Source organism: Eublepharis macularius, chromosome 7, assembly GCF_028583425.1.
Source record: "Eublepharis macularius isolate TG4126 chromosome 7, MPM_Emac_v1.0, whole genome shotgun sequence".
In the NCBI taxonomy this organism is placed as follows: Eukaryota; Metazoa; Chordata; class Lepidosauria; order Squamata; family Eublepharidae; genus Eublepharis; species Eublepharis macularius.
Genome location: NC_072796.1, coordinates 116,346,417 through 116,634,774, shown reverse-complemented (window position 1 = coordinate 116,634,774; position 288,358 = coordinate 116,346,417). Strand labels below are relative to the sequence as shown.

At 42.9% G+C, this 288,358-nt stretch overlaps 1 protein-coding gene across 1 annotated transcript; it reads left to right on the top strand.

The window, feature by feature from the left end:
- The first annotated feature begins 80,996 nt into the window (after positions 1-80,996).
- ANGPT1 (angiopoietin 1) lies at positions 80,997-273,831 on the top strand. The gene is made up of 9 exons (XM_054985901.1): positions 80,997-81,296; positions 169,530-169,685; positions 176,711-176,832; positions 189,383-189,615; positions 212,207-212,334; positions 220,130-220,231; positions 237,169-237,335; positions 257,545-257,675; positions 272,894-273,831. The coding sequence occupies exons 1-9, from the start codon at positions 80,997-80,999 to the stop codon at positions 273,052-273,054; spliced, it is 1,500 nt and encodes a 499-aa protein (XP_054841876.1). The 3' UTR covers positions 273,055-273,831.
- The last annotated feature ends 14,527 nt before the right edge of the window (positions 273,832-288,358 follow it).

Genomic DNA, 288,358 nt, shown 5'->3' with positions numbered 1-288,358 from the left:
TGAAATGGAACTGGAAGCAAAAGATCAGAGATGCAGCAAAGCAGTATTAAACCATTTCAGAAATTCCATCACATAGTAATTTTTTGAATGGCAAGAATTGCTCTCCAGGCAGCCTTATGTTTAAACCAAGAAAGTAGATTACATGGATCACCTTGGAAATACATATGAATTACTGCCCAGGTGATGGGCTTCCTTCCAGCAACGTCTCTCTTGCCTTGTGTTTCAGAGGTCAATTGTGTTTGCACAAACAGTTCATAGTTCTTAGTTCAAATCAGTAACCACAGCTCTAACCATAGAGAAAAAAATAAGTCCTTGTTTAAAAAGAGCAATGACTTTTCTTCTTTAGTGTACCAGGGGAGGACAGCAATAAACTGTGCTTGGAACTTTACCAAATGGGAGGTTGCCAACAAGGCATTCACATCTACTCCCTGATAGTGTTGCCAATTGTGGCAGATGTTATGGCAAACCCACTAATGGAGCAGGTGTTAACACATGCTTTATCCCATTATGTCTAATCCCAGAGTGTTTCCAGGCAAATTTCTACTTGCACTAACTCAGGAGTGGCTTCCTACTTGTAAATTTTGTATGTGGAATAATTTCTGAAGTAGTCAAGGCAGGTTCAGTACTATTACACTGGTATTGCGCCAGCTGCATTGGTTACCAGTAGAGTACCGAATCAAATTCAAGGTTTTGGTATTAACCTATAAAGCCCTATGCGGACTGGGACCTGCATATCTTCGGGACTGCCTCTTTCCAGTGCATTCTCATCCATCAGATTTCACCTTTTCAGAGGTTAATTTGTTTTTTAACATGAAAACACACTCCAAAAGTCACTAAGAAACCATTTATCAGCCTTCAGAGATGAACAACCTAACAACAACAACATTTGATTTATATACCACCATTCTGGACAACTTAACGCCCACTCAGAGCAGTTTACAAAGTACGTTATTATTATCCTCATGACAATCACCCTGTGAGGTGGGTGGGGCTGAGAGAGCTCCGAGAAGTTGTGACTGACCCAAGGTCACTCAGCTGGCTTCAAGTGGAGGAGTGGAGAATCAAACTCGGTTCTCCAGATTAGAGTCCTGCTGCTCTAATAGATACTCTAACTCTTAGACTCTTCAAGTCTAACCCATACAAAATAATGTTTTGATCACAGTAATTGGGACCATTAACAGTGACTTTTATCCTATGCTTATCTTTCTTCTACCCCCCCCCCCACTCCCCAATCAAGGGGGTCCTACTGAATATATTGGGGCCAAGGTCAAACACAGTTGCCATGATGCCATGAAATCCTGAGCTTTATCAGAAGTCCTTAGGATGGATGTGGAAGTCTATTGGGTTTGAAATGTACAATAAACTTGGTGGGATGATTCATCTCCTACATGGTACTGTCATAAATAAATGGTACTCTCTCCCATCACACTAAATGGATTATTCATGCCAGTCAAGTGAAACTTATTCTATGAGATTAGAAGAATAGTAAATTGAAAACAGTTACAATCAATCACATCTCTTCTAAAAACATAAGATTAAAACTATGAAATGTTTTATTTGGATCACAGTCATTAAAACAAAACTCTGAACACGATTGATCTTTATCATAAAAACACAAATCACATTATATTTTAATTTTTTATTTTTCTTTATTAATGATTTATTTACAAAATGTATACTCTGCCTTTGTGCCCTCCTAACGACCACCAAGGCAGCTAGCAAATTTAAAAATACATAATAAAACCACATCTTAAAAACCATTAAAATAACAAAAATACATAATTAAAACAAAACCAGAGGAAAAATACACATACAAAGATAAAAACAGTAATTAAAACATTGGACAGGAAAGAAGAATCACTGAGGGAACACCAAACCAAACCAAAGTCTTCACCTGCTGGTGGAAGATGGCAACAGAAGGGGACAGACAAGTCTCCCTGTGAAGAGAGTTCCAGAGTGTTGGTGCCACAACCGAGAAGGCCCGGTCCTGGGTTGCTGCCTGCCTAATCTCAGAAGGTATGGGCACTGAAGCAGGCCCTCAGAAGATGAGCACAGTGGCTAGGTAGTTTCATAAGGGAGTAGGTGGTGGTTTGTGTATATTGGTCCCAAACTGTATAGGGCTTTAAATGTCAGCACCAGCACCTTGGTTTGTGCCCAGAAACAGATTGTTAGCCAGTATAGATGGGCAAAGACAGGAGTGATATGGTCCCTACAACTCAACACAGTCAAAATACTGGCTGCAGCATTTTGCACCAATTGAAGTTTCTGAATACTTTTCAAGGGCATCCCCATGTAACAACAACAACAACAACAACAACAACAACAACAACAACAACAACAACAACAACAACAACAACAACAACAACAACAACAACAACAACAACAACAACAACATTTGATTTATATACCACCCTTCAGGACAACTTAACACCCACTCAGAGTGGTTTACAAAGTATGGCATTATTATCCCCACAACAAAACACCCTGTGAGGTGGGTGGGGCTGAGAGAGCTCCCAAGAACTGTGACTAGCCCAAGGTCACCCAACTGGCTTCAAGTGGAAGAGTGGGGAATCAAACCCGGCTCTCCAGATTAGAGTCCCGTGCTCTTAACAACTACACCAAACTGGCTCTCTCTCAGTGGCTGTCTCTCAACGTACAGTGCATTGAGGTAATCTAATCTACATGTAACCAGGGCATGTACCACAGTGGCCAGATCTTTTCTGTCCAGAAAAGGCTGCAGCTGCCTAACCAGTTGAAGCTAGTAAAAGGCAGTCTTAGCCACAGCTGCACATCCAGCCATATACCCCAGTCCAAGAGAACCCTCAAACTATAGACCTGTTCCTTCAAGGGGTATGCAACCCCATGCAGAATGGGTGATACTTTAAATCCTGGGTCAGACTTTCAGCTCACCAGTTGCACCTCCATCTTGTCAGGATTAAGCTTCATTTTCTTTGCACACATCCACTCCAAAGAAACCTCCAAGCACAAGTTTTTGCCTCGATTTTTTCAAGGTAACTTATAATATTGTTCTACCCACAACAATAACTCTTTGAAGTAGGTTAGATTGAGAGAGAAACTGCCCAAGGTCAGCCAGCCAGCTTCCATGGCAGAGTGAGGATCTGAACTGGTAGAACCATTTATAATACGGTGTTAAAGTCAGAGTTGATACTGACCACTGCACTATTTGCTAGCTCATGCTGTATAACTATATACAGCTATATCAAGTATTACTGCATTATAATGAGATTATGCCTTGCATTATCTGTTATAATTTATTCATTGCTGTATCCCGCCCTGATCCTGCTTGCTGGGAGGCCAGACTATAAATGTAATCAATGAAATCAATCATTAGACTACTATAGATGATGGGTGGCTCACTACTGCCAATTGCAATTACATATCAGGAATAGAGATTGGCAAGAATCAGAAAAAAACCAAACTATGTGGTTCGTGGTTTATCAAATTTCACAAACCATGAACTTTCATGAACCTGCCCCTGGTTTGCGAACTGGTTCGTTTGGTTCGTGAAAAGTCACATCCAGGTCAGAAAATCGTCACTTCTGAGTCAGCAGAAGGTCTGCAGGAAGTCCATCTGCTGTGGCCTAGGAAACTGATTGATCGGCACCAGGCTGTCTGCAGTGACGAACCAAAAAATGAATCAAACAAACTAGCCTAAAGTTTGTGGCGGTTCGTCAGAAATGGGGTCTGATGAACCGCTGGTTCATGAACCACAAACCGGCCTGGTTCATCATGAATTTTGGTTCGTATTTTGGTTTTGTGCCTTTCTCTAATCAGGAAGACTGTACACTTGGACTATGTGTTTACATTGATAACAGTGAGTATCCAAGAGATCAAGCAGAGATCTTTCCCAGCTCTGCTCCCTGGCTTTGCTGGACAATGAACCTGGGATCTTCTGCATGCAAAACAAAAGCTTCCAGGAAACTAAAGCCCTTTTGTCAACTCATCTGTACAAGAAAAAGTGCAAAACCTGTTTCTTAAGCCATCACTGTCCAAAATGGGTGTGCATTTGCTATCTCACTTGTATTGAAAAGGGTGAAGTGCTTTGCTACCCCCCCCCCCCCGATCATTTTCAGCTCAAGCATTTTGACAGCCAAAAAGAGCCATTTGTATTCAGAAAAGAAAGGTATACACACATTAGTTCCTGTTTGGGTGTATGAATTAGGTATTGTTACTTGGACAGAAATATGTCTGTAACAACCACTTTGAGCGACATGCTGATAGGAAAGCTGATTCATATGTATATGACATGTTGCTTTAGGACTGGTGTGACTGTATGAAACATCGTGTCTCAATCAAACGTGGCACCATGGCACTGATTTCTGCATTAAAATGTGCACTTAATTAGTTTGTTGATTCGTTAGAATGTCTGCACAATGTCAACACACTGTGAATTATTATTTGCCTCTTCTTCTACAGCCAATGTTCCTTCCTTGTGAAATGCTGAACAAATAGGATTCATGCTATACAGAAGTTCACGGTCACATAAATCCACTGTCCATAGTGGAATTCCAGTGATGGGGGGGGGGGATGGATGCTGCACCTACGCATAAATGCCAGACCTGATAATACATGTGGAAGATTACTACATTTTATGAGATTAAGAAATGAACAAATGTCTTTGTGGTTTATAAACCTTGATTGCTATTTCTCATTGTTCAGTAGTTTTCAATTATATAAGCCTTAGTTAAAACAATCCTATAACATTTTTTTTGAGGACAAGCATGTGGTTTCTGTGCGCTATGGGAAACTAGCACCAATGAATGCTGTTGCCACTTCACCCTCTCAAAATGTTATGGAGCAATCCAGTGTTGATGTCTGGAGCAGGGCAAATTAATTCAGTTGTCTGCTGCTGTAGAGGGTGTGGCTATAGCTCAATGGCAGAAGATCTGTATTGTGTGCACAAACTCCCAGGTTCAGCTCCTGGAACTTCTAATTTTTTTAAAAAAATATAATAGTTAGTGATATGGAAGATTTCTCCGAGACCCCGCACAGCCACTGGTAGTCAGATTAGATCGGGGGTCCCCAGTGTGGTGCCTGTGGGCACTGCAACACCCACAAACATCTTTTCAGGTGCCCAACAAATGTTTTTAAAAGTAGGCAGGGCCAGGTAGGGCTTTACCCAGCAGGGCTTCTGATGGACCACAGGGTATCTGAATGTCCGTACAGATGAAAAAGCATCCTGAAATCCTGAAGAGTTGCTATTATAGTTATACATAACCTCACTCCCTGACATTTTGTGGTGGGCTCTGTTTCCTCCGGCAGCTATTTATGGTTGGCTCCACCTCCTGTAGAAGCCATTTTGTCGTTGGCTCCACCTCCTGAGGCAGCCATTTTGTGGCTGCACTCACTACACTGTGTCAGTGTTCCAAAAGTGTCTGCAGGCTTAAAAAGTTGAGAATCCCTGCATTAAATAATACTGTCCTTGATTAACCAATTATCTGATTCAGCAGAAGGCAGCCTCATGTGTTCAATTCAGGCTGCTTCCACACACATTGCATAATCCACTTTCAACACTCTTTAGTGAACATTTGAAACTGATTTTCCATATGTGGAACAAAAAATCCACTTCTAAAGGATTACGAAAGTGCATTGAAAGTGCATTATTCAACATGTGTGGGAATGGCCTCATTCTAAATGTATCCATTGGATTTGGTCCAGACTAAAATTTCCAATGGCAGAATGGGACTTTCCTGCCTCCTCCTCCTGCCTGCAGCCCACTGATATCTACAAAATGCTGCTCCTGGGGGCTGGCAGCATTTTGTAGATATCTGCTTTCCCCCCCTTGCCATTCTCCCCAACAGCCCTTTCCTCATTTAAAACTTTATTTTGGCTGTGGAGTGAACCAATAATAGGGCTGTCAGCTCAGGCTTGTGAAATTCCTGTTGATTTGTGGTTGGAGCCTGGGAAAGGTGAAGTTTAGGGAGGGGAGGGAGTTCCATGAGGATGTGATGCCATAAAGGCCTCCTTCCAAAGCTGCCATGTCCTCCATGGGAGTTAATCTATGTCATTTGGAGATCAGTTGTAATTCCAGGAGAATGCCAGGTCTCATCTGGAGGTTGGCAGCCTCAGCAGTATGCTGCATAGCCTCAGCAGTGAGGTGGGGGAGAGGTCCAGTGGTCTGTGTGAGAATGCACATGCCTGAAAGCTGATAGTGCTGCACTGTGCTGTGTTGGGAATGAGTGCAGCAACACAGATCATGGGAAGCCAAACTGATCATCAAAAAATTGGCTCTCTGATCATGACTGGCAATCAGGATGTGATCCGAACCAGCTGATGTTTGAGCATCCTTAACATAGAGCAGCTGACACCACTGGAAATTCAGTGTATGGGAGAGTTCTGTACATGCATTAGATTTCTTGCCTTGAAGGAATTCCGGGATCTAAAATATCCGCCCATATCTTTTCCCTCAGTCAGACCCAGCATGACAACATTTCCACTTCATAAAATGACTAAAGAACCTCAACTGCACTTTCCTTTGTTCACAAGAGATTTGTCTGTGCTTAACGTAAAGTTTCTTGATTTGATTGTTCAACAGTCGAGACCACATCTGTTTTAATTCTTATGTTGTCATATGCTTCAGAGACATGGAAAATGATGAAAAGAGAAGAAAAGAAAATTGAGTGTTTTTGTATGGAAAATCTTAAGAAAAATGTATGGACCATGTCAAAACAGTGGCACGTGACTGAAGAACCGGAAAGAATGAACAATGTCAAAAGGTGCACAAAAAGGCAGATCTTATAACAAAGATTATATCACAGAGACCTTTCCTAGTGGCCCTCACATGAAGTCCTCAGGAGGATGACAGGCCACCAATGAGTCTGCACTCTGCAGCTCAGCTATATACATTTAGAAGCAGAGTTTGTGTGAGCTGGTTCGTTCACATGGGAGTTATAGATCCATGTAATGTTGTAACACTCTTTGGAACAGCGACAGTGGTACAAATCATGGCCAGTGTACAGCCCTGTGTCGCTGAGGGTGGCTAGAGGGAAATGCATGATTGAGCAGGGAAACAAGAAGGAATAGGGGATATACAAGCAGCGGGATTTCCATTGCTCAGACTGAGCCAAACAAAATCCAGCCACTCTGCAGTGTCAGAAGAGACTCTAGGGTGGTATCTGCAATAAGCATCTTCTGGCTATCTTCAGTAGTGGTGCTACAGGAACACAATGGAGATCAGGTCAACAGTTTACCCCACCTAAAATCTGCTGCAGAGTAAGGAGCTTCAGGCCTGATTGGAGTAACCTGGTGCCTTACCCTGACCAATAGAAACACCAGTTCATACAAATACTACCTCTGTGGACACATAGGCACCACCTAGGTGCCTCTATGTCAATGTTGATGCCAATATGGGGTAGTGGTTAGAGTGTTGGACTAGGAGCTGGGATATCCAGGTTTCAATCCCAAGGAAGCTCACTGGATGACCATGGGCCACTTACACGTTCCCAGTCTAATGTACCTCACAGGGTTTTTGTGAGGATCAAATGGAAGCAGGGCTTTTTTTTCAGCTGGAATGCGGTGGAATGGAGTTCCAGAAACTCTTGAAAATGGTCACATGGATGGTGGCAAGCTAAACTCCCCTCTGTCTGGAGATCAGGGGGCGGGGACACCAGCCATGTGACCATTTTCTCCGAGGGCAACCCACTGAGTTCCACCACCTCTTTTCCCAGAAAAAAAAGCCCTGTAAATAAGTAAATAAATTACGTGGAACTGGTCCCAAGATTTTATTTATTTTATTTTGAAAATTTTACTTCATTTGTATCCTCCCTTTTCCCCCAACAGGGACCCAAAATGGCTGGTTATTGCTTTTTTAAAGGAATTGGAGGCTCAGAAGGCAGGTGGCCTGGCTTAAGATCCATTTAGAAGATAATCTAAAAGCTGCTGGCCCATTTAAGATAGTAGCTGAAAAGTGAAGAGAATGGTTAATGCAGCTCTAGAAAGCCTTTAGAACCGGCAATAATAATAATGTCAGTCTGAGCATCCGCCTAAGGAAACCACATCTCAATTGCCCAATTTCCACCCCTCTGTTCTCTATTAATATTCTATGCCTCATATCCATATCCAATGTGGCTCATACATAGCTTTTCATCACTGTCACTTTTGTTTTTCATCCTTGTGAAAGGTATCACTTTACCTATTTTCTCTGTGGGACATTCTCATCGATCAACACAGAAACCATTCTCTGTATGAAATGTTTATTACTGTTGTCATATAGTATGTGTGTGCCCAATTCCTGGTAGAACGCCATGCTTTCTTTTCCATGGCATGCTGGTTCTACTCATTCCTTTTGACTTTATTGTTTATATGGACAAAATATGTGCCTGCTTTTCTTTTTCTTTTCAAATAGCACAGTTTGGCAGGCAGGCATTTTTTCCCTATGTACATGTGCTATTGCAGGTGTTCCACTGGACAACACAAGCCAATTCACACAACCAGCAGTGTGTTCCCAGATGTGTGCAGGAGCATTCCTTATTCAAGTTGACAGTATTGCAAATCAGTTGTATAATTACTCTGTCACTCACACACCTGGCCCATCGGCATGTGTGCATATAAGTATGGAAGCCCCTTTGCATGCTGAGAAAGGAACTCAGAGGAGGAGCATTAGAAAGGATGCGCAGAATGCTAGCTAACCTGGAACGTATCATTTCTGAATGCTGCCCATGTAAGCAGACAAAGCTGGGAAAAACCATTTTAAATGAAAGCGTATTCTAGATGTTCCCATTTATTTAGTATATTTTTCTTCCACTCACCCTTCTAGAACTCAGGGCAGCATATGTGGCTCTCTTTCCAGTTTGGTGTAGTGGTTAAGAGCGTGGGACTCTAATCTGGAAAGCCGGGTTTGATTCCCCACTGCTCCACTTGAAGCCAGCTGGGTGACCTTGGGCTAGTCACAGTTCTCTGGAGATCTCTCAGCCCCACCCACCTCGCAGGGTGTTTTGTTGTGGGGATAATAATGGCATACTTTGTAAACCGCTCTGAGTGGGGATTAAGTTGTCCTGAAGGGAGGTGTATAAATCAAATGTTGTTATTGTTGTTATACTCACAATATCTTAAGAAATAACAACATTGACTTCTCCCCAGCCTTCCCCATAAGATTTCTCTGTATGATTTTCCGTCACGTATCTATCTGACAAAGTGGGCTCTGACCCACAAAAGTTCATATGGAAATAAATGTTATTTTTTAAGGTACCACTGGACTTCTGTTTTACTTTGCTACAACAGAATAAGCTGGCTATCCCATTGCAACAACAGTTGCTCAGCAAGCTGCATGAGAGAATAAGGGACTGGATCCAAACAGCTTGTCCCCTGGTGATAAAAGAGCAGGGGGGGGGGGACTCTTCTTTGTGAACCAGTTTTTTACAAAGCGTTTTTACAAAGCACACATGAAAGTCCTTCTGGACTTTGCAAGCAGTAAATTTGCACAATGATTTCTTCCTTGTGGAATTTTGATTTGTGCAATAAGAGGAATTGTTTTGTGGACAACACAAAAGTAATCAAACCTATTAAAATGGGGAAGTCTGTTTTGCATTGTGTGTGTGTATTATGTGCCTGTCAGGCTCTGCGCTGGGGGTGTTGGAGCCTGGGGTGGGGGGGCTCGCCCTCTATGTTGGCCTAGGCATTGAACCTGGCTGGGGGTAGACCTCAGAACTGGTGGGAGGAGGGGGCTTTACGGCATCCTTGCACCCTTTCTCCCTTTGCTGGTCTAGCTTGCCTCTGTCCTTCTTTCTACCTTGTCTTGCTCTCTGTCTCTCTCTCTCTCTTTCACTTGCTCCTGCTCGCACAGCTACTCCTCTCCGGCCCAACTGCTAGGTTCATCTTTTATAGGGTCTTCCTGTCACCCCTTCATTCATGCTTTGTCCTCTCTGGGGCTCCCTTGGGGCCTCCCCCTGCCCTCAGCCCCTCCCTGGCTCCCTAAGTAGGGTTGCCAGCTCCAAGTTGGGAAATTCCTGGAGATCTGGGGTGTGAAACCTGGAGAAACCTGGAGAAAGTGGGGTTTGGAGAGGGAAAGGACCTTGGCATGGTATAATTCCATAGAGCCCACCACCAAAAGTAGCTGTTTTCTCCAGGTGAACTGATCTCTGTGGCCTGGAGACTAGTTGTAATTCCGGGAGATCTCCAGCGACTACCTGGGGGCTGGCAACCCTATCCCTAAGGCTGCCCTGCAAGATGGAGCTGGCTGGCCCCCACCAGCCTGTGTAGTGTTGCTGCCATGTCAGTGTCTCCCCGGCCAGCTCTGTCCCTGCAGCCTGGCCCAGGATGGCTACGGCTGCCTCAGCAGGGCTTCCTGGCCTCTGGGCGGGCCTCGTTGCCATTCCTTGACCCCTCTTCAGGCTGCACTGCCTTAGTGGGTCATGCTGCCATTCTGGTGGCTGCCCCCATTGAGCCACGCCACCATGTCGGGCTGGTAAGGTGAGTCCGGGGAGAAGGCACTAAGCAATCAATTCCTTAGGCAGTGTAGGGGCGCCTGAAGACCTTCTGCTGCCCTTGAGACACATCAGTCTTACCCTGAAAATCTTGATAGGCAGCTCTGGCTGCCAACCAGAGAGCTCCCATTATTCTCTATGTGAGTGTTTAGCAGGGGTCATTTCGTAGAAAAAGAGCTGCAGGAACTCATTAGCATAACTCATTAGCATAACTCGTTAGCATATTCCACGCCCCTTGACCAAGCCAAAATGGCCGGGATTCGGCTGCTGCCAGAGGGGGGAGTGTTCTCTCACCTGGCAGTGGCCTGATCAGGGCAGTTTTGGCCCCAATCCAGGCTGAAAGGGGCCCCAAATAGCTCAAATGGCCATTTTGGGCCTGTTTGGGCCTAGATCAGGGCTGAAACAGCCCAGACCAAGTCAATGCCATAAAGGGGAGGGTTCCCTCACCTGACACCGACCTGATCCCAGCTGTTCCACCCCCAATCCCAGTGCAAAAGGGGGTCAAAATGGCCATTTTGGGCCTGGATTGGGGCTGAAATGGGTGGAACCAGTTTGGTGCTGGGTGGGGAAGGCTTCCCTTGCCTGGAACTGTCCCGATCCAGATGGTTTCGGCCCTGATCCAGGCAGAAACGGGCCCCAAATGGCCGAAAATGGCCCGTTTTGGCCCTGATTGGGGCCTGAAATCTGTCAATTCCCCCTCCTGGTGCCGACCTGATCTGGACAGTTTGGACCCCAATCCGGGCGCAAATGGGCCCCAAATGGTCCAAAACTGCCTTTTTGGCCCGTTTCAGCCCAGATTTGGCCTAAATGGTTGGGACCAGGTTGGTGTTGGGTGGGGGAGGCTTCCTCCTCCCAGCACCAACCAGATCTGGATGGTTTGGGCCCTGAAATGGGCCAAAATGGTCAAAACTGCCATTTTTGTCCCGTTTACGCCTGGATTGGGGCCTAAATGGTTCAAAATTTTTCAAAGTCAGGTGGGTGGGTCCACCTGACTGTTGGGGGAACTACTGGAATGGCATTCCGATGCGTTTCCCCTCCAAATGAGCCCTGGCATTTAGTATATAAGCAGGGCTGATGCAAGAGGTTCTGGCGCCCACGGCGGCGTGCGCGCGCGCTCTGCGTGCGTGCACGCCATGGACTGCGTGATGACATCATCGCAGACATCATCACATGCCACAGGGGGGCTGGGCAGCTCGCGGAGCGCCGAGCACAGAAGCTGCAAGCTGCTGCTGGGCAGCACGTGGAGGCTGCTCCGTGTGCCGCCCCAGCAACAGCTCACGGCTTCTGCGCCAATCTGGGGCAGAGGAGCGCACAGCGGAGCTGGCGTGGCTGGCTGCAGCAGTTGCTGCAGCCAGCCAGCCAGCTCCATGCCGCCGCTGCCACCGCCACGCACCTCAGCTGGGCGCACAAGCCGCGAGCCGCTGCTGGGGTGGCACCTGGAGGCTGCACCCGGCTGGGGTGTGTGGCGGCGGCGGCAGCACGGAGCTGGCTGGCTGGCTGCAGCAGTAGCTGCAGCCCAGTCATGCCAGCTTCGCTGTGCGTGCCTCTGCCCCGACACCCCCTCCAGCGCCCCTCCAATGCCCGCGCGCCCAAGACCACCGCCTACCTGGCCTCCATGGGCGCGCTGGCCCTGTATATAAGACACAGTGTGGAGCCGCGGTTTCACTTTCCAGCTGGTTATTGGCTCAGAGGAACTGCTTGTTGTGGGAGTTTTTTTTCAGATTGTGCCGAAGGGAGGCTTGGGGCTTGTGTTGTAGCAAGCCTCTGTGTGGAAGCAAGCTTATTGGGTTTCTTCGACTGAGGGCTCATTATTGTTTCTACTTTTTGGGAGGCTGTTTTTATTTTAGCCAGTGATTTCCTTTTCCAATATATGACCTTTTGCCAAGCCAAAAATATGAAAATATACTTTGGTTGAGTTGTTTTTATTTTTATGACAACTTGGCTGCTCAAACCGCATCATTTCTTTTACTTCTATTAAAATTCCTCATTATTTTGTTATAAAGCATAAAAAAATAGAACGCTTATTCTAACTAGTAACTAACAATGCAATCCTATGCAACAGTTACACCAGTCTAACCTCATTGATTTTAATGGGTAACTGAGTTAACTCTGTTATAGATTTGCAATGTTAATAGTGTCATCCTAAGCAGAATTACACTGTTCTGAGTCCATTAAAACCAATTGGCTTAGTAAAGTATAACTCTGTTTAGGATGACACTGTACATACACTAATAGACATGGGCATGGACCTGGTTCATGGACCGGTTCATTGGTCCATGGTCTATAACTTCTGGGGGCCCTAGCACCACCCTCTTTGCACTCAGAGATGCCAAACTTGCAGCGTCTTTTCAGCAGGCTCTCCTCCAGCCACACTCCAAGTTTAACCAAGATTGCATTTCAGATGGCTGAGTTACAGACCCCCAAAGCAGCTACCACCAGGAAACTTCCATTACAAAAAATGAAACTTCAAATGCCAATTGACTTGCATTGGGTTGCAGCAATTGGCAGAGTCCTATGGTAGCCCAACACCACACAACCAAATAAGAATTGAAAGGAGGAAAAATGAGACAGAAGAATGAGCCCTCAAGGAGACCAATAAGCTTGCACCTAGAGCTTGATTGTAGCTCTGAGATTGGGTTGGGGCACAGCCCTAGGCTAGCCCACCACCACCACAAGCAAATAAGAATTGAAAGGAAAAAAAGGAGAAACAAGAGTGAGCCCTCAGCCAAGAAAACTGGTGGTTGGTGAGGCGAGTATGTGAAGGAAATGAAGAAATGCTGCCAATTCTGACAGTGACAACATAAAGGGCTGGTGGATATGTTGACAAAGCAGCAAGGCACCTTTCAAAGACGCTTGAAAGAGAATCTAAGAATCCAGATTGCTTGAAATCTGAAATGAGGAGGATAATACAATGATCTCAGTTAAAATGAGCAAGTAAGCATTGCGGTCTTGAGCAAAGTATCACTCTTGGAGTTAATGGGTTAACACAAGGTCACCATGCTTAGGATAGCCCTGCTGTGGTGACCCAAGGGTTAATGTCCTCCTTTGCCAGAGATATACCAGACTTGGGTAGGGTTAAATCGTTATTAAACTTGGTTCTTACCAGAAGACCATGTCTCATCTCTGTTCCAAATATTCAGGGTAAACAAAGCCCAGCTAACAACATAAGGCGATGATAGCTTACAACACCTGTGAAGCAGTCAAAATATTACCAAGCACCTTACAATAATATACAATCCTAGAATGCCCACAAAAGGGAGCCAAATATTCCATGCACTCACACACATTGTGAAAAGTACTCCACTTAGGAGAGGGAGGGGGAAATAAGAGACCAAAGAGTTAGATGGGGGACTCAACTATGCAAACACTGGTGGTTTGGAGCTTGTCAGTGCACACATTTTGAGACAGATTGTAACCCAAGTTATAGGACAAGTGGCTTGACTTTAGAACAAATGATTCTGTTCTTTTTAATCTTGGGAAGAGGGGAAGGGGCAAGGTTGGCTGTCAAGCTGGTTGGCTGAAGGGTAGACCAAAGGGTCATTCCAGCTACTGGGGTTATTTCTAAAAAAGGAGACAAAGGGAAGGCTTCCAAGCAGGGACAGTCTGTGTTTCAGTCAGTCTTAGTCTAAGCAGTGACATGTGGTTTTGGTGAATGATGCTAATATTCTAAATTATTAGGACAATCTGACCTATTTAATCAGAAACACAAATGTGGGTGCAGTTCTTTCTTTGGCAGCATGCTAATGTGGCAAGAGCCACAGCACTGAGGGACTTAAAGGTCTGAATGCCTGATACTGGGCAATGCTTGGCTTTTCTCTGAAATGACAACTTTACATAGTAAGTGTAAAGAGATGACACATGGTCCCTCTCACTGGCTCTCCTGTCTTTGTTGTGGTTATGGGACAAAACTCATTCACTGGTCCATGCAAAGAGAAGAAGAGAAGTTAGTGTGACAACAAGATGGATGGCAAGGAAAGAGAAAAACAAATCAATATGGAGGCTTTTGTATTTTAGCTGACTTCAGTTAAGCAGAACACAGTTTGATGGGCCCCTGAGATGGTTAGTGCCTGGCTGTCACCACTTCTGTTGTAGATTGTGACTGTGCTGCTTGGGTTGCTACTGATTTTATTGGGGGTGTAGCACTGAAGCTAAGCAGAGTTGGCCTTGGTTAGTAATTGGATGGGAGATCTCCAACAAAGGCCAGGGTTGCAGAGGCAGGCAATGGCAAACCACCTCTGTTGGTCTCTTGCCATGAAAACCCCACCAGGGGTCTCCATAAGTCAGCTATGACTTGAGTGCACTCTCTATCATCACCACTGAGGCGATGGGGGGAGAAGAAGGAGGGAAAGCTGAGTGGGAGAGCTCTGAGGTAAAGACTCCCTGGACTGACTGCTCTCCTATTACCTCTGTACTCTGTTATCCCTGGCCTCTGGCCTCTGCTTTCCTTCTGTTAAACCTCAACAGCCACAATATCCAGAAAAAAAAGAAAAAAAGAAAAAAGGCAGAGTTGACACAAGCTTTTATTAACTGGATGGTAGCGTGTAGCTTTGTGTTCCCTAAACATCTTGTAGTCGTGATCATAATAATGTGGTACTTGATAGTGAGGTGATTAGAAACCCCTTTCCCACAGCTATTTTGATTGGACAGACAGCACACAGTTGGAATAGAACAACCAAAGCTTTATTTACAGGAAATAAGTTATAGAAACAGTTAGAGTGTGGAATGAACAATAAGCCCAAACGTACAAATGGCTTGTAACTTTACTCCACAGAGGTTATGCTTTTTCACCACTGGGAGATTACTAGTTGAACCTGAGCCTAAGTTGACACATATACAAACAAAAGCTGAAGGAAGAAAATAATTCCTTTTCCCTCCAGATTGGGCTCCTCAGCAAATAATAACTGCTGACAGGCTTCTACTCAGGTTCCAAGCTTCTCTATTAACTTTTAAAGAACCTGGCCCCAGAACCACTACAAAACAGTTAGATTTTGGTGGGCTCTTCAAAAGGGTGCTTGTTTACTTCATTAAAATAAGAATCCTACACTGACCCCCCCCCCCCAATCCTAACTGAACCTCAAAGAAAATCCTGACTCCTCCTCCCATCTAGTGGGGCTTCAGGGGCTCTGATTGGCTAACCATTCTCCAGGGCTTGCTTGATGCAGAATCCTCCGGACTGGATCAGAGCCCTGGAGATTGGCAGAACGTTGGTGCTGATCGCCAGAGCCCCATACTCTGTCATTTTGAAGGCACTCGGTTAGTCTTTCCAGGTATCAAACAAAAAGGTATGTTTATGGGTCGTGTATAGGGTTTTAGATGTTCATAAAAAGGCCAATATGGGGTTGGCAATAGACCTCAAAAATGTGCAGTTGAAGCTGTTCATGTCATGGAGATAAATAACATCACCTGGTAAATAGCATAGTATTAAGCCTCTATTAAAGGGACAGGGAATTTTTCTCAAGGCCTATTGATAACCCTTATGCTTCTTCCCCCAGTTCTTATCCAGAGCTTTGAGACATCCATCTCAGTTGTATACTTGCTTCTGACATGAATATATGCATATAGGTCTATTAGTTCTACATGTATGTTACCTACTCTGAGCCTTCAGGGGGAAGAGTGAGTTTTTAAAAATTCCATGTAACTGTTAGTAATATGAAAATCCCCCACAGTTGCAAGACTGGGACTGGCAATTATGGGTGAAAGAAAAGGAGAAAAATAACTGGAAAGTTTTTTTTCGGAGAATTGCCACAAATTGCCGCATAATGATCAGGCTCAAACCATAATATTACCTCTGTCACACACACAACCGCCTTCCCCAACTCTCCTTCCATTATCCCTACATGATGTCTCTTGTTAATCTGTCTCTGACTCCCATTCCCATTGGTTGTCTTCCATAGCTGGGGTAGGGAGAGAGGTAGGAACAAAAGGAAATCAGCCCCTCTTCTCTATCTCTTGCCACCAGAGACTAGACTGCAGCTATATCTGTTTTACTGGGACAAATAACTTTCTCAGGGAAAGTTACATGCAGAAAACTACGTTTCCCAGAAATCTTGTGCCAGGAATACTAATACTGCAACATGCTATGAATGGAGTGGATATAAGAGAGAATGGAGGTGAGATAGCAGTGAAGAAGATAGCACTCAGATAGCAGTAAAGGAGCATTCAAGCTCCCTGGACATTTCATAAGAATCTTAGCAGAAATTTCTAAGGGAAACTCCAACGAGAGGCTGCTGAATTAGAATTCATATACAAATCTGCTATGATTCGATTTGAATTCAATAAGGATTTATAATGCCTAGCCGTTCAACTTGGCTAGCCATTCATCAACATCTTCTACACCCACTCTGAGTGGATCATTTACTATTTTGACCGGATTGTGTTTTCATCTGTGCTCCTAATATGTGATATGACACACCTTGCCTTGGGAAACTAAACTTTCTTGTTGCTCTTCATAGTCCCCCCCCCCCACATGCTGTTCTGGCGCTTATAGCTTTGGGTATAAATCTCCCTGCCAACTGAATATAGCACTTCATGCATCAGATGAAGTAGGCTCTGGCTCATGAAAGCCACTATAAACGTGAGTCTTTATTGTGCCACAGGAATCTTTGTTATTTCGCAGCTTAATAGGTAGAAAAAGAACAAGGCAGAATGCAAGACAGCTATAGGCTGCAGTCTCTACCAGCAGTTAGGTAAGGGAGCATTTGGGAGAGAAAAGCTCTTTTCTTGCTTGGATTAAAAAACAAGCTATAGATGGATTCAGTGCAAGGGTGAGCATTACAAGTTCCTCAGTCTAAAAACAACAAATATCTGCAGCATCACTAATAAACATGTTTCTGAATTCCACATACCCAAGGTGTCCCTAATAACGTTAGGAGTCCATGTAGTCTTCTGAGAAGCATGGTTTGGAAGGCTGGCTCCCCCTGCTGGGGGCAGGAGTGTTTTGAGTGATTCCAGCTGTCGCTATTCATGCAGTGAGCTGGATTCTTGAGACCCTGCTCTAATCGGCCGTTCCTTCTGCAGGTTGCCAAATTGGCAGCGTTGCTTTGCTGTTCTCTGAGCTCCAGCTATTTAGCTGAAGATGTGCCATGTCAGAATTTCAAATTAACACAAAGAATGCTTGCCAAGTAGATTACAAATGCAAATATTGGTTATGGTGGAGGGCTGAGGAATATTCGGATTGGGTGTATTAAGACTCAACTGGCAGTGCTTATAAGCACTGATGTAGCTTAGGTGGTCGTCTTCATCTTCTCAGCTAACATTTTTAAAGTAAGAAAAGAACAGAAATGCTTGTTGATGAGTTGGCTATGGAACTAGGATAAGCCTGCACAAATTGAATACATGAAGCTGCTGTTCTGAGTCAGATCATTGGTCTATCAAGTTCAGTATTTTCTACAATGGCTGGCATCACCTCTCCTGGGGCTCAGGCAGAGACCTTTTACATCACCTCCCACTCGATCCTTTTAACTGAAATGTCAAGGGTTGAACCTGGAATTTTCTGCATGCAAGCAAATCCTCTACTGCTGAGCCACGGCCCCTCTGTATTGCTAGCAAAACTGAACACAGCTCATCAGCCATAGATGGCCTGTTATGGCCTTGACAATGTGGCAGGACTCTAATCTGGAGAACTAGGTTTGATTCCCCAGTCCCTTGAAAGCAGCTGGGTGACCTTGGGTCAGCCACAGCTTCTTGGAGTTCTATCAGTCCCACCCACTTCATAGGGTGATTGTTGTGAGGATAATAATAATACACCTTGTAAACCACTCTGAGTGGGCGTTAAGTTGTCCTGAAAGATAGTATATAAATTGAATGTTGTTGTTGTTATTGTCATTGTTATACCATGTTGGCTGATTCCCAGGTCTGCAAAACCAGGGGTTGTAACATGCACTTGGTATGATACAAAGGGTAAGTGAAGGGTACATTTTTCCTAGTGTCCACAGAGAATGATAGAGTTAATGCCATACTATGTTCTAGAGTAGAAATGGGCACAAATATGAACCAAAATTCATGACGAACCAGGCTGGTTTGTGGTTTGTGAACCAGTGGTTTGTTAGATCCCATTTCTGATGAACCGCCATGAACTTTTGATCAGTTACTTTCCTAGGCAACAGGGGATGGACTTCCTGCAGACCTTCTGCTGACCCAGAAGTGGTGATTTCCTGGCCCAGATATGACATTTTCATAGACTAAAATGAACCAATTCGTGAACTGGGGCAGGTTCATGAAAGTTCGTAGTTCATGAAACGTGACGAACCATGGACTGCATGATTCTTTTTTTCGTGCTCATCTCTATTCTAGAGTAAATTGCTGCTAAAACCAAGATGGTACATACCTGTTAGTGAGAGTTCAAAATGTAAAATGGTGGTAGCAGCAACAAAGATAGCTGAAAACAAAACCAAAAGAAGATCAGTGATGTCAGCAGCACCTGGAAAATATCCCTTCCACTGTTATACAATGGCAACGTTGTTGATAAGTAGGCATATTAGATGGAAGGAATGTGCTGGAGAGGTGTAGTGGTTATACCATTGATCAACTACAAAGAGGGAAACCCAGGTTCAAATCCTTGCTTTGCCATGAAGTTCACAGGGACCTTGGGGCAGTCTACTTCACAAGGTTGTTGTCAAAATAAAATGGAGGAGGGGAGAACCAAGTACACTGCTCTGAGGTATTTCACTTCTTTATATCTGTTTTTATATTATTTTGCTAACAACTTTGATTCTGAGTGTTTGGCTGGTTTTATAGATTCATTTGTGTCACTTACACTTACATTTGTTGTATGATTTTTAGATGCTATTTATTCCTCGTTTATATTTTTTTATGTATTGTCCATAGGGGTAGGGGCTACTATAGAAAAAGCATAGGCTCTAATAGATAACAACAACAACAACAACAACAACAACAACAACAACAACAACAACAACAACAACAACAACTGCACTTATATACCGCTCTTCTAGACAGATTAGTGCCTCACCTAGAGCAGTGAACAATTTAATTTATTATTATCCCCACAATACAGCTGGGGAGCTGGGGCTGAGAGGAGTAGCTTACTCAAGGCCACCTACTGAGCTCATGGCAGTAGTGGGATTTGAACCAGTAGAGTGCTGATTCGCAGCCGAACCACTTAAAACATTGTGCTACAGCTGCCAGGTGGGCTACCATAAGTGGGCAGAACAAACAGTAGGTGGCAGTTTTAAGACTGTTGCTGGTGTATGGGGACCTATTAGGAGAGATGGTCCATTAAAAGTATGTCTGTAAGAGGTTCCAAATATCATAACCCCAACTTTGAATGAATTAAAGAGCTACCCCAAATCACTTCTGAGTTTTTCTCAGAAGTGATGAATGACTGAGCTGATGTCCCTGCCCCAATCCTCCCGCCAGTTGTTAGGCTCAGTCTGGCAACCCCCATAGCAGCCCATTATCATCACAGAAGGCAATCCTTCTAGAATTGCTTGACAGGAAACATATCTAGGAAAAAATATGGCTCCAAATAATTTGCCCAGCTTTTTTTAAAAAATCAGTCACTTTCTCAACTGAATTCAACACATTCTACTTTCAATTCACAAAGCAGTTTCCACTCAGTTACCTGGCTATCCCCCCCACCTCAAGATATTAAAGAAAAACATTTCAACAATGATCGGACTTTGAGTAGTAGTTTTATTGAAAACCACAGCTATTTGTGAATTTCCTGTGTGGTTAGATGACTGATTATTCAATTTTCAAATAAAGGAAACAAAAATCTTTAAACATATAGACTGTCTGAGATATATTGACCATGATAATCTTAAAAATAAATAGGGAACAAAAAGGTAAATATAAACCAAGTTATTTTTAATATTTCACAGTGTGTATGTGTGTGTGTTTAATTTGTTGAGAGTAACATCTAATGTCGTCTTTGAGAAATTCTCCCTCATTTTTTTCTCAGTAGTACACCCTACTGGATTTTATTATTTAGTTTAAAGAAAATGTCGGGAATGACATGATGGCAGTTGATAAGCAAAATGATGAATTTAAAACTTAGAGTGGTTCACACTACAGGGGAAGACAAATCTTGGATCCACTTCTCACTCCCCCAGCCTGGCTGTAAACCAGCTGCAAGACAAAATGGTTCATTGAATTGAGATATTGCGCAGCAATGGGTAAACCTAGCAGCTATAACTAGTTCTTATGACAGAATGGAGATATATCAAATAGAGACAAATGAAAAGTCTAGGGTGGTGAGAACTTTCCACATGTTTTTAAGGCAAACATACAATTTGGGGACAGTCAAGATTCTGTGGGGTTACCATCCCACTCAAGAAGTAAGCTGAACAGCTTTGTGGCTACTCAGTGACTGTGCTTGCTAGCTGTTGGTTCCTTATGATTTGTGCCTTACTTTGGTGCCTTCATGGTAAAGGGTGCCAGTGTTTCCCATGGGTCACTGTTGGATCATATTGTTAAGTGTACCGATCATTCTGTTGCCCCCCTCTTGCACATGCATGAAATACTGCTGATCCAAATAAACCGGCAGACGTTAAAGTTGATAAGATGGACTCAGACAAATATCAAATGGTAAGACATTTTTCAAAACACAGTGCTGGTAAATCATTAGGACTAACTGGCCTGTCCACTCTTTATTTAAGCAAAGGGCTATGAAGCAGAACACAGCGATGACAGATTGGGGATGGGGACTGTCACTCCCCTTGAGTTGTGTGAGAATTCACACGGGTGAATTGTTGCTATTTGTAATGAGGTGGCCAGAACTGAATTTAATATTCCAGACATAGTCTCTGAAGAGCTGTGTATCTGCTACTTCTTGCTGAATCTCAGCCAAAACGTGGTGTGGTGTTCGTTCATTTCCCTGTCCACAGGTGCGCCCTTGGCCTGCAGTTCACTTATAATTCAACATATTTATTTTTTATTTATATTTATTTCAGATTTCTATCCCGCTCTCCCCGCGAGCAGGCTCAGGGCGGATAGCAACATATTAAAACACAATAAAAATTCATCTACATTAAAACATCATTAAAACAGCAGTGTATTTCTATTAATACACATTTAAAACAGGATGGTGGACAGACTTCACTGGGAGGGTTAAGATTTTATACACCCCTTTTTTCAGGCTGGTGGAGGCACAGCCTCAGCCATATGCCTCATGGAACAACTCTGTCTTGCAGGCCCAGTGGAAGGATAGTAGGTCCTGCTGGGCCCTGATCTCAGCAGACAGAGCATTCTACCAGGTGGGAGCCAGGACCGAAAAGGCCCTGGCTCTAGTCGAGGGTGGCTCAGCAGGCCTCCCTGGGGCTAGGGACCACCAACAGCTGTTTGTCCCCTGATCAGAGTGTCCTCCGGGGAATATATGGGGAGAGACGGTCCCATAGATACGCTGGTCCCAGTCCGCACAGGGCCTTATAGGTCAATACCGGAACCTTGAATCTGATCTGGTACTCCACTGGCAACCAAAAGTTGACTTGATCGTTGAACCAAAATAGAGGCATCACATCCTGATAAAACAATCTTCCCCTATGAAACACAGTCCTTACTTTTGTCTGCAAAATGAGATGGAAATCTTCCATTCACAGTGAGGGCAGGAATCCTCCTCTGATTTGGCTTTGTAATGTCATCTGAATCCCAAATCTGATTGGTCCATAGAAGACAATGATATCATACTTGTAACATGAACAGGGATTGGTTAAATCACATAGACAGCAACCCAGTGACACTAGCAGTAAAAAAGAGTGGTTGTACTAAAAGAATTTTGGATTGTATGTTGGAGAATACTGCACATACCCCCAACTCTCCTTTTTGGTATAAAAAAATTAACCCACAAAAAATTAACATTTCCCATTTTTTCACTGTATCTTAAAAGGTTGTAAGATTTACTGCCTTGATACCTTACAGTCTTAAAGCTGAAATAAAATGTGGCACTTTTTGATTATCGGGGAAGCTGGTTTCTATCTCATCATGTAGCAACTTATTTCATGTATCTTAGGCTTTATCTAATGTATAGCAAGAGCATCCTGAACTTGAAAGGGAGTTGTGGACTGCCTCTTTGTCAAAAGCAGATATAGGAACGGATTGAAGAACCACATGGCCCTGAGCAGAACCATGAGGCTTTGGCAAATGTAGTGACAATAAATATACACTATCCTTTCTGCAAGACTTTAATTTTATTTTGCTTTCACTCAAGGCAAGATGTGCTGCTTAAAAAAAGAAAGAAAAGAACGCAAACCCCCCCGTGTTTTTGAGACAGCATCCCAATATCTACTAAATATGAAAGGGGATGTAGATGAGGATACAGAATTTAAGGCAAGAGCTCTTTGGGGGAATGTGCAACATAATGAGAAAGGAGAAGGTGGGACGAATCTAACAACTTCCTTCTGCCAAGTGAGGAGTCTTGCTCCAGAGGAAGTAGGCTGGCTTTGACAGAGGAAGCCAACCCAGTGCCTTTCAGCAGGGGCAAAGTGTGTTTCTTCTGAACAATGAAAGCCAACCTCCATGTATCTGATAGTTTGCGAACATTGTGACCAAGCCACTGCCACCATGTAAGTGGGTCTGTTCTCAAAAAAAGTTCTATGGCAAAGCTCAGATAGTTCTGACGACTCTGAGAGCCAAGCGACAAGAGACGAATTACATGAGAATGAACATGTGAAGGGAGTCGGAATGTTAGCTGGGAAGCTGAGTTTTAAGATAGATCGGAAGGCTTTGTCAATTTCCCCTCTCTACAGAGCCAGCAAATATCCTCCTCAGAGGATATGTCCCCTTCTCTCCCCTCTCCACCCTCTTCTTCTGTATTTGACCAGTTTGTATCATGCATCTGACGAAGAGAACTTGATTCTCGAAAGCTTATACTACAATAAAATTGGTTAGTCTTAAAGGTGCTACTGGACTCTTTTTGATTTTGCTACTACAGACTAACACGGCTAACTCCTCTGGATTCTCCTCAGAGGGTTTGTTTATTTCCTCTTTGCCTCTTAGAAGGGGAGGTGAAACTGACAGAGCCTTCTGGAAGCAAAGAGGAAGTTAACAAACCCTCTGAGCAGCCATCTCCATGACCCTGTAAAGAGGGGAAATTGACAAATTGATCTCTTTTAAAACTCAGCTTCCTAGCTAACATTGCGACTCCCTTCACATGCTCTTCCTTGTGTAATTCTTCTCTTGTAGCTTGGCTCTCACAGTGGATTGGTAAGGCAAGGACCTGTATCTAGTGGCAGGAACCTATTGACAACCCTGAGTTCACCCCTGGCCTTAAATTTATTAAGGAAGCTAACTTGATGCTGATGATTTCTAATGTTGATCACCTAATGGAAAATGAGGGAAAGGACCTCTTATCCTCCTGCACAACTCTTCCACCTACAGAACAAAAAGCCAAAAAGACAAACAGAACTAAAGGAAACTTTCTGTCACGGGCCGGGCTCGCCCAAGCTGGTAGTCCCAAGGCTAAGCCCTCACATGAAAGCCCAGGGGGCATCCAAGGTACAAAAGTCAAGTCCAGTCCATGGTCAGAGCATGAGGTAAATGCCAGGAGTGAGTCCAGAGTCCAAAAGCCAGGTCAGGTCCAGTCCAAGGTCAGTTACCAATAGCGTCAGATCCAAAGGCAGGCATGAGCAAGGTACACAGAGCAATTGCAGGTAATTTGACACTTTGCTTCCACACCTGACAGTTCCCTCAGCTCAGCTTTTATAGGAAGGCGTGGATTGCAGCCAGCTGCTGGGGCTCCATCCCACTGCTACTCATCATCACTCTCCAGCAGCTGGCATCGGTTCAGGAGATGAGCATTGCGCTGCCTCTCCTGCAGCTCCAGCCTCTACCTTTGTCTGCGGTGTTCTTTAGGCATGGGCGAACCTGGTGGGGGTGGAAGCCCCTGGCTGGGCTTCCCCTGTGGTGCTGGCAGTCCCTGACTGAGCTTCCCCTGTGGAAGTCCCTGGCTGAGCTTCCCCTGTGGTGCTGGGGCTGGAGAGTACTGGTGGCTCTGTCTCAGCTGCTGGCTGTAAGTGCCGATTAGCCAGCAGCAGCAGCTCCTGATTACTGGCCTCTGCTGAGTCAGGGCCGGCTACATGGAGCTCCTCTCCTCCTAAGGAGTCCTCGCTCTCACTGAGCCCAGACTGGGGCATGACACTTTCTGATCATTAGGAACCAAACAGGAACAGTCACCCTTGACTATGAATAACTTAACTAATGCCCTCTTAAGTCTGATAACTCAATCAACAGAAAAATATATCTGAATCAAACTTTAAATGCAAACTTTTGCATTTATATATCTGAATCAAACTTTTAAATGATATTCTGTATCATGGTAAATGAGACTAAACCAGTTTGTCTTGTTTCCCCAGAACCACCAAGCTCAGTACCAAATACTAAATTTGCCCAGCAGCCAATTGACATGTAGGTGGGTAACTAAAACCTATGATTGGGGGGTGGGTTGTGGTAATTCCAGTGGATGTCAGCTGTTTCAAGACAATAGTCGACCTATCAGAAGCTCAGCTTTCCATTAGAGTTCTGTTTTAAGTCATCCCTGGCAAAGCTAGTGAAACCTCAAGGACACGTACAACTTAAGTGGGACAAAATCTGACAAGTAATCACAGTCTCAAAGGAGGCTAGCAAATATTGCTGCCATTTACTTCCATAGAATCAGTTGGTCTCATTTTATATCAATAGCTTTACATTTCATCCATGTGTTTTAACTTGAAGGTCACAAAGTTAGCTTCCAGAAAACAAAGATACAAAAGTGAGGGAGGAGGGAACTATTATGCCATTTTTTGTTTCTTTTTGGTTTTGTACATATCTGTTGTGAAGGCTTTTATCATATGTACTTTCCCTATGTCACTGATATCTTTTATAGTATTATTGTTTTATTGCATTATCATTTATGGAGAACTAGTGTGGTGTAATAGAGTGTTGGAGTCTGGCCAGTGTGGTGCAATAGACTGTTGGACTATGGCAATGGCAAAGCACCTCTGCTTCTCACATGCTTCATATTCATCATTTATACTACTGATTCTTGAGACAAGAGAAAAGGCAGTGTACATATCTTTTAATAAATAATAAATTAGTTTGGTCAAGAAAATATAATAAGGAAAAGTCAAGCTTTTTAATCAAAACCAGAGATTTTATGAAAAATCTATAACTTTTATTTTAAAATATGTTAGCTTTTAAAAAAAACACAATGGCACCTATGGTTATTAGAAAGCACTTAAAATAGTCAGTATAGTAAATCATCCTGTCTTACTGATCAACCTTTCATTGATACAAAATAATTGTTACTCAACCAACAATCAGAGATTAGAGAATCACTAAGAAGTAGAGATGGGCAGAAAATGAACCACGGAACATAATTCCGTTCAGAACGGCTGGTTCGTTTTTAAAGGAACATGTTCCGAGCAACCACATTTTAAAGGAACAAACGAACTTTCCTACCGTTCCGTTTTACTGGTTTTAGCAGCAACACACATTCATTCCATCACCCAGGCAATGGTGGCAGTCTTCTGGTTGCCCCCAATCTGAGGCCTCCCCGTTTGATTGGCAGCTGTCCTTGGCAAGTAGAGAGCTCCCATGTCTGGCCAATCCAGCCAGGGAAAGGCGGGGAGGGTTAGGATCTCTAAGGCAACTGAGGAGATGGGTCTTCAGCAGCCATGGTAACATCAATCTCTTCCTCCAAAACCATGCTAGGCACCTTTTTCTCCCAACTAGAGTGCTCCTGTGTTGTTCTAAACTTGGCTTTTTCTATAAATATGGAAAGCCATGTGACCTGGTTTCATTTTTCTCCTGAGTGGGTTGTAGAGAGCTTGCTGGCTGCCTGGCTGTTTTGCTAGGAGAGGATCTGTGGCCACTTCTTGCTTCTTGGGAAGGCACTAAAAATCTTCTTTTCTCTTTCTTCCTTTTCTTACTGGGGACTGGGGGAGGTTCTTGGAAAAGGGTGCTTTCCCCCCTTTCTTCCTCCACCCCATTCCAATGCTAGCTTTTCACTAGCCTAGTCCTAGGCCTTTGAGTGGGACTGGGTTCTTGCTTTTCTAAGTGAGTTTTATTTGCTTTTTCTCTGTTTCTCCCCCTCTGCTTTTTTGAGCTCCAATTTTCTGGTTTGGTTTCTGGGGATTTGTGGCCCCCCTTCCCCAAGGAGCCCTTCTTTTATTTCCTTTCTTTCTTTCTCTGCTTTTTGGAGGGTCTGTCTTCTGTTTTGTGTGCCCCCCCTCCAAGGAGCCTCACTTTTCTGTAGGCTGGCTCTCTGTGTGTGTGCACTTGTGTGCACTTGTTTAGTGTAGTGCAGTTTTCCTCTTTTCTCCACACTCCTCCAGTGCCCTTTATTTTTATTTGGAGTGCCTCTACAGCCTGCACCACTGACTGGGTGGTGTTTTGGGGGGCTTGCACCTCTGGTGAGCTAACTCACACCCGCACAGGGCTGTTTGCTCTCTGTGTGGACTTGTGTGGTGCAGTGAAGTCTGCCCTCTTTTCTGCACACTCCTCCAGTGCCCTTCACTTTTATTTGGAGCGCCTCTCCAGCCAGTGCCACTGGGCTCGTGCCTCTGGTGTGCAGATTCACATCTGCACAGGGTTGCTCAAACATCTCTGCTGTGCACACCATCAGCGCATGCACTGTTTCATTTTATTTTGAGCCCCTTTCCAGCTGGGGACAGTGTCTGGTGGAGTTGGTTTTGGGGGCTGCCTGCTGACTCACAACTGCACGGATAGCTTTCCTGTCTGCAGGCTCCCCACTTGCATGCTTCTTAAGCTCATCTTTGTGTGCACCCACACCATCAGCGCTCAGTGGCCACTCTGTTTTTTTAAATTTTGAGCCTGCATGCAGCTGGGGAAAGTGACTGGGTGGAGATGGTTTGGGGGCTCAACACACCCAATTTCTGTGTCAAGGATGCTTCTTCCCACCTCACTCCCTCACTGTCAAGTTTGTCCTCCATTTCCCCCTGTAGTTCCTCTCAGTTTTGGCTTCTGTTTTACTGCACCACAATGAAGCATTCCTTGTTAGGCATGATGCCACGCAGCAGCCAGACCCCCCGCCCCAAGTTGGGAGGTGGCCGGCTGCCTCCCAACACCCACTTACAAGGAGGGGGTGGTCGCCTACATGACCCACTCACCAGCTGTGCGGTCACCCATAGGGCCGTGCAGGTGGGCACAAGGCGGCAGCAGAACCCCGAACTTGAACCGGTTCGGGAATAGGGTGTGGTTTGGAAGTTCGTGGTTCGAGTTCCATCAAAATGAGCGAACCTTGAACCAAGCGGTTCAGGTTTTTTTCCTGTTCCGTGACCATCTCTACTAGGATGTCGTCTTATCAAGGATCAGTGGGATCATGTCCACAAAGAGCATATGTATACAATAGATTTAAACATATTCAATAATTATCCTGTTGGCCAGGAGAACAATTGACAAACTGAGCTCTAGGGAAGGGGGATACTTTTTTCTTGAAGGGAATGATGAGTCTGTGTAAAACACTTCCTTGTCCATATAACCCCTCCAGAGTGTTCTTAGATATAAAATATTCTATATCATGGTGAAATGAACACTGTTTCAAGAAAAGGAGGCAAAATTATCTTTGTGTAGGTAACAAATGTATAAAGCAGCAACGCTTTAACCCTTTAACTTCCAAGTATGTTATGCATCACCCTGACTTCCAGCAATATGCTCCCTATTTGCTAGTATGGACATTGATGCACTTAATTTTAGAGTCTGGAGTTAATGGTCTTATGGAGAGGGCTTCCTTTAAATGCTAATGTATATTTCTAATGCAAAGCGACAACTTGCTTTTAAAGACACCTGACTGAGCCAGAGCCCAGGTCTTCCACTTCAAAGTCTGGCCCTGATAGCATCACTGAACATGAATTCCCTTGATAGAACATAAGAAGAACCCTATTGAATGAGATTCAAGCTCCACCTATTTTAGCATCATTCTTCACACAGTGGCCAAACAGTTGCCCTGGAAAGTCATCAAATTAGACTCAGATTCAACACCTATGGTTGCCTTCTACCATAGGTATTCAGAGATTTCTGGTTATGAAAATTCCTTAGGTCACCATGGCTAGTAGCCATCAATGGACTTATACTCCATGGATGTGTCTAACTCCCTTCTAAAGCCTGGGCCTGTAGCCATCACTACCTGTACTGGCACAGAATTCCAGTTTAATCACTCATTGTGTAATGGAGTTTTCATTTGTCTATCCTGCTTCTATTACTCATCAGCTTCATTGGGTGCTTCCAAGGTTTAGCATTATGGGAAAGGGAGGAAAAGTTCTCTCTATCTATTTTCTCTCCCCGCCCCACATAGTTTTGTAACTCTCCATCATATCTCCCACCCTTATCTGTCTTTTTTCTAAAATGAAAACTTAAATTGAAGCGGGGAGGGCAGCTTCAACCCCTTAACCATCTTGGTTGCCTTCCGCTGCACTTTTTCCAGCTCTGAAATATCCACTTTGAGATACAGTGAACAGAACTGTATGCAATCTTCTAAAAGAAGAAGGGCTGGATAAAATTGATAGATGGCTAGGTCTGGTTGTCTCTGGGAAACAACATGCTGGATTAGCTGGATCAGGGGTGTGATTCAACAGGTTCCCCCCCCCCCCCAATATAAATGTTTACATATGCTTCTTGCTGATGGATCAGAACATATATGGACCATTCATGACTATCACCTAGTTTACACATTAGTGTTTACACATTAGTTTTGCCCCCAAATGCTCAGTGTTAATAAAAAAAAAATTGTGTGAACAGGCTTGGTGGTCTAACAGTTAAAAGTTCAAAGACTTATCTCAGTCTAGTTATGCAATACAGCTTGTTCAGGGACTTTCAGTTGCTTTTGGTTTCTGTTGCTTTCTGTAATTCAAACTTTAGTAATGCATTTGAACGACTAGAACATTGAAATAGGAAGCTGCAAAAAAAACCCCACGTTGGTTGTATTGGATCCTCTAATGGGTTTAATTTTTTTTATGTGTTCCAAATGCCAAAGCACCCCATATAACACACAGCCAAAATTCTTTGCTTTTCAGTTTTTTTTGTAAACTTAAGTTTTAGCTGGGCTGTCATCCACTGCATGTTGTACGTCAGTTAACACTTGCTGAATAAGATCCGACAAAGAACACTTTGTGTAACTTCACAACAAGTCTATCTTTGCCAACACTTTGGAGCTATTTTCAGTTGGGAGGCTGGAATTATCTTGCTCCTTCTAGATTTGATAAACTAGAAAGGATATGGCTTAGCAACACCTGGATGTTAGGAGTTTGGGGAAGCCCGTTTCTGACTGGTCAGAGTCCAGTGAATTACTCTTTTTGATGCAGTGACCCATTTTGGCGTCAATGTACAACAGGCTTTGCTTTTTGATTCTATAATGGGTTCTGCAAGGCTGGTGAAACAAACAGGACTTGCATATGGGAAAGATTAAAGAAATGATTGAGACTACTGCAAATCTTGACAGCAGAAGGTATCCAACACAATGGTTATATATCGCCTTTGATATCATTGTATGCAAAACAGAAGAGGGAATAAAATGGGCAACACCTCCCAACTGGTTGCTACAACTTTATTGCATAAAGACCTTATGAATTAGGGCTTGGAAGACTGACTGGTGATGAGGCAGTTGTTGGCAGCCTTCCTGCTGCCAGAATGAAACACCCATGCTGCTGGATAGTCGTCTAATCCAAATGCCAAGTAACCTACAGAGGAAGGAGTGGCTTGTAGCCACAGGCAGTATGATTCAATCTGGCAATCTGTTACTCCTTCAACCTTGAGGTGAAGTTAATATGTTTTTCTGGATCATGGCTGCCTTGTGCTATGAGCCACTAATATGCTTTCCATGACCCCCCTGACCAGAAAATGTCAGGAATTACTACCCTGGAATGCATCTCTGATCACTAGAGCTTCTCTTTGGTTTCAGCCTCCCACCATCTCTTGCCAAAGGAAGCAGGAGGTGGCTGGGGGCAGACTGGACACTCATCTCTACATAAAGTTCTCTTTGACTGTGCCTCGAATGCTATGGTTCATTTTCCTGTCGATTTTGTTTTGGGTATTATGTTACAGTCCACCTTCCAAAACAGCCATTTTCTCCAGAGGAACAATCTCTATGACCTGGAGATTAATTGTCATTTTGGGAGTTCTCCAGCCACCGTCTGGAGGCTGGCAACCCTAATTTAACATTGTGTAGTCCTGTTGCATAATGGATGAGGTCTATAGCTTTAAATTCTGTAATAGCCTCCACAAGTAATGCATTTCTTTAACTAGCAGCCGTAACAATTATTGTTTGTCTTCATATGAAAGTTTTAAATGTACAATCGAAACCAGTTCAAACATGCAGCTCTAGCTTGAATACTTCCTAGCTCGCAAAAAAGACGATGGCTTGGAGCTGAACAGCTTTTCTTGGTAGAAGCAGACAGCCCATTTGACCTTCAAAAATTCTATGCCAGGAATCTGGTGGTTGGAGTGTTCTGACACTTCTTCTGCATGAACAGATACACATTCATGATTCTGCTCCTGCTCTTTCAGGGAGGTAGTCTACAATTCAGCTGCTATTATGTCTGATCTGATACTTTCTTGGGACATACCAAAGTGTTGGTCTCATTTCAAACATAGCTGCCCAAAGAGAATGCCAAGCAACCAAAGGCTATCCCTCCCTCTTGACTCCTCTTGCCTTTATCTAAACCCATACTTTCTGCAAAACACATCTTGCAGTTTTGCCAAGATGCCTTGCCAAAGTACAGAAACTCCTGCTACTCTTTATCTGACTCTGGTGGTACTCCATGTTCCTTTTCTTCATTTCTATCAGGTTTCCATATTACTCATTGGACAGAATAATCACAGAGCTTTCACTTTTCATTGTGATCCCTTTCCATGCTGTCTTCCTCCAATGGCCAGTTTTTGTGGTCTGAGGATGAGGGAAAATTCAGCATGATAATGCATTCTCTTAGCAGCCATGAGATAGGAGGGTAGGTACTCTTCCAGAACTGTAAATTAACTTGGAACATGGGTGGGATTGTCCAAATTCTGGCATAGGCTAGCCTCTTAAAGTATCTGCACTAATTGGGGTGCTAAAGATTTTATCAGTTGCAGCTAAGGTTTCCAGCTTCCAGGTGGTGGCTGAAGACCCCCTGGAATTTCAACTCATCTCCAGGTGACAAGGATAAGTTCCTCTAGAGAAAATGGCTGCCTTGGAAGGTGAACTCTATGGGATTATACCCTGCTGAGACGCCTCCCCTCCTGAAACCCTGCCCTCTACAGGTTCCACCTCAAATTCTCCAGGAATTTCCCTATGCAGAGCTGGCAACCCTAGTAGCTCAGCTATAAAAATTTAATTTTAAAGTATGTCTGTTGGTGAGTATGCATTCTAGTTGAAACATTTTTAAATGACTCGTAATAAATATGAAATTGATGATAAAACCATCTCTATTGTCATGCCTTGTATTCATACGGAGCAGCCACATTTGAACATACGGGTTATAGTTTTTGGTTGCCCCATCTCAAAAAATGATGTAATAGTGCTGGAGAAAGTGCAAAAAGGATTTACAAGAATAAATAATGGATTGGAGCACTTTCTCCGTGAGAAAAGGCTAAAGTGTTTGGGGTTTTTCATACAAGGAAATATAATAGAAGTAATAGAATTATGTATGTTTGAGTGGCAGTAGGTTCAGGCCAGAGAGAAGGAACAGTTTCTTCAAACAATGAAATTTATGAGCTTCACTCTCACAAAATATTTATTATTTATTTACAGCATTTATACCCAGAAGGGGACAAATGACTCTCCCAGGGGAGACAGTGCCAGTGTTTTGGCACTATGACTAGACATGGGAACGAACCAAAAAAATTTAACAAACCAGCGGTTCGTGGTTTGGTGCTGACGACAAACCCGAACTAACGAACCGCAATGAACTTTTCCCGTTACCAAACCAGTTCAAGGTTTGTGGGCATCAGAATGGCCCCTGTTGGACTTAGAGTGTTTGGCAGGCTCTCCTCCAGCCAGCACCCAAGTTTGGTCAAGATTGCAATAGAGATCTTGGAGTTATACCCTCTCCAATCCAAGACCCCCAGGAACCTCCCATTCGATACAATTAGAGCCACCAGTTGATGTTGGCCCAGTATACAAGGGGTTGGACATCAGAACTGCCTATCAGGGTTTGCAGGGATGAGATTGGAGTGTCCATGGCTACAGAACACACCCCTTCCCCCTCCCTCCCCCCGGGTGTCTTCTCCCATGTAACCAATTGTAACCAATTTGCAGCTCCATGGTTGGAAGGAAGACCTGCCGATCAAGGTAAGCTGGGCTTCAATTCAGGTTTCCAGGGCGAAAGAAGGAGTGCAGACAGAGTTCAGGCATTCTCCCAGCTTCGTTTCCAAGGGAATTGATTGATGGTGCCTGACTGTCTGGCTTCATGAACCGCGGGCGAAAGCAACAAACCGGGCTTCCAATGAATGTTGGTTCATTGGCCATGGACGCTCAAGAACCGCTGGTTCGTGAACAGATGATCAGGCGGTTTGTGGGTTTTTTTGGTTCATAATGCGGTTCGTGCCCATGTCTAATTATGACCTCTCTCAGGTTGCTACCTGCTTCATCTCAGAAGGCAGGGACACATGAAGCAGTGCTTTGGAAGATGATTATATCAGTTGGGTAGGTTTGTAAGGTAGCAGGTGGTCCTTCAGTTATGTTAGTCCCAGACCATATAGGACTTTAACGGTCAACACTAACACCTTGAATCATGTCCAGAAACAGAAATAGATATAGTTATAACCAGTTTCTTAGAAGGCTTTAAAAGGGAACTATAGAAATTCAAGGCGGATAAATCTATCAACTATCAAATCTTTCTATTAGTCACAATCGCTAAATGAACTTCTAGGTTCAAAGGTGGTAAGTTTCTGATTACCAGTGACCAGGAGGTACACAGAGGATGAGGATTGTCATGCCATGCTAGTGGACTTCCCAGAGCTATCTCCCCATATAGCTCTGCTTGGTTGATACTTGTTTTGATGGAAATTTGGTGTGATACCAAGTACCCTGGACTTCACTGCAGGGATGGGGAGAACTCATTGCAAGAATAACATTTACTTTCCTCACAGGTTTCATGGCCTTTTCACACACCCCTTCAATATTTTTCTCTGTAAGCATATATGCATCTGCTAACTGAAGATATACTTCATGTCTCTGATGAAGTGAGCTCTAATCCACAAAAGTTTATGCCACAATGTACTGCTCATTGTGAAGGTGCTCCAAGACTTTTTATAGTCTTTTTATAAACTCAGTAAAACTGAGTCCCAAGCATTTATCATTTGCTTTTGATGTCACTTGAGTGCCTTATTGAAAACTCCTTAGATCAGTGCCTTGCTTTTTAATTAATTTTTTAATTTTTATTTATTTATGTCATTAATAGTCCACCTTTCTCACTGAGACTCAAGGTAGATTACACAGTGTGGGATTACTACAGTCAATATCAGGAACATTTCCATAAACAATGCCATAGAGTAAATAGATACAATGTCACAAAGACATAGCATTAGTAGGAATTCAATATAACATAGTGGTGAGGTCTATTGTTCCTAACTCATTAACAGATCATCTGAGATCTCCTCCCTACAATATACTCCTCCTATTGGAGTAAAAAGCTTTTAAAATAACTTGGTTTTGCATAGCTTGCAGAAAGCCAGGAGAGTGGGGGCTCTCCTGACCTCCTAAGGTAGGCCATTCCATGGGGGGGGGGGCACCACAGAGAAAGCTGATGTATGGGCTGCTGTTGATTTTGCCAACGTACTGGATGGCACCTGCAGGAGACCCTGTTCGGAAGAGTAAAGCTGCCATGGAGGACCATAGGGAGGGGGCGGTCCATAGATATGCCAAATAGGGTTGCCAGTAGGGGTGTGCACCCGAAAAATATTCGGGTTCCGTTCCCTGCTTCGGGTTTACCCAGCATGATGGCCCCGATTCAGAAATACCAAAGCTTTCCGAATCAGACCTGATTCAGGTATTTTACCTGAATTGGATACCCGAAGCGCACACCCCTAGTTGCCAGTCCCCTGCTGGGGGTGGAGGATCACCGCTCCCACCCCACCCCAGCCCCCGCTTACCTGGTTGGCAGGGGAATGCACCTCCCAGCGTGTGCTCCCAGGCTGTGTGGCCCATTCCAATTCTGAATCAGGCCTGATTCAGCCCAAGTCAGGGCTGAATCAGTCCAGATTGGGACTGAATTGGCCTAGATTGGGGCCGAATCAGCCCAAATTGGGCCTCTGCAGAGCACAGCAGTGCTCCCATGCTCCACAGCAGCTTGATCCTGGCCAAATCAGCCCAAACTCGGGCCAAATTGGGCCGCTGCAGAACGCAGCAGTGCTCCTGTGCTCTGCAGCAGCCCAGTCCAGGCCAAATCTGCCCGATCAGGCCGGTTTGGCCCCATTTGGGGTCCTGCAGAGCACAGAAGTGGCTCACGGACCACACGATGATGTCTTTTCCTGGAAGTGATGTCATTGTGTATGCTGGTAGTGTGCGTGCAAAGCACCAGGGAATAGCAAGTAGGTGCCAGGCCTCTCACCTCCCACCCAGGGTGGTGGAGGGACCTGGCAACCCTAATGCCGGACCACAGCTGTGAGGTAAAACTGTTAGCCATGTACACTGATAGCACAATATAAATAATGAGTGTGGATGAATGAGAGAATAACTTATGCAGGATCTTAGATCACTGAGCATTTCAATCACCATGTAGATTCTTCTACGTAAACATTCTTGTAACAGAAACTATACATTTGAAAGGCATGGCTTAATGTATGTTCCCCATTGGCTGGCAATGTGTTAATTGTCACACTTAAAGTCAGGTTTTGGAGGTTAAAAGGGACAGATTCTCTGCCATCACAGTTTGTTCCTCACCTATTATGTCACCAATTTCTGTAGAGATAAAATCTTGCTTTAGTTGTGGAATTGGCTTGTGGTAACCACACCATCCATGAGCCTTGGTTTCCTAATCTCATTGTTCCTGCTCTTTACAATTGCGTCTGGAGACTTCATACTTGGTAACCAAGACTCATTTGTGGCTTGCTACATTACTAGATTTGAACAGTTTTCTTACTTAGTTTCCTTTTAACAAGCAGAGATAATTACAAATATGCGCTATATCAAGACTTGTAAATTCTCCGTTTACCTTCTAAGGAAAAAGAGCCTTGGACGAGAGCAAAAGATAAACAGCATGATTTCTTTATAGGGTAAAGAATGAAAGGGTAAAGACATAGAATGATGGAAAGAAGCTTCTAAACAGCAATTAGTCAGATAATTTTTTTTTTAGTTTGATTGGAACATGGAAGCACTATTATTCCTACAGGCAGAGTAATACAAAGCATATGCTGCCCCCTAATTAAAAACATAGACCATTAGAAAAAAATATATAAAAACACACAATAGATCTACAAGCCTTTAGCATTTTTTTCTTATGGCTCTTTAAAAAAAACAACCACAGCCATTTAAATCGTATAATGAGCGGGTGCTGAATAATGCACATTGGAGAAATATTATCATCAAATAATTTCTCTCCCATTTTCATATTAAAAGTGAATCCTTTCACCTTTCTGGTGGTTTTAATTTGCATCCTATCCAGTGGAAGGGCATGATCCAGTCAGGCTTAAGTACATTTAAGCCCACTGATAGGAACGGGAGAATTATACAAGTGTTTAACCTTCCATGGAAGTCAACAACAACACAACTGAGAGAGGGGACATAAGGGGCAAGATTCTGGGGGCTTAGATCACCCTTGGGGGTCCATGGTGCTGGGCAAGACATTTTATATCATGTTTGAATTAGTTCTGAGTAGTGAGAAGAGGACCTGTTGGGACTTCTCCTGGCCTGAATTCGAACCCAGGAACAGACTCCTCATCCAAAGATGACCAGGATGAGCCTGGGAGAAGATTGGGGGATCAAGGGACCCCTGGCTCCACCAGACCCCTCCAAATCCAGAACAGCAGAGATGGCCGGCCTATGAGGAGGCAGCTCAATTAGGATGAAGTACCAGGCTGGTGGAGTGGTCCTGCTGCTGAGCCATTGTCTAAGGTCCATACAGGTCTCAAACAAGCCCTACTGGGACAAAGGCCAGGGAAACGTGGAACTTCTTCCTCTTCAGGATATTTAAGCCCTTTGCTAAGCAGAGATGCTTGCTGGTTCAAACAGTTTGCACGGACAGTAAGATTCTGCTCTCCCTGTGAACCTGGAGTCACCTAAACCAGTTCTGAAGGCTAGACCCAGAGCCCTGATCCTGGTGTTTCTTTAGTCTGATTCAGGAGGACCCGGCTGCCAAACAGCCAGAACAGAATCATGGTCTGGAGGGGTGTGTGCATTTGTGGTGGCTCTTAGCAACCCTAAGCAACAATTCTGAATTTGTTTTGGAAGCTTCGTATAGACTGCAGAAGGAAAAAAAGGAGGAGCTTTGACAGGAACAAATATGCTCCCACACGGATAAGGCTGAAAACTTAGTTGGACTCAGCGGCGTTAACTTCTGATTAAATATACACAGGAAGGGGCTTCAGAAGATTCATTTCTGACCGTCTGGCTTTATTTATGGTACAAGTCACGTGTTAGATTTAGTTGAAGATAGAGATGCTCTTGTATGGAATGGTACTAAGGCAATGAGAAAATAGTGTTTTCATGCTGCTAGGGACCTGTACCCCTTTGTGTCTTGTTTCATAGCTATGATATCAAGGGGCTAACAGACCAGCTACAATTCTCCCACAGAGACCCAAGTTCCTCTTCTAATTCCCTCAAGTACTGATACCTACAGGACACAGACTGTTATCTACACTATATGCTATTTTATAATTAGGTTGATGATATTCTCAAATTGCAAAGGAAACATCTTCTCTCATTTTTAATGCATTGGATGGCCTCAGTTCCCATAGCCTTTAAAGATGATTAGATTCCCTTCATTTCTTTTTTTCCAGAATTTTGCTCTGTTCTGCTCTGCATTTAACTCCTCCTTTAATACTAGAACTCTTGGATACCCAATGACATTCATGGACAGTAAATTCTGAGGAGACATAAATAAGTACTTCACTCAAAGAAAGATCATTTTGTGGAATCCACAGTCAAAGAATGTGGCAATGACAAGGGATTAAATGAATTCATGATATGGCCATCAGTGAGTGTTAGCCATGGTAACAACAACATTCGATGTATATACTGCCCTTCAGGACAGCTTAACATCCACTCAGAGCAGTTTACAAAGTATGTTATTATTATCCCCACAACAATCACCCTGTGAGGTGAGTGGGTCTCTCAGATGCTAGACTTACACTTTAAGCACGACACCACACTGTCTTAAACCCAAACTTAAAATTAAAACAAATTTTTGCAGGGCACACTCCTATAGCTGGTGGGGTATTATTACATTTAGCAACCTGGTTCATTTGTGCCGCTGTGGAACTGGAACTCTGCATGGATATGATTTTTTTAATGTTCATCGCATCATATTTCAACCAGCTCAGCATGCCTTAGACATTGGGGTGCTGCATATCTCTCTCTTTCTGTGTTATTCTCTTCTTAAGTTAGCTGTTTCTCTTTGAGCTAAAGCACATGAGAAGATTTATACAAGGACGCTCAAGTGAAGGGAGATGCAATGTTGGCTGGGAAGCATAGTTTGAATTTCACCTCACTCTACAGAGCCAGCTAGATTGCTCCTCAGAGGGATTGTTAATTTCACCACTCTATAAAGCCCGCAAAGATCACTCTTCAGAGGGTTTGTTAATAATTAACAGAGCCTTCGGGGAAGCAAAGAAGAAATTAACGTCCTCATGTAATTTGTCTCGTGTGGTTTAGCTCTTTGTCTGAGGTGGGAACACCTCCTGACTCCTCCTCTGTCTCTGTCCCTTGGGAGATTCTTTCTTCATGCCCCAAGATCTTCCAAAGGGGGAAGATGTATTTTTCAGAGCTCCTGCCATAAAGGCCTCAACTACACACTGACATCCAACCTTGATGCCATGCAAGATGGCTGTGGTAATAGGGAAAGTGATTCTTTAGGCAAGGACTCTTTCTACTTACTCCAAGATATTGCTTTGAATGGAATCTATCTCAATAAACTGTAAGTCCAATCCTTTCTACAAATTAATTGCCTGAGGATTAATTACCGCATGTTGAGGTAAATGCATCTGACTGCGTAACTCCGCTAACAAATGAAATACAACTATTTCTAATAGATCCAACAGACTAGATTCAAAGGTTCTGGTGATCTGCTTAGTTAAGGGCAGGGTAGCATAAGCAACTACTATAAAGCTTGGGTTGATAAACACTGAGCAGTCAGAAGTTGACATACAGAATTTGTTATATTAGCTGATCCCAGAAATGGGGTCCCTTGTATTTGGAAGGAAGTCTGTCATCCCACAAACAATTCCTAGGAATAGTTGAAAGAGATTGTGTGTGGTTAAAAACAGGTGGGATTTTGGTAATTACAAATGGGATGCCATATAAATTTAGTGTTCTGCAAGATGTTTGCTACAAGATTATGGATAAAATCCATCTGGGCAGAGAGGTCAAGATATTTCTTCTTCCTTTAGTCCATTATCCAATAATAATATATAGCATATTTTTAGAGCCCATGGTATTCACATTGTTTCACATATATGAATGTGATAATTCTTACAATGGCCCTGTAAGGCAAGCCACTATAATTTATTTATTTAAAACATTTCTTTGCTGTTTTTTCATCCAATTCAGGGTCCTCAAGGCGATTAACATTAAAGCAATAAAACCAGATATTAAAACATAAAAACTTTTGAGACAATAAAACAAATAAAATATAATATAAATGTATACAAATATAAACACACAGAGAGAGTGGTGAGCTAATAAGAGTTAGTCAGGGAACACCAAGAAAAAGTCAGCTTGGTATAGTGATTAAGAGCACAGGACTCTAATCTGGAGAACTGGGTTTGATTCCCCACTCCCCCACTTGAAGCCAACTGAGTGACCTTGGGTCAGTCACAACTTCAAGGAGCTCTCTCAGCCCCACCCATCTCACACCATCTTTTGTTGAGGGGATAATAATAACATACTTTGTAGACCACTCTGAGTGGGTGTTAAGTTGTCCTGAAGGGCGGTACATAAATCGAATGTTGTTGTTATTTCACCAGCTGGTGGAAGATAGAGGGAGACAGATGAATCTCCCTGGGGTAGAAGTTCCAAAGTTTTGGTGCCATGACCAAGAAAGGCACTTATTCTGGTTGCCACCCATTCAGCCTCAGCTGATGGGGGCACCTGAAGCAGGGTCTCTGAAGATGACTGAGGTGGCTGGGTAGATTCAGATTAGCCTTATTTGGCTATTAGTAGATTGATTATGTGAGACAGAACTCTGGTTAAGGCCACCAGATGAGTTTCTGGTTAAAATGGAACTTAAATGAGCAGCCTTCCAGATCCAGTTCATTTTCTTAGCCAGCTATGTTCCATAAAGAACAGAATATTATTTCGGAATGTTGTCAAACTTTGTGTCTTCTCTGTTTGTTTGTTTTTAATTGAGTTTCTTTTATGGTTTATTGATGCTCAAAAAGAAATAGTGGTAACATAAGATCCCTAATTTATTTCATGAAAGTATGATCTTTTGACCTAGTCTATTTTTCCCTTACTGCAACAAGTTCCATGCCTGATCTTCAGCTTCCAGTTTGGCGGGGGACACATCAAACAGGGGCACATTAACTCTGCAAAGCTGTATCTGTTTTACACTAGTTTTGCTGCTTTTCCCTTAAAAAAAATTATAGCATTGTTTCTGATAAGGGTGCTGAGAATCTGTCAGCAATCCCTACCCTTATTCAGAAATACAGTTCCCAAGGTTCCCTGGGGACAGGGTATGACAATAAATTTTATTTAAATCTGTGAGACTTCAGCAATTGCCTCTAGAAGAGGCTGAGCTAAGGCCAAGTCACACTACTGTGCATTTCAGCTGGGATTCTGACGTCTTTTTTGACCCTGTGTTATTTTGACTTTTTAAATATAGTTTTATTTTGTTTCGCTGAAGTATAGACAACATGATGAGGTCCCCTGTAAGGATTTGTATACACCCTTCCTTGCTCCAAAAAAAATGCCTCAGATAATTGGCTGTCTGTGACTTTTGCCTCAAAGGCACATTGTAAAAATGTGTTGTTGTATGTGTTGTAAACACATATTGTAGATATATAAATAGGGGTGAAGACATGGCTCTGTGGAGAGCCAGTTTGGTGTAGTGGTTAAGAGTGACAGGACTCTTATCTGATTCTGGAGGAACAGGTTTGATTCTCCACTCCTCCACTAGGTGACCTTGGGTCAGTCATAGTTCTCTGAGAGCTCTCTCAGCCCCACCCACCTCACAGGGAGATTGAATTAAGAATAATAACAACACATTTTGTAAACAACTCTGAGTGGGCGTTAAGTTGTCCTGAAGGGCGGGATATAAATCAAATGTTATTAATGTTATTAGAGTATCTCTTTTTCATACAGCAAATCCCAGGTTCAATCGTCAGCTGATATTATTAGTTCATAGGTGATGTGAAAGACCTCTGCCTGAGGCACCAGAGAACTGCCTCAAGTTAGAGTAGACAATACTGACCTTGTCAGACCAATTGTCTTACTCATTAGGCCTGTATAGAGTGTATACTGGATTTTCTTTCTGTGTACATAATGTAATGCACATGTTACATTCAACACATGTACAGTTGAATGTATGACTTAATTTACTCATTTATCTAGGTACTGACCCCTGGTTTCAATTGTGAAGTTAACATGTATTGTTTTTTTCTTATTAACAGATGTATGCATGTACGTGAAGGGTGTATGTTCGTTTACTAAAACAGAAGGAGGGGAGAATGATGTTGCAATGCACTGGGTTCTTAATGGGGAGAAGAGCAGGGCATAAATATCTAAATAAACTGGAAAAATAATGATAGAAACACTTCCCAATTTACTTTTGCCATCGTATACTGCAATAAAAGAAAGAATTCCAACTTTTTGCCAGCCTTCCTGCCAAATTATAGCTATTTGCGTTTATTTTCTCACATCTCAAAAATTCTCTGACTGGCTGCCTCATGGAATGATGTGACTCTCATCAAGTTATTTTTTTTCAAAAATATATTTTTTTGAGAATACAATTATTTAACATTTAGAAATGAGTATCAGCAGAGCTTCGTTTTTCAAGACATTCAAATCAGCAACAGACTGATTTTAAAAATATCTGAAGGCGGGGGGAACCATCCCCCCTGCAATGAAACAGCGAAGAAAAATAACCTGCAATTCCAGATTTCACAAAGTCATATATGAATTGTCCTATGATTAATTTAACATGGGATGTCACCTCCAAAGGGCATGTAAACATTGCTTCTGATAAATGTGACTTGCAAAGATGACAATATCTAATTGAGTTATTGGCATGTTTATTGATACAAATATCAGGTGACTGTGTACTAATTGGCGGGCCCAAACTTTCCTAATCAAGTTGCTTCCCTAAGGGTGTGTAAAAACCCCATTTATCTCATTAGTAACCTTCACATTCTCAGATAACAGTGACTAGCAGAATGACATCTATAATAATACGCTGACAGCAGCAATACTCTGTTGATGCCATGGTTCCTCAACAGACTTCCAAGCACAAAAGAGCACAGCTGGTCTCTACCGTGGGTCACTTTTACAATTACCGGGCAATATCCAGGCCAAGGTAAACCTTTTTCAAGTCTCATAGATTTCAGTCAAGGGAAACAGATTCTCATCCACTAGAACCAAAATGCTCAACTTCCACTACTAGGAGGATATTTACCTATTTCTCAAGGTTGCTGACTATGAAGCTAGTCAAATGACTCATTAGCCCACCAAATGGCAGGAATGCTGCCATGACTTGGCTTTCCACTGTGAGCTTGACATTTTCAAACAGGCAAGCAGGTGCTGTGAAAGACATTTACCTCAGACCTTAGAGAGCTGTGCCAGTCTGAGTCAGCAATACAGACCATGATGGACCAAAGATCTGACACAGTATAAGTCAGCTCCATGTGTTCAAGTGAAGGAACTACAGAAGGAAGGGATTAGTCTCCTGCTGGCCCCCACGAACAATGAGCAATGAACATGTTCGTGACAGGATCATGTTCGTCAGTGTTCGTTGTTCATGGATGGCAACGAACAATGAACACCATGTTCATTTTTTTTCTGTTCGTGCCCATGTCTAGTTCGTATTGCTGTTCGTGCCCATGTCTACTCACAACCTGAGTTTAATCCTGGTGGAAGCTGGGTTCAGGTAGCTGGCTCAAGGTTGACTCAGCCTTCCATCCTTCCGAGGTCGGTAAAATGAGTACCCAGTTTCCTGAGAGTAAAGTGTAGATGACTGGGGAAGGCAATGGCAAACCACCCTCTAAAAAGTCTGCCAAGAAAATGTCATGATGTGACATCCCCCCATGGGTCAGTAATGACTCGGTGTTTGCACAGGGGACTACCTTTACCTAAATATATAATAACATATAATATACTTTACTGTTAGATATAATGACAGGCTTGGGAGCCTATAAGAAATCATGGGAAGGAAAAATCATGGCCACCAAAATATTCTTCTCCAGAAGTCTCTAAAATTTCAGGAGTTTAAGCAGGCTGATTTATTCCCCCCACCCTTTCCCTGTAACAGAAACTCAATCACTCTCTCTCAACAACTCTTCCTTTCTGGAGTAATTTCAGCACTTATTGGGATGCTTTTGAGAGTTTTTTTCCTTTGTTAATTTAGTGTCATATTTTCCCACCTATGTAGGGAGCCCTCAGAGCAGATATAGATTCTGACCTTTTTTATAGGTACCATCTTTGTGTGGCTACTATAATCCACACAGGGGCTAGCTTACTATTAGATATACCAATCTGAAACATTAAAAAACAATTTTCAGGTTCTCCAAACATCATCTTTCCCCTTAGTTTTCTAGGAATGGCTCTACTGCCCGTGCCAGTGAAGTGTTTCAGGAGGATAATGTGGGCAGGCTTATATGAAAACATCTGGAACCTATAAAATACTATATTTTGTTCTGTGTTCTTCCTGATTTCTTTCATTTGCAAGCATCAAATAGAATCTCCTACAGAAAGAAGGGGTCAAGAGGTTCTGGAAGGGGCATTGGTATCTTTTTATAGATTATGTGTATTTCTTGGCAGTGGCAGACAACAGAGTGTTTGCACATGTTGGTTAGGTCCTATGTTAGCTACAGGCCTATATTATTGTGGTCAATTAATCCATTTTGTTTAGGGAAGCTTTAATCAGTCCACAAGTTGTTGAATATAGATTTTTTAAAATTGGAGCTTTTTCGAGGACGTTTAATGATGCATGCACAATTGCATGCCTTGGCAAAGGTAATAAGATGAAAGTTATTTCCCCAAGTATATAATTTCTAATGTTTCCTCCAGAGAAACTGCTGTAATCTCAAAATACCAGCAGTCAGCAGAGCAACAATGGAGTCAACAACCAGAAGACTGAAACACTCAGGTTCCTTACGTGGTTTCTGAGTTGCTACATCGTAGATCTGACAAAGAGAACTGTGGTTCTCAAAAGCGTATGCTACAGTAAAGTTGGTTAGTCTTAAAGGTGGTTAGTCTTAAAGGTGCTACTGGACTCTTTACTATTTTTGTGACTACAGACTAACATGGCTAACTCCTCTGGATCTATATCACAGATGTTGAAAATGTAGATGTGCACTAGGTTGAGGGCGAGGAGCTAGCCAGCCACCCTACTCTTGGCTCAAAGTTGCATCCAGGAAAACAGCCCTAAAGAAATTGTACAACCCTTAGATTATGTTCTGAGGCAGCTTTCTCTCTAACCCACATCATAAACAACCCCTGCAAGAAACTGGCCTTCTATCAATCTGAAGCTTGTGGAATGAAAGGCATGAATTGACAGGTGGTACCAATGGCTGATTCTGCACACGTTGGATAATGCACTTTCAATGCACATTATCAATCATTTGAGGTGGATTTTTTGTTCCACATACAAAAAAATCTGTTCCAAATGATCTATAAAGAAGATTGGAAGTGCATTATCCAATGTGTGCAAAATCACTAAATGTCACATGAAGCAGTTTGCTCCACTTGCTGAAGTTCCATATTTGCTTTCATTTTTGTGTGTGCTGAATAGTCCCTCTCTTCAACGCCATGTGATTATGACTACATATCATTACAACCATGTAGTACAATTTCTTGTGGCGTGGGGAAGTACTCTTAATTACACTGCTATGCAATGTGTGAACCTGTCATAGTCTCATCACTGTGAGCCTCCAGGTTTGGCACGCTGAGGTCTGGTGACTTTATTTTTACATTAGACTGCTGTTATATAGCCCCACCTTCCTTAATTTAAACGGGAGATATTGGATGAGATTCATAGCCAGGTATGCATAGGTATTACCATAGTATTTCCAGAGTGTCAGCTGACTTCACATCTGGATATGATGTCGACATATCACACAATGTCACTTCCCCTCCATCCCCACTGTTTCTCCGGCCAGTCCAGGTGCAAGGGAGGGTGAGAGGGCTAGACTGCTAGGAGTGCATCTACCCAAAGTGGGCCAGTGGCCTGCACAGGTGTGTGTAAGCTTCAGGGGGAAACCATGAATGCACTGATGGCTTTTTTGACTCCAGTAATTCTCTTTGTCAAAGAGCCAAGCCTGTTCCATTTTTAAAAAGTAGCTTCTCTCTTTGGCAGTGAACCTTAAGGTAGCAAAAATAGAAACAAAACTTCAGCTGCACATACAGTTCTTTGTTGCATAAACATTATTCTCCTTTAAATGCTCGACAAAGTGAACATCAGATGGGGTTGATTTAAATCTGTACGAATCTCTTTTCTGACATGTCTGTTTGTACCAGGAAGTTGGCAACTGCATGTATCCCAATGTGTCATTGCCATGTTCTCTGATGTATACTGCATTAATCTGCATTTGCATATAGCTTTTGTACATGCAGTCTAGAACTCTGGTAAATCCAGTGGTCAGTTCGCATGCACCAAAGCTGTATATGCATGAAAAATGTGTGTTGTGCTCCGGTTTAAACAACTTGGGGACTTCATGATCCGGGTCCAGTAGCACCTTAAAGACCGACTAGCTTTCCAGGAGCATCTCACTCTCAATACACACAGTTGATGTTTGGAAAGGGAAGGGTTTCAGCTACAACTGTATATTGTATTTTTATATAGCTGGGCTGCACAACAGCAGGATTGGAGTCCAGTGGCACCTTAGAGACCAAGATTTTTAGCATATAAGCTTTTGAGAGTCAAAGCTGCCTTCTTCAGATACAGGGAGGAGCCTTTATATCCCAGCCAGGAACAAAGAAGGGAAACTGGATGTAAAGGTATGATGCATCTTGATTAGAGCAGAAATTAGTATCTGTAGTAAGATAAGACACTAACCTGGATAGCTGAGGCAGGCCTGATCTTGTCAGATCTCAGAAGCTAAGCAGGGTCTGCTTTGGTTAGTAATTGGATGGGGGACCTCCAAAGAAGATGAGGGTTGCAGAGGCAGGCAATGGCAAACCACCTCTGTTAAGTCTCTTGCCTTAAAACCCCCAGCAGAGGTTGCCATAACTCAGCTAAGACCTGATAGCATTTTCCAGCAACCCCAGTGAAATAAGAATCTTCTGTCTCTATTCAGTCCCAGGGGTTTCATTGTTCTGAATACAAACATATGATTCTTAGCTCACTATATGCATGCATCTGATGAAGAGAGTTGTGGTTCTTGAAAACTTATGCTATAATAAAGTTGGTTAGTCTTAAAGTTGCAACTGAAGTCTTTACTATTTTGCAACTACAGACGAACATGGCTAATTCCTCTGGATCTTAGCTCACCACAGATACTAATTTCTGCTCTAATCAAGTTACATTGTACTTTTATATCCGGGCTCCCTTCTTGCTCCTGACTAGAATATAAAAACTCAGGGATTGCCATTCCTCCCTGCATCTAAAGAATGAGCTCTGACTCTCAAAAGCTTACACCCTGAAAATCTTGTTGATCTCTAAGGTACCCTGGACTCAAATCCTGCTGTTCTACTGCAGACCAACACAGCTGCCTACCTGAAACTGGACTGCATAAGAAACCCAAGTGTGGGCACCAACTTGTAGGGAAAGCAATGGAGAAGTAAATCTTAGGCATATAAATTTAGGGATGTGCCAAATCTGTCAATTTCTGGCCCTTTTCATGTTCCTTAATATTAAAGGAGCTCTTTTTTTTGTCTCTCGTGTAGTTCTCCCCCCCCCCCAAATCCTCATTCAGCAATTTTGCCAAAATTTAGCCATCTGTTTAAGTGCTTTCCCAGTTGATTGCTATGCCTCTTGATGTGCAAATTGTACCAGTTTTGCATAATTAATGACTGAAATCTTTGTCGGAAAAGAAATGAGAAATACAAAGCTGATTGTAAAATCCTTCCAACCATTTTCCAAACCAGGGAATGTAGGCTGGAACTCTTATCTCCCTCCTAATTTACAACCCTTGACTAAACATTGGCTAGTCACTGTGAATTCTCAGCATTAATAAAAGCATGACCAGCAACCAGCAAGGGTTTAGAAATTAATGCTTCTTTTGAGTTATATGGTTTACAACTGTTCAAATAATTAAGAACAGTGAAGTCAACATTCTCACTCTCGAAAGCACCTCAGAAACCTTATCAATTCAGTTTACAGCATTGTTCTCCCTTTTTCTATTTTATCCTTACAACATCTCTGTGAGGTAGATTAGGTCAAGAGGGAGTGACTTGCCCAAAGTCACCCAGCAAATTTCTATGGTACCATGGGGTGTCAAACTGGATTCTTTCACATCCTTGTCTGATACTCTTACCACTACACCACCACAGTTTGGTGTAGTGGTTAAGAGCGCAGGACTCTAATCTGGAGAACTGGGTTTGATTCCCCGCTCCTCCACTTGAAACCGGATGGGTGACCCTGGGTCAGTCACAGCTTCTAGGAGCTCTCTCAGCCTCACAGGGTGTTTTTTTGTGGGGATAATAATAACATACTTTGTAAACCGCTCTGAATGGGCATTAAGTTGTCCTGAAGGGTGGTATATAAATTGAATGTTACTACTTCTACTACTACTACTACAATAAGGTAGCAAAGTTTGCAAAGGGCATTTTTTTGAGGACAGAATATCTGAAGTTGACTGTGAAAAGTTTTTTTCAGCCAGACATTTCCATCCAAATGACAGCATCCTATCTTCTATTTTGTTCCCCTTTCCTCCATGTTGCTCAGGGTGGCACACATGGTTCATCTTCATTTTATCCTCACAATAACCCAGCAAGATTTATGGCAGGTAGAGATTTGAATTCCAGTGAGGTAGTCATGTTACAATGCAATTGTACTGTTAGTCTATTGTAGCAAAATAAAGGAAAACTCCAGTAGCACCTTTACTCCGGTATGAGCTTTCATGAGACACAGCTCACTTCTTCAGATATAATAACAAGAAAGAAACTTGTTTACCTCATTACAGAAATAGAAAATCACTAACGGGGAGGGGGAAAGAAGAAGAAATGGAGCAGAGAGAGGCCTAGTATAATAAATCAGGTGAGATTCTTTATGTGGGGATCTGAAGGCTAGTCTCCCAGACCCTAATCTAACACTTAGCCACTACTCTCAGTGGCTATCCTGTAGCCCTAAGCTTCTAATTTACATCCATTGAGAAGACATCACCAGACTATATAAACCCATTAGCACAAGGAAAGAATGATCTGCCAACTACTTAAGGAAGCTACTTAATCCCCTAGCCCAGAAAAGAGGTATCAAGAATGAAGGCTTTTTTTTTCTATTGAGGCTTGTCCATAAATTGAACATGTTCAGCTGGTGCAGATTTATCTCTTATCTTAAAAGAATCCACTCAAACTACAGAAGTTGGGTTTCAATCTAACACATTTTGATTCTGCTCTACCTCCAAGGAACTCAGAGCAACAGGTATGATTCCATTATCTTCCATTTATCCTCACAACACTTCTGTGAGGTAGGTTTGAGAGAGTGACTGGCCCAGGTTCAGCCAGTAAGCTTCATGAGAGAATGGAGTCCTGGAGAAATATATCCTGTCTCTTTTTAATACAGGATTTTGAGGGGAAATGGGATGTTGAAGCTTTTCAGGACATGGAGATAAATAAATTTACCAACATCTCCTTAAGCCTATATGAAAGAGAAAGGACACTTTTTCCCCAGACTGGTTTGCACTCCTAGTGGGGCTTGAACCCAGATCTTCCCAGTTCTAGTTTAGCACTATAACCACATGATAATTCTTTTCCAGTGTTATGTATGGTCCCAAGCATTTCAACATCTTCTGCAGTATTGGAAGGAATACTGGAAAATTCTTTTGCTTCCAGGCAGGATTCACAATGTTGGTTCTCACTAGAGATGGGCACGAAATGGGGAAAAAAATGAACCCTGAGTTTTGTGGTTCATTGCATTCCACGAAACAAGAATCACGAACTTTCATGAAATTGTCCCATTTCGCGAAACAATTCTTTTTTTTTATTGTTTTTTTTATAAATTTTTTATTTTTCAAACTACAAAACACTACACAGCACTACACAAGACTATCACAAGGAAAGGGGAGAGGGAAGGGACAAAGGGAGATGGAAAAAGAAGAGGGGAGGGGAATGAACTACAAACACTAAACACTACACTTCAATGTTTTCCCTTCATACTGTCATAATACAAAAATAGCTCCATAGGATAATGATGGAGTGGTTAATCAAACAGAGAATAAACATTTCAAATTCTGATTAAACTTTCCTCCCCCTTCTAGGTCCCGGACGCAATTCTCTCTGTGCAACCGCTGTTGCGGTGCTCTCCTCCTCCTCCCCCCCCTCCGGCTTCTCCTTTTCTTCGTTCTCGGTGCAGCAGAATTCCGGGTTTTTATCCTCAAAATCCTTTAGTTGATCTTCTGATAGTATCTTATAGGCCTGATCTTTATATCTAAACCATATTCCTTCCGGGAATAACCATTTGTACTTTATTCCATGGTCCCTCAGAAGAGCTGCAAACTTTTTATACTTAAAACGCCTTTTCCGGACTAGAAATGGAACGTCCTTCAAAATCTTGACTTTCAAACCCATAAAGTCCAAATCCGCATTGTATGAGTTATATAGGATGGTGTCCCGAATCTTTTTAAATGAAAAGTCAATAATGATCTCACGAGGCAACTGTCGCTTTGTTGCATATTTTGAAGAAGCCCGACGGACCTCCAAAATGGCGCTTTTAACCTCTTCTTTAGTCGTCCTCGCGGGTATCGCCAATAGTTCCGAGACCACCTCCCACAGATCCTCATTTTCCTCCTCTTTCACGTTTTGGAAACGCAAAATTGTCTGCGTTCGTTCCATCTGTAGCCCGATCAGCTGGTTCTCAACCAACTTCAGCTCCTTTTTTGTAGCCTTCACAAGTGACGCACTTTCCAGAGCAGACTTCTCTGCCCCCCCCCGCTACTTCCTTAATGGTTTTCACTTCGCTTTCAATTAAGCCCACCCTTTGATCAGTTTCGTTCAGCTTGTCAACAAAGGGTTTTATGGCTTCCACCACCGCCCTGCGCACCAACTCTTCGAGCGACTCTCCCTTCAAGGTAGCCGAGATTGACTTACTGAGAGCGGGACTTTGCTTCTTTGCTGCCATTTGGGGGGGGGGGGGCGCCAACAAAATTCTGGAACTCACCGAAGGGGAAGAACGAGTCTTCTTCAGATCAACCTCTCCTTCACGAACGCTTGTAGAACAGAAGGGATTCGCTTGTTTACGGGCTTCCGCCTGTTTCTTTTATTTGCCGTTTCTCGTTGCCCGGCGGCATTCGAGGCGCCGCGCACGTCTGCCGGCCTCCATAGGGACAAACGGGCAATTCCCCCCCCCCCCCGCATTGATTTCGGGGAGTTCTTCCCGCAGCGTCCCGGACCCTGGCTCCCTCCCTGGGAGTCCTGGGGGCTAATCCTTGCGGATCAGCCGCCCGGTCAGGGTGCCCGGTCGTTTCCTCCCGGACCAGCCGAGAGGAGCGTCCGGCATGGCTGAGAAAACGAAACCGAATTCCCATTTCGCGAAACAATTCATTAGGTTTATTGTCGAAGGCTTTCATGGCCGGAGAACGTTAGTTGTTGAAGATTTTCTGGGCTGTATGGCCGTGGTCGTGGCATTGTAGTTCCTGATGTTTCGCCAGCAGCTGTGACTGGCATCTTCAGAGGTGTACCACCGAAGGACAGAGATCTCTTCGTGTCAATGTGTGGAGAAGATGCTAGCAGGTAATTTATATCTACTCAGGAAGGTGGGTTTGGGCTGAGTCATCCTGTAAGTTTCCCAGGGTATGAAATGCTAATGGGGGAAGCTTCACAGTATCCTGAAGGGGTTCTTTTGCATATGGATTGGTGGTTGATATGCTAATCTTATCTGCAGGGCTACTGTAAGATGTAGAGTATTTTGTTAGTGTGGTGTTTTTCTGGACTGGAAACCATGCCCTATTCATTCTTAAACTCTCTTCTTTCCTGTTGAAATTGTGCTTATGCTTATGAATTTCAATGGCTTCCCTGTGCAATCTGACAAAGTAGTTAGATGTGTTGTCCAGTATTTTAGTGTCCTGGAATAAGATACTGTGTCCTGTTTGAGTTAGGCTATGTTCAGCCACTGCTGATTTTTCAGGTTGGCCAAGTCTGCAGTGTCTTTCATGTTCTTTTATTCTTGTCTGGATGCTACGTTGTGTGCTCCCGATGTAAACTTGTCCACAGCTGCAGGGTATGTGGTATACTCCCACAGAGGTGAGAGGGTCTTTACTGTCCTTTGCTGATCGTAGCATCTGTTGTATTTTTCTGGTCAGTCTGAATACTGTTTGTAGGTTGTGCTTTTTCATACGTTTTCCCATCTGATCAGTGATTCCTTTGATATATGGCAAAAACACTTTGCCTGTGGGAGACTGTTTTTCCTTAGTTGTTTGATTTGTCCTTGGTTTAATTGTTCTGATTTCATTTCTGGAGTAGCCATTTGCTTGAAGTGCGTGGTTTAGATTATTAATTTCCTCGCTGAGAAAGTGCGGTTCACATATCCATCTTGTACAGTCTACTAATGTTTTTATTATGCCTCTTTTCTGTAGAAGGTGGTGATTGGAGTTTTTGTGTAAGTACTGATCCGTGTGAGTTGGTTTCCTGTAGACCTTGTTGAAAGTTTGCTTTGTAGATGACCAAGATATCTAGAAATGAGAGTTTACCCTTGATTTCTTTTTCCATGGTGAATTGTACATTCAGGTGGATATTGTTGAGGTGGTTTAAAAACTCCATCAATTCTTCCTCACCATGGCTGCAAATGATAAAGGTATCATCCATGAACCAGAACCAGACTGTAGGTTTGTGGAGTGCAGATTCTAAAGCTGTTTTTTCAAAATGTTCCATGTAGAAGTTTGCTATAACTGGGCTGAGAGGGCTTCCCATGGCCACCCCATCCATCTGTTCATAGAATTCAGTATCCCATTGGAAGTAACTGGTTGTCAAGACAATGGTGGAATAAGGCTGTTACATCCTCTGGAAAAATCTGATCAAAAATCTGATCCAGCCACCCTCCAAGTAGCTCTCTTCAGGGTCTCTTTGCTGACTTTCCCCTCCCATCCTCCTGGTCACCTGCTTTCTGCCGCTGCTGGAAGAAAAGTCAAGCAGAGCAGATCTGCTTGGGTTTTCCTCTCTTCAGGTTCTCTTTGCTGACTTGAAGGTGGAGAAGGTGGGAAGGCATGTCAGAACAGCAGGAGGACAGGAGGTAGAGAGTCCGTGAAGGGTTCCTGAAGCGGGCAAGCAGTGAGCAGTGGCAGAAGGAGCTGCTGAGGCTGCTGCCACCGCTACTCCACCATCCCATTCTTAAAAACGGAGAAGGGAAACAGAGAGGGGAAGGAGTCTTCAGCTACAGTTCCCAGGTAAACCTTTGTAGACCCGCATTGGTCAGCTCTCAGGTTGGCAGGGAGAGCTGCCTATCAAGGTTATACGGGCTAAAATTGGCGTTTCCATGGCAACAAAAGGTCTGCAGACATTCCAGGCCTGTGTTGCGTAGGGAATCAATGGATTGGTGCCAGCCTGTCTGGCATCACAAAGCATTCATGAATCAAACGAATCAGCCCGAAAAGCTGTGGATTTCATCAAAAAGTGGCCCCACAAAATGCATTTTCGCAATACATGAGTCGGCCCAATTCATCATGAAATTTGATTCATATTTCGATTCATGCCCATGTCTAGTTCTCACCTTTAAAGCCGTAAATGGCTCAGGGTCAGAGAACTTAAAGGAATGCCCATATTGTTCACACCACGAGTTGAGCTCTTCCTCACAAGCCTCTCTGAGCCCTCCCTCCCATTCAGAGGTGAGGTTCATGACAGCCAAAGGCAAAGCTTTTTCCAGTAGCAGCATCTTGCTTATGGAATGGTCTTTCTCTTGAGCAAAATTACTCACTCCATATCTGACACCCATGTTGCTCTGTTTTAGGCACCAGGCTAAAACATGTCTGTTTATCTATTCTTTTTATTAAGGAGTTTTAAACATCATTTTATAATGTGCTTTTAGTCTGAGAACTGTAATTTTAAGCTGCTCAGTGCTCTACATTTTTATACCCTGGCTGATTTTTTTTTTGTTATGTTCTGGATTTTAATTAATGTTTTATGTTTTTATTATGTTTTATACAGACTTAGGCAAATTCCCTGGAGAGACAGCATAAATGTTCCTAAATTAATAAACGAAGAAATTCTTCCAGGATGGCAGGTGCAACTTATCTGGGTGAACAATATGTTCAGCTATGTAGTTACTTTGAAAGGTGTTTAACTATCAGCAATTAGCAACTGGAGTCTATTTTCCTGTAACACCCTGACACTAAGGATAGTGTTTTTGATTATTCCCAGAAGCCTTGATAGTGGTCAAGGTTAAACAAGCAAGGGCTTCTGAAGAGATTAGACCAAACCAAATATTTACTCAATCAGATGGAGATAAATACATTTCACATCATTAAGAATTATATTGCAGTCAATCTTGCAATCCCTGAAAACAGTTCTTACAATTTGGGCCATGTATTATATTATAACATAGTATTTTTTTAAATAAAAGTATTTCCGAAAAATTCCAACAATGTGCCATTGAAGGAGCATGTGTACGACGCATTGAATCCAAATGGCACTACTTGTTCCACCTTTAATATTCCCTCCTGACTTCAATTACAGTGGCCAGTTGTCTTGTATAAAAATATCATGTCCCTTTAACAGAGGCTTCCTATATGGAAATGAACAGGTGAAGCTTTTCCTGACAAGGAGATAAAGAGCATTGCCTGGTAAATAAAATCCCATTAAGCCTCTATTAAAAGAATAGGACACTTTTTCTCCAGGCTAGCTGGCAACCATACTCTGCAACAGATATGCTGAGAAAGGTATTTGAGGGGCAGCCATTTCAGGTTCCAGTCAAAGAAATGCCATTAGAGAAGGCCATAGTTCTCAGACCTCTGTTCTCAGTTCTTAGATATATTCAAGATTAAATTGCAAAAAAGTGGAGCCTTTTAGTATTTTATATATATTTTTCCAGGATTTTTTTTTTCATTCTGTATAATTTTACTTGTGTGGAAACATTCATTTTAATGTAAGGGGGGGAAAGCTACAGCTCAATTGGAGATTAGTTTACAAGACAGTTTCAAAACTGCACATTTAATAAGGTTTGATCTTGCAGTACCACAAAAATGTGAAGCGGACAGAAACCACTTGCCACTAACATTCTAAAACACTCCCACCGGACTTCATGGCGCTGTTCTAGGGTAAGTGGATTGCACATTGTTGTAACCACTTCTCTCCATTCTCTTGTAAGAATGGAGCAGCTACTATATTCTGAGTTACAGACACTACGAAAGAAATTCAAGGTGGGGGAAAATAAGACAGGCAGGCAACATATTTCATGCTGGGATATTCCAAGGTATTCCTCAGCATGGTGCACAAATCAGCCTGAGCCTTCACTCACAGTCCACAGAGCTCCTTCAGTTTTCCAAGGTGTCAGCTTATGCTGAACAGGATTTATTCCAACTTTTCTTTAAATAGCAGTCCCCCCACCTCCACTTCACTAAGCCATATCTCAAACTGATTTTACATTTCCCCCAAGTTTCAAACAGAGGCTTACTACAAAGAGCTAAACCAGAAAGAGGAGACCTCTGGGCAAAACATGAGCCACAGATAAAGCTTTTCTCTGAGCTGTGATTTATATGACATCATGTTTAACACATATTCGATTCAGAGTGCTTTCCCAGGTCTCCTTGCATCACGAGTCCCCCAAACCTCCATGACATTGACCAAAAGGGTAGAAAATAAGAAACTATTAAGACCAATTATGGAATATGAACAGCATAAAACTATTCATAAAACAGACCTTGGACCAGAGCAGACCCCTAAAAAAGATGTAATGCCAAGACCCCTTATTAGAGCTTGCATAAAAAGATGTCTTTTGGTCTGATACCTAAAAGACAGTAAAGTAGATGCCAAGCAAGCCTCAAGGTAGAGTATATTCCACCACAGGAAATGCCCTGCCTCTAGTTGCCACCCACCTCACCTCTGAAAGCAGGCTCAGCCCACAGAGAGCAGAGCTTGTGAGGGAAGTAACTTGCAAGCTGAATACGGTATACACCTGATCAATAAGACAATACACAGTGCACAGCCTTCCATTTCATACACTGTGTGCATATTTTGAACCATGGCAACAGATTTTAGGGCAATTGCCTATTCATAATATATGTGTAACCAAAAGAACTTTTAAAGTTAACAACAACAACAACAACAACAGTGTGCTCATATACTGTCCTTCTGGATAGATTAGTGCTGCACTCAGAGCAGTGAATAAAATCAGTGTTATATTATCTCCACAATACAGCTGGGGAGCTGGGCTGAGAGGAGTGGCTTACCCAAGTCCACCCGCTGAGCCTATGGCAGTTGTGGGAATCAAACTAGCAGAATGTTGACATGGAGCCCAACCACTTAATCACTGTACTACAGCAATGGCCATTGTGAGTCAATGAATATACACAGAGACAAGAGCTTCGGGATAAAAGAGGTTTGCATAGGCTGCAATCTTTAGTACGAGAACAGCGGTGCTTTCAAGCATGTTTTCATTTATATCTGTGAAATAACAGAGGATATGTAACCCATAAAGTTCTGTCTGTGCTGTTTGAGCTATTCGCATTAGCCTGCCAATTTGCAGTCATGATGTGATGAATACACATGTGAAGATGATACAGGTATGGACCAATGAATGTCAACCTTTGCTTTAAAATGCCTTTGCTATTAGTTACTGCAAAGACACAAACAAAAAATTAGAGCAAAATAGTTTTTTTTTTTTAGAAACAGGTGGGTAGCTGTATTGGTCTGTAGTAGAACAACAAGATTTGAGTCCAGTAGCACCTTAAGGACCAACAAGCTTTCCAGGGTACAAGCTTTCAAGAGCCAAGCTCAGTTGGTCTGTTTTTGTTTTGTTTGTTTTTAGATGCAGCCCTTTGTTATCAAGTGCTTACAACAGATTTGAGTTTTATATTGTTACAAAACCATATGGCTACAAGACTGGGAAATTACAATAAGAAGATCTGAACTTATTTTTTTCTAATTGAAGTCAAGTTAAAATTTGAGTGCCCTGGTTTAACTGGATTATTGTTTTGTTGCAGCTGAGTTTAAGCTAGTTTTCTGAACTGAGTTGTTACAGCTGCTTTTATTGAATGGCTTACAGACCTGAAGGAAACTCTTCTCCACGTATCCAGACTTCAGAGAAAGCTCACGGTTATTCCTTCTTTTATATAAAAGAAAAATTATAACAATATGCCATGAAGAAAATATATGTTGTGAGATTACATTGGAGCTGTGCCTGAAATAAACCACAAATAAGACCATAAAGTTTTCAATTGATTTTCTGTCAGTTTTTGAAAATCTCCTCTTTGATTTATTGATTTATTTAGTAAAGGTATATGCCACATCTCTAGGAAACGTTTACAAAGTAAAGCTTGATAAAATTATAAAGCAAAATAATAATTGTTAAAAATGAACAAACTTTAAAAACCCTCCAGTGTAAAAACTAAGCAGCTTAAAAGCAAGAGCAGCAAAACTTAAGGCAGTTAACAGAAGGCATTCCGCCCAGTAAACAAAATAAACACGTTCAGAGGTTGGTTTGCATGTTGTACGTGCCTGCAAAATATGAGCATTGCCTTCATTCCAACAACGTGGCAACTGCACATTTTGGGAGGTTGCTGGCCTGGTTACATGAGGATGTATAATCTGAAATTGGTTCTTGTTAGCAGCATAAGATCGACATTTTGATTGAAATTGAAACCTTTCTTCCATATAGTGTAAAATTTCTTTCTGAACCTTATCAGAGCAGATAATCAATTGTCCTAATTACCACAGACTACAAAGTATAATTTAATGATTGCGCCAATGTAGAGATGTGCACGAACCATGCAGTTCGTGGTTAATCGCATTTCACGAACCACGAACCACAAACTTTCACGAACCTGCCCCGGTTCGCAAACCGGTTCATTTGGTTCATGAAAACGTCACATCCGGGTCAGCAAATTGTCACTTCTGGACCAGCAGAAGGCCACTTCCGGGCCAGCAGAAGGTCTGCAGAAAGTCCATCCCGTTACCTAGGAAATGATTGATTGGCGCCAGGCTGTCTGCAGTGACAAATGAAAAAATGAACCAAATGAACCAGCCTAAAGTTCATGGCAGTTCATCAGAAATGGGCTCTGATGAATTGCTGGTTCACGAACCATGAACCGGCCTGATTCATGCTGAATTTTGGTTCATATTTTGGTTCGTGCCCATCTCTATGCCAATGCAAGAGGATGGGAGAAAAGAGGATGAAAAAGAAGGAAAAACTGAGAGAGTTGAACAGGGCCAGTACCAAGGATCAACATAGTGGGTCATCTGCCAAATCCTGGCAGAAGGTCCAATACTATCTAAAGAAGCTCCACCCATTAGAAATCATGCAAGAGGCTTCTCTGTTATAAAAGCATCTAGGACAATTTCCCATTCTATGTTGGGGAGATCAGAGCATGATTCTTCTATACTTTTTGTGTGGTTGGGACTGATGGAGCATGAAAGATACATATGAAAGTGCATGTACATGAGGGGATGGGGTGCTTAGTGAAGGACCACGGGAGAACATTTTCTGCAGATCTCTTCCCACCAGCCCACAAAACACAGGAGTTCAAGCTAGAAATGAAACATCAATTTCCTCTTGTTCACTGACTTTCTCCCCTGTCCTGTTGACATACATAATCAAAGAAGTTTGTTATGTTTTGGTCATGGGGAGCCAACAACTCACTTGCAGTTCAGTCCTAAGCAAATGGTATATGTGAAAGGTTGTAAGATATAACTCTGCTTAGGATTGAACTACTGGTGTGGTATAGTGGTTAGACTTCACACTATGCTTTGTGATCGGCCAGTAAGGCCAATGGGAAAAGTCCTGATGGGGCAATCCTTGGGGCACTGCCCCTTCCCCTCTGTGCCCCCTTGGCCCCAAACAAGGTATGGCCTTTGCCCTGTGAGCTGGTGACCAGTCTTGTGTGATTCAGGGAGGCACCTGGCTCAGCCAAGCTTTGCATGGCATGGAGAAGGAAACACCCAGTTTGGCAAGCCCCACACGGCATGGGAAAGGAGACACCCAATGCAAAACTGGCTGGGCAGGCTCTTACTACCTCCCTCCTTTAGTTGTCTGGGGGTGGGGAGCAGGACCCTTTCCCAGGGCTGTTTTTACTTCCAGTCTGTCCCTGGTTAAATCCCCAGTCTGTCATGAAGCTTGAAAAGGATACTTTGGGCCAGTATCTTTCTCTCAGCCCAGTATACCTCACAGAGTTACCATGAGGATCAAATGAGGAAGGGAGAGGCATGTATGCTGCCCTGAAGGAAGAGCAGGATAATCTTGTTTCAGCAAATAGAAAAAACTGATGAATATTGTGGCAAAAATGGGTGTGCACTGTTGTTATTCTACCACCTTTACTCTCATACATCATTCATTGTCTTTCTCCAGCCTTAGAGTCAACCCTAAGTGTTTCAACAACTGGAAACCTGCACTTTCAGATACGGAACAAGGGGTACTTTGTTCTGAGCTGCGAGGAGAGACATCGGTACAGGAGGGACACTAGTACAGGAGGCAGTCTGAAGGAATGGCAGGCTTAAATTGTAAAACACCACTAATGAATTCTAACTGCTAATATTAGAGAGAGGATAAAAGGGGGTGTGAATAAACTATTTAGGAGCTGTGCTGAAAGATCGCTCGTGCTCTACAGTTCCTGTTGTCAGGGTGACCACTTCCTCTGTCTGAAAATGCTCAAAGCTATGGCCTTTATTACCAACTTATCATCTTGCAAGAGAGAGAGAGAGAACATTTTATAACAGCCGAGGAAACAGAATTCCATGGTGGATTTCCCCCTCAGAGAGATAAATTAAGTTGAAACACTCTGTTATTGCAAGCAGAGGCCCAAAGCATAACAATGTCACCGGCATGTTGCATGGGCTCTGTTAATAATAAGTGTGATAGGGCATGTCCTAAGAGATAATGCACTATTCTGAGAAGTGATTGGAGGGAAATGAGAAGAGACAAGACGGTCTAGACAGAAATACAGAAGAAAGAGGTTGGAAGCATACAGTAAGTTTATCGTTCTCCTTGAAGTTTATGGGGTTTTAAAATGCTACAGCATGGCCTTGATCTTGTTTCGTTAATGAATTTTAAGGAAATACAGTATATGGGCTAGAGAGTCAGCCCCATTGATATTGGTGCAGCATGTATCTGAGGGCCAAGCTACAAGTGACAAATGACACTTGAACAGCAAATGTATTTCTCCCTGTTCACTTGCCCTCCACTCAATCCACTTGCCGTTCAAGTGTCATTCGTCACTTGTAGCTTGGCCTTAAGTCAACATGAATGAGCAGATCAGCTAACTAAATCCTACATTTAAATTCAGCAGCATCCTTCTTTAGGAATGCTTGAGGTGGGGAATGGAATTTTCTCAGCTCAGTTGTTATGCTTATTGCATTTTGTTGCCTTGGCTGATCGTGCGGTAGGGCTGTCAATGTCCAGGTGGGCATTCCTGAAAGCACAACTGATCTCCAAACTACAGAGATAAGTTCCCCTGGAGAAAATGGCAGCTCTGGAAGGTGGACTCTATTGCATTATAACTTTGCTGAGCTCCCTCCTCTCCACAAATTCCACCCTCCCCAGGTTCTGCCCCCAAATTGGGAATTTCTCAAGGTGGGGTTGACAACCCTTTTCCAAGGCTTGGTGCGACCCATTTCAGGTTTCACGGCATGCCTTTCTTCATTGCAACAGCATACATTGCATATAGAAATAATCTCTTTCACCTGTTCACGAGAAGGCATACATTGCTTTGTGGGTTCTGCTATGAATGAGCCACATTGAGATACATAACAGTTTCTAAGAAATCAGAAAAGTATTTTTACCTGATCCATGTTAGGATCAAGCATTATGTGAGCTGACAACATAATAATTAGTTATCGTTGCTAAATACTTAGCCCAATGAAGAATTCTGTGGCGCTTGCTCACTAATTTGTGATATTTTGGCAATTATGCTGCAGATGAGTTTGGATTTATTTTTGGTTGTGTACCGTTTAGCAGCTTCCCCCACGCATTTATTATTATTTATTTCTTTATTTTAGATATTTATACTCCTTTCCTCTGCCAAAAATGGCTTACAACTTTGTTCTCATCCCCTCCTTATTATTTCTCTACTCTCTCCAGTACTACTCAATGATAACATTTTAGATGTGAGTATTCTGGAGACGCTGAACCTTAGTATAAAAACTTGCTTTAAAGCAGCAATGAATTGCTTGAGAGACTTCCAAGTTGTTTTGTGGCTCCTTAGAATTATAAAATGCCCAGACCTAGATAGCCCAGGAAAGCCTGATCTTGTCAGATCTCAGAATCTAAGCAGGGTTGGCCTTGGTTAGTAATTGGATGGGAGACTCCAATGAAGACCAGGCTTACAGAGGCAGGCGAAGGCAAACCACTTTTCTTAGTCTCTTGCCATGAAAATCCCAGCAGTGGTCGCCATAAGTCAGCTATGACTTGAAGGCACTCTCTACCACCACTACTATGGAACAACTTCCAGACAGGGTTGCTGATCCCCCAGTGGGGGTGAGGGATCCCTTGATCCCACCCTCTGCCCCCTGCCACCAGTGACCTGGTATGGGAGGGGAAGCTGGGGGAACAGGCTTCCCAGGCATGCTCCTGAGACTGTACAATGATGTCACTTCCAGGAGTGACATCATTGTGCCACCCTGGGAGCACTCCTGTACTTTGTACAAGGCTGATTTGGGCCCCAAGTAGCCAAATCAGGCCTGTTTGGGACTCAAATTGTCCCAGTGCAAAGCATGCGTGTGCTCCCAGGCCTGTGAGGGACATCATCACAGAGGCCCAGGGGCACTCCCACCCTTCATATGCATATGAGGAAAACAAGGGAGGTGAGTGTCAGTTCCCCCTCTTCCACTGGGAGGGTAAAGGACCTGACAACCCTACTTCCAGATAAATTTATAATCATCCAGATTACAAAAAATGCAGTGTCTGAAGCAATAACGTGCCATGGCTGAATCCACACGCCCTCGGAGCGTCCCGGCATTGTGCTAAATGTTCGCTAAACACCCAGAAGTATAGCATCTTTTTAGTGCGATTTCTGAATCGCGCTAAAAAGACGCTATACTTCCGGGTGTTTAGCGAACATTTAGCGTAACACCGGGACGCTCCGAGGCCGTGTGGATTCAGCCCATGTTATAGAGTTCACTAGAAGACCTATGGAGCAGTGGTAACAGCAGCAAAGAAGGAATACTTGTCTGATAATTGTACATCAGCCAGTTCAGGGCTATCCCAATTGGTTAAGGCCTTTATTGTCTCAGAAACAGGAAATTAGTTGAGATGCCTTTGCTAAGTTTCTTGCTGACAAAAATCTCTCACATATTCTGTGACTTGGATGCTGGTTGTACCATGAATCAGATCGAAGAAATATCTAAGGCATAGTCTGATTATGTTTATGGATTATTTTGCTCCAGCTACCACAACGGATGTTGACAGGATCCTTATCCCTGAAATAATGTTAGGACCACATAAATAAGTAATTAGTCTATCATAAATCTGTTACTGACTCAGGGCATCTTTCCTCAGCCTCTCAAAGAGGCCGTCATCCATCCTCTGCTTAAAAGCAAACTATGCTGACAGAAAAGTTATGTGGCCAATTATTGCCTTGTCTCTAATTTGCCCTTTCTGGGCAAGATAATCGAAAGTCTTGGCAGACCAGGCTTTCTTTCATAAGTCATGTGCTCTGGACTTTTTCCAGTCTTGCTGTCACTGCATTATATTTCAATAATAATGATGATGATGATGTCAGTGGAATGGCACATTATTAAAAAATTAATAGCCTTTTCCAGTAAATACATTTCAGTTTCTCCTGTAATACATATTGGGAGTGCATGCTACATATGAGCTTTCCAATATGCATGACTTCCATTTGTCTGAAAGAAGCACTGCATATATTTTCAGCTTCAGCACGCACATAATTTTTCACAGCTCTGCTTCAGATGTATTGAAGCTGATAAAATACACATTGCCCCATTCAGACAGCATGACAATAACTCTTGTTGGGGGATTGTGTTTAGCACACACTCCCGATACACAGGATCTCATTATACGGGGCTGAAGAAAAGATAAAGTCATTGTGGAAAGAGGAAAGACGGTGAATTTGATATTCTGTTTTGCAGTGCATCACTGTTCTGTGTTCTGTTTACACCAGGAAAGGAATCTCACTGGCTACTGGAAAGCAACTGACCCAGGGCATCAATCTCATGCTCTTAGTAACATGCATTCCAAGAACAGAGACTCATATTTCCAGGCCTGCATGTCAGGGTACTATACAGTTCATGAAGGAATCTCTGCTAGAATACGTGACCTATGGCAGCCTCTTCACAGTACCAGGTGTAGGAATGAGAAGAACATGTAGCCTTTGAAGAATATGTGGCACATGCAGGAAAAACGTTTTCCCCTTCTCTTGGAATTTTAGACACGTCTGTGCTCAGGTTATAGGCATTAATAGCAGTCCATTGACTTAATTCAGTCTACTAGCAAATCCCAGCTAAAAATTTCTAGAACCAGAATCCCTATGGGATATCCCTTAGATGTAACAAACATGAAGAATGGAGACTGAAACTCGAAATCAGAGCCCCCCTCTTCCTCAATGGTATATTAATATAGATCTATGAACTACATCAGGAGGGAAGTGGCCTGGTATAGCCCAATCTTGTCAGATCTCAGAAGCTAAGCAGGGTCAGTACTTGGATAGGCGACCACCAAGGAAGACTCTGCAGAGGAAGTCACTGGCAAACCATCTCTGCTTCTCACGTGCCTTGAAAGCTCCTTGATGGGGTCGCCATAAGTTGATTGTGACCTGATGGCACATACACACACACATGAACTACATCAACCAAAATCAATTGAAGCAGTCTAGCAGAAGATTTTATTCTGCAGTTTTCAGTACTTGAATTCATTATGTATGTATGTATGTATGTATGTATGTATGTATGTATGTATGTATGTCATTTATAGACTGCCTTTCTTACTGAGACTCAAGGCGGATTTCTGAGTATGAGATTAGTACAATCAGTATCAAGTACATTTCAATACAGTATCAAGGACATTTCCATAAACAATGCCATAGGGTAAATAGATACAATTTTAAAAGACATAGTATTAGCGAGAATCCATTACAGAGTAGAAAAAATACTGAAACAGAACATAATCAATTCTAGGACTGACATTAGACAACATGGAGCACAGGTGGTACATAGGAGTACATATTTAAAGCAACAGATAATATGTAAGGCAATATAGTGATAAAGTCTATGGTCCCTAACTCATTAACGAAGCCTCTGAGACCCCATTCCTTTCAGTTCCAGAAAGTGTTGATTACTTAAGTCAATACAGATTTATTTTTTAGTATTCTCTCTCTGTGTGTGTACTAAATCGGAGCATCTGAGGCTGACAGTCAAATTCCGAACTAGATTCCCCCTATCCTCAGTCTCCAAAATTTGCTTTCATGCTTCAGATTTTTTGGATTACAGAGGAAGTACTATAGGCCAAGGAGCAGCTGAACAAAATGTTTGGCATGGTGACAGACAGCATCTGTGGTACAACGCCTCGAGGCAGATCGCTGTGACTGCGATTTGCCAGTCTTCATTTCTACCTTAATAATAATGGCAGGTAGACGATGAACGAGGGCTAATTTTTATTTCCCCTTTTTAGTGTTGCAAACTATAACTAAAAATAACATTCAACAAACACTGAATGACTGCCGTTTGACAAAGGGTCAAACCAGACAAGAAAGAAACAAGAGATTTCCCTTTTGTCTTTTAAAGCAAAGCTGTCCAGGGGCCCAATTCAAGCAGGACTGTGTTCAGAGGTGGGTTAGGATATATAAATTGTCCAGGAACAAACCACACTAAACTGTCCAGGATGAGCAGTGCTGATGTTTGCCCATTCCTTCCGAAGGGCAATGTTGGAGGAAGCAACTGATGAGCTGTCACAAACCATTTATTGAGCCCTTTGTGGAAGAATATTTTTTTGAAGGAACTGCTGCTTCATGACTGGTGGGTTGGGAACCAGTTCATTCACTTATTTATAATATTTATATGCAACCTCTTCAGAGTCTTTCTCAAGATGGCTTGCAATGAATATCAATATAAAACAGCAAGCCAATTAAAAACAAGTCATAAAACCATTAAAGCCATTAAAAACATTTTTTAAAAATCATTAAACAGCATAAAACTATCTATAAAACAGACATTATACCTGAAGAAGTCCATTTAATAAGGCTAGTAAAGATAAAACCCCTAATAAGGAGCTTGGGCAAAAAGTGCAGTTGCTGATACTGTCTGTAACCTCTCATATGGGTTCTACAGTTGCCAATTACCTGAAGGAGGAAAAAATGCCCTGTCTCTTAAACAGAGGCTTAATTTGTGGAAATGGGCAGTAAAAGTTTTTGATGACATGGAGGTAAATATCATTCATTCATTCATTCATTCATTCATTCATTCATTCATTTATAGTCCGCCTTTGTCAATGAGACCCAAGGCGAATTACACAGTGAGATTAGTACAGTCAAATAAGGAACATTTGTGTAGTGGTTAAGAGCAGCAGGACTCTAATCTGGAGAACCAGGTTTGATTCCCCACTCCTCCACTTGAAGCCAGCTGGGTGACCTTGGGTCAGTCACAGCTCTTCTAGAGCTCTCTCAGCCCCACCCACCTCACAGGGTAAATATTGTGAGAATAATAATAACACACTTTGTAAACCTCTCTGAGTGGGTGTTAAGTTGTCCTGGGCAGTATATAAATCAAATGTTGTTGCTGTTGTTGTTGTTTTTGTTGTTGTTGTTATTCTTATTATAAACCATGCCATAGGGTAAATAGATACAAGTTCACAAAGACATAGCATTAGCAGGAATCCCATACAACATAATGGTGAGGTCTATGGTTCCTAACTCATTAGTGGATCATCAGAGATCCTGGTAATTAACATCTCATTAAGCCTCTGTTAAAGGGGACTTTTTCATTTCAGGTTGTTGGCTACTCTTATTCTCACATGTAGACAAGCTTGCTTGGCAACTTTACCCAGTGGAAAATGAGAAAGGCAGAATGGTGTCAGTCTGCCACATAACTCTGCATACAGGTGCCTTCATGTGTCAAGATGTTTTGGATTATGTGTGCACCAACTGATAGAAATGTATTGTTAAAACAATTTAACCTATGGTTGCCAAGTGTGGCCTGGCAACCAGTGGGAGACCCTGTCACCAATGATGTGACATCACTTTCAGTAAATCCCAGAAGTAGCATCACACTTTAAGAATCACCAGAAACTCTATAGTAAAACCATAGAGTTCCCAGCTATTCCTACAGAGGGCTGGCATCACTTCCAGGTTTTCCCAGGAAATGAGATTATGCTGTCAACTGGACAGCCAATTTTTTTTTTTAACTTTTCTCCCACTGCCATGAGAAATGGGAACTGGGGGCAGGGGTCACCAATGCCCAGCCAGGGTCTGGCTACCCTGCCTTAACCACTTGGACAGAGTGTTTTATTTCAGAGGAAGGGAAATATAAATGACACATTTACGGCCGTGTATGAGAAACTGGGAGACTTGGATTAAGTGTGTACCAAATTCCAGATTCTCTCTGGTCTGATAGTTCTTGGGAGTACACCATGTTCCACCTTTGGAGTAGGAGACATAAAAAATAGCTCAATCTTTTCTTCTAAGCAGAGTTTCTTATGCTAAGGATGCACAAGATTTCAGGTTTCTTCCTTATGTGGCTGTACCTTAACAGCTCTGCTGCATCAGCGAATGAGGCCCGAATGACTACATGGAGAAATATCTGGATGAATAAGCAGAACTGTATGTCCTGTTTATGTCTTATTCTTCCTTCATATTACAGTATTCAGAATCATGCTTTTTCATTCTACCCTTTTCCTGTGCATCAGAGCATCTCACTAACAAAAGCCTGTATATAAAAATAAATATTAAGTACTGGCAAGCCATGTTAGTGTATAAAAATGTAAGTGATCTTTTATTAATAAGCCGTCTTGCTTAAATAAGAAATAGCTGCCATTCTTGAACCTGAACTTTGTTCTCCCTCTTTGTCCTTTTCTCTCCATGTCTGCATGGCTGTTTACTTACCTTCTAATCCTGCGTCTCTGTCTCCTGCTTTGATTGGTACTGTTTTCATGATCCCAAATAATTAGCCATTGAGCCAAGAATAAAAGGGAAAGGCATGCTTGTGAGCAGACATTGCCATATGGTTGGGAGCTGGAGGATTTGAAGTGTTCTCCATTGAGCATAATGAATTTAATTTATATTAAGCCTTTCAGTCACTCAAACCAGAATGCAGGTGGGGGATTATATATTTAACTGTTTCCACATACAAAAACCCTACCTTGCTTTATAAAGGTAGCGTTATTGAGGAACAGGGTTTGAGTTTAGCTTTATCCCTGATAGGCTACATTTCTGTGTGCAGGGAATTTTAAAATATGAGAACTTTCATCCATTTGATTCCTTGAAGTGGTGTGGCAAGGGCTGCTCCATGCAATTTCTCCTCACCCTCAAACTTGACCCTAAAGCTACTTGGGACTAATATTCTGCTCTGGCTTCTCCTATAAAAAGAAGCAGCCTATTGACATTGAAAGTAGTTCTAGATTCAGTCTTGAGATCCATCCAGTCCCACCCACTCAGGATTTTTCATGGCTTAGGGTAGATTTTTCAAGATCACTATCATCCTTCTCATGCTTAAGTAATCCTGTGAAATCCCTTTGTAGCTACTTATAAAGCTGAGCATGGGAAAGTGCTTGATTGTTTATTTAAAATGTTTATAAGGCCATCTTTCTCCCAGATAACTAGGACCCAAGGCAGGCAGGTAACAACATTTAAAAACAATACTAAAAACATAATTCCAGTCCACCCACCCCAACAAAATTAAAATAACCATTGGGGGAAAAGCTTTTAAAATTAATTTTGACAAAGATTACTATCTTTCAGGGCACCCACAATGCAATAACTTTGGGGAACCAAAGACTTTTGAAAGAGTTCTGTCTTATAAGCCCTCCAAAACTGCAAGAGGGATGGAGATCTTGGCTGTTTTCACACTCTTTAACATTGCGCAAAACGCATGGATGAGGGCAGCTTCATGGCACCATTTCTGACGTCACCCCATCATGATTCTGTTTTCGTGGCGCGATGATGCCATGAAGACGCCCTCGTTCCATGAGTTTTGTGCAATGTTAAAGAGTGTGAAAAGGGCTCTTCTAATTTATTCTGCAACACTGGAGCAGCCACTGAAAAAGTCTGTAAGTGGGCAGTCGTGAAATGTTCTCTTATGGGTCAGAATAACCAAACGCCAATGCGGTACTCAGCAAAGTTGACCAAATGTCTCATAACAGAGGAGACTGTCCTTCAGGTATGTGGGCCCAAGGTCATACTTAAAGGGATTATTTAAGGAAGTTATTGTTTACTTAAGGGAAGGTAAAAGCTTCTGAATGTGAAAATAACTTGTGGACTTTAGGTTGTAAATTTCAGATACTATCAGTTCACAGATGCTAATACACAAAAGCATGTCAGCTTGACAAAAGCAGTGTAGTGTTTAGAGCAGTGGTACTTGTTATGTATTGCTTGAGTAGGAGCGAAGGCTCCTGAGGCCTACAAGACTATTGGTCTTTTGTGCCGGTAACAGCCAATCATAACTGTTGCCTTATAGTCCAATCACTGTGCTGCAAATAGTTACTTTGTCTATAGTTCATGCAAATGAAGGATTCTAGCTGCTAACCTTGTATTGGTTGTTGTTAAAAGTGGGTGTGGTTTCTGCAAGTATAAATTAGTTACTGTTGAGCCTGAGTGTTGTCTGTCTGCTTCCAGCTTCCAGTAAAGATATTTACTATAATAAAGAGCTGTTAATTTCAATATATAATAGTACTCACTTTGTGGTTCATGGATAGCTGCACTCGCAATTATCATCAACCAAAGTCACCACATTTATTTCCCCGGCGTGAGGCCTGCACCTTTGTAAAGCTTGCAGCTAACCTGTTCCCCTGACAACAGCTGTTGGGGCCTCCTGCCAAGCACAAGGCCAGCCAGGCAAGGGCTTTGCCCACTTTGCTGAAACATGGGGCAGGTGCCACATTGGGGAATAGTGCTCAGAAGAGCCACAGGTGGCATGTCAAAGAGCCAACTGAGCCATTGAGCCAGTGTCCATGGTTGAGAGAGAATAGAATCTGAAAGGCCTAGATTTGAATATGTGCTTTGCCATGGAAGCTTGCTGAGTGGCCTTGACCTACCTCACAGGGTTGTTGTGATAATAAAATGGAAAAGGAGAAAACAATGTAGAGGAAATCAATAATTTTCCCACCAGTTTCTTTGAAATCTTGCTGGGAAATTGTGGCAGCCCCACTGAGTGAGGAAAGCGGCCTACAGCCCTGCTCCTTCTCTGTGGCCCCTGGTTCTCCCCCTTCCCCTACCCAAATGCTCTAAACAGACAGACAGACAGACTTAGGTCAATGGATCTCACTCTCTACACATCTTTTCTAGTTTGTCCTTAGTGATAGTTCACTTATGCAAGTTAATTACACTCAGGGAGCCTAACTCTACCATATGTTTGAAGCTCTGCATACAAACCTCTCAGCATTTTAACTGAGCAAGTATGGGACCCAATTTGCCTTGGTGTTACTGTGAAAGCTTTTAAGACTGCCCCTGTCCTGTTTTCTCAATCAAAAACATATGGGTTGGACCCAGATTAATTTTTTACAAAGGCAGAATGGAACTTTCCTGCCTCCCCCAACGCCCACTGCAGCTCACTGATATCCAGGAAATGCTGCTCCTGGGGGATAGGGGAACCCGAAGAACGACATAAAGGGGGTCTGTAGGGTTACCAGCTCTGAACTGGAAAATTCCTGGAGTTTGGGGGTGGGGTGGGGCTGGAACTTGGGGAAGGCAGTGTTTATGGAGGGGAGGAAGCCCAGTGGAGTATAATTAGGGTTGCCAGCCTCCAGGTAGTGGCTGGAGATCTGGAATTACAACTGGTCTTCAGGCCACAGAGAACAGTTCACCTGGAGAAAATGGCTACTTTGGGGGGGGGGGTGGATTCTATGGAATTATGCCACGCCAAGGTCCTTTCCCTCCCCCAAACCCACTTTCTCCAGGTTTCTCCAGGTTTCACCCCCCAGATCTCCAGGAATTTCCCAACTTGGAGTTGGGAACCCTAAGTATAATCTATAGAGTCTACCCTCCAGAGGTACCATTTTTTTCTCCAGGGGAAAAGCTCTGTCTAGTCTGGAGATCAGTTGTCATCCCAGAAGCTCTCCCGGCTCCACCTGGAGGCTGGCAACTCTAGTCTGTAGTGGGAAGGGGAACGTGGTGGAAATTGACAGTTTATTCTGGATCCAACACCATGGTTTCAAAAGAGGACAAACAGCACTCTCTAGGGCAGTTTTTGATCTAGAAAATGATGCAGGAGAAGGATGACAAAAGCCCACCTGTGCTACTCTCTGCACACACGGAATCTGAGTTTTTAAACAATGAGATCTAGTTCCTTACTGGTAATACATCAGGGAAAGATTAGTGATCGAATGCCAAAGACAGAATGCTCATATGACCTGATGCCAACTAGAACACATTTATGGTCCGTGGAGGCTTTTCAGGCATTGGGTTGCAAGCGATTAAGTGACAAGAGATGACACATCCATGACACATCCATGCATGGCTTTTATGGCAACCCAGCTTTTATGGCAACCCAGGCTCCTTGTATCACCTCCCTGTTCTCTTTCTAGCAAGTTGCAGATGACCTGTTGTGGAAGCTAGCCCTGTGTGGCTGTATGGTATAAATTAGATGGATCAAGCTATGCCAGCTGATGACATAAGCAAGATCTGTATGCTTGTGTGTGGCTGCCTTGCTTTTTGTTTGTTGGGGAAACAGGAAATATTCAGTCCATTATGCCAAAATCCTTATACTGAACGTGTGTTTTCTGAATTGCAAATCAGCCCTCAATTAATCCTGATAGCTTATATGGAGGAACTAGGGCATTTTGCATGCATTTCAAAGAGAAAATAATTCAAATCAATATTTCTGAATATTCTTTTGAGAAATTCTTCATTTTTGTTTTAAATGTACATTTTACTCATTTAGATATTTATGTACCACTTTTCTCTCCAGAAGGGATCAAAATGGCTTATGACATCATTCTCCCTGTCTCGGTTTTATCTTCACTGCCCTCTGCGATAGCTGACCCTTTCACTGCGTGTCCATGACAGGTATGGTTGTGTGAGCTCCAGTTTGGGAAATTCCTGAATATACACAATTGCCATCTTAAACTTCTCCTTAGTATTGGCCTATAAATGGACTTTCTCAAAAAATCCCACTAGAAGAATAACAATGCTAAGGTTTTACAGAGAGCTTTTTCAGTATTTTTGCCCAGTTACTCCATGAAAATCCCATTCTTCTTTCGAAATCTTCCAGATTCACAACAGACTTCTGTCTGAGAAGTTTAAAGATTCAGACCCATTAACTTTCAGCACAACACTGTATTGTATGGCTTTAGGAATACATGATCTCTGTAGAACTTACAACAAGCCCATAAGGCAGGCCAGTATTATTAGTTCCATAGCGGGGTGGGGCTTGAGAAAAGCCACCTAACAATTCTATTGACAAGTTATGATTTCTGCCAGGAACTTGTTGGCTGGGCTTACATTCCTAGTTACTTCTCAGCACCAGCCCTTAGTAGATACGATAGCCCCATTTTTATTTGTTCCAGAATCAAAGTGTGTTTTTAAATGTTCGTTCCCAGCAGCCAGATCTGTCACTATTTCAGATATTCAGTCCTAGCAGGCACCATACTGGAAAGTGTCTTAAGTGTTTTGGACTGAGAATGTATCCAGCTATTTTCTGCATCTACTTCTCCTTTAGGGAGCAATAATTCCTGGAATATGTTCTCAGAGAGGGACAGATTTCCACTGTTCCACATGATAAGTCTTCTATGGACTTCTTGTGCCCAGTGGTCTAGTCTGCCTCTCTCCTAACTGTTCACAGAAAAAATCTCTATTTCAAAATTGGTGGCTAAATAGTTGGCTTTTCCCACAGGTCCCTGTTCATTCAATTTCCACCGCCCCCATGGAAGTTATGCACATTGGTGAATGTGTGCTGAAATGCTGCATTGTTTTTTGAACAAGAATTCACACAAAAGACCACATCAAGTCCTTAGATTTGGCCCTAGGAATCTGTGGATGTCAATGGTTCATTCTGATCACATTGCCTGGATGCCAATGATCATATGAACCCAGTATGAGCTTTGTTTATACATAACATAGCAACTTGAATAGCCCAGACTAGCCTGAGCTGGTCAGAACTTGGAAGCTAAGCAGGGTTAGCCATGGTTAGTATTTGAATAGGAAACTGGAATTACTATGCATACAAAGGCAATGGCAAAACAATCTCTACCAGTCTCTTGCCTGGAAAACCCATGAGTTCTCACCATAAATTGGTTGCAACTTGATGATAATCAATAATCCTACTATATAAAAGGCTAAGTGTATTCAAGACAACTCACTTCCTACCCTGGTGTGCCACCAGAGGGCGTTGCTGTGGAGGGAAGCCCAGATGAGGCAGCCAGACCTCCAGAGAGCATGCCACAGCAGGAAGCTCAGGCTGGGATCAGGCGGCAATGCCCATCCCCTGCCATCACCCAGCTGGGATCAGGAGCAAAGCAGGTGGCAATGCCCATACCCTGTCTTCACCCAGCTGGGATCAGGAGCGGAGCAGATCAGGAGCGGAGCAGAGCCCACCCCCACTTCACCTGGACGGGATCAGGCATGGAGCAGGCAGCAAGGCCAACCCCTTCACCCGACCAGGATCAGGAGTGGAGCAGGTGGCAATGCCCACCCCCATTCACCCGGACGGGATCAGGCATGGAGCAGGCAGCAAGGCCAACCCCCTCACCCGACCAGGATCAGGAGTGGAGCAGGTAGAAGAGTAGGTAGCAATGCCTACCCCCCCTTCCTTCATCCAGCTGGGATCAGTAATGGATAAAGAGGAAATGCCCGCCTGCCTGCCCTCCCCTTTCTAGAGCCCATTGCATTTTTTCCCACAATGAACTTTGTTGCTAGTTATATGCATAATGGCAATAAAGGTTATTTTTGTATGCAGAGCTAATTTACTGTACTAGATCACCTTGTTTATAGAGTTGTGGAAGAGCTTTGCTTGAGATTTAATTTTTTTTTAATTTAATGATTGAAATTGATATGAATCCTGGCTATTTCCCTAGGTGTTTATGTATATTTATGAGTGTACATATAAACACCCCCTCACACAAGAGCCGGACTGTGCTTGGCAGGAGGTGCTAAATAATACAATCCCCTGTTTCTGTTTAGAAGTCAACTGTAACTAGTTACTAAATGCTGCTTCCAACCATTGCGAAACACTTGAATCATGCTAAGTGGACAAGGAATCTGACATGTTTGTTTATTTATTTAGAAAATCTATATGCTGCACCACCAGAGACCTTCTAGAGGTGGCTTACAGCTAAGATAATAAAATAAAACCAACTCCACGACTTTTTGGATAACTATTCTGGGATAACTCTTGTGCTCTGGACTCTTTTCAGTCTGGTTTCAGGCCAGGCTATGGAATGGAGATGGCTCTGGTGGCTTCAGCTGATGACCTCTGTCTTAAGGTAGACAAAAGGAGTGTCTCTTTGTTCCTCCTATGGGATTTATCTGATTCCTGTTGAAACATTTGGAGGCAGAAGTAAGAAATAAGGGATGTGTTTTGGATTGGTTTAAACTGTACCTTACTGAAGGGACTCAAAGGGTTGCCGCTAGAGATGGACCCAAATACGAACCAAAAAAACCCACGAACCACCTTGGTTCGTGGTTCACGAACCAGTGGTTTGTGGAAGCTCGTTTCCACAAACTTCCATGAACTGGTCTACTGGTTTGTTTGGTTTGTATTAAAGGGGCAGTTTAAATGGCCATTTCCCCAGGGAAATGGCCATATAAACTTTTCCTGCCACTTGCAAGTGGCAGGGCCCTTTAAACGGCCCAAACCTGAGCCCCCAGCCCCCAGCCCCAGCCCCATACTTACCTTTCCCAGCTGCCCTCTGGGCCTGCAGCCTCCTCCCGTGAGGGGTGGGAAGGCCATTTTTGGCCTCTTTTGCTGCTGCGTGGGCCTGCAGAGCTGCAGAGGAAGCAAAAAATGGCCTTCCTGCCCCTCATGGGAGGAAGGGGAGGAGGCTGTGGGCCCTCAGGGTGGCTGGGCAAGGTAAGTGTGGGGCTGGGGGCTGAAGTTTGGGCCATTTAAAGGGCCCTGCTGCTTGCAAGTGGCAGGTCCCTTTAAACTATCAGCTGGCAGGCGGCGGGGGTATTCCCCTCGCCGGCCAGCTGATAAAGGGACCTGCCCCTTGCAAGGCAGGAAAGGGCCCTTTAAACTGTCAAATGCCCCTTTCCCTGCCACTGCTAAGCAGCCAGAAAGGGGCATTTAAACCCCATGAACCATGAACCACGAACTGGTTTGTGAACTTGCCCCAGTTTATGCCAGTTCATGGTTCCTATTTCGTGAAAACTCACTAACCTCATGGTTCAGTTTTTTTGTGTTTCGTGCCCATCTGTAGTTGCCACCAGTGACCAGCTATCTTCAGTGTGGGAATTATCTTTTGTTATTTCACCAATTGCAGTCTTATCCCTTGTGTGATTCAACCTCTGTGTAAAGCCTTTAGGAGAACTCATTCGTAGCTATGGAATTGGATGTCATCAATATGTAGGTGACACTCAGCTCTGTATCTTGCTATCCAAAGTCCCTAGCGATGCAGTAGAAGCCTTGAGTTGCTGCCCGACTGCTTTGGTCAAATGGCTGAAAGTGAACAAATTAAAACAGAACCCAGACAAGATGAAAATGATACTGGTTGGGAAAGTGGAGATCTTGAAGGTCGTTGTGCTCTCCACTTTCAGTGGGGTTTGATCGACCCTTGGAGACTTGTTTAGAAGCCTAGGCATTATACTAGATCCAGTATTGCTGCTAGAGAAGCAGGTTAATGCAGCTGCAACAACCCCCACCCCCAATTCTTCCAATTCAGTCTAATCTGGAAGATGGCCCCCTATGTAGATGTAGCTGATCTGGCCGCATGGATCCATGCTACAGTATCATCAAGACTAGACAACTGTAATGGACTCTACGTAGGTCTCCTGTCAAAGTCAACTCAGAGACTGCAGCTGGTGCAGGAGCTAGGTGGAGCATGCATATTAGTCTCATTCTACAGTCATGCCATTGGCTACCCATCAGTTACTGGGCTCAATTCAAGGTTTTTGGCTATCACATAGAAAGCCCTTCATGGCCTTGATTCTGCATATCTGCAAGGCTTCCTCTCTCCCTATGGCTTGCCAATGGTTACAATTACAACATTTGGAAGTCTTCCTTGGTAGGAATATCAAATTTTGTGGCCACGCTTTTTTGATTAGAAAATTTCAGTTTCTGACATGATTTTTTTCCAGTTTAGGATGAAACTGCACCCCCCTTCCCCCTTGTATATTAACAGAATTCAACAGCAATATTACAATTAAAACTGAGCCCTGTTTTGGGGACAGTGTCATAAAATGGTGTAAAAATGGCATCTAGCATATTCATGGGCTATACAAATGGGGAAAAAATGGTCTCCACATGCCTTAAAAAGGAAAAAAAACAAACCATCAACAACAGCAACCAAGTTAGTGACAATAAGACAACAAATGGGGAAACAAAAAGAAACGAAAAGGAACATATTTGTCCATCTCCTTCTTTGCAGAGCCATGTTCTTTAGGAGAAAAAAACACTGGGATCTAATGCCACAGTTTTGTTCATGCTTTGTGGAAGCATTGACAGAGGCCCCATAGGGCAAAGTGGGGCAGTCGCTCTGTTCGGCCTGCCCAGTGGAGACACCTGCTGTTGGTTTTAATTGTCTGCCATTATTGACTTAGAGTTGGGCTGAATTTCTTCACATAAACCTCTCCAGAATTGGAAAAATAGGAACTTGTCATTATGCTCACAACTCTGTCTTGTAGTTACTCTTTCTCGCCATGGGGAGTGCTGTGGATCCAGCCATGGCTGCTTTGGAGAGCAAGACGTGAAACTGAAGAACAGCAACATCAACAGCTAGGCCAGGGGGACGGATTGAACCAGTCTCTGCCATCAGCAGTGGCCCCTCGAGGATCCTAACCCTCAGTCAGATTATCAATATGTTGCCTGTGTTTCAGGTTGGGTGGTAATCAGTAGAATATCAGGATGAGTAATATGGAAAGGTATTTATTAAATAAATCTGCTTGTAACGCTTCTCTCTCTCTCTCTGCTTCTCTGCTCAGTCACTTCCCATAGCTGTTCAGTCACTCTTTATCTTTCCCTGTGCTCTAGAGTTATCCTTCTGTCTGTTTTCCTAACTTTCTCAGTTCCACATACATATCACCAGAACTGCAGGAGAAACACAGCTGCTACCAACCCATAAAGGGTTGTTGTTCTTTTTTATATAGAGTGTTACTCATATCATGGAAGTATTTTGTAAAATTAGTCAATTTTATTGAAATCAGATGGAGGTGGATGAGGGAAGGGGAAGACTGGGTTTGCAGTTAAATATAGCTACAGTGTTGAAAGAGTTTGGCTTTTGCTTTGTACATTTGGGAAAGGTGTGTGAGAGATGTGAAGGTGGCAATCATGGGATTGAGCCAAGGCCCAGATATCTAGGGTTGACTGGAGATCACTTGGAATAATTGATCTCCAGGCCACAGAGATCAATTCTTCTTGAGAAAATGGCTGCTTTGGAGAGAGGACTGTATGGCAATATAACCCACTGAGCTTTCTTCCCTCCTCAAACACCACCCTCTCCAGACTCCACCCCCCAAATCTCCAGGAATTTCCCAACCCGAAGCTGGCAACCTACAAATACCCTATCTGTGCCATTACTTGGAATTACATCTATTTCAGTGGGTCTTACTCTAGGGGCGCCATTCCCCCAGTAGGAGTGGAGGATCCCCCACTCCCACCCTCCACTGCCTACTGCCACTCACCTAGCCAGTGAGGGAGGGGGAAGGAGGGGGACAGGCCTCCCAGGCACGCTCCCAAGAGCGTTTCTGCGCTTTGCAGTGGGCCGATTTGGGCTCCACTCAGGCCAGATCAACCTGCTATGAAGCACGCGTGCACTCCCAGGCCTGCATGTCATTGTGCGGGCCCAAGAGGGGAAGAGAACAACTAAGGTGAGTGCCCAGTTCTCCCACCCAAGGGTAAAGGGATTTGACAACCCTATCTTACTCCCCAGGGTTTCTTCCCCCTATAGACAAGCTTCCTTTATGAGTAGTTGCAAGTTGCAACTGAATCATTTCCTGCTACTGATGGGTTTTATTTCTGCCTGCCAAGTTACAGGTGCAGGATCCTGTCCCTAAAGGGTGGCAATCCTTTCCCAAGTAAAATAGAAAAGAGTCCAGTAGCACCTTTAAGACTAACCAACTTTACTGTAGCATAAGCTTTCGAGCATCACAGTTCTCTTCATCAGATGCATCTGACGAAGAGAACTGTGATGCTCGAAAGCTTATGCTACAGTAAAGTTGGTTAGTCTTAAAGGTGCTACTGGACTCTTTTCTATTTTGCTACTACAGACTAACATGGCTCATTCCTCTGGATCTTTCCCAAATAGGCTGTGTGGAATAAGTAACAGCTGAGTAGAATAAAAGCATTCATGTATTTTTAATAGAACTTTGTGGGTCCTGCAGCTATAGGAAGACTCCTCTTGCTGCAAGCATTTTTCATTTCATTTGTAGGGATGCCAGGCCCAATAGCCATGCTCCCCAGGAACTGTTTGGGACAGATCCTGAGAGGGGAAAGTATCACCCCTAGTGATGCTCTAGGAATGCCCAAATCTCTATGGAAAATACCGCAGAGGTTTGCTCAGTTCCAAGAACAGTGCAGGTGATCAGTAACATCACTTCACCTGGAAGTGATGTCAAAATGTCAGTGTTGTTATCCCTCCCTCTATTTTCTTTCCTCTGCTCAGGCAATGGCGCATGAGGGCAGGAGTTCTTCCTCTTTCTGTGGGTACCTGGGAGGTATATGCATTTATGTTTTTGCGGTTATAATATGTATTTGTTTCCTACAGCAGGTTGTTTTAATACCAGGATTTTTGTTTGTCTGTAGTGTATACATTGCAGGGTGTCTCTCTTAAAAACCACAGGGAAAAAAAGTTGTTTTAGCAATGCATAGCAACATTTGTTCAGCACTTTTTTTTTAGCTCCTGGATCTGGAAAATCCAGCGTTCCTTCTGAAATCTGGATATCATATTCTAATTTTACCCTCCTTTTTTCTTGGTGGATGGTTGCGATGTCAGGAAAAATGTCTGTTCCAGGAATTTTCTTTCTTTAAACATTATACATTATTTTGTTTGTTGAAAACTTTTTTCCCAATACGTAAAGAATAGCAGTAGGATATGGACTGTAAACAGTGAGGAGAGGGGATTAAAGACAGATGGACACAAAACAAATTAATACAGACATTTGCAAATGTTTTAGCAATATATGATGCTGGGTTTCAGTATGTGTACTAGATCATGGCAATGTATGCATGGCTAATAATATTAGATCCAAAATACCCAATGAAGCCAGAAAGCCAAATAAGTTATAGAGGATGATTATATGTGTCTTCTTTATCTGTGACAATTTATCTAGATTTTAATCCCTTCTTTTATTAAGTGCATCTAAAAGGCCAACCTTTCTGTAGTTGCTTCCTCTCATCCCCTTGAATACCCAGGCTATTTCAAATGATTGGATACCCAAACTGATTGACGTGCAGCTGATCACATCCTCATTGGTCTGAGGCTGGAGGTAATTATTACTTCTTACATGACAAGATGCCCTGACCTAGATAGCCTAGGTGAGCCTGATCTCCTCAGATCTCAGAAGCTAAGCAGGGTCAGACTTCGTTAGTAATTGGATGGAAGACCTCCAATGAAGATCAGGGTTGCAGAGGCAGGCAATGGGAAACCATGTATGTTGCCATGAAAACCCCACCGGGGGTGCCATAAGTCAGATATGACTTGAGGGCACTCCCCGTCACACATGACAGGATAGCAAGGCTGCAAACTCAGGGAGGATAGGTCTGTTAATAGCTGTTATCCTTGATAGCTGAATAGAACCTCCATGCTTAGAGGCAGTGTACCTCTGATGCCAGGGGGGAGCTGTTGTCTTCATGTCCCTCCTGTAAGCTTCCCAGAGGCCTGTAGCTGACCTCTGTTCGAAACTGAAAGCTGTACTAGGTGAACCCTGTGTTCTGATCCTTTAAAGGGCTTGTTTCGGTATTCTTTTAGTTAACGTGATTCTGTGCTGCTTTAGGTCAGAGTTCGTCCCATTGATATTAAAGATGCCAGCTGTTAATTGAGTTGTGCCAAACTGAGACAAGCACAGCTGTAAAGTAATCATGCGTAGGTTATCTGCCATAAGTAAGTTGTTCCTTTTCAAAAGATCCCCTCCTGCCCTGCAGACAACAAAAATGAAGAGGAAATTGAGTTGGAATGTATCCAAGCATTTTGGGTGACAGGATGCGACTTAATTTTATCTCGCCATGACAGGGGGCAGGGGAAGCCCAGACATTCTACCCTCTGCAACATTCCGGTATATTAAATGTGCTTATCATATATGTCTAATCCTCTGAACAAAACAGACCAGTTTCTGCTCTCCTTTTTCATACGTATTCTTAACCAGATGTGCCAACGTGCCCTAGGGATCCAGTAATCTGTAGGTTGTGATGTAAGTCAGTGGATATAGTTGATTTTTAAATAGATTTTTTATAATGAGGATGAGCAAGTGAGTTATTCTTCACAGGTACTATCGAATAGGTGCCTGCGATTATTATAGTGAAATGTAATTATCTAGTACAGTTTCACAGCCAGAGATTAATTTGGGCCCCCCCCCCCCCGGGGCGCATCCTCCTCCTCCTAACATTTGATTTATATACTGCCCTTTAGGATGACTTAACACCCACTCAGAGCAGTTTACAAAGTATGTCATTATTATCCCCACAATAACAATCACCCTGTGAGGTGGGTGGGGCTGAGAGAGCTCCTAGAAGCTGTGACTGCCCCAAGGTCACCCAGCTGGCTTCCACTTCAGTTTGAAGTGCTATGAAAACCATCTGGATCTGAGATGATGGCCTTGTGTTACTAATCTGGGTAGCAGAGTGACAAAGAGGGATCACCTGCCACCTATGCTGCGCATGTTAATGGCTCATCAGCATGGTGCCTGTGTACATACAAGCAAGCATCGGTGCATATGCTTGTATGTGCATAGGCTCTATGCAGAAGAGCCAATTGGTATATGAACATGACCCTTTGGGTGTGATCCCTCCATATGTTGATTGTCCCTAGATGAGTTATCTGCACAAGAGATACAGGTGATTCCAGATTACTGCCTTCAAACCCTTAAAAGGCTGCTATTTGTACAGTGTGTCAGGAAACTGAATGGATAATCAATTTTGAAAATGAAGGTTTGAGAATAAATTTGTTCCTCTTCTATAAATGTCATGTATGGAATGTGATGCAGCAGAATTTGGCCCGAGAGCACATTATACTTTTCCTGGGTCTTTGGGGACAAGTCAAGGCCCAGAAGGGGGACCACGTAGCTGCCTCCTGCAGATTGCTCTGGCTAATGGAATTATGTGCAAACAAACTGCCTAACTGTTAGAATGCATTGTAGTGCAATCCTAGTCAGAGTTCTGCCCTTCTAAACAGGTTGACTTCAGTGAATTTAGAAAGGATTATCTGCTTTCACACAGGTTGGATAATGCACTTTCAGTGCACTTTGATGATGGCGAAATGATCGTTAAAGTGCATTATCCAACCTGTGTGAAAGCAGCCATAAAAACTGTAACAATTTTAAAAATGCCTGTCTCTGCTATGCTCTGTGCTGTGCAGCAGATCCATATGTGCAGTAAGGCTTAATAGCCTCTTTTTTTAAAGCAGCCCACAGATGTACAAAGGATGTTACTGGAAGAGAATTGCCTCTATGGAAGCCTAAGGCATGCACAGTATTGCTGGATCTCTGCCCAGGTGTTGGAAGTACTGAATTTTATACATCAAAATATTCATTGCTTTCATCTTCCTCATTACACATGCAAGTGTTCTTGTCTCAGCAGGCAAAGAAATCGTCGGATGAATGATGTTTCCTCAAGAATTGTCTGACAGCATTTGATTCTCTCTCTCTCTCTCTCTCTCTCTGTCTCTCTCTGTCTCTCTCTGTCTCTCTCTCTCTCTCTCTCTCTCTCTCTCGGCAACAGAAACAAATCCACAGTGATAAAAGAAGGGATCCCATTCCAAGAAAGAACATTCAGACATTTACCATGTGAGTTTCCCATCATTCGACGACAAACACAGTCCACTCTTCCGACATAGCTTTCCCTAAAAGAGTCACTTGGTCACAAACCCATTATGATAGCAGAGACCCTTTTCCATGTGCCTGTGGTCTCTGTGTTTACTTGGGAGTGGGGGTGGGGATTACAACAAGCTTGGACCCTTTAAGTACGTTTTAATAGTACATTCTGAGCAGAGGAAGTCTATTAAGGTGGACTGTTTGACTCGTTAAACTTTGTCAAAGGCTCTTAGCTGCTCCGTGTGTGCACAAGGAGCGGAGCGGGGCGTACATGATTGAGGTCATGCATCCAGCCCGAGTGTAAGATGATCCCTCTTTGCCGATCCCATCAGGCATCTTTTAGCACAGGGACACACTCGCACACACATTCCTGTCAAGTCATCTTGTGAAAGGCTGCTGGCTTCCAACTTGGCTTGAATGTGCAACCTTAATAAAACACACAGAGGTCTCCGAGAAAAATAGCAGTTCAGCCGCAGCTAGGGTAGGGGAAAGAGGCTGGAGCTATCCTTGGGCTGCTGACTAAGACAGCCTGCATGCTGAAGTGTAACAGAGGGGAAATGATACATCTCAGCTACTATATCATAAATTGCTCCAGTTAAGGATCACCTCTCGCTATATAGTAATTTTGGGGAAAGTCACAGCTATCTGAGCTGAGTCTTACTCATTCCCCTTCAAAGACAAAAAGAAGAACTTTTTAAGAAAAAGAAAGTGGGAAAAGTATCTCTGAAAGCAGGAAAGAAGAGGGGTAATAACATGACTCTTTTCCTTGGCTTTGCCTTCCTCGCAGCTCTCCTGTCTCACATTGGCTGCAGTAATCAACGCCGAGGTCCCGCCGAGTCCAATGCAAGAAGGTATAACCGGATCCAGCATGGGCAGTGTACTTACACGTTCATCCTTCCGGAACAGGATGGGAACTGTCGCGAAAGCACCACTGAGCAATACAACACAAATGCTCTCCAAAGGGATGCCCCCCACGTGGAACAGGATTTCTCTTCCCAGAAACTGCAGCGCCTGGAGCATGTGATGGAAAATTACACGCAGTGGTTGCAAAAAGTAAGTGCTCTGTCTCCCTTTCCGCTTCTCACGCACCTGGATTAATTCTTCAGGTACTTGTGCAATGTGGCAGTTGCCATATAAATGGAACGTCATGTCTTATACCTTTTGAAACATGTGCTTGTTACAATGTGCTCTCCATGGTGGAACAAGTGGTAATGAAAGCTTTCCAAATATTTCTGGAAGGTTTTGTTTTTCAAAGCTGAATCTCTCTAGCTTTTTGGAATGTATTATGAACCAGAGCTTAAAGCTAGAAACATACCTGGCTGTGAAGGTAAAATCATATTTTTAAACTAAATTTCCATGCAACTGTTTAAGAATGCTATTAATACACTCCATTGATCAGGTGACAAATTCAGCAGTGTGGATGTGCTAAGTTCATCAGAAAATTGTTGTTTTTTAAATACTGAAAATAAAACAGATTACATTTGACACCACACATAATGACTACTCTGAACCAGTTATCAGTGTGTGTGTGTGTGTGGGGGGGAAATCAGCACTTAGTAACGTATAGTTTTATAATAATCAAGTGCCTAGTGCTTTCTTCTGTGCTCTGGTTAAGCAAAAGGTGATGCGGGTTAGAAATGTCACTCATGTACTTAACTGAAACAGCTTTGCTGGATTCAGACATAATAGTCTGTTAGCATATATCTTTGTAGAACTGCATACAGGAGATATTTTTTCCCCAGGACTGTCAGTCACTGAAATGTCGTAAAGGAGCTTGTTGTTTGGAAACACACATCAGTACAGTAAACATGTGGTGTGTAAAATTCTAATGAATCTCTGGATCAGCAGAACATCCCGAATCTTCCACATTCCTGGCGTGATTCCATCATTAATTGTATTATGTTTTATGATGTTTCCATAGGTATATAATCAGGAGTAAATGAATAGATGCAGCACTTCAGTATATTGTGATGCTTTGTGTCACAGCACACTTTCATTCCTTTTGCTGACATGTTAGAACCTGAGGAACAGTATTGGAGGAAACCATGTGGGATTATTTGCCGATGACATTGTACATAAAGTAATGTACCGAACAGTCTTTTGCTGTTAAGATATGTGCTGCATAATCCTAAGGGTGTTTAGTTACTTAATTATTTGAGATAATTAGAAAGGTGTTTAGGAAGTCAAGGCTGAAACTGCACATCAAACTTTAGAAAGAGGAAGGATGAAGGCAAGGAGGTGCCTGGGCTTTCTTTGTGGTCCTCTTTCATTTATTTGGTCATTGCTTTGAGCTGTTCAAAAGCAAACCCCAGGCAGGACAGAAACGGCTGGTTTTCTTTAATGCGGTGCTGTTCTGTCTTTCAAAAGAGTTACTCCGCTGAATCACATGGATGTGTTTGTGCCCTGTACTGCGTTTGACCACTAGGGACCGAACGAAGTCCACTGTTTTGCTTGTGAGCCGCTCCTGAGAAAGAAGCCGAGTTTCCAGAGTTAGGGAAAACTTCACATGGCGAGAGGACTCTTGGATTTTAAGAGAAAATAGATGATGAACAGGAAGTTGGCAACTAAAGTGTAAAGCCAAAGTTTTTCTTCTTCCGTGGTTACCTGCACTTTGAAAAGAAGTAAGAAGTCACCCATCTGTGTTCCTTAAAAGTAGCAAGGGGTAGAACAGAAGAACCTGCCTCCCATTCTGATGAGGGCACAACTTACTGCTATCAAACTGCTGAGCTCCGTTATTACGTCTCTGAATACACCGTTTGCTGTTTTGGGTCTGTCAGCATAGAACAGTCAGGGAGTAATTTTGCCTTCCAATGAATGAATAATGCTTAATTGCAAAACATATATTACTGAAACACATAAAGCTCCAGGCTTATGTCCCCCATTAAAAAACAAAACAAAACATTGGAATAATGTGGCATTTGAGAAATATGTCACTGCAGACAGACCCAATGAGAAATATAGCTTGTCACATGGCTGTCGCCCAAGTACATCATTATAGCTGTGCTAAAACTTGGGAAGAAATGTATACCACGGGCACTTGTGACCCTGTGTGTTCTCCTCGAGTCTTTGCTGTGATATATCACATTCATTAAAACTGTATGGCAATAAAGCCCATCAGAACATATTAATTCTCTTAGATGATGCCACAAACTTTTGGAAGGGAACATAAAAAAAGGAATTAAATTATGCATTCTTTAATTAGAAATTTAATGTAAGGGTCCTACTGCTAATCTAGTAGAAATGTAGTTTGATCTTTTTTTAAAAAAATGCAGATTTTTGAAAACAAAATAAATATTTCGAAGCCTTTTTTCAATGAACTGTCAGCTCAAATTTAACTGAAAATTGCCTTGCCTTTCTGCAAGCAATTAAGTTTTGTATTGTCCAATGACATTTGCATATCTATTGTTTGCGTTGACATGATTGGCTGAGGAGGGGTGGAGAGGAGAACCAAAGAAGCTTTGGCCAAAACCGCATTTACACTTCTCCAAGAAGCATTTATTTTAACAAGGATAACTTCCTTTGTTGTTTAACATTCCGTTTCCTATCTGCTATGTCTTCCTAACATTGTAAAACAGATTGCATGCTATTTTTTGTATTCCTTGCAGTAATGGGCTTTCATGCAACACAGAAATGCTTAGGTTGTATTTTCAGTGTTTAAAGATAGTTGAAAATAGCTCTCTCTCTTTTTTTAGCTTGGCAACTATTCAGGATCTCCCCCAATACTGAACTAAACCAAATGTATGGTACGATTAAAATACAAATTGGTTCACAAGTGTGCAGATGTGTGTATGGTATTCATTTAATCCCTGCTCTATGCAATGCCAGTGATACGTACAGGTAGATGAAGCACAGGGTCAGCATAATATGCCCAGCACTATTTAGACTTCTTTATAGGATGCTGAAACCAAAGAGTTTCAGATTTAAGATCCAGAGCTTACGTGTGAAGAACAAATCACGGGTTAATTTGCCAAATTCTGAATTGAGAATGTTTTGAATAAGGTGCTTCTTCATAGGCTGGAGGTGGTGGCAACCCAGGTAAATTTTGTCTTTTCCTTGTAACTTAGCTGTCTTGAACGAGAAGTCAGTGTGCATTTTAATAAACATCTCCATATACACAGGAATGCTGCATGTGCACTGTACCTATTTTTGGCACACACTATTTGGATGACATAGGTGGAGAGCTTGTGTGGTATAGCAGTTAGAGTGTCAGACTGGACCTAAGGGACCCAGGTTCAAATTCCTCCTTTCCCGTGGAAGCTTGCTCGGTGACCCTGGGCCAATCACACCCTCACAGGGTTGTTGTGAGGATAAAATGGAGGAGAGAAGGATGTGAGCCACTTTGGGTCCCCATTAGGGAGAAAGACAGGATATAAATGAAGTAAATAACGATAGAACTCTTCTAATGCAAATTAATTTACACAGTTTTTCCCGTATCTCATAGATAACAAATTTGCCCTGTGCCTGCCCTGATTTTGTAAGCATCTCTTTGTCATTGAGTTCCTATGTGATTAGGGATTGCTTACTAACTCTACGAACTGCATCCTATGGAGGCACATTCTGGGCAGATCTGTTCTGCTTCTTAACCTTGGAAGCAAAGCTAATCCAAATGCAATCTCCTCTGACGTGTAGACCTGAAATATTAGACCACTTCTGGTCAGTTTTCCTGGCCACGCAGTGGAGTTGGCCATCAGTTTCCATTTCCAGGTACTGTCATCTTTAACCATCCCTTTCCCTTGGGCAGTGAGGGGGGGGGGACTCAGTGCATACATTTTTGACAGAGCACAGGCATGTTCCTACTGTACAACATCACCCTAATTGACGTTTCTGTGCATGGTATTTCCCGCAGTCACACTGCTGGCTTGCTGCCTTTGGGGAGAGCTCTCATTCTATACAGAGGAGGGCTTTGCTTCCCTGAGCCATTCCAGCTGTTGGACATGAGCGTCATGGCAGGCACAGACAAGTGCGTGGCTTGCTTGCAGAAGGTGGACCATGGGGATAGCAGTAAAGGTTTTTTGGTGTCAAGCTAATTCTTCCTTCCCCTGAAGCCCATTGCATGACTGGCAAAATCAGCAATGACTTTATTCTCTATAAAACAAGGAGGGTTGCCATGCCACTCGTGGAGGCAGCAGTCGAACCAGAGGACAGGTCTTGCTGTGCTCCATTTGGTCCTTGCCCTAGCAATAGGCAGCCTGTCTTATTTGTAGAGCCAAGTGGGCACCGGGTAGAATGATGTATTTTATCCCCTGATCCCCAGATTATCGGATGCTGCTTCTCTGGCCAGTTGTTTCTTCCACTTCTAAGCCTTCCAGATCACGACCTGTAAGTACTACATTTTGGTATGAGCTTCGGGAACATTATCCTTAGCCACATGCATTCCTCCCCACACTGCCCAAGACATGACATGGGCTGCTTGGCTGCAAGAGTTGGATTGTACTCATATGTACTTTTAAACCAAAGTCCATGCAGCCTGTATGAAGAACAGATCTTTAAATGCTCCCCCAAAGGAGTCGTTGAACAGCTACTGCAAATCTGAAACTCTGTCTCTTGAATAAGTCTTCCTTGAGCTAGATTCTGCCATAGTTCCTGGGTTGTATTATGCATATGATGTTTAGAAGCGTGTGGGAGTAAGTGCTCTTCGTGAGGAATTAAGTTTGTATTGAAATCAATCTGTCATACAAACAGTTTTTAAACAGATGACCAAAAAAGGACTTCAAAAAGGCTGTTCCTGAAAATCAGTGTTATGGATTGTTTTTCATGTGAATGGGTTTCCTGAAATATAATTTGTCATGGAATCATGAGCTATCCAGTGATACAGAAAAAAAATGAAAACTCTTTTACTTCATGCAATAAATATTGCATTTATTTAGGTGTATTTGCTGCCTTACGAAGCTGCCTTATATTGGTCTATCAAGGTCAGTATTCTCTCCTGTACTGGCATTAGCTCTCTAGGTGAAGGCAAATAATCTGCTACCAGATCCTTGTAACTGGAGATGTTGGGCAATGAACCTGGGATCTTCTGCAGGCAAAGAAAATGCCCTCCTACACAGCCATGCCTGTACCCCCACGACTAAGAGAATAAGTATGTAGACAAGGGACAACTCCAGAATTCGCTCAGCAGTCTCTCAAGAAAAGAATTAAATACATGCTAGTACCTTACGACCTCTGCAATGTAGAGGTTAGAGAACTGGAACAGGACTTAGGGGATCTGAGTTCAAATCCCAATTTAGCCATGATGCGAATTGGATGACTGTGGGGCAGTCACTTTCTCAGAGTCCAGCCTGTCTCATGATGGTAAGGAAGGAGAAAGTTGGAGGTAGAAGAAGACATTTGTACACTGCCCTAAATATCTCGAATGAAGGATAGCCTAAATACGTAACAAAAATGAACCTGGTTCACAATCTGCAAGAATAAATGAACATTCCTGGCTACTAGTAGAGATTTATTATTCCCTCTGTCCAAATCTGACTCTAGTATCTGGAAGAGCAAGGATAGCTGCTGTTGGCCAAGGTTTCATTTTGTGCTGGGCTTGCCTTGCTTTGTTCAGGAATTCCTAAACAATTATTTCAATTATTTCTGTTTACAAGACACAGCCCTAATTTTATGGTACCTGGTAAATCATTGCGGTGTTGCTATTTTTGCTTTATAGAATGCCTTGTTAATGTTTTGTTAGCATGTGTTATTGCCATTTTTCAAGAGTTAGCTTCCTCCTGAGAGCCTATAGAAGTTAAATCGCTGAATGGGCAAGGAATGCATCTTGTCTCATGTGTAGAGATGGGCATGAACAGAAAAAAAACTGAACATGATGTTCGTTGTTCGTTGCCATCCACAAACAGGGACTCACAAACAACCATGAACATGGCCCTGTTCACAAACATGTTCGTGGTTGGCTGTTCGTGGGGGCCAGCAGGCTCTCCTCCAGCCATCATCCAAGTCAAGATCCCTACTGCACCACTCCCAGAAACCTGACCTGAGCAGGCACTAGGAAAGGTACCAATAATAAATAATAGCTTGGCCCGGAGCCTGGCAGCAGCCCTGGAGCTTGAAGGGGTAGATCCCTACCGCACCACTCCCAGAAACATTACCTGAGCTGGCAGCAGGAAAGGTACCAATAATAAATAATAGCTTGGCCCAGAGCCTGGCAGCAGCCCTGGAGCTTGAAGGGGTAGATCCCTATCCCACCACACAGAAAGAAAATTCAAGCTCCAATGCACTCTCACTATCAAAATGCCAACAGCAACTCTCCCTCTCCACTGTCTGCAAACTAAGCCAGAGCTGGGAGCCCCCCCTCCCCTCTGCTCTTTGCTCCGTTGTAAAAAATTTGGAGCTCCACACTTGGAAGGAAGACATGCCTAGCAAGCTAAATTAGATTGGAGTTTCCAGGGCGACAGCAGGAGTTCAGACAGAGTTCAGATAATCCCTGCCTAAATTGCCAAAGGAATTTATTGGAGGTGCCAGACTGTCTAGCTTGACGAACAGCAACGAACGAGGCTTGCAATGACCACCTGTTCGTTTAGAATGGGGCCTCACAAACAGCTTGTTTGCGAACAGCAGATTGGGCTGTTCGTGGCTTTTTTTGTTTGTATTGTTGTTCATGCCTATCTCTACTCATGTGTACCCACATATGAATGAATACACGTGGAAACTGACACTGCAATCCTAACAGTGTTACACCCTTCTAAGCCCATTTACTTCAGTGGATTTAGAAGGGTTTAATTGCATAGGACTTCACAACAAGGCACCATGTGGTGCATAGCCTAATACTGCACAATCTACAGTTGCATTTGGTGCTCTTGATACTGTAGATTATTGTCCTTTTGTTTAAATGCATATATGAAGAACATGAAGAACCGTCTTGGCTTTTATTTTAGTCTGGACAAAGTTATTTCAGAGTAAACAACAATGCATAATATGGAGGGCATGTTTTCATCACTGATCCTTGTTTATAGTGTTGGGGTATTATAAATACCTTCCTATTCTTGCCTGTTAACTATTGTAAGTTACTAAGTTCTGTCATCCATTACAAAGTAAAAACCTCCTGGCAAAGTAAATTATTAGGTAAACAATTAGTGGCATTTTAGTTATTGAGATAATGTGAAAAAGCTATAAACATTTTTATTTTATTTATGTCATTTTGGGATGCACTTTATGCTTTCCAGTTTAAGAAAGGAACATACAAATATTCTGTTAATCAGGTGATATGACATGCAAATCTGAGTCCCCCTTGAGGAAAAAAGTGGAATAAAAATATAAAACATAAAACAATTGCAGTAACACACGTAAATATGCGTAACAGACCCAGTGAGAATAGTTGCCAGCAGGTCCCCTTTTCGGATATAGAACTGTGGGCGAGAGTTGCCGACCTGTGAGCACCCAGCAATTTTTCATGGTTGGCCATTGATCTGAACACAGGTCTCCAAGGTAAATCCTCTTCACCTCATGTCCTTGGGATAGTTTATTACCTGATGTTATTATAACATCTGGGATTTGATGTACTCTAAAGCTTGAGCCCTGACTTGGATGGCCCAGGCTAGCCCAGTCTCATCAGCCCTTGGAAGCTAAGCAAGGTTGGCCCTGATTGGTAAATGGATGGGAGACCACCAAGGAAGTCCTGGGTCGCTACACAGAGGCAGGCGATGGCGAACCACCTCTGAACATCTCTTGCCTTGAAAACCCTATGGGGTTGTGTGACTTGACGACACCTTTATGCACATAGAGCTTGAATTGCCAGAATATAGAGCCTTGGCCTAGAGACAAGGATTGAGGGTCACTCTGAACGTTGCTTCCCTCACAAGTTCGCCGTGGAACCAACCTGGGCTCTGTGCAGACACACAGCAGCTCTGGGGAATGGCTTGCATAAAAAAGGAGTGCCCAAATGGGCTCGGAAATCTGCTTCTGGGGGAAGGAGAGCTCCTGCCTTTCTCCCAAGCATTTTTCCCTGCAAAAACAAGGGAGGGGGAGTTTTCCTGTTTCTGCTGCTGCACATGGTGTTGTTGTGTGCATGTGCAGCAGCAGAAATGGGGACCCACCCCCGGCACTGTTTTTGCATGGGGAAAAATGCTTGGGAGAAAGGCAGGAGCTCTCCTTCCCCTGGTGGCAGCTTTCTGAGCTCGTTTAGGCTCTCCTTTTTTATGCAAGCCATTCCCCAGAGTTGCTGTGTGTCTAGGCGGAGCCTAGGTTGGCTCCATGGCAAACTTGTGAAGAAAGTTATGTTTAGAGTGGCCCTCAGATCTGTGGTCAACCATGAATCGAACACGTCACTCTCCCTTTAGTTGGATCTATTAAGGCAACAAACTGAATAGAGTGGGCTGCTTCGAACTAGTGGGCAATTGCATTTTTAATGCTACTTTTTTTTTAATAGTTCACATAGGAAATCTTGAGGTTGTAGTTGATAGATCAGTAAAAAAGTTTGATTCTGTGTGTGGTGGCAGTGAAGAAGACAAATTCCATGCAGGATTATTAGGAAAGGGTCGAAAATTAATTTGTCCGCATCATGCTGTCTCTGTATAAATCTGTGGCACGAATACAATTGGAGTGTCATGTATAGTTCTGGTTGAAGTATCTCAGGAGGATACAGTAGCTCTGGAAAAGGTACAGAAAAGGACAAGCTGCCCATTTGTTGAAGTACTCCATCCCATCCAGTCCTGCCTGAAAATTGACATCTGAAGCGGTGCTTTGTGTGCCCCCAGTGATGGAAGTAAGTAGATGGGAGGCAAACACAGGTAGAGGCTTTTTAGTGGTGGTGCCCAAACTGGAATGCTTTCCCTCTGTCTTTTAAATGCTCGATCAGAACAGTTTTATTTCCCCAGGCTTTGACAAGTGTTTGATCCTGGCCATTTTACAGAAACATTTTACCTAATATTGAATATTATTTGTGGTGTTTCATTAGTTTCTTTGCATAATAATTTTTATTTGGATTTTAGTTCTCTGCTGATTTAATTCACTTTTGGCTGCCATGCTAATTTCTGTTTTATGCTGGGCATGGGGGCTTTTTGATCTGTTTGCTGCCTCTGGTTATTTTAAAATGGTTATCAGTTGTTTTATTGTTGTCTTTTATGGGTTTTAAATATGTTGGAAGCTCCCTCAAGCAGTTCCTCTGGAGACACAGCCAAGAAATAAACCGATAGATTTTTCTCTTATTAATTGGTTTATTTGTAAAAGTATCAGTATTCTAGGCAAGACAAACGTTACTAGGTGCCAAACCACCACCACCCCATTAGAAGAGCAGCAGAGGCAATTATTAAGTGTTTGCTCTGTAAAAAAAAATCTCTAAAACTTTGGATTCAGATTCTGGATAGGGCACTGGTACCATAATACCGAACAGGTATCTCAATATCTGTTTGGGTCCACTGGTTCCTGTGGGGTAATAGGGGATCCTTTGGGGGGTCTGAAGGAATTTTAGGGCAAATGGCACCACATTTACAGGGAACTACGTCTACTTCTAAGTTTGAAGGGAAGTAGGCAAAGCAGTCCAACTTTACAAACCCATGGATAAGGTGTCCCAAGCCATCCTGGTCTCCCTTGTTTCCTATGAAGGAATAGAGGATTTTTCTAAGGGTGTAGAGCGAGTGGTTTTAGAGCAAATTGCACCCAAATTGCCAAGACCTCCCCCTCTTCTAAGGACTTTCCAATTTTGGCCCTCCTGAACAAGGGCCCCCAGTTATCCTGACTTCCATTGTTTCTTATGGTGAAAAATACCATGCTTCCACTAAGGCAAAAAGCCTACAATAGCCAAACTGAAACAGTGTCAAATGTGGGAACCCAAACTGAACAATGCCAAACCAGTCACTTTTCCTGCTGTTTGTCCTGGGTTAGTTATTTGCTGGTGGAGTTTTGGGTTGCTGCTACGGAGGTGGCTTCGATAGATTTTAAAGTTTTTAAAAGGTTTTGAAGGCTTTAAAGACAGTTTCGAGTCTGGCTGGCTTGATTCTCTGTGGTTTTCCAAGTCTGGCTGGCTTGTTTCAGTTTGAATTCGGAGGTCTGACAGTGGTTCACTACGGGTTTGCAGGTGTGGCTGCTATGGTTCTGTGTGGATTTTCTCATTCGATACAGTTTTATTTCAATTCCTAGGTTTGACGGCTATTGTTGACTTCTTTGCCCTGGAGGAAGCTTTGTTTCTCCGTAGGGAACAATGGAGGCCAGGGTGTCTTGGGGGCACATAGTTCAGGGTTCTGTAAAGTCAGACCTTTTAGTCCAATCTCCTTCAAACTTGGCAGGTCTTTAGGAGAGAAGGAGGTCTTGGTTCTCTGTGAATGTGCTGCCATTTGCTCTAAAATACCCCAACCATTTCAGACCTCTTATCAATATCCCCTATTATACCTTTTTTCCCGCATTCATTCATTCATTCATTCATTCATTCATTCATTCATTCATTCATTCTGAAAAATGCTGTGGTTCTGTTTTTAATTCTGTAAATACACAGAACTACCCCAAAAGGCATTTGAGGGGGTATATTTTCATATTGGGTTTTTAGGAAGCACACTCCTGGCAAGTACAATGGAAACCTCCATTCTCTGGAAGAAACTGTATATTCACACCTGTGTGGGTTGTGGTTTTGCAGACTGGTAAGTACTGAGGGTTCCCATTGAAGAATTTCAGCATTGAACTCTTTAGTCAGCACAATGCCTCATTTCCAGCTCACAGCTTTTAGCAGCAGAGAGAGTCCCTGCAGAGCTTCCATGAAGATCATACCATGGTTTCTATGGGAGCTCCGATTTGTATGCAGGTGAGAAGAACTGGGTCCTTCCAGAGAGAGAATCTAGGTATTATCGCACTCACTCTTGCATAGTAGCCCTGTACAGATTCCTTCCTCCCTTGTATTGACCTACTGCCCAGTCTTTGCATGATTGACTGGTTGTCTGAAGAGTGCAGCCATGCGGAGGAAGTGGCCATGTGCACACCCTATCCCCATGACCAGCAACATTCCGCAAGCAGTGCCATTGACCATGGGGGGGGGCATACAAGCTGCCACTTCCCCTGCTTGATCACATTCTGCAGATGACCAGGCAATCACATGCAGGCAAGGAGAGGGGGGGCCAGCGTGCTTCTGCTTGCTCTCCTTTCCCATGTGGCGAGTCAGCATGAGGAGGGGGAGGAGTTTTCTCTACTAAGCTTCTGAGAACCTGTCTGGATAAAAGCTACAGCATCAGGGGCTGGGGAGATCTGGGTTTTGATCCCCCCTCTGCCTTGGAACATGCAGCTTCACCTTGGCCCACTCATTCCCCCGGCTGAATCTGCCTCACAGGGATATCGTGAGGGTGAAATGGAGGAGTGGAGAACGACGTCAGCTGCCTGAAGCGCCCTGAAGGAGCAGCAGGGTAAAAAAACAAATCAATAGACTGATGGCAGAATATCACACCCTCCTCTCCAGCATTTTTTAGATGCTGCTGAAGTAATCATTAGCGAGTCACCTTCCTGCTGCAGGCCTCTTTTGTTCCGTGGAAAGCATTGCACAGCCTAAATTGATCTTTGATAGTAGTGTGACTGAATTTTACAGCCAGTGGTGGCTGTAGAGCTGTGGCTGGAAACCAATGAAGGGTGCCATCCCCTGTTGGAAGCCTTACACCTGCAGCCAGGGATAGGAACATCCAGCCAGTATAATTATACAGCACCCATATTGTCTCAAAATAATTAGGAATTTGTGTTCCAAAGTAAAATAGTCGACTGCTTTTATAATGGAAAACATCTATTCATGCTGGATTTTTTTTTCTTAAGAACTTTTATTCATTCCAATTTCAGTAACCCACTGAGAGATTTTTCACAGCACAAGTCAAGTGATCTTCAACATGGAAATGCTTTCAGGATTGGGGAATATTGAAAGATTACTCGTTTGGCAACAATTTAAAAACAAGTGGAAGTATCAAAAGGTTCTGTTAAAGCCATTTTCCTTTCTTCACCATATTTCTTTGCAATTTAGTCTCTCTAAATATTTCCCAGGCTTTGATGGAAAGCCTGTCACAATGGGCCATTGAGCTGCTAATTATTTATTTTCATAAATAACAGCAGTAGCTCTCCACTTTGTGCTATTATTAAATCATGCAAAGCTATCATCAGAATTGCTCCTAGAATGTTGCCTTGAGATTTTCTTTTGGGGGAACCTACCAGCCCTAGAGCAACAATCTACACTTATTGAATCAAATTGGGCTCATAAGTGAAGAAAGACAGGTGTTGCTATTCCAGCAAAAAATAAAATCTGCATTTGCAGACAGGTTTCCTCTTGCACAACAGATGCGATTGTGCATTTAGATGATCAGATCCTGTTAAAGTAGATGTATGTTGTGATGTGAAAAAAAGATGTACCCCATCTTTTCTTGCTCTCAGCAGTTTATATGGCAGTAGAAGAGACACAGTTAACTTATAAAACTTGTGTAAGTTAACGAGTTGATGTAACATCTCCCCCCTTCTGTTGTTTGCAGTTTTTATTACAGTCATGCATATCTGCCTGATGGGATGAACACTACATGCACCTGATGAAGACAACTCTGACTTGGGCTGAATCCACACGCCCTCGGAGCGTCCCGGCGTTGTGCTAAATGTTCGCTAAACACCCAGAAGTATAGCGTCTTTCTAGCGTGATTCAGAAAGGGCATGTGGATTCAGCCTTGGTGGAGATTTATCCCGGAATATATTTTGTTTCTTTTTAAGTTGCCTCTGCTAGACTCATCTTTTGCTGCTACAAACTAAAGCAGCTACCTGTCTAGAACTAACAACTGTTACCCAGCACAGATCTGATTTTTTTAGGGGATATTACTGAATTTTTGACAACTCTAGTCTGATTAGAAAGTTGAAGTTTCTTTGATAGTTTCTCAACATTTGAGAGGAAACCACAGTAATCTTTTTTTGCCTACTGATAGAAATATTGCCATTAAAGATAGATGACTCTTGGTTTTAAATCAGTTGCACCTGAATGGCATCACAATGACATAAAATGGCTTACAATGTATAACAGGCTTTAAATTGGTATAGGGCATTAAAATGGTGTTAAAATGAGGTAAAAATAACATCAAACAAATGGCAAAAAATGGGAAATTTAAGGCCCCCCCAAAATGTGGGATTGAAATAGTTTTCCAAGCCATAGACAAACATTACAATAAATTAAAATAAAACATATTTGTACATCCCTATTTTTGTGTGTGATAGGCAGCATATCAATCAATCAGTCAATCAATCAATCAGTACTTTATTGCTTCAGCACAGCCATAGCAAATAACAAGAAAGGCAGCATATCATTTTTGAGTAACCGGCCCCTCCTTAAATAACACGCTGGATTAAAGCACTGGAAGAAGCACCTCGTTTGTCCTCCGGCCCCACAAAGCCTTGGGAACAAGAAATCTGCTTTTGAACTCTGTGGCTTGGCTCCATCTCTGCTTTCCCTTTTTTTTCTCTTCAAAACACAAGCTCAATTGCTGTGAATTGCTTGTGGTCTTGGCACTACTTCTGTGGTTGGAAGACATGCAGAAGAACGGCTAACTTTTAATACCTGTACGAATGCTATCTTTCTACTCTGCTCATAAATTGTTCTAAAAAGGCTTTTCATATCATACATCTCTTTTTGTTTGTCTTGACAGCTTAGGGAGTAGGAAATTTTTTGGAAAAATTACCACCAGTGCATTTCCTGAGTTTTCTGACTCTTTGTGCATGAAGCTGTATGCGTATAGGTGAATTAGACCGTGGGCCATTAACATCTATGAAAGCATCACGTGGTTGTATAGCAATTTATGATGTCTGAATGCATGAAATTACTCCATTGTGTTCTGACAGCCTAACAACATTTTCCTAGGAGTAAGACCCATTGAATAACATGGGGCTTACTTCTGAGCATGCCTGCTTTGGATTGCTCTCTCTGATGTTCTAAAACCCTTTATATGGAGATCCATAAAAATAAAAGAGCCAGTTTGGTTGTAGTGGTTAAGAACAGCAGGACTCTAATCTGGAGAACCGGGTTTGAATTCCCCACTCCTCCGCTTGAAGCCAGCTGGGTGACCTTGGGTCAGTCACAGCTTCTTGGAGTTCTCTCAGCCCCATCCACCTCACAGGGTGATTGTTGTGAGGATAATAATAACATACTTTGTAAACCGCTCTGAGTGGCCGTTAAGTTGTCCCGAAGGGCAGTATTTAAATAATCCCCACCTGAGATTATATAGACAGCTATTGCAGTTTATTTATTTATTGCATTTATACCCCACATTTCTCCTCAATGGGGACCCAAAGCAGCTTAAATCATTCTCCTTTCCTGCATTTCATTCTGACAACAACTTTGTGAAGTAGGTTAGCCGCAGAGTGTAAGACTGGCCCAAAGTCACCCAGTGAGCTTCCACAGCCCACTATGGATATTCTCCCAGATCTTAGTCCAGCATAACCCCTATACCACACTTAGAGTTGCCAGTTGTGGGTTGGGAAATTCATGGGGATTTGGGAGTGCAGCCTTGGGAGAGCAGAATTTGAGGAGGTGAGGAACCTCGGCAGGGTATAATACCATAGAATCCCCCCTCCGAAGCAAACATTTTCTCCAGGAGGATGGATCGCTGTGGTTTGGAAATTAGATGTAATTTTGGGAGACTTCCAGGCCTCACCTGGAAGTTGGCAACCCTAACCTCACTGGATCTCACCTGGAAGTTGGCAACCCTAACCTCACTGGATCTCTTGGCGCATTGGAAGTATAAGCCCATTTTTTATTGGTCATTTTTATCATTTAGCTGTGTATCCTCCGTTTTTCTTGAAACAAATATTGTTATATGTTTCTTTTCATGTTCCTTTCCTTCTATCCCTGCTTCTATCATTTACTTCAGAGCATTTCTTCAAACACCCTTTTCAGAGGTCAAATCTAAGGGTGCAACTAGATGAGATCAGATCTTCAGATATCTTTGATTTTATTTAAAAGCCCTGGGTAGGAGGCGTTGGATAGGGGGAGGGGGGTCATAGTGCCGAGAGGTTAACCCTTTCCTACTCATACATTTTCTCTGATCTAAATCACTCCTCCCCTCCCAAAACTACAGTTTTTGTGTTGGGGAAAAATACAGGTAGTCTTTATGTTTTTCCTTATTGGGCAATATATTTCAGATCTATGTTTTCAGATACCACAACTATAGATGGTGAACATTTCTTACACTCTTAATGTTTCCACAAGCTAAGGCAAAAGCATGGCAGCATCATGTGAGATGTGGTGTCAAGTACTACTAAATAATTCCTGCCTGATTGCCCTTGAAGTAAGCCTTGGCTTTAATTTGAGTGCATTTTCTCTAGTATATATACTTCTCTGTGAAGTATATAAAACCTCTGACCTTCCAAGCATTTAGTCTTGGACAATATTTTATATAGCTACATAGGCCCCAGAAATAAGTGTTAGAATGCCCTCCAAAGCAGCATTTTAAAAATTTTACCCTTCAGAAACACAGCCTACTTGCCCTTTGCACTGCCTTATTTATGCGTGCTCTAAACTCGCCAGCCACTGTGTTCAAAAATTATCTTCCTAAAGATACCATCTCAGGATTAAATATACTGCCTTGCCCTGGTCAAATCTTAGGAACAGCTGTTCGGGCCATCAATTCTCACTTCACCAGTAAAGAATTGAAGTGACCCTTCTGAAGGGGAAGATGATAAGATGCCAATACCTTTGAAGACATGGCTTTGGAAGAAGAGGGGGTTTTAAATGTATGTGCAAATATAATATCTATGTAATGTGTTATTCAAGTTTTTATATTTGTTTCCCCCCCATGTTGCTAAAATCTAGGTTTGGGGTATAGGAAGAAGTTGGTGTGTCTCTGTGCAGAAATTTTGGCTTGGAGAAATCAGTCTCGTTCTGGTCAGTCAAATCCATGAAGTAAATATAATAAAAATATAAATCCTCTTTTCAGTGCTGCTCTTACAGTACAGTTGTCCAGTATAGCGATCCTTTTCTAGCAAATGCTAGCATATGTCATAATAGTGAAGGGGTGTGTTGTTGGTGGAAAAAACCTCTTGACCTGAGACCCTGGAGAGCTGCTGCCGGTCAGAATAGACAACCTAGATACCTGTGCCAATGATCTAACTCAGTAGAAGGCTGCTTTGTGTGTTACTGTTATTTTCTTATTTATATAGTGTCATCATCATGCAAGGTGCTTTGCAGAGAAGGAGGAAGACAGATCCCTGCCCTGAGGAAGTTAAAGTCTAAAATCTGAGACATGAAAGACCTCAAAAGGGGAGGCAAGGGAGGTAGAATCAGAGATAAAACACTTACATGCATTTCAGCTAGGAAAAATGGCTGAATGGAGTGGCCTTGCCTATTTCCATCCCTTTGGTTCATGCCCAGGGTTTGATTGATTGCAGAGTGTTTGAGATTGGAAATTAATTTCCCCTAGATTACATTAGGTGGTTGCTTCCTACATTAACCCCCCTCCCTCGCTTTCCTCTGTAAAGTAAGAGCTATTATCCACCACCAACATATCTGGTTGAAATCCTTGGATCCAATCCAGATGTGCATATGAAGAGTTTTTTGAAACTCTTATAGCTAAGTTTATCATCTGCTGTGCAGTGAGACGGGCGTGCGGGAATAAATTCAGCATTCCCTCCCCTCTGCCAAACAGGATGCACGTCACAGCGCAGTCCTAAGCAAAGTCGCAGCCTTCTAAACCTGTTGACATCTGTGAGCTTTAGAAGGATGTGATTCAGTTTGAGATTGTACTGCAAAACATTTGAAAGAGGATTCCAGATGTGGGATTGGGGAAGGGAGCCACATGCTTGGTGGCCATTTGTACTTGGTGTTCCTGATCCAGCTAGGAACATGTGTGCAGATGTCTTTTGTGGGTACATAACACCTTGTTGGGATATTCATGAGACTGAGGGCGAAGCTACAAGTGACGAATGACACTTGAATGGCAAGTGTATTTCTCCCTGTTCACTTGCGCTCCACTCAATCCACTTGCCGTTCAAGTGTCATTCGTCACTTGTAGCTTGGCCCTGAGAGTTCATGCATGCATACCACATCTACACCTTATTTAACAATGTACTCATTTTCAAACCACTTTAAAAACAGAATGTTAAGGAAATAAAAGAATCATTTCAGAATTACCAATATGGAATTTTATAGCATTTGTTTTAACCTACGGCAACTCAAAACTGAAAAAGAACAGCTGTTAGCTTTATACTCTTTTTTTGGTGAGCTATAAGCTCCTTTGCCCTTTCACAGCTATTGAGGGGGGAGCATGAAATTTTGACTGTGATCTATAGTTAAAGGGAAGTGTATTGCTAGGTTTGGGCTTGCAAATAAGTATTTTACACTCCTGCACAGCTTGGAAAGATCAACTCGAGGAGAACCTCTAGGGCATTTCCTGAAAATGAAATTGTGTAAAACTGAAAACGTCTCTTTCAGTGGTGCACAAAACACAACAATATGGCAAGCTTAGAATTACAAGACGGGTGTTATTTTGTTGGTTCATTCACAAGATTGCTTCCAAAATAATCATGCAGAGTGTATGAACTTTTATGAACGGAGCTCTTTGGTTTTCAGACACTTGAGTTTGCTTTGTTCTCTGTCCACTGAGCAATAAGTTAATGTGATGGAATATTGGATGCTAGCTGCAGACCAAACTTCCCATTTTTATTCTTGGAGAATTCCAAGCTGGATTCCCTCAGCTTTCAAAATGTCACTGTGGTTTTGAATCCAGTCTTGCAGCTCACTCCCACTTTGGAGAGATATCAAAATTTATAGTGATATACTCATTTTGAGAGCTTTATTACAGTTTTTTTTTTTGCAATGTAGTGCAAGTTTTCTAGCATACATATAATTTTCCATCATAAATCAAAAACACTTCATTAATTCGCATATTGGAAAGGCTGCAGCTTCCTTGTTCTTAATTTGATAACTCGGCACAATAAAGATTTTATGTATAAAAATTTTGGAAGCAAATCTCTATTTTATGAAAGTTATAAACCAATCAGGCTATGTGGCCTTGAACAAGCTTTATTTCAAGTTTTCATTACACCTTGAGAATTTTCATGCTGCCATTCAACATGAAGCCCTTGGGGTGGCTTATGAACAAAATTCATAAAAATAAGAATGTAAATAGCGTTACACCCTGAGCAATATGGCCTAGGCAAGCTTGATCTCATCAGATCTCAGTAGCTAAGCAGGGTTGGCCCTGGGTTACTTGGATGGGAGACTGCCAAGGCAGAGCTAGGTTGCTATGCAGAGGAAGGAAATGGCAAACCACCACTAAAGTCTTTTGCCTTGAAAACCCCCACAGGGGTAACCATAAGTTGGCCAGTGGCATGGAGGGCAATCTAAACTCCCCTCTGTCTGGAGATCAGTTGGCGGGGCCACCAGCCCTGTGACCATTTTCAAGAGGTGCCGGAACTCCGTTCCACTGCATTCCAGCTGAAAAAAAGCCCTGCTTTATTGCATGTCCAACCACCACATAGCATTGCAGCTATCAAATAAATAGAAACTACAAAGCAGCAGGATAAAACATAATAAAACATGATTAAAACACTAGCTACACAGTAACACATAAAGCTACCTTATATGGGATCACACCATAGGTTTTTTGAGCTCACTAGTCTACCCGGCAGCTGCTCTCCAAGGTCTCATGTGGTGATCTTTCACTTTACCTGCTACCTTATCTTTTTAACTGACTTTATTTATTTTTAACTTTATTTAATCAATATTTAGCCTGTCCTCCCCACAAGCAGCCTTAGGGTGGGTTAAAATAGTACACAATGAGACTATACTTCACTTTACTTTAATACTGTTAAAAGCCACATGGGTTGCAGCAGAACAAAAATACACTCGATATGAAATGAAATCCTGCCCTCAAGTCATAGCTGACTTATGGTGACCCCTGGTGAGGTTTTCATGGCAAGAGACTAACAGAAGTGATTTTCTATTACCTGCCTCTGTAACTCCGGCTTTGATGAAAGTCTCCCATACAATTACTAACCAAGTCTGACTCTGGGGTTGCAAAAAACTTCACCGTACAGAAGGTAATCTTACAATCAGAGTCTGAAAGAAGCCAACTAATATTATCATATTGTCATACTAGACTCTAGAATTAGAGACATTAAAGGCAATAGAAACTTCTTCCTAGGTTCAGCTCTAAATGGCCAGGATAATACAATAGGGAATCCTCAAGTAGTGGCCAACTAACTCCACTGATTGTAACACATCCATTCAGAGTATCATAAAGGCTCATCATAACTTAGGGACCGTCAATGTGTACAATATTTTGGTATTTTATGCTGAAAAGGTAATCTTCTGTCGCGCATGAAAACATGTACTGTTATAGTCCAGTTTTAAAATACAATCCTTGATTATTTTATAAAGCTCATTAGTGGGTGAACTGGCAATCACATCCATTGGCAAATTCAAGGTAGACAATTTAAAATCTGTAAGTTTTTCCCACAATGATGTAAATGAATCTTTATGAATAAGTGGCAACAGTTCGGAACCCATTTCAAATTTAACAGTGCTGACATGATACTTTATGACATTAATCTATGACCTTGCCTCGAAAGAATTTTGGCCCAGCTCTGCTCGTAGGACAATTCCCACCATACATTTGGGAGCACCAGTAATTGTAAGCAAAAAATGTAACATTGGTCTTACAAATGTATCAGTTATCCCCACAATCCCTTCAGTCCAAATAGGTGTGCCATACAGCAACTGTGTTCCTATTTTTGCCGCGTAGGCTGCAGTGGCTGCTGGATATACTCTCCGCCATGCGTAGAGAAAAGTCGTGAGATGGCCGCTGCTGATTGAATCGCCAACCTGATAGAATATGAGATGTGAGGATGCCAAGCAATATGAGCATGAAACTGGACCTCCATATTACAATAATAAGAGACCTGTGATCTTTTTAACTGGAGATTTTAGGGCTTGGACCAGTGCCTACAAAGCAAACGCTGTAGCTCTGCACCATGGCCCATAAAAGGACTGTTAATAGCACTAAAAACATGAGAGGATCAAGTGAACTTCAGCTGATGGTTAAATGATTCCCAATGTGGTGGAGCTGGGGAACTAACAAGAGAGAGAACTTCTGTCCCATGGACCTCAACCTCACTTCCTAAACCAGGGTAGTAAAGAGTCCAGTATCACCTTTAAGACTAACCAACTTTATTGTAGCATGAGCTTTCAAGAACCACAGTTCTCTTCATCAGATCAAAACCAGGGTAGATAAAGAAAGACTTCAGGTAGTGATCTTAACTAGTGTGATGGTGTATGTAGGAGAAAGTGGTCCTTTAGCCATCCAGGCCTCAGAGCATTTATCTCTTTCAAGGCTGAAAATGAAACCAGCACTTTGAACGGATCCCAGAAATCAGCATGTGCTCATGGCAGTCAGTGCCTTGTAGCAATTTGTCTGCCACATTGTGCACCACCTTTCTTCAATTAAAAACTCGTTTATCCTATCACCCTAGATAACTCAGAAAAATATTGCCACATTCTTTGCAGACCATCTGCTGTGGAAATTCTTAGATATTTTGGTAATATGAGGTCATGAAATATATGGAATGGGTGGGGGGATGAAACAAGTTTGTACCAGGCTAGAGAAATGATGCTTGGGCTCTGGTTATCAGTGGGGTCCCAAGGGGTCCCTCCTTCCAAATTCCAGATAAGTAGGAGAAAGCTTCCATGTTGCATAGGCAGAATGAGCAGAGAAAGGCATTTGTCAAGGCTGTCCAAAACAGTAGGTAATGTAACAGTAGGTAACAGTAGGTAATTCAGTTACTCTGCCTATTGTGTGACATTGGTGTAAGAGTTTTTGCTTCTTTCTCAAAGGGCAGAACAAGGCTACAAGACATACATATGGTAAACTAACTGCTGCTGGGCCAAAACAGCATTTTCAGGTAACGTGTGTTTTGCTTTGGTTATTTATGAAAAACACCTTCATTTTTTGGTATACCTTTGTCTATGTTTCTTGTTAATATGTGGCTCCTGCTAAGGGACCTCTCAAGCGGATCCAGGTGGGAAGTATTTGCAGACCTAAACAAAGATGGGACTGCGGGTCTCAGCAGGTGGCAAGAGAGTGAGAGCCTAAAGACAGCACCTTGGTCAGCACATTATGGGAGCCTGGACTAGACTGATGATAAGTAACCTCAAGTGCAGCCATAGCACTGATGTATTGCCTGCTGAGGGTTGAATTAGTGAAGCAGAGAGGTGTGTATCCTAGGCTCCGCCTCTCTGAAGGATATCCTCTGTCATTTAAAAGGGCAATCTCTGTTGCTGAGATGTGTCCCCCAGCAGCTGCTTCTGAGAAGGCTGAGGTAAAGACTCTGAGATCTGTGGGTCGCAGAGAACTCGCAGCAATGAATATGGATGTGGAGAAAGTAAACTTATCAGGGATGAAGGGACCATTTCTCCAAGGGATTTCTTCCTATTGCAGAAGAGTCGACTTTTAGAGCAGAACCACAAGTGACAAAAGGCACAGATTGGACACTTGTCAGCTTCCCTCAAGTTTTGATGGGAAATGTAGGCAGCTTGGCGGAATGTTGGACAAGTGACAGTTGAAAAGGCGATTGGACAGCAGTCAGAGAGTGAAGCTGCGAGACCGGGATGCCTACATTTCCCATCAAAACTTGAGGGAAGCTGACAAGTGTCCAATCTCTGCCTTTTGTCACTTGTGGTTCTGCTCTAAGTGGTTAATTTCAGAGCTGGTTAGGAGAGAGGGTCTTCCCAGTACTTAGAGTAGCAGTACTCCTACAGCCGATGTCAAAATGTATGGTTCGTGGGCCTAGAAGGAAGTGTGACTTCCAAGCACTGCGTACCTTTGCATATAGTTTTTGGAAACCTTTTGAAATCTTTCTCCTCAGCCTGAGTGTCTGTTGACAACCCGTATCTATCATAACACCGAAGCTCTCTTCTGTTCCCTACTTAAAAGTCAAATGGGTTATGAAGAGTATGAAGAAAACAAACTGCTCTTTAACTTAGTTGTGTGGAAGAGCATGGCCAAATATACTCAGAGACTGCCCAGCTTCTTGCTCGCAGGATACAGGATCTTTTCTAGAGTTGTGTTGTACACGCCACTTCAGAGATTGCTTTGAGGCTTTTGCTGTGGTTGGTCTGTCCTGTGGTTGGGAAGGGCATTTATTTATGTGGGACATTCTCAATCCCAATTCTGTCTTCACTTGAGGTGGATCTCAGTAGGGGGGGAAATATCATAGAATTTTTTTTTAAAATCACCTCAATAAGGTGCAAAGTTTCAAATTCAGCCTTTCAAATGCATTAATGTTAAAACAATAGGTTCTATTAGCAAATCAGAAAAAGCCAGGAACTCAGGAAATAAATAGTATATGACCATGCCCAACAATATTTGAATAAGGTAAGTGCATCTCCTCTGGAACACTGTTCCAAAGGGTATATGCTACCATTGAGAATTTTGGATATCTTATGGTGAAGATCTGATGAAATGTCTTGGAAGATGAGCACTTTTGAAGGAAACCATGGTTGTACCTCAGGTGGGGAAAGGGTCTATATAAGGAGAGCCAGTCCTTCAGCATATGGATCCCTGAGGGATTTCAGAGTGAAAAAAACACCTTGAATTATGCCTGGGTATCTAAAATCAGCCATTACAACTGTTTCAGAATGAATGGTATATGTACATTCCGCCTCATATCAACCAAGAAGCAAATGGCTACTCTTACATTTCTTTTTTGGTTTTGTATGCTGTAAACTTTTTCATTTAACCCACAAGTGTTGGTATTCTCAATCTGCTGGTTTCTTTTGCAGTATATTAATACTAGTTAATATCATTTTCAGTGCAATCCCAAGCAGAGTTTTCAATGGGCTTAGACGGGGGTAACTCTGCTTAGAATTGCACTGGTTATGCCCTTTATATATCAAAATAACATTAAAAAATAATTTAATTTAATGAGAAAAATTGTTCAGGAGACAGTTGACTGCCATTTCATCATCATGAAAATCATGAAAGAAACCAGGAAAAGTACATCTTTTGAATCAAATCAGAGTTGCAATTAAGTAACACCTCTAGATTTGGGGGCAAATTTCCACGTTGCTAGTCCCCATGACTGAGATTGCTTGTTTTCAGTCTGAATTCGAAATGTATTCCTGGCAAAGCAGTCATGAGATTTTACATGAACCGTATCTGACAGACTACAGGCTTCTTCCCCCGTGATCCTATTCTTTCTTGCTTATGAAGCGCTATTGGGCACAGGGTACGTTCTTTGCATCACTCTATTTGTGGAAAATAATAATCATGGTTTCGTGGGTTAATCCATAAGGACATTGCTGTGCATCATGTTACAACTTAATGTGTGGAATGAATTATGGATGAATGAGTTTGGGGTATGTTGGGAAGTTGAATCTGATCCTATCCTGCTTTTTTTTTTCCCGAGAAGGCTCATAAACTGATGAGATTCTCTCTGCATTCCAGTCTGATTTGAGTCAAAACATTAATAAATATATATTTAAGTCTATGGAATGAAATAGGTGCTTTAATTTCATGGAAAGGAAGAATCGTGCTTTCTGATGTAAGGAAATGAGATCAAATGTTACTTCTGAAGCCATCTTTTGAAGTAACATAAGCTGGAGGTGCTGGAAGGATGCCAGGACGTTGCTGCCAAACTGAATGACGGAAGAATGAAGCCACATCAGAGAAGCAACAGTATCACACACAATGTCTCTCTTTCTGTTGTTAGGAAGGAAAGGATTGCCCACAGAGTTAGAATTTTGTGATGCATGAAACCCCAAAACATATGTAACTTAGTTTCAGCTAACCAGATTTCAGATTGGGCATTTCCCCCCTGCTGAAAACTATCTTGGCCTGGGAAATGGCCTCTATTATTCACAAGGACTTCATTTCTTCAGAGACTTCTCCTTTGTATCCTTGTTTATTGGCTGTGTCTAAAATTCATTCGGCACTGACCTTCCTTTGGTTTATCACAATATCTGGGTTTGTTTCTTTGAGTCTTCCTGCAGACCCATGGTACACATCACTTAAAATAGCAATAAAATAACATTTTCCGTGCCACTTCAAAACTAGAAAGCGATTTCCCTTTTAGTTTGAATTTTTCCAAGAAGAGCTGAGTTATGGAAAACAGGTAGATTTGATGCTGCCTTGGATAAACAATAATGGAAGATGCTTTCAAGATGTTCTGTCCACCATTAATAAAACGTGTGTGTGTGTGGGGGGGGACACAGGGCTTTTTTGTGATGGTACTTAGCAGTCCTCCTGAGTATCTTGCATCTGAAGCAGAGAACTGTGATGCTCGAAAGCTTATGCTACAGTAAAGTTGGTTAGTCTTAAAGGTGCTACTGGACTCTTTTCTATTTTGCTACTACAGACTAACACGGCCGACTCCTCTGGATCTCCTGAGTACCAGCACCTTTTCCAGGGCTCTCCTGATTCTTGAGGGGGGAATTGATGGGAATTGGCACAACCTTGCATATGAAGGTCACATCTTTTTATTTTGCGGAGCCTCCTATTCAGTTGAGTTCTAGGTAAAACTGAGCTACAACCTGTAAAAATCTTAGATCAAAACTTGTACCTCCACAAAGACTTTTTAAATGGCATTTTGTGATGGGCCAAGCTACACATGACGAATGACACTTGAACAGCAAGTGTATTTCTCCCTGTTCACTTGCCCTCCACTCAATCCACTTGCCGTTCAAGTGTCATTCGTCATGTGTAGCTTGGCCCGATGTATAATATATCACATTTTGTGATTATCACTACTTTCCTGGGAGTAAACCTTGTTGACTAAAGTGGGCCTTACTTCTGATTAGACCCATCTTTTTTCAAAAGACATACACATGTGGGCTGTTATCATAGATGGTGTGGTTTTTAATTTCTTGATGAGTTCTAATAGAGCACTTGCTCATATACTCTGTTTGAAGTATTCTTTATAGAACAGTGGCTTTCAGGTTTGTGATAGTATAGATGAAAATGTTCCCCACTGGTTTCTGGATGTTGTGTTTTCTTATGTCTGGTCTGCGTTCCTTGAAGATAAATTCTGCTCTAATCGAGTTGCATTGCAACTTTACATCCTGATGCCCTCCCTTGTAACACCCCACCCTTTCTCTTGGATGTAAAGGCTCAGAGATCTCAATTCCTATGCATATCTGGAGAAGGGAGTTCTCATTCTCAAAAGTTCATACCCTGAAAAACTTGTTGGTCGCTAAGGTGCCACTGGACTCAACTATTGCATTCCTTGATTCTTTCATTGTTGGCATATATTAAATCAGATGATGTGCAAGGGTGAGCCCAGGTTGGTATAACTGGTATTATTAGGTCCTATAACAGTACTGGCTGAGTCAGTATGGGATAAAGTTTGCATCTAGGTCTGTTGCAGTGTTTAGTTCTTGGGTTTTTTTTCTTTCTTAGGTGGTCCATGATTGCTGATGAGAAGCTGGTTTAAAATTCCCTGTGTGCAATGAAAAGTCTGCCACCCGAGGGCTGTGATGGAAATGTTCTTATCCAGGAGAGGCAGTAGGTCTGTGCTGGAGTGATTTAAGTTGTGAGCTGTAGATGAAAACTAGTAGTATTATCTTGTTACTCCCCGCTTGTCGTGTAGCAACTGGCTCTGGGTACTAGTCTGGCTTTGTTGACCAGCTCCTTTACTTTACTGGGTTGGTATTATAATCCCCCCACCACAAAATGCTTCTTGTAACTCCTCCAGGTGAGAAGCCCTGTTACACCATAGTGGCAGCACAGTTCTGTTGATATAACTCATGGCTGTTACTTTCTTTTTATTCATATTTTACTTTTGCCCTGTTACAATTGCATTTTTAACCTGTGAAAAGTGAATCCAGTCCGTCTAATTAAAGTGCCCTGATGCAGTTTTTACATTAGATCTAGCTTGCATGTCTCGTGACCTAGAAATTCGAATGCAGCTACCCCACTGGTGTCTTGATGAACCTTGTACAGGAAATGAAAAAATGAAAATGAATGAAATGAAAAAGCCTGGAATGAAAAAGAAAGCATTTCTTCTTCTTACTGTCCCCAGTATGTAGTTGAAGGGTGTGTTATTGGCTTGATGGGTCTGAAGTCGTGCAGGCCTTGATTAGATTCCTCTAGCATTATCGGGACAGCATGTAGTTCTTATTCCCAAGTTTTTCCTCTTCCTGAAATGAAATGGCTGAGCATCTCTGCCCACATTCCAGTATAATCTGGCAAAGCAATTATTATCTTCCTGGCATCTTTTTAACTGAATAAAGAGTTTAAACTTTCATTGTCCAGAGCCATGAAAACTCTTCCTCAGTATAATACTGTTTCCAGTTTCTCAGACTATATGCATGCCAATAATGGCTTGGATCCTGTGAATCTACCTTCCTGCTATAGCCTGCAATATCCCCCAATATCCTTCTTTGGAGGGTCAGTGAACCTCAAGAACAGCATGGAGTAGTCCCTGCTGGGGGTGGAGGATCCCCTGCTCCCCCCTCCATCCCTTGCCCCCATTTACCTGGCTGGCGAGGGAGGAACGTGTCTCCCAGAGATGCACTCCCAGGCAGTCCTGCGTGCTCTCACGGGTCCAATCTGGCCTGGATTGGGCTGCTGCGGAGCATGGGAGTGCTCCTGCAATCCACAGTGGCCCAATTTTGGCCCAAATTGGGCTGACTTGGGCCCAAATTGGGCTGGATTGGACTCAAATCAGGCCGGATCAGGTCATTGCACAGTGTGGTAGCACTCCCATGCTCGGCAGCAAACCCAACCCAGGCCAATTTGGGCCCAAATTGGGCCAGATTCAGGCCAGATCAGGCTGCTGAGGAGTGCAGCAGCACTCCTGCACTCTGCAGTAGCCCAATTCGGGCTGAGTCTGGACTGATTCGGGCCTGATTCAGGCCAAATATGGCCCAATTCCCCCCCCCCCCCCAGAGCATGGGAGTGTTCCCGGGGCGGCTGTAGCCCGCACAATGACTTCACTTCCCAGAGGTGACATCATCACGCAGGCCGGGAGCATGCACACACTACGCATGTGAGGAAAAGGGGGAAATGTAAGGGCCAGGTCCCCCACCTCCCATTGGGAGGACGGAGGGACTGGCAACCCCAGCATGGTGGGGCAAAGTGGAGATCAGCAGTGGAAAGGCGAAGGCAGAAAAGTTGCTCTCCTTCCACACCTGTACCACACAGAGTAAGGCAAAGTAGTGACATATGTGTGCGTGTGTGTTTGTGTGTGTGTGGGGGCGGGGTTGGTAGTGACTTGGTTTGAATGTTCGCAGCCACTTGTGCCTATGATCGCTCATGATCTCAGCTTGTTGTTGTTTGAGAATTACTTGTAGGTAAGGAACTGCGACGCTATCAAACACTTTCTTAGTTTTATTTTTACAGCGAACACAAATGGCCTTGTAAAATGACTGCTACGCTCTCAAGCCAAGAAAGCCTCAAGTGAGGCTTTCCTTATAAGTATCTTATACTTCAGTATAATGTGGTCAAATGGATTGCCTTTTTGGAGGGCGAACAATCTGTGGTCCTCCAGGGGCATCTAACTAAGGATTTTCAAATTGACTTGAATATTCTGTTCTGAAGGGAAGGTCATAGATGAACCACTTACCCGCCATAGTCCTTGACAGTTGAATGATATATGTTCACAGCATAATATAAAGAAGAGTGTTGAAACATCTGTTGTTAATACATCATTTGAACTCGTAGTAACTATTTTGTGAGGTTTAGCTTGGGATTTTAGCATTAAGGTATTTTGCTGTATAAGCAAAAGTTTAGTCCAAAGATGATGGGTTGAGTCCCACTTAAAATTTCCACAAAAACAGGGTGGGGGGAGATATTCACCGATCCCCTCAATGGCACACACCTCTGACACACACCCAGCAAACTAGTCTCTGGTGGGGGGGTCCCCTATCTCCAGAAGAAGCATTTTGGGGAGCGTTTCAGACTGCAGGGGGAGGGGATTTGCACTTCCACAGTGAGAAGTGGAAATGATCTGGAATTCCAGGATTATGTTAGTGAAATGGGGATCACATTTATCCCTTTTGTTGTTGATTCTCCTAAAACCAACACAAATGGAAATCTAGGTGTAGCTGTTTTAAATTCACGTTTGTGGTGTCTGTTTGCTGACACAAGTTCCATCTGGTGAACCAAGGGCAACTTTCAATCTTATGTTTGCAGTATGGGAGCCACTGTAGTCAGTGTCTGTCTTGTAGAGCTCCAGTAATATTTGAAGTGCAAAATGACATGAAAGAATCCGGCAATATGGTTTCTTTCTATGCAGTCATCACCCATCCTGGGAATCAGTGCTCCGTTGGCATGGGAAGAAACTGTGGGCTTCTTTTACACAATTTAAACTGTACTGGAAGGACACACATCATAGCAGTGTGTAAGGTAGATTCTGAAGGGAGAAGTAACTTGTCATTAGCAGAAACTCATTTTTTTGTCTGACTGTATAAAGGTAACTGTTCAGCTAGCCCCTTCTCCTTATGTGTCATGGAATTGAATTCCCAGCATGGAATCCCCAGATACACATCTGACCCAAAGTCCTTATGGTGACCATGTGGATTTTGAAGTGTGTGATTCACCCATAATAATTCTTAATATCCATGGATACTCTGCAGCAATACCCATGAGGCAGCATGACTGTGAGTGAATGTCACTCTGCAGCAGTACCCATGAGGCAGCATGACTGAGCAAATTGCAGATGCATGAGAGAACCCTGTGGTTGTATACTTCCTTCTTTTGAAGGTATAGAGAAATTGACTGACATCATGACTAAAATTAGCCTCCTGTACCTTGTTGCAATACTTTTTTTTATTAAATACCAAATCTGTCTGAAATGTAAACCCTTTTCTTCTTTCCCTGTGCTTTAATTTGCTTTTGCCTTTTCTGCTGGAGTAACAAATCAATCTTTAAGTGTCTAAAACCAAGGAATGGAAAATGAAACCTGTTGACAGTGTTGTACAATAAGTTTTGTAATTTATTAGGAACGAAATCCCTCCCAGCGGTGATTAAAAGCTGTGGCAGATAAAACAGAGGTTTTGCACCTTTTGCCTAAATCTGACTCAGACTTTGTTCAAATGTTTTTTTTTAAAAAAAAGAATCACAGCGAGACTAGATGTAATTTAGTTGAAAGAATGAATCATATTACTCTTTGCTAAAACACCTCTGGGAAAAGTAACAGTTTTTGCTACATTTTTCAACCACTACTCATTTACAGTGTTGTCTTTTGGACTTTTTATAGATGTCCCATTAGGTTGAATTGTTTTGGCATCTTGATTCTGTGATATATAAAAATTCCAAACTCCTGTGATTAAAATACACTTTAGCTGGTTCAAACAAAAAAAATGCTCATTTGTGACTTGATCATTCCAGCAAAAAGTAATAAGGTGCACATGTGCAAGCACTGATATATCTGCAGAGAAAGAAATTCATGTCAGCTCTGAGTAAAAATAGATGTGAGATGAGATCTGTGAATGGATTTCCTTAATGTTTTTAAGTGACTAAAAAGAAACCATGGAGGGAGGAAGTGATTTTAACTGGAAAAAATCTTGCAAATCTGTTCTGGAAAATGCATGTTCTGTCCTCAGAGCCAATGTAGCGTAATGGTTAGAGTACTGCTTTGATAGTGTAGTGTAATGGTTACAGTTAGACATTAAGGGAAGCCAGAGCAGTTGATACGGCTGAAAAGAGAACAAGAGAGCTAGACAGAAAGTTGAATCTGGTACGTGCAGAGATACAGGACTTCTTAGCGATGGAGAGGAGCATTTGAACGGTAGTGCAATTATGCTACAACTGAGAGGCCTGTCTGCATCCAATATTACTTGGCTCTTGCAGCTGTGCTGATTATAGGCACAGCACACAGACCTCTTGCAATAGGAGACTCCAGAGGCATCAGCTATAGAGTGGCTTGTATTTAGCTCAACTCTTAAGTCTGTAGAGTTTTTAGCAGAACAGTTAATTCTGCCCTGTGGGCAGCCCAGTTCTTAAAGTTACGAATGTAACTCCTCTCCTCAGGGATCCATATATAGGCCTAATCTGCTCCATTCAAATGCGTGAGTATGCATTGCATCATATTTGCAAATGTTAACTGAGATCTCAATGTTTCGGCAGTGGTTTTGCTCTTATTTACTGTTGTTGCTTCAGCATTTAAGTTGCACTTGGAGTAGCAATGAAGAGGCTCCAGAAATAACTGTGAAACCTGGCCCTTTAGACACAGCTGTACATTTGTAAAGTCGCAAGCACTCCTTGGTTTTGCTAGCATTTTACTGGTAGTTACTGGTGACACATTCTGGCAGCCCCCACAAGGGTTTTCTGGAGTGAACACCATCAAGATCTGCTACCATAAAACTCCAGTCAAATAAAAACGTAAGAGGCCAAAAAGTCAGAGAAACACGGAGATTAGTAAAAGTTAAATTGCCAGCCCTTTGGAACAGCCCTTGTGTTTGGAAGCAATTGGCTAGTTTTAAGTCCAGAGAAGGTGACCACGTGTCAGAGGCAGAAGCCAAGGCAAGAATAAGAGGAAGAGCGTTGTACTGGTGGTATTCCAAAAGAGAACAAGAACTTGGCAAAGTAGTCAGGTAGATGAAATAAGGACCAATTCTGGAACACTTTAGATCTTCTGGAGCAGCCAGGAAACAAGCACATTGGAAAAAACAACCCTAAAGAATGTAAGAGGATACAGGAATATGAGTAACAATGCATATGCAGGGGAGGGGGAGGGGCAAACAACTCCAGTGATGCCAAACATGCTGCCCAAAGGTATGTTTCACAGTGTCCATCTTCTTCCTTCCTAAAGCAAGGAGCACCTATCCAGAAACAGCTGTTTCCATGATCCGCAAGTTCTTCGTTTGCAAACTTCCAACATTTTGTGATTGGCCCCCACACCTGTGGCAGCCATTCAGTTGCTGACACTCAGCAGTGGTGTGAGCTGAGACTGATGGGAGTGGCGCCTGCTATTACCAAAGGCTGCCATTTGATTCAGTTCAGGGGTGAGCTAGGGCTGCACCGGAGACAGCAGCTTGGGTGGTAATAATACCATTGGCCATAGCACTGGGCACTGCTATGTGTTCTGTATCTGTCCCACAACCATGAGGTTGACAACCTCCAACTGAGTCCTGGAGTTCTCCCAGAATTACAACTGATCACCAGATTACAGAGATCCACCCCCCTGGAGAAAATAGCTGCTTTGGAGGATGGACTGCATGGCATCACATCCCCGCAGAGCTCCTTCCCCTCTCCAAATTCCACCCTCCCCAGGGTCCGCCCCCAAATATCCAGGAATTTCTCAACCTGGGGGACAGCCCTACCTAGCCAACTTCTGTTCCACTATAAAGTCACTCTGCTAATGCCGCTTTTCCCTTGCCCTCTTTATACACCTTTTTTCCTGGCCAGATATTCTCACAGTGGTTTACATTAAACAGCTGGAACAATTAAGGCACCATAGAAAAAATAAAGCTAAAGAGCAAATTGGCACTAAACTCTTTCCATATGGTCATTCAGCCATGAGCGTGCTGCAAACTTTGATACAATCTCCTCGTTTGTCAAACTCCCTCAGTTACACACCAGGTGAGTTTCTCATTGGATTGTCTTGAACCTTCCTTGGCAGTGTTCCTCTGGACATAGTGTCGGGCGGAGCAGTTTTACACCTGCTCACTGCCTGTTTTGTCACTGCTGCTGCTTTCGCCCTCTCCAGGAATGAAATCATTTCATTTGCTGGGAAAGAGGAAGAATTTCCCAGAGTCATGGTTGCTTGAACCTTTCAGTTGATTGACTTCCATAAAGATCAAAGTTGTTTGCAACTGCATAGTCAGAGGCATTTTTGGAATGCCCAGTTTGGGATAGATTGCGCGGCACCTCTACAGCCTGTCTTTGAGAAATGAGATGAGCTGGGTTTGTGGGCGAAGACACTCAGAAAACCTAAGTCTCAAAACCTTCAGTTTTTCTTCTTTGTGCTTTTTAAAATTGGAGGTGGCAGAGAGGTGGCAGTTGTGAGAAAACGTTCTAATCATGTGCGGGATGAAAACACTCTAATTGTGCAAATCGGATGCCTCTGGATTTGCTTGGACACATCCGAACAGCTTTCCTGATTTTTGGCTGTCTGCTGTGATCACAAACAGCACATGAAGTGAATTAGCAGGTGTTCAAACTTAATAAGTACACACACACATGAACATGTAGAGAAAATTGTCGTTTTGTGTGAATTGTCTTGGAGAAAGAGTTGTGATGTGTTTTTATTTTGTACTGTTTACCTTTCAATTCCATTACTATTGTTCCATGAAGGTTATTTATTTATATTTAGTTGCATTTTTAGAATATTTGCAAGCCTCTTTTATTTATTTATTTAATTTAAATATATGTTGGTCTTGCCTTCTGTCCAGTTAGGACCTTCAAGGCAGCAAACAGTTAAAAAGACATTAAAAACCAACATTAAAAACAATACATATGTAATAAAGCAGCAATTAAAAACATAGGTGGCATATAAATTAATAGATAGGGTACAAATATTTCATATAAATAAATAAAGACACATAGGGACTCATCTTCTTTCTGACACGCACAGTTCAGCTTTGCAAGCAACAAAGATTGAGCAAAAAGGGACTTACTGAGAAGTCCCTATAATACATTTTCTTTTTTGAACTTTTCTCTGATGAGGCTCGTTTTTCATGCAATGGATAGCAAAGAGTTACTACAGTATTTTAATAGGTCTTTTAGGATTTAAATACAGGATGTGCTGTGTTTCACAGTTGCAACAGAAGAGCATAATATTTTGATCATATATGGGGCAACAATTATACGGGGCAACAAGTCATGACGGGCTAAAATTAAACATTTCATAATATTTTCCATTACAGTTTACTTTCATTATCTTTCCTTATGGCTAACAAATACAGCACACTGTACAGCAATGCCAGAGGGTAGCGCATATTTATATGATCTTGTAAAGCAGAACCGCAAAATTTGCATGACTCAACAAGCCTACTAGCTAAATGGCAACCCACCAAAGCTTCAAAGTATCTCTTGAGTTTATTTTCCTGTCCAGGGGATTGTCAGGCATCTTGTCCAAGACTTTGACACTTGAATCATCTACCTCATGAGTGAACCTTGGATCCAGCCTATGTATTAGGGGGGACATCAAGAGGACACTGAGCAATGCTGGCCCTGATCCCAAAGCTGCCAGCATTGCCTCCCCCAAAGCCTTCCCCTGCCTCCTAGTTTTCAAAAGCTTACCATCTTCTGCATGCACAGAAGGAAATAAGGGTGAACAGAACTGGTTCCTTTGATTGGCATGCAAGCTTCTGTATTGGCTGTTCATCTTGCTATAATTTCTAGGACTACCAACTTCTAGATGGGCCTGGAGTTCTCCTGAAATTACAACTGTTCTCCAGACGACAGGGATCAGTTCCCCTGGAGAAAGTTTCTTTGGAAGGTGAATTTTATGGCATTATACCCTACTGAGGTCCCTCTCCTCCCAAATCGATTTGATAATGAAGCTCAATACATTCACCTGGATCAAATTGAGACCTAGGCTTTCTGTCTCATTACCAATGCTAATTTCTCCACACCATCTACCCCTCTGCGTACCCTACCCTATCCAATCACGCCTGCTGTTGTCATTCATCAGCTATTGTTGTTCAGCATCTGAAATCACTCCACTCTCCAAGATATAAGGACAGATGGACTCACATTCTAGCTGTATCTGAAGAAGTGAGCTGTCATTCATGAAAGCTCATACCTTACCACAAATTTTATTAGTCTTATAGATGCTTCTGGACTCTTGCTCTTTTCTACTGCCTTAGAATTATGCTGAGAAATAAAAGCAATCACTGGGATGTGATGTATTTATAAATAATAGACATAGATACTAACCCCTTCTTTGTTTACGATCAAGCTTATGTAGCTAAATGTACTGTATATTTCTTCCAGTGGGATGATACGCATTTAACGCTCTAGACTGTTTCCTTGGAAATAATAATCTTTCAGCACTTGTTAATTACAGACCTGCTAATTTAAAGGAGATTGGTGTGCACAGTGTGGGAAAATCCTCCCCATAATTGACTGTATTTTTGTACGTATTTGGGAATTAATCATATTTTAGTTTTCAGATGCTTTTGCTCAGGCACACCAAACAAAGACGTGTTGCATAGGGCATGAGTGAAGATTTACGTTACATAAATACATAAATTATATTCACAAGCAATTATTATTACATTATATCAAATGCAACAACTGACAGTTTGGGGCGGTATCAGTTTAAGCCAGATTCTGCAGGGTCTTCAGAACAATTAATTCTGTTTTCCATTTCAAAGGTTGGCAGAAGCCCCCACTGGAAATTTCCTCATGAGTGGACAAAACTATTATATATTTTGGAAGTCGGTACTCCCATGGGAAACTCCTGAGGCAATTATCCCACGGGTTCTCACTTTTCCCTCTATCTTGTGACTTCATCCCCCACAGCTACCTTTCACTTGTCTTCTAGGGCCTCCTCCTGCTCTCCCCACTTCCCTCCAACCTCCCTTTGCCCTCCTGCTGCCCCCTCTTTCCTCTGCACCTCCCAGTCACTTCTGGAGGAAGAGAAAAAGTGGCTGAAAGAGGAGCTCCCTCTTGGCTCAAATAACACTGGCTCTCAGCACCCATCTCCTGGCAGGCCCATTTCCTTTCTGCCAAAACTTCTAATGGATTTGGGGTGGGAGCTACTACGTCCCAACAGTGTCTGGGCTGGGAAGGCACTGCTGGGGGGTCTGTAGGTCTTAAGATCAATGGGTAGTGCTGGGGGCATTGAGAATGGGCAGCTGAGGTGTGAATGTTGAGCTCTGATGGCTTTTAGGCTGTGGGCCAAGCTACACATGATGAATGACACTTGAACGGCAAGTGGATTGAGTGGAGGGCAAGTGAACATGGAGAAATACACTTGCTGTTCAAGTGTCATTTGTCATGTGTAGCTTGGCCCTGAGAGGAAACCAGTGAATAGCCTCCTCAGATCACCTCTTCCTTTCCCGCCTGCTAGTTTTCTTCCCAACCCCTCAACAATCCCCAAGATGGCAGCTGAGAACTCATGACATGCTGTCGCAAGATTTCATTTTTTATGCATAGAGATCTCAAATTTGTGCCATTTCTTTGCAGAAATATCCCCCCTATCTGTACAGTGTGGATTTTTTAAAATCCACATTCTGGGGCTATGTTCAAAATAAGATACATTTGTGATCCTTAATTTACCTCAGTTTAATGACTCCGGAGTTCTACCACCTTCATTCTGCTATGTGGTAGATCCAGCTCTGATCAAGAATGTCTCATTCTTATGTTCATCAAAAGAACCATTTTTCAAGATTCTTTCCAATATCATACAAGTGTAAGAAAACTAATGAAATGTTAACATACCTGGGCCCTGAAAAATAAAATTGGTTTCTTTTTAGTGCTGATTTTTTTTTGTACTCATCTCCTGGCAAGTACTCAAAAAGGCAGAGTGGCAAAGCCTTATTTTAAGTTGGGTTCTAATTCAAAGCAGTTTTTCTCTAGATGTGCATTATAAGCCGGCCCCTCAGTTCAAAATTCATTGTCATCGCCTCTTAAATATGATATTGGATGGTGGTGGTGGATAATGCCCTCAAGTCATAGCTGACTTATGGCAACCCCTGGGGGATTTTCAAGGCAAAAGACAAACAGAGATGATTTGCCATTGCCTGCCTTTACAGCCCTGGTCTTCATTGGATGTTTCCCATCCAATTACTATCCAAAGCCAACCCTGCTTTGCTTCTGAGATCTGATGAGATCAGGCTCACCTGGGCTATCCAGGTCAGGGCATGATATTGGATGCCAGTGAAGAAATGTGGCATTAGCTTTGTCTATCTGTTTAATGCATTCATATCCTCCCCTTCCTCCAAAGAACTCAGGATGGCATTCGTGTTTCTCCCTTCTTCTATTTTATCCTCACAGTAACCCTGCTCCCTTCCCCTGCAAGGGAGTAGCCACAGACACCCAGTGAGATTCATGTCAGAATGGGGATTTGAATTCTGATCTCCTAGATCTTAGTCTGACACTCTGTCCACTCCACCACACTGCCTCTCAGTTCCTCCACTTGGTTGTTCATCCCAGGAAACATCTCAGAACACATGTGGCTCCTTCTTTGCAGATCGTTAGCTTTTGAGATAATATTTATGCTGTTCCCAGTTTCAGTAAAGATAAATGCCATCTAAATTGCTGTAGAACACTTCCCAAGAACAACTAATTTTATGGAGAAATGGTTTCCATTTTTCGAATATCTGGAATATAACAGCTCCATACCCAGCCTTAAAATTTTCCATACATATGCAAATGTATAAAATATCTCTTAGTTTCATAGAGTATCAGGTGTACTTTGTAAGAATTCCCTCTCTTTACTAGATCAAACTTTACTAGATCAACTATAATTCCTTATACTGTAAGAAGCATTACTTAGTATAATTACTACTCATTATTAACATAGACGTCTTGTGAGTTATAAATCTTTGTATATTTAATTGTTACTTATTACTTGCTTTGACTTTATGCATGTTTTTAAATTTTGTGTGCTTATTGTTTAACAGTTTATAGTTGTGTTTTACAGTTTTAATAAAATGTTATTTTAAAACAAATAAATTGCTGTTGGTAACGAATGTCATATGCAGAATAGCAATCAGCTGATTGGCTGACACTTTTCCTGAGGGGAAGTGTCCTATGTTCATGCACACCTATGATTGGGAGAGGACTATTGTTCCCCATTCCTTTTCAACATTCCTTGTAATTCGGCTGAATTTGCTTCCCAAACAGAGGCACAAGGCAGTGGACTGGGACTTGTATAAATAAATCGAAGAATCCAGCCTCCAGTGCTGGGAACTCTTTTCACTGTCACCAACACTTCAGCGCAGATTTTTTTTAAAGGAGATAAAAGACACCTAGAGCTCTTCTGCGTTCTGCCTGTGTGGATCTGCCTTTCTTTACCATTTGTGATGACTGACTGGCTCTGTGTTTCATCAATGAAAGATGCTTTAGGGTACACAGGGTTTTTTTTTCCTGTGATACTCTTCAGCATGTTTAATAGAGTCTGGTTAAGTAAACATCCTCCCCCAAAGCAGCAAATGTAGAGCTTGAAGTATAAATAGTGCTACTGTGCCAAGTTCATAATGACTTGCACATTTAGCACTTTGCCCATGTCTTATGCGTGGCCCATCAGAAGCAGATCCATGTTCTTGCTATAATGGTCTTGAAACCAGAGTCTCTCAAATAATGCCGCGGTGTTTACATATTCGGAATATTTGCTTTTCCAGTTTACACAAATCCGGCATTTGTTTCAAAGTGTATATATCAGTGTACTATTTTTGCCTGTGCCAACAAGCAAGTACAGCAAGAAAGCTTCCACTGTAGGTTTGGTTAAATATATTTCTGAATTGAGGAAGAGGGAATTCATTACGTATCTCATTCCTTTGAGGCTGACAAGTACACAGCTGTTGAATCTGTTCTCCTTTAAGAAAGAAGTAAATTTAAGGCAGCCCATTAGGATTGGCTACCTCCAGGTGGGGCCTGGCAGGGCCGTTTTATTCATAAGGCTGACTAGGCCGAAGCCTAGGGGCCCCTCAGGGGTTAAGGGACACACCCGTACATAAATTACAATTAATTGATTCTCTTATATAACCTCTATTAATAAGAAAATTAACTGCTTCCTTATTGAAGTGAAACAAATTGTCTCATAGTAAAACAATTATCCATAAATTATATATTTTTGATAAATAATAAAAAATTATTCACTTCAAAATATTACAGTATTGATTATACCCTCCAAATTTGCTTTCCTGAAGAGTTCTACTCACACAATAAAAATATGTTTTAAATTGTGAATAGAATTCTTCAGGAGACCCTCAAAATGGATATAGGGCTATGTACTGCAGTCTAGTACCAGGGTCAGGCTGTCAGCTGTAGTGGGGTGAAAGATTGAAGTGCTGGAGGGGGCCTGAAATACCTGAAAACTTAGGGGCCCAGCCGTGGGATAATATTGCCATGGGACCTGGAGATTTCCCAGAATTATAATTGATTTCTAGACTCCAGCAGTCAGCTACCCTAGAGAAAATGGTTGCTTTGGAAGGTGGACTCTATGGCATTAGAACCTATTGAGGCCTCTCCTGTCCCCACACCTTGACCTCTCCATGCTCCAACCCCCAAATCTCCAGGAATTTCCCATGCTGGAGTTGGCAACCTTATCTCCAGATGACAGAGATCAGTTCCCCCAGAGAAAATGGCTGCTTTGTAGGATGGCCTCTATGGCATTATACCCTGCTGTGAGGACCCTTTCTTCACTAAACCCCACCTTCTTCAGGTTCCACCCCACAAATCTCCAGGACTTTCTGAAACTAGAATTGGCACCTTATGGTCCATAGCAGAATTCTCCTAAAAATAATCTTGTTTATTTTAGAGATTTCTAATTCACATTTCCACTAGAAATTATTCATGGTAACTTAATATAAATACCGGAGACAGAGGTACCTTGCTCCCTGGTAGAGCTTGGATTCACTCTTGACAAACGAAGTTCTTTGTAATAGAAAAGAGCAAGAGTCCAGTGGCATGTATATAAGACTAACAGAATTTGCACTGAACAAGTAAGCTGTGACTCACGAAAGCTCATACCCTACCACAAATTTTGTTAGTTTTATAGATGCTACTGGACTCTTGCTCTTTTCTACAGCTACAGACAGACTAACATGGCTACCCACCTTGAGTTCTTTGTATACTGCTTGCATATACATCGTGCTATTTAGGACCTGATTCCTGATGATGTCTTCAGGAACACTAATGTTCCTGAAGACAGGATGGTATCCCTAAACTTCCCTTCCTGTTCCCCAGGTAATCTATCCTACTACAGGGGAATGGCAATAGATAACCAAAAGAACACAAAATGGCAGAGTGGAACATTTTCTCTCTCTCCCACTCTACTTTCTTCTCTGTTTGTCTCCCTTACCTAGGTGAATTGAATACATTGCACCAGTGAAAATCTGGGAATTAATGTGCCGCTCTGGGTGAACACTGACTAGGAAAACACACTGACTCAGCAGATACATTAAAAATAAATGGAAATGTTTTATTATTTAAGCACAATGCGCTGAGTAGCAGATATAATCACACAAAAGCAATAAACTCTTCCAGCAAAGAAAAGACAGGAAACATATAATACATGGGCAATGGAGAAATGAATGAAGTGTGGTAAAACTGTTCTGATCAGAAATCGCAATCTGATTTCCTAAAATACGACTATCTGCAACTGCCTCAGCATCCATTTGTGGTAGGGTATGAGCACGGCTGGGAACTTCAGGCATCAGATTTTGACTTGGGGAAGCCTTCCCCTTAGCCAGCTCACTTTATCTGAAGAAGGGGGAACTCTAATTCCTGAAAGCGGATACCCTGAAATTCCTAGCTGGTCTCTAAGGTACCTCCGGACTCACATCCTGTGGTGCTACTGCAGACCATCATGGCTACTCACCTGCACGAGTTGTGAACTGCCTGAATTCTTGTGATAGTTTAAAGATGCCCGGGAAGCAAGAGTGTGTGTTTCTTGGTGGCAGATAATAGAGAGAGGTGGGGTGGGGAGATGACAGCAAGAAGGGGCAGTTGGAAGTGGTGGCCTCTGGCAGTTACCCCCTGTTGAATTGCTGCCAGCCACAGTAGCTGCCTCTCATGTTCTCCTTGATTGTTTATTTAGTTAAATATTTTTATCTTGCCTTTTCCATGGCCCAAGACAGCTTAAAAACTACATTTAAAATATACAATAACCCCCCCCCCCAAATAACCATCTTGCTCCAAAAATTGTACCTGCAGCTTATTCCCCATTGAAAGCTCCAGCAAATAAAATAATCTTGCCGTGCCCCCTAAACACCTCTAGAGATGTTCTCCTCCCCAGCATCTGAGGGCCAAGCTACACATGATGAATGACACTTGAACGGCAAGTGGATTGAGTGGAGGGCAAGTGAACAGGGAGAAATACACTTGCTGTTCAAGTGTCACTCGTCATGTGTAGCTTGTCCCTTAGGCCACCCATTCCATAGGGTTGAAGCTGTGACAGAAAAAAGTACAGGCTGTGATCGATGACAGGAGGGCCATCCTAAGTGGGGGGAAAGCTGGCAGGTGGCGGCATTAAGAGCGCAGCTGGCATATGGAGGCATATGGGAAGAGATGGTCCCTTAGATATGTGGTTCGTAGGCCATGAAGCGCTTTAAAAATCATAGCCAGCACCTTGAACTGAACTGGGGAATAAACTGGCAGCCAACATGTGTGTGTGCTATGTGCTGTCAAGTTGCTCCCAACTTACGGTGACCCTATGAATTAATGACCCCCCCCCAAACCTCCTATCATTAACAGCCTTGCTCAGATCTTGCAAACTGGAGGATGTGGCTTCCTTTATTGAGTCCAAGTTGTTTCATCTTGGGTCTTCGTCTTTTCTTACTGCTTTCAACTTTTCCTTGCATTATTGTCTTTTCTAGCGAGTCTTGTCTTCTCATATGATCAACGTACATTAGCCTCAGTTTCATCATTTTAGCTTCTGGGGAGAATTCAGGCTTGATTTGATCTAGAACCCATTATTTGCCTCTTTGGCTGTCCACAGTATCTGTAACTCCCCTTTAGCACCACATTTCAAATGAGCAGTCAAAATAGCTATTTTAAAATAGGCAAGATGTGTGCTCATCAGCTAGCCCCTTATATCTTGCTCCAAATTTTCTTCAAGGATAGCGCAAAACAGAGTGCATTACAGTAATCCAGCTGCAAGGTTACAACAGCATGGATTCACCTGGCCAGGTCGGCTGAATCTAAGAAAGGAGAGGATTGGAAAACCAGAGGCACCTAAGATTATATTCCTCCTTGCCCCCAAATTAGCTGTAAACTCATTACTAATGATAGGAGATCATCCCAGTGTGATAGCGAATGTAGTGGTTAGAGTGTTGTACTGGGATCTGGGAGACCCACATTCAAATCCCCGCTCTGCCACGGAAGCTTGTCGGGTGACCCTGGGCCAGTCACACACTTCCAGCCTGATCTCTCTTAGAGTGTTGTCGTGAGGATAACGTGGAAGAGTGGAGAATGATGCAAGCCACCTTGGGTGCCCTTTGAAAGAAAGGCAGGCTATAAATGAAGCAAAGGGATAAATACCTTAAACCTTAGTGGCATTGTGTTGCAGGGACGTGAGCACAACAGCAAGGATGGGGAAAAGTTTTTGTGCGATACTAACTGTGTGCTTATAGACTGCTCTTCTAGAGTGTGTGTTTTACCATTAGAATCAAATACAATTGACTTTGTTGAAAAGCATTGACATGGGTCCGTGATGCATTACCCAAACAGTGAATGTTCACTCGACACTTAATCATCCCTAGCATAACAAATTGGATTTCTCCTTGCCTCGGGCCATTCTCACATTATGCTTTCTTTTGTAGATGTAATATATAATCTATATTTAGTGAAAGTGTAATGAAATAGAAGAGTGGGAGTGTGTGTGCGTAACACTCCCAAGCAGTCCAGATGGTAGTGCAGCCCAGGTGTGCAGGATGCCTGGACGCAACTGAATCACTGGATTGGGGGTATATATTTAGCCCAGCTTGATATCTTATGTGTGGCTTACAGTAGTCACTGGCCAAAACCATTTGCGAGCATGATAGGGGAAGGTCTGTCTCCACTACAGGTACCACAGGTTTTGCCATCTTCTGGGAATGGAGCATGGGGTCACTGGGAGTGTAGGGGGAGGTAGTTGTGAATTTCCAGCATTGTGCACAATGCATTGTGCATTATGCAGGGGGTTGGACTAAATGACCTTGGAGGTCCCTTCCAACCCTATGATTCTATGATGCTAGGTAGTGACTGTGGGATGTGCCTAAGGACATAAAGATTGGTTGTGTGGAGGAGATTAGGCTGAAGCATGTAATTACCCACCCACCCCCAGTCAAATATATGGATCCCTATTAAATGTCAGTCACAAAGTTTTCATTATGTAGAAACCGCCTGAACGGCTGAACTATAAGCACAGCTTGGCTGTGTAGTTAATAAATGTAACACAACAGTCAAAACTGAGCAATTGTGAATACAGATAAAATCAAAATTATTAAACTTCCTTCCTCCTCCTAGCATAGCTAACAACACTTTTGGGAACTGGGCACAGGTTGTTCTGCCAACAGCTGATTTTTACTGCAAGCTCTATCTACATGCATATTATGGCTAAATGAAGCAGAACTGATCTGATAAATCTGGTGTCTGGTATAAATAAATCATCTGGATAATATCCAGATGTGCAGACTAGCACCTCCTTAGCCATCATAGCTCCCTGGTGTGGAGGATCTGCAGCAAGTAAATATCCCTATATTTTTGTAGAGTAAACACAGACTTCATCTGGAACGCAGTTTAAATCTCAGTGAATCCAATGCAGATCTTCCTTGTAGCTACATGGCATTTGAATTTCAAGAAGTTCAAAATGAAGTAGGACTGTTAGCATCTGCTTTTTCATTGCATGAGGATTGCCGCATGACGTGATGGCTTGCACATGTGGCCAAGACGTCACAGACCAAAAACCACAGAACTTTTGTATGCCCTCATCTGACCCCAAACACATTTCTGATCAAGTATTATGCGATCCGATAATAAGAAAGCAAATGATCTGAACCAGAGCTTTTTTTCTGGGAAAAGAGGTGGTAGAACTCAGTGGGTTGCCCTTGGAGAAAATGGTCACATGGCTGGTGGCCCCGCCCCTGATCTCCAAACAGAGAGTAGTTTAGATTGCCCTTTGCGCAGCGCGGAGGGCAATCTAAACTCCCCTCTGTCTGGAGATCAAGGGGCGGGGCCACCAGCCATGTGACCATTTTCAAGAGGTTCCAGAACTCCGTTCCACCGCGTTCCAGCTGAAAAAAAGCTCTGATCTGAACACATGTTGGGACTAGCCCTATTACTATTTGCTAGTGTTTAGTAGCTAGGTTTACCCAGGAAGGGGAAGGTGTCTATCCTGCCCTTTTTTCATGGAGCTCATAGCAGCATTCATGGTTCTCCCGTGCCCATGTTATCCACACAACAGTCCTGTGAGATAAACTAGGCTGAGAGCAAATGATTACCCAGCTGCAGCAGCAGCAGCAGGAGTTTTAATCCTGGTTCTCCCAGATCTTAGTTCAGCATTATTCTACATTGCCACTAGTACGATTATATATTTTATACGCATTTATAACATATTTAAGTGAATATGGGCTTTGGGCCATTTAAAGGGCCCTACCGCTTGGAAGCGGCAGGAAAAGTTTAAATGGCCATTTCCCCGCTGCTCCAAGTGGCAGGGAAATGGCCATTTAAACTGCCCTTTTCCCTGCCTCTTTGCAGCGGCACAGAAAGGGGCATTGTCCTTTCAAATGAACCAAACAAACCAGTAGACCAGTTCATGGAAGTTCGTTGAAATGAGCGTCCATGAACCACTGGTTCGTGACCCACGAACCAGGTTCATTCATGGGGTTTTTTGGTTCGTATTCAGGTTCATGCACATCTCTAGTGGTGGCCCCTACCTGAGGAGGTTAGGAGAGCCCCCACTCTCCTGGTTTTCCACAAACAATGCAAAACCGAATTATTCAAAAAGGATTTTTTTACTCAGATAGGAAGGCTGTATCGTAGGGAGGGGGTCTCAGATGCTTTGCTCATGAATTATGGACCATAGACTTTACCACTGTGTTGTTTTACATATTATCTGTTGCTTTAAATATGTACTATTACGTACTACCTGTGCTTCATGTTGTCTAATGTCAGTCCTAGAAGTGATTATGTTCTGTTTCAGCATTACTTCAACTCTGTATTGGATTCTTGCTAATGCATGTCTTTGTAAACTTGTATTTATTTACCCTATGGCATTGTTTATGGAAATGTCCTTGATACTATGTGGAAATGTCCTCCTTGATACTGGTTGTATAATCTCACACTGTATAACCTGCCTTGAATTTCAGTGAGAAAGGCGGACTATAAATGACACAAATAAATAAAATAAATAGATACTGACAGGCATATTCATAACTGTGATGCAAATGTGATGGCTGGTTGATCTTACCTTGATCTGATTTCTTGTTTGCATGCAATCTGGGCCCCTTCCCTTTCTGGATCACTTCAATACTGTTCAGTGTTTGACTTAAATGCCATGTTGAATGGATTTATTCTCTTCATCATCACACAAGAGAAATATTGGCCTAGGCAAATATAGATCTTTCCCTGAAAAATATCTACGAGTCCCAGACCATAGTCTGAGGATACCTATGCATGAATTTATCCCTATCAGGTTAATTTGGCTGCCTTTCCTTTCAGCCCTGGAACTTGAAGGGGTAGATCCCTACTGCACCACTCCCAGAAACCCTACCTGAGCAGGCAGCAGGAAAGGTACCAATAATAAATAATAGCTTGGCCCCAGAGCCTGGCAGCAGCCCTGGAACCTGAAGGGGTAGATCCCTACTGCATCACTCCCAGAAACCTTACATGAGCAGGCAGCAGGAAAGGTACCAGTAATCAATAATAGCTTGGTCCAGAGCCTGGCAGCAGCCCTGGAATTTGAAGAGGTAGATCCTTATCCCATCACACACAAAGAAAATTCAAGCTCCAATGCATTCACCCTGTCTCTCTCTCAAAATGCCAACAGCAACTGTCTCTCTCTCACTGTCTGCAAAACCAGAGCTGGGAGCCCCCTCCCCCCTGCTCTTTGCTTCCTTGTAACAAATGTGGAGCTCCACACTTGAAAGGAAGACCTGCCTATCAAGCTAAATTGGGCTTAGATTGGGGTTTCCAGGGCAACAGCAGGAGTTCAGACAGAGTTCAGGCAGTCCCTGCCTCCAGTTGCCAAGGGAATTGATTGCAGGTGCCAGATTGTCTGACTTGACGAACAGCAACAAACGGCAACGAATGAGGCTTGCAACAACCACCTGTTTGTTTAGAATGGGGCCTCATGAACAGCTTGTTCGCGAACAGCTGATTGGGCTGTTCGTGGCTTTTTAAAATTTGTATTGCTGTTCGTGGCCATCTCTAGTTGTAACACGGTAAGAATTGTGAGACAGTAAGAAACAGCGCCTGCATGTGGTGCGAGTCCTTCGCAGTTTCCCATTCATGATGACACAGACAAGAGATTGCTTGGTAAGACCTGCAAAGGCTTAGTCTTTAAGGAGTGACAAGACGCTTTGGAAGGAGTCACTTGATACAAATTGTCATGCATCTGTGAAACAAATGGGAGTTGGGCAGAAGAATGTCCTCACAGTCTTTGCTGCAACCAATTAATGTGGCTATTCTTCAGGAATGTTTATCTGACTTTTTGTTATGATAGACTTCCAGCTCGGTTGGATTTCCACTCTCCCAAAACTGCCAGAAAAGGAGGCTGAAATCCCAATTCAGATCTCCTTGTGGCTGGCTGGTGCTGCGTCAATTGCCACTGTTCTCTTCTCCACTTTCATTGCCAAGCCTGTGGGGGCAGGTGGGTATGAGCCATCTAAATCTTGATCTGAATTTGCATCTTGGCACCATTTCTGAGAGTTGCCAGTGTTAGATAATCTCAAGAACAGCTCTTCATTTTTTTCAGTGGCGTTGATAGGAACCATCTGGCTCCTGAATAACTGAACTAAATGAGCAACTCTGTTGCATGCTCAATAAGCTGTATATAAATATCCAAAGTGAGCAACTGGAGATTGGGATACATATGGGATGGTTCAACTTCCTTGCTCCTTTTGCATATATGCTTTTTAAAGCATGCGGCACAGTGCTCAGATAGTCAGGATTCAAGCAGTTTCTATTTATAGAAAAGAAATGGAACACACAAACCCCCTTTAATCGGATGGGATTGCAACATCTGAAGATTAAGAAATAGTCTGGCAAGAAGAGAGACAATACTGGAAAACCAACATTGGGGTTTTTTTTACTGTATTTTATTTATTTTTATTAAATTTTCACCAAGGGTGTATTGCATCTTCCTGGCTTTGTACTAATTTTATTGTGCCTTATAGTGCTGTAAACTGTCTTAGGGTTGTCTTGGTTGAAAGGCTGTCTATAAATAAACTAAGCATTGCTGAAACTGACCAGCTCAATGACAAAAGCTGTGTTCGCATGAAAACCTAGCCTATTTTAAACCTTTCCCTCCTCAAAAAGCTCAAAGGTGCATATGTGTCTGGTATCAGCTGCTACCTTGAAATGATACCAGATACATATGCACCTTTGAGGGGTTTTTTTGGGGTGGGGGGTGGGGGTGGGAATGGTTTAAAATGATGAAAACAAATGACATGGTCAGTGTAACTGACAAGGATGCCCCATGATTTCAGGAGTGGGCTTGTTATCAGTTAGGGCAACCCAAACCCCAACTCAACAAAAGTAGATAAAGGTAGCTAAACAGAAGCTTTTGTTCCATAGAAGCATTGCCTAGCAGAGGTGTAATGAGAATCGGGGGCTAGAATGAATAACCACTAAGCCGAGCTTCAATTGTGAGAGTGAATTTTTTTCCCGTTTACTAGCTCTCTCAAGCAGAATTAAATGGAGAATGGGACTGAATTAGAATCTCGGCTGACTTAAACCTGTTTAGAAAAAAATACAGCAGAAGCTCATGTGGAATCTCCCTTTGTGCCAGCTCTTTTTCTGAAAAGCTGTCTGAAAGAAGTTCTGTGTGGAACTCATTAAAATTCTACAGCTGTGTAGAATACCGCAAGTGGAGTGGGTAGGGCCAAGAAAAAAGGAAATGACTGCGGAGGCAGAAATTCTCTGGGTGCCTTTTGTTGTGAAACTGAGGCTATCCTAATACTGTCAGCCCCTGAAGCATGTCCACTCTCATTATGACATCTCTATTTGTACAACATTTTAAAAATGATTTTTATTTCATTTACTTCATTTATATCCCAGCTTTTCCCCCAATGGGGACCCAAACTGGCTTATATCATTCACCTCTATTATATCCTCATAACAATCGTGAGAAGTCACTTAGGCTGAGAGAGTGTGACTGACCCGAGGTCACCCAGTGAACTTCCATGGCAAAGTGAGGATTCAAACTTCAGTTTGTCACTCTAACCACTACATCACACTAGCTCTCAGTACTCTTACCTGTCATGAGTATTTTCTTTGTTTCTTTTCCAATAATAATAACAATAACAACAACAACAACATTCGATTTATATACCACCCTTCAGGACAACTTAATGCCCACTCAGAGTGGTTTACAAAGTATGTTGTTGTTATTCCTACAACAAAACACCCTGTGAGGTGGGTGGGGATGAGAGAGCTCCAGAGAGCTGTGACTAGCCCAAGGTCACCCTGCTGGCTTCAAGCGGAGGAGTGGGGAATCAAACCCAGTTCTCCAGATTAGAGTCCCACACTCTTAACCACTACACCAAACTGGCTCTTTTGTTTTCACATATGTTCCTTGTATTTTTGTCCTGTCTCTTTTAATTACCAGTTTTCTTTTTTTGATCATTTCTTGTATACCATTTTTATTATACATAATTTTAATGGCATTTTTAAACCATATACCCCTTTTCAGCATGTGCACACAAAAAAAGTCATACCTTTTAATGTCAGTTTCACTACTGACTTTTGCTATTGGGGGCAGGGGAAAGATGGCCACAGTTTTGTTGCCAGCACTGAGAAAACCAGAAATGAAACTTTCATCTTTTAAATCAAGACAGCATAACCATAAAATACTGTAATATCCCTAATTATGAGGGATGCTACTAAGATTATCATTGCAAGCATCATTAAGGTAGAAGAGATAAAAATAAACTGGAGGGATTGAATGCTGCAAGATACTGTATATACTCGTTGCTCTGAGCAAGATTCAGAAATATTAAATTAAGAAACAGTGGAGGGATCCTAATGCATTGCTTGCACTTTAGAAACAACATCATGTAATTCAGAAAACTAACATCTCCAGAAACCCCAAATTTCTCTTAAAGTTTCTTAATTACCAGGTCTTCCTTCTAAAGTGCAACTTATTTATAAAGATTCCTCTGTGGTTTTGTATTCAAAACAAACATTGGACTAGATAGATTTTTGATCTGAGCAAGTAGGACTCTTTTATCTTCTTTTACTGCACGGATTTTCCCCCCACAAGCAAAGGTAAAAAATTGTATAATAAAATCATCCAAATATAAATTCAGTTTAAAACTATTTTTTTTTTAAAAAAGACTCGGACAAATTTTGGTGACATTCAAAAGTGTTTACAAGATTTAAATTGTGTATCCAATTTAATGAGCTGAATGTTTATTTTTAAAGGCTTTTATTTTAAATATAAGTACTTATTTAAACTACAGGTGTCAAGAACAGAGATTCTGTTCTTTGTGAGAGCAAAAAGGAACTCTGCTCTAAGATGATACCTGCTGAGACAAATGTGAACATCACTGGAAAAGAATGGGCTTTTTTGTGTGTTTAGGACAAGTTTTCTCAGTTAATTAACCAGCTAAAACTTCATACAAGTAATTGCCTAGGATTTCTTTAATCAAGTGGCAGCTCTCCTTTTTTTTCTGCCTGTGTCCTCTGGAGAAATGAACACTGGAGCCGCCTTTTGGAAAACCCAGTTCCATTGTCCCCTTCTAGGCTTGACTCCCAATAATTTCATTTGAAATTTGTCTGGGCAAAAGCCTTCCTAATCGGATCCCATGGAGTGCATCTGAAACAAATCCAAGGCGATGTCTCATTAAGAAAACAAGTCAAGGGGAATTTTTTGTTCTGTTCTCCTGCGGGCAATATTGACAAAACCTAACCTCACCAGTGAGCTTCTTCTTCTTTTTCTTTTCCTGCATGAGCGCATGGAGGGCTCTGACCTTATTTGGAGCATGTTGCTGGAGAGCTTTGGCAAAGAGTCCGGGTTTGCCATGGCTGCACATTTCAACAAGCTGTTGAGGTTGTTTGAAAGTTGCAAAGCAACCTAGGACTTGGCTTTGCCAGTTTCATTTGGCTTTGGCTGGTGGTGCAGCTCAGCTTCTCAATCCTCACAAAAGCCTAATAGACATTTTTATTAGGGTCTTTAAAGGGGAGGGGCGTAATTTACTTTTCTTTGCTGGCAGATGTCCTTGCAAACTGTGACTCATACTGCCTTGTTGATATTTTGGCTAGAGAGGAAAAAAACAAGGAATAAAGAGAGGAGGTGTGTTGATGTTTTTGTTTTAAATATAACCCAGCGAATAACCACTCAGCAGAAATAAAGCCTTCAGTATTTACCTTTCCACACTGTCCAGAATTCGATTGCAGAACAACAAAGAGGCACTTTCAATGGGACTAGAGTACACAACATGCAAAATGGCAAAACCCGGAGGTAAATAATTAGTATACCCTTACTGGTCTCTCTGCCATTTCCACATTGTCTCAAAACCTGTTGTTTGAGAAAATTAGGAAAACTTCAGCCAAAGTTTTTTCCCCCTTGATCACACTAGATTAAAAGGCCATGTGTGAAAACAATGCACAATAACTGCTGCAGACCTCAGAAATGTTACTCAAAATGTCTGTGCCATTTCCCTCCATTTAAATGTACTTCTTAATTTCATTTTTAAAAACTGTATTATATCCTCCTTTTTCCCCAATCAGCAAGTCTAAAGTCAGTTTAACATCCAATTAATAGAACTCGTACTCTCTCACAATCCAAATATGAGTAAAAGGAAGCAAACCACAGTCTCCACTCATAAGTCATAAGCCACTAAAAACATGTCAGAATAGCTCCGGTGAATTCTTGATTTCTTTCTTCATTGCTTGTATCTCCAAGGCTTAATCCAATCTTCCTTTTATTGATGTTTTCTAATCGTATGAATCCTATTCTTGCCCAATGATACTGGTTGCCAGTACATCCAGACAGAAGTCTTTCGTGTCACCTACTACTTGATATTTTATCTGCAGATGCTAGAGATTAAACCTGGGATGTTCTGCATGCCCTGTAGATTGTCTGTCACTGAGACATATGACTAGACATGGGCATGAACCAAAAAATTTTAATGAACCAGCGGTTCGCGGTTCGGTGCCAATGACGATCCCAAGATCGCGAACCTCAATGAACATTTTCCGTTACCAAACCAGTTCGAGGTTTGCAGTTCGTGGGGCATGGAACGGCCCCCGTGGCACTTAGAGAGCCCATATTCCTGGGGAGTGTTTTGTAGGCTCTCCTACAGCCATCACCCAAGTTTGGACAAGATTGCAAAAGGGATCTTGGAGTTATACCCTCTCCAATCCAAGGCCCCCAGGAAACTCCCACAAAAATCCAAGCTCAATTATACTCTCAGTCTCTCTCCCCAAAGGCTAGCAAGTGGCAAGCAAGAGCTCTGTCCCACTCCACTGCTCGCTGAAAGTGGAACCCAGCCTGGGAGCCCATGGCTATTTATAAGCACAGGTCCCATTGAGCAACGCAGGAGGTCTGTGTTTGGCCATCAGAGCTGCCTATCGGGGTTTGCAGGGATGAGATTGGAGTGCCCGTGGCTACAGGACACCCCCTTCCCCCTCCCTCCCTTGGGTGTCTTCTCCCAACTTGTAACCGCTTTGCAGCTCCGTGGTTGGAAGGAAAACGTGCCGATCAAGGTAAGCTGGGCTTCCATTCAGGTTTCCAGGGCGACAGAAGGAGCGCAGACAGAGTTCAGGCATTCCCCCAGCTCTGTTGCCAGGGGAATTGATTGCTGGCGCCTGACTGTCTGGCTTCCCGAACCGTGGCCAAACGCACTGAACCAGGCTTCTTCTGAACGCTAGTTCGTTGGCCATGGACAATCACGAACCCCCGGATCACGATCGCGCAATCTCCATTTTCGTGGGTTTTTGAAGTTCGTAATGCGGTTCGTGCCCATCTCTACATATGACCCCTCCCCTAAATTAATATGGAAGTGCAATCTGAAGCAGCAGTAATAAGGACAACTTTTCAATGGAAAAATATAGTATCTTGTTTGTTAGCAGAAGCTGTATTCAGCATTATTGGACTTTATATCACATTTGGAAGCCTGATCTGCTCTATGGATATCTGGAGAAAGGAGAGGCAGATTTCTGTGAATATCTGGGGAAAGGATAAGCAGGTTTTAGTTATTCGGTTTAATTATTGTTTCATGGATTTACTGTCTTCTTTTCCTGAAACCTAGGAGAATTTCCAAAATTTATCCTGGAACTGCTACAGTTTTCAGGTCATTTGTGCCATTTAGGAAATTGGATAATTTCCCAGAACGTTTTCTAATTGATTTTTCCAGAAAACCCACATCAATGGTGTGTTTGGAAGAGTTGTCCATGTGGTGGCCAACCAGCTTTTTTATATTATTCATACAATGTGCTCACAAGCCCTAATCCTGAGCACTGACCTGCTGGCTAGCTGGTTAGCCAGTAGGTCAACAACTTATCCATCTTTTCTTCTGTAGGCCACAGGATCTGATCTGTATGTGTACAATTATTGCCTCAGTCAGAAAAATAAGTCTTAATAAGTCTCTTTTTCAATATGGCTATTTTTTCCAACCAATAGATTGTTCCTTTATAATGTTTAACTATTATTGTGAAATGGTAACTTTAATGATGAATATCCATACACTCATCCTCCTTACACTCACACACCCACTTTAATGTATTCTAAATTGCTCTTGTTAGATTTTTAAAAATGCATTTGGGTAATTAATTCACAGTGTCTTGATAAATTAAAGATTCACAGTGCAATCCTATGGAGTGTTACTCCAGTCTAAGTCCATTGACTTCAATGGGCTTAGACTGGAGAAACTCTCCAAAAGATTGCACTGTAAGTGCACTTCTTTTGTCAAAAGGAATTGAATCACATCCATGCATAAGGTAGTTATCGTGTCCAATTTAGAAATTCCTGCCTACGTAGCAGAAGAATCAGCTATGTACACTGATGTTTATGACTGCTAGTTATAAATATTGTCGGAAACCTGCAAAATGTCAAGGTGGCCATCTCAGATTTGTTATGACTTAATGATTACTGAAGGCTGACTGATATTTCTCAAACTGGGATGGCGAATGATGCCTTTCTTGAACTGTGCTTGATGCATGCATGTAACAGGTGTGTATAATGACAGCTGGAACGTAGGGAGGAAAGGAGAATAGAGGTTGGCATCCCAAAATTCCTGTACTGCAAATGTATATAAAAAGTTCGGTTTTGAGTTGTTACCGTGCATTCTGATACAGTATACACAAATCGGAGATTCTCAGGCATTATGAAAAACACTTCCAGGAAAAAAATGTGGGTTTTTTTGTGTTTGGGTGTTTACCATCAGCAGCAGCATGGACCATGAAAAGGAAGGATGCAAATGCAGAGTATTCAGCAGTATTCAAGTTAAAAAAAAGTTGTATTATGGTCACTGTAAGAGTGTGTAAAGAAAGCAAGTGCAGGCTGGAAAATTTTAAAAATGCTGTGGCTCTCCTGCCAGGCCACTACCATTTCCCACCCTTAAAGAGCCAGTTTGGTGTAGTAGTTAAGAGCAGCACGACTCTAATCTGGAGAGCCAGGTTTGATTCCCCACTCCTCCGCTTGAAGCCAGTTGGGTGACCTTGGTTCAGTCACAGCTCTCTCAGAGCACTCTCAGCCCCATCCACCTCACAGGGGGATTGTCATGAGGATAATATCAACACACTTTGTAAACCACTGTGAATGGGTGTTAAGTTGTCCTGAAGGGCAGTACATAAATCAAATGTTTTTGTTATAAGGGGAGGGTTATGCTATATACTATTTTTGTGCCATTATCTTTAAAAACAGCTGCAGCAGACCCTCAAATTGGTCCCCCCATTGGAAAAAAATCTTGAAATCTCTCCCCAGAAATAAGACAGGGATTTGAATCTTTCTGAAAATCAGGAATAAACAGTGAACAGTTTTCCTCCCTGAATCCAGAATCTGAAAATGTAATGAATTTTTTTCTTGGAGCCCACCCTAAAGGACAACAGAAATAGACCGGGATGTTAAGAAGACAACTTTGGACCAAGCTGGGGCCACGTGGCACCAGCAGCGAAGGAAGCTCTGCAAGAACTGCTTGACTCCGCTTATTCCTGGCTGCCAGTGTCCCTCCGAGCCAAGGCAATGGCCCACCAGGAACTTTCCTGGTATGGTAAAGCGTCCATCGGAACCTAGATAGAGAAGCAGGTCTGATTTTCTGCATCTACACAGGGCTGCATATTGTCACTTAAGGGACAGCCAGCCTTTGAAGGTCAGTTGGCTTTCCCGTTTCATGTGCATTAGTAAATAAACACATTTGTATATATGCACACACCACATACATCTTCGCTGCCATGCTGTAAAGCTTTCTAGTATTCAGAAAGTATTCTAGTATCATCAATTCTACTGAGGAATGTATGTGATATTTTCATGGCTGGTTTGGATTCCTATATGAAAAGCTAAGTGAAGAAATCACCTCTTATAGTTTGGGTGATCTGAGCTAGCGCTGGTAGTGAAGTTCAGAACTGAAGGGAAGTTCATAAAGGGACACTTAAGAGTTCTCCCCTCCCCCAAACAGTTATAAGCTAAGCCCAAATGCCATCAAAACTTCTAAAATAAAATTACACCTTCTGTCACTTCTCCCACTACAGCTGCCTTCTTCCCTTCCCCTTACATTTACTTGGCTTCAGCTGGTCTTCTCTCACTCCTTTGTACCTTGAATATTGCAATAGTACCATCTCACCTATGTCTGAATTAAAGACTTGGGTACCCTGGAGAACTACATTTCCCAGGTGCCCTGGCACCTAGGACTCAGTCTCTGCAGAATTCAAGATAGCAGGAAGGGTACCTGCTGACACTGGGTGTGTAGGGGTCTGCAGGGCAGGCTTTAGAGGCTTCTGGGAAGTGTAGGGACTTATGGGTGCTGGAACAGGGATTTTCAGCGCAATCCTAAACAAAGTTACTCCAGCCTAAACCCATTGACTTCAATGGGCTTTGCCTAGAGTAACTCTGTTAAGAATTGCCATTTGTCACTCTACCAGCAATATCATTGAGAATATAATCGCGTCTAACATTCAGAATTGGGTTTAGTGTACGAGTTCCTCTCCTTTAAATAAAATGATTTGCATTAAAGCCAAAGGTAATTTTCTGATAGCAAATTTTAACAACGGTAGCAATCCCACCCCCCTGAAAAGAATTCTACTGATTAAAATATGTGGGAAGCCTTTAATATGCATGGCTTTCCACACACTTAAGATAGGAAAGCAAACACTGGATGCTGCTGAGAGAGCTCTTGAGATGAGGGGGTTGTGCAAGAATGGCCCACGAGATCGAGAATGCAGCAGTGCAATGTCAACATTTCTATTTGGGTAAAAATTGCTTCACTCTTGCCTAGTTTCCTAATTCAATGTTGAGAATGTAATATTAACAACATGAATGCTAATGCAGAATGAAACAAAGCATACTCCACTGTGGTTTGGAAATCAAGTATTTGGTCCCTTGCTGTTTGCGTTCTTAGAACAATACAGTAAATCCTTGTGTTTAGATATCCTTTCTTCCAAACATGCAGGATATTACAGACATCAGAGTTCATTGCTGCTTGCTGGACTGGGGGTGGTGGAATTAGCATCTCTATCCAAAACCACTGCGCCATCCAAGCTTCTGTATTAACTCTTACTTTGCCTAACCCCATTTTCCATGAAGTCAACCTTATCTGCCACATCCATTCTCTTCATTGTTACTGAGGGCCAAGCTACACATGACGAATGACACTTGAACGGCAAGTGTATTTCTCCCTGTTCACTTGCCCTCCACTCAATCCACTTGCTGTTCAAGTGTCATTCGTCATGTGTAGCTTGGCCCTGAGTCTCCTGAAATCAGGAGAAATAAGATACAAAGCTAAATGTTTTCCATTGCACTGATGGGACTTAGTACTGACTTTTGCTTTCATCGTTGTGTGCGTTCTTCTCTTATCGTAAGACAGCAAACATTTTGGTTTATTCCGAAGACATTTTGCACTATGGCATTTGACAGGGTGATTTTGGGCCACACACGTAATCCCACATTGGTTGGCTGTATTACCTAAGAGGCAGGTGGTACTTTCTAGTTACCCTCTGAACTCTCCAATCTGCCAGGAAGGCTCACTACATTGTTCATATATGCTCTGCAGAGTTCCAGCTGCACACACATGGGCTTTCAGCAACATAAATGGCTCATAAATGTGGAAATGCCCTTATAACTGATGCAGCCTAAAGCATTTCTAAATAATCTTCATGCTTTTGGAATAAGTGCAGCAGTGACTCCACTCATGCTCCATATATATTCAGCAGAAACTACATTGTGGTATATTGGGCAAGTTGTTAGACCTGGAGACCTTGATTCAAACTCTCAGTAAGCCATGGAACTCATGTGGGAGAACTTGGGCCATTCACTCTCTCATCTAACCTTGTGTAGTTGTTGTGAGGATAAAAACGAAGGGGGACTATGGATGTTTCTGAATTGTACAGGTCTGGGGTTTGACTAAAACAGCCCTCCCAATTTTCCCCAAACAGCTTGTCAAAAAACAGTGGGGAGTGTGGGTAGGGCTGTTCCAGGAGGTCTCCCACCTGATGCCTCTAAATGTGGATTTGGGAAACAACCATCAGTAGGTAGACTATGGGAAGGTTCCCAGATGGCCATCTTTGTGTGTGATAAGACACTCAGAAGGTTAAGAGGCCTGTGGCTGTGACTGCTGTTGAAGGAACAGAGTGGATGGATCCAGCTAGCTTTTTCACTTAATCTCATCTGATGTCCCCATCCCATATGGCTTTTGTCCGTACAGTTCCCCAGCATAGCCTGTTGGTGATCTCCCTTTTTTGCCAGTGGAAAAACTAGTTGGATCCAACTCAATGACACAGTCAACAGGGTGGGGGTGGCAGATGGCTCCAGTGGGAAGGCCTACCTCTCCCCATAAGGGGGAACACATAATGTAGCTCCTGGATGAGCTAAGTTGTACCAGGAGGACATTTTCAGTGCAATCCTAAGCAGAGCTACTCCAGTCTAAGCCCATTGATTTCAATGGGTTTAGACTGGAATAACTCTGCTTAGGATTGCAGCTTTTGTCTGGCTATTGATTCCACTCTCTCTGCCTCTAATAGTAGCAAGTACTATAGTCAGCCCTCCCATACTAATGTAGACATGTGTTATGCCACGTTTCTTACTGGGTTGCCAATCTCCAGATGGGGCCTAGAGAGAGACCTGGAATTGCAACCAATCTCCAGATGACAGGGAGCTGTTTCCCTTGAGAAAATGGCTGCTTTGGAGGGGGGGCATTATACCCTACTGCAGTCCCCCCCTGCTAAAACCATGCCCTCCCCAAGCTCCACCCCCAAATCTCCAGGAATTTCCAAATCCAGAGTTGGCAACCTTACTTTAATAAAACCATGGCATGTTTAATTTTATCTCTTGGACTCTGTCTCTTTGTTTCCTTCTCCTCGCGGTTAAATTCATGCTAGGTAACAAAAATAGCTCCTGAGACAGAAAATATCTAGAAATGCTTTCTTATGCGCCACTTGAAGGAGAAAAAAATGTGTGTTTCCGTTGCATAATATCAATTAAGAAAAACAAATCTTGTAATCTGTACAAAAAGTGTGTAATAAGAGTAATAATAAATAGCAGGATGTTGGTACATTCCTGTAGTGTGATTGAATGTCTCCATGTACTGGTTTGGAGTCTTAGGCCTTGAAAATATTAAGGAGAATCTGGTTGGTGTTAGCTAAAGGAAGTTCTGAACATGTGTTTGCTGTGTCAAAAGCCATGGCTTTGGGGGACAGGGTAATGATGAGTGTTTGACCCCCAGAATATAGACATACATAGGAAATGTATATTTCTGGCTAATGCTGACATTGCAGTACTCAAAAGTTGAAATCAAGAGTTTCTATTTTAGTGGCATGTTTACTCTCTACATGGGGTTGGAATTCACCAAAAGAATACTCTTCCTACATGTATCTAAGAGCCAAGTTATGTCATAGTTTAGAGGCTTTCTATATTCTTCTGTTTTAGTTTCCTTGTCCTAAATAATCAGATAGGTTATCATAATTTATTCTTTCGGGGATTTTTACTATACATTTATAACCAGACAGACAATGCATTATCCCGTTATAAAGTTATATGTCGGAATCTAAAAGCAAGACAGATCATCATTGTTCAAAGCTAGCATGGGTAGTACTCTGAAGTCACAGCATGTTCCTTTCCTTTCGCACATAATAAAGTTCAGTAACGTACAAGTAAAAATGTCTAGAGCACTAAGGTCAGCAGCTGCAACTTTGTGGCAAATGTCCTGTTTTCTTTGAATACTAGTGGCGATGCATATGAATCCCGAGTGTCTGATAGCTGCTTTCTATTTAAGCCTGCGGGATCTCCCAGCTCCTGATGAGGTGATCGTATGAAGGGGCAACCATTTGTCATGCTAGAGGGTTTATTTAGTGGACTCATCTCTCAAGGTCTTTGTGTCATCATCACCCAAACATTATGTAACTTGGAGATCTGAGGGATGGAGAATTATGCTGAACTCTCCAGAAGAAATGGAAGTTTATTATCCCTTCCACCTGGGATTCCAGCTTCATTTCTTAGAGAAGCAGCTGGATTGCTAGTCGCAAAGTCTGGAAGTTTGGTTATAATACACAGGGCTTTTTTTAAGCTGGAATGCAGTGGAATGGAGTTCTGGCACCTCTTGAAAATGGTCACATGGCTGGTGGCCCCGCCCCCTGATCTCCAGACAGAGGGGAGTTTAGATTGCCCTCTAAACTTCCCTCTGTCTGGAGATCAGGGGGCGGGGCCACCAGCCATGTGACCATTTTCACCAACGGTGATTTAAACTTTAAAAAACTCCCCCCTTATTCCAGCTGACCCAAAGTGACATCATTGTGCAGTCCTGGGAGCATGTGCATACTTTGCGCATGCGCATGTGGTACCAGGGGCACTACTTTCTGCCAAGAGTTGCCTTTTGTGCAGGCAGCCCACTGAGTTCCACCACCTCTTTTCCCAGAAAAAAAGCCTTGATAATACATCTCTGTGACCCAAGGAATTAGTTTTGCAGTGGTCCGAGGCAGGCAGCTTTGCTAATGACATTTGATCCGAATTACAAATTTCTCCAGGTGGTTGTTTAAAAGAGACCTTTGTCTGTTATCTGAGAATATGCATTTTCCCCCAGCTAGACATGAAGTTCAGATTTCAGTGTATGCCTACCCTTAGCTGGATGAAGGTATTTTCAAATTCTTGTAACCAGAATAAAAGATATCATGTATTATATTTTGCAATGCCCACTTGCTGTAAGGTGGTCTGAGAGGAACATTTTTGACCCTTGAAGACCAACTGGTTAGTTGTAGTCTTCTAGAGAATGTAATAGATATGGAGTAGCTCTTTTTGCAGTGGCAGCTTAAAAAAATCAGGCGAACGTATTGAAGGAAGCAGCTGTCAGTTATATAAGTGATTGATTGCCCAGTTATTGTATTGCAAAATGTATTTCTTAACCTTCTCTGCCATTACCAAGGAATGGCATTATTCTATTGTAATGGCCTATGGCTAAAGGCAATAAAAGTGACTGAAATGGTTACCGTGTGCGAAACCTTGCCATTTTTCATATCACAGCTCCTCATATAGTTGCAAAAGCTTTTCGCCCATGAAATTTGAATTTTACAACTTCTGTTCAACAGGATCCATGCTGAGATCAGGCCTTGTCTATAACATAGCTAATGTGAATGGTGCTGTTGTTTTAATGAGGAGTGCAATTAAGCTACAAAGTAGCTGGAAGACCACAATGAATCTGCCTTTTTATTAACATAATTAGAAAGCCCAGTAAATGATCTAATCCAGCCGTTCAGTAATTTTGGATCAAATTCCGACAGCCTGTGCAAACACAGAGTGGTTATTATGATTCCTCTACTTTTCGTTTAACTGATACGTTCAGAATAAAAGAATTAAAAAGCAGCATTGAAGATATTAATCCATTATTATCATATAATTCCTACACCTTTGCCTGTCTGTCTAGTTTTTCTCCTACTTTTACTCCAAGGAGCTCAGAGCAGTGTCCCTTGCTCATTCTTGCTCTGCTTTATCCTCACAACTATCCTGTACAGTAGATTATGCTGCAAGAGGACGCTTCACTGTCCTGAACCACTTTGCCAGTATAATCTTTGAGGATTTACATGATATTTGTCAAGAGAAGGACGCCTATAAGAGTTATGACAAGTTCTTCTTGGATGTGATACTTGAAGCGTGACCAGCTTCCAAATGTAGAGCTAAAATAAAATCTGGACATACAAACAGCTTCATCTTTTTGGAATTGTCACTCTGGCACTTCCAAACATCTGTAGTCTTTGCAGTGGACAGAGATCTCAGCTGATCTGTCTTGGTCCAGCTGGTGACGCAGGTGCTCATTGGAGCCCATTCAGCGTGTGTAGCTGTGCCTTTCTGCAGAGGTTAGTAAAACATGGCTGCTAAGCCCCTCAACCCAGCCAGCATTCCGGAGCAAGGCAAGAACATCAAGCCCAGCGGATGGCGGCTACACTAATTGCTGGGCTGCGCTCTCCTAGCAAGGGCGCCATTTCCAGCAGCCTAGCATTTCCCTCTTCCTTTCATTCTGCCCAGCTCCATAGTTTTGCTTGCCCATCCAGATCTTGAAAAGGGGAGCGTAGCCGTGTTAGTGTGTCGTGGCAAAATAAAACAACCTTCCCTTCTCTTCTTAACTTCTCTTCCTCTTTCTCACACTTCTCTCCTCCTTCATTTTGCTCTCTTCCTTTCAAGATGTGCCTTCTCTTCCTCCCCTAATTTTTCTGCTCGCCCCTTTATTTTTCCATCTTGGTCTCAGTTCCTCATCCCTGTCCTTGTTAGCAATGTAGAATACTTAATAGTAGTATAGCAGTAAATCTGTGTTAACATTACAGACAGAAAAAGAGGGGAGTTTATATTTCCCCATGATCTATCAAAGTAGTAAAGGGATTTTTTTTTACCCCTACTCCCTTTACATGCATGGAAATGGAATGTTAATTTGTCTGAGTGATTATATGTGTGGAACAACTTCCCCTCTTAATTAGATTTAATTACATTTTGAACACTGTTCGGGCAGTGAATTGTTTTTATTGTATTGGTGGGACATTTAATATTCCTTTATAAATGCTACTTTGCAACTGTAGTCAATATTCCAATTCCTTTCATTTTTGGCCCTGGAACTCCCACAATTATCCTGAAGCTGGTGGCCAGTTTTAAGATTCCTAGCTTTATTTTCTGATGAGTTATGCCTGCCGCAAATAGATGGATGGACACATCATTGCTTTTATGGCTACAGATTCCAGTAGGATCTGAATCCAGTGGCACCTTAGATTTTCAGGAAGCCAGAGATCCCTTCTTCAGACACCAAGTGATTTGTTTTGGATCAGGGTCCTATGAGGGATGGCAGGTGGAATTTGTCTGTGGGCCCATGATGGCTCTCAACAGCCCTGGTTGGCAATACCTGCAACCTTAAGGGCACTTTCCTGGAGCTTACTTCTGAGTAGACCTGCATATGAGCACGCCTCATGTGCAGACAGTACAAAAACTTTACTTACACTTGCTGATATGGTTCTTGCTTAGGGCTGTCAGTCCCCCTGTTGAATGAATGAACTGGATTCCTGCAGCAGGAAGGGGGGGATTAGTGGAAATCTTTTCCCCACTTCTGTTACTGGAAAACTTCATCAGGATCTAGCCCCATCATTGTAGTTTGTCATCTGGCTTGGTAATGCAAATGACTACATTCAATTACACATGCGAACTAGTGCCTTGTGGCTCTTGAATGAACACCCCCTCAAATTGTAAAACCTGCCTTTCCTGTTTGTCTCCTTCAAAAAATGGTGGATACTGTTGAAGTTCCTGTTAAGATGGCGTGTGTGGATAGTTTATGGTTCTAAAGTAGCAAATGTCTTTCATGGAATCACTACAGAACAGAGAAGCCTGCCATACACTTGCCCTCAGTTACATAACCCAGCTTGTGGATTTAACAGCGTGCCATAACTGAACTTTCATCGCTTCATCAGATCCCTGTAATATAACAAATGCTCTGCAATATTTTGTTTTTTAAAAATGGCCTTTTCGTTAGGAGAGAACAGTCCATATCTCTGAGAGTTGAAAGAAGCTATTAGCTCTTGCAATCCCAAAGGTATTTTCATTTGTCAAGCCAGGTTGTGGAAAGAAATTTTCAGGACTGGCTTATATTTATTGAAAAGAATAGGGATGCTGAAGGAAAAGTATTTATTTGCCATTTGTTTGCATGACAAGCAAATCTGCTAATATACTGAAATGTCTCAATTTTTTAAAGAAAGTTAATAGAATAAAAAATTATGTGCAGCGCACGATGTTTGATAGAAGGGTAGGCTCTATAAAAAATAATTGCTATTTTTGGAGCTCCGGAGGGATGTTTCTCTATAGACTTCAGGCTTTCTGCCATGCAAGCTGCAAAGTATATTAGAGCTTCAGCCTGACTAATACTTTTAAAATAGATGTGATGTTATTGGATTGCTGTCAAAAATGGATACTATATTGCACTGTTTTTCTTTAGCGTCTTGAGTCTCCTATGAAAGTAGGGTGAATACATGCTTTAAATATACCAGACTGTCAAAGCCAAGCTGAGAACGCTGGGTAGTTATCAGTCTATTGTAGAATCAGTCTATTGTATTTTTATTACACCCTTCTTCTAAGGAGCTCTTGGTGACGTATGTGATTCTCCTTGCTGTTATTTTCATAACAATCCTGTGAAGTAAGTTTGGCTGCAAGAAATCACTGGCCCAGGGTCAGCCCATCCTGATGAGCAAGAACTGTTCACAAAAATTCATTATGCTACAGCTACAGAGAAGGAGACGGCAGCCTTTAGTGGAACTGCCAGCTGTCTTTGGGCACAACTTCTTGAGCCAGGGAATTGTGAGGAGGCAACCATGCACTTACTGCCCATAACACTTTTCTGGGGTTCAGAGTCTTTACCTGGCCCAAAGCCTATGCATTCATGAAGCCTTCTTCAAGAGTCTGGTACTATAAACAGTTAACAATTAATTATTCTGTAGGATTTTTTTAAAAAAAATTACCATTTACAACTAGTAAATCATGAGGCTGAAATGCCAAAAAGCCCCCAGAACTATAGCAATATATATATTGCAAGTTGCATTTTAAGAACAGCAAGATCATGATTCTGAGTTGTGTTGGCTGTTAAAATGAATTAGCTGCACATATTTTTTTCTATAAAGTATAAAATGGACAGAATTACTTGTAAAATGTCTATAAAGTATGGCTCCTTCCTCCTCCTCCTCCTCCTCCTCTGTTGCTTGTTCTTCTGGTACTACTACTGCTATGCAGGTTACAATGGGGGTATATCCCACCTAGAAATAATTCAAAAAACATATGCCTGAAATACCCGAAGGCCTATTTTGATGCTCTTATTTACTGAGCTGCATCTTGTACTGTTTGTTACTTATAATTTGCAAAATACACTCTGCTAATAGTTGCAGCAATGACACCAAACAACTTCTTCCACCCTTCCTCCAAATTCCAATGCTTGTGCCATATGCATTGGGTTGCATTTCTCCCCCCAAAAAATGTTCTACGGAACTTTTTCTGTGGAAAAATATTTATACATCTCAAAATTCGTATTGGGTTGCAGTTTGTTCTGGAGTCTATGGTGCTCAGTTAATGAGAAGGTATTAAGAATTTATTCTACATTTTAAAAAAAGAAATTGATTAGAATTATTTCCTCATCACCCATAAAAAACTTTCCTTGATGTATATATGAGTGCAATTTAATTATTTTCCTTCTACTGTTTGCCACCCTCCCCCATCCTCTAAGAACTCAACAGCTATTCACTTCATAGAAAGCAGAGGTGGAATGCTCTTATGAGCTCACTCTGTTCATCCTTTGCCAGCTCAGGATTATTCTGGCTAATGTGTCGCCCCCTTGCCAACTCCACTGGAGCCAATTATATACTGTACATTTCTTTTGCAAACATGCATCGCACTCGTTTCTCAATAAAAGCTTTATGGTGCACCAAGAATAGCATGGACTTTCAATAAAAGGGAAATGACACGAAATGCCAATCTTATTAACATTTCATGGCTGGAAAAGCCAGTATATATATATATATATATATATATATTTTAAAAATTCTGCTACTCCAAAACATGTGCTAAAGGGTGAGGATTATCAAATGGAATTACAATGAAGGGCTTTTGATGTTGGCTTTTGCGCTGGGTCTGCTGGTCCAGCCTGTGCCAAGTTTTGGGCTTTGTTGAATCAAATGTATCCTTTCATTTATCCCTACTTGACATTGGCTGCTGGTGACTTGGATTTTGATCTTCATTAATTATTTGTCCAAAAAGCTCACCGGCTACAATTAGGGTTAAAATAATCAGCCTCATAAAGAGGCCGGCTTCGTGTTGTGTTTGGACCTTCTCTATTTTCCCAGCGCTTAAACCACAATATATTGTTTTTAGATAAAAAATAGGATTATTTCTCCCTGCTTTTCTTTGGAGGAGAAGAATGAGCCTTGAGATTTGCAGTGCAATCCTAAGCAGAGTCACACCCTTGTAAACCCATTAACTTCAATGGATTTAAAAGGTTGTAAGTGTACTTAGGTTAGCATGGTTGGAGAGCTACCTAGTATGACACGACTATAATGGGCCACTTGCGGAGGGATTTTCTGCTGTATATTTATTTAAAATTCCTGACTTGGATAGTCTAGGAGAGCCTGGTCTCATCAGATCTCAGAGGCTAAGCAAGATCAGCTTTGATTAGTAATTGGATGGGAGACTTCCAACGAAGACCAGAATTGCAGAGGCAAGCAATGGCAAACCACCTCTGTAACAGTGTGATCCTAAACAGAGTTATTCTGCTTAGGACTGTGCTGTTAGTCTCTTGCCATGAAAACCCCACCATGGTCACCATATGCCTGATATGACTCGAGGGTAGGATTTCATTTCATTTATTTAAAATATTTGCATATGCCAAATGCACCTAAAGCCTTCAGAAGAATATACTATAAAGCCAATGTAGTACAATAAATCGTAAGATAAAATAAAAAACCAACCATATCCATCGAGACGACTGAAAGCAAATAAAACCAGCAGTAGTATCTTACACAGTAACCTATTAAAACCCATAGTGTGACCAGAAAGCAACATATCCAAGAGGGAAACTAAACTAAAAGTTGCTGAAATTAAAAAAAAAGTCTTTGCAAGGAATCACATACAGTAATGGCGCCAAGGCATAGCTAGAGGGGGAAAGCGTTCTATAAATGGGGAGAATACACTGAAAAGTCTTTATCCCTCTTGCCCACATGCTTCACCTTTGTTAGTGAGGGGCACCAATAGCTGTGTGTAAGCAGGACTGTATGGGGGCAGGTGCTCCTGGAAGCACCTCAGTCCTAAGCAATATGCACCATGAGAATGTTGTAAGACTGCTGGGTCAGTCAGAAAATGTAGCTTAAAGATTATTCCTGTTTTGGGGGAACTGAAATTTTCCAGGATTCCAAGTCATTGGTAAATGTTGATGTCCATTCTCAGCCATCAAGCGCCTATTGCACATACAGTTTTAATGCACATACCATATTAATGTCACACAGTAATGTCAGTTATTTGAACTGCAAGACCAGGGCACATTTGGTAGGTTCTGTTTAGAGAAAAAACCTGTAGGTGTATTGAGGGAAAATTAAAAGGATGAACGTAAGATGAACAAAACTTTTGGCGGACAGTGGAGTTACACGTATTACCTTCCAATGACAGTATTTCCCACTTCCGTTTTCACTTGGATCTTGCAGGGCTCTTAAGAGCATAGAATTCTCCCTGGTCATTCCCAAGGACCATTTTGTCCAGAATTCTTTCTCAAACTGAGGCCAACCTAATGCCTTGAGAAGCTCACATACAAAGTATAAGGGTAATGGTTGTCCTTTGTGGTTGATCCCCAGATCCCCACTGGTGGCAACAACAAGAATACGTTTTCTCTGCAGAGCCTTTCTCAGTGGTGGTCTCCCATCCAAGTACCTACTCTGCTTAGCTTCCGAGATCTGATAAGATTTACCATGCTGCTTTCCCTCCCAGTAAATTCTAGAACAGACCGATCGCCAGTACTCTTCTCAGCACAGACTTTTGAAGAATCTTTTGGCTGAAGGTCTGTACTGTAGTTCATCCTTGTGTGTGTATAATAACAGTAGTAATTATTTACAGTCCTTGACTTTTAAAAGACGTGCCTACTGAGAGATACCCTTGTGGGTTGATAAGTGAGGGCCGTGGGCTCCAATGTAGCTGCATAGTACACTGCAGCTCTGCCATGAAGCTAGCAAAATAAACTTTCTCGCTAGCTCTGCTTCTCCCAACATTCCCGCTTCATGATGTGGAAATGTTTTTCATGTTTTACATCTCACACAGCACTTCACCTTTGCTTCCTTCATGTGGGAATTCATGGAAGGACGATAGCTCACTTCAACTGGAACAGAAGTACTTACTGTTTTCCTTTTTCTGTCTCACAAAACTGGTGGTTGATTCCAAAAGAAACAACGATTCAAAATCCCCCTACGTACGTCTTCCACAAATTTTAATGACTTTTAGAAGAAAACCATCACAGACAAAAAGTTTTAAAAGGTTACAGTAAAACAAGGCAAAACCTGTTACCATACAAGTGAGGCAAGGCTATGGAAACTGGGAACTGCTGAGTGGCTGATCAGCAGTTGGATTTTTGAGAAGAATTATTTGTGTCTGTTCAGGAGCAGGAAATAGCTTGTCGTTGACCTCCCAGTCTCATCCTTCTAGAGGGCCGCCTGCTGCTTTCTCGCCGATAAATCTTTATATGTCCTAACCTATAGTCGCCCCTAACATGAACTTCTCAGTAGGGAAGATTTCAACAAAAACATGGCTAGTCAGCATATGTCAAATGCCACTTCTAGTGTCTAGTGTTTGTCCTTCATACCTGACCTTCCTTGAATTCAGTACACCTATGGACCTGTTTCTTCCAGGTCCCCTGCCCACAGCTCAGTCCTGCCAAGTTGCTTGCTTGCACTGAGTTCTGCAAAGTCTGTGCAAACAATATACATTATCAGGCTGCCAATCTCTACGTACACTTTGTCACAATAAAGGGTTTGTGTCAAGGATGAATAGCTGGATATGGCAGCTTACTTCCCAGCAGTGGAGCCTATTTTTTTTTTTTTTGTTAAAGATTGGCATTAAAAGAATTTAGGGTCATGGGTTTACCACATCTCATTTTAGAAAATGGATCAGTTTGTAACATCACGACTTTTCTTTAGCAATTGCCCATCAAGAGTGGCTATTTGTTGTTCTTACATTTATCCTCACGGTCTAGTTGAGTAGACGTTGCACCCGTGTGTAAAGAAGCTGCACTGGGCTCAACAGCACTCTTTATCCTGCTCCTCCATCAGTATGAGCACATGGTTACATGCACACGTAACCGTGCACACATAACTTCAGGGACAGCTGAAGGCAGTGTTCTTTTCTGTAAAGGAAAGAAAAGAAAGTGCCGATACTAATATATACGGTTGCACCGATTTCCACCAGTTCCTCCATCAGGACTTAGGAGAGCCCCTTAAAAGGTGCTGGTACTCAGTATAGGTGTGTACCTACCCACCCCAAAGAAGCCCTGACTGAAGGGAATAGGAGTTCTGTGAGGGCTCCTCACCCAGCCTTCTGTGGTTAAGTGGTTGGGCTGCGAATCAGCATTCTGCTAGTTTGACTCCCACTACTATCTTGTGCTCAGTGAGCCATTCCTCTCGGCCACAACTCCCCACTGAATTGTAGTGATAATAATAACACAGCTCATCCCTCTGAGTGGGGCAGGGGCACCAATCTGTCTATGTGTGGTATATAAGTGCAGTTGTTATTGTTGCTGTTGTTATTATACCTTATCTACCACTCAGTAGCCTGGTTCATAAGTCACAATGGACGGACATCCACAATCTGTTTGTAAGAAAGATCCAGTGCTTTCACTTTGCAAATAAAACCAGGGACCAGTACCTGTTTCTGTGCCATGCTATTTGTGATTCAGACTTCGGAGGTTTTGTAAATTGTGTGGAGCATAAAGGGAGGGCCAATAGGGAGGATATAGAAAGTCTACTACTTTGCAGTGTCCTCACATACTGCCTGCACATTGGTTGGTGTGGAGAAACAGTTCCGTTGAGGCTAAATTCTACATCTGGGTGATACACCTGTGCTTGACTGGACTGAATCATAATATTTTAACAAGTGTAAAGACACATTGGTGTGACTTAAAATTAACAGCAGGAGAGCCATTTCTTTCTATATCAGTGTTGAAATATTGCATTGTATATTTCAATATTGTAATATCTAACCAAATAGTAAATACCTAACACCAAACATGGCCTTTTGGTAGGGTTGCCAGATCCCTCCCTCTGGGGTCGGGGGATCCAGCACTTACCTCTTGGATCTTCTCTCTCACACGTAAAATACGGACATGCTCCTGGTGTCAGTTTCTGCCAGGCAGAGCCCTCTGTCCCTCTCCAGTGAACACACATTGGTTTTGATAGAAAAGGTTTTATTCAGGATTTTATGGTTCAGGTCTGAACTCCATCACGGAGCTTGGCAGAAGTGACAATTCAAAACAACAGGTCAATATTATACTTGAGTTTTCCCGCGTTCCAGCAACAGTTACGTTTTGGTGCACAGGGTTATACTGGTTCTGTGAGAACCCGTTATAGTTATGGCTAAGCAGTGAGTACACAATACTGAATTCCCAGCATCTGGGCAAAGTAACAAAGGCAAACGTCTGGAGTCTCCAAGGTCATTTCTAGTTTGGAGATGCATACTTCTGTGAGATAACATGAGGCCCATCCTGGCTGGAGGAATAACAGTTATAATATGAAAGGAACATGGCTACTGAGAGAGTACAGCAGGTTAGACATTAGACATTCAATACACTGTGGCATCAGTGACAGAATTAACAAACAAGCATGGCATGGATATACACAGACATGACACCTGGCAGGGGGCAATGATGTCACTTCCTTAAGTGATGTCATCACACCCAGCTGCAGGCACACTCCCATGCTTCACAGGGGTCTGCTGCTGGATGCAATGACTTGACTTAAGGAAGTGATGCCACCATGCCTGGTGGGAGTGCACCTGCTGCATGCTGGACTGGGAGGTTCTTTGCCTGCTGGGCCCATCTGAACCTTCTCTCCCCCCCTCCCGCCACTTGCCAGGTGAGTGGCAGCAAGGGGCAAAAGCTGGGAGTGGGGACCTTCCCCCAGCAGCCCCTTGAAGGGTCAGAAGGCTCTTGCAAACAAAAGGCATCATTGGGGACTGCAATGAGGAGGGGAAAATAGGCAAAACTGCCCCACCTCCTTCTGGAGCAAAGCACACTTCATTGCCCTTTCTTCACCAGCAAAAGGAGAGGAAGGTCATTTTGCCCAGTTTCTTCTCTCTACACCCTCTGGTCTCAAGGTGCAAAAGGCAACTGTTTGAGAAAGGAGGTGGAGATGCACATGCAAAAATGAAGCTGTTGATCTGGTAAAGCAATCAAAGTCTCATTTTCCTGGTATGTGATAAATAATGTTTCATCTATTATAATCTATATGACAGATATGGGAGCGGAGCCAGTAAAAAAACCTGGCAGCCTGGTTCCTGGCAACGAACCTGAGATTCACACCAAGACCCATTCTTCCAGCTATTCAGTAAGTTCACCAGGAGATCTACATTTGGCACAAAAGGTGCTCTGCGCTTGCTTGCAAGCTCCCTTTGGAGCATGACATGTCCAGGCACCATTGTTCAGTGCTGCGAGTTTCTTTGACTATAAAATATGCTGCTGTTTTGAGCTTTTTCTAGAGGCTCTTCGTTTACTCAGGGGATTGGAGCCATTTTTTGAGCCAACCTTATATTATTTTGTATGCTTTAGCAGATGATGCTTTGTATTGATGTGTGTCATCCAGAGGTTCCATACAATAAAATTTGTGTCCTGTGGCCATTATTAAAGAAATAAACTTGAACAAACCCATCGTGGCTCAGTATCAGGCTGTCCACTCCAGTCCTTGTGCCGAAACTTCTATTTTATGATTTCAGGGAATTCCTGGTTTTTCTCCTTTTGGAAAAAAAAATCTGGTTATCTTGCAGCAGCGAGCTGTTTTATGTGCATCTGATTACACTGTAAAATAGTTCAGGGCTATTCCCAAACTATCCTTTGGGCCAAGGGCTTTGCTTGGCAGAATAATACAAATTTATTTTTGTCCACTATCTACCATAGATTTATTGCTGAACTGAAAATGGGCTACAGGAAGGCCCAGGAAAATGAAGCCAAGTGCAAAAATGAGATGTTTTTTCAGGACTCGGATAAAGAGCTGCACTGAAAGAACAGCTAGTGGTGATTCCTTTAGCGGCGATGTGTACCCAAGTAGACAAGGGATGTAGGAACATGGTCTTTGTTTTGTATGTTTGCATGCTTTGTTGGACAGCATTTTTGTTTTGCTCCTTTTTGTTGCTGTTGTTCACCATTGGCCCAAAACTAGCATTACAGCAATGGGAAAAATCTATTGTAAGGAAAAAGGAAAGGGCATGAAAACAAAGAATTGTCAGTTTGGTTTGTGCAAGACAGAAGCAATGTCAAAACAGGGGTTTTAAAAGTTGAACCATGGGATTGCAACTTTTTGCAGTATCCTTTGACTTGTATCTACCTAGGGTTATCAAATCCAGTTTGGGAATTTCTGAAGATTTGGAGGTGGAACCTGGGGACAGTGTGGTTTGGGAAGGGATATAGTGCCATAGAGTCCACCCTCCAAAGCAGCCATTTTCTCCAGCGGAACTGATCTCTGTCATTTGGAGATCTGTTATAATTCTGGGAGACCTCCAGCTGCCATCTGGACTGGTCTCCCCAAATTACAACAGATTTGAAGATCTATTTGAAGATCAGGAGCTCTCCAGGCCCCACTTGGAGGTTAGCAACCCTATATCCACCAGAGCATGTCCATGAATAGAAATACTTCTGCCTGCAGAGTATGACTTTCTAGCTTCCCCTCTCTGGATTTCCTCATTTCCCCCTTCCTAACCTTTTTTTCCTCAGCAGAATTTACACCTGCACCTGATTCTATTCAAAACTTTCTTTTGATTGTACTGTTAAAATAGAGGGAAGAACCACATCATAAGCTGATTTCAGTACCCATTGGGAAGAAAAGTGGGGATATAAATAGCTGGATAAATAACATAAATCCAAATCTAGAGTCAGAGACTTTGTCAAGTCCTTCAAATTTCCAATAGCCATTTTATTTATTTATTTACGTCACTTATAGTCCGCCTTTCTCACTGAGACTCAAGGCGGATCACATAGGGGCCATTTCCACACACGTTGAATAATGCACTTTCAATGCACTTTCGCAATCCTTTAGAAGTGGTTTTTTTGTTCCACACATGGAAAATCAGTTTCAAATGTTCACTAAAGAGTATTGAAAGTGGATTATCCAACGTGTGTGGAAGCAGCCAGTATGAGGTTAATACAATCAGTATCGAGTACATTTCAATACAATACCTTAAAGCAAACAGATACAAGTTTAAAAGACATAGCATTAGCAAGGATCCAAGACAGAGTAGAAAAAATACTGGAGCAAATCATAATCAATTCTAGGACTAACATCAGACAACATGGAGCGCTGGTTGTACATAGGAGTACATATTTAAAGCAGCAGATAAGGCATAAATAGTGATGAAGTCTACGATCCTCAGCTCGTTAGTGAAGCATCTGAATCCCCATCCCTACAATACAGCCCTCCCATTTGAGTACAAAGCCTTTTTGAATAGTTCGGTTTTGCATCGTTTACAGAAAGCCAGGAAAGTGGGGGCTCTTCTGATTTTTCATTTGCTATAGGATTTTTTTCCCCGTTCTGGGTAAATGGAGGTTGGATCCTGAGATTAAAGTTTTTCTTCTGTCTGTCTGGAGGGTTTTTATGCAGATCTCATTAAAAGCAAACTTAGTGCTGAGGCCATGTGGAGATTAATGGAAGAATGTAAAATTATGACAAGAAGAAGGAAGGAAAGCGCTGTAGTTTCCATTATCATTTTGCTCATTTTTATGGTGCAGTGGGAAGCTGAAATTATTCCTTTATTTCCATAGCTGTTTCTGGAATTGTTCAGTCTATTTGTGCTTTAAATACAGCAGAGATATATTGATACCACTTTTTAATACTTGTGGTGGAACTTAGGTAAACATTGCCATCGAGATCGGACATTCATCACCAAACCATTTGTGTGCCGCATTAGTGTTGTAAAACCTGAAGACCATAAATATCATGAAGGTTTATAGGACGCTGATGAATATGGTTGTCTAGCAGCGTTAAAAGCTGCCATAATCAAAGGGAGATACTGTATGAAAATCTGTGCAAATCTAGACTCAGAACTGCCATGTGTGGAGAGAAATAATCCTTTGTCTAAATCTGGATTGCTTGTGGCTGGCAACGGCTCATCAAGCTTCAAGGAAATAAATCCAGATAGAAATTTGATCATGATCCGGACCAATCTGGTGAAACAAACGAACTGTTGGGGGTGGATGTGAGAATCCCAGGTTAATAACGATATTATAGGCTTGCCAAGTTCCCCCCTATCAATTGGAGCTGGGTGCTGGGCACTCACCCCTCTTCTCTTTGCGCATGTGCACACTTGGAGTGCTGGTCAATGACATCACTTCCTGAATGATCTGGAAGTGATGACATTGTGTCAGGGTCAGTTCTTACAGAATCACGATATTTTCACTATTTTTTGAGCCAAATCTTAAAGAATTGGCCCTGTCATCATGAAACTCTTGCTTCTGTGTTGTGACAGAAGCAACATCATCAACCAGTGCCATGGGTGCGCATGTGCCCATTTCCCTGGCCTGCCTCCTTCAGCATCGGGAGTTCTCCTGGGCATGCCACTGATCAGCTGACGACTGGTGGACAGAAGTAGGACTCCCCAAGAGATTGCCTGCCACCAGTAGGCACCTGTGCACATCTCTGATGCTCACTGGGTTGTCTGCATGTACATCATTATGCAGATGCTTACAATATTCTTCTTGTCTAAATCTCTGTCTGGATTTAGAGATTCTTAATTATCTGCATTCATTTGAAGAGCGGCACCACTGTCATTCTCTGTAATTGATTTTGAGTGCCTTTTGCCCCGTTAATGGTTACTCATACAAATGTGTGCAGATGTGGAAAAGAAATCTTGAAGAAATTGCACAATTGCATTAAAAAAAATTAGGTTTTGCTCTCTGCTTTAATCAATGCAGATGCTGTAAAATCGCAGTGCAAAAAGAATTCCGTTTTTTTTTTACTTTCCTTGAGAGTGGACCGAAGAAAGATTCCTAATGATTCCTAATGCACAAGGCTCACCAAAAGCATATTGTAAGAACAAGCAAACTTATTCATTTATTTATTCAGATTATGTATTTATTCGTTTGAAACCTTTATATGGCACCTATACAGAGAACTGCTTGAGTGCTCACCTAGAACACGTGAAATTAGATTACTTACTTGTATGCTATTTTTCCACTATAAATAGTGCTCAAGATGTGCTGTTATTGTTGTTGGTGTTATTAGCAACAACTAACTTTACTACCACTACTTCTACCCTAGAAACTCCATCCAGGTGCCTGCTAAATTCATTTTAGATTTTTTTCTATGTTAATCCAGAAGACAGGTGGAGCAGATGTGTGAGGTGCAGCCATTCCATGGAATAAAAAGGAAGGGTAAAATCTATGAATGAGACAATATGGATATAAAACTAACAGTAAAATCCTAAGCAGAGTTACTCCAGTCTAAGCCCATTGATTTCAATGAGTGTAGACAAGCGTAACTCTACTTAGGATTTCACTGTAAGACAATGATGACATAAAGCATTTTGTAAATTAGAAGCCTCTTTTGGAATGATTCATTGTAATTTCAGCACAATCCTTTTTGTAGACCAAGAAGCCAACTTTCCATTCTAAACAGAATGAAGAAGATGCATCAAGGGAGTTGTGCCTGTTAGTCATTTGTGTACACCTCAATCTCTGGCATAAACAGAGGCTTCCATTCCTTTCATTGGAAGTATTGATGCAAGGAATACGAGAATGGGTTGGGTTTCTCCATTCAAGTGAATGGAGATGCTAATTTATGCGTTGCAGATGTGCTATCTTTGACATTTATTGGATCATCTTCCTGATTTAGCATCTTATGGGACAAGTCAGATCTTTCCCACTGTCACTCCCACCCTAGTTAAATATATTAGGAAAAAAGAGCCTGAGACTAACATATGTGGCATTTCATTGCTGTGAAATATTTCCTGCTTCTGTATCTGAAGTGGGGCCTGCCTTGCTTCTCTGGTACAGTACAGGCTTGGAATGTAGAAATCTGGTAGTTTCTTGTCTGGCTTCATCGCTTAGAGGGTTTGGGAAGATCTGAGCCAACACAACATCTTTAATATTGGTTTCACTTTAATTTTTGTTGAGATGCACCTTTGGCTTTTTTTAGTGTGTTTTCAAGTATACTCTGAAGTTTCATTGACTTTCATCCATGCCCTGGACATGAATCACAGCTTAAAATCTACAGAATTCTGTGACGGAGGCTCTAAATCCCAACTGTTTTTGCTGCTTTCGTACAGCTCAGCTGTGATGAGTATCTGGGACAAGGATGAAAAGCAGAGAAACAGTTTGGTGTGGTGGTTAATTTAAGAGCATGGGATTCTAGTCTGGCGAACTGGGTTTGATTCCCCACTCCTCCACTTGAAGCCAGCTGGGTGACCTTGGGTCACTCACAGCTTCTAGGAGCTCTCTCAGCCCCACCCACCTCACAGGGTGATTGTTGTGGGGATAATATCAACACATTTTGTAAACCGCTGTGAATGGGTGTTAAGTCATCCTGAAGGGCGGTATATAAATCAAATATTGTTGTTGCTATTATTGTTATTGCTATTGCTATTGTTATATCATTTCTTTAGCTATTGAACAAAAGGTTCTCCTTTCTTTGAAGAGACAGGGCAGGGAAAGAAGTTTGGAAATAGGGCTGCTGGGCATGGCCTGGCTATTGATGGGAGATGGGGGGAGGTGGGAACTTACCAAGAGATGTGATTGCTATCCCTGTGCAATGACCTGGAATGACCCAGAAACAACGTTTGGCTGGCCTGCTTCCACCTGCTGATCAGCTGAGCACTGTAGGGTGTCCAGGTCCAGGTTGGGAAATTCCTGGAGATTTGGGAGTGGAGCCTGGAGAGGGTGGGGTTTGGGGAGGGGAGGCGCCTCGGGTATAATGCCATAGAGTTCACCCTTCAGAGCTGCCATTTTCTCCAGAGGAACTGCTCTCTGTGGCCAGTTGTAATTCTGGGAGATCTCCAGCTACCACCTGGAGGCTGGCAACCCCAAGTGGCAGGTAGCAGCTCCAATCCCTGAGAGTTTGCTCGCCATAAGTAGGCAAATGGGAACTGCTGCCGAAAGTCCTGGGTTAGCAAAACTCAGTGTTCTGACTTGCTATAAGCACAATACTAAACAGATCACAATCCTAAACAGAGTTAAGCCCAAACAGTTGTTTAGGATGGCATTCTTAATTCCTGATATAGTGCAATAGGGATAATGGTAAGAGTATTTTGATCACAGTTGTGGGAAACAGCTCTCCACCCCCCCTCACAGGAGAACCTTGAATGTGAATTGTAAGTATGTTTTTATTTCCAAAAGGCAATGTTGTGCCAATAGTGATCCTGACTGTGAATAAGGGGTACTTGAACCACTGAAAGCACTTTGAATTAGAAGCAACAAATTTTGCAGATCCCATTTTCCAGCTGCAGCTGTGTTTACTTCGGTGATTATATGTCAAAATAAACACCAACTGTTTATTTGTATGTGTGATCCCATATACACATTTGAACATTCGGATAAATGTACCCTATGTGTTTATTGAAATATCATCATGTCACCCAATGAACATGTGTGGTCGACCACACTTCGGTAGGGTCCCCTCGTTTTTGTCAACGGGTTGTTAACTCTGAATTCTATTAGATGGATATGAGTTTCAACACGGATAATGCCAGTGACGCAGGCATTACAAAGATAAGGGGGGGTGTTAATATATGGGGGGGAAATGCATTGGGCTTGGGGTGGCTAGAGAAGGGTTCGAATCCTTGCTCAGCCGTGAAGCTCCCTGGGTGGCCTTGGACTTGTTTTTTTCGCTTGACCTGTTTGTAAGCAACGCTCTATAAATGTTAGTAATGATACTTAATTTGTATCCAAGAGTTGTAACAACACTAGACAGCCCGTGTATACAGCCCATTTCACTGACATGAGAGGGAAGAGGTTTTTTCCGTCTGCCACACCCTTTCTTGGAAATGTGCTGGTCTTTACCATAAAGGCAGTTATGCCTCTGGAACATTTCATCCGTCCAAAATGCAATGTCTAGGATTTTATCACGGTCTATATGTGCTGAAACATATGCACTCCCGTCTGTTCCTGGGCACAATTCCCACTGATCTCCAGATGAAAGAGCTCTTTTCCCCTGGAGAAAATGGCTGCTTTCAAGGGTGGACTCTATGGCATTATGCCCTGCTGAGTTCCCTCCTCTCCTAAACTCTAAGCTCTCCAGGCTCCATCCTCAAAATCTCCAGGACTTTCCCAACTTGAAGCCAGCAATCGCAAGGACAACTTCTTGCTAAAGTTGCCGGGTCTTGCTTAGGTTTGTCGTAGCGGGCAACTGGTGGAGGCTTACTGAGATGGTGGAGGAGCTTGAGGAGGGAGGCAGAGAGAAAGGAGCTCAGGGGCAGAGAGGCAGATGTGACATTGCATGATGCTGTGATGTCATTTCCAGCCAGAAAACCCATGCAACGCAGTGACACCACTTCTGGTTTTCAGCTGTAAATAAAGTGGCAGCACAAATGGCAGGCTTCTGATTGCTTCCAAAACTGCCATTTGGATTCAGCAAAAAAGGGAAGGTGGCAGCTGTGGCAGTGGGAAGGGTTCGTTATGAATGGAGCACGAACTTTACACAGGAACTGCCTGAATTGTGGAAGTTCACATTCCGAACTCCCCAATACTAACATTCAGCCGCATCACTGTTAATAATATGTAGACCTGTATGTGAAAATTTTGCTTTGCAGCACATTTGGGGCCTCATGTACTATGAGTATCAAGGTGCTAGAGCCACTGCCATGTATCTGCTTCCAGTACCAGGGCCATTTCCACACACTTGAATAATGCACTTTCAATGCACTTTCGTAATCCTTTAGAAGTGGATTTTTTGTTCCACACATGGAAAATCAGTTTCAAATGTTCACTAAAGAGTATTGAAAGTGGATTATCCAACGTGTGTGGAAGCAGCCCAGGTTGGAACCATGAGAACCATGAGAAACCATTTGGGGAAAGTTTTTAATATGTCTCCTTTCTGTGGCTCCTTTTTGCAGTAGGAACAACACAGGCCTGGGCAAGAGTATCGTCCTTGGAGTTCTTGATATAACTGGAGGACTCCAGAAAGGAGACATGGTGGAACAACGTCCAAGACAACATTAGAAGGGGGCAATAGTGTTTTGTTTCTGACTGATAGTAGGGTAGGTGACAAGCAAACCTCCCCTCCCCTTTGACACCTGCCTAGCACCTGCCCTTCTGTCAATTAGGCACAGGACAAAACATTGCTTGTTTCCCAGGCTTTTAATTAAAATTTTGTCCTACTTTTTTTTAGCTGGTTATTTTATATTCTATGACTAATGCTTTTACTGCTTCTGGAATGACTTCTTGCTATTCTTATGTTGCTTATGAAGTTTATGTCCCATCATAGCAACAATTTTATGGGTTTTAAGTGTTTTAATCATTTTTATTGTTTGTTTTATTTACCTTGTGAGCCACTTTGAGCAGGTCTCTGGAGAGGCAGCCTATACATTTCCCAAATAAGCTAACTAAAATTGAGGACAATTAACAAAATTCATTGAGGACTATGGAATTCACTGCCACAGGAGGTGGTGGCAGCTTCAAGCATAGACAGCTTCAAGAGGGTATTGGATAAACATATGGAGCAGAGGTCCATCAGTGGCTATTAGCCACAAGGTATAGATGGAATGCTCTGTCTAGGGCAATGATGCTCTGTATTCTTGGTGTTTGGGGGGCTTCTAGTGTCCATTCCCCACTGGCAGACCTCCTGATGACACCTGGTTTTCTTGGCCACTGTGTGATACAGAGTGTTGGAATGGATGGGCCGTTGGCCTGATCCAACATGGCTTCTCTTATGTTCTTATGTAAAATGTCATATCCATATTTTTGCAATCTGGATGCAAGAATTCAACAGGAGTGATAATTATAGGGACATTGGAGCTATAGCCTCTTTTGCAATTGCTTTTAGCAACGTGAGAGATAGTATGTACAGCAGCACAATGGTGGCACAGTCAAAGGTGTGCAAAGGATTGGTGTAGTGATGGGTTTTCTCTAGTCACTGATGACAATGCTCTGAAATTTGGTGTGGCTTAACATTAGAAGCAGGAGAGCCAGTTTTTTCTATATCAACCTCCAGCTCGCCTGAAGTCTGATTGACAACTCAACAAGAGTGTGTCTTCCTCTAGAATGTTAGCCTAAATGACTCTATTTGACCACAGCAAGAAAGAATAACTCTCGTGTATTTTATAACCATATGTCAGAAGCCAGAGTTTCAGTTACCTTTTTAATCATTAGTATCTGGGTGGCTTCTATAAAGATCATTCAGTAAATACCAAAATGACCAAAAAAAATATATGATTGCCCCTAATGCAAGATCTTCTGGAATGTTTATTAAACAATGATATTCAACCCCGTGACAGTTTTATTTCTGAGAATGTTATAGCTTTATTGCATAGCCGCTGAGTAATCCCACATTGTTGAAAACCCAGATTCAGTAAAATGAGTGTTTACAGAAAGCAGATGCCACTGGATTTAATGGTAAAAGCATCCACACTATTAAGGAGGCAACCTTGCAAGGAAATGTAAATTAAAACAGTGGATTTAGAATATATCCATGAACTGAGAAAGGAAGGAGACCTAACAGCCTGGTGAGCTATTGTGACTATGGATGTTTGGGAGGGGCTGTGGATCAGTGGTTAGAGCATCTGCTTGCCATGCAGAAGGTCCCAGGTTTGATTCTTGGTATCTTCAGTGGAAAGGATCAGGCAGTAGATAAAAGATTTCTACTTGAAACTCTGGAGAGCTGTTGCCAGTCTTAGAGCGGAACTACAAGTGACAAAAGGCACAGATTGGACACTTGTCAGCTTCCCTCAAGTTTTGATGGGAAATGTAGGCATCCTAGTCTTGCAGCTTGGCTTTCCGACTGCTGTCCAATGGACTTTTCAGCTGTCACTTGTCCAACATTCCGCCAAGCTGCCTACATTTCCCATCAAAACTTGAGGGAAGCTGACAAGTGTCCAATCTGTGCCTTTTGTCACTTGTAGTTCCACTCTGAGTAGACAAGAACAGCCTTGATGGACCAATCACCCGATTCAGTATAAGGCTGAATCATGGGTGTTCATGTGTGTGGAGTTTAAATTTTAGAGCCCTTTTCACGTACAGGAGGGAACAGGATGTGCAGCACACCCACAAGAGGCATGTACAATATTCATCTTTGTGACTGGTGGGCAATATGAAACTTCTAACTTGGACATGTCTGGTATGAATCTTGAATATTTATTTGATAATGGATTGTTTCCTTTGCCTGGATGTAGAATTCTGCCTCATTTGGAATTTCCATTTTTCAGGCAAAACTTGAACTTAACCAACTGTCCTGGCATTTGGAGGGCAGAAGTTTGTTAACTGAAGTCCTTTGCCAACATCATATCCATGTGGATTGGGTGCTTCTCATCCACGTGTAAATCCTCCTGATACATACAGTCTCCATGCTGTCTGAACAGGGACAAAGTGTATATTTTGCATGAATGCACAGCTTCAGTATGCACTAGCAAAGCGATAACACAAGTAGCAAAGCCGACGAAGCTGTTTTGAGCATGGAAAATACAAAATTCTCCTGTTCAGACAAGATGGCAACCACGTGTACTGGGAACCTCACTTCCAATGTGCACAGTTGCTGGGTTTCTGGTGTGCTTGGGTGTAATGTCTGAAAAGGTCTCAGGTGAAAGAGTAATGGTGTGAACCAGAGTAGTATAGTGGTTAGAATGCCAGGATCTAGAAGACCCAGATTCAAATTCTGACTCTTCCATGGAAGACTGCTGGGTGTCTTTGGGACAGTCACATACTCCTAGCCTCCTCACAAGGTTGTTGTGAGGATCAAATGGAGGAGAGAACTATGTAAAGCCACATTGGGTTTCCAGTGGGAAGAATGGCAGGGTATAAATGAAGTAAATAAACCACACATCTTACTTTTTGTGAAGCCAAATGGTTTTTTGTCACCTTGTCCTTATCGACTGTATAACATTTTCAGTATAATATGCTACTGTTAGGACACTTCTGGTCCAAAATTGCAACATCCTGAAATCAGCAGAAAAACCTTGCCCAGATTTTGAGCACATTTTAAGACAGTTCCAGTTCAAGACTGGGTGAATATTAAATAGGAACAAGTCCAATTCATCGGCAGAAAGGGATGGTATAAAACGAGTATAATAACCCTCAGCTTCAATATATTCTGCCCTGCACTGAGCACCTCACTGAGCTGTTTCATCAAGGGCTAACATCAATGGCTGGGTAAAAACAAAAAACATTTATTCAGGTTCTGGTTCTTTTCCCTTCCCCTCTGCCAAATCCTTGTGTTGTTTTTATGAGAAGAATGAGGAAGGTAAAATGTGCGTGACCTACATGGCCCAGTGAAATCTCCCTTGAAGACAAGATTATTTTAGTTCTCTCATTTTATCCATCACTGTCGTTATGGCTCCCTGACGTATTACACAGAATTGTGAAATCCCCATAGGAGCAGGCGGCTGTAGCTTTTCCTGGCAAAGTGGATACAAGCAGTACAACACGGGAGGAAAAGCTCAGTTTTTAGTGCCTGCCTTTCAAGGCCCTCAAACCATCCAGTAGCAAGTTCATAAATATTTGGACTGGTTTGTTAAGAAGGGCCTTTGGCCTGCCAAGCAGCATTAAAAGCATTCAGCCTTGTGGACGGGGGTTGTAAGGTTTCCAATTTAATAGTTTTATTCTTAGGAGGGCTATAGCCCTTTTCCAAGCTGAACAATCAGGGTTTAATGAACTGGATTTATAAAACATTTCTCATGCAGGAACATGCCCCATTCTCTCCCCAGCAACATATTGCTTAAGATCAGTAGACGTATGTGAACAATCACATTTGTTACTTTCCTGACCTCAGCCAATGCAATTCATCAGTATGTTGCAGTCTGGCATCTGCAGAAGATAGTTGATAGATATCAGATGAAAGGAATCTATGGTATTAATCACGTGCTGCGTATTTCTCTCTGCTTTCTCCCTCGGTCCTTAAATCAAAGCACCCTTGAACCTGACTGCATGCCGCTCACCTGTCACAATGAAAAATGCTTGCAGTTAGGGATGAGCCGATATGTCTCTTTCCATTTGCACCGGCACATGAAACAAATACAGGAGACACCAAGTATGTAGGTTAAACTGGGTTGCATTAGTGGCTGATCTACTTCAACATAACATTGCCCAAAAGTTACCCACCCTGGCTTCACCCAGTGTAGGTGTTATTCTATATCTCTTAGGGTTGCCAACTCCAGGTTGGAAAATTCCTGGAGATTTGGAGGGTAAAGTTTGGGAAGTGTGGGGTTTGGGAAGGGGGGGGGGAGACCTCAGCAGGATATAATGCCATACCGCCAACCCCAACCCCCACCCCCAAGCAGCCATTTTCTTCAGGGGAACTGATCTTTGTCATCTGGAGATCAGTTGTGATTCTGGGAGATGCCCAGCCCCCACCTAGAGGTTAGCAACACATCTCTCTCTATCCCTCCATGTGCTGCTTCAGCAACAAAGGGTTTTGTTGATATTGCTTAGACACAAAGGATGGCTGTTCTCCAACCCACTCAGCTGTTCAAGCCAATGAGGAGCTGGCTGGGAAACAGCCTTCCCTAGGGTTGCCAACCTCTAGGTGGGTCCTGAAAATTCTTCAGGAATTAGAATGGATCTCTAGACTATGGAGATCAGTTCCCCTGGAACAGTTCCTCTCCCCTCTAGATAGTTGTAGGGTTTTTTTATTATTAAATGAACATTCGAGCAACATAGGTTTTATATTTTCATTACAAACTAATTTAAGCAAATCAATTAATCAATTTTCATCTTAGGTATGATAAAGCTTCCAATACATTAAGCCAGTGGTGGCACCATTCATTCTGATAGCAAATTAGCTTTCAATTTATAGTGTCCTGGAGACTTGTGTTAGGGGTATTGAGTGTGCACCATGATATACACAGTCTCCAGTTCTTTTTTCAAGATGCTAGACAGTTTTAAGAGCTCTCACGTCTATGAACCTGGAAAAATCCTGGTGAAGATATTAATTGCAATTCCAGGGAAAGTGCTCATAATTAATTGCACTGCAGAAAGATTTTTTAAGTGTCAAAGGGCCCAAAGTCCCTAGATGGAATGGGAAGATAAATAAGGGTCAAGGGATGTGTATAATGGAGCATTCATTCCCCAACCCCCATAATATTTATAATTTATTTATTCCAAAAAAACCTTATTTATTTATTTAACACATGTTCCATGTAGCACAGGGAGAGAAAGGTTAAAAAATATCCCCTTCCTACCTTGTACTCAGATTCAAGATCCTCCTGCTCATTTGGCACTGAATATCAGAAATCTCTGCAATGGAGTTATAGTGCCAGATTTCTGAGGTCCAGGATTAGTTGATTAGGAAGCCACTCATCTGGCCCCAAAGTTTAGCTTTAGCACAGTTTTGTCCTATGCTGGAGCTTTCCCCATTGTTTATCTTCCCTCCCGTGAGATTTCAGATGGGCTGCCAACGTGTGTGTTTCTAATACTCAGCTGGCACTATCTGGCTTGGCAGCCTTCACAGTGTAAAGATCTCAACTGCTACTGACATCACTTTTTATAAAAGGATTCCATCTCATTGTATTAAAATTGCCCTTGTTTGAGTAAATAACACAGGCAGCAGTGCACAGGGTCACGTTCTGCTTGTTCACTTTAATAGGCTGTAAACTCCAAACAAATATAATCAAAACTTGCAAAAGCAGCTCTTACATCTGCAAACACTCCGCAGATGCTGGCACCTAGTCAAAAACGCTTATCTGTTCACTTCAGAAGTCACTCAGGTCCTGTCACTTTATGGTCTTGCAGCCTAAATGAATCATCTGCGTTCCTAGCCGAAACCTTTAATATCAGAGGTGGAAATTATTCACAGAGTGGTTTCACCCAAAACTTTCTTCTCTCAATGTAGATAGGATTTTACATGCCATATATTAGGAATCTGCTCTTCATAGCGTAGCCTGCAGAAATTGGTTGTGGAATCCAATATATTGAGCTTCTTCGGATAATGCAGGGCCCCCTGAATAGATTTAATCATTCAAAAGATTGATTAATTCATTCAAATCCAGTTTCTGCAGGGGATTTAACAATGGTGAATTTAAAAGTAGTAAAGACGGTGAGTTGCCCTTCCACAAGTCAAGGACATTTTTGCTTTCACAAAAGGGAGGAGCAATTTCTACTGGTCCTTTCTTTCTGTTGAAGGGAGCTATGCTATATTCCAGTAGTTCCCAACCTTTTTGGTACAGTGAGCCAAAAGTCTGAATTTACTTTGTATGGTGACTTATCCAGGGCTGGTCCAAGAGATTGATTGGGGGAGGGGGGAGAAAAAGAGAAAGGTGCAATGGGCAGATATCACCATTAGGGATGGCTCACCTGAGACCCACTTTCAGAGGCTTTGTGACCCACTTTTGGTCCTGGCCCTCAGGTTGGGGAACAATGCTATATCCAATAACAATAATCCTCGGGAAAAGTTTTTTTGAGGAAGTGACCATGGGAGGCTGCAGTGGGCAAGTGGAGAGCCAGTTTGGTGTAGTGGTTAAGAGCAGCAGGACTCTAATCTGGAGAACCAGGTTTGATTCCCCATTCCTCCACTTGAAGCCAGCTGGGTGACCTTGGGTCTGTCACAGCTTCTAGGAGCTCTCTCAGCCCCACCCACCTCACAGGGTGTTTTGTTGTGGGGATAATAATGACATAGTTTGTAAACTGCTCTAAGTGGGTGTTAAGTAGCCCTGAAGGGCAGTATATAAATCAAACGTTGTTGTTATTGTTGTTGTTGTTAGAAGGTGAGTTTGCAGGTAGAGTGCTGCCATTTGTCCTTTGGAGCTAACACCCAATATACCTAATGATCTGTGAATATAGATGCCAACATTCATGCTGAGCCAATGCAGAAGTTGGAATTTTGCAAGCATTCTTACACAAATTTGAAAAGTGCTTCCTGTTTTCACTGGTTTTTTTTTCCAGGAGGGCACACAACATCGCAAAAATGGAACGGAGATCTCTGGAATTTTAAAAACCCATCTGTTTATATGTTCATCAGCTAGGGATGCTTCCATCTTGTAAGGTTCCAAATCATCCCGTTTTGTACTGGAAGTAGAACCAGCTTGGTATGAAGTAGACATTACAGGCAGGGAGAACCATGAGAATTGTGTGTTTGGGAGTGGATTCCAGGGAGCCACACCTAGTGCAGATTCCTGCACAACTGCCTGTCTCAGCAGCAGCATGCACTTTCCTAGCCATGTGCCCACCTGTCTTCCCTATTGCTTCAGTGAGAGGATGGTGGCGGCGTGTGTGTGGCTCCCTTCCTCTGCCACTGGGCCTGGTATGCCTCCAGCCTCACCACTGTGGCCTACCACCTGCCCTACCCCAGTTTCTTGCCCTTGGTGGAGGTGGTGATTCCGCAGGAAGTCACCCACCTTGCCCTAGCTTCATCCCTTCAGTGGTAGAGGCAGTGGTGACTCCCTGCTGAGCCCTAGCTTCAACTCCCAGGGGCAGCAGCAATTCCCTGAATGTCTGGGTGCTCCTAGCTTCACCTCCTCAGTTCTAAAGGCCAGAGGTAGATGTGTTGTTCTGCATTTGCACAGACAACACTATCCTTTTTGGGGGAGTTAGTCCCCTGTGCAGGGTCGGCGCCAGGATTTCTGGCGCCTGAGGCCAGGGGCAGCTTCAGGTCCATTGCAGCCCCCAACATGTGCACAGAGCATGCACGTGCCCAGACTGTGTGATGATGTCACTGCATGTGATGTCATCACACAGCATACCTCTGCCAACTGGCCCCATTGGTGCAGTGGGTGGCTGGGACAGCATGCAGGTGGCCTCCCAACCCTCCCATTTGGTTGCCCCGTGCCACCCCGGCTGCCTGCTGTGCCTGGCCCATAGCTGTGTACTGACAGCGGGGCGGGGCAGCTGGGCTGGAGGGCTGGGAGGCTGCCCGCTCAGACTGCCCCACGCTGCCACCACTGGCGCGCGCTCCCAACCAGGTGTGGTGGGTGGTTGGGGAGGCATGCGTGCATCCTCCCAGCCCTCCCACTCCATTCCTCTATGCACCGCCCTGGATGCCTGCCACGCCTGGCCCGTAGCTGCTGCATCCAGCTGGGGGTGTGTGCTGGCAGCGGTGGCAGCATGGGGTGGGAGGGCTAGGAGGTTGCATCAGCTGTGGGCCAGGCATGGCAGGCTTCACATCCCTCCCACTCAGTCACCAGTGCTGCCGCCACCAGCTCCATGGTGCACGCCCTTGCCCCTGGTGCCCCCTCTGGCACTTCAGCACTCAAGGCGGTTGCCAGACCTGCCTCAATGGACATGCCAGCCCTGCCCCTGTGACAGAATGCAGCTTACAGAGAGGTTTCTACCATGTAGCACTCAGAAGGCTGAAGGGGGAGGAGCTGCCTGAAATAAGAACTGGATTGGCCAGCTTTCTCCTTCCCTCTGATTGGCTGGTCAGAACCCCACCTTTAGAATGCAAAGGTTGCTGACAGGATTTTACAGTTCAGTTAGGGATTGGGATTTGAAGAGAGAGCATGTATGTTTCTGAGGAAGGAGGCCAGACAGTTACCCCTCTCAAGTGAGGGAAAGGATATTAGCTGCCCTTCTGTAACATCCTTGTCTGAGGGAGACGAATTCCCAGTATAAAACCTGTTTACACAGCCACAATAGAACTGGGAGCGGGTTTTTGGCTCTGAGGAAATTGGGTACTAGTGAAGACTCCCATTCCGGCCAAAAAAAAGGGTTAATTTGCAGAAGAGTGCTAAGGGCTTTCATAGACTCTTTTATACCCTTCAGAATAGCCATTTTTGTACTGGAAATAAGGCATTACTAACATTCAGCATAACAATAATGAAAATTATCCTCGGGTTGCTGAATCCTGGTTGTTAAAATGGACAGAAACAAGAGGGAAAAAAACCAACCTGATAAACAAGTCAAGAATGAACAAGGTTAAGTGGCCAAGAAAATATAAAATACAAAAGAAATATGATTATTTACTGCACAGTGCATAAACAAGTAAAAACCATGTAACAAAGTTAAAAACCTAGAGACCAAGTAACAACAGTTACACAGAGTTACAAAATTGTTGGCACATCTACAAGAGCCAAGTTACAAAGGTGATTGCACATATACAGAGACCAAATGCATTTCAGCCCTCTGGGCCTTCCTCAGTGGTCTAATTTGTTATTACACACACACATAAAAATGATGGCTCATAAATATAAAATGTTGCTGGTTCAGGCCAGGTCGTTAAAATATGGAATCTAAAATCAAAAATAGAAATAAACATGTTGGTGTAAGTCAATTACAGAATGTTGTAACCTAGGTCTCTAGGTTTTTAACTTTGTTCCATGATTTTTAATCATTTATGCACTGTGCAATAAGTCATCATATTTCATTTATATTTTCTTGGCCGCTCAACCTTGTTAGTTCCTGGATGTTAAAAGCCAAGCTTGATTTTTGAAAAGTCTTAAGATGTTTGGGTTTTGTTTATGCGTTTCTGTTTCCATCTTGCTCTGTGGTAGGCTACCAGCGGTTGTGATTTTCATACTCGATCCTCATTGGGCGTTAGGAATCACAGGATTAAAACAGAATTTGAAAAAAAGCAACTTAAAATCCTTCAATATATGGCAACTCTCAGCCAGCTCATGTCCTTGTGTCTCAACCACATCGTCTTCTATCTCTCCCATCGGGCAATGCTCCATGGCTGATGCGATGGGAATGGGTAATCCAGAAGATTCAGAAGCAGCCATGTGATGGTATCTTTGTCTGCTTCCCTATCCATGGACGAACATCTAGGGAATGAGAGTTTTACCCTTGTCTCCTGATTCCACTGAAGCAGAGACCATCATGGCTGATTGCGCACATGTTGGATAATGCACTTCCAATCCTCTTTAGAGATCATTTGGAACTGAATTTTTCGTGAGTGAAACAAAAAATCCACTTCCAAACGATTGCTTAAGAGCATTATCCAATGTGTGTGGAATCAGCCCATGTAGTCTGACTGACATGGTATGCACAGTGTCATTCAAATCAAAAGGCTTGATAAGGACTATGAAGCACTTGGTTTCTAAACTGGGTTGAGCTGCCCTACCACAGTCAGAAAACTTTGTGTGTTTTGGGTCCACTTTCAATGATAAGTTATTCAGAACAGCTAATGTGTAAAAGCAGTGTTGCCCCTGCACATAGAATTATATTAATTTTATTCATCCAACATAAGATAAAGAACTGGTAGCCGATGATGAAGATTGTTTGAACAGGATGGTGTGAAATGTACCGTACAGTCTTTATCTACTTTATTATTGCAGGAAGCATTGGAAAGATTTTATCAATGGGTATCTGTGTTAGGCTGTCTTTCCCTGAGCTGACATATACATTACCCAAGCAAATGAACCAAGTGCTGAGCAGTAGAGAGGTCAGACACTCCTACATGTGGAAAATGAATCTCATTCCTGTTCCTAAATATTACAAGTCAGTTGTTCTTATTCTATAGTGCTGCCACCATTTTTGTGGTTATCCTGTGCTTCTGCACTGGTAGATGTATAAAAGAAGCATTGCCCCTGCAAATCTATTATATTTTTTCCCCTTCCAGCAGAAGGTAAAGAACTCATGGCAGTAATGGTAGTCCCTGAGGTGCTATTAGAGGTTAAGAAAAAAGGAAAGAGTTCATTTGGCCCCCATTGATTTTGTTATATGGCTCATCACCACGTAGCTTGTTGAATCAGCTGTTGTGTAAAAGAGTGTCGGATGATTGATTTTTACAAGGGAAATTGCAGTGAACCTGCTTCCCAAAGGGCAGGATTAATTCCTAGACATATATGCATGCGAAAGGAACAAGGGTCATAATTTTTTTATTGACAACTGCTCCCCACCCCTCACCCCTTGAAGAAAAAAGCATGTCCTCAATCATAGCAGAAAGGCCTTGAATTGAAGTACAATGTCCAGGAAGAGGGTAGAAGGCCACAGATTCATGTGACTTCTGTTTTATGTTATGTCAACTGTATGTATAAACTAAATAGAAGTCTTCCTTATGATAAGGCGATCAGTCTCAGGTCCCCTTCTGTATCCTTAATTCCTAGCATGTATATCTAATGATTTAGCAGTAGACCGGATCTTCAACAGGGCTGGAGAAACTGGGATTCAGCAGGGAAGCTCACTGTGAAGCTATTATGGCAAAATCTGTGATCTGGGGGTTGTGCTGCCCCATTGTTGGTTATGGTGTGTTGTAGCCAGTGTTGGACAGGCTTAGAAACATAGAACTGGAAGGGACCCCCTATGGTCATCTAATCCAGCCCCCACACAACACAGGAAATTTACAGCTATTCCCCACCGCCCTCACCTCCCTCAGTGACCCCTGTTCTATGCCCAGAAGAAGGCAAAAACCCTGCAGGATTCCTGACCAACTTGGCCCAGAGGAAAATTTCTTCCTGATCCCAAAGTGTCGAGCAGTGTTACTTTGGGCATATAAGAAGAGGCCACAAGAGCCAAGCACCAGCTCATCCTTTCATGCACTCCCTCTCTTGATCTGTGTTCATTCATATTAAGTTAGAGAATCATCATAGCTGTCAGATGTCCATCTAGCCTCTTCTTATTGGGCACGAAGTCCCTAGGAAGTATAGACAATGTAATCTTGGGCTAGTCATTATCACCAGACATAAGCCCTTTTCAGTTGTTGCAGTTTTGGTGATCCCTCCACACATAATGGAGCTGTGTGTGATCCTCTCAATATACATGATTGCCATTTTGTATGAATAATACAATATGCATATTTTCCATCTTCAGTACATGCAATAAGAAGTCCAGATTACTTGTGGGAACGGGTCCATGTCTCCTGAAGTTGGAAAATATGCACTGTGGCCTATTCATACAAAATGGTGACTGTATGTATCAGGGTGGTCACGGACTCACAGGTAGCGCATTTTCCCTTTATGTGAGATAGGAGTAACAGAAACTCAAGCTCTGATTCAGTAATTTTAATAGAGGCAATGCAGATATTCACTTGCATGTCACTGAGTTATGTCAACATGTTAAAAGCAGACCTGTGTGTTCGAATGACTTCTCTTTCACTGTGGTTTACTGCCCGCTCCTCTAAAGTTGTGTCAGGCTTGATTTCAGGGACCTACAGGCGAGGTGTGAATTTTACTGCTGCCATATTTTTCTAAAAAGAAATCTTATTATCTTTTTCTGTTTCATAGCTTGAGAGCTACATTGTGGAAAACATGAAGTCAGAGATGGCTCAGCTACAGCAACATGCTGTCCAGAACCACACAGCTACCATGCTGGAAATAGGAACCAGTCTCCTCAGCCAGACTGCTGAACAGACAAGAAAACTCACAGATGTCGAAACCCAGGTAGATGTCCATGGCTACATTCACCAGAACATTAACTATGCCCAAACAAGTTCCTTACTTTTCCCTTGGCTGCACCATTCCCACACACTGTGCTTCCTAACTCTTTGTGCTCCAAGAAACACACACATCCCGCTTGACTGGTGGCAACAGCAACAGAGGCTGGTTCCATTTAAGTGTTTTGGTTTGGGCCAAACAGGAATTGCTTGGCATATTAAACTCAGCATACTTTTGTAAGGCTGGACTAGCCAAGAATGGGAACCACTGCTAACTTCAAATAAACAGCTTGGCTACCAACCGTGACCTATAGAAGCATCAAGCTAAATATGTGTTTAAAATTCTGAATGTGCCTTTGATATTGTTATCACTTCCCACTAGCTTGGAGTCTTTTGATTTTCTGTGACATGGTTGCAATCACTTGGAATTTACGCTGCTTGAGGTATGTTTACATCTTGATGACAACATACAACCTGGCAAACATTTGTCAAGTGAAAACTGAAGTTAAGTTCTCAATGAGGCAATAAATTAGGAGCTGTACAATGTCAGATGGCAGCTGAGAACTCCTGTAGCTGAAAGCTTCTTTAAAAATGGATGAAGGCCAATAAGACTGAACTTGAATCCAGACAAGACTGAGGTGCCATTGAGGACTGAGGAGTCATCCTGTCCTGGAGTGGGCTGCACTCACCTGAAGTATTCAGGCTATGGATGACATGATACAGTAGACAGGTCTCTGCACCATTGCAACAAGAAGTCCAAGCTCTTGGTTAAATGGTTTTATTCAAAAATCCAATCTTTTCCATATATATTTCCATAGAGTTATTCAGAGGCAAAGTACAACTCTAAATACCCACTCATTTCCCCCCTCCCAGCTAGACCACAGGTTTGCACAGGAAACGGTCTGGGAATGCATGAAAGTAAACTGTAACATTTTAGACAGTACAAGGTCACTTCAGTGAGCTTCAAAGTAACGAGATGACACAGCTGGGTTCTCAGGCTGTTAGAGAAACGAAAGTGTTAGAGCATTTGCAAAATGCAAACAAGGTACAGCATTACAGCATTAGCAATGATTCAACACATAGAACAATGTTATGGCTGTAGGGGAACAGACTTGACAAATGCTTGGGAAGTGCTGCTGGTTCCTTGGTTGTGGTGGGAGATTCAGATTTCTTCGATGACAAGTTTTATCAGCTTTGGCTGACATACTAGCTACAGCTATTCTTCAAATAGTGTGATCTGGCCATGGTGATCCATATTCGGACCAAATTCCAATAGATTATTGTAATCGGCTTTATATGGTGCTGCCTTTGAAAACTATCTGGAAACTTCAGTTGGTCCAAAAGATGGTGGCCAGATTATTGTCAGGGACTGGATATAATGACTATATTCTGCCTGTGCTGAAAGATCTGCACTGGCTGCATATTTGTTTCCAGTAGGGTTGGCAACCAGTGGGAGAGGAAGAGGGCAGGGATAATGGGGCATGACATCATGCCAAGGCCACAATGTCAATTCCAGCTAATAGCCATAAGTGAAGTCATGTTACTGGCGTGGCTTCAGCTTGACACTCTAGAATTTGGACAAAAAACTATGATTTTACTATAGAGGTTTGTCATAATCCAAGAGTGTCTCACTGACAACATACCAGTGACATGATGTCACTTCTGGGAATTCTCCAGAAGTGACATTTCAGTGTTCAGTGTCCTAAAAGATTTCCCTTGCTAGCCCTCAGTGAGCTGGTAGGCAACAAAGAGGGAGACCTGGTCTCCCAAATTTTCTGGCCCAGGTCAAAGTACAAGACTTTAATGGTTCTTCCTATTCCCCTGATGTCCAGTCTGCAGGTAAGATCCTCTTCCCAAGTCCTGCAGAGGCGTGGTAGGTGGCAACCAGAGACAGGGCTTTTTCAGGGGTGGAACTTCACCTTTGGAATGCTCTCCTCCTGAGGCATGCTATGTGCTTACTTTGTAATTCTTCAGATGCCAGGCCAGAACATTTCACATTGCCCATGCTTTTAATTGAAGGCTTTCATCTTTTAGTGAGGTTTTAAAATAGCCTGCTTCTAGTCTATTTTGTGGATACCATTTTAAGCTGCTGGATATTGTTTTATAATATTTTATGCCCCTGGTGAGTTCTTGTCTTTTATGCCTTGTTCTTCTTTTTATGATATTTCTGGGGGGTTTTTATACTTTGTGAGCCACTTCAAGCAAATTTTCTGGATAGGCAATATATAATTTTTTAAAAATGAACAGATTATTCCCTGCACACAGAAAACTGGCCGTTCTAGAGAGGAGATATAAAAAGACTCCTATGAAGGAGAGCACCTGTCCACGTAGCACCAAAGAGATGGAATCAGTCGAACATGTACTGTTTTATTGCTATTTTTATCAGGAAGCTCAGTCAAATATAATTTCCCCTCTGCTTAAAAATTTTACAGGATGTTCTGATACTGATATTTTAAAGAAACTTTTAATGAGCATTAAGCAACAGGACACTATTAGCTATGCGAAATTTTTCTCAGTGGCCTCAGCCTGCAGAATTAATCGTGAAATTTTATGTATGGCTTTTAACTACTGGTCATTAACTATTTTAAATTTTAACTATTGGTCATTGGTTGGACCAATTCTATTTTCCTGTGACTTGACTATATAGTTATTGTTTCTGATTTGTACTAGTTGATGACCGGATAAAGAAATTGATTGATTGAAACGGGCATATTAAGAAGAACGTTGTTGCATGTTTTAAAAAGAATACATAGAGATATTTTTTCCATAAAGGAGCAACCAATTGTGGGAGCCCCAACCTGCAGTCTAAAGTGGTGCTTGTTTGGAACAGGTTGACCAGCAAAGCAAGAAGATGCCACTTATTATATGAACTTTGCTATTAATTTCAGGATTCTATTTTTATACATTTCACGTTTAAAATAGTTTCCAAGAATGCACGAACCTACTTCACATTCAGTGATAGTTGGAGCAGGTGGAACTGGTATAATGGCTTTCAGCGGCAAAGAAAAAAATTAATAAAATATCATATCCTGCCTTTCCTTACGGTTCAATACTGAACAACTTCAGAATTGTTCAGAAGAGTAACTTATTCTGTCTAGAGTAACAGCAATCATTTGTAGAGTTAATTGAAATCAATTAATGGGCTTAATTCTGGGTAACTTTGCATAGAATTGTACAATTCCTCATTTGTAGTGCAATCTTAAGAATACTTTTCTGGAGATAAGACCTATCGAATAGATCAAAGCAGGATTCTGACTCTGAGTAGACTTGCTTGGGACTGCTCTCTGATGGCAACTGTACTGAAGTTTAAGAGGTCCAAATAACCTCTGTTTACATTCTCTGTATGTTGGTAACCTTTTTAAGTCTGAAGGGAAGAAGAGTAACGTTCCCAATATCATCATCTACAGTTTGGGACATACGGCAGTTAAGAGTTCCGCAGCTTCTGACATCTAATGTTGTCCTTTGATATTTTTCCTATCTGTTCATAGTTTGAAATTTCCACCCCTTTCCCTTGCAGTTTGCAACATATTGTATCCAACAATTGCTGTGTATCTAAGATGAAACAAATGTATTCATGTGTGAAATCGTTTCAGTGGCCAATTAGCTGTACCAGCAGAATATTTGAGATTGGTCTTTTCTTTTGTATTCAAGCCTTGAATGAAGTTTTTGGGATCCCTTCCTAAAATAATTACTTAACCCTATATCAGCATATAGAATAACAAGAGCAATTACACAAGAAAGAGCACTTAATTGTCTCTAGCTAGAGATAATATACACATGGTGATGACAATATAGCCTTATTAAAACTTTCAGCTTCTTAGTTTTCCATAGAAAGGCTAATAAATGTTTCATATGCAACATCCTTAGTTTGTAGGTAATGGAATATGAGTGCAGGAAATTTCAGAAGCAAAAAAAAAAGCTCCAAAACATTTTTGGACTTGTGTTATAAGAGAAAATACAGGTTATATTATGTTTTTGTACTGTTTTAAAACAAAATAAGTATTTCAAGGCCAATGCACACATTATTCTCGATTTTAAAAGGATCCATTCTAATGTTATTGGAGCTCCATGGCTGTTGCTCCCCCACCCCCCTACATCCCCCAGCTTGATCATGCAGACCCCAGCTGGATAAGATCTGGGCTGAGCCTTTGTTTCCATTTCTGCTACAGGTTATTTAAGCCATGGCCAGAAGTATGATCCTTTTGGAAAGAGCCAAAGGGCTCTTACCTCATACCCCATGGCCTTAAGAAAACCAGCCCCAGCCCCAGTCCTGGGTGAAGCTTATTTTAATGGGGGGGGCGTTAAATTGTATTTTCAGTTTGTAAGCTACTATGGGACTCTGTTGGGGAGAAAAGCTTGGTAAAAGTATATGTGCTATCAAGTCATTTTCAGCTTAAGGTGAACCTACGAATTAAGGACCTCCAAAATGTCTTATCATTAACAGCCTTGCTCAGGTCTTGCAAACTGAAGGCTGTGGCTAGTAAGCACATTACTGAGTCAGTCCATCTCATGTTAGGTCTTCCTCTTTTCCTAGTATCTTCAACTTTTCCTAGCATTATTGGCTTTTCCAGAGAGTGTTGTCTTTGCATGATGTGAAGCCTCGGTTTAGTGATTTTAGCTTCTAGGGAGTATTCACATTTGATTTGATCTAGAACCCACTTTTGGCAGTCCTTGGTATCAATATTTCCTTCAATACCACATCTCTATATATAAAGTGCACAGCCCAAACCCCTGGACCTAGAAACATGAAATTTGCGGAGAACATTCATTTCATGATGTGAACACCCATTAAGAAGGAATTTTAAGAAATTTGCCCCCTAAGGGGAAAAGGGGGTCAAATGTGTTTTTCCAAAGGGATACAGCTTCCCTGTGTGGCTGGCTGGCTGCTGGCTGCTTGCGTCCCCACCCACTGCCAGCTCAGCCACTCTTCCATGATTGGGCCAGCCTTTCAAGGTTATTTGCATATGCTGGCTGATTGGGGCACACAACGTTCCATACCTTATTCCACCCCCCACCCCCCAAGAGACAGTTGGAATACAGAGATCATTTGCATATGCGGCCTGATTGGTCCTCACCCCCCCCCCCCCACATTCTAAACAGTCTGCAGTTGCTATTGGGAGTCAATGAATGTGTCCTGAGGTAAAATGCACCTCCCAGTCTTCCCCTAAAGGTTCACTAGGGTTGTCAGTCTCCCTGTGGTGCCTGGTTTTGCTTTATTCAAACACCTTTGTGAAGCTCAGGTACTATGCTATTATACTACAAAACCATTAAAAAAAAAAACCACAAACCAAAAAATGTTACATACCCATGAGTATTATAACTGGATTTAAAGTAGTTAAATACCGTAGCAAACCACGAGTATCAAGCTAGTTTCAAATAAATTATTTTTCTTCCTGTCAGCTTTCTTCAATCCTCAACTTTCACTTCTATACATAGTAATAGGGAATGCCATAATATGACTTACCTTGGTCTTGGTCCCCAGCGATACTTCCTTATACTTAAGGATCATTTCTAGCTCTTCTGAGTCTCAATCCTCTTCTGATTTCTTGGCCGCTGTCTCTCTTTTGGTTTATTTAGGTAAAAATACCTAAATAAATAAACATAATCTAGCAACGGACTTTTACAATGCAGTCCTAAGCAGTTACAACTTTGTGTCTTAGGACTGCATGGTTAGTTTAGTTACAATGGAAGGCTACAGACAGTGTCTTCGGTGGATTTATTATTATGCTCAACATGAAGCTGTCACCCAAATGGCTGCTGTATGTTGACTCCTCTCCTCCATGGCTTGTTATCCCTGTTATTACTTAGCCACCTTCAGCAATGGCCAATGACATGGTGCTGTTAGAAGTGTCTTCCCAGGGCTGAGGATGAGCCTTTTCCATCTCTCATTGAGCTAGATGCTCACTTCCTGTAGTGGTTCATGGGATTTGTATGTTCTTTCCAAATGTATTTGAATAAGCAGGAAGATAACCTTAGAAATCACATGAACCCTGGAAAGAAGTGAAAATCCCAGAGCATCTAGACCAGTGATAGAAAGCCCCACAAGGCTTTTTTGGTCCTTACAAGTCTTCTCTGCCAAGAGTTTCTCCATTCCTTTGCAAAGGTATGTTTGTCTGTACATCACTAACAACGTGCATATGATCCCTTTGTTGTACAGAATACAGAGATCATTTGCATATGTGGCCTGATTGGTCCTCACCCCCCACATTCTAAACAGTCTGCAGTTGCTATTGGGAGTCAATGAATGTGTCCTGAGGTAAAATGCACCTCCCAGTCTTCCCCTAAAGGTTCACAAGGGGGTGAGATCTTAGCTATGTCTCCATTGCCATTGGTATTTTAGGTAATGATATGTGCTGAGGATGTCAGGCTGTAGGCTTAGATCCAGACTACTGTTTCCAGGGGCAGTTTTCTCATCTGCCCCATGAGGCAGTCCAAAATCCCATGGACTTTTGATTCTGGGTGAAAGTGGGCCCCAAGAAACAGGAGTGTAGGGGGATTATTTCAGGCTGTTTTGAAGGGCAAGGTGAGAAAATTGCTCTTGGTGGGTGGAGATCCTTGCAGAAACATTAGTATGGATCCAATAGTAAGTCTCAAAGAAACTGAGATTTTTGAAAAGGAGGATTGCAGACTATTTTCCCTGGGGGTGTATGTTATCCGAGGCTGTGAGAATGATGTGGAACCAATAGAGCAGAAAAGATATGATAGAAGCAGAAATTCAATAGAAATTCGGTTTACAGAACATCAGTTGGAACAGGGTGGCTTGTATCTAAATTTTGACTGAATACTCTAGCAAGCTTCTTAGCTAAGTATGCTTTCTGAAAGAACAATGTAAATCCTGTATTTTTCTTGTTCTAGATGAAATAATTCCAGTGTCACTTTTATATGTATGCTGCTATTTAAATTATAATTCTAAGTTGAATTATTACACCGGTCTGAAGTAATGCACAATGGTGCTGTTACTGTTAATATTAACTGTTGTACTAATGTAATATATTGCATGTTCTAACATCTTTTTTTCTTTTGGACCTTTAGGTACTAAATCAAACATCCCGATTAGAAATTCAGCTGCTGGAAAATTCATTATCTACTTACAAGCTGGAGAAACAACTGCTCCAACAGACACATGAAATCTTGAAAATTCATGAGAAAAACAGGTGAAGTTTACATTTCATGGTTATTAAATGCTTGCCGAGTTCATCACTGCTGCGTTCTTTTCATCACTGTTTTTCTTAAAGCACTAATAGAAAAGATTTGGAGTGCCAAGTATACACATTTTTACGAATTGGATTGGGATGACAAGACTTCCCCATTGTTTTCCTGTATTGTTCTAGAGTTTCTTTCCACTCTTTCATAATTTGGAGAATTACTCCAGTTTATTTGGAATTGGACTGTGTACGGTCCCCTACAGTTTCCTGTTCGTTTGTGTCTTCTTCCTCTACCCAATTTCACTGACAACACCCATGCAGAAACAGCAACCTTAAAGTGATTGTATGTATACATTGTATGTGCATGTTGGAGGAGGGGTTGCGTTGTTTTACTGATGTCGGTGATGGTAAAATAAAAGAAGAATCTTCATACAACTATTCATACAATTAGGATTGCTTTTTTGCAATGTTTTATCATTGCAACTATGTATATCAGTAACACAGATGACCAATATTCCAATGATTTGAAATTTAAAGCTAGGTGCACATGCACAGCACTCTGCTCAGAAAAGGCCCAAGAAGAGCTTCATGTTTAGAAGGGAGGAAACCTGTACCTTGAAATGACTTTTCATGAATTTAATAACCCACTCACAAAATGATCATTTCATCTTTTGGGATCTTCTTTTTCACTTATTGCACTTAGGAGATGAGAAGGCACCCATGTGGGAAGCCATCATGATTCCTAATGACCTGTTTCTCAAGTAATAATTGCAGCCATCATATGCTTTTGAGTTGTCTAAATGCAACTGGAGACCATTTATGCTTCAACATGGCAATGTCGAGGCTGTTTCACCATGGTGTTTTCCTATTCCACCATAATAATATTTGAAATGTATTTATTTATCTAGCTATTTATACCATGCTTTTCTCCTCAATGAGGACTCAAACCAGCTTACAGTATTATTCTCCCGTCTTCCATTTCATCTTTGCAACAACAACCCTGTGAGGTAGGGTAGGCTGAGAGGGAGGGACTGGCCCAGAGTCACCCAGCAGGATTCCATGGCAGAGTGGGGAATCCAGACCATAGTCTGACATCCAAACCACTGCATCACATTGACTCTTCCAGTCCAAAACCACAAGGATGGACACCAATGTTGCAGGAAAACAGTTGGTTCTGCCCAAGTTTCTAAGCTTTCAACCACTTCTGCAGGGACATGTGAAGAAACCCCGGGAAAGGAGCTAATATATGACAATATTAAAATATAATGTATCCCTTGGTGGATGCAGCCTTTATGAGAAGGGGGAATAGAAGGCTGAAGCAATAAGATTAAATCTATTCCCTCTTAACTAATATGTTCTATCAAATTTAAATTGTGTATTATTGAATTACCCGCAAGACTGTTATAAAGCTTCTGGGTCAAAGAGGAAATGTGTGTGGCTTTTAACCTACTGACCTTCTGATGGTATCAATGACCTGCCAGTTAGTGACTTAGAGATTAGAACATGCAAAAGGCAGAGATTCATACAGGCCAGAGCTAGTGTATGTTTAATCTTTTGCATTTATTTATGTACTTTAACAATGTGTCATGGTGCTAAGGTATGCATTAGAGTAAATAAACATGGTCTGCCTTGACCTGTGTGCAGCTATATTGACTTACAGAGTGACATGGCCTGTAATGTGATAAAATAGCCTGATCGTGTATGTGAAAAGAAGGGATGTGTTGAAAAGAGAAGTGCTGAAAATCTATTTCTGTGTTGTAGTTAAGGCTGGGGAGTAGGAACAGTTTGTTCAAGAAAGCAGAATGGAACATGGGCTGCTAAGCAGCAAGGAAGGATGGACTGTAGATGGACTTCCTAGTTCTAGATATCTATAGATTTGATATTTGAATATGCCTAGTTCTAGACAACATATTTAAGAGCCAAACTGTGTTAATGTTCAAAGCAAGAAATCAGCAGAGCCAGTAGAAGAAAGCCTAGTTGCTTAACTGAATCTGAGCACCTTATCAGTATTGATAGTTGACATTGTAGCAGTTTCTGGCAAGCCTTCCTGGGTCCTGTGGATGTCAAAAGGCAAAATTCCAAAAGGACGGGCAAGTGAAGCCTCACTACCAGGGTAGAAAGTCACCACCAGCCTCTCTTAAATAAACCTTCAGCTGTGGAACTGAAAGGCAAGTTCCGAGCCCTTCTAGGAGGTCAGGAAGTCATCCCTGCGAGGTAGGCACTCAGCAGATTGAATCCAGAAACAAACTCAACAGGGTAGCATGTGGCAAAACGACCAAAGATCTGGCTTTGAAGCCACATCTCTCAATAACTCCACACCAAATTTATTAAAGAAAACTGCAAAAGCAAACAAAATGAACATAAAAGTATGTGGAGAAGCAGAAAACAACAACAGAGTATTTAAGCTAGGTTATATTCATTAGAATTCCCTGAACATGTTCCAGGTGTTACCTTCAGCAAGTTTCAGAGTCCAAAAGGGAGCTTTAGCTCTTAAGGCCAGAGGTCCCAGAGACAAAAGTGCAAAGGTTGCTAGCACAGGAATCCACCAATGGCATATCATTTAAGAACAGGAGCGAAGGCAGGAACAGGTCCCCTTCTCTTCCCTCTTCCCTCATTCTCCTGATCTAAAAGGTTAAGAATGAATAGAGCATGGTTTCCAGTCCTGAAAAACACCAGGCTAACAAAACACTCTATACCCGACAATAGCCCTGCAGAGAAGATTAGCACATCAAGCCCCAATCCATATGCAAAAGAACCTCCTCAGGATACAGTGAAGGCTCCCGCCATTAGCATTCCACACCCTGGGAAACTCTTACAGGATGACTCAGCCCAACCCCACCCCTCCTGAGTAGATATAAATGACTTGCTAACATCTTTTCCACACAGTGACACTGAGAGATCTCTGTCTTTTGGTGCTACATCTCTGAAGATGCCAGCCACAGCTGCTGGCAAAACATCAGGAACTACAATGTCAAGACCACGGCTATACAGCCCGGAAAATCCACAACAACCAACAAACACCATGTTCGGGTTTTTTTCTGTTTGTGCCCATGTCTACTCATGAGTCTCACAAGAAATAAATATACACAGGAGTACCTTGAGCTATGGTTTTAATGCACTGGCAATCTGGCATAAATCAGTGCATGGCTAGTACTTTAATTGTTATCACTATTCACCTCCATCATTTCTGTTTTGGTAAGGCATTTATAGGAAGCCTTTTTACAGTGCAATCCTAAGAGCACTTTCCTAGGAGTAAATCCTATTTAGCAGGATTCTGATTTCACAGGCATCCCATTTATTAGGCTTTTGAATAGACCTGTTTAGAATTGCATTGCTAATCCCATAAAAATCATTCCCACCATTCCCTTCACTTACTGGTTATTTTAGCACCCCCCCCCCCCCAATATGCCTTGAGTTATAGATTTCATTTTTAAAAAATAGAGACATATCTTGTCCTGTAATGAGACACATTCAGCTTTGGAGCTGTAGGTTATAGACCTCATTCCTAGACCTCTGGTACTCAGTGCCTCCTTTTTTTGGTTATAAACCTCTGCCTTAAGAGACTGGTAAAAAGAATGGAACACAATGAATTCAGGAATTAAGGAACTTTGCAAGACTGAGTTGTGGTAACAGAATTTTAACATATATACATGTCTCTCTGTTTCCATGTGTGTGTGTGTACGTATTGGGGTGGATCCAACCACATTAAATGAATTTAAGAGGGTGCTGATATTTGCTAATTCCCCCTCCCATTGCAGACCTTCCACTATGTTGTTCCTGAAGGTCTGCTATTCCCAATGGAAGAAAATTTTAGGGGGATAAGAGAACTGGATTGGGAGGGAGGAAGCAGTAGAATTTGCTACCCTCTTATGAAAAGTTAAATACAAGGGTTTTTTTAAGTATATGATAGGATCCACTCCAATGAATATTTGTGTGTGTGTGTGTATTTGATATTTGGTTTGTCCATTCACACTCTGAACAGGAGAAATAGAGTGCCGTGTTGCTTATTGAGTCCCTCCTTCTCGATAAATTTAAGCAACACAAGGATATTTCAAAATATTCAGTATAGACTTTCTGATTGCAAATTATTTGGAACCTGAGTGTGCATGTATGCACATGCATGTGGATGCCTTAACTAAAAATATATTCATTATCCCCAAACCCTTGTTGAGTTTGCTTTTCTCCCATAAAAAATTATTAACACTAACATGACATTGTTTAAATAGCAATGCCATTCATAATCCTGATTATATTTATTGTACTACCTAAGAAATCAAGATAACTGTTCAATTACTCTAGTTTCCTATAAACTGTCATTATTGAATATTCTATACATATAACATACGTAAAAAATGAAGTGGGTATTTATCTCAAGGTATTAAGCACTTATCTGTACCTGCTGGGGAACTCAAAAAGTAGATCATACTATCTATACTCTGTAAAGTCCAGATTTCGAGAATCCTATCAATGTTTATTTTTAAAAATCCCAGTCCTGTTCCATATCCTCTTAAACATATCATTCTCCATTTGGAAGATAAAATCCTCTTTAAGCTTTACACATGGTCTGGATTGGATTAGGAGATATACCCTATCCCAAGCAAAGGAAATTATCTGCCTCCAGCATTCCATCACTCAAGGAGCATCTTCAGTGCCATCTCCACCCTGACAGAAACTGCATTGAAAGTCTTTATATTGGCTTATCCTCCATCTGCCTAACCGTTTGGATGCCTGTGAGAGTTATGCTGGGCCATCCTGCTGCTTTACATCCTGACAAATTTAATGCATCATTTCTCAAGTGGAAAATTGATTTCGGGCCTTGTTAAGATCAATAAGCTAGACAATATTATGTAATAAGACTGCATTTGAAACAAAGGTCCATTAAAAAAAAGAAATAACAGCTGAAGATTTATTGTCAAACTGGACATGCCTCAACATTAACTTACCGTAAAAATAACATCCTATTCTTTCAACCTTTAACATGATCTCATAACATTTTAAAGGCCATTTCAAATAATATACATGGAAAGCACTTCCTGTATAGGGCCACATGGGTTGTTATGGCTGATAGTAACATGTGTGCTCTTAGAATGGACCTAGAAGGGTATAATTCTGTTTAGGATTGCACTGGGAGGAAATGACTGAAATGCAGAAATGATGTTTTCTGATCCCCGCTGGTTTGATTCAAAAACCTCCATTTCTATTTCACTTTACTCTTTATGCAAGTCAAACCAGCCCTGTTTTTGTATCTCTGCTCTTTTCTGTTTCACTCATGCTGAATAAAATTCACACATTTTTAATGTTATTTAAGTGGCCATTTTCAAACTTCTTACCGGCTGCGGAACATTGCACAAAACTCCTGGAACAACAGCGTCTACCTGGCATGATTTCATGTGAGAACCAGAGTTATGACGGGAAATCACGCCAGGAAGATGCTGTCATTCCGGGAGCTTTGTGTGGTGTTCCGTGGCCAGTAAGAAGTGTGAAAATGGCCAATATCTATTGCATATAAATGACATATAATGTAAAACAGTGTAGAAGAAAAAAACAAATCAGAGGAACTGCAATGAAAACAGGTAGAATGAAAAGCTCACAATCACAACATGTAAAGTGAGACAAAAAGAGCCATATTCATACCAATGTGCGCAATATGACCTATACCATATACTCTTTAGAAAGACATTAGAAATATACCATATACTCATTAGAAAGAAAGAAAGTTTAAAATGTGAAGTGTCAATGCAACATCCATATATTTGCAAACATCATGTGCTATAACTTCTCGTTAGAGAACCAAGACTGGATGCACCCCTCTGGAAAATATGTACTCCATGCCAAACATGAGTTTGCTGCTGCAGCTTGTATAAATGAACTGTAAATATCATAGAATGCCATGCTTATGATAATAATTCCAAAGAGAGGCTCCTTTTCATTTTTGTTTTGCATATTATCATATTTATGATATTTCAAAATACTCAGTTAACACATTTACAATGTAATATGTTTCTGTGGATGAAACTGAATTGGTGTGGAATTTCACACTTTCCCCTTCCTGCTGCATCCCAAAGTGCCCCTTGGAATTCTGCTGCTGGGAGATGGGATCCTGAAGAACAGCTAATGGGGGATATTTGGGGCTGCAGTGCAAAGGGGCAGGTGGGAAAGTTGTACTTTGTTGGCACATACTCCATCTGCAGTAATGCTCTGGTGGATCCAAACCATTGACTTCATATAGACTTAGAAGAGTGTAATTCTGCTTAGGTCTGCACCGTAAGTTCAATGGGAGATTTACCATAGGAAACCCTGTCTGAGCGATTTGAAAATAAAAAAATTGGGGAAACCCAAAGCTCCTAAAACTAAAATCTAGTTTAAAATGTGGTAAATATTAACAGGGAGTTTTAGGTGCAGAATTCATACTTGAAATAGGATGTTGCATGCTACAGAAGGATTCTGTATTATTATGCAACCAAGGCAATTCTGAGGAGAGGCAGAGGCTCAGGGTTTGAATATAAATGGCAGGATAACAACAACAACAACAACAACAATAACAGCAACAACATTCGATTTATATACCGCCCTTCAGGACAACTTAACGCCCACTCAGAGCGGTTTACAAAGTATGCCATTATTATCCCCACAATAAAACACCCTGTGAGGCGGGTGGGGCTCAGAGAGCTCCAGAGAGCCGTGACTAGCCCAAGGTCACCCAGCTGGCTTCAAGTGGAGGAGTGGGGAATCAAACACTTAAAACACTAACTCTGTAGAATATTTTTAAAAAAATTATTATTCTTCATCATCAGGAACAAAAATCTTAAAATTGGTCCACACCTTTGCGTGACACTGTATGTGATATAACTTTCCTAATATCAAGATGTGTCATAGCTTCAGCACTAAAACGTCTGTTGGCTTCCTCAGTCTCAGTCTCCAAGCAAAGGGTGTTCAAAACAACATCATCACACGCTATCCTTCATGTAGGCAGTTTAGCTGTCAATGCAACTCATTATCAACTCATGAGGGCCAAAGGAGTGTGTAGAAAATAGCAAAGAAATCTACATTATGAAAATCAACACACACATGCGTACAAAGACGCATTATGTCATGGATAGCTTCGTGAGACAGCCACCCAGTCAAGATTCAGAATCAGCCAGCATTAACTGCAATGCATTAACTGCAATGCAGGCCTATGTGGAGTTACCCATTTCTAAGCCAATTAACTTCAAAGTACTTTGAAGGGTGTAACTTGGCTTAGGATTGCAGTGTTGGTGTTCCAGGGTTAGCACGCTAGAGGAAGTTTGTATTGTTTCCCAGTAGCAGCTCCAAGTTTGAGAGGCTAAAGAGTAGTGGTAGTTTCTCCACAATGTGGTTCTGTTAGAAGTACGTCCCAAGAAAAAAATTATAATTTGTGATCCAGGAACTGGGGTGGGTGGGATTTTTACCATGATTGCTGATTTTCAGGTAGGACATTACTTGTTCAGGATTTAAGATTTTGGGATCATTCTTTTCAATGGGGAATGTATTTGAGGGGCTGTGGCAGCAGTTTTAAAATACTCGAGTCAACTTCTGGCAAGTTGAACCCATTATTTTGGAAGAATTGTTATATTCTTTATCTGGATTACCTCTCCAGTGTCAGTATCATCTTCTCTGTTCAATAAAAGGCACTGCTACATAGCTTTTAATAACCCCATAGTCAGAAAGCATTTATGATGACCTATTTCTTCAGCCACCTCACAGACATTTTTTTTTTACTTTTTAAAAACGTAAAATGTTCATTAATACAGTGGCCTCTAAGTAGCAGGCCAAGACTCAATACTGGGTCTCTAGCCCACCTAAAGTGGGTCATTCTGGCTCGAGGCGCGGTCACAGTCATCTGCATGTACTCTTCCACTCAGCTCAGGAGCCTCTCCCCAACTGTGTAATTTGGAGTTAGGCTCCTTAAGCGGCAGGAAGGCTTCATACTTCTTTGAGCAAAGTGGTAAGAGACATCCTAGCATTTCCTTGTTACCTTCTTTAATATGATTTGTACACAGCTACTGGTTCTCCCTTGAGGAAGGTCCTTCCAGGAGAAAAGCCCTTATCTCTGGGGGGGGTGGAGGGAGAACCATAGGGCCTGATAATTAGAAGCCATCATCAGTTGGAAAGTGGGGTGACCACACAAACACCTGGGTCCCTCTTCTTACCGTCCCCTTCAGCATTTTGCTAGGTCCCAACAGACAGTTACTGCGGCATTTGGTGAAGTTTCTTTTGTTGTGTAGAAAGGTTGTAGCTTCATCTGAGTAACTGGTAGCAAAACAGGCTAGATATCCAGTATCTAGCCTGTTTTGAAGAACCACATAGTTCTTCACGTCACTCCTGGGTGCATTTGAAAGAATCAACCACAGGCGAGCCACCAGTTCCTGAGGAAGTGGTCCCAACAAAAGCTGCCGCTTAGCTGGCTGCAGTTTGGACCATGAGTGGCACACCTCCTCAGAGAGAGGGTTACCTCATGGATCCCTCAAGGCACCTGTAACAAAAAGATAAAATCAAATGAAGAATGAGTATACTAACACCGTCTTCTTAGCCCAGGGAGTGCATACCTTGTTTGGAAAATACCTACTATAGAAGACATTTAGTTGGGGTGATCTGTTTCCAAAGTCCACAAAGATTAAGGAAATTGAAACGTTTGGGAATAAAGGAAAAGAGACGCTTTGTGACTATTGTGGGCAAAGGACATAACAGCAAACCCCACCTCACTTGAATTTACCACAGAAGAAATTGTTAAAGGGGATTCTCTGATATGCTGTATATGGAATAGAAGTATTCTGAGCCTGTGTTGCACATTGAAATAATTGGATGTGATATTTATTGGATCTCCTATAAATTGAATATTGTTGTATTTATAGAATTGTTGTATGGTTGTATATGTATCCTAAAACTACTGTAATAATCAACGATTAATTGTTACATGATATCCAGGTGGTTTCTAGTTAGTCATCTGAGTAACTGGCTGAGTAATTGGTTGGAGGACAAGCTGATTAGGAAAGCTATGGGAGGAGCCAGTTTGGTGTAGTGGTTAAGAGCGCAAGACTCTAATCTGGAGAGCCGGGTTTGATTCCCCACTCCTCCACTTGAAGCCAGCTGGGTGACCTTGGGCTAGTCACAGTTCTCTGGAGATCTCTCAGCCCCATTCACCTCACAGGGTGCTTTGTTGTGGGGATAATAATGGCATGCTTTGTAAACCGCTCTGAGTGGGCATTAAGCTGTCTGGAAGGGCAGTATATAAATTGAATGTCATTATCAACTCAGAACACAAGAAAGGAGGAGGGGAAATGAAATAAGAAGAATGCAGAACAAGAGTTCACCCAGCTAATACATTGCACTGGATTTTAATTGGAAGCCACTACATTCATGTATTTATTTTAATGATATATATCACCTTCCTATTCTTAAGAGAGCCCAAGATGTTCAGAATTTCAGTACTAAAACATTCATCACTTTAAAAGCAAGAGCATACACCTGCATCTTCACATCACTGAATATTGTGCTATTGTTGTGTTACAGCAATCATTCCCAACTGGATTTACCTGTATGGGAGAGAATCTCATTCTGAATGATTGATATAGTATAACAATAAAACAGTTTCCAATGAAGGGTGGATGGGTCACTTGACCAACCATACAAACCACATTTAAAATTATGTAAAATTGAGTTCAGGGTCAAGCTGACTAAAATGTGTGTATGCAGGGGGGGGAGGGGATAAATACATAGTTAGTTAGTTAGTTAGTTAGTTAGTTAGTTAGTTAGTTAGTTAGTTAGTTAGTTAGTTAGTTAGTTAGTTAGTTAGTTAGTTAGTTAGTTAGTAGATTTATATCCTGTCCTCTCTGCAAGCAGGCTCAGGGTAGGTCATAATATCACAAATAACAATAATTTGTGAATACATTTGGCAACTGTATTCCAAAAATATGATATTGTCTTTCTCAGTGAGAAATAGCCCTGTTGTTAGAGATGAAGGAATACTAAAACTATAAAATACAGAATAAAGCAGTATAAAACAAGAAAACCCAAGTCCAGCAAGCACCTCCGAGATGTGGCAAACCAATAACTTCAGACATGCATCACTATGAGCAGGTATGTCCAATCTAATAAAACAGTGGAAACGGAAGCCGAAGCGGAGCAGACCAGGCAAGAAACCAGCAGGATAATTTGCCAGCAATTCACCGGGATAATTTACCACAATCACAGGCCCAGTGGAACTGTGATAAGGCCCGCAGGGCTCAGGTAGAGCATTCCACCAGGCTGGTGCCAGAACTGAAAATAAATTAAGCAAATATATTTCATCACATTATTGTCCCATTTGAAAAGTGTCTTAATAAAATGGGTTTCCCCCCCTACACAACAATGGTCTAGGTCATCTTTGCTCATCAGCCAACTGTTAGTATTGGGAAGCCTTCCATATTGCAAGGGTGTGCTGCCAGGTGTCAAGGCCGGGCTAAAGCTGTGGGTGGCATTATCCAGAACTGGGCCTGGGTTATGTTGCAGCCCTCTGACAATGATTGCTCAATGGTCTCTTTGAACTTCTTTCTTGCTTCCTTGAAATGTCTCAGATGCTCTGCCAAGCAGGATCGTTAGCATTGACCCTCAGATTTTGCTTTCCTGGATGCTACTGTTCCTGATGGAAGCTTTCCCCCCTCTACTTTTAGCCTCTGTATCTAGATTAGAAGAACTACACAGGGAGAAAATCAATGCAAGATGATTTTTATAGCGCTGCAGCTCTGTTCTTGGAGAAAGTATCATGTGGCCATTGCAGCCTGTCTTGCAGATGTTAAAAGCATAAACATTTGGCAACTGTATTCCAAAAATATGACATGGTCTTTCTCAGTGAGAAATAGCTCTGTTGTTAGAGATGAAGGAATGTTTCCTATATCGTGTTTCCTATACATATAAAGCAATGGCTCTATATGTATAATGGCCTCAGTTTCACTGTTACTTTGCCAGATTAATTTCTATTGGGTGCATATGTTGCATGGTTTTTATATGCAATATATATGGTATTTATATGTGCTATTTTATTATTATTTATTATATTATCCTGAATCAGTGTGGTGTCATGGTTAGAATGCTGGACTAGGATTTGGGTAACTCAGGTTTGAAATCCCCCATCCGCCATGGAAGGTAACTAAGTTACCATGGGCCAGTCACTTGCTCAGAATGACTAAGGGCCAAGCTACAAGTGACGAATGACACTTGAACAGCAAGTGTATTTCTCCCTGTTCACTTGCCCTCCACTCAATCCACTTGCTGTTCAAGTGTCATTCGTCACTTGTAGCTTGGCCCTGAGACTAGCAGTATAATCCAAAACTTCAGAGTTATTGAAATCAATGGGATTAGACTGGAGTAACTGTTTTTAGGATTGCGCTGTAAACTACTTCACAGGGTTGAAGTTAGTTAGTCTTAGTTAAACAGAAATGCCAGGCAGAGCAATCTGACAGAACAATAAAGAAACAGAAATCCATTCCAAATGGAGCTTTGTAGATTTGTTTGAGTTACATGGTGATCTTAGATTCCATCTTATACAGCAAAGATTCTCCATTTCACTTTGATTTCTCCTGAAAATGCAGAAATATGAGCATCAGTGACTGCTTTCATACAGGAGTTTTCTGTGCCCTTTCCTCTGTCAGCTGCCATTTTCCCTACCTTTTCCCCACTGCAATACCAGAGGGCTTTTTGAGGTCCTTTTTAAAAAAATTAGAAAATGTATTAAGTGCCATAGCAGTATAGACTAGAGGTGGGCATGGACTGGGAAAAACCCACAGGCCATGGGTGCGTGGTCTATGGCATTTCACAGACCACGGACCACAAACTTTTCATGGTCCAACACAGGTTCACGAACCAATCAGTTTGTTGGTCTGGGCTGGTTTCGGGAGCACTGTGACCCCTCCTTGCTCCAGGCTGGTTCTGGGAGCACTCTAACCCCCCCTTGCTCTAGCTGACTGGCGGGCCACCAGTCAGCTGGAGCAAGGGGAGATTTAAATGTTGAAATGCTCTTGGCACCACTTGCCAGTGGGGCAGGGAGGCTTTAACAGACCACGACCAACAGACCAGCAAAAACTCCATGAGGTCCGTGGAAAATGGGTGTCCCACAACCCGCTGGTTTGCGAATGCTGAACCGGCCTGGTCCGTGTTAAATTTTAGTCTGTTTTCTGGTCTGTGCCCACCTCTAGTATAGACTTACAGAAATTACTGCTTTTTTTTAAGCTCACCAATTTTATGGTAATGAAAACAGTAGCTATGAGGGGCTGATGGAAGAAAAATGGCACCAATGTGGGCATGAGCTTTCAAAATGTGCGCTGTCCCATACAGATGGGACAGCAGCACTCTTCCAAAAAAAGACAGGGAAGCAGTCTTTGGGCAGTCAACTTTCTGCATTACCAGTGCAAACATGTGAATGATAAAATGTTGTGAGGTTCATAGATAGATCTGCAGGCTGTCCTAGAAAGATAAGTCTTTCCTCCCCACCCCTCTATCTGACAATCAGCCATTAATTAGCATGAATATTAATAAATACTAGATCATTTTTTCTCTTCCCCAGTTTACTGGAGCACAAAATCCTTGAAATGGAAGAAAGACACAAAGGGGAGCTGGACACTTTGAAGGAAGAGAAAGAGAACTTGCAAGGTTTGGTATCCCGGCAAAGCTACATCATTCAGGAGCTGGAAAGGCAGCTAAGCAAGGCAACCACCAACAACAGCATTCTTCAGAAACAGCAGCTGGAGCTGATGGACACAGTTCACAGCTTGGTCAGCCTTTGTTCCAAGGAAGGAGGTAAGGTAGCATCTTTGGGGAGAGGATGTGGTTCAGTGGTAAAGCATGTTCTTGGTGTGCTGAAGGCCCCAGGTTCAATCCCTGGTCTCTCCAGTTAAAAGTACCAGGTTGTATGTGATGGGAAAGACTGCCACCTAAGACCCTGGGGAGCCACTGTCAGTCAGAGTAGACAATAGTATCCTTGATGGACTAATTGTCCAATTCAGTATAAGACAGCTTCCTGTGTTCACATGCTCCTTGAAGAATTAAGCATCACACAATTACAGCCTTTTCCATACGGGCTATTTTCAACAGCTCTGGTCCCATACTACTTTGGGTTTTCTTCCAAATTCCACTCACTTAACTCCCCCTTCAGATTTTGATGTGGTGTTTTCAAGTGTTCTCTTTGAATTTTCTGTGTTGTACTCATTCCCCAATTTTTTCTTGGTTTAGGTTTGAGTTGGCTTTTTCAATCATGCAGAATTTTTCTTCCCATTTTTTCCCCATGGAATTTCTATGGAATTTTTCTTTCCATTTCCTCTGCCCTCTGTTCCACCATCTTCCCTCCCTCTGCAGGCCATTTGTCGCTGATTGGTCTCTCCATCGTTCTCTAGCTCCTCATCCCCCTTTCCTCATCCTCCTTCCCCTCGTCTCCTCCTTTCCCAAGTTGTGCCTTTTTTTTTGAGCAAAACCTAATGATGTTATAATGTTGTAATGAGGTTGTTATTGCATTGTGTCATTCTGCCCCTCCGCTACTAGCCTCTGCCTCCCAGCCCTGGGTCAGCCTGGGCATGGTTCACTAGTTTGGACCTCCTTGGGGGGCAGGGGGGCATAAATCATAAACAAAAATGTCTACTTGGAGCATGGCTATCATGCATTGAGAAATGTTTTTAAACCAAGCATAATGATATTTAACAACATAAAAATATAATGACAGGTTGTTTTAAGGTACTACTGGACTTGAATCTTACTCTTCTGCTACAAACCAACATGGCTACCCACCTGCAACTAACTTTATGGTGTGGTCAGAGGAAACTCTTTCAGTTTTCAAAGATTAGCTATCTATGCTTTTGGGGTAAAAAGTTCTGTGTTTGGGGTTACTTTGCACCAACGTTGCATGTGTGCCATGTTGGGTTTCCTTTCGCTTTCAGTTCTCTTTCTCTTTTTTGTTTTTGTTTTTTTTCACTGCTAATGTCTTAGTGTTGGGTGCCTCCAGTAGTCATAATGTAATAACACAATTGGTCATAGATGAAAATTAAAGAGTGGTAGTGAGGTGATGGCCCAAGTAATGCCAACAGTGACACCAGTGATAATGTCCATACCTCACCACATAATTCTCTTTGTTTCATGGCAGTGCAGACAAAAATGCTGGCATAACACAGAATGTGCGCCAGGATTAAAAGCCATGTGCAGAAAGGTAGATGGCCAAAACACACCCGATCTTTGAGGAGCAAATACTCTAAAACAAAGGAGTAATTCACCCATGTGGAAGAGGCCTAAGCGGGGATGCTTCTCATCTGTATTTCTTCTCATATTTTGAGGTTGCAGAATTTCTGATTTTGTTCATCTGCATAGTCCACCATTTTCCATTTTTGATTTTGAGACTTTTGTTCAGATCACTAGGCACAAGTTCATTATATGCCATAGTTTTCCATTTCCCTGATGTTTCTCTAAGCATGGATGCATTTTGATTAAAAGGCAACGTGGGAAAGAGTCTTGATATGATCATATAATGGTGTCAAGATTAGTTTTGTACAGTGATTCAGTCAATGCCCATATATCTACCTTTTAAATCCTAGCATTCAAAAGAATTTCCAGTCCACAAGTATTCTAAAAATTCATTGTTAATTTACGGCAGTTGTCACGCACATTTTTAGATAAATACCTAAGATATGTTTGGTGAACACTTGAAAATATAAGGATTGAATATCAAACGAGGAAATCTCAAGGATTTATAAAGTACTTTTAAAATGGTTTACAGAAGATGAGACAGTAAAAGTACAGATGGTGAAGTGGGCTATAAACTTTAATAAAGAAATAACAATGGAGGCGTGGGAATATTTGTGGAAAACGACTCTGAAGACTACGGCTTGTACAAGTATTAAAGAGAATGTCTACAAAATGATTTATCGTTGGTATTTGACACCAAAGAAAATTGCATTAGGAAATATTAACATGTCAAATAAATGCTGGAAATGTAAAAAACATGAAGGATCACTATATCATATGTGGTGGACTTGTGAGGTAGCGAAGCAATACTGGGGAGATATAATTGAAGTAATTAATGAGGTTTTGCAAACCCAAATAAATAAGAACCCAGAATTGTTGCTACTGAACTTGGGAATGGAAGGTATTCCAACACAGTATAGAACATTGTTATTTTACATGATTACAGCAGCGAGACTCTTGTATGCGCAGAAGTGGAAAGTACAAGAAATACCAACTATAGAAGATTGGATGTATAAATTGTTGTACATGGCTGAGATGGATAAAATGACCAGAAAACTTAAAGATCTTGATCCAGGACAGTATAATGCAGACTGGGAGAAATTGAAACAATATTTAGAAAAAAAATGGGACGTGAAAGGAGAACTGTGGCAGTTCGAGAATTATTGAAATGTAACAGAAGAAGAGAGAAGTGACTTTACCGAGGGGGGAATTTAATTATAAAAATCTAAGCTATTAATGGAGTTATGATAAAATCAAAAACTATAGAGAACTAAATAATGGATGTTTCACTATGGATAATTAAGATAGTTAGATATTATTTACAATATATAGTTTAAGTAAAGTGTATGTAAGAGATATTTGAATATAACAATTACCTTATAGATTTAAAAGAAGCCTAGAACAAAAATAGTAAAAGATGGAGGAGTAATAGAGTATTAGAGTCTAAGCTAATATTAGAGTTAGGATGATGGTGGAAAGCAAAGAACATAGGTGATTGGAAAGTAAAATGAATACAGACCACTATTAGCTCTTTGTAAAACACGCTGAGCTAAGCCGTTCCTGATAATGTGCTCATAGCCATGTCACCAAGAGAATTCCCCTGATACTGCATAGCTAACACCTGAGCTACACCTGACGACTTGCAGTTCATTTGCTTTGAAGGCAGAAAGAGGTTGTGGTAGGTTTCCCATCTGCACCACTTACAACGGTGCTGGCCAAAGCTGCTATTGCCATCTCATCCTAGCTAGCCCTCCCATTCCGTCCCTAATGGCTGTGGCTTCATTCAAACGGTGATGAAAGAAAGAAACAGGCATTCATCATTAACCTACTGTCAGGTCCAGTGTATATCTAAACTGTACTGACTCCATTTTCTAATGCTTCTAGTGTTTGAGTGTTCTCTTCCCAGGTGCACCAGTTCCCAGGCAGCATTCCCACCGGAGGAGACTGTTTTGTCTAACACCGTTCCACCAAGCATTGGCCTTGAGGAGAGCAGCTTCCCAGGACTGAGAGATGTTGTTTTGAGAACTGTGGGGGGAGGCTGATCCAGATGGGTATTATTACTCTGTATCTTATGCTTGCTCTTCATTGGTAACAATGATCATGTACCATCCTGATTCTCCTATTCAGGACAGTGGACTATAATGGACCTTTTCTGCAGTAAAGTTTCCTTTTCCAAACAATGGACTTGTGTTTGCTTCTAAAGGGAACCCTGTAGTGAGTGCCTTATTTAGCCACAGTCTGACATTTTGTTACCAATCATGCCTGAGTCGGGCCCAGCGGAATCCAAGGTTGTCCCGGACAGGGATCCTTTGTTCGATCCGTATGCGTCTCCCGACAGTCAACCAGTGCAAGCTCAAGTCTCCCAGGAACCGAGATCAACCGGGACCGGAGCCTCCACTCCTACCCCGCCTCTCATCGACCTCGGTGTTGAAGGGACAAGGCCGACGGCGGCCGCTCTTCCCTTGGTCTCCTTACCCACCCCGTCAGAGTGGGGAGCCAGACCCCGAGAAACGAGAGAGCGCCGGGCTGGGGGACTACATCCACGATTTTCGATGGACGGGCGCCGAAGCCTAGAAACTGTCCCTGAGCTAGATAGCAGCCAACCATGGCGATATTGGAACAGGACGACCGAACAAACGGAGGGGGACATATCCCACCGCGGCGCCCTGAGTTGGGATTATTCGGAACTTGCTCCGTGGAAAGAGTCAACGGAAGTTCCTGAACAAAGTTGGGTGCAGATGCAAAGTCGCACCCATGCTGTAGATTCCGGCATCTCGGCAGTGACGGGCCTGGCCAAGGGAATTCTAGCAGCGAGATCGCGAGTCGATCAAGGAGACCCTCCGCCCTGGGGCCCATTTTCCCCGGTGAGTGCAGCGAACGGAGGTTCCATGTTGGAGCAACCGGGGCCAAGTCGAATGCAACAGTTAGAAGCTAGACTGATGGACATGGAAGAAAGTTTGGCTCATGCCATTCATCTAATCTCAGCAATGGGGGCAGGAGAGAGACTATCACCTGAAGAGATGGCGGTGCAGATAGCTACCCTCCAAAGTGTTATCTCCTATCCGGTGGAGGTAGTTCAGCAACAGCCGGCACCCACGGGAGAGGAGGAAGCCTGCCCTGGAGAACCGGGAGAACAGCCCGCGGAATTTCCCAGATTAGACGAAATTCCACCTAGAGGGGATACCCCGGCTGAGCCACCTGGGGAAACTCCGACTGAACCTCCCAAATCGGACGGGGATCTACCACCGGAGGAGACTCCAGCTGAGACCCCCACTGAGAGGCCTACGGAAGGGGAAGAAAAGCCAATTGAGACACCGGTGATACCCCCTCATACTTCTCCGATAACGGTTCGGCCGGATCAATCGGAAGAGCGCCCGGCCCCGCCTGAGGAGGAATCACCACGACAACCGCTAGAAGTTGTCCCCATCCTGCAAACTCCAGGGGACGGTCTACCGGCGCCACAAGACCAGCCTTTGCCTCCCAGAATAACGACGCCTGGAGGGGCAAGCCCGCGCGGCTTACCACCCATCCGGCCTTCGCCGCTGCGGCCCCTCCCGCTCCGACCACAGCTCACACCTTTGCAGCAGCCGATCCGTTGGCCACAGGATCAGCCCGTATTACCACCTCCGAATCAACCGGGAGGGCCTACACCACTACGACCTCACCCACCCCCCCCCAGCGGCCGCTCCTCACTCAACCACACCGGCCTCCTCCACCTCGACAGCTACTGCCGACGCCCCCCGTGTTACCAGCCAGACCAAGATTGCAGCCACCGGCTCGGCCACTACTGCAGCCTCCGGCCCAACCTAGGCCACCTCCGGCCCAGCCGAGACCACCCCCTCCAGCCCAGCCCCGGCTGCCTCTGCCAGCACAGCCGGTGTTGCCGCCGCCAATGCAACCCGCGCCGTTGCCCCAGCCGGGGCCCCAGTTACCTCCCCTCGCACCTCAAGCACCACTAATGCTTCCGATGGACTTCTACCCAGCACCGGCTCCGAGACAAGATCTCCCGATGGGCTGGGTGAAACTGGAAGCCACTTTTGATGGGGATCCCTCCAAACTAGGATTTTTCCTGGTGCAAGTCGTGCAATTTTTCAACCGGTGGGGACACCTCTTCGGCAGCGAGGCCAGTCAAATTGAGCACCTCGGCTCCCGCTTGCAAGGCAAAGCAGCTGACTGGTATGTAGGCTTATATAACATCGGGGCTCCCGAACTCAATACTCTCCAGGGGTTGGTAGATGCTATCCGAGCACAATACGAAGACCCCTTAGAGGAAACCCGGGCCCGAACAGAATTGCAAGCCATTAAACAGGGCAGTATGTCGGCAAGGGACTATATTACAAAATTCCGGCAACTAGCTGCCAAATGCCCTAGGTGTGAAGAGTCCACCAAAATTATCCTGTTCAAGCAAGGGCTAAACCCGAGGCTTCTGGACAGAGCCCTCATGCAGGACAATCCCCCGACGTTGTTAGGCTGGATCCAGCTAGCCTGTGAAGTCGAAAACCGCATTTTGGAAGTCCGTTTGGTTGAACAACAACAACAAACGGGACAAAGAAAACCCCTAACTTTGCAGAAGGGAGGACGAGGAGCTGGATACGCCACCCGTGGAGCGAGAGATGCTAGATGGCAACAAGGGCTGTGTTTGCAATGCGGACAACCCGGTCACTTTGCAGCGCAATGCCCCTACCGGCCTGTGCAAAGACCCCCGCTTCAAATAAGGCGTCCAACCCTTGCTCCATTTCCAAATCTCCAACGCCCTGTACCCGCGCCACGAGCGAGCAGAGGTCGGGGAGCTTCCCAACGACCTGCCGCGGAAAGGGGACTGGAAGCGGAAGAAGTTATGGAATACGACCCCGCTTCCCCCAATACCGAGGAAAAACCAGAAAGCCCCCAGTCGGGAAACGAAATGGATCTGTCGTAAAGGGACCCAACCGACAGATCCATCGCAAGCCCGTCCCTGCACGGAACCGGCCGCCTGGGTCCATCTTATTCATGCCAGTGACTCTAGTTAACCCTGAGAGAAAAATGCACATCCGAGTGCAAGCCCTTATCGACTCGGGCTGTTCGAGAGACATTATCGCCCCAGCACTAGTCAATGGACTAGTCTTACCAACTCGGGAATTACAAAATCCAGTAATCTTTGAACAGATGGATGGCACCAATATGAACCCTGTTACCACTGAGACCATCCCCGTGATCACAGGCATGGGACAACATTGGGAGAAGAGGTCCTTTGTCATCAGCTCCACTGCCAAATACCCGTTAATTCTAGGCAGCAAGTGGCTATGTGATCACAATCCCTACATAGACTGGGCCCAAGGATGCATCACTTTCAGTCATGCCAACTGCAAAACCCACCGTTGGAACCAAAACTGGGGCATTAATCCAACTCACACTGAAAAGGCCCTCCTTACTCAAGAAGAAATCAACCAAATACCCGAACCGTATTGGCCTTTCCTCAACGCTTTTTCTGAGGAGGAGGCTGATACTCTACCCCCGCACCGACGAACAGACTGTGCGGTGGAAATCTTACCCGGAGCCTCACTGCCCAAAGGACGACTATATCCCATGAGTCTCCATGAACGAGAAGAGCTCCGGAAATTCATCGACACCAACCTCCGAAGAGGGTTCATCCGCCCAGCCAACAGCCCCCACGCCGCTCCGGTTCTCTTCGTGAAAAAGAAGGATGGGGGACTACGACTGTGCACGGACTTTCGGGGACTTAATGCAGTGTCCACCAACAACGCCTATCCTATACCACTCATCCGAGACCTTCTCAACGTCGTGGCCCAAGGTAAGATCTTTACAAAATTAGACTTAAAAGATGCTTACTTCCATGTCCGTATCAAGGCAGGGGATGAGTGGAAAACCGCATTTAATACCCCCCTCGGACAATATGAATACCTAGTTATGCCTTTTGGATTGACGGGAGCCCCGTCTGTATTCATGTCCATGATAAACGAAGTTCTGCACGAATTTCTATACAAAGGGGTGGTGGTGTACCTTGATGATGTCTTAATTTACTCGGACACAGAGGAAGAACATATTCAAATGGTACAAAAGGTCCTGGCCACCTTGCTGAATAACAAACTGCCCATCAAACTGTCCAAATGTGAATTCCATAAAACCGAACTCACTTACCTCGGGTACTGTATCTCCCAAGAAGGTCTGAAAATGGATCCAGCCAAAATACAGGCGATCCAGGACTGGCAGAAACCCACCACCCGTAAAGAACTACAATCCTTCCTGGGTTTTGCCAACTTCTATAGAGACTTCATAGCAAATTTCGCCCAAATCACGCTCCCTTTAACAGACTTGCTGAAAACCAAAGATAAAGGGGACCAAGCTAAAAAACCCTCTGCCAAACTGCAATGGACCCCCGATCGCCAAACGGCCTTCGATTGCCTAAAAAAGCAATTTGTAACAGAACCCATCCTCTCCCACCCCAACGAACAATCCCCTTTCATAGTACAGGTTGACGCCAGCGATACGGCGATCGGGGGGGTTTTACTGCAGAAGGGGGAGGATGGTAGGCTGCGGCCGTGTGCTTTCTTGTCTAGAAAATTTTCGGAAGCGGAAAGGAATTGGAATGTGTGGGAGAAGGAGGCCTTTGCAGTAAAAGCGGCCCTTACTAACTGGAGACATTGGCTGGAGGGGGCGCGATACCCTTTCGAGGTCTGGACGGATCATAAAAATCTGGAGGCCCTCCGAAGCCCACGCAGACTGAATGCCAAGCAATTGCGATGGGCGGAATTCTTTTCCAAATTCAACTTCACTCTAAATTATCTCCCGGGCAAAACTAACTTTTTGGCAGACGCCCTATCGCGCATGCCCCAACATAAGAGCAAACGGGAGGAGACTGTCGACACTGTCTTCTCGCCTACGCAACTTGGGGGCGTGGTGACTACTCGCAGCCGTGCCAAGCAGCCCCTCCCGGCCAACCAAGAGTGGAAATCGAAACTCAAAACTGAGGTAGAAAAGGAGGGGGATAGGGCTCCGCGAAGCAAACTGACCCAATCCCCACAAGGGGATTGGTTAGCCGGGAGCAAGTTTTATGTCCCAGACAGCCTCCGACTGGAAGTTTTGCAGCGCTGTCATGATGCTCCCACTGCTGGACATTATGGGTATCTGAAAACTTTGCACCTAATCCAAAGACAATTCTGGTGGCCGGGCATGCGCAAAGACATTTCCCATTACGTTAGTTCCTGTCCTATTTGCCTCAGCGCCAAAACCAGAAAAGGGAAGCCTCCGGGTCTCCTGCAACCATTGGAAACGCCAAACAGACCCTGGGAAATAATATCTATGGACTTTATCACTGATCTACCTATCTCAAAAGGACATAATTGCATTTTAGTGGTGGTAGATCTGTTCTCCAAACAAGCTCATTTTATCCCCTGTACTACTATACCCTCCGCTCGAAAACTAGCAGATTTGTTTCTAAAACACATCGTAAAATTACATTCTTTTCCGTCCAAGGTGATTTCGGATCGCGGCGGACAGTTCGTTGCCAACTTCTGGCGGGAGCTTTTGAAAATGTTGAATATTGAACAAGGCATCAGTTCAAGCCACCACCCACAAACCGACGGGCAATCCAAAAAAACAAACCAAATATTAGAACAGTTTCTTCGTTGCTACATTAATTTTCAACAAGATAATTGGGTGGACCTTCTCCCTCTGGCTGAGTTCTCATATAACAACAGTGTACACGCTTCAACGGGGGAGGCCCCCTTCAAAATTGTCTACGGGACTCACTTCAATCCCTTCCCGTTGGATGCCCCCCCTCTCCATTCCTCTAAATTGCCAGATGTATCCTCGTGGTGGGGGGAGGCGGCGCAGCAATGGACTCTTATTAAGAAACACCTTGACAAAGCCAAACTGGATTACAAAAAATACGCAGACCGCCATCGTGCGGCCGAATGGGAATTACAACCCGGAGATCATGTGTATATTTCCACAAAAAATCTAAAACTTGCTCAGACCAGCCGCAAACTCGCTCTGAAATTCCTAGGACCTTTTCCTGTGCGCAAGATAATAAATAAAGTGACTGTTGCTGTAACTTTGCCCAAGAACCTGCGCCATGTGCATGACACGTTCCATGTCAGTCTTCTAAAGAAAGCTCCCACCGACAACAAATGGCACGTCAAAGCTCCACCCATTCCAACTTTGATTGACGACCAAATACACTATGAGGTACAGCAAATTCTGGACTCTAAACTCAAACGAAATCAGCTTTTTTACCTCATTAGATGGAAGGACTTTGATTCTGGTTACGATGAATGGGTGAACTCTGCACATGTTCATGCTCCTAGACTAACCAAAGCTTTTCATACTCGCTACCCATATAAGCCAGGGGGGGATCTATTTTAAGGGGGGCAGAATGTCAGGTCCAGTGTATATCTAAACTGTACTGACTCCATTTTCTAATGCTTCTAGTGTTTGAGTGTTCTCTTCCCAGGTGCACCAGTTCCCAGGCAGCATTCCCACCGGAGGAGACTGTTTTGTCTAACACCGTTCCACCAAGCATTGGCCTTGAGGAGAGCAGCTTCCCAGGACTGAGAGATGTTGTTTTGAGAACTGTGGGGGGAGGCTGATCCAGATGGGTATTATTACTCTGTATCTTATGCTTGCTCTTCATTGGTAACAATGATCATGTACCATCCTGATTCTCCTATTCAGGACAGTGGACTATAATGGACCTTTTCTGCAGTAAAGTTTCCTTTTCCAAACAATGGACTTGTGTTTGCTTCTAAAGGGAACCCTGTAGTGAGTGCCTTATTTAGCCACAGTCTGACACCTACAACCTACAACATGGAATCATCACGTGGGACAAAGAAAGGGGCGGGTGGGCTGGAACAGGCCTTTATGCCCAATTGTCACTTCCCATCTGAAGTCTTTTAAGGTTTTGAGAAAGTTGATTCCCAGACTTTGCAACTGCAAAGTTCCCTTTCCTCCAGTCAATACCCTTTCCATGCAAGCTATACCATGGAGACTGACTATATAAGAACTATATAAGATCAAACACACTTGCCTGTGACCACCAGTGAAAATCTCAGAATGCAATCAGGAAAAGTCAATTTTAGGTTAATATAACAAGTGTATTTGTCAGATATTTGAACAGTAACAAAGCACTACATCTTTCTTAGGAGCACTGTATGATTAGAAGTGTCAGATGAGGTTGAAATATGCTCATATCAAGATAACGGTTCTTCCATTAGTAATGAGACCGGATACTTTCTCATCAGAACAGAAACCGGTAAATAGTATGTTTTGAATTTCTTCCGCGTAGTATCAGATCTTAAATTACTGAATGAATCAAAATTAATTAATTCTGCTGGACACAGCTGTTTTTCAGCACCACCTTCTATATCACAATAATAACGTTCAAAAAGATCTAAGTGTTTGAGGTTTGGAGTACTTAATTTGATCGAACAAAGGTTCATGGTTCATTGTGATGCACTTGGGGCTGATTCAGGGCTCATTCATGCAAGGTCTGTTGTGTGTGGTAGTTGCCAAAAAACCCACACGACTTCTTCCAGGTTCCCACCCAAGACTAGCTGCCTATGAGCATCCATTTTACTTGAAAAATTCCACTTAAGCTGTATTGGTGAAGAATTGGTGGTGGATGCATATCACTAGCTGGCTATGGAGGTAGGGCATGGAGCTGACACTCAGAATTTTCATTGGCACTGCACCAAATTTTTCATTAGTCACTGAGACATTTTTTGTCTGTGGAAAGTTTGCTTTTGAACACTGTGTCTCCTTGAAAAATCTGTCCCTGGTGATCTTCCATAAATTGCTGTGGCTTTTTGTTTGTTTGTTCACAGTCCTGATAAATAGTTTTTCAGCATCATGTTTTGTAGCTTCTTCACTGCATCACCTAACCAATCAAATATCATATTGTGAATGTGATACGCTGCATAGCCAATCAGATTCATCAACCTTTTCCTTCTATGTTTTTCTCTGTTAACTATGTCATCTTAAGCCCCCACCCCTCATCTGGCAAGGCTAGCTGGGAGATTGGTACAGATGGGAAAGGCTTGGCAACCTGTAGCATCTCAGTTACAGAAGGGCAGAGACAGGAAACATGGGAAGTCCTGATTGTGACAGTTATGGTATAAGAAGCCTTTTGAGAGATGAAGGGAAACTTGGTTCTAGCCCCAAGAAATTACAAGTTTGAAATCCTGTCTTTTCTTTCTCATACCAAAAAGAATTGCAGCAAAATCCTACTGTATAAAAGGCTAACCATATTCCTGACAACTCACTTCCTCCCTGGTGCGACTCCGGAGGGCACTGCTGTGGAGGGAAGTCCAGATAAAGCAGCCTGTACCTCCAGAGAGCGCGCCATGGCAGGAAGCCCAGGCTGGGATCAGGTGTGGGACAGGCGGCAATGCCAGCCCCCCCCCCGCCTTTACCCAGCTAGGATCAGGAGTGGAGCAAGTGGCAATGCCCGCCTCCTACCTTCACCCAGCTGGGATCAGGAGTGGAGCAGGTGGCAATGCCTGCCACCACATTCAACCAGCTGGAATCAGGAGCAGAGCAGGAGGCAATGCCCTCTCCCAGACTTCACTCAGCTGGGATCAGGAACGGAGCAGATGGCAGTGCCTGCCCCCCTTCACTCAGCTGGGATGAGGCATGGAGCAGGGGCAATGCCCACCCGCCCTGCCTTCATCCAGCTGGGATCAGGAGCAGAGCAGGTGGCAATGCCCTCTCCCAGACTTCACTCAGCTGGGATCAGGAGCGAAGCAGGTTGCAATGCCTTCCCCCTGACTTCACCTAGCTGGGATCAGGAGCAGAGAAGGTGGCAGTGCCAGCCCCCCCCCTTCACCCAGCTAGGATGATGCATGGAGCAGGGGCAATGCTTGCCCTTGGCTTCACCCGGCCGGGATCAGACACGAAGCAGAAGGAAATGCCCGCCACCCCCGTCACCTGGCCAGAATGAGGCGCAGTGCAGGAGGCAATGCCCACCCCCCAACTTCACTCGGCCGGGATTTGGCACGGAGCAGGAGGCAATGTCCAGCCCCTCTTCACCCAGATGGGATCAGTCATGAAGGAGGAGGCAATGCCAGCTTGCGTGCCCTCCTCTTTCTAGAGTCTGTTTTATTTTTTCCCACAACAGGCTTTGATAGTAGTCATTAATAAGCACAAATTACTTGCAACTCAGTTCCATGCCAGATCTTTTGGGAGGAAAGCACATTTAAGATACTTTTGTTCCATAATACCAGGCAGAGGTCTTCATTAAAAGCTGAAACAGATACAAAAGGAAGTGTTACCACCTGTGTCCCTCAAACAGCTTTTGATTTTTTGTTCCTTACACAGTCATTCCATATGTAGTTAAATATACCTTTTCTTCAGGAGTATTTAGGTAGGGCAACTGCTGTCTGGTGGGACAATTGTTTAACAAGGCCAGAAGAAGGAGAAATTCAACAAGTACAGCATTTTTAATTTAAGAACTTGTACTATTTAAACAGCCTGCTGTAACCTACTTGCAATGTAAAGAAGTGAGCTACTGCAGGATATAACAACATGGTTCTCTGGATTGTTGTGACTACAGTGTGCTTCAGTTCAGGTAGTGCATAATATTGTGCTATGTCTCTTGATGGATAGGAACTGCTGAGAATGCATTTAGTCTTTGCTAAGCGCTTGTTGGAACTAGCTAAACACTCAGGCCATTATCTGAGGTCCTGCTCTGTGTCCCCCTGCCCATTGGCGGTGTCATGGGCCTTCCAGCTCCAAATCTGGGCTACACCTTCCCCGTGAAGGCTTATCGAGCTCCCACACCATTGCCCTTTAGAGTGCTGAGTATGGTATATTGGTTAGCGAGTTTAATAAAGTTGGGAGACCCGGCTTCAAACTCCAACTTGGCAATGAAGCTCACTTGGAGGTCCTTGAGCCAATTACTTTCTTTCAGCCTAATCTACCCTGCAGGACTGTTGTGAGGATAAAATGGACAATGGGATAACTATATATGCTTCTCTGGTTACCTTAGATGGAAAAGGCAAGATAAAAAAAAATATGATACACCTTGTGGTTCAGTGGCTTTATGGGACTGGTTAAAATAGGATTGGCTGACACTTAATTTTGTTGGGTGACTTCTCTTTAATTTTTTACTTTGCTGTTTAGAAATTTGGGGCTTGGAATGTTGATTTCATATTTGATAGTTTTAGATTGTAAGCTATTTTGTGGCCTTTTTCATTTTAAAACTTTTATTAACATTGATTTTAACTTCTTATAAACAATGATAACATTAAACATAAACAACAATAACATTAAGGATAACAATAAAACCTATTGCTGCAAGGTACAATATTGACATTCCTATGTTATATGTCTGTTGAGTCAATAACTCAGTTAGGTTGTCCGCGTGGATTCTTTTGATGTTACACGAGATTGAAAGCTTTATTTTGTTGTTGATTGTTCAGGAGGATAAGATTTATCACAATGAACCAAATGATTGAATAAGCTGTTTGTGCATGTCATTTGTTGTTGTGCAAGGTCCGACTAAGGATGTCTAGTCATGAGTAGACATGGGCACAAACGGGGAAAAAAACCCTGAACACCCTGTTCATTGTTCAGTGCCATCCATGAACAACGAACAACAAACATGGACGAACACAAACTGTTCCCGGACATGTTCATTGTTCGTTGTTCATGGGGGCCAGAACCCCACGTGCAAGGGGAAGGGCCCTTTAAACACCCCACAAACTGACCTTCCCAATGTCCAATACTCACCAAATTTGCAGGGGTCATAGTCCTCACTGTCCTCTGAAGACCCCCCAAGTTTCAGAGAGATTGCACCCTGGGAAAGGCATGATCTACAGGTCTCCCCATTGGCTGTTATTTTCTCTTCACAGTGGCAAAAACGGGACTCTCTGCTGGAAGTACTTTGAAGGGGGAAAGCCAGAAGGAGTTCAGACAGAGTTCAGTCCCTCCTTGCCTCCGGTTGCCAAGGGGATTGATTGCAGCAGGTGCCAGACTATCTGGCTTGCCGAAGGGCTGCCGAAGGCAACAAACGAGGCTTTTAACAACCACCTGTTCGTTTAGAATGGGGCCTCACAAACAGCTTGTTCGAGAACAGCAGATTAGGCTGTTCATGGGTTTTTTCTGTTCGTAATGCTGTTCGTGCCCATGTCTAGTCATGAGTGTTCATAGATTTGAAATTTTTGTAACATCATGGTTTGGTACACTGACTTCTTGGTTGTATGTCATTTTGGCTGTATGTTCAATGAAGGGGAGCCATTTTTCTGTAAAATCCATTGTTCTGGGGTATATTTCAGCTTGAAGGAGGCCATTTGTGATTTTCTCTATAATGTAGTGGTCCCATAACTCAGAGTACCAATTTACTAGTGTAGGAGGTTTCTGTGATTTCCACTTTGAAGCTATTGCTGCCACCAAGAAGATTATGAGATCGCGCCTGATATGTGGTATAGTTGAGTTCTGCCATTGTTCCAGAAAGATTTCAGGGCTTATTGTGAGCCTATAGCCAGTTATGTGGGTTATTTGTTCCAAGATTTCTTTCTAGAATTTTTCAATGTGTTTGCACTCTCACCAGCAGTGGGCATAGGTGATCATTTCTCCACATCTTTTCCAACATAGAGGGGATGTTGCTGAAGATATTTTGGACAATTGTTAGGTGTATAGTACCAACGATGTATTATTTTGTAAATTTGTAGTTTGGTGTTAACCATTGGCAAATTGAGAAGATTTGAGGCCCATATAGACTTCAGTTGATCATTTGAGTTCAGATTTGTGCATTACTGCTGCCATTTAACTTGGTGTCGCAGACCCTTGGCTAACTGAGGCTTGGTCTGACCTTCCTCAACCCTGAGGTAAAATTTCTCCTCGCCTAGTGTATGAAGCTGAATACTGGGCTGGGAAGCCTTTAGTAGCATGGTTGAGGTTTAGCTTCAACTTTCTTTCTTGTCCCACCCTTAAGGAACATATAAGTGGTGCGGTTACCAGCCAAGTCCAAGTAGAGGAAAGATCAGGGGTTTGCACTTCCCTTAGAAAGAAACTGGCACACAAGGCTTAGGGAGATTCAAAATGAAACAGAAGGTTTATTTACAAGTAGGTAGAATAAGTAGGCATGCAGGCAGATGTTTAAAACTAAAGTAACTTAAAGGGTTTTGTACTGAATACTTCACTGGTGTGAGGCACAAAACAATTGGTGTGATTCTTAAGTTGCTGGCTTGTGTTAGAAATGTTGGTGTGATCAGACTTAATTTTGTTAAAGTGAGTTCTTTCTGAGGTTGGCAGCCCTTCACAAGTTAGGTGCTCCACTTTTAATACACAGACAGCACAACTGCCCCTCTTCTGCAGATCTTAGGGTACTCCACTGTGTCAAAACCCTTTTTAGATACTGGGCAGGAGTTATAGCTATGCCCAAGCTATAACCCTGTTCCTTTGCTGAAGGGGAGACTCCTTTCTATCCACTTCCTTGGCTCACTACAATTCCCAGATCTCTTGTGTCTATGCAGAAGTTAGTGCTGCCTTTTCCACTTTAGTCCAAGGACTAAAAGTGCTTCATTAACGTAATGATGATTCCTTTAATGGTACACCTTCCCCTTTCTTCCTCACACCAAGGACTCTCTGGCTGACCCTCTCTGGTTAAAAGCCAAACTCCAGCTCTCCTCACTCTTCAGTTTACTCCAACTGTCCACCCCTCTCTCTGGTAGCAACAACTGTCATCTCAACATTCCAATACCAACTGCCATTTCAGGATAGCCATGGGGGTGGGGGGTGGGAATGTCAGTCTTCTTCCCCTCTTTTCTGCTGTTTCACTGCCTGGCAATCCCAGCATTTTAAACTGAATCTGTATTATTTTGTAAGTTTGTAGCTTGGTGTTAACCACTGGCAAATTGAAAAGATTTGAGGTCCATATAGACTTCCACTGATTGTTTGAGTTCATATTTGGGCACTCCTGCTGCCATTTAACTTAGCATGTTGGAACTTTATTGTTACAGGTAAGGAGGATTGCATTGTAAATTTTAGAAATTAAGCCTTTACAAACTGGCATTGGATTATCTAAGATTTGCTCAAATTCTGGTTTAGGTTTGGCCAGTATGTCAGTTGTTTTAATCCAGATGGTTATGTGTAAATAAGAGTACCATGGGATCCTTTTTGTATTTTGCTTTCTAGTTCTGATTTTTCAAGAATCCCTTTATCAGTAACAATATCTATCAAATGCATGACATTCTGATGATTCTAGAGTTCTCCAGAGGCTGGATCCTGACTGGGTAGAAACCAAATTTGAGCTGTGAATGTGGAAAATCGAGATATTTCTGGCACTAATTTGCTGCTATGAATATCCTATGCTTTAAGTGTGGACTCCAGAATGGTACTTTGGTTGATTGTCAGGGAACGTAAATTCACTTTACTCTAGATCAGTATTTTTATGGATAGAGGGTGATGGAGTGTCCTTAGTGTTTTGATCCAATCCAGATGATCACCCATCTGCAGCATCACCACTATGTTTGTTATTTTTATTGATATGGCATAAATATCGCCATCTAGGTAGTTGAAGCCTCCATGTCTTTTTTAGCTTCAGAGTGGAAAATGCAATTCATGGATGTTTTATGTTGCCATAGTAAATTATTGAGGATAGTCTGCCAATTTTTCAAGAAGGTTGCAGATAATTCAATGGGTAAAGTTAGAAACAGGAAGATTAATTTGGGGAGTACAAAGGACTTGATGAGATGATAATGCTCATACCAAGGTAGTTGTTGTTGATTCTATTTGAATACATCTTGCTTTATTTCCTTGAATTTTGGAATATGATTGACCTTAATCAAGTTGTTTAAGGTGGAAGGGATCAAGAAGATCCCTAGTTAAGGTAGATTATTGTCAGTCCATTGACATTTAAAGTGTTAACAAATAATTTCGCTGTTTCAAGCGATAGATTAATAGGAAGTAATCCAGATATTGTTTGATTAAATTTTGTGGACTTGATTGTTGTCTTCATTTTTTGTAGTTTTAGACTGTAAGCTATTTTGTGGCCGTTTGAGGTGGAAAAATGGGATACAACTATTTTAAATAAATAAATTTCACTAGCTACCCGGTGAGTCTCTGGTTTTGCAAGCATTGCCAGTGTGGTGTTTTCATTATACAATCAGTCTAGGGACTGTGGGACCCAATTAAAACAGGATTGGCTGGCACTTAATTGTTGATGTTTCCTTTTTATCATGTGGCTCTGCTGAGAATCTCACTGAGTAACCTTGGGCCAATCACATTGTCTCAGCCTAACCTATTCACAAGTTTGTCGTGATGCTAAAATGGGGAAAGGAGAACTAGGTATCCTTGCAGCTCCTTGTAGGGAGGTAAGATTAAAATGTGCTAAGCAGGCTACTAGATATTGGCTTGAATACGATGGAGCATTTCTGTGGTTGAAAGGAATTCTCTTGTCAAGTAGCATCTGAAGAAGTCCAACTTTCTCCACTCCACCTCTTGCTACAGCTCAAAATGGCATCAGAAATACTGTTCAGGGACCATATTTGGGAGGCATTTTGAGCTGCAGCCAGAGGGAAGCGGTGAGAAAGTCATGCAAGGGATGCCGTGAGTTTCATGTTGTATAGACGCATCAGTTGAATTTACTGTGTTTGAATGAAATAATCAGATGTGAGTGGATAGTTTGCTCTGATTGACTGACAACAAATGACTTGAATGCCTGCCAAATAAATTTTTATCAGTTTTTTTTTCAAAGCTGTGCTTGTGCAAAGTGCTGCCAAGTGCCGACCCAAGCAGTTTGGCAGCCATTACCACTTCAATAAACACTGAAGGGTAGGATTTAAAAAAAAACAGCATTTATGACTGACTTAACAATTGATTGCTGCATCCTCACAGAGAGCTACCATTCCCCTGCATTTTCCACCTGATGTGATTTTGGAGGATTTTTTAAATTAGATATTGTTATTGTGCTGTTGTGATCTTACATTCTAACTGTATGTTGCCATGCCAAGATTGCAGAAATCCCAGGTTTCATTTTTTTTAAACTATGTCTTTAGCACCTTATGTTGTGGAGTTATAAGGGCAAAATGTACTGCCTACAGCTTTCCCCTTATAATTCCACAACAGAAAGGGCTAGAGATTTCCTTTTTTTAAAAAAAAACTGAAAGCTGGGATGTCAGTATGTCAATGCATCATTAGGATGTTAGATCACAATAGTCATTTCTATTTTTTAAAAAAATATAAAAGCTCCCAAAGCCCCCTGGAAACACAGCAGGGAAACTGATGACTGTGCCAGCAGAGAAGCCAGTTGCCCTGTGCAGTACTGATAGGAAGGAATACAGTGAAAAGGCTTGTCAGATAGTTGATGAACAGTCAAACCAATAATTGAAAAACATCTTGTTAATGACTCACAAAAAGGTTGTGAGCCAAACTGGTGGGTACTTGAGCATCCCTAAGGCTAACTTGGTTAAACATTGGGTTGGATCCAGCCAGCTTTTTCACTCAATATCACCCAGTTCACCTTCATACCACAGCCCCAAACAACTGTTGACCATGGAGGTCCCATGACAGCATAGCATTTTTTGGGTTGTCAAAGGGCACCTCATTTTTTTTCCAGCAGCTGTAAAGCCGGCAGGATACAACTGATCATATCTTAGGGAGGTTTCCGCTGAAGCCTCTTGCTCACTTAAATTAACCCTTGTCTGGATTCCCTGGTTGCATTTTATTAGAACCATAAGGGGAAATGGGCATAACCTTCTGAGCTGTAGGCGTGATCTTATAGAGTTTTCTTTCTGTGACCTAGGCTGTCTATGTTGTTACTGGCATCATTCTGATGTTGTCTTAATTTTGTTAATTGCTGTGTTTCATTTTAATGTTATCTAAGTTGAAAGCTGCTCTGCTTCTTCTTTAAGAAAAACAGGATAGAAATAACTTAATTGAGTAGAAGTAAAGTGAGATGAAGAAGGCAGCAAATGTATATTTTCTAGGATATAAAAACCGAAGAGTACGTTCTGAGCTCTTGATATAACAGTGGATCTACTGTGCTTTCCCTCCTCTTTAACTGTAATGAAAGCCGTTTAAAAGCTGTCTGTAAAACTTTTACGGCTCCTATTATTTGACATTTATATAGTGCCAACAGAGTGTGAAGTGCTAATCATGCCATTATAATTACCTACTAGGTAATATGAGTTTTAAATATTCTAACTTAACTTTTGATAGAACGTCCATCATTTTTTATGGACTAAGACTTTGGATGAGTATATTAACCAACTGAAATAAATTGTTGAAACTTTTGCATTTTTGCATATCTGTGAAACTACAAAACTCTTTTGACCTATTCATTACCCATTAAAGGCACAGGATCTCCATCCATTGAAAACAATAAAAATATACATTCCCACTTGCATCCCCTCCTTGATATATTGTGCAATTCTGGAATCAATGTAGAGATGGAATCAGATGGAATCAGATTGGATTTGGAATTCTGATTCTTTGGATTTAGGATTCTTTAAAAATCTGGAACTTCTAAATACTTGGAATTCCATTCAAGTCAACAGGAAACATCCATTTCCTACTGAAAGGAAGGCATCCCACTTTGAAAACATCATCCTGTAGCCTGCTGATTCTTTCCCAGTGCCTGTACCATCCCCATATAGCTCAACAGATACAGCAAATGCACAGCAACAGCCACAATCGCCAGGCAGCAATGCTTGAATATGAAACAACTAGAAACAAAATCCATAGTGTAAAAAATACAATGGGCTCTAAAAAGGGGAGGGCAGGCAGGTGGGCTGAACCTGGCTGGGTGAAGATGGCGGGCAGGCATTGCCTCCTGCTCCGCGCCTGATTCCGGCCAGGTGAAAGAGGGACGGACATTGCTGCCTGTTCCGTGCCTGATCTCGACTGGGTGAAGGGGGTGGGCTTGCCACTTGCTCCGTTCCTGATCCCAGCTGGGTGATGGTAGGGGGCAGGCATTATCCCCTGCTCCACATCTGATCCTAGCTAGATGAAGGTGGTGAGTGGGCATTGCCACCTGCTGCACTCCTGATCCCAGCTGGGTAAAGGTGGAGGGCCGGGCATTGCCACCTGCTCCCTTCCTGATCCCAGCTGGGTGAAGGGGGGTAGGTATTGCCACTTTCTCCGCTCCTGATCTCATTTGAGCAAAGGCATTATCCCCTGCTCCACTACTGATCCCAGCTGGGTGAAGGCGGTGAGTGGGCATTGCCATCTGCTCCGCTCTTGATCCCAGCTGGGTGAAGGCAGAGGGCAGGCATTGCCGCCTGCTCTCCGCCTAATCCCAGCCTGGGCTTCCCATCATGACACACCCTCTGGAGGGACAGGCTGCCTCATCTGGGCTTCCCTCCATGGCAGCACCCTCTAGAGGCACACCACGGTAAGAAGTGAGTTGTCAGGAACACGGTTTGCCTTTTTTATATAGTAGGTTGACTCCAGTGGGATCATTGAACTCCCTGAGCAGAGCAAGTGTTGTGAGGGCAACGCTAGGCAGAAAAAGGAGAGTGGAGGACAGCTACCGCCAGAAGTGGGGACAGCAAATGTCTCAGGCAGCACTGCGGATGGACAGGAGCAGTGCACAACTACTGATGGGAGGGTGGACTGATGCTGTCCACATTTTCCTTCTCTGGAACATTTTTCCCTTGGATGAAAGGCACCCTTTTTAATAATAATAACATTCAATTTATATACCGCCCTTCAGGATAACTTAACACCCACTCAGAGCGGTTTACAAAGTATATTACTATTATCCCCACAACAAAACACCCTGTGAGGTGGGTGGGGCTGAGAGAGCTCCAGAGAGCTGCGACTAGCCCAAGGTCACCCAGCTGGCTTCAAGTGGAGGAGTGAGGAATCAAACCCGGTTCTCCAGATTAGAGTCTCTTGCTCTTAACCACTACGCCAAACTGGCTTTTTATCCTTTTCTCCTGCCTTTTGCCCTGGCTGGAATGGAGTGGGTCCTGATTTCGGATGGGGTCATGGTGCAGGGTAAGAGGGGACTTAACAACTGCTGCAACACAATTCAAAACTGCATCTCCCTGTACTTAGGGTCAAACTGGTTGTGCTCTTTTTCAAAGGGTCAGGATTGGGGTCCCCAAACCCAACTCTGTTTAGCCATAAAAAGCCTGTGGGGAATGTCTGTTAAAATAAAGGAGAGCCTATTTGGGCTTGGAATGCTGTGGTGGTGGGACAAAGGGCTCCTGCCCCCCAGCCAAGCTCCTTCTCCAAAATGAAGCTGGGGGGGACAGTTTCCGTATTTTTGCTGCAGCACATGGAGCATGTGATGCATGTGTAGCAGAAAAAATAGGGCAATAACTATTCCCCCAGCATCACTGAGGCATAGGAAAATGGCTGAGGGAGAGGTAGGAGTCCTTCTTCCCGCTGTGGCGGTGTTTCAAGCCCAAATGGGCTCCGGTTTATTTTTTAGCAGACATTCTCCGCCACTGTGGAGCATCTGCAACGAGATGGAGGAGGGTTTGGGAAACCCAGGCCCAACTCTTTAAAAAAAGAGCACATCTAGTTTGGCCCTGTGTCCTGCATAGAAGGAAGACAGGCACTCTTTCTGCAGTATAGTCTAGCTTGGCCCTGATGCATGGTCTTGCCAGTCAGTGACTCGTTTCCTTGTACAGTTGCCAACTTTCCTTTTAAAAATGCTCTTTCTTTTTTTAGCAGCAGCTATCTGACCTACAGAAATTCAGCAAGTGAAGCATTTCCTAAGACTTTCTGTCCATGCCATGACTCGGGTTGCTTTCCAAAACAGAGAAGCAGGGCCAATCAAGTAAAAGATCTAGCAATCCTACTTGTTGGAGTCATGTCTATTAGAAATATCTCTTTAGGTCAGTGGTACTCACTCCGTGGCTCACAGACAACCAGATTTGCAATTACCATCAGTCAAAAGAGCCACATTTATTCCACCCTAGGCATGATGCCTGCATTTCAGGGAGGCTCATAATGTACCTGTTCCTCTAGTGGCAGCTGTTTCAAGGTAGGGACCACTGCCAACTACAAGCCCCACTGAACACGAGTTTTGCCCACTTTCCTGAAAAAGGTGGCAGGTGCCATATTGGGAAATGATGCTCAGAAGACCCCCAGGTGGCATGCCAAAGAGCCACATGCAGCTCCCAAGCCACTGAGTGGGTATCACTGCTTTAGGTCAAGAATTTAGTAAGGCTTCTGCTGCTGGCAATATCATATTTTTTGTTTTGTTTTGCAGTTCTGCTAAAGAATGCAAAAAAAGAAGATGACAAGCCATTCAGAGACTGTGCCGATGCTTACCAAGCTGGTTTTAACAAAAGTGGCGTCTACACTATTTATATTAATAATATATCAGAACCTAAAAAGGTAAAGGGGAAAAAATGGGGTGAAGACATTGGAGTGGGTTTTTCCCACTCTGTTCAAATACATATTCAGTAGAGTTCAAAGTATCAGAATAGCTATTTTGCAGCCCTTTAAATTCCCATGGCAACCATGGACCCTCCCACCCATTTTCTACCTGTCATCACTTGGAGTTCTACTCACTTTAGTAAGTCAGGGAGAATGATTTATAACTAAACCAGAGGAGAAATAAAGGGATGAAGCCGTTCCTGCCTCTGCTTCCATAGCTGAGGGCATTTAAAGGTTGCCTGCAGAGGAAAGTGTCAAAAGTACAAACTGTCATAACTGGTTATGGGACTTTTGAAATTTTCAGTAGCGAGCTACGTAGCAATGATTTGTTTGAAAATGTGGAACTGGTGGACATCTAAAAATGTGTCTGGAAGTAATATCTTAGTGGCCCTTAAATAGTATCAAATATATTATTGCACAGATCAGCAAAGAAGTTGTAGGTGGAATTAGAAAAGCATTGAAATCAATATTGTTCATATTGTCTCTAAACTCTGGCAGTCAGCTCTGATTATTCTTATTCATTTCCAATATCAGTAATGTCAACAGGTCATATAAAATACTCATGGAATTAAAGATGATGTGTGCTTACGACAACATCTGTTCCTGTTATGCATTTCCTAAACGGAAAGCACATCTATGTAGGAATATCCCATGTAGACTGTCATGAACAACAATGACAGACTTATGAATTGTACTGCATTTTGGGAAGATACAGTTGTCTGTGACCTGCCAGCACATTTATTTATCTATGTATTTCCCGAACCTTCCAAGGCCCCGACATGCTGGTACATTAAAATGGTATAATGCTATCTGAGATAGGGTTTAGCCATGTCAAAAATAATATGGTAGAATATTGAGTTGAAAGAACGGAGGGCATCCTTTTGGACTGCAGGCGATAATGACTGCAACTTTGAATACTCCTTTGCAGGGCTTTTTTTCTGGGGAAAGAGGTGGTGGAACTCAGTGGGTTGCCCTCAGCAGTGCGGAGGGCAATCTCAACTCCCCTCTGTCTGGAGATCAGGGGGCGGGGCCACCAGCCATGTGACCATTTTCAAGAGGTTCCGGAACTCCGTTCCCCTGCGTTCCCCCTGAAAAAAAGCCCTGCTCCTTTGCATGCAAAACTCCAGGCAAATAGAAAACTAGCACAGCAGAGAGAAATTTATCTCTTCTGATCATCATGCAAATGACAATGCTCTGTGATTCACTCCAAACTCTATGGGATGAATCCTACAGCATGGCCCTGACACAATGATGTCATTTCTGGTTTTGTGCACAACATTGAACATCTGTCTCCACACCCCAAATCCTCTCAACTCACTGCCATCTACAGCTGGCAACTTTATCCCTGCTTTCAGCATGTATATCTCAGGCCTCCTACCTTTAGTATGAAGTGGAACAGACGGGAGTGGAATTCATCCTCCCTCTTTTTTTATGTCAAGCAGGCTGCATGTGTGAAGTCTGCTCATGAAGGCATTTGATCCCCGTTTTATATTAACAGTTCTGGATATATCTGAGGAGAGTGCAGTGCTTTTCATTACAGTGTTCCAACGCCACACTAGGGCCCCTATAAAATATACACTTGTGTGAATTATCACATATGACTTCTGCATGGAAGTTTATGCTGTATTCTATGCCCAAGTGTTTTCTGTGTAGAGAAATGCATAACTTAAAGCAGCTCTTAGGGTGGAATGTATGTCAGCCCTACATATCATTCTCCTCTCACCTGGTAATATCTAGTGGCACAAAAAGCAAAAAATGAAATCATTTCATTGGTCATCATGATACACATGACACATTGGGTTGGGTCCAGCTAGCTTTGTCACTCAGTCTTGCCCACTTCCCCTCATCGCTACAGCTGGGGACCCAGGTGACTTATCTGTGCAGGTCCTATGACCACTAGCATAGCATTTTGTGGTGGTCAAAGGAGACCTCTCATTCCTTTTTTACCAGCTGAAAAACTGATTAGATCCATCCCATTGGCCTGTTTCCTACCACTCTGCTAAGCAAAATTTGAAGTCTTCCTCCAACCTAATGAATTTTCCTCTATTAACATCAAGTTTTTTACTTGTTATTATTAAGATGAAAATGATAGGCAGTTGCTTTTTTAGTGACTTCAGATGAGCCCAACAGTGTGATCCTAAGAATGTTTTCTTGGGAGTGAGCACTGCTGAATAGACTTGAATAGAATTAGAGTAGATCGACTTAGGATTGCCCTCAAGATTCTCATTTCACCTTTGAGGACATTCCAATGCACATCAAGATCACCAGTGGGGGGAATTCAGTGGCCATTGGACCGGAGTCTTACCTTACTGTGGTTGGTGTATGAATGGCACTGGCAGCTCATAAACAAATCAAGAGCTACAATATAGTATAATGTTAAACATCAGCAAAAAAGAACAAACTTCCAAAGGGCTGTTGGAAATCCCATAACTCTTCTCAAAAACTGAGTGCAGTTGTACTGAGATGATTATATTTTTAAGAAGCGATGAGAATTCCAATTAGAAGCAAATCTTTATCACTGTAGGCAGGCTTATTTAACTTGAACCCCCTGCTTACTGATGATTCAAGTTGTATTCAATCCACCACCAAGGAGGTAGAAAGAAAGAGTAATTTAAATTCTTCTTACTTCCCCCATATTTTTGTTCAGATTTCAACCTCAAGACATGCTAAAAGGTGTTTAATGGCTGAATGCCTTGACCTTGTCTGGGACATGAGCCAGTTGAGGACATTTGTTGGCTCAGACGGTGGAAAGCTAACATTTATAATCGGCTTGCTGCTCCTGTTAATGTGGCAGGTGTTCACATCCACCACTGCAGAGAGTGCCAGACCACACAGTGAATCATTTCATGCTGTAAATTTCTCTGTCATTGTTTGATTCCTCTGCTTTTTTAATTTCCTATGTCACTCAAAACAAGAAAACATCAAAACTTGCTTAGAAAAGGATTTTTCAATTAAGTAATGCCCTGTATCTATGTATCACTTTTTTTCCCTTTTTCCATAAGGAAATATTATATTAAAGAATGAAGCAGAAGGATTTTTAAATGTGAAAAAAAAAATCACTGTGTTTCTGGGAGCCTGACATGAATGTTAAATAGGGTGCATTTATTGCTTAAAAATGCTGGTGATAAATCCAAGACAAGTGAAACCGCATACTGTAGATAAATGTTTGCACTCAAATGTCATTGTTAAAGGAAGAAAAGACACTTCTTTAGAAGGTTTTGTTTTCCCTCACTCAAATAAGTTCACATTTTTGGAGCATTGACCAATCCTTTCCCTTCTAATTCACAATTGGGAACCTTGGCTGTGTATGTCAGAACTGAAGTCGTATAATAGGGAAATAGGACAGCCCTGTATGAGGACAATACACCTTTGAGTGAAAAGCATAGAATTGATTCAGCTAAGGATGAAATGGTTTTGTTGGATTCATGATGCAGGAAATGTTCAAAGGAATTAGGCACTGACCTCTGTGTGATCAGGCCATGTACAACATTACATTACCAGCTCATGTCATGAGGTCTTTTCCCTTATATGGTCTTGTGTGAGAATGCTGAAACTCAAGCTGAATTGAGAAGAATTCTCAGACCTTCTTTCAAGGCCCCAAACACCAACACAGCATGTAGTTTTATTCATAAACGAACCCAAATTTGGAACAGTAACAATGTCATTATGGAAAAAATACACGCGGAAGGAAATTGTAAACAAGAAACCAATTCTTAATGGGCACATTGGGGGGAAATAATTGTATTTTTCCCTCTTTGGAGTATATTTTATCAATATCTTTTAAGTAAACAACCAATCACTTAGAACTTCCTGTCGTGTCCAAGGAATGTGCCACCATTGGGGGAACAGATTGGTACAATCCAAACCAGTGGTTGTATAAAAGATTGTATCCATTTTGTACAGGGATTAGGATGTGACACAAAATACAAGCAGTGAAATTACACATCAGTTGAGCTCCTGCTTACAAGTATGAACGAAAACACTGTTTGTATAACCCGTCGTCATGTGAGGAGCCACTTCCCTGATGCGTAATTCCGAGAGGCTGCTGTACATGTGTGAGAGTATTGAAAGCAAATGGGCAGAGCCATTTGTATGTATGCCTCTCCCACCTAATCATTGCTTTCTTTCCCAGCTGGGCAGTGATCAGGTAGTAAACCTCAGCTCCATTCATGTGGTTCTGGTAATCACACACATGCTGCAGCCAGATGCATGAGAAACTACCAGGGAAACAGTTCCAGTGCAGCTGCAAGTATAAAGGGAGCCCTTCACATTCTCAAATGCGTATAGTGCTGTGCTCATCGATAATTGCCAGAGCGGTTTCACGGATTTTATTTTTTTCTGAGAGCTGCATTCTCATCTTCTATGAGAAGGTATTTGTCTGAGGGCAACACCTGTTCTCTGACTGAATAGCAATTTTATGCACATTATGAGGTGGTACCATAAATACTGAGGAGTTCTAATTTTCTGTAAATAATTGTGACAGGGGCCATGGTGTTACAATAGGTAGCCCAGTGAAAACTGTATATGCAGATGTTGCAAATTATTAGGAATGACTGAAAATAAAACAGAACATATAACACAGTTCAACCTTTTCTTGCTGTCATTAACAACTAATAAGGCTGCATTGACACATTGTTGGATATAGCAGTCATTTACAACTGGATTTTCCTCTGTGGACAATGTAATCTAGTTGTGAATGATTGCTACAGCAGAATGGGAATACATTATTGCATGCTGTGTGGATGTAGCTTAGATGACAACATTGCCTTCCTTATGAGTAGGGTCTACTTGATCTTATCACTAGTTTGGAGGATTCTTTTGGGAGATGGTGTCCCTTTATATACCTGAGACCCAGATCTATAAAGATGTTAAATGTCAAAAAGAAGCATCTTGAATTTAGCCTCAGAAAAGACTGGAAAGAAATGGAACACTTGCAGAGATAAGATGATGTAATATGCTCCCTGCATGTGTGGTCCAAGACAACAAATAGTCCAGCTGAATTTTCTGAGTCATCTTTAAGTGCAGCCACAGAGCATTGCAGAACTTCAGCATGAGAAGTGATCACAACTTGCAATCTAGTAGCTGAAGCTTCTAAAAAGCACTCTGCCTGAACATCCACAAGTAATACCAGATCTGTAGGATAAAAACTTCTCTCTCAGTGAGAGTATAACTTGTCCAATGCAGGTAAACACACATCTTCCAGGGCTCCAGTCCTTCAGTCATAATCAACACTAGGGGTGTGCACGTCGGGTTTCTGATTCAGGTAAAATACCTGAATCGGACCTGATCGGTAAAGATTCAGGATTCTCGAATCAAAGCTTCCCTGAAGCATTCGGGTTGCTTCAGGAAGCTTTGGGGCTGAGTTTAAAGGGCCTTTTCCCTGCCTCTTGCAAGCGGCAGGTCCGTTTAAACTTCAGCTGGCAGGCAGGGAGATTCCCACATCTGACAGTTGAAGTTTAAAGGGCCCTTTTCCTGATGCTTGCAAGCAGCAGGGCCCTTTAACTGTCCCCACGCCCAACCCCCAGCCCCAGTCCTCCACCCCACTTACCTTGGCACTGCAGCCAAGGAGGTGGTGGGGTGGCAGTGGCAGTGGTGGCTCCGGCCTTCCCCACCCCCCTGCAGGGCTGTGCACCAACAGATCCAGCCTTCTCGGCCGCCCTGCAGGTGGCTGCGGGCCCAGAGGAGGTGGCGCCGTGGCAGTGGCTCCAGCCCTCCCCACAGCCCTGCTGGGCCGTGCAACGGCAGAGGAAGCAGAGAAGGCCCTTCCTGCCCCTCAAATGGCCACCACAGCCATTTGAGGGGCAGGAAGGGCCGGAGGACACAGCTTCAGCCTTCCTTGCCACCCTGCGAGCCGCTGTGGGCCTGGAGGAGTGGGCAGCGGCAGAGGAGGAGGCAGCTTTGGCCTTCCCCACCCGGCCAGGTAAGTGGGGTGGAGGGGCCAGGGGGCTAAGTGGGGGTGGGGTGGGGGTGCTGGGAAAAAGCCCCCCCCCCGAATCACTTTGGAATGCTCCAAATCTTTACAGAGCATTCTGAAGCGATTCAAATACCGAAATCCAAAGCGGCTTGCCGCTTCGGGTTTGGGATATTTCTGAATGTTTTTCTCATTTTGGGTAAACCCGAAGTGGGAAACCTAGATATTTTGGGGGTGCACACCCGTAATCAACACTGGGATTGAGTTTAACTGTATTCAGTCTCAGCCAGTTCATCACAGACTGTAAGCAGGTACAGTAGATCCTAATTGTTAACTGATACTTAACTCCAACTCTGTGGAAAATCGTTATAAGCAGTTTCTTGATCAAACCCCATGAGACTTCATACCATAGCTATCAAAGGGGTAAACAGTAATCTTCCAACACTACCTTCTGGGATCTACCCATTAACATGGATTTGGAACCTCCACAAAGCAATGTGCCCAGCTTTAGAAGAATACCATGATTGATGGTATTAAAAACAGGTGAGAGATCAAGAAGTGTCAACAGGGTTACACTTAACCGGGTGAAGTTCACCTACCCAAGTACACAAACTATTCTTGGCCCCAAAATGTGGCCCGAAAGCAAATTGGTATGGATCCCACCCCCCAGAGACCCTGGAATTATAGATGGATTCAACTGTGGAGTATGAATCAGAATATAGGAGTGATTCCATATGGAAAAATACTGCACGAAACTGTCACAGCAAACCATGAATGGCTCTATCCCCCATGTACTTAGCTCTTCAGTATACCAAGGCGAAACCCAGGACATAAAAATGGGAGAAGATCTAGGCACTGTTGTTACAGCTTTGAGTTGCTTTCCCATATCAGAAGAGTTTTTTGATTGAACAGTTGATGTCTCAGCAGAAACATCCTTTAGGACAGATAGGAAACTATTTGGATCAATCAACCTTAGGTGGGTGGTGGTGTGCCAGCCCTCCCAAGGCTACGAGTGTAATCTTGAACCACTGTGGTATAGTGGCTAGAGTAATGGACTAAGATCTTGGAGACCCAGGTTCAATCCCCCACTCTGCCATGTAAGCTTGCTGCAGTTACCTTGGACTAGTCACATTCTTTCAGCCTAATCTACTTCACAGGGCTATTAGGAGGATAAAGTGGAGAAAAGAAGAACAATGTAAGCTGCTTTGGGTCCCCAATGGGAAGAAAGGCAAAGCATAAATTAAGTAAAAAAATTAAAAAGTTTGCAAAACACGTTGTCAGATAATGATCTATCCAGGACAAAGGACCCATTATTTTCTCACACCCATGTCACATTGATGTTTAGAATATTTTTTTCACTCTGTAAAGGAATGTGGCAGGCATAAAGAAAATGTTTCAAAAACAGATCATATTATCAGAGAGTTGAACTAATTTCCTTATGAGGAAAGACCTGCACACTGTGGCATAATACAATTTGAGGATTTGTAGGTAGAAGAAAGAAGCATTCATTCTGTCTGTTCAATAGTCCAAAGAATTGGTGTGAAATGGGGTGACAATTTTTAAATAGTCTGTACAATTAACCTTTAGAATTGATTGGTAAAGTATTTTTAACCTAAAAAGGATTAAACAAATTTATGCAATATGAGTCTGTGGCAGCCAAAGATATATGTATATTCTCTAGTCAGAAATAATACATCTCTTTTCCAGATGTTAGAATTACACAAGGGGTACAAATTAGCATTCTGCTCATTGCCAAACCTTCCTGATCGACCATTGATATAACTGGATCAAGAGATCCAAATCATCCAGGTAATTCTTACATGTTTATGTTTCTTATCCTAGGTCTTCTGCAATATGGAAATTGCAGGGGGAGGTTGGACAGTTATACAACACCGAGAAGATGGGAGTCTAGACTTCCAAAAAAACTGGAAAGAATACAAAATGGTAAGATGAGGAATTAGTTACAGGAATTGTATCCCTAGGTGCATTGTTTTACTGCTATCATTTTTATTTTGAAGCAAAGCTGAACACTGGGTCAATAGCATAGCTGGGAACCTGGCCATTAAACACTAAAACCAGAAGATGCCTTACCAATCACCACACACAAAGAATCTGGATTCAATTATAGGTACGATCATGTCAAGATTGGTTTTTGTATGTTTTTTCCCTCTCCCCACACATGTACATTGTTATCTTAGGGGGGGGGGTGCAAATGAACATAAGAAACAGCTGCAAATGTTCTGTTTACTGAATTAACTTTAGAAACTCTCTTAGTTAAGCAAGAATTAAAGAAGGATTCCCAGAATGTGGTAACTATGACCAGTCTGAAAATTAAAGAGTATTCCAACAAGGTTAATTCTTTTGCCACCCCAAACAGCAATAAGAGACAGACACCAGTGCTGGGACTAGAGATGGGCATGGACCAGAAAAAAATGAACCATGTGGTTCATGGTTCGTCAGATTTCACGAACCACAAACCACGAACTTTCATCAACCTGCCCCTGGTTTGCGAACCAGTTCATTTGGTTCATGAAAACGTCACATCCAGGTCAGCAAATCATCACTTCCAGGTCAGCAGAAGGTCATTTCCGGGCCAGCAGAAGATCACTTCCAGGTCAGCAGAAGGTCTGCAGGAAGTCCATCCCCTGTTGCCTAGGAAATTGATTGATTGGCACCAGGCTGTCTGCAGTGACAAACCAAAAAAATGAACCAAACGAACCAGCCTAAAGTTCATGGCAGTTCGTCAGAAATGGGATCTGATGAACCGCTGGTTCACGAACCACGAACCGGCCTGGTTCATCATGAATTTTGGTTCGTATTTTGGTTTGTGCCCATCTCTAGTTGGAACTAAATGGGCCATCTTTATCTTGGCAACAGCAAATAACCAAACATATATACATGGCAAGGGCCTAACTAGCAGTACAAGTCAGGCCCTGGGGTCACCCTGGACCTCTGCCCTGACCTGTCTGGGCGAGCCCTGCTGCCCTGGGTGCAAACCATCCACACGCATGGTTGGGACCCGGCTGGCCAGGCAAATGGTTCCCCACTCCAAGCCTATAGCACCTCGCCGTATAGCAGGAGGGCCATACTTGTCTAGGGGATCCACACGGCAGTCTGCCCTCTCAGCTGGCAGCCGTAAAGCAGTACCAGTGATCCTAACAGACCCCAATTCCCCCCCAAATGGGGATGTACCAAGGGCGCTCACCATCCCACTCCTTTCTCCCCTCCTATTCCTGCCAGGAACCTAATTACAGCTCCACCATAGCCAATTAGCACAGCGAAAATCTCCACTCTCTCATGGCCAATATGGAAAATAGAGGAAAAAATCCTACCTGGCCCTGATCACAGCAACCAGCTAATCCTATACTACTGCAGGGCGGGTGGATGGGCCGAGAGAAAACCCCAACTGCAGAGGCACAAGAGGGGTGGAGCTGCCTTTTATACTCTCTGGCTCCGCCCCCTCCTCAATCCCCATATGCCGGCAGAGCGACTGTCACTCTTCATCCGGCAGGGTGGCAAAACGTGGCCCCCGGCTGAAGCAGGCAAGCTGCTGGCTGGACGGGCCGTATTATTTGTTGAAATGCCCGGCCATTTATATAAACTTTTGTCATGAGTAGTGGAATTGCTCACAAATTCAACTATGTTGGACAAAAGTCACTCAGATTATTTCATGGAGCGAGGATCATTGTGTAACTGAACACATTTTCAATCCTTTAAAATCATCCAGAAATCAAAGGGTTACATATTAGAAAAGTACCAGTTAAAAATTATTGATTGCTGCTAAAATCAATCTGTATCAATCAGTACTGCATTGGAAATCTGCCTCAGTACGCACTATTAAAGAATGACTAATTCAAGACCTGCCGATTGCATAAATGGATATACTAACTGATTTACAGTGCAATCATAAACAGATTTACACAATTCTAAGTCTTAGACTTGGTGGTGGAGAGTGCCCTCAAGTCATAGCTGACTTATCTCAACCCTTGGTGGGGTTTTCATGGCAAGAGACTATCAGAGGTGGTTTGCCATTGTCTAATTCTGCAACCCTGGTTTTCATTGGAGGTCTCCCATCCAAGTACTAACCAAAGCCAACCTGCTTAGCTGGGCTATCCAGGTCAGAACAAGTCTTAGATTTAGAAGAGTGTAACTCTGTTTAACTGTTTTATACAACACTGATAGTCCAATACTGTCTCTTGGATTCTTTCAGAAATGGGCTTTATTTGTTGATTACAGCAACACATTGTAATAATGTATGACTGGAATCTCTGTTTCACTAGAGGCTAGAACTAGAATCCAGAATGTCAGAAACTGTATTAAATCATGGAAAAATTGTTCTTATTCAGTATTTTTCTTTTTTCAAATAAGGTGTGGACTGCATTTTTAAAAACTTGTACAAACTAAGCATACTTGAGAGCTCGTAATGTATACTTGACTGTTTCCATTCGACACTCTCTCTACCAATTATTTTGGTGGAAAACAGCTTTTAAGTGTATTTGTTTTTAAAAAATAGAAAACAAGCATACCATAAGGAATTTGGCTTAGCATGAGACGCATGCTTTTTATTCGAACAAATGGATTCCATGTAATTTTACAACGCATGCTAGGGAATCACTTTAGTTTTACAGATGTTAGTTTAAACACAGCTACTCTAGATTGTTTCGGCATGATAATTAGGAGATTATTTGGAGTACTCACACTACTACAGCACAAGGGTAGCCTTTTGAAACCATTAAAAGTAACAGAAAGAAGGGAAACATCGCTGTGATGTTAACTAGCACAACAGAGCAATTGCAGATGTTCAACCCCCTACTTACTCTGGCAGTGGAGGTTTGGGCTCTTGGAGAGCAATCCAAAACTCTTTCTTATTGGGCAACCTTGTTCCTTTTCAATGGAGCTTGCTAATACTTTTCACCAGGGCTTTTTTTCTGGAGAAAGAGGTGGTGGAACTCAGTGGGTTACCCTCAGAGAAAATGGTCACATGGCTGGTGGCCCCGCCCCCTGATCTCCAGACAGAGGGGGAGTTGAGATTGCCCTCCGTGCCGCTCAACTCCCCTCTGTCTGGAGATCAGGGGGCGGGGCCACCAGCCATGTGACCATTTTCAAGAGGTTCTGGAACTCCATTCCCCCGCGTTCCCCCTGAAAAAAGCCCTGCTTTTCACAACGAAATGAGTTCAGCACTAATCTCTCTAGGACTGTATCAACATACTTAATGTATGTCCACTCAGAGAAATTGTTAACTCTCTCAAAACTAAATTGTGTCATAACTAGGTTTCAGACCTATTCCAACAGAAAGGTTGTAGCAATTAAATTGTGTTTATTGAGGACAAGAGGCATGAATTAATTCCGAAGATGTAGCAATATTAGAGTTACCATTTGCCCACTTATGGTAGGAGGGCTCCAGTTGGTGCCCACCCCCCCTGCCCTCACTTCCTGGACCAGCAAAAGAAAAATCCAGGGAGTGGAAATGTCATACCATGGAGTTTTCAGGTATGGCCAGAGCAATACCCAAGGTGCTTATGTGAGATCTGTGTTTTGGACATAGTGCGTCATGCAATGTTATTTCTACCCATTGCCTGCCCCTAAAGGTCCTATGGATGCTGGTGAGTGACCTGGCATCTCTAAGCTATATTAATGTGATGTATCCAAAACAAAAATGTCTTGTGGCACCTTAAATAGTAACACATCTATTGTGAGATAAAATCCAGACCCCTTCATCTAATGCATGACAAGTTATATACATACCCACATACAACCAGCTACAAAAGAAAAGAGGTGGTTGTTACAAAAGGAGGCCAGAAGGTCCAGTATCCCACCACATAGAGTAGCTGAGGATCACTTCCAACGGTGAATTAGCAAAGACAAATATGAATAACATATATAAACATATAAAGCAGGACAATCAGTTTCTGTAGTGAGCTAACCAGTCCCGATCCTTAATAGCAGTGTAGAAAACCTTTACAGGAAAAGAAACTGCCTCTAAGAAGAATCACTAATTACAATAATTCTCATCTTCTTTCCTAAGTCAATGGTAGGAAAGGAGGCAAGGACAAAGAAATCCCTTCCAATTACTATAGCCAAGATACTTCTTTTCCCTTTAATTCAGGGGAAAGTACCTAGAAGGGACACTGATCGTAAGCCCTGTGTTCCTTTCTGATTCAGAGCAGGGAGGCATCTTGATTGAAGGCATGTTAAAAAATGATTGGTTGATATATTGATTGATTGATTAGATTTTTAGCCCTCCCTCCCCGCAAGCAGGCTCAGGGCGGGTTACAGCCATAAATAAATTACAATAAATAAAACCAGTAAAATACATCTCAGTACCGACATGGATTTCAGCATTCCAGATGGTGCACCCTTCCCCCTGTCCCTGCCCACCATACACAAGGGAAGAAAAGGATGGAGATGTGGGTTGGTGAAACTAACTCCTCAAGCATGGGGAGGCAGATGGACCATATGCTCCCCCCTAATTAGCAGGGAGGCTAATTAGATGGATCCAGTGCTGGCCTCAACCATATGCCTGGCGGAACATCTCCGTCTTACAGGGCCGCCAAAAAGATCCAAGATCTTGGCAGGCCCGAGTGTCTTCCGACAGAGAGTTCCACCAGGTTGGGGCCAGGACAGAAAATGCCCTGGCCCTGGTCGAGGCCAGCTGAGCCTGCCTGGGGCCAGGGACCACCAGTAGGTGTTTACCTGCAGATCTAAGAGCCCTCCGAGCTACATATGGGGAGAAGGGGTCCCTCAGGTATGCTGGTCCCAGTCTGTTTAGGGCTTTGTAGGTTAGAACCAGAACCTGAGCCTTGAACCTGATCCGGAATTCCACAGGGAGCCAGTGCAGCTGCTGCAGAGTTGGAGTCACATGTGCCCTGAATGAAATTCCTGTCAGGAGTCAGGACATGAGCAGCAGCATTTTGGACCCACTGCAGTTTCCGGGTCAGGCCCGAGGGAAACCGTGCATAGAGCGAGTTACAGTAATCTAATCTGGAGGTGACCGTTGCATGGATCACTGACGTTAGGTCATGGGTTGAGAGATAGGGGGCAAGCTGCCTGGCCTGCCCAAGATGGAAAAAGGCAGTTCTGGCACCTGCCTTGACCTGGGCCTCCATTGACAAGGAGGAGTCCAGTGTCACACCAAGGCTCCTGACCGATGAAATGGGCACAAGTGGTGCCCACTCAAAGGCCACATCTGAATCACCATATCTACCCCCCCCCACCGTGGCCCAGGTACAGGGCCTCCATCTTCGTGGGGTTCAACTTCAGTCTGCTCTGCTTCACCCATCCAGACATGGCTCCCAATGCTCTAATTAGGACCTTGGGAGCAGAGCCAGGCCAGCTGTCCATCAACAGGTACAACTGGGTGTCATCTGCATATTGATGGCAACCCAGTCCGAAACTCCATGCCAGCTGGGCAAGAGGGTGCATGTTGAGATTAAACAACAATGGGGAGAGTAATGCCCCCTGCAGGATGCTGCACACCAAGGATTGGCACGCTGATAACCTCTCCCCCAGAACCACTCTCTGTCCCCGACCGTGGAGAAAAGAGACAAGCCACTGCAAGGCAGTCCCTCAGATCCCCACATCGCCAAGGTGGTGGATCAACAATTCATGGTCAACCATGTTGAACGCTGCTGAGAGATCTAGCAACGCCAGCAGTGCTGACCCACCTTGATCCAGATGCCTACAGAGATCGTCTGTGAGGGTGACCAACACTGTCTCGGTCTGTGCGGAAACCAGACTGGAATGGGTCCAGGACCGATGCATCTTCCAGGAAACCCTACAGCTGCTCCATCACCGCTTGCTCAATCACCTTACCCAGAAACGGGAGGTTCGAGACTGGGCGGTAATTGGACAGATCGGAGGAGTCCAAGGTTGGCTTTTTCAGGAGGGGACTCACTATGGCTTCCTTGAATGCCCTGGGGAAAAAACCAGAGCTCAGTGGTAGATTAATAATGGCCTTCAATGGGGCCCTCAGCCCATCGATACTGGCCTTAACCAGCCACAAGGGGCAGGGGTCCAAGGAGCACGTAGTGGGCCTCACCAGCCGCAGGATCCTGTCAACATCCTCCTGGGAGACCAGACTGAAGTGATCTAAAATTGGACCAGAAGACGGCCAAGGGGTCTCCAGTTCCCTTACTGTATCAACCGTGGCTGGCAGGTCGCAGTGGAGGGACAAGAATTTATCTGTAAAAAAGCTCCTAAAAGCCTCACAGCTAATAGCCGAATTTCTAATTTGGCAGTCTCCCTGAGAGAGGGAGACCAAGGACCAAACTACCTGAAATAATTTTGCCAGGCGTGAGCTAGCAGACACTATGGAGGCAGCATAATACTCCTTCTTTTCTGCCTTCATAGCCACCTCATAGGCCTTCATAAACGCTGTATAAGATGATCTTGCCTCCTTGCTCTGATTCTGCCGCTACACTCGCTCCAGCCATCTCAGCTCCCACTTCAACTGTCGTAGCTCCTCCGTGTACCAGGGGGCTAGTCTGGCTCAAGAGCGGAGAGGGCGACTGGGGGGGGGCATTTCATCAATGGCTTTGGAGAGACGGCCATGCCAGTCCTCCACCAGCTCATCTAACGAACCACCAGGGGGCATCGGATCCTGCAGAGCATTCTGGAAACCAATTGGATCCATTAGTCTCTGCGGGTGAGCATAAATCAGCTCACTGCCTATGCAAGGAGGGACTGGTACTCTCAGATGGGCCTTCAGGACAAAGTGGTCCGACCATGGCACTGCCTCAATGGAATCAAGGTCCACCTGAATCCCCATCTCAAAGATCAAATCTAGCGTGTTGCCCGCTTGATGTGTGGGAGCTGAAACAAATTGGGAGAGCCCTAGTGCTGCCATGGATGACACCAGGTCCACAGCCTGTGAGGAGGTGGCATCATCGACATGGACATTGAAGTCACCCAAGACTAACAGCCTAAAGTGCTCCAAAGCCCACCCCACCACCACCTCCAACAAGCTCGACAGGGTAGCTGCTGGTGCACTAGGCGGCTGGTACACCAGACAGATAGCCAAGCTCTCCTCAGCATCCCAAGTCAGGCCAACACAGTCAATGCCAGTGATCGTTGGTGCGGGGAGCGGCCTGAAGGAGAAAGACTACCGAATGAGAATAGCTACTACAACTTTCAGTGCTAAAAGTAAGACTGGTCTTGTATGGGCGTAGAAGCAGAAGATGAGAGGTATCACTAAAGTTACTGTTTTGCCATGCCAATCTGTAGTGGCTTACTGACACCCCCAACAACTTTTTGTAGATCCCAGTACCTGCAAGCCTCATCAACCAAAGTAAGGATGTCTTGTCTTGTAATATTTACCATTATTCTACCAAAAACACAAACCCCACTCTTGCTACAGTGTTTTTATGCAGAACTGCTCATATCTAGATTATGACCATAGCGATTCCAAACGTGAAGATATAGCAGTGAGTCTTATATAGATTCTATTATGATTTTCTTCATTTATGATATCTGTGGGCTATCAGAGGACTAGCCACAATACTGATTGATTTTGACCCAACTACAAAATTTTATTCCACCCTCCTATGTTATTGTTCATGGATGCATCCTGGAGCTGTCAGAGTATCTATTCCCTGTTATCTGTGAAGAGAGTGAGGTGTTATGACAAGAATATATTCACACATATGTCCAGGAGAAGGAAATTTGCATAGTTCTGGACTGGTTCAGGCTGGTCAAGATTGTTATCTCCCCGCCCCCCCCCCCTCTCTCAACCTGGCATTAAGTAAAGTGTAAAAGATGTTGTGAGAATAAATGGAGGAGGGGAAAGTGATGTTATAAGTCACTTTGGGCTCCATTGGGGAGGAAAGGGGGGTATAAATATCTAAATAAATAAATAAAAGAGCAATTACATTAACAGATTAAAAAAAAACTCTATCTAGGTCAAGGTTGTCCAACATGCAGCCCACATGCCAAATGTAGTCCACCTCACCCTGGGGATTTCTGATCATAAGACTCACTATTGAAAAAATGTGGATATCCCTGATCAAGGTGATTTTAGAGCCAGTTGTGTTTGTGGCAGTGTGTGAATCAATAGGTTGAATATTTTATGGCATATTACCCAGTTCCATAATCCAGGCTAAAACATCATTAGAGGTGGGCACAGTCCAGGAAATGGAGCAAAATTTTGCACGGTCTGGCCTGGTTCATGGTTTGCAAACACAGTTCATGGGACTCACTTTTTTCATGAATTTTGGTCCGTTTGGACTGGTCCGTGGTCTGTGAGTCCAGACATCCTGGTGCCAATCTATCAATTCCCTAGGCAATGGAGAGGACATCCACAGACCTTTTGCAGCCCTTAAAAACTTAATAGGCAGTTCTGCCTGCCAAGCAGAGAGCTCCCATTCTGCTCAATGGACGTTCTGCAGCCAGTCTTAGCCCTAAAAACCTTGATTAGTCAGCTCTGCCTGCCAACCAGAGAGCTCTCATTCTGCAAGGGAGGGGAGGACATTCTGCAGCCATGCAACACCAATCTAAGCCCTTAAAATGTAGATAGGCAGCTCTGGCCTGCCAACCAGGGAGCTCTCATTCTGCAAGGGAGGGGGTGGACATTCTGCAGCCATGGCAACACCAATCTTAGCCCTCAAAATGTAGACAGGCAGCTCTGTCTGCCAAGCAGATAGCTCCCATTCTGCTCTATGCGAGCAAGAAGAAATAATTAATTCCCTAGGCAACGGAGGAGTGGATGTTCTGCAGCCATGGCAACACCAATCTTAGCCCTCAAAACATAGATAGGCAACACTGCCTGCCAACCACAGGGCTCCCATTCTTCTCTATGCGAGCAAGGAGCAAGAATGAATTCCCTACACAATGGCTGGGAAGGTGTCTGTGTGGTGAGTGAGGGGGCTCTTCCTCCACCCTTTTCTGTTTCATTTTGCCTCATTGCAATTTTTTGTGCTGCTAGCCAATGCAAATCAATTGGCATTTGTGACTCCAGTATCTACTGGAAGTTTCCTGGGGTCAGCCACTTTGGGGGTCTGTAACTCGGATGTCCGAAATGCAATCTTGACCAAACTTGGAGGGTGGCTGGAGGAGAGGCTGCTGAAGATTTTCTGTGAGTTTGGGCTCTTTGCATGTGAAGGGGGCGGAGCCAGGGCTGCCAGAAGTGACAGACCACGGACCAATGAACCGGTCCATGAACAGGGCTGGTCCGTGAAAAGTTCGTGGTCTGTGAAAATCGACGGACCGTGGGCCAGTGGTCCATGGGGGTTTCCCAGTCCATGTCCACCCCAATCATGATATTTGGAGGGAAGGGAGATTAGTGTGTAAGAGAATTCTTATGGGTGTTAGAGACTGTGGACACAGAGACTGAAACAGTCTTCACTTGTTGATTCTGGTTAACTGTTGCTGCAGTAACAAAGTTCCCTCTTGACGGGCAGAATCAGTGGCAGAAATATTTGAGACTTAAGAATATAGTGTTCAGAAAGTAAGATATATTTCCCTTGTGTGAAACCATCCACAAGTGGACACACCTATCACCTCTTAATTAATTGATTATAAACTCTTATTTTTTCTCTGCTGCTGCACACACACACACACAATGCATATAGTGAAATTGAAATTTCTTTGCTTGAGCTATACTAATCGTGTTACCAGGTCCTTCACAGCATCATAAACATTACTGGATAACATCTGTTTCAGGAATCTTGATGACATTTGGTTATATATCCATTTGATTGCACAGCCTTCAGCATTTCAACTGGACCCCTTTAATGTATTTTAAATAGCCCCCATGTGGTAGCCTTCCCAAGTTAGAAAGGACAAGGAGAGTTCAGCTACAACAGAAAGGATCTGGATGCTTGAGAAAGCATTAATACTAGATTATTCCTTCTCTACTAGAGTTTGTATACATTGTGCTAGGTAAACTATTTAACATATGTATGATGCTAAGTAATGATATAAGCAGCACATTTTTATGTAGTTCATTTTCAGTTTTTTTAAAAGTATTCTTTACCTTTATTATCATTATACTTTTTTTTATATTCCATTTTAATTTCTACTAGTTTCAATTCAAAACACATGCCTGCCTATGACTCGCAACCAATTGGGATGAAATTCACAGCAATGATGTCTGCCGCTGAAGGGCTCTTCCTTGCTGATCTGGCATGACAAGGTTGGCATAAGAGAGTTTTTTCACACCCCTTCCCAGGATCCTCAAGTGGGAAGTAAGAGGGTCTATTTTGAGACTCAAATGGAGTGTGCTAAACCCTGCTCATGTTCCCCATCCCCAATGCACTGCCATGCTGTGTTAACATCAGCATTTTCTCCCAGCGTGGGGATATCAGTGCTGGATTGGAGGGGGGCGGAAATTCAAACACTGCAGGAAGGCGCATTAGGAAACAAGATGTAGCCCCCCCCTGGCCAGCACATTCTGGTTTTGTTTAAAAAATTGATCCCCTGTACCCCACTGCTTGTCTTTCTTAATTTATGAATGGCAGATTGCCTGTGTTTCCCCTCCTATTGAGAATAACGGAATTTACATCAGTGAAATGGCACTGCTTTTTTTACATGAAATTAAAGATGAGAGAATTCTGATCATGTGTGAGACAGGGGCCATTTATTTTATTTTATTTTATTTTATTTTATTTTATTTTATTTTATTTTATTTTATTGATTTCAATAAGAATACATACATATACACATAGACATCACATCAGGGGATATCAAACACAACCTCATAAGAAACCAAAGACAATAATAACAACAAACTATATATTTTATTCATTTTCCATCTCTACAGTTCCTTCCTCTATGTCTTGTTTTCCTTATTCAAAACCTAGTTTTCCTGTAAGGCTACCCTGCTTGATTCTAGAAAGTGTTCTCTCCTGTCTTCATATCCTATACTTAATTTCTTGTTCCGTATTTTGATTTAACCCATCTATAACAAGGTGTTCATCTTTTCTGCAGATCACCGTGAATCAGGGACCATTTCCACACACTCTTAATGAGACAGCTCACTCACCGAACGCTGGCGGTTTTTCTCACTCAGTCCACACGTCTCCGATTTCAAAGGGGAAGCAGGCTGTTTGACTTCCGTTTTTTCAGCACCTTTTCCGAGAATGCAATTTCCTGCACTTTCCTGCGCCCCTGAAAAGGCGCCAAAAAAATGGAAGCCAAACAGCCTGCTTCTTCTTTGAAATCAAAGAAATGTGGAGTGAGTGAGGAAAACGGCCAGCGTTGGGTCTGTGAGCTGTTGCATTAAGAGCGTGTGGAAACGGCCAGAGTGTTGAACTAGATGGACCACTGGTCTGTTCCAGCAGAGCTTTCATGTTCGTATGGTCTCTTTTACATGTTATGACCTTTGGCAGGCACCGATCACACCTTATGTGTTCCGTTGCTTTTGTTGCTTCCTGCCAATGAGAAGTAGAGGGCATGACAGCCTTTACTGCTAACCCCTGCACCAATGTGGTTCCTCCCTTTCTCCTGTACTCCATATCCGCTGGTGGAGTTTTCAGTGCTGGCCACAGGAAGGGAAGGTCTCAGTCCTTCTTGCTCTTCTACCCCAGTCCCTGGGGCGCTGAAGATTGTTTCAACAACAGCATATAGGCACTAGGAAGCTTGGGAAATATCGCCTGCCAGGAATGTTGAACGCTGCTGGCCTTCTAGCACAGCTCTTGCTTTCTAGAAGCTTGCCTGCTGGGAACCACAATTGATAACAGGAAGCTTCCATTTGCGCAGGATGCACAGAGCAACTAGATTGCACCCAAATTAACTCCAAATAAGCATTTACAGAATAATCCTAAACAGTTACGCCCTCCTAAACCCATTGACTTCCATGGATTTAGAAGAGTATAACTCTGCTCTGGATTGCACTGTTAGTTAACTTGTATTTTCTATGTCAATTTTGGACATTGTAGATTATCATGAAATCTTACCCAAATTATATTTGTTAACAGGAAAAAGTCTGGGGCATACATACTAGGCACAGCACTACATACATATTGGGGCGCAACTCTACTATTAGAATTGAAGAATAGAGTTCTGGTGGTAAGAGTATGTTTGGATATGGCAAAATCTACTAACAGTGACTACAGTTGTAATACCAGATGTGCAATGTATCTTCCTGATTTGACTTTATAGTGTCCGGAAAGCCATGATTGTTGAAGGGGGAGGGGAAACATTGACCGATTCCTTGTTTTCTCCTGTGGGCTGTCTGACTGGAGATGAACACCATTGGATATATGGACTTCGTCTGGTTTCCTTTTTCCTTTTCTCAATAAAAAGTCAAAGTTTCCTGTGAATATTATCAGACAAAATAAATAAATTGAGAGAGATAATTGTTTAATGATGTTGAGAGAATATGATTCAAATTGGATATCCTGCAAAATTGGCCAAAGCTAATAAAACTCGATGTATTGTCGAAGGCTTTCACGGCCGGAGAACGATGGTTGTTGGGGGTTTTCCGGGCTGTATTGCCGTGGTCTTGGCATTGTAGTTCCTGACGTTTCGCCAGCAGCTGTGGCTGGCATCTTCAGAGGTGTAGCACCAAAAGACAGAGATCTCTCAGTGTCACAGTGTGGAAAAGATGTAGGTCATTTGTATCTACTCAGGAGGGGTGGGGTTGAGCTGAGTCATTCTGTAAGAGTTTCCCAGGGTGTGGAATGCTAATGGCGGGAGGCTTCACTGTATCCTGAGGAGGTTCTTTTGCATATGGATTGGTGCTTGATGTGCTAATCTTCTCTGCAGGGCTATTGTCGGGTGTGGAGTGTTTTGTTGGCCTGGTGTTTTTCAGAACTGGAGCCCATGCTCTGTTCATTCTTAAGGTTTCTTCTTTCCTGTTGAAGTTTTGCTTATGCTTGTGAATTTCAATGGCTTCCCTGTGCAGTCTGACAAAGTAGTTGGAAGTGTTGTCCAGTATTTTGGTGTCCTGGAATAAGATACTGTGCCCTGTTTGAGTTAGGCTATGTTCAGCCACTGCTGATTTTTCAGGCTGTCCAAGTCTGCAGTGTCTTTCATGTTCTTTTATTCTTGTCTGGATGCTACGCTTTGTGGTCCCGATGTAAACTTGTCCACAGCTGCAGGGTATACGGTATACTCCTGCAGAGGTGAGGGGGTCTCTGCTGTCTTTTGCTGATCGTAGCATCTGTTGTATTTTTCGGGTGGGTCTGAATACTGCTTGAAGGTTATGCTTTTCCATAAGCTTTCCCATCTGATCAGTAATTCCTTTGATATATGGCAAAAACACTTTTCCTGTAGGCGACTGTTTTTCCTTGGTTGTTTGATTCATCCTGGGTTTGATTGCTCTTCGGATTTCATTTCTGGAGTAGCCATTTGCCTGAAGTGCGTGGTTTAGATGATTAATTTCCTCATGCAAGACGGATATGTGAGCCGCGCTTTCTCAATGAGGAAATTAATCATCTAAACCACGCACTTCAGGCAAATGGCTACTCCAGAAATGAAATCCGAAGAGCAATCAAACCCAGGATGAATCAAACAACCAAGGAAAAACAGTCACCTACAGGAAAAGTGTTTTTGCCATATATCAAAGGAATTACTGATCAGATGGGAAAGCTTATGGAAAAGCATAACCTTCAAGCAGTATTCAGACCCACCCGAAAAATACAACAGATGCTACGATCAGCAAAAGACAGCAGAGACCCCCTCACCTCTGCAGGAGTATACCGTATACCCTGCAGCTGTGGACAAGTTTACATCGGGACCACAAAGCGTAGCATCCAGACAAGAATAAAAGAACATGAAAGACACTGCAGACTTGGACAGCCTGAAAAATCAGCAGTGGCTGAACATAGCCTAACTCAAACAGGGCACAGTATCTTATTCCAGGACACCAAAATACTGGACAACACTTCCAACTACTTTGTCAGACTGCACAGGGAAGCCATTGAAATTCACAAGCATAAGCAAAACTTCAACAGGAAAGAAGAAACCTTAAGAATGAACAGAGCATGGGCTCCAGTTCTGAAAAACACCAGGCCAACAAAACACTCCACACCCGACAATAGCCCTGCAGAGAAGATTAGCACATCAAGCACCAATCCATATGCAAAAGAACCTCCTCAGGATACAGTGAAGCCTCCCGCCATTAGCATTCCACACCCTGGGAAACTCTTACAGAATGACTCAGCTCAACCCCACCCCTCCTGAGTAGATACAAATGACCTACATCTTTTCCACACTGTGACACTGAGAGATCTCTGTCTTTTGGTGCTACACCTCTGAAGATGCCAGCCACAGCTGCTGGCGAAACGTCAGGAACTACAATGCCAAGACCACGGCGATACAGCCCGGAAAACCCCCAACAACCATCTAATAAAACTCGTTTGCACCACTCAGGGCATTTTTCCTCCTTGTTAATGTCAGCTCTCCAGCATCTTCTGAAACTCACTTTATCTTCTTTGTGCTCTTGGACCTTTTTAAAAAAATCATTTTAACCTTCCTAATTACAGTGTAGTTCAAATGGAAGTGAGATTGGCTCTGGATGGTTCTTGATAACTAATTAAAACACAAAATGCCATTTTAGTTATCGTCTCTAGTTCTTGTCATTCCTTGTCCTTTAGTCTAAACCTTTGCTTAAGTAAAATTTAACAACTGGCTATCATTTAATCATTGGATTAATTGATAACAAAATGAAAAATATACAACAGTAATATTAGAAGGTCTTTAGATTTCTCACCTAGGCCCTTTTTGCACTTATGACTTAAGCTGCCATTTATGAGCAATTGCCACGATCGCAATGGCTTCAGCATGGCACTCCCACATTCCACGCTGTCTGAAGCAGTTTGGATTTGGTGTCTTGTTTTTCATTTTAGACAGGCTTTGAAGCCTCAGTACATTTTTGGGCTTTCGAAGCTTTGTGATTCACATCACACTTTTTGGGGGGTAACTTTGAGCAGGTGTACTTTTCATGTTTGTTCTACTCTCATTTATTTTTTTAAAGCCAAGCCAGGAAAGAGTTAAAATGCTGCTGCTTCACCCCCTTCCGGCAGCTTCCCTGCTGCTTTGTTTCCAAAAGGCTGTGCAAAATTATTGGGGGTTTTTCCCGCTTTGGCAAGGCAGTAAAGTTACAATGTTACAACCCATCCATACCTTTGGAAAAAAAAGAGAGTGTGTGCATACCCCAAGGGAGGAAGGGGGAAAGCAGCTATTTAACTCTTTCCTGGCTTTTAAAGCCAGCAGGGTATAAGCAGCAAGTTTAGGAATCATTCCTGGCTTTGAGAAAAAAAAGAGAGAGCGCTTGCATACCTGGGAGGAAGGAAGCCAACAGAGAAGCAGCCTTATGACCCTTACCTCACTTTACCAATAAAAACAGCAGAAAAGGAGTTCAGAGAGCTAAGGAGAGTGGGAGTGGTTAATTCTGCACAGACCAATCAGCTCCTGGGGAAAAGGAGAGGGGGAGAGAAGTAGAAGGGGAGTATAGTGTTTGTACTGACATTAATCGACATTAATCAGGCTGGACACGACTCAGCAGCAGTTTCAAAATAAAATCAGGGTATGTCCACAGGGGGGAAAATCAGCGATACCGCAGACAAACATCGGCACTGCTGCAATTGCTATAGAATGTTGTGGCCAGAGTGTTGACTAGAGGGGGGCGGGGGTCATAGGGATCATATCACTCCAGTCTTGTTCCATGTACACTGGCTCCCAATTTGAGTCCCGGCCCAATTCAAGGTGCTGGTATTGACCTTAAAAGCTTTATACAGTTTAGGACCAGCATAGTTTAAGGATCACCTTCTTCCTTATGAACCTACCCATCAACTTTGGTCATATTTGGAGGCGCATGGGGCCTTGCATTGGGTGTCATATCAGGCTAAACAGGTGGCTATCTGAGAAAGTGCCTTCTTAGTCATGGTGCCAAAACTTTGGAACTCCCTCCCTGGGGTGATTGTTTATCTCTAAATTGTTTATCTCTAAATTGGATGGGCCAACAAACCACGGGAAATCATTGTAGATTTTTAGAACTTTACTTCATAGCTTCTAATAATGTAAAACATGGATTCTGTTTGACTCCCCCCCCAAAAAAGATATGTTGTTAACTTGACTATTTGAACTAGTGCCTGTGTTATAAAAAAGCCATATGTCCAGCAAAGGAGATTTGTTCTTAGGCCAATTCTTAACAATCAGAAAATTTTGAGAAACCAAGAGAAAACAGAACTGTTCCTCTTTGATCTCAGATCCTTTTTATTATCCTTATCATTAATACAATAATTGTGTGCATAATTATCATAGTATCTAATACAAGTTAAATAATATATAATTTATTTTTCTAGAAATGTCTTGGTCATAATGTACTTCATACATTGTTTCCTTTTCTAAACAAAATATAGTCTGATTATGAGCTGAACTCATATTCAACCTGGCCTAAATGTTGACACTTTTAATAATTTAAGATAAACATTTTTAATAGCTCTTGGGATACAGGAAGCTTTCAAAGCAATCTGATGTATTCTGTATTTACCAGAAAGCGGGTACAATAATGATAAGAGAACTTAAGGAGATTAATTTCAATCGTCAAGTTGAAGATATGTAGTATATTTTATTGTTTAGATTGCATTGCATCCAGCCCACTTTTTTACTCGGTTTCATCTATTCCCTCTTCTTACTACAGCCCTTGTTGCATATGCCTTTTGTTCATGCAGGTTTGCTGGTCCCCCACATAGCCTTCTTGAAGGTTAGAGAAGACTCCCTCTTTTGTTTTTCACCATGGAAGCACTGGTTGGATCCAACTGAATAGTATTATAAATTTAAATTCCCACGCTGCATCTAAAGACATCAAATATGTTACAGATATCAGTCAAGTTTGTCATAACAAGAAAGATGACTTCTTTTATTAAAATGATGACTGTAAAGTAAATGTCACAGAAGCATGAGAAAAGATCATTGAATGCATTTCACCCATTTTCTTCTAGGGCTTTGGTAGTCCCTCAGGAGAATATTGGCTGGGGAATGAATTTATCTTTACGATAACAAGTCAAAAGCACTATTCACTAAGAATTGAACTAATGGACTGGGAAGGAAATCGGGCTTATTCACAATACGATAGGTTTTACATAGGAAATGAAAAGCAGAATTACAGGTAAGTTCAGATGTTTTGCCATTAACTTCTATCCCCTATGTGCATGTATCTTAACTGCAAACTTACTAAGAGCATAAATATATAAAATACCAATGTAATTTTAACAGTTGGAACATGAAGGCTTATATGAAATTAGCTTATACAGATCCAGCATTCTTTACTGTCTAAATGCATGGTTACACATGTACATAAAATGTATGTATGTATATGTATATATGTGTGTACTAGCTTGATGCCTGTGCTTCACAACAGTATTTAACTACTTTAAATCCAGCTATAATACTTACGGGTATGCAACATTTTTTGGCTTGTGGGGTTTTTTTTGAGTTGGCAACCCTAGTAAACTTTTAGGGGAAGACTGGGAGGTGCATTTTACCTCAGGATACATTCAACGACTCCCAATAGCAACTGCATACTGTTTAGAATGTGGGGGGGTGAGGACTAGAGATGGGCACGAACCGGGAAAACCCGAACCATGCGGTTCGTGGTTCGTCACATTTCATGAACCATGAACCATGAACTTGCCCCTGGTTCACTAACCGGTTCATTTGGTTCATGAAAACATCACATCTGGGCCAGCGGAAGGTCACTGCCAGGGTCAGAAAATCATCACTTCCGGGCCAGCGGAAGGTCACTGCCCGGTCAGCAGAAGGTCTGCAGGAAGTCCATCCCCTGTTGCCTAGGAAACTGATTGATTGGCACTAGGCTGTCTGCAGTCACAAACCAAAAAATGAACCAAACGAACCAGCCTAAAGTTCATGACGGTTCGTCAGAAATGGGATCTGACGAACTGCGGTTCACAAACCACAAACCGGCCTGGTTTGTGTTTAATTTTGGTTTGTATTTCGGTTTGTGCCCATCTCTAGTGAGGACCAATCAGGCCACATACTCAAATGATCTCTGTGTTCCAACTGTCTTGGGGGGGATGAGGTGTGGAATGTTGTGAGCTCCAGTCAGCCCACATATGCAAATGACCTTGAAAGGCTGGCCCAATCAGGGAAGAGTGGCCAAGCTGGCAATGGGCGAGGGTGTAAGCAGGCAGCATCCTGCCTGTTTTCCCTTTGGGAAAAGACATTTTACCCCTTTTTACCCCCTTAGGGGGTAAATTTCTTAAAATCCCTTCTTAGTGGGTGTTTACATCATAAAAGGAATGTTCTCCCCAAATTTCATGTTTCTAGGTCCAGGAGTTTGGACTGGGCGTTGATGAGTCAGTCAGGACACTTGTCTTTATATAGATATAGATATAGATATAGATATAGATATAGATATAGATATAGATATAGATATAGATATAGACAGGGGCGGTGCAAGTGTTTTTGGCGCTCGTGGCCAGCCAGCCGAGTGCCCCCCCACGCGCGCGCAAGCATGCACGCACCGGCCTGCGTGATGACATCACACGTGACGTCATCACGGGAGCACACACGCCACTACTGGCCCAGTCGCTACAGTGGGTGGCTCTGACGGTGCATGGGTGGCCTCCGAGCTCTCCCGCTTGGTTGCCTGCACTGCTGCAGATGCCTGCCCACAGCAGCTGCGCCCGGCCGGGGGGGTGTGCTGGTGGCGGCAGCGGCGCGGGGCGGGAGGGATAGGAGGCTGCACTCCCGCCCCCCGTGCCTCCTCCGGCGCTCCCTGCGGCACCCCGTGCCTGAGGCCACAGCCTACCTGGCATCAATGGGCGCGCTGGCCCTGGCTATAGATATAGATATATAGATGTGTGTGTGTACATCATTCATGGAATGAATCTCTTCCACCACCCTTTCCTTCTGCAGCCCCTGTGCTCCTTCAAAAGCATATTCTAGGAGTCATGGAATCCTCTGGAACAATATGAAGAGTGATGGGGGTCTGTACTGATGAGGGTAATTGGTGAAAATCAAAATGAAATTACTTACATGTAAGAGTAACTATAATGCATTGCAAGCAGGGCTATGGATCCAACCCATACTTGCATATGAGAATGCACTGTGTCCATTCCTGTTTTACATGTATAACATTCTAGTGATATTTCTTAGAAATAAAAGGATTAATGCTAATCAGTAATATCACAGCATTTTAATTCCACTCATTGGGGTGGATGCAGTAGCAGAATGGAATTTAGCTGCCTGCTTTCTCCCACACCAGCCCACTGAGTTCCACAGAAATGGTGCTAGTTGGGTGTAGGGGACCCCGAAAAATGGTACTGAAGGGTTCTGCTGTGAGAAGAGAGAAACGGCAGTTTAGTCTGGATCCAACCCACTGTGTATATTCTTGGATTTAGTAGCTTACTGGGCTACTATTGTGTGGACCTCCGGAATTTAATCTCTTTGGATGAGAGATAGGAAAACCTACCTTTTTTCTTTATATGCAGAAATATTTTAGTAATCTAAAGTCCCTTCTACGAATAGTTGGAAAATAATGTTTTAAAAAATTACAATGCGTATATTATATACCGCATTTGAGATTAATATATTTCAAGAGTGAAATATAAGACCAAAAACATGTAAAGGTTAAGTCATTATTTTTTCAGTTAAAAGGTAATGATCTCATATCTGGGGAAGTTTTCCCCCCAAGCCAAACTTTATTTTGTATCTGTTGATGACAAGGTCCAAGCGTAATAGAATCAGATAAACTGAATGTATGATTTCTGTCTTCCTTGTGTATAGTTTTATATGTCTAGTACAGTTTAAAGTCCATGAAGACAGGAGACCTTGTGCATGATTTCATCTTGATGTGCTGAGACATCCCAAGCTTTGATTTGGTTAAAGAGTCATAGCTAAGGGGGCCCTATTTCTATAAACACTTACTAGGGATAAAGTCCCAGTGAAACCATGCTAGTTGTTGTAACTCCTCATCTTCAATGGGACAGGATTATAGCTAATTTTAGGTGAGTGGGAGTTTATCTGTTAAATGACTTTCTAATAACCCAAATTTAAAGTTCTGTAATAGCCAACTAATCAGGAGTAACTAGTATTTATCAATCTGTTAATAGAGTGTCACCAATTCTTTAGAAGCACAAGCCAAAACAAGAGTGAGGGGGCACCTGTTCTTGGCCAAATATGTGTTTGCAAGAATTTTTAACAAAATATGCTGGTTAGTGAAGGGACCACGGCTTGTGAAATCAACGAACAGCTCAAAATATCCTGTGCCCAGTTCCAAACACTTGGAATGCTTGGAACTTCTGGCCCTCCTGATGACATCATTGAAAGATCAGAAAAACAGGGGAGAGAGGCAGAGGTCACGTTCCTTCCTCTCATCTGACTGGCTATCCTGCCACTTACTAATTTACTTTATTTATACTCCTCCTTTCTCCACAATGGAGAACCAAAGTAGATTACATCATTCTCCTCTTCTCCATTTTATCATCGCAACAACAACCCTGTGTGAGGTATGTGACTGAGAGAATGTGACTGGCCCAAGGGCACCCAGCAAGCTTCCAGGGCAGACTGGGGATGCATTCTAATTCTTAGTCCAAAACTAACTACTACAACACACTTCTGGTGCCACCAGCACATCCGCCCTCCCCCCTCACCCACACAGTAGCCTCAACATAGCATAAGTTGTAGAGGTGAAAAGAAATTTTTCTGTGTTTCCAGACAGAGAAGTCTGTAACGTTCATCCCACTCTGAAGCTTAGAATTACGAGCTGCCAATGTTCATACTCCAAGCCAAAGGCGTATGAATTTCAGTTGCATCTCCAGCTCGCATCGCAAAGGATGCCCATGTCTTTGACGGCAACAGTCATTGATTGATTGTAGTTGTACTCAGTAACCTCAAAAAGTGGAACTCCTCCCAAGTGGTGAATCTCCCTCATGCAATCCCCCTTTTAAAGCATTTTTGTTACAGATTGTGTTTGTTCAGAGTATCTCTCATAAGAAGCATCCTATTTATATGCAGTTATGCTCCCAAGCAAATTATTTTTCTTGCTGATGAAATCATTAATAACGATAATGGCTTTGCTTTCAATGCATTGTTAACAAGTTTGTACACAACCCAGGCTGCATTGAGGACTCATTTGAATTACCATCCCATTTGAGTCAGGAATAATAGTAACCAGCAATGAGAGAGGCTTCCAGGCTGGTCTGGGCATGAGACCAAGAACCCTAAAATGGGGGTGGGGGGTTGAAGAAGATAACAAAAAGGGAGAACGAAAGCTGTAGATGTGGAAGAAATCTTTTGCTTGCATTGCAATAATGCCTTGTCGAAGGATGCATAACGTTGAGGCGGGTTCCAGCTCCAGCATTTCACAGTAAAAGGATTCACATGCCACAAAATGATGAATTGTGTCTGAGAAAATACGGAAAATCATTTTTCATTGCTGTTCTACAGCATGTTGTAGAAAGTTTTGATTCTGCCTGGATTGCACCCAACTGGTGATTTCAGGAGTGTTCTGCTTATTTTCCTAGCTGTTTGTATTCTCTTCTCTACTACATTTTATTAGCCTAAAAAAAAACCCTCTGAATTGAAAATAGTAATGCTGAACACATGTACATTTTTAAAAAAAGAACTAGAGCTGTAAAATATTTTTTCTGGGTAGTCAGAACAATGTATATTTATCCCAGATGATATATATAAAGTGCAAAAAAGTTTAGAATATTGGTTGATAACTGGATTTATTAATCATTGATGAATTATTAGCTACTTCCTGCACGTCAAAGCACTTTACCTGATTTATTTTTGTTTTAATATCATTTCTGTCTCTTTGCGGTGGAAAAATGGTCAAATGAAGTTTCTTGAAAGTATTCATGTAAACAAGGCTCATTCATATAACTTGATATACTTTTTAGATAATGGCTCAATATAAGCATTCATCTTTCATACATGCATATCAGTGGAAAGGATGAGATTTAGACAAAAGAATTTGTGATCCCAGAGAATGCTCATTTATATCTTGCCTGGCTTAAATGTCGTTTTGAGCTTTCATGTGTACTTGTTTCCAATTAGAATATTTGGCTGAAATAAATATTCACATTGGAATTTACGTTCATCAGATGTATTTGATTTAAATGGTGCAAACCAAGATATAAACTACTCTCTGATTTTGCAAACAAAATGAATATGGGGATTTACTGCATAAGTTGGCTGAGAAAACAAAAAAAAAGCAAGAAATGAGGATGGAATGGGTGGAATAACTGAACTAACAGGATGGAAGTATGCTTTACTCTCACTATGGAACTATAATAAAACAGGATCCTTGAGTTCAGTGCTCTTCTTGTCCCCTATACTGTGTGGAGCCCTTTTTCTCCATGTGGTGATGACATCATGTTATATATTCCCTCAACCACGCTGGTGAAAATTTGGAAACCAATGCACACATTTCATAATATGATGACATCACAACAGAGGCAAAATGACCCGGTGCACAAGATGGAAGAGAAGGGGGACTCAACCCAGGGATACCATTTTCAATGGCAACCCTGTGTTAGTTATGTGTTCTCCATTTATTTTTTTATTATTTATTTATTCGAATTTTAGCCCGCTCTCCCTGCAAGCGGACTCAGAGTGGGTCACAACAAGGATAAACCAACTTAGAATACTGTTTGTTCAATACATGGCCCACAGTACCTTCTTGATGGGCTTTGCTTCCCGCTTCCTCCTTCCACCAAAAGCTCTGCAACTCAGTCTGATGCCCTTAATAAGAGGCCTGTTTGGAATGGTGCCAATGTGCTGCATCAGTGGAGTGACTCAAGTTCAAACTGGCAGTCTGTGAGTTATCTCTAAGCATTAGTAGATATTAAAATACAATTACTGAAAGCTGATGCTATAATGCTTGTAAGGTTTATAAATGTTCAGTTGTAGCTTAATCCAATCAAATCCCAGTTCACACAGTATGTTGACAGCTAGTCAGGAAGCATTCCTTCATCACCCATTTCTTTACAGCTTTCTGGTTTTGAAAGGCTGTCATCTAATATCACCTGGCAGCTGAAATAGACTTAGGCCATATTATTAGGAAGAGACATTTATGTTCTTCCACTTTCAGACGTGAAATGTGTGTTAAAAGTGATACATGGCTGCCACCACTCCATATCTCTCAGTTCCCTGAAACATCTACTACAATACAGCATGCAACTCTATATGAAAATACTACACTGCCTTACACTGAATCAAAGCATAGGTTCATTGTGCCCAGTGCTTTCTACTCCAACATCTCAGGAAGTTTGAGAAATGTTTTGTGGTCACTCAGCAATACCAATGAATTGAGCCTAATGATTTTACCTTAGGGAAGAGTTCTACAGTACAGGAGCCACTACTGAAAAGGTTCTTTTTCTAATCAAGAACAACATCCTGTCTGGTGCTAATGGCATCAAGTAATATCTTCACATTATAGTACTCCTCAGTCCTAGGCAATTTTGGTTTTAGATGGTCAAACTACAAATTACTGGGAGTTGTATGATGTGTTGGGCTAACATCCAGAAGACCAACGATCAGGGCTTTTTTTCAGCTGGAACGCAGTGGAACGGAGTTCCGTAACATCTTGAAAATGGTCACATGGCTGGTGGCCCCGCCCCCTGATCTCCAGACAGAGGGGAGTTTAGATTGCCCTCTGCACTGTAGCGCAGAGGGCAATGTAAATTCCCCTCTGTCTGGAGATCAGAGGGTGGGGCCACCAGCCATGTGACCATTTTCTCCGAGGGCAACCCACTGACTTCCACCACCTCTTTTCCCAGAAAAAAAGCCCTGCCAACGATCAAATCCACACATGCTCATTGGATAACCTTGGGCCAATCACAGTCTCTCAGCCTAACCTACCTCACAGGGATTGTTGGAAATGTTAAATTGGCTATGCCACACTTAACTCCTTGGAGAAGTGGTGAGAGTTGTAAAAAATATACTATATGTAGATACATGCTACTAGTGACTAGAGATGGGCACAAACAGCAATATGAACAAAAAAAAAGCCACAAACAGCCCAATCTGCTGTTTGTGAACAAGCTGTTCGTGAGGCCCCATTCTAAATGAACAGGTGGTTTTTGCAAGCCTCATTCGTTGCTGTTTGTTGCTGTTTGTCAAACCAGACAGTCTGGCACTTGCAATCAATTCCCTTGGCAAGTGGAGGTAGAGACTGCCTGAACTCTGTCTAAACTCCTGCTGTTGCCCTGGAAACCCCAATCTAAGCCCAATTTAGCTTGATAGGCAGGTCTTCCTTTCAAGTGTGGAGCTCCAAATTTGTTACAAGGGAGCAAAGACCAGGAGGGAGGGGGGCTCCCAGCTCTGGCTTAGTTTGCAGACAGTGGAGAGGGAGAGACAGCTGCTGTTGGCATTTTGATAGCGAGAGTGCATTGGAGCTTGAATTTTCTTTGTGTGTGGTGGGATAGGGATCTACCCCTTCAAGTTCCAGGGCTGCTGCCAGGCTCTGGGCCAAGCTATTATTTATTATTGGTACCTTTCCTGCTGCCTGATCAGGTAGGGTTTCTGGGAGTGGTGCGGTAGGGATCTACCCCTTCAAGTTCCAGGGCCGCTGCCAGGCTCTGGGGCCAAGCTATTATTTATTATTGGTACCTTTCCTGCTGCCTGCTCAGGTCAGGTTTCTGGGAGTGGTGCAAACTTGGATGATGGCTGGAGGAGAGCCTGCTGGCCCCCACGAACAGCCACCATGAACATGTTTGTGAACAGGGCCATGTTCGTGGTTGTTTGTGAGTCCCTGTTCGTGGATGGCAATGAACAACGAACATCATGTTCATTTTTTTTCTGTTCGTGCTCATCTCTACTAGTGACCTGCATCTCCTCAGTTTATTGTAGCTGATGTGTGTAAATTGTAGCCATGTTGCCATTTTATGGATTGTTTAAAATGTTCCACATTTTTTCAAAGGCAGTCCTGTCTAATATAGAGTATGAGAGTCTGTGGCTTGGTTCTGACATAAATCGAAGCCATGCCATATCACTAACCATAGTTATTGGAGTACCCTACAATCACACTATCTGCAGTTAGTTTAATGAAACTATGGTTTCCTGTAATGTCTGAACTGAAGCATTAAGAAGCTACCAGTACATAAAAGGTGTCCAGATCACTACTCTTTAAAATGGAACACCAGTGTGCCAGTGTAGATATCACAAAATTGCTCGTGTATCTCATCAGAGCTGGAATGCCTGTTACAAATAATTGATTTATATGATCGAGTCTGTTGAGTCCTGTATTCTGTCTGTAGTGGTTTGTCAATAAGAAACCTGCAAAAATTACTCCTCAATAGAACCTCCATGTTAGTATATCTCATTATCAGATGCTGAGAGAAAGCAGTGTGTCATCAGCAAGCCTTTTATGTGAGATTCCTCTATAGGTATCTTGATTGCCCAGTGCTGGAAGTTAAAATATTGGACTATACTGTTTCTTAATAAGAGTCAGACTGTAATGAGACAGGAACTGCTACAAACCAGCAGTTTTGTGATAGTTATAGTTAACTGGATGAAAAACAAAGACCTTGATTGTACAAATGAACCCAGATAATCCACTGTAATTTTATTTTAAAGCAGGGCAAGATAATTATTTGTTCTTTATCTCTCCTTTTAGCAAAAAATAACTGGGTGGCACTAAAACCAATCTACATGGCAGAGTCATAACTCTGAACTGCATGCTTCTACAAGGTCATGACCCTGATTTGTAAGAGACAAACAGTATTCAGGGTCCCAGCAAAAGCCCCCGGCCTGGCCAGTGTGGCACCAGCTAAGAGCTTGGTCTATAAATAGATGACAGTGAGTGAACCTTTCACTCATATCTGACTCTGTCAGCCACAAATGACACCAGGGGAGTAGAAATATGTTTAACGGGTGGTTTGTGTTTTTCTAACTGAGGTCTTAGTGCCACAATTCATCAGGGCACTTTTTGAAAACCACACAATGTCCATAGAAAGCAAACACATGGACTTCAGGGCAATATTTATTTCAGATTGCCATAAACATTTCCAGGAATGTCCCAATGTATTTCATCCATTGTTATCCTGATGACTTGCAAACAGAGATCTTTCCAAAACCCTTCCAAATTGCCCCCTGGATTTTGGAATTCTAAATTGCCCAGTCTTGTTTGCGGAACCAGTATACTTGGAATCCTTTGTTGTTTTGGGTCTTATTTCTCAACTTTATTCAGTGGCTTTGTAGATGCAATTTGTTGCACCTCATGGCTCCTGTATCTTTTTCTCCCTGTCAGCATTACCAATGTATTCATTTATGGAACATCGCCCATGCACATTAGTAAAACACCACACAAAAACAAGCAAGACAACTGCAAAAAGAAAAAATAAAAAGCAATCTTAAAGTGCCTGTAGGCATAATGGCAACGAGATCCCTTTGATGCAGATTCTCTTGAAGGAACTGAAAGCTGAATCAGAGTGCATGTAAAATTCAAGGTATTTATTTTGAAGTGATGCTCATTAAGCCATTTAAAATAGCTCGATCTGCTGGCAACCGCACGCTCATTCCATTCCAACTGCATTAAAGCCAGCCTCTGATTTGAAATGGCTGTTAAGTCGTTAACACTACAGGCATTTCAAAAACCAAATTTGCAAAGAGGGGGAAGAGAATTGTAACACTTTGGTGCTGTTAGGATGGAAGACTGTCAAGAAAACAGACCAGAGAGATCAAGGGAAAATTTGAGTGCATTACCAAATCTTCTGTAATGGCAGAGTACTTACCCTTAATGCTCCTCTATGCGCAAGAAGTGGTGGTCTCATAAATTTCAGTAATGAATGCTAACCCAACATATGATTCATATCATATTGCATGGAAGCAAGAAGCGTAGTGAAAGAGGGACTCCATGTGAACATGGAAATGATACTAATAAAAGACGCTTCTCCCTTCAGTCTGATTTCTTAGTCCTTTGCAGATGTGGTTTCAAGGTTTTTCTCCATGAGTTAGAATATTATTTTTTAGCAAAATGAAAAAGAGCTGTCTGTGTTCTGAAGAAATCTGTGAGAAGTATTTATTTATATCCCTTCTCTGGAGAAATTCAAATGAAGGTTTATAAAGTTCCTAGACAAGGCTCTCTCTCCTATACATCTGGAGGGAGAAGAACTTTAATCTTTTGCTGCCGGTTTTATTGTTGTTATTTTTGATGCTTGTTACTGTGCTGCTGGTTTCTCATGTATTACCTACTTTGCTTTTAGCACGTTACAAGTGGGGGACCTGCATGGACTGACAGTAGGCCATTCATTCCCCCCTCCCAACATGTCCTCTTTCCATCCCTGTCCTTCATAGCCTTTTCCATTTTCCTGCTTCCTTCTCTCCTTCCCACTCACTTTTCTCTGCCCCCATCTTCCACTCCAGCCTGGCAGCCTCCATGGCCAGTTGTATGGTGCTGGCCGAGCCAGCCTCAGTTGCATAGTGGAGGATCTACAAGGACTTGCTGGAGGTACTTCACTTTTCTCTGTATCCCCTTCCCCACACTATTTCCTCTTTTTCTTCTCCTGGCAGCCTCCATACGCTCACCTTTCCCTACATCCTTCTCTCCTTTAAACCCATTAAACAACTTACCTTTTACCTGCCCCACATCTTCATCTATATTTATTAATTTGCTTCATTTACATACTGCCTTTCTCCACAATGGGAATCCAAAGCAGCTTACATCATTCTCCTTGCCTCCATATTATCCTCACAACAACCCTGAGAGGTAGGTTAGGCTGGGAGTATGTGACTGGATCAAAATCACTCTGGATCAAAAGCTTCCACAGCACAGTGCTGAGTCCAACCTGGGTCTCCCAGCCCCTACTCTGAAACTCTAACCACGACACTACAGTGGCTTTGGGGAGGGGACTGTTGAGCAGTAGCAAGCACCCAGGCCTGGGTGAGTCTTGCAAGTCAAGTGGTATCAAGTCACGTGGTGGTTGTTTCTGGGCGTGGCCCCAGTGAGTCTCCCTCAAGGGTCCAAACAGCCCTGGAAAGGGCCCTGCCCCTCTCCCCTGCCTTTCCTGACAGAAACCAAGCCTGGAATACTGGCTAATGATTGCCTAGTAACAGACACTGAGGGCATCTGGTTAAAGCTACAGGGGACCCTTTTATCATTTCTGTGTTTACACACACCCTATATATATATATATATATATATATATATATATATATATATATATATATATATATATATATATATATATATATATATATATATATATATAAAAATATATAAATATATAAATATATAAATATATATATATATATAAATTGAGACCAGAGCCAATACACATCTTTCTACATTCCTGAAAAATGTCCTAGGTTTGCAGAAATAATATATATATATATTATTTTTCAGGAATGTAGAAAGATGTGTATTGGCTCTGGTCTCAATTTAAGCATCCACAGATCGGGGTCACTTGGCTATTAGTATATAAGATAGGGTAAAGGTAAAGGTAGTCTCCTGTGCAAGCACTGAGTCATGACCCATGGGGGGATGTTGCACCACAATGTTTTCTTGGCAAACTTTTTACAGAGTGGTTTGCTATTGCCTTCCCCAGTCATCTACACTTTACCCCCCAGGAAACTGGGTACTCATTTTACCGGCCTCGGAAGGATGGAAGGCTGAGTCAACCTTGAGCCAGCTACCTGAACCCGGCCTCTGCCAGGATCGAAATCAGGTCGTGAGCAGAGCTTGGGCTTCAGTACTGCAGCTTACCACTCTGCGTCAGGGGGCTTTTCAATAAGATAGGGATGAGACTAAATTTCCAAGGGTAGTTGGTGGGATTAGAATAATAGAATCATAGAGTTGGAAGGGGCCATACAGACCATCTAGTCCAACCACCTGCCCAGTGCAGGATTAGCTTAAAGCATCTCTGACAAGTATTCATCCAGCCTCTTCTTGAAAACTGCCAGTGAAGGGGAGCTCACCACCTCCCTAGGCAGCTGATTCCACTTTTGAACTACTCTGACCGTGAAAAAGTTTTTCCTAATATCCAGCCGGTACCTTTGTGCATGTAGTTTTAGCCCATTGCTTCGCGTCCTACCCTCTGCTGCCAACTGGAACAGCTCCTTGCCCTCCTCCAAATAACAGCCTTTCAAATATTTAAAGAGAGCAATCATGTCCCCCCTCAACCTCCTCTTCTCCAAACTAAACATTCCCAAGGCCCTCAGCCTTACCTCATAGGGCTCAGTCTTCAGACCCCTGATCGTTCTTGTCACTCTCCTCTGCACCCTCTCGATTTTGGCCACATCCTTTTTGAAGTGAGGCCTCCAGAACTGCACACAATACTCCAGGTGTGGCCTGACCAAGGCAGTATAGAGAGGGGCTATGACCTCCTGCAATTTCAACGCTATGGCCCCTTTGATACAACCCAGGATTGAATTAGCCTTTTTTGCCACTGCATCACACTGACTGCTCATATTCAGTTTACAGTCCACTCTTACCCCAAGATCCCTTTCACATATACTACAGCCCAGAAGTGTATCCCCCATCCAGTATTTGTGCTTCCCATTTTTGTGGCCCAGATGTAATACTGTGCACTTGTCTTTGTTGAATTGCATCCTATTCACAGCTGCCCACTTCTCCAGAGTATTCAGGTCTTGTTGAATTTTAATTCTATCTTCTTGGCGCTCGGGGAGAGGGTGTCATCTCGTAGGCCACTGGTTTGTGGTGTGCCACAGGGAGCAATACTCTCTCCATTATTATTTAATATCTATATGCGCCCCCTCGCCCAGCTGGTGCGGAGTTTCGGGCTTGGGTGTCACCAATACGCGGATGACACCCAGCTTTATCTGTTGTTGGACGGGCAGCCTGGATCGGCCCCTGATGCCCTGGAGCGTGCTTTTGAGGCTGTGGCTGGTTGGTTGAGACAAAGTCGGCTGAAATTGAATCCCACGAAGACGGAGGTCCTGTATGTGGGTCGTGGGGAGATGGCTTTGGGACCCCAGCTTCCTACACTTGATGGGGCAGCACTTACACTGGCCCCGAGGGTTAGGAGCCTGGGGGTGATTCTGGATTCCTCCTTGAAGATGGAGGACCAGATCACTGCAGTTGCCAGGTCTTCCTTTTATTATCTTCGGCAGGCCAGGCAGCTTGCCCCTTATTTGTCTCCCCGTGACATGACTACAGTGGTCCAAGCAATGGTCACCTCTAGGTTGGATTACTGTAACACGCTCTACGCTGGGCTTCCCATGGGCCTGATCCGGCGGTTACAGCTGGTACAGAATGCAGCAGCGCGGGTCATTGCTGGAGCACCGGTGTGGGAGCATATTACACCGGTGCTATGCCAGCTGCATTGGCTGCCAGTGGAGTACCGAATCAGGTTCAAGGTTTTGGTGTTAACCTACAAAGCCCTACGCGGACTGGGACCGACGTATCTGAGGGACCGTCTCTCACCATATGAGCCCCGGAGGACTCTCCGCTCTGGCGGAAAACATCTTTTAAGTGTCCCTGGCCCTAGGGAGGCCCGCCTGGCGTCGACCAGGGCCAGGGCCTTTTCAGTCCTGGCCCCGACCTGGTGGAATGCTCTGTCTTGCGAGACAAGGGCCCGGCAAGATTTGCTTGCATTTCGCCGGGCCTGTAAGACAGAGCTATTCCGCCAGGCATATGGCTAACGCCGGGCAGTGCCCACCCCCCCCCCTTGAAGGGGGGGTTAAACCATCACCCCTATGCAAACACAGAGGCATGTATGAACCACTGGGCAGCATGAATTGTTATATTTAATGTTTTTAAATGTTTTTAAATGTATTATTTAATGTTTTTAAACATGTTTGTATTTGTTATCCGCCCTGAGCCTGCGAAAGCAGGGAGGGCGGAATATAAATTAAATTAAATTAAATTAAATTAAATTAAATAATTAAATTAAATTAAATTAAATTAAATTAAATTAAATTAAATTAAATTAAATTGGGTGTTTGCTACCGCTCCCAATTTGGTATCATCAGCAGATATAATGAGCAGCCCTTCCACTCCTTCATCCAGATCATTGATAAAAATATTGAAAAGTACCGGGCCCAAAACCGAGCCCTGCGGCACCCCACTGGACACCTCTCTCCAATCTGATGAAACGCCGTTGACCACCACTCTTTGAGTGCGGTCCTCCAACCAGTTCCCTATCCACCCTATCCTATAGTCCACTCCACAGTCTTCCAGTTTGCCCATCAGAATGTCATGGGAGACCTTATCAAAAGCTTTACTGAAATCCAGATAAATCACATCAACAGAGTTCCCCCGATCCAGTAAGCTGGTCACTCGATCAAAGAAGGAAACCTGGTTGGTCTGGCAAGATCTGTTAGGAACAAAACCATGCTGACTTCCCCGGATCACTGAGTGGTCCTTTAGATGCTTACCGATTGATCCCTTTAAAATCTGCTCTAATATCTTCCCAGCAACAGAAGTCAGACTGACCGGCCTTTAGTTTCCCGCGTCATCCTTCCTCCCTTTCTTAAAGATTCATATTCAAATTAAATTTTGTTTCTCTTTCATGAAAAACAAACCTATCTTTTCCCCATTAAAATGAACTCCTTTTGTTGTTAATTGTCTTCAAATAATGCAAAATATGCAAAGGGAGTAAAAGGATACATGCATATACAGAATGTACAAATTTATTTATTTATTTATTTATTTCATTATATTTCTATTCCGCCCTCCCCACAAATGGGCTCAGGGTGGATTACATCAGTTAAAACACAATCAAAATTACAGCAAAATTTACAAATCCGTAAAACATATTAAAATCACAGTTACATATAAATAATTAAAAGACATGACAGGAAAAAGACACGGAGAAATAATAATAAGTTGCAGCAACAAAACTGAAGCAAGGTGAAACCAATGACGTGAAATAAGGGAAAAGATGAAAATGGCCATGACTTGGATCTAGGGCAGCTATGTGCCTACAGGGGGTGCAAAATCTCCCACTCCCAGCAGTCCTTGCCCATTGGCATTCCAGCTGCCAGCAGGAGATTTTTTTTTTAAAAAAAAATCACTGTTGGCAATGGTTTCTGGGGAAATCTGTAAATGACATCATGCTTCTCTAGGAATCACTGAAATTTTTGGCAAGTCCTAGAGAGGCATAATGTCACTTCTGGGTATTCTCAGACATGACATCACATCCTCAGTGAAGTCCCCCACACAAATCTCTATTCCACATGGTCTCCCACTGGTTGCCAGGTCAGGCCTAGAAACCATGTTCAACTTCTGTGGTGGAAACTGAACATTTTTTGCTTGTTCCCCTTCTTGCCACAGACCTCTGCCTCCCTCCTTTCTCATGCTGTTTTTAGAGGTCCCCTGATCCTCAGGAGCATCATTTCAGAGGGGCATTTGGGGCAAGAGTGTGAGATTTCCATGGACAGGACATTGCTGGTAGATTCAAGTCCATATCTGCTTGTCTCTAGTGTTTATTGCATTTTTGTTGTGGGGGGGCAGTTATTTTGAATTAGTAAGTCACCTAGGGTTTTTTATATGGAAAGGTGGGATGAAAATGTTCTAAGTGGACAAATAAACTGAAGAGGCACCCACTGTGCTTGAACCAGTGGCTGAATATAGGCCTCACCCAGCTGTCCTCATGGCCTACTTCCCCAACTAGGGACTGTGTCTCAGTAGCCTATGTAATGGTACAGTAATTCCTGTTTTATGTGCTTGCTGCTCACTTCTAATAGCAAAGCCAGGCAAGCAAGCTTTTCCAGCATGTTCTCCAGAATTGTCTGAGGGGTTTGACACAGAACCCATCTTTTTCATGTAGATGCCCAGCCCAGGATAGAAAAAAAACTAACATTATGGTGAAGAATTATTGTGTAGAATTAGTCTACACGGCTTCTGTCCAACCAAGCTGAATGCAATCTAAAAGACCTTTTTGTGCCAAGCCAAACACCCTTGAGCTTTTGCAGGACCATGCAATGCTGGTGGGCTTTATGATCACAACTGTGCAGCCTTGATCTAGACAAGTAACACAGGTGAATCACGTTTTTTCTCTCAAGTGTATGTGGAAATTAAAGTGATTTTGAATCCAAATCCAAGCTATTTCTTCTGAACAGAATTGTCTCATTTGTTTTCCTCACTTCAGAGTCTGTAACAGTCCAGCATTTCCTGCCAGAAATCACACAGTGAACATGCACAGACAGGGGCTAGCATTCCCTGAAGTAAGGCAACAGCCGTAGTCCATAGCTCCCAGCTAGGCCAAGTGCTGTTTCTATGCCCCCCGTGGACAGGGGTTCAAGCATGTGTGGCGAGCAGAGGGCAGGCTTGTAAACTGAGGCATGGGAAGCAACTGTGGGAACCATACTGAGTGTGTGAGTAGGGACAAGATTGGGAGTGGCTGGGGTGCATGGATAGTACTTGTGACTCGTGAGTAGGGGATGGGGTGGCTGTGCTAGCAGCACTCTCTGCCAGCCCCACAAACCTCAGCACCTTCTGCCAGTCCTCAGCACTCTCTGCCAGCCCCCAAAACATGGAACTTCTTTTCCCCGAGTTGTGTGTGCACACTGAAGCACACAGAAGACATTGTGACAGGGGAGCATCCATTCACAAAAGCAGAAAAACTTGCTATCCCTGTCTGATTCTTTAGAACTAGTTTTCTGTTCTGACATCCTTTCTCTGGCGTTCTCTGACAGTTTCATTCTGTTTGAAATTGTCTTTAGTTACCAATGCATAATTCTTCATTATGCTTTCATTAAGAGGAATGGTCTTAGCTATTCTTGCGTGTATGCTATCGAGTAATAAAGCGGTTTCTCTTATTGCAAGATCACATATGTTTCTGTTATGTAGGGCTGGAGGAACACATGGAAAATCTTCCCTCAGCCTCTGAAATTCTATATTCTTTTTAGCAGATGTTCAAACAGCCATTATGTAAAACTATAACAGAACAAAAGCTAACACTTACATATGGCTAAATTTTGAAACTGTCCTTCTCCGGCACAGTTCCTCCACCTGCAAGTTAAGTCAATGGGTTTAAGGTTGTACTACAAAAATGTAATGAAGAAACATCAAACTGACCTGCAAATTAATAACAATCCAATACTTCTGTTCAGACAATATGTATGATGAGGTGTGCAATGCCAACGTGCTCTTAAAATATGATTGCAGTATGACTACAGGAGTGAGCAGTATGACTACAGGGGTGAGCAATTAGCAGTATGCTAGTGTGCAGGATGTGACACCTGAAATGATATCAAGAAGTTAGGATAATTAAGTGATAATCCGAAGGTTGGATCTCTCCCCTACTCCATGAAATGAAATGCCCAGTCGTGTAGAAGAAGGCTGATAAACACAGATGAAGCTGCCTTATACTGGGTTTAACCTTTGGTCCGTCAAGTTGTCTACTCAGACTGGCAGCTACTCTCTAGGGTCTTGGGTGGTGGTCTTTCACATTACCTGCTACTAATTGTTTTTCCTAGAGATGGTGGGAATTGAACCTGGGACCTTCTGGTGCAAAGCAGAGGGTCTTCCACTCAGCCACAGTCCCTCTCCATGCATGGCCACAGGCGCTCCATAACATTGCTCAGTTGTGCTGACTTTATTATAGAGCCTGACCAGCTATGACCAGGCAGATGTGAGAATGACAAAATAAAATCTTCTGCTTCAGCACAAAAGGAAAAGGTGACAGGAAGTGATAATCCCGTTGTAGCCTTTTAGATAGTATATAAAACTGTTCCATAGTGACCTGGTGGAATGGTCACCCCACGAGACAGTTCTGAGAGGGGAGGAGCCACATGACCGCTGGCCTGAGGAAGACCAATGGAGGAGGCCCTACACACTGTCTAGTTTTTTCCTCCAATGCAGGAGGATGGAATGACAATCAATGGAAACAGTTTGGGAAGGAAATTGGACCAGATCTGTGCAGAAAATTCAAAACCAATTCAAGCTGCTGTGCAGATGTTGATATTACAATTTTCCAAGCTATTTTTCTTGGGAGAAAGCTAAGGCAAATAATCCATGATGTTAGAATACTGGCTTGTTGTGGAAGCAATCTATGAGTGGAATGTATTCACACATGCAACCCCTGCATTGGTACATGGAAGCCAGTTGATGGCCCACAAATTTTGTGTTGTGCATGTTCCACTCTCTAATCTAGTAACCATTCCCTTACTGTTCCAGAATGTCTATAATTAATCCACAGTCTTGCACACAAGATTTTCCATGAACAGCCATTAATGGAAGAGTTTGCACAAGAATGGGGTTAGTATTTGCTCCCTTCAGCTGCAGACCTCCACTGCATCCCAAGCCATTAGTGAAAGTCCCCTGACCTTCAAGAGCAACTGGGGATAGAGGAACTTTCTCAGAGGCTGCTCTGAGAAAGGGGAAGCAGCAAAAATAATTTCCATGAACTCTCTTGCATTTGTGGTTCCTTGGAATCCAAGCTTATAAGCCTGGGGGCATTTTTAAGGGGATTCACACTTCCAATAAAGGGACTTCTGGGCCTTCAGCATTTTTATCTCTTATCTTCATAGCGGTCTTGGGGCCTACCTGAAAGTGCTCCCTGAATCACATTTTAAGAACCACTATTCTCACTAGAAATGTTTTATTGGTGTCAGCTTGATTTTTTTTTTAATGCTGATATCTGCTTCTGTGAGTCTGGCAACGATGATATACTGACAATGTGTGACAGTTTAAAATAAGCTTGCAGATACCATGTTCTGCAGTCATTTTTCTATCAGCACAACTCCAGAGGAGTTTATTTTCCTCCAGCGGGAAAGAAAGAAAGATCATTTACCAAAATAAGCTGTCAGGTGTCCAAGTCCAGTAAATCTAGACTGCTTTAATCTCAATTAAGTTTGTTTATATTCAAGCAAAAAAAAATGCATAAAGACTAGCAGAATACTTTTAAATATATTGCTCTCAAACTTAGATATCATTTTCTAAAGCAATATACAGGCTAATTGGCACTGCATTTCAACTGGGCCTCATAAAGCTTGTCTCTTTTTATGTCCAGCCCTTCTCTGTTTTGACTTTTTCCAAGATCCTTTATCTTGGCCCTGCAGTTGGAGCCTACTCTACATGCATTAATCACTCCGATTTGATTGACTACATTCTTCTTAACACTGTGTCCTAAATATTGGTGGGGGTTGGGATGGGGGAAGTTGCTTGCTCTTCGAATTGAAATGTGTCAAACAAGTAACAACATCACTCTCTTGAACAAGTATTGTGTAAATTCATTGGCCACAATCTACTGGGACATTTCCTTGTGTGGGTCTCATTGGAATGGGTTTCTTTATTTTTATGATTAATACCCAGCCCTTTCTATTTAAAAATACTCAAGGCAGGGATTTCCATTTGCTTCAGGAGAGCTTATGCAGGAGAATTTCCCAGGGTACAGTTCCTTTTATCACTTGGTGGAGAAAGAATGGGATCAAATAAAACAAAATCATATTAGACTATTCAGTCGACATCTTAATGATAGAGTGAATTTAGATCTGCTTAAGCGTGATAAAAGATCTTTTTTTTTTTTGCAAGTGCTCTTGTATAAGGCTTTTCTTTCTTTTTTTCACTGAGTGTTGATATGTATTGTTTGGAATCCTTACAAAATAAAGTAACTGTTCTCTGTGGCTGAAAAGGCAAAAATACAGTCCTTCTCAAACATCACCATAAATGTTCCCCGAGCATGTTTTGAGATGGGGGTGCCTACTCTGCACTTACCTGATGACTGATCATAGGGCCAAGCTACACATGACGAATGACACTTGAACAGCAAGTGTATTTCTCCCTGTTCACTTGCCCTCCACTCAATCCACTTGCCGTTCAAGTGTCATTCGTCATGTGTAGCTTGGCCTATAGAGAATTTTGCCTCTTGCTTAGCTCATGGATACGGGAATCTTTGGAATGTATACACCTGTTATTCTCTGACTCTATTACTCTTCTCGTAAACACATGAAACTGACTTAGACTGGATCAGACCATTGATCCATCACGGTCAGTATTGTCTTCTCAGACTGGCAACAGCTCTCTAGGGTCTTCAGTATAGGTCTTTCTCGTCACCTACTACCTGATCCCTCTTGTCAAAGACAGGAGATGCTGGGACCTTCTGCATCCCAAGCCACCACACCTCCCCCAGCCTCCTTCCCTGTTAATCTATACTATTTATGTCTGTTAATGATAGGACATTTTGGAGGTCTTTCATTCTGAGGGTCACCATAGGTTGGAGGTGACTTGACAGCACATCACACACTCACATGTTTCAACCAGCATCGTTACTAATACATCGCTGCAGGAATTGATATTCCCTTAGTTTCCTAAAGTGACTACTGAAATATTGTGTTGCTGAAACCTTGCCTTTCCAGAAATCTTTCTGATTCACTACAAAAGCCCTAGCTTTGAGGATCGTTGCAATTGTATTTGACAATATGATTCCCCCCCTCTCTTTTAGGCTGTATCTGAAGGGTCACTCAGGAACAGCAGGAAAGCAGAGCAGCCTTATCTTGCATGGGGCTGACTTCAGTACCAAAGATGCTGACAATGACAACTGCATGTGCAAGTGTGCCCTTATGCTCACAGGAGGTAAGCATCCAATGACCAAGTCACCTACACTACATCTGAGCCGATGTCTAAAGAGGTTCTTTAAGCTGCATCAGAACTAAAGTTCTAGCCCACTATTGCCAAGAGTTCACAAAAAAATTATTCTTGACTAGGGTGATATAGTGATCGCCCCCCCCCCCCCGCCTGCCCACAAGGTGGTGCCTGGGAGATCCCGTGGTGTTTCTCATGGTGCTTACTTGCTCCTTGAACCTTGAAGGAAAATCCACAAGGTCTTGGATGGAAAAAAAGAATTATATTTCCTGCCATCTGACAGATAAGCCAATGAGAACTGGTGTGGTGTAGTGGCTAGAGTATCAAGATGAGTATTGTCTACTCATTTATTTATTTAATAATAATAATAACATTCGATTTATATACCGCCCTACAGAACAACTTAATGCCCACTTAGAGTGGTTTACAAAGTATGTTACCATTATCCCCACAACAAAACACCATGTGAGGTGGGTGGGGCTGAGAGAGCTCCAGAGAACTGTGACTAGCCCAAGGTCACCCAGCTGGCTTCAAGTGGAGGAGTGAAGAATCAAATCTGGCTCTCCAGATTAGAATCCCATGCTCTTAACCACTACACTAAACTGGCTGTCATTATAGAACTGTCATCATTATAGAATTTATATATCATTATATAATTTCATTATGTTTCTCTTCTGCCCTCCACATGAACGGGCTCAGGGCGGATTACATTAGTTAAAACACATAATGAGCAATATGACAAAAATTCACAATTTCATAAAAGCACTTTAAAATTACAGTTCATATATAAATAATTTTTAAAAAGACATCAAGAGGGCGGCAACCACAGTATAACTTAACTTTACTCAATTAAAACAGAATTCTAAAACAGACTGATAGTAAAAACATCTAGTGGGGGGAGTTAAGCATTGATTCATCAATTCCTTCCTGCACCTCCCTTCATGGCTGGAGGAGGCCAGGCCTGTCCTCAACCATAAGCCTGGCAGAACATCGCTGTCTTACAGGCCCATCAGAAGGACAACAAATCCTGCCGGGCCCTGGTTTCAAGATACAGAGAGTTCCACCAGGCCAAGGCCCTGGCCCTGGTCGAGCTCAGGCAGGCCTCCCTGGGGCCAGGGACCACCAATAGTTGTTTGTCTGATGATTGAAGTGTCCTCTGGTGTGTATATAAGGAGAGGCATTTCTGCAGATATGCAGGTCCCAGTCCACTTAGGGCTTTATAGGTTAGTATCAGAACCTTGAATCTGATCTGGTACTGCACTAGCAACCAATGCAGCTGACGTATTATAGGTGTTATGTGCATTCCAATTGGCACCCCGATAATAACACGTGCAGCTGCATTTTGAACCAGCTGTAACCTCCAGACCAGACTCAAGGGAAGCCCTGCGTAGAGCGAGATACAGTAGCAGTCCAGTCTAGAGGTGACCATTGCTTGGATCACTGTAGTTAAGTCACAGGTCGAAAGATAAGGGACAAGCTGCCGGGTCTGTCGAAGATGGAAGAAGGAAGGCCTGACAACTGCTGCGACCTGGGCCTCCATTGTCAGGGAGGCATTCAGGATCAGCCCAAGACTCCTAACCCTCAGAATGGGTGCTATTGGCACCCCATCGAGGGTTGGGAGCTGGAGTCCCAAATCCAATTGTCCATGGCTCAAGTACAGGAGCTCCATCTTTGTGGGATTTAGCCTCAGTCTACTTTGTTTCAACCATCCAGTCACGGCCTCAGACTGGAAGCAGCTCCCCAGGGTGTTAGGTGGCGATCTTTCACATCACCTCCTACCTGTTTCTTAACTGGAGAGGCCATGGATTGGACCTGGGACCTTCTGCATGACAAGCATTTTCACTGAGCCACAGCCCTGACCCATAGTCCTTCCCCCACAGCCCCTCAGGGTTTCCTGAATCCAGTTTGTTTTCCCTGTAGTCACACATCAGCTGCAGGAATATCATTTTAAAGATCAGAGAGAGTCTTTTCAGATTGATGCAGAGGAGTTAGCCGTGTTAGTCTGTAGTAGCAAAATAATTGCTGTGGGGGGGGGGGGCTCCTGCTTCCATCCCAGGCTGTTTTTGTAAAGTGAAATCCCCCCCCATGAGTTGTTTATGTAATTCTCATGTGCTGCTCCAAAAATATGTAAATAGCTCCCCTGGGAAGGTGCATTTCAGCCCCTTCTCCCCTGTGCACCAGCAGCAGTTCAATCCAGAAACGACTCCTTCTGGTCTTGAAGAGAACATCCTTCAGCTAATATGTGATTGCAGAGGAAACAAGTGGGGTTCAGAAAACACAGAGCGATTTAGGGAATAAACATCTAGTGTATTTTGGATATGTCCTCCCCTGATAGAGAAAGCCTTCTCCATTGGAAGAAGACTTTCTCCATAGGTGGTACTGTCAGCATTTATTTGCTGAAGGAAAGGAAGCCTTTCTCCATCAGAGGAAGGCTAAATAGAAAGGGGAGGGTCATTGTCACCAGTGGAAAGACAATGAATAGATTTCAGTCAGTGAAGGGAGTCAACAATCAAGACATATGGGCCGTTTCCAGATGGCTTACCTGCCTCCGGAACGTTGCGCCATCTTGCGGGGAAAACGCGAAATATCACGTTTTCTCGCGCAACTTTTGCGCGACGTCTCGCAAAACTCGCGCGAGAAAACGCGATATTTCGCGTTTTCCCCGCAAGGTGGTGCAACGTTCCGGAGGCAGGTAAGCCATCTGGAAACGGCCATGGTAAGTAGGGTTCTCCTGGCCATTTTAAGTGACTCTTCTTTAAATGGGGAATGTGGTGCAACGTTCCGGAGGCAGGTAAGCCATCTGGAAACGGCCATGGTAAGTAGGGTTCTCCTGGCCATTTTAAGTGACTCTTCTTTAAATGGGGAATGTTTCCAATTTTTAAAAAAGGCTTTATGTACAAATAAGGACATTTTCCAACTCTTCCTCTAAACCTTTCTCAGTTTTATGGTGAATTCTTGAGTCATTGTTTTATGTCAAGAACTACTAATTGCTAGTTTTAAAATGTCTAAATATGATTCTGTTCCATTCGTTTCCTTGGATTTGCCACGTACAATGAATTTCCTGGGACACAGCAATTTAACAACTTCACAATACTGAACGTTGGAAAGATGCAAAGGGGGGGAGGGGTTGGTCGCATCAAGCTGGCTCGTACAAGAAATCAGCTAGATAACAAAATAATGAACTTCATTTCTGGATGGTAGAGAAGGTTATCAGACTTTCTGTTGGTCTTGGCAACCCCATAGGAAGTCCTTGTACTATTGGACTATAAATTATATAGAATCTAAAGGAGATATGTAGCTATCTTGACAGTCCTTGGTAGTCTCCGTGAGATGAGCGGAATATCTTATGTGCAATAAATAACAACAGTGATGATGATACTAAAGCTAGAAATTCACTGTTAAAATATGTACTTGTTAAATGTCGTTTTCCTTTGAGGACACAGTGAACCTGGCATATTGCAGTGGAATAGGATCAACACTAATATATATAAAAGACAGTCTCTGAGCAGTGATTGTCATCCTACTAACATAAGTGTTGTCCTCTTTGCTTCAATAAGAAATCTTAGTGTAGGTTGTCTGAGAATTCTTACCTGTTGTCTTCGAGAGTAAATGAAAACTGCTGACTTAAACTGGCTTAGTAGTCATTGCTTCTTCACATGGAACTATGGGCAACGTAGTTTCAATACCCAAAAGTTTTCAGTTCTCACCCTACATTACAGATCCCAGAGTTCTTTTGAGGAAGTCATGGTACTTACATAAATTGGTCTGCAGTATAGATGTATCTTTTCCTTATTAAATATTTTTCTAAAAAACTGGATGACATTTCATGGCATAATTATGAATAAAGAAGTCAGATCTAAGGCAGATAAGTCTACAGAGACACTATCCTTTGTGCTGGCATACCTGGCTGAAATGTTCATATCAACCTGCAAAGGTTCCTTGGAGTAACTTTTGTTGACCTACTAGTTAATATCACAACTAAAAGCATTTTAAATGGATCATGTATGAAGACCAATCTTTTTCTAAATGGTTTACAGTATTATTGGATCTTCAAAACAGGTCTGTTTCGTAGTGGGAATTATTTAAATGAAATCACATTTCAAGAATATGCTCATATATTGCGGTAACCCTAAAAGGTTACCGCAATATATGAATGAGGTTACTGCAATGTATGAGCCTGTTGTTCATCTGTGAACACAAATACATATGCTCCTTCTCAGACATTGGCCTGTGTTTCTGTGATGTCTGTGACCAGGCCAGTTCGCAGAAAGTGAGGCAAGCAAGCAGGTGAGCGAGCAAGCCAGACGGCCGCTTTTCCAGTGCACAGAAGGATGGGCAAGTGGACCAGTCAGCTGGTCATTTCTCCTGCTTGCAGAAGGATGCGTGAGTGGGTCAGCCAGGCCAGCTGGCTGCTTCTCCAGCAAGCAGAAGGCTGGGTAAACGGGCCAGCCAGCCTCTTCTCCGGCTCACAGAAAACCAGACAAGCAGATTGACCACCACTTCCCACGTTCACAGAAGGCTGGGTGAGTGGGCCAGCTGCCCACTTCTCAAGCACAAAGAAGGCTGGGTGATAGGGTTTCCAGTTGCCCGCTGGTGGCAAGCAGTCTCCCAAGGGTTTGCCAATTGCCCACCAATTGCTGGCAATTGGCAGAAGGTCGCAAACTCCCTGACAATTGCCTGCCACCAGCAGGCATCCCAGGAATGCGTACACCAGCAGAACACGAACATCACTTCCTGAAGTGATGTCATTGCACCAACTATTGGTGGTGCGATGACATCAAGCATCAATAATTGACTCCTGTGCTTCGTTGGGATCAATTTTGGCCCCAAACGTGCTGAATTTGCCTAGTGTGACCTGCAGGAGCACACCCATGGGCAGCGTGATGATGTCACTTCTCAGAAGAGACATCATCGTGTAAGCGCTGGGAGCGTGCATGCTTTTTTTGCGTGTGTGAGGATAAAACTTCCAGGAGGTACAAGGTGAGTTCCAGGTCCCCTTCTCTCCTGCCGAGGAGGCATAAGGACTGGCAATCCTAACGGGTGAGTGGGCCAGCCAGCCACTTCCCCGGTTTGCAGAAGACCAGGCAGGGTGAGCAAGTGGGCTGGCAGAAGACTGAAAGCCGGGGGGAGGAGACGGTGATGCTGGGGATGCCAGGTCCTCCTACCCTCCCACATTAAAGGGAAACTAACTAGAAAAGAGGAACTTAGGGGCAGAGACCTTTTCTACCAGGGAGATGCTTTACAAAGAGCTCTCATGGCAGGCAGTACTTAAAAGAAGGCTGGACAAACCAATCCCAAATGGGCAGAAAGTCTGGCTAAAGGCAGGCAGTTCAAATATCTCCATACTTGCTCGTTTATCAGCCCAGAGCTTCCCAGCTGGCTCTCTTACTATGGTCATCCTTGCTTGGCCTTTGCCAAATTGCAGTGACATTTCATCCAGCTACCCATTTAACATGTGAGGAGCATGTGAGGGTGCTCCTCATGCTCATGCCTCCGGGAAGTGGCATCATCATGCAGGCATAGGAGCGTGGGCACACTTCTCAGCGGGCCAATTTGGGCCACAAATGGGCCAGATTCAGCCTGCTTGGAGCCAAAATCGGCCCACTGAGAAATGCAGGAGTGCTCTCAGGTGCAGTGTGATGACGTCACTCCCAGAGGTCATGTTGTGCTGCCTCAGGAGCATGCCCTGGGTGGTGTTCCATCACCTTTCCTCCCCTGTCAGTCAGGAGGGGAATGGCATCCCTAGGCAATGCAGGAGGCTGAGTAGGCTAACCAGCCATCCCCTGGGTTGCCTAGAAGCAGGGGGGGAGGAGGCAGAGGCAGTGCAGGAAGGCCTGCTGGTGCTGCTGCCAGCTCTTGCACACCAGTGGCCAGCCACCTCTCCCCCATGCACAAAAGTAGTGGACATTCATATGTCTGGTATTTTAGCCAAGTTTCCCCCAGACAGTCCACTAAAAACCAGACTGTCTGCTGGAAAACCTGGCAACCCTGGCCTACCCACAGAGACACATCCTGATGGAATGGCCTGCCTGAGGAAGTCAGGAAAACTCCCACTGTCCTGGCCTTTCATCAGCTACAAAGATGAACTATTCAGGCGAGCTTTCTACTCAGATTATAGGGCTGTGTCATAAGAAATACTCAAAGAGATGTGTTGGTAGGGACAGGGACTATAGAGTATAGACTATGCTATTGGGCACTGTCTGCTGATACAGATGTGTGTGTGTGTGTTTGTGTGTGTGTTTGTTTGTTTGTTTGTTTGTATTCCGCCTTTCTCACTGAGACTCAAGGCGGATTACATTGTGTGAGATTAGTACAATTAGTGGCAAGGACAAGGGCAGGCATTTCCATACAGTGTCAAGAACATTTCCATAAACAATGTCATGGGGTAAAAGATATAGTATTAGCAAGGATACAGTATGGGGTTGAGGAATTGCTGAAACAGAACATAATCAATTCTAGGACTTACATTGAACTCCTACTGGATAGTTTCCACTTTATTAAATATGTCATTTTAATTAGTTACCCAGTGTTTCAGAAGGTTTTCATCTACGTGTTCAGAACCATACACTATTGTAACTGTTCATTGCCTCTCTTAACAGTTGATCATATTGTATCTTGCTCAGTGAAAGTCCTTGCTGTTGATTATATTGTATTGACTTGCACTGTGTAATCCGCCTTGGGTCTCAGAGAGAAAGGTGGACTATAACCAAACAAACCTTATACACCCTCACACACATCTCTCTTTGCCTACAAGCTGTAATATGGGCTTTTATGAAAAGCAGGGTTTGGGCAGGATGTTGTCTGGTTTCTAATTCACAGCCTTCAAAGACCAGTGGCACCTGGCTGGTGACTCTGTTAAAGTGAAGCATTACTTAAATATCCGGTGCAAGGCAGAATATTAGGGGCACTTAAGTTCCATTGATGGAGATGCAACCATATATTTAAGTCCCTTAGTTTTCAATGGGACGCATACCTGTCTTTCCCTGGACAGAACCCAAGATTTATATTGTTATTTAAGTGCTACAAGCACCATCTGTTCCTCCCCTCTGCCCCACTGCTTTTGGAAGCCTCTCTTCCTGTTAATGACCATGTTCAGCTTACGCATAGATATAAGACCACAGTACATTTTGTTCTGCCTGTGGGCATACAGCTGCCAGGTAATGTGCAGTGATGTTTACAGTTGCCTATTTTATTGCAAAATGGCATGTAGGAAGGTGCTAATTGCTGAGCGGTATTTCACAAATAGGGCATCCTTTTATAGAAGGTCTTTTGTGAGTGCAAATTTAGGTGCTGCAGAATCGCCTCTGGGCAAGAGCCAGACAAAGCTAATTCCATTTACCATTGCAGTGAAAGAGCTTTGGGCAAGAAGCCTGTAGAGCTTGGGAAAAAAATCAACAAAACACATCCACTGAGGGCTAATTCACCTGTTCATCATTTACTGATTGTACTATCCAGTGACGGCTTGCATTTGTGAATAAATGCATAAGGTAGAACAATCAGATCTCACGGAAGGTGCCTGTTTTAATTCCTTGTAAGTCCAGTAAAAGGAGTCAGATAATCAGATTACTTCCATTTGTACATTCCCTCAAATAATATTTTATATTATATTCATACATTCAGCTGCTAGGGTTTCCAACCTCAAGATACGGCCTGGAGTTATCCCAGGATTACAACTGGAGGAAATGGCATCACCAGAAAGTGGGCTGAAATGGCATTACATTCCTGCCAAACTCACTTCCCTCCCCAGACTCTTTCCTCCCAAAGACCACCCCAGGTCTCCAGGAACTTCCCATGCTAGAGTTGGCAACCCTATCAATTGCCAGTGGCCAAGTGTTGCAAAATCAAGTTATTATTACCACTGACTCAAGATGTGTGTATCTACGTGTGAACCAGCAACACAGCCATCCCAAGAGAACAGACTGCATTTCCAAACTCTAAACATCCCATCTGTAGATGTGGGAGGCTTCAGTGGCCCAGAAGGAAAAAGACTGGCAATATCTCAAAACTGAAAGATGATAAAAGATGCCATGCTTCAAACAAATGGGAGTTCCTGCTTAGTTAGATGTACTGAATTAAAATTGGCAGATGCTCATCTAGCAATGTAAACAACAGATATGCTGAAAGAATTATTTACTAGACCCCCCTCACTCCAAATCCATAAAAAACCTCCTGCAGCATTTGGGGCTGGTAGAATTTCTTGTATGGATGAATAAATGTTTATCAGTAAAGTCATTGGCCATAACAATATCTGCAGTGTTTATAAAATAACAAAAAGCATTGACCAGAACTGTAGGGGAAAAAAACAGCCAGAATAAGAGGTAGAGGGATATACACACTGCGCCATTACATCATTTCATACTGCCTTTTGCAAAGCGAAGCTTCTTGGCCGGAATCTGCTTGCAGTACAGTCTAGTCCCTAATGCCTTGTGGGTGCTTTGGAGGTTTTGAGAATGGAGAATGGGCACCACCACAGACTGGCTGCCATGGGGTGCAATGACAAAACGGTTGTCAGGGGGTTCGTGGGTCAGTCACCAAACGTTAGGAGGCTGCAAGCCAAACATCCTCCTACAATGGAAGTACCTGTTTCTGAACAAATACAAAGGGCTTGTGTAGGTAGTAAGATAAATTCTCTTAATTCCTCTTTACCTAATTGTTGAAATCCAACAGTCCATTTCTTTTCCTCTTTTTCAGAATTTGGAATCTGTATCTATTCAATTCTGTTTTGATCAAAGAGAAATTCAAAGAGAGGAAGGGCAGGGAGGGAAGTTCTGCATAATTTCAGAATTTCACTCTGTGGATGCTTAGAGACAGGCAATATTTTCCCAAAACTCCCCATCTTCCTGTTAAAGTGCCACTCTGGAGTATATGATATAAAACAACTGCAAGGACTAAAGTTACAGAAGAGTGCATTGATTTTGCTGTGAAGAGAATTGAAAGAGAAATCCATTTTTCCAAAGAGGAAAAAGAGAATAAGAGGAATCAATGGCACTCACTAAAAAAGTGAATTCCTGGGAAAGAAATTCCCCTCTCCATAACAAAGCTACTCTTGGGTTCTTCTGAAGCACTTTCTTTCCCACTGAGTTGCAGCCAAGCCAGGATTGACTCTTGGCTTTGGGGGAGAGAAGCTTTGTCAAACAAGCAAATGGGCAACAGGAAGCCCATAGGCAGGGGCTCATCCCTGGGCCCCACACTAGGGATCACTTACCTAGTCAATTTCACCTTCCATTGACTTGTATGGGACTATAGGCATTTGCCAGAGAAGTGGTTGCAAATAGAATGCAGGGTACATTTTATACAGACTACGCAAACCCCTTCCCACCATTTTATTTTTAAAGCTAGCAATCAGTCCACCAATAAAGGATTAGCAATGGAGCCACAGGGTATCAGAATGAAGGTCCTTCGGCAGTCTTTCTTATACACCCTTGACATGATAGTGAAAATCAGAAGCTCTCCACAGCTGACAGATTCAGCAGAAAATCAGTATATTGGACCTTAATCCTAAAAACAGCCACAAAAACCAGCATAGTAAGAGCACAGCGGAAGTTATTAAAACAGAGATAAAACAATAAAACTTGCAATCAGCAGCAAACACAAGGGTAATCTATCAAGGTCAGAACTGTCTATTCTGTCTGATAGTGGGTCTCCAGGGTCTCGTGCAGAGGTTTTTCATATCACCTACTACCTAATCCTGGGAACTGAAACTGGGACCTTCTGCAAGCACAGTGGATGCTCAATCACAGAGACACCTGGGTGACATGGGCCGAATCCACACTACATAAATTTTCCCGCAGTTTTACAACTTTTTTTGCGCAAATCTCAGTGCTGTTCACACTACCTGTTTTCCATTCCACAGTTCTCTCGCTTCTCTTTCAGTTTGGTTTTCATCGCCAGTTACTGGTCTCTTGCGGGAGTTGCACGGTGGACGTGAATGCCTAGAAGCGGTTTTCAAGCCCCTTTTCTTGAAACCACCCCCACTTCTGTTTCTCTACCCTGAATAGGAAACCCGTTCCTAACGCGTCGATTGGCTTATTGTCCCCGCAAATGCTCCGTACTCCATGAATGCTGGGCTTTCATAGCTTACTTTGTTCTATTGAAAACATTACTTTGATGTTGCCAGAATAAAATCTCGTTGCTGGGGAAAGCGGTCTGGAGAATTCAATCCTCAGTGGCGCGATGCGGACCACCACACGTTTTCTTTCCTTTTTTAAATTTTTTTTTAATCTGATTAATGTAATATCGAATTTCCGCTAAATGTTCTTGCGCAATTCAGAATATAACAGAACACATAGGCACTAAAGATTCCCTTTTTTCCGCGGCCACCGCCACTTCCTAAATATTTTCATGATTACTGAATTTTTAAATGGGATATCTTTTTGCATAGATCCCAATTTGGTTTTTGGACGCAATCTTGAAAGTTAGGTAGATGCATTGAGGAGCCGCTGCACCTATAAAAAATCCCTTTTATAGGATTTTTAAGTACCCTGCCAGAAATGTGAACCAATCACTACGAAAAGTGGCACATGATATATCACTTTGCTGATGTTTCAGTATATGGTGATTTCAAAATAACAGAAATCTGTTTTAAAAAATTTTTAAAAAATTGGGCGGGAAGATTGATCCCCGCTAAGACAGCTTTGCCAACGGATATGTGAACAGTAGATCGCGCAAGGAATACGCAGTTTCAGCATGAATGTGAACAGACAGGTGAAATTTGTGGGTTGGAAACACACGGATTTTTTCCCGTTAATAAAACGGAAAATAGGTGAGTGTGGATTCGGCCATGAAGTTTCTATCTGTGCTAATTCCTTTTTGCAATGGATTGTTCAAATAAGTTAATCATTACTTGTTGTTTCAGTCAACAAGAGATGAGCATGCATGGTCAGTTCTTGTGGCCCCTTCTTACATGCCCAGGGTAATGCCAATTGCCAGGAAGCCAGTTCCCAGGCCAGTTTGGATAGGGATCCTGATGATGTTTTGCCATCTTCTGGGCATGGAACAAGGGTCACTGGAGGTGAGTGGGGAAGTCGTTGTGAATTTCCTGCACTGTGCAGGGGGTTGGACTAGATGACCCTGGATATCCCTTCCAACTCTAGGATTCTATGGGCAGACCATGTGCACTGCTGTAATAGCTACATTCCCCTACCTCCCATTTACTTAATCATATAAGTCCCCAGGAAATCTTTACCTAACTGTCCAAACAGGCATAATTTAAGTGGTGGTAGAAGGTGCCATCAAGTCATATCTGATTTATGGCAACCCCTGTTGAGGTTTTCAGGGCAAAAGATTAACAGAGGTGGTTTGCTGTTGCCTGCCTCTGCAATCATGTCCTTCTTTGGAAGTATCCCATCCAATTACTAACCATGGCCGACCTTGGTTAGCTTCCAAGATCTGTCAAGATTGGGCTTGCCTGGGCTATCCAGGTCAGGGCATAATTTAGGTAGCCTGTCATTTAGCACAGTTTCAGGATTATGTGTTATTTAGGCTGAGTTGCTAAGAAAGAACCAGATCAACGAAAGTTTCTTTCATGCTAAGGCCATTGTTGCGAAGAAGAATGGTAATGGATACTGCTTTCCTCTTGACAGTGTAAACGGAGCCGAGCTGCTTATGTGTTCCAGCTCTGAAAAATGAGGATTAGATTTTTCCATGTTTAGTTTTGTCTTAAATATATACAAGATTATGCCCTTATTACAGTCAAACATCAGCTGCGCAGCTTTCTTTTTTCTTTGGTTATTAGCCCCTTAGGTGCAGCTTTGTAATCAAAGAGAGGTCAACTGTGTCAAACTAGCTGAATGCCGGAATGTATTTGGCATTGGTCTGTCCCCAAAGATTCTGTTATGAAGTGTTACTTCAGGGGGGGATATAGGCCGTAGAGTATTGTTCAGAATTACTTTACAAGGCTCATATCATAAATTCACTCTGATCAACTGCACAAAGGAGTGTAAAACTTGGAATGATGTGCTAATCAGAGTTACTAATGTACCCAGTGGTAGAAAAACAACAAGGAATCCTTTCCTTTAGATAGAGTGCTGACAACCAAATGTGTTGACACAATGCGTGAGCCACAGAGGAAATATAATTTGACCACAGAAGAGAATTCCATTTTCATTCTCTAGAGACCATATGGGAAACTTTGAACACTCAAAAGTTTTTTTTTTTATTGTTATCCATTTTTTAAAAAAATCACCTCAGTTTGGAAGAAATCACATTGTTCTATGGAGTCAGAGAAACGTCACCACACGGCAAAATCTGTCCACTCACTTTGCCAGGCTTCCATCGCAGATACTTCTAGCGAGCTTTCAGTATTGTGGTACGTCTGCCATTGCTGAGAAATCGGCAACCTCAGCAAAAATGACAGACTGCTTCTCCTTCTGGGCAGGGGGAAGCAGTTTGTTATCAACCCTGAAAACAACATTGTCCTAAAAATACTGGGCTTGTGAATTCCCCATTGAAGAGAAATTGTTTTGAAGATTGACACCATAATACCCATCATTTCCTTTGTTTTAGGATCTGTATGTGTCGGTTATAGGGTTCTTGTGGTGTGGGGAATTTCTTCTTCTAAAATTCACTTCCTTAGATATAGCCATTCATTTCTCTTATTTCTCTTTTAAGAACAGGACTTCTTTCATTTCTCTTCAAGAAGAATCAAGGAGCTCTTTTGTAACTTCAGCCCTGGCAGTTGTTTTACATTATGCACCCCAGGGTGGTGCTCTGCCAGGAAGAAAGGCTTGGGAAGAGACAGCCTGCCTCTGAGCATTTACAGAGTGAAATTTTGAAATCTGCAGAATCTTTCTTGCTGCTCCTTCTCTCTTCAAATTTATCTTTGATCAAAAAAGAATTGATTAGAAACTGATTCCAAATTCCTAAAAAGGGAGAAAGAAAAGGATTGTTGGATATTAGGAAGAAACTGGGTAAAGAGGAACTTTATCATCATCATCATCATCATCATCATCATCATCATCATCGATAGTTGTTGTGGGTTTTCCGGGCTGTATTGCCGTGGTCTTGGCATTGTAGTTCCTGACGTTTCGCCAGCAGCTGTGGCTGGCATCTTCAGAGGTGTAGCACCAAAAGACAGAGATCTCTCAGTGTCACAGATCTCTGTCTTTTGGTGCTACACCTCTGAAGATGCCAACCACAGCTGCTGGCAAAACGTCAGGAACTACAATGCCAAGACCACGGCAATACAGCCCGGAAAACCCACGACAACCATCGTTCTCCAGCCGTGAAAGCCTTTGACAACACATCATCATCATCATCGTTGTTGTTGTTATTATTAATGTCATTTATAGTCTGCCTTTCTCACTGAGACTCAAGGTGGATTACACAGTGTGAGATTAGTACAGTCAATATCAAGGACATTTCCATAAACAATGCCATGGAGTAAACTAAGAGAATTTCTCTTAACAACCTTAGTCAGGTAGCTCTCTGCACTGTGCTATTCACAGCTAGTTGGAAGGCTAATTTTCAGTTGAAATCTCTAAAGACTTTGGAGGGAAGCCCAAAGGATTTTGATCAAATAAGGGCAGGGCTTTTTTTCAGCTGGAACGTGGTGCAACGGAGTTCCAGAAGCTCTTGCAAATGGTCACATGGCTGGTGGCCATTTTCTCCGAGGGCAACCCACTGAGTTCCACCATCTCTTTTCCCAGAAAAAAGCCCTGAATAAGGGAAATTTCTTGCTGAAGATTGCTATCTCCTTAATTTATTTGTTTAGATGGAATATAGGGAAGGACCTAAATTCAGGTAAGGTCAGTGTCATCCTGCTTTGTTTCTATTATTATTTTAACTGGGAAAACCTGTTACATTTCTGTTTCTTTTAGGTTTCACTTATGTTTAAGGAGTCCAAATTCTCCACAGCCAGATTCCTTTTAAAACACCCTGAATTTGGCTGTTTTGACAAAGTTTTGTTCACTGTTTTTCCATTACAGTTTGAATGACTACTTTACACATCATTTTTAGTATTTAAGACTTTTCCAATTTATTGCAATGTTTCCTAATGTGTGAATTGTGTCAGTTCCCATTTTAGGAAGGAAGGTGTTCTTCTAGAGGCTATGTTCTAACAATTACCACCCTCTGAGGGAACATTAGTTGATATCAAAGGAGTGGATAGCCAAAAGAACAGCAGATTAGGAAAATCTACAGTTCGTAATAGGTGAACAGCTTCATTTTGCACCTGCTAAAGTTTCTAAATGATCTTCAAGGACAGCCTTCTTCATATAGAAAGAAACTTTTCAATCAACAATGTATAGAGTTGATAAAATTCAGGTGAAATCACCATATATTATTAGACATCAACATAAAAAGCTGCTGCGTCAGACCATGAGACAATTTAGATCAATATGGCCTACATTTACTCTCTGTATCTTAACTAGATAAGCTTTATAACTCTGCTCCATGAGAAGTTTTGAACTAGGGATGCCAAGGACTAAATATGGGATCTTCCAAATGTGGTACACGTGCTGCTACACTGAGTCCCATCAGTCACTCTGATTAGCTATATCTCAGGACTATCCCTTGGGAATCTGTATGCAGAAGTCCAGAAGGGACTTCTTAGAGTCAATGATGAGCTAGTGTTCTGGATTGTACAAGCACCGTATGTTCCTCGAAAGCATGTACTGTCTCAGGTTTAATGGCAACCATTGCAGCAAATCATGCAAATCGGTTACAGGAGCTGTTCTCCAGGCAATTATCCAATACCTAGAAGTCTGCTTGTTGCATTGGCTGATAGAGTTGCTGCTAATTAGCTTTCAGGGCTTCACAGTCACAGTGTACATATACTAGGGATTTATACTATTCACATATACATGGTACATACAGAATCAAAATGATAGTTGTGTAATTAAAGTATGGCAACCCTTTTTCCATTTCTTCATGAGGAAACTGTGGGCAAACTTTTTACTTGTTCAGTTTTCTCACTTCATAGGAGAAGACCCCTTATGAGAGAACACTAAATGTTTTGCAGTCTCCTCACTTTCAAAAGCAGTTTGCTGCTTGGCATGGAAGCTGCTACTTTTGAAAACAAGTTCTCAGAATTCTCTGGGTTTGCATATCTTAGTGTGTGCTTCGTTAGTCTGAGAACAGATTTTCTGAAGGAAGCCAAAACCATTGGCTCCTCAGTGGTCTTTTACCATTTAGAGATCCCTAATTTGCCAACCAGTTTAGGCATGCTTTGTTAATATATGGCCTAATTGTTGTGTTCCTAACGTTTTCAGGGTGGTGGTTTGATGCCTGTGGGCCTTCCAATCTCAATGGAATGTTCTACTCAGCTGGACAGCACCATGGAAAAATAAATGGAATCAAATGGCATTACTTCAAAGGCCCCAGTTATTCATTACGGTCCACAGCTATGATGATCCGGCCATTAGACTTTTAAACACATCAAGTGAATGCAGGAGCAACGTCCAGTATAACTACCACGTTCTAGAGAACTTCTTACACAACCTTCAGAAATAGAAGGTGGGAACTTCCTGAAAGCATCAGATGGCAGCTATACTCGGATCTCGTAGCACAGGCGGCCACCAAACACACCAGGCGTGGATCAAGTAGCAGCTGCTTTGCCTGTAAGAAGAGGGCTAATATGGCTATTCTGTGGACAACATTGCAGTTCAGTTGCCACAAATGAGTCTAATATCTATCAGTGGAGTCTTTTTTTTTAACTTTGTGCAAAAGACATCAAAATTACCAGACAACACAGATACAATATGAAAATTGTGTAAAGCATAAAATAAATCATGATCAATGAGAAAATACTTTTCAGCAATGAAAATGATGTCGAGTCTATGCAAATGCACAAATATTTATTTTAATTGGTACACATGCCTTAAAAATGAAGAAGACAGCCATGGTTGCCTGTTATCAGTAAAGAAAAATTAGATGGATAAATTCTCTTCAACATAGGATCGATATGGTATGTCAGAGCAATTTTTCATTAAGCCCTTTTCAAATATGAAACATGCCCTGTAATAAAGAGACGGTGAGTCATCTCAGACAGAGAATGATAAGAGCAATATTCAGAGAGTTGTCATTTGCCCTGCGTTGCCCGAGTGAAGTAAATGTAGGTAATCCAGGTACTTGGCATAATCCTTCAACTAGGAAGTAAGCAAAGATTTTTCTTTCTGATGGCTACAGCTTTGGCATGCATCAAAACCAGTTGGAATCTCTCTCTCTCTCTCTCTCTCTCTCTCTCTCTCTCTCTCTCTCTCACACACACACACACACACACACACACACACACACACACACACAAAGATGATATCAAAGGAGTTTTAAAGAAGGTGAAATAGAGGTTATTTTGCATATGGAATTTCCTTTGAAATACACCTACCCAGAAATACAGTGTGCAAGCAAATGGCACAAACTGCACATTTGAACAAGATTAGGTTCATGCTACAGTGCTTTTTTTTCTATATACATGTGCACATTTTAGAGTTAATTTCTAAATTGTTATTAGTCTCTGTGTTATTCATTTGACAGTAAACAAAGCAATTACTGATGTGAAAAAGAACTTAGGGGGAAGATGGAATAATTAGCATTAAGTGTTCCAAGTGCTTTCAGCACTATCCAAGGACAATTAAGCAGAATTTGGTCCCATTGATTCTGTGATAAAATTAAGCACGTGCTTCACTCTCTCACACTCAGGACAGTGGGACTTAATGGTACTTCTCTGGATGAAAGAGAAAACATTAAAGATATTTAATTTGTACATTAAGTCTTGGCTTCCACGGTTCCAAAAAAAAGCAGGTTACCTTATTCAAACATTAAAACTTTGTTCCCTATTTCAAACCCTTTCTGACATATGCACATCTAGAGTGTGCTGAGGATTAGTTTGGACAGATATTTGGCTTAAAGGCAAAAGTCCTATACAAGGTTTGGTTTGTGCATGGACTTCATGGTGTAAATGATGTCACATGTGAGTGAGCCTTTCACACTATTTTGTATTGAGATCAACTATTGGCCTGTCTGGCTCGCTATTGTTTCTCCAGGGTAGCGAAAAGACCTCTGCTTGTGATCCTTGTTTTTAACAGAAGATAACAGGGCATGAACTTGAGACCTTTGGTATGTGAGGGATGTGCTCTGCCACTAAGCTAAGAGTGTGTGCTAACTAAACTAATTTCTGTGATCATTTCTTTCCTTCGGGGAGGGATCATGGAACTCAGTTGATTCACACAGCTGGCTCACACATGTGATCTGTTCAATGGCACACATGGCTACATTTCTACTTCACATGGGAGCTTACTGTGGGGTGAACCATCCCCCTGTGTTTCCATGCACAGAAATGAGTGGAGAAACCCATATGCCTAAAACAGGTTCCAGTATCTGGCCCATGGTGAGAACATGCAGGCATGTATGTCTTTGAGCAAGTGACATCATACTCTGAGCAAAGAATGCTCCTTAGATGTGCACTGATTGGACCCTTCTTCCGTAAACATTGGATTATCATGGTACATATGGGCTTTTCCATATATTGGGTAGTATCTGGATCAGCAGGGAATATCTTATAATGGAAAACATTTTCAGTGTTGGTGTCTCTGCAGAAAATCCATGCTCTAAGGACAATACAATGCTTGTTCATACTACAACCTGAATAAACAAAATTTGCATTCATTGTGGACTGTTCCACATACAGCATTTTGACTATATAGGTATAGATTTATTTTGGAACTAAAGCTGCCCAACTATATACACTGCCATACATAAATATGCTGTATCTATATATATTAGGAATGGTTTCTTTGCACATGTGGCAAAATAAGCATGTGTATCTTCCACATGAAGGCTGTGGTTGATGTTTGATCTCATAGTAGAAGCGACGGTGAAAGTGTCCACAAGTCTACTGTCGTCATCAAGGTCCATTCTGCCCTGCCATCTTTTAAAGTTCATTGGTTTCATATGTGTAGAGTAACATAGTCTGTACCCACATCACTTTAGCCGTGAACACACTTCCGCCAGCATTCTTTGCTATGTAATTTCCCTTTATGTGTCAGAAACGTACTTCCAAGTTCCTCCGCTACTGAGCAGTAAGGGCCAGTGCCACATGTATGGTTGAGGTCACAGGATGACCAGCATTATTTAAGTCCTGGGTCAGGACAACTCAACTCTCCATTGGTGCAACAGTATCCTGTGTCACCAGTTTAGGGGCGACAAGACCGTTCAGGAATAATCTTCTATATTGTGATCCTAAGTTGTCTCTGCTATATATTTGAGAGTTTTACAACTTTCCTCTATGTTGGGATCACCTTCTGGATTTTCCAGGCAAGTAAATTTTTGACCATTCCTCAGCTCCCATCACTGTACATTGTTTCCCCTGTACATTGTACATTGTTTACATTGTACATTGTTTATTTGAATAAATAAATAAATAAATAAATAAATAAATTTAGGGAAATATCCCATACAAGCCTTGAAATGGGAACGTAATTGGGTGCACTTGAGATATTAGCTTGTTTTTCATGAAAGAAAAGGTATTGATAAACGTTTCTAATTCTGTGTTCAATACAAATGAATACATGTCCTCATAACCCACGATTAGGCAGCTTTTTTCCATTTATGGAAATGAAACTTGCATAGATTTTGTAAAGAAAACATGAAAGAAAGAAGGGAGCACCCCAGGGTTCTTTACAACTGTGACAACCCAGTGTTTTTCAAGTTAAGTTCTTTGTATTTATGTTATCAGTATGTATTTCTTTTTCATAATCCTGCCTGAGGGGTTAATTTGTTGTGTTCCGCTAGTCAAATTACCCAACTATTCTTTGCTCAGCGGTTCCTTCATACAGCTGCTTTGACACTCTTTCCAGCAGTGTTCAATTTGTGTGCAAAAAATGTGGTTCTCCTCAAAAGATGTAATTTTTAAATGCCTCTAAATCAGGAATGTCGTTGTGTAGATCAAGCTGCAAAAAAACAAAAAGGGAAAGAACAGAAATATCAAAACACAAGTATTATATGTACCCTTTATTTAACTCCGTTTAAGCAAATGGGGACATGGTTTCCTACTCTTTATAATAAAACATGTAAAATACATTGGTTGGCTCCATAGTTTGCTTTATTTGGAGTGTACATACCTGTGGTATCTTCACATTTTCATTCTAAATAGAACGATATTCAGAAGTTCAAAGCACCGATAACAGAGCATAACAACAAAAGAACTGCCATGATAATCAGACTAATTATAATAACTTTGTGCTTATATACTGCTCTTCAGGATAGATTAGTCCCTCACTCACAGCAGTTATCAAGTCAGTCTTACTGTTATCCCCATAACAGACACCCCGTAAGGTAGGTGGGGCTGAGAGAGCTCTGAGAGAGCTGCGACTGACCTAAGGTCACCCAGCTGGCTTCAAGTGGACAAGTGGGGAATCAAACCTGGTTCTCCAGATTACAGTCCTGCTACTCTTAACCACTACACCAAACAGACCCCCCCCCCATCTAATCCAAAAGTGGCTCATGGGATGCTCCCAAACCGAAAGGCATACAAGCAGCTCACCTAAAGCCTTGTCTCTGATTGCCTCTTCCCTCACTGGTATTTAGAAGGTTACTGCCTCTAAATGTGAAGATTCCATTTAGTCACTGTGGTCAATCTGAACCTATCCTCCGTGAACTGGTCTAATTGGTTTTTAATGCCAACCAAACTAGCAACCCTCACTATATCCCGTGGCAGTGACTTCCACAATTTAATGACGCACTGAGTGAAGAAGTACTTCCTTTTCTCTCCCAAATCTACTGTAATCAAAGTTTATTCACAATAGAATAGTCCATTAAACCCAAGCGACTTGTTGGGATTTGCTCAGGCTGGATCCAATACGAACGCATATAAACACAGTTCAGGTTAGAAGATTCACAAAGTATAAGTCAGAACTAATAAATTTTGCAGTAGCTGAGATATTGATTATGTCTACTATAAGAGGTCAAATGAAGTCTGCAGAACCTGATCAATCAAGGTTTCAGGGCTTGATCACAGTGTTTTAGAGCCCATAAGATATATTTAGCCTCAGTTTCTGTTGTCCTCTTGTCCTGACAGGAGATTTACCAGATCCACTGAGCAGTATACAACTTACAGGAAAACTAAAAAGCAGCACATGAATACAGCCTCTGCTTGGGGGGGGGGGGTCCTCTGAATCTTCCCATTAGCCCTGCTAAGGGGAGTGTTAAAACAGGCTAAGGAGAACAGCCTATAATTAGCAAGAACTGTAAGACCAGCTAAAGATTTATTATAAGCAAACGGAAACAAAGGCAGAAAGCCTAAGGTAGATACATGAGCAGATTCATCTAGAATCATCTGCTAGCATTTGTCAGCCTAGCTCGTCAAGCCTTTCTGTTACTACTACACAGGCTTTGTTTAACCCCATCATTGATAAGTAACCCACAGAAAGATGCAACTTGGCAATTTTCTTGTCTAGCCTCTGGCTCCGGAGCTGGAGTAAGAGTCAGACTGAAGCCCATTTATCTTAGGTGGAAGGAAGTCAGAAAGAATAAGAGTCAACCTAAACTTAATTGCTGCAGGCCAGGCTATGGTTGAAATGGGCTTCATATCCACCTCTAGCTGCAAGACTGATGAGGCTATGCATCTGGGTGCTCCAAAAAGGCCCCACAAGAAAGTATTGAATGTGCGTGATAGGAGGATTGATAACTTCAATTCAAATTGGGGCTCCAAATAGTAGCTGAGCCATAGTTTTTTTCTTTAAACTCTGGTAAGGTAGAGGGAATGTGACACCCACCAAGGGGGGGAAAGAACCTCTGAATAGCTGCGTGATTTGTTCTAGAGCTAGCTCAAGGTCACGTGTAAGGTGGGATCCAGGCGAGAGGTCCAGATAATTGAACAAGTAAATTTGTTCAAGTGGGTGAGCATCAAGCCATCATATCGGAGAAGGGCTTAGAAAAAAACATTTTTTATTTTTAGTATTAGTATTTAAGGATTCAGTTTTTTAATCTATTTATTTGTGTTATTTATATTCTGCCCTTCTCACTGAGACTCGACGGATTACACAGTGTAAGTCAGAACAATCAATATAAAAGAAATTTCAATAAACATGTAATAGGTATATACATGCAAATTTGCAAAGGTTTAAAAACTAGTAGAAATCCAACACAGAACTAAAGAAATGTTGAAACAGATCATAAGAAATTCTACAGCTGACATATCAAACAACATAGGAACTACTCAATCTTTCTATATAATTGAGTAAGCGTGTTCTAGATGACTCACTTCATACCCTGGTGCACCACCAGAGGGAGCTGCCACAGAGGAAAGCCCAGGTAAGGCACCATGTCCCTCCAGAAAATGTGCAGTGGTGGGAAGCCCAGGCACGGATCAGGATGGGAGCAGGTGGCAATGCCCAGCCATCGCCCTCACCCAGCTGGTATTAGGAGCAGAGCAGGTGGCAATGCCCACCCCACCTTAACCCAGCTGGTATTAGGAGGGGAGCAGGTGGCAATGCCCAGCCCCCCTTCACCCAGCTGGTATTAGGAGGGGAGAAGGTGGCAATGCCCACCTCCCGCCTTAACCCAGCTAGTATTAAGAGCAGAGCAGGTGGTAATGCCTACCACCTTTCATCACCCAGCTGGTATTAGGAGTGAAGCAGGTGGCAATGCCCACCCCCTTAACCTAGCTGGGATCAGGAGTGGAGCAGGTGGCAATGCCCACCCTCCACCTTAACAAAGCTGGGATCAGGAGTGGAGCATGTGGCAATGCCCACCCCCCCCCCCCCCGTTCAGGCAGCTGGGATCAGGAGTGGAGCAGGTGGCAATGCCCACCCTCTGCATTAACCCAGCTGGTATTAGGAGCGAAGAAGGTGGAAATGCCCATATCTACCTTATCCCAGCTGGTATTAGGAGCAGAGCCGGTAGCAATGCCCCCCCTTCAGCCAGCTGGGATCAGGAGCGGAGCAGGTGGCAATACCTGCCCCTGCCTTAACCCACCTGGTGCTAGGAGCGGAGCAGGTGGCAATGCCCACCGCTCTTCACCCAGCTGGGATCTGGAGTGAACATGGAAATGCCCACATCAACCTTATCCCAGCTGGTATTAGGAGCAGAGCTATTAGCAATGCCCACCCCGCCTCCACCCAGCTAGGATCGGGATTGGAGCAGGTGGCAATGCCCACCCTCCCTTCACCTAGCTGGGATCAGGAGCAGAGCAGTTGGCAATGCCCACCCCCTGTCTTAACCCAGCTGGTATTAGGAGCAGAGCAGGTGGCAATGCCCAACCCCCTTCACCCAGCTATTATCAGGAGTGGAACAATTGGCAATGCCCACACTCCCTTCACCCAGCTGGGATCAGGAGTGGAGCAGTTGGCAATGCCCACCCCCTGCCTTAACACAGCTGGTATTAGGAGCAGAACAAGTGGCAATGCCCACCCCCCTTCACCCAGCTGGGATCAGGAGTGGAGCAGTGGGTAATGCCCACCTACTGCCTTAACACAGCTAGTATTAGGAGCAGAGCAGGAGGCAATGCCCATCTTCCCTTCACCCAGCCGGGATAAGGAGTAGAGCAGGTGACAATGTCTGCTCTCTTCAATCTACCAGAATAAGGCACTGAGCAGGTGGCAATGCCCACCCCATATTCACCCTGCTGGAATCAGGAGCAGAGCAGGTAGCCAAGCCTGCCACCCTCCTTTGCCTGTCAGGATCAGGTGTGGAGTAGGAGGCAATGCCCACTCCCCCTTCACCCAGCAGGGAGCAGGTGGCAATGCCCACCCCCCTTCACCCAGCTGGGATCAGGCTCAGATCAGGCGGAAATGTCTGCCCCCCTTAACCTAGCTGGAATCAGGAGTGGAGCAGGTGGCAATGTCTGCCTCCCCTTCATGTGACCGAGGTCAGGCATCAAGAAGGTGGCATTGCCCACCCCCAGGGATGGTGCCAGAGTTTCTGGCACCTGAGGCCGGAGGCAGTTTCAGGGCTGTTGCCACCCCCACACGCACATGTGAAGCATGCACACAAGTGGACTGTGTGATGATGTCACTGTGTGTGACATCATCATGCAGCATGCAGCTGCGAGCCAGCCCCATTGGCATGGCAGGCAGCTGGGACGGCGCACGGGTGGCCTCCCAGCCCTCCCGTTCAGTGGCCCCATGCTGCACCACCCTGGCCGCTTGCCATGCCTGGCCCGCAGCTGTGTGCAGGTGACGGCAGCATGGGGCAACTGAGCGGGAGGGCTGGGAGACTGCCCACTCAGACTGCCCTACACTGCCGCTGCCAGCACGCGCTCCCACCCGGGCACGGCAGCTGCGGCCCAGGTGCGGCAGGTAGCTGGGGCAGTGCACAGGCAGCTTCCCAGCTCTCCCACTCAGCCACCAGCGCTGCTGCCTCCAGGTCTGTGGCATGCCCCCCCCGCCCCCAGAGACGCCTTCGGCGCCTCAGAGCTCGAGGCAGCTGCCAGACCCGCCTCCATGGATGCGCCAGCCCTACCACCCCCTTCCTTCACCAGCTGGCATCAGTGACAGAGAAGGAGGGAATGCCTGCCTGCCTGCCCTCCCCTTTCTAGAGCCCGTTGTATTTTTTCCTACAACGGGCTTTGTTGCTAGTAGGATCATACTTACAGAATAGTAGCGCAGCCCTCTTATCTGAGTAAAAAGCCCTCTTGAATAATTCATAGATCCAGAGAGTATTAGTCTGTAGTTGCAAAATAGTAAAGAGTCCAGTAGCACTTTTAAGAATAACCAACTTGTAGCTGTAGTTATTGAAAGTTTATGCTACAGATAAGTTGGTTAGTCTTAAAAGTGCTACTGGACTCTTTACTATCGAATAATTCAGTTTTGCATCATTTGCAGAAGTCTAGGAGAGTGGGAGCTTTCCTAACCACCTCAGGTAGACCATTCCATAAAGTGGGGGTCACCACAGAAAATGCACGTGTACAGGCCGGTGTTGGTTTTGCCCATGTGCACAGTACCACCTGCAGAAGGCCCTATTCAGATGAGCAAAGCTGCCATGGTGGAATACAGGGAGAGGCTATCCCATAGATATGATGGACCAAGGCCACAAAGAGCTTTGTAGGTGATAGCCAATACCTTGAATTGGGCTTGGTAACTGATAGGTAGCCAATGAAGTGACAGTAGAATGGGAGTAATATTCATGGTCCTCCTAGCTCCCAGTAATAGCGGAGCTGCAGTGTTCTGCACCAACTGGAGTCTCCAAGTTAATGTAGAAGGGAGAGCTATGTACAGTGCTTTACTGGAGTGGATCCAGGTGGCCAGGTGGCCAGATCGGCTGTGTTGAGGTAGGGGGCCATCTTCCAGGCTAGACTGACTTTGTGGAAAGCATTTTTAAGCAGCTGCCTTAATCTGCTTTAGAAGCTCTGGATCCAGTATAACACCAGGCTCTTAACTGAGAGCAAAGCTACAAGTGACTTTTTTCACGTGGAGAACACTAGATTTTTCTCACAAGGTCACCTGGGAAGTGAAGTCTGAGTAGTCCTTCCCCTTTCTGTTAGAACCGCTGCCTGAAGAGCCACAAGAGGGCTTCGTTTGGGGGCGGGCAGCTGCTACTTTCTCTTAGGGCGTCCTGCGGGCTGCCTGCTCCCGGAGAGATGCTCTGGAAGTGGCAGCATCGGTGAAGCTTCAGCCGCAGCGACAGCAGAAGAATCTGCAGCAGATCCTTCCACTGTTGCTGCAGCTGGAGCTTCACCAACGCGGTGGCTTTCTTCAGAGCAGCTCCCTGGGAGCAGGCAGCCCTCAGGATGCCCTAAGAGAAAGTAGCAGTTGCCCACCCCCAAATGAAGCCCTCTTGTGGCTCTTCAGGCAGCGATTCTAATAGAGGGGGGAAGGACCACTCGGACTTCACTTCCCAGGTAACCTTGTGAGAAAAATCTAGTGTTCTCCCCGTGAAGAAAGTCACTTGTAGTCACACTCGGAGTCTACAAGGGTCAAATGAACTCTATCGAAAGTGGGGACTATGATATCCTTCAAAATCTCTCCTTTCCCAGTCAGGATCACTTCCCTGTTGTCTGCATTCAGTTTCAATTTGTTTGCTTTCAGCTGTTTGACCACAGTTGTCAGACGGCAACCTAAGATCTCCACTGTATCCCGTGGTGATTCGGATAGTGAGATACAGAGCTAAGTGTCATCTGCATATTGATGGCATCCAATTCCATAGCTACAAATAAGTTCTTCTAAAGGCTTTACATAAAGGTTGAATAACATGGGGGATAAGATAGCATCTTGTGGAACCCGGCAGGATAATTCCCATTCTGCAGATAGCTATCTAACAGCTATGTTTTGAGTCCATTCCATGAGAAACAATTTAAAACAGTCCTTTAATACCCACTTCTGCAGCCAGGCACTTCTGCCGCCAGGCACCTAAGCGAGATGGCATGGTCTACTCTATTGAAGGTTGCTGATAGATTCAGAAGGATCAACAAAGAAGCATGGCCTTTGTCTACATTCAGGCAGAGATCATCAGCTAATGACACCAGAGCAGTCTCCATCCCATAGTCTAGCCTGAATCCTGACTGAAATGAGTCCAAAGCACCAGAGTTATCCAGGAAAACCTGGAGTTGGTCAGCTACTGCTCTCTCAATCACTTTGCCTAGAAAGTATGGGACATACCAACTGCTAAGAATATGAGTAAGGCAGCATTGACTGCATATAGAAGAATAGAAATTGGGTGACTGACCGACTTAGTAGCATGTAGATCAGTAGATGAAATTGCTGAGGGAGATGGTATTTAAAAAGATTGAAAAGATGGGAAGCAAGGACACAGCCCTGACATACCGCCCCCAGCGACTGACCGAATTATTAAGTGAGCCTGTTATAATATACTGTCTGTGAGGAATACTTTTATAATTGCTTGATTAGGAATAATAGCCTTGTGGGTATAGTTGTGGCTTCTAATTTCTTCCACGGGCGTATTCTAAAGGTTGAATCAAAGGCTGCTTGTAAGTTGATAAATGCTGCATAAAGCTTTCCCTTTTTGTAGGATGAATATTTCTCAGCCAAATGAGACAAGATGAATGCATGGTTCAGCGTAGAGCTCCGTTTCCTGAAGCCAATCTGCTCGGAGTCTGGACCCAAAAGCTGGCCCAGCCACTTCCAATGATCTAGTTTGACTCGGAGATGGGAAGCGTATAATTTATCCCAAACAGATGCAAGGGTGACTGGAGGATAAGTAGCAGAGTTATTTCTTGCCGCTGTCTAAAAGACGGGCACTACTGCAATCAAGTTCATAAGGTACTCATCAACTGTAGAATTGTGGGAGCGAGTGAAAGAGTACTCTCTCGCTACTTCTCCAAATCATGCATAATTTTATGAAGGTTTATCATCTCACTACTTTCATCATTTCTGTAAATTAAAAACTCGTTAGCCATTCCTAATATTCTTTAATAATGATTCCATGCCTGAAGACCAGAATTGACCAACTAAAAATTTTACCTAGATCCCAGCCGTTGGTTTATATATGCACTATAGAGATGGAGGGACCATTTTCAACAGATTTAGTCTGTTTTTCTTTTAGGGAACATAAACGTAATTAGACTTCATTGTACACAGTGAAGACAGCCTAGCTTGATATCAAGAGAAAAGCCAGGGTGCAATGAATCCATACATTTTTTAACAGTACTAAATTGCTTTTTTGCTTAAGAGTTAGAGGCCATGCCACTCACTGAGCTGGAAGGCCTTCTATGCTTTGAAAGTAATTACTAAGGCTTTGATCTGAGTCAAAGGAATACCCAACCAGCTGTAAGTGTTCTATGCTTTTTTAAAGTTTTTACCTGTGTTGGAATACTAGAAAAAGAGTAAGAAATGGAGAAAAAGAGTAAGAAATGAATAGAAGAAATGTGAGGACCAGGACAGTTTCTTATGAAGAAATGCTGAAGCTCTGACATATTTCTACTCAATCACCCACCAGTTCTGCTCACATTTATTTATTTATTTCATTCAACAGCAGCCCATACATGGGCTTTCTCTGTGGTGGCCCCTACTCTGTAGAACGACCTGCTTGAGGAGGTCAGGAGAGTCCCCACTCTCCTAGCTTTCCACAAATGATGCAAAACCAAACTATTCAAAAAGGCTTTTTTACTCAAATGGGAGGGATGTATTGTAGGGATGAGGTCTCAGATGCTTTGCTAATGAGTTAGGGGCCCTAGACGTCATCACTATATTGTCTTACATATTATCTGTTGCTTTAAATATGTACTCCTATGTACCACCTGTGCTCCATATTGTCTAATGTCAGTCCTAGATTAGAACTGATAGAACTGATTATGTTCTATTTCAGTATTTTTTCTACTCTGTATTGGATTCTTGCTAATACTATATCTTTTAAACTTGTATCTATTTACCCTATGACATTGTTTATGGAAATGTCCTTGATACTGTATTGAAATGTACTTGATACTGATTGTACTAATCTCATACTGTGTAATCTGCTTTGAGTTTCAATGAGAAAGGCAGTCTATAAATAAATAAATAGTCAAAGGCTTTCACGGCCGGAGAACGATGGTTGTTGTGGATTTTCCGGGCTGTATCACCACGGTCTTAGCATTGTAGTTCCTGACGTTTCGCCAGCAGCTGTGACCGGCATCTTCAGACAGAGTCTTTCGGTGCTACACCTCTGAAGATGCCAGTTACAGCTGCTGGCGAAACGTCAGGAACTACAATGCTAAGACTATGGCAATACAGCCCGGAAAATCCACAACAACCAAATAAATAAATAAATACCCCACCTTTCTCCCCAAGAGGGACCAAAGGTGTTTTCCACCATTCTCCTCTCCCCCATTTTTCCTACCCAACAACTTTAGGAGGTAGTTAGGCAGAGAATGTGTGACTGGTCCAAGCAAGTGTCCATAGCAGAGTGGGGATTCGAACCTGGGTCTGCCAGATCCTAGCCCAGCCCTTTAACCATGAGTGCTTTAACCACAACCACTGGGTTTCATGACACCATGGTCATGTGTCACACTCTCCAGGTCCAAGCATTTTACCAGACAGTTCATCTCACAGGCCAGGAGCTTGAACCTGTCCCATGAGATATGCATGCACAAAAAAAAGATTGCATGAATTTACTCTTCCCCCACCCCAGCATCCAATGTTACCAATTTTTGAATGAAATATGTATTGTCGAAGGCTTTCACGGCTGGAGAATGATGGTTGTTGTGGTTTTTCCGGGCTGTATTGCCGTGGTCTTGGCATTGTAGTTCCTGACGTTTCGCCAGCAGCTTTGGCTGGCATCTTCAGAGGTGTAGCACCAAAAGACAGAGATCTCCCAGTGTCACCTCTGAAGATGCCAGCCAAAGCTGCTGGTGAAACGTCAGGAACTACAATGCCAAGACCACGGCAATACAGCCCGGAAAAACCACAACAACCACCTTTGAATGAAATAATTAGGAAAAAAATGTAAAAATAAAGAATTACATGGGAAAAATGCTTTCCTTATTGGTGGATGACTTATTTGAATCTGACTGACAGCTTGACTATTAATGGGGGTGGGGACTGGATGGAGATTGATTTCACCTACTGAGCAGGAGCAAAAACAGTGGCAAGACATCAGGACAATCAAGTTATCTACCTCAGCTACTGTGCAACTCTATAATTGCCGGCCGCATAGTGCTCTGGAAGGCAACAGTAAGGGCAAGAGAGACTGATCCAAGGCTTGATTCACAAATAAACTACAGTGGTCAAACAAGGTGTGTTCCTCTGATGAGCAGATTTGGTACGGTACAATATCTTTGCTCTCCCCTTCGACGCATACATTGAAAATCTGACTGCTTTCTTCTAGAGAACAGCTTCTGCATTTCCATGCATGTAGGGATTTCCTCCCATGGAGCATGACTTTCTTACCTCAGTCTTCCTGCTTAGAGATGGGCACAATCCGCATTACGATCCAAAAAAACCCATGATAATGGCAATCGCGCAATCGTGACTCAGCGGATTGTGATCGGCCGCAGCCAATGATCCAGCGATCGGGAGGGGGCTGGATCGGGGCTGGATCGTGCTTGGATCGGGAAGCCAGACACTCAGGCACCAGTAATCTATTCCCGGGGCAACGGAGCCAGGGGAATGCCTGAGCTGTGTTTCCCCTCCTTCTGTCACCCTGGAAACCCGAATGGAAGCCCAGCTTTCCTTGATCAGCAGGGCTTCCTTCCAACCACGGAGCAGCAAAGCAGTCACCAGTTGGGAGAAGACAGTCAGGGGAGGGAGGGGGAAGGGGGTGTTCTGTAGCCATGGGCACTCCAATCTCATCCCAGCAAACCCTGATAGGCAGCTCTGACGGCCAAACACAGACGGCCAAACACAAACACAGATGCTGCAGGCATCACCCACTGTTCTTTTCTCACCAGCGCACTCCTTTTTGGCCTGGCGGGCGGGCACATGGGGGGTGCTGCCAGCGAGTGGCCAGACCCCCTGCCCCCTGAGGGGAGGCAGCTCATCGCCATCTCCCCGTGCCGCTGCCAACACCCACCTTCCCACATAGCTGGGAATAGCAGCGCAAGCCCACTTTGGCCACCCACGATCCATGATCCATGATCCACGGATCGGGAACGGGAGATGATCGGTGTGGATCGTTTAGTTGGGATCGTCACTGGCGCCGATCCACAATCAGCTGGATCGGCAATTTTTTTTGGATCGTGCCCATCTCTATTCCTGCTACAGCCCAAAATGGCCCCCAAAATGATGGACTGGGGGGGGGCATCTCCCAGGAATATCATTTTGAGGGGGACTTTGGTTTGCATGGCGGGAGGAGGCAAGAAAGTCATACTTCACAGGCAGAAATATTTTCATCCATGGAAGTTCTTCAGTGGATCCAAGCTGTAAACTATTATATAAACAGGAATATTCTGACACGTTAACATGTTTTTATTCTGCCATGAATGGTATCACAAGACTATCTTTGCTACAAAAGACAAGGTTACTACTTTGGAATGTACAGCTACTATATTTGCAAACCCCATAAACAATAGTAACTGGGCATGTTATTTACAAAGTAATTAAAAGAATATCACTTAGAAAAATGTAATGAGAGCCAGTTTGGTGTAGTGAAGAGTGCGAGACTCTAATCTGGAGAGCCGGGTTTGATTCCCCACTCCTCCACTTGAAGCGAGCTGGGTGACCTTGGGCTAGTCACAGTTCTCTGGAGCTCTCTCAGCCCCACCCTCCTCACAGGGTGTCTGTTGTGGGAATAATAATGATAAACTTTGTAAACCGCTCTGAGTGGGCATTAAGTTGTTCTGAAGGGCGGTATATAAATCGAATGTTATTATAATGTGTTTTCCACAAAGATTTTTGTTTAGCTTTTCTCGTGTCTAAAAAGTGTTGTGGCAGGACATAGAAGGCAGGAAGAAAGAGGCGAAAACAATGTGATGGAGAAAAAAAATGAAGTCTCAGTCTTTAGAGATTGGAACAAAAATTCTTAGCTTTAAGAAATTTGCATGGTATAGTCTTGGCTTTTGCTATATGGAGGCTTCAGTGTTTGGATTGCCATATTTCTGCTGGGAGTGGGAGACCTCCTGCCCCTCACAGGCCCTTCTGGCTGCCACCCAAGTGGATGGTGGGAGAAAAATGAGAGACCAATCGCCAGTGTTCTGATGCACTGCTGTCACTTCTGGCACAACCAGAAGTGACATCATCAGGCCGCCAGCATCGCCTTAACATTCAGTCAACACTCCCCCAACAGCGAGTATCCTGATGGTTGCCAACCTAGGTTGGATGCTACTCCAGGTCAAAAGGCCACATGAAAAATGAAGTTATATGAGTAGAGTT

Bases quoted from the DNA above. Each gene is read 5' to 3' on its own strand.
- ANGPT1 (XM_054985901.1), top strand. From the start codon at position 80,997: ATGACTCTTTTCCTTGGCTTTGCCTTCCTCGCAGCTCTCCTGTCTCAC. The intron at 176,833-189,382 runs GTGAAGTTTACA...TCTCTTCCCCAG, and splicing joins AAAATTCATGAGAAAAACAG to TTTACTGGAGCACAAAATCC. The intron at 220,232-237,168 runs GTAAGATGAGGA...ATTTTCTTCTAG, and splicing joins ACTGGAAAGAATACAAAATG to GGCTTTGGTAGTCCCTCAGG.